Raw genomic sequence first — 288,358 nt, 5'->3', positions numbered from 1 at the left:
AGAGGGAGCAGGAGACAACAAAAATGTCTCCATATCTGGAAAATAACTAATTCCAAGTTTGCAGTCAGCCATGAGATAGGAATCTGCAAGAAGGCAGGTTTTGCCAGTTCTGGTGCTCTCAGAACTACTCATTTCATTGAGAGAGGTCAGCTCAAAAACCAAACCAGACAATTACAGAGCATGGCTGCACAATTAGGATACATTTCAGACTGCCAAATATGTTTCTGGATTAAAGGAAAGGGTGAGTAACTCTCCAAACCAGGACATACATCTTGGGGAATGCTGAACGATGCAGGATTCTGTGAGTAAAAAAAAATTTAGTTAAAATACCAAAGTAGCTCAAATTTGCTAGGATGGGGTTAAATCAAGGCTCAGCTTGTTTTTACAAGCCAGTGCTTTGTAGCTTCACTGACTTTTGTCTGATTAGACACCCCATGAGGGGCAGTAGCTTATGAGATATGGTAAAAACAATTTTCCTGCTCCAGCAAATATGCTCTTATTTGTATTTATGTGTCTGTTGCTAGTCAGCAAAAAGCCACTTGGTGAGATTCATCATTATCATGTTCACTGCTCCATTCAGCTCTCCTTGAAACTGGAAAGCTTTTACTGACCCATTATGAAGCTTTATGGATTCATCTGCAACAGTGCACTTTGGGGAAGTCTACTCTGCCAACAGATTTTTTTCAGATTAATTCTTATCTCCTTGCCTGCACATGTTTGCCCTATTAATGGTGACATGACACCAGTAAGAGATATGAAAACCACAACCTTCTCACATCCTTACACACGGGGAGAGCTGAACTCAGATTCCCCCAACCACAAGGCAGTTTGTGGTCTCCTGAAAAGCAGCAAACCAAGGGTGTGACCTCAGTCAGAGCCATTGTTCAGGACTCAAGCACACCCCAAGGGCCCATGGCAGCAGTGCAGTGGGGCTGGCAGCACACCCAGCTGGGTCAGACTCACAGCCCAGTGCCAAGAGCTCCTCTGCTCCCCTCCTGCTCAGCCTCTGCCTCTCTGGGTGGCCCTGGGCCCCTCTGCACAAACAATTCCCAGCACAGGCTTTGCTATGGGAAACCCTCCTGGCTCCAGCAGCACCAGGGGGAGCCACGCAGGGATGGGGATTTGAACTCTCAGAGCTCAACTACCTCACACCTCATCCTTGTGCTAAGCAAGGAAGGAGCAAGAGATTAGAGTGACTTACCTCAGCACTTTGTGGTTGGAATTTTATCTGTCAGTCTCCAGTACAAGCTAAGGCCTTGTAACATGTATTTTGCCTCCCAAAACCACAAGAGAAACATGAAGCCAGGGATTTCATCCTATTTAGGATGACTTAGCAGCAGTCAATAAATCACACAAAAACTTGTAATGTTACCAAGTTCCTCCCTTTAAAACATAATAAAAAACCCCCCAGGCTCATACCAGTACATCTTCCCTCTCTGACTCCCACTTAACCTGAAATTATTGTGTATTACTTTACCCCTTTACCAGCTTACACCAGGGGCTGATAAAGCCATCTGTTTTCAGTGGCTTGTTAAGGGCCCACTAATGGAAATTCTTTGGTGATCTGGAAGGTGTCTGTACCTGTCTCCTACCAAGCTCCTTGCTGCTAGAAGGATGGACAGCATCTGCTTTCAGCAATATACTACAGAAAAAGAAGGAAAAAAGAATTATTTTTCAAGTCCTGAAGCTGCCTATTGACAGACCTAACAATTCAAATAAAGACACCTACATATGTAGAAATTAGCAACCAGAAGTGAAAAGTTGAGTGGAAGTACCTCTTATGAACACGACACATGATTTTCACAGGTTTATCACTGTATTGAAGTAAATTAGCACTTATTACCAGGTAAGATATACAAAGAGATGATAATGTTTCCAAGAGCATTTCCCAAAGAGCTCTGCAATGGTCTTACCAAAACCATTCTGGTCAATGATGAGTAATTCTGGAAAGTTCTCTCCTCTGCTCTGGGGTAATTGCCTCCTGCACAGAGCTGGGCATGCAGTGCAGTGACAGGGACAGGCTCCTGCAGCCTCTGAGCAGCTGCACATCCACATCTGTCCACAGCATCCCATTTCCACACCTGCACATCCACATCTGTCCACAGCACCCCATTTCCACACCTGCACATCCACATCTGTCCACAGCATCCCATTTCCACACCTGCACATCCACATCTGTCCACAGCACCCCATTTCCACACCTGCACATCCACATCTGTCCACAGCACCCCATTTCCACACCTGGGCCTAACAATGCAGCAAAAACCCAGAGCCAGTGTGCTACCAGTGATCCACACCATGAGAGACACTGCACAACACACAGGAAACTGATGTGATGAAAAACAAACCACAGGAGGACAAGATTTACAAAATGTCCTAAAATGTGCATTTTATTTCATATCATTATACAATGTTTACATACAGGTATATTTTTAAGACTGCTCAAAGAAAGTGTGAAAAAAGTGAGGCAAATATCAGTTTAAAAATTCCTCCCCTACCCCAAACCCCCACAAATAAAATACATTTTAACACAATCTCTTCCAAATTAATGTTTTGTCCTGAATTTATTGAATCTTTCATTTCAACATGAAAAATACAATCGAATGAAAACTCAAGGTGAAATGCTGACCTACACTTCTGTATTGAGTTGCAAGAATACAATTTAAAACCTTCAGAAGCCTTCACTTGTCTCCACTGCTTATATATCTTCGTTTTACTGAATTAGAAGGCACAGAAAGTCCAAATTCTCACAGACCAGTCAAGTTCTGATAAAAATAAATTACTGTGCTGGACAACTCCTGACTTGTCTGATATCAAACAAAAGACTTCAAGTAGAACCTTTTGTTCAAAATAGCACCATTTCCACCTGATTTCTCTGGGACACGAATCATTCTTCTTGTGTAAAAACTGTAGTTGGCACTTGAGGTGGGACACTTTCTGCCACAGCCAGGATTCTTCAAAGACTAAGCAATTGCTGAATTGCATACCAAATTGCTGAACTCTCTACAAAGTGTAGGTAACATTTTTGTTGGGAAATGGCACGTTTAAACCATAATGTAATGTCATTTAACCCGCATATGGCTTGCCCATTTTGGTGTTTCCCTGACCCCTGCTCCATAATTTAGCAGATGTTCTTGTGACTGGTGAAACTAAAATAAAGACATGTTTATGGGGCTTCACGGCAAGCAGGTGTAAAAATAAACAAACAAATAGTGTGGTTGCCACTAAGAAGGTTTTCACATGTTGTTTAACTCCTGTAAAGTTTGATCCAGCATCTGATGCATATTAAGGTTTTCTTCTTTGGCATGCGCCACTTTCTCTGTTGTGGGATTAGAAAATTAAAACATGAATAGCAGTTCTTTGGAGGCACTGAACATGAAGGCATGCAATCATCATTTCTCTCAGAGGGTTTAGAAAGTTAAGAAATGTGCATGCTCATAAATATCAATGTTTCCAGATAACGCAACTAGAGAGAATTCCAAATTAATAAAACAAACAGCAAGTAATGCAAATTTGGAACTGTTCACAGATGCATTCGTTAAGAAAATGCACTGCCAACAGAGAGACAATGCTCTGGAAACTCATTGCTTATAAGTAAGATAAAAAAAGCAGCTTTTTTTTTTCTTTTTTTAAGTAGGCAATAAAGAAAATAAGTTCTTTGCAGCTACACAATTAATAGTTTCATAGATTTCAAAAACACAAAGAACAAAAAAATTAAAACTATTTTAGTTTTCAGTGAAGTGACCTTTAAGAAATTTATTTCCTTTAGAAAATAAATTAACTCTAAGTTAGTAGCCTTATGTTGCATGCACACTTTTATAGGACAATCACTTAACACACATAGTTAATACAATAAATGAGCAAAATGTTCTGGTGGTGCATCCCACCAGGATCCAGTAATAGCAACTTCATACTATGCAAGCATACCTTTAACTCATTGGGTATTGTCAGATGGAGCTCCCATTCTTTTTTTTTTTTATGTCAAATACAAGCCAAATTCATAGTAAGGCAAAATTATCTTATCAAAGTCTCCAGACAAAACAGCTGTAGTATCCTTTAAGTGGGTTTTGAAATACAGAAATATGGATTCTAGTGAATATTTTTCTCTCACTGTGGTAAAAATCTTAGGGCCAATTCATGTTGGATAAAGTGAGTGCCTTTCTGCAACACAGGTTGTTATTTTTTGAATACTGTCAGTGAAATGCTGTAGCTCTTTACTTAAGTAGAAAGAAACTACTGCACAGCAGAAGAGCTTAGTGCTCCTCCAAAATAGATGTGCAGACACAGAATGAAAAGCCTCATCCAGAAGAAGCATTTCCATATTTTTCCAAGATAATTTCTTTCATTAATTTACCACAGAATTAACAGGGAAAAAATTAAATGTTTAAGTTTCTTGCTTATTTCTACAATTACTGATTCATTTTTAAAGGAAATTTGGAAGGAGGTGGTTTCAAACAAGTTAACAACATAGTCCCACTAAAGTTTAATCCTCATTCAATGCCAGCTTTAGTTCATTAGTTAGGCGACTGTTTTGCTCAAGTTGCTGGTAGAGTTGGTCTGTACAGGCAGCAAGCAGGTTAGAAGAGAAAAAAAGAGGCAGAATGAAGACAGATTAGACAGAGAAAACAGTTAAATAAGAGTTACTAAAGAAACTGGTCACATGACAGACAGTTCAGTAACATAGAGAGAAACATTTTACCTCTGTTTCTAGAACTCTAGCAATAGCTGCTCCTAGGAACAGCTATTGTACATGGCAAGCACTGGCTAAGAATCCTGTTGTGGGGAACAGCTGTGAGACAAAACTGCAATAGAAATGGAAGAACTGCAGCTATACTCCTAGGAGCACTAAGTCTTACTTTACTCTTCTGTACAGTGTGTGAATTTGTTTTATGAGTGCCATTTTTCTTTGCAAACTATTTAAGGTGTAGTGGAACCTCATCTGCCAGTAGAGAGAAAGCAACTGCACCACAGCCAGCATAAGTAACAGCAGGAGAGATGCAGTAGGCAGCTACCACCAGGTCTGGCTCAGCCCACACTCCTTTCCTAGGAAGTCTGATGGGCTGAAATGTTATTTTTGATAGGTAAATACTCCTGCTGTTACTGGAATCCACACATTTTGATACCTTTACGTTGCTGAGTTTTATTTTGTACGAAAACAGACTCACATTTGGTGAAAATGAAAAGGAAGGATGAACACTTTGCTCAAAAACAGCAAACAGAGAGGACAATTTGTGTTGGAACAGAACGGCCACAGCCATGTTGTGACAGCACATTAAGTGAGAGTTGCTCTGCAGAGTGAAAAAAATGTTCCACAATGGCTTTTGACTACCTTGTGCTCTCAAATTGTCCATGCTCTTCTCAATAACTGCACTCCTGACCTCTTGATCCCAGATATTCCCCTGCAGGAAATGACTGTTTCTGACTGTTCCACAAGCTGCCTAACAGCTTCCACAGGAATCCCCTTCCCCTGCAGGCACTGGGCACAGCAAAGGCAAAGCTGAGCAGGGAGCTGCTCTGCAGGATGTGCTTGCATGCTGAGCAACTCCTCCCCAGCCAGCTCAGTAAAGCCAGGGCACTTCACAGCTCTGATCCTGCACCAGTAACAAATGGATCTTGTCCCTCTCACCAGGATAATGCCACATACATGTGGGAAAAAACAAAGCCTTAGAGTAACTAAAATTTCACTTTGTCTAGCAAAATGTATATAGCTGTTATTCAAAAATGAATCATGTGAAATTACTCTTAGTATCATCGGAGCAATCTCCTCTCTGACTGAGGCAGAAGTTTACATTATTTCTCAACTTCCAAAACAACTAAATCCCCCAGTAAAGCAGGGAAAGCAGTTCCCAAGAGTACAGTGAGCCCTGGATTCCCATGGGCCGTGTGTCCATGTGCTCCAGAGGCAGAGGCTGGCTCTGCAGGAGCCCCAGCAGCCAAGCAGAGTCAGCAGAGCTCAGCAGAGCCCAGAGCCAGCCCTGCACCCCTGGGAAGAAGCCTCAGGCACAAAAGCAGCCAGACATGGCAGGTACAATACCACAGGTGAGGGTGACAGGAGTGCTGAGCAGGGAGCCACAGCAGCTCCCTGCAGTGAGGATCAGAGCAGCAGGAATTCTGCATGCAGCTTCCTGGGGCTCTGCACTGCACTGCTCATTTCCAGTGCTCTGCCATCCCTCAGTGCAGGGCTGATCATGTGTGACTGACACAAAAGGCAAAATTATAATACTGATGTTTAAAATTACTGTGTTAAAAACTGACAGGTCCTACAATGGATTTTGCTTTTTTGTTTACTTTTCTTAAGAGACACCACTATTGCAAGTAATTGAGTGGACAAAAAACTCTGCTAAAACAATGAACCAAAACACAATAGATTAAGAAGCTGGAGATGCTGTAGCATATTTTACTCTGGCTCAGATGACAAGTTACAGTTGACCAAAATCCCCTAACTCCTGCATTTGTGAAGCTATTAGCCTCAGTCATTTTACAAATGCTCATCCCATTATATTTGGTTAACTTTTATATATCCCATTCTATCTGGTTACCCTTCACACACAGCCACTTACTGTGGCAGCTGAGGAGTAGTAAATTACTGAACTTGATTACTTGAACTGTGTGTGATTGCTGATTTGTATCCTGTATTTGGGGGTCTGCCCCCAGCCAGCAACATTAGGATGTGTCAGAGGCAGAGAACTGGGAAATGCCAAAGTTATCCAAGGATGGCAGGCCAGGAAGGGCATGTATCCATCCCAAGCCTTACTGGGAAAACAAGTTTTGAGGAGGGGAGAAAATCTACTTTAGACTGCACTGTCTTGAAGCTGAACAAGAAAGAGACATTTACATTATTCTAAAAGTTAAGAACTACAGTTCAGCTATGGTATAAGGAATTTATTTAGCTTTGGTGACTTAGGAACTTTAGCAATATATAGAGTTAGAGTATCACCAGAAATCAATCTGGTTCTTGCTTCCATGTGAACTGGAAAATAACTTCTTTCACTGTGATGTAAATAAAGTTAAAATAAGGCAATAAACTCCTTAGTTGCAAATAATACAAAAAGAGCACAAGATGTCAGTATTTAATGCTTCATCCTTAATCAGACAGTGACAAATCAGCTGAAACCAGAAATCCATGATGTTCCACTTTGCAGCAGAGTAATTTCATTAATAGCATCATCAATAGAATTTTCCTACTCCAGCTTTGAAACATTTCTCATAAATCTGCAATTCAAACTCACAAGTCTGAACTAAAGCTAAAAAGCTACTGAAACCTCCCCAATGAACTTCCAATACTACCATGCCACTCAAGAAAAATATATTGTAAAAACCCCAGAATGTTAGCAAGCATCATCTTTGCTGAATAACTGAGGTGTGAAAGAGGAAAAACCTTTTTTGCAAGACATTTCAAGGATTATTTTTGGGTGAAAAAAAAATTTTAAAGTTTATGATGCTGCCTCTTTAAATCTGTTTCAAATATATAAGTTCATGAACAAAGACATTTAAATAGAGATAAGAAGTCTTCAGCATAAAGCTAGGAAAAGATTTCAGGCTTTAAAGTGAAAAATCTGGTTCCATCAAGGATGTAACTGCTCCCTCAGCCATGCTCCCACGACCAATGACCCCAAGGAAGTAGTGACCTTGCAAATTTTGTCCTAACAATAACAACTAGAAGAGTTCCTATTACATCTATTTGTCATTTTATCTGCAGCAGAGTTTGAGAAAAACTCAGATAATAACTGGTCAGTTTTCACACACTGCACTTGCTGGCTTGGCATTGTCAACGTTCAGGCAAAAGTGTTTTCAGCTAAAAAATGAAAACACCAAAAAATGAAATCCCTAATGGCATAAAAGGGCAAATTTTATTAATAACTTAAATAGTTACTTAAATAAATAAAAGGCAAAGGAATAGCAAAAGGGATACAGCTGGGATATTTATTTTACATTGAGAAATGTAGTTTCTGTACAGCAGAGCACAAACAGAGCATGTTCTGAGACAGGTGATAGAGGAAGAGTCAGCTAAGCTAGAAGACAGGACAATGAGCCCATGAAACATCCAAAGCTTGGAAAGATGTTTTATCCAACCCGATGAAGATGTCTTTGGAGAACTGAAGCAAAGAAAATTATCTGCATGAAAAGAAAAAGTGAGATAAGGCAGAAAATGAAAAAAGGTGCAGTAAAGACTTTCAAAAAAAGCAGCAATGGCACAGCAGAGCCCAGCATGCTGAGATGACTATGCTAGAGAAACTGCACACCATGCTGGGACTGGAATGATACAGACAGGTCCTCATATACCAGTAGACTACAATTTTAAGTCTGTTTTCCACTTAGAAATATCCCAAATTGAAGAAATATTGTAATCTCTGTATAAAGAGGAGGAAAAAAAGAAATCCATTTGCTTGATAAGCCACTAAGCAAAACCATATGTTGGGGAGGAATTTAAAAACAAAAAATCAAAGCATACAAAGCAGGCAACATGAGACCTCTACTAAAATGTTGGTAGAGAGAAGGAGGAAAGTAATGAACAGACATGGGGATAAAAACAACATGAAGAAAAAGCCATTTAAAATATGGGTGCAAACAAAATAGGTTTCAAGCTGTAAGACATAAGCAAACCTTATGTCCAGTTGAAAGCATGCCTGGGTTTCCAAAAGGGAATGCTGGGACTAAACATTGCTAAAGCTCCTAAGCAGCTGAGAGCCAGAGCTCTTCCCCTGTCCCATGTCAGCTGCAGTGTCCATGCATGGGAAGGTGGAGGTGGCACAGCTGACCTCTGTTCAGAGTCACTTTGTGTCAAACTCTGCACTGAGCAGTCACACCTTACTTACAGCTGCTGACTCTCCTACTTTCCTGCCACTCTTATTTTTCTCCTTATGACTAAAGTTGGTATTACCACAGTTTTGGTGTATGCAAATAAAATTACTACTGTTATCCAGAAGAAACCTACAAATTGTTGCCTTTATGGGTTGAAATGACAAGGTATTTTCAATCCATTTCCACACATGGAATTCAGTGATAACAACTGAAATTTTCAGAGCAGTTATGAAAATTTAGATAAACACTTTCTACTGTCATTAACAGAGAATACAGCTAAATCTAAATTTCTCTGACATTTTTGCAGGAACTTTGCCAGAGCAAAAATTGTGACAGCAGGCAAAGGAATACACACTGAATGCAACACGTACCACAGCAATTTTCTTTGGTAAAACAAACATGATGTGCCTGGTAGATAATGTTTGAACAGAGGTGAACTGAAAGGATAAACACAGAGCTACAAACAAAGGGCAACCACAAGACACAAGGATTGCAGACACAGAATCAAAAAGTAACCACAAGCTTACAAAATCACCATGAGTATTTACCAGGCTTGGCACAACACTCACCCACACTTTGCCAGGGTAAAGCAATTGTTCATGGTATTTTGTACACCTATTGTCTCTAAAGGAAAGCATCTCCCACCACGCAGGGAGCATCATTTCACAAGGGCGGAAGTGCGCAATCAGTGAGGGCAGGGAAGCAGCAGCAGGCACGGGCTGGGAGGACATTTACATGGAAGTCATATCATTGAGAGCGTGGTCCAGCTCCTCACTGATGGCTTTGTACTTCAGTTTCTGAGCATAGAGCTCATCTGGTGTTCCCCCAGCAAAAGCAGAGGTGTGCAAGGAAATGGAGCAGGGTCATGGGATGGAAGGTGAGGTGGTGAAATGGGGATACCATCCAGAAGCCATAGGAAATGGGAAGGGTGCACAGAAAGAAGTGTTGTGACAGAAAAATGAAACAAAATTAGAGAAGAATAAAAGAAAGAGAATAGTGAACAGTTCTACGCAAGAAAATAGTGAACAGTTTTATGCAACAAGTTCATTAACTTCACTGCCAACGGGGCAACCTGTGATATACAGAAAACCAAGAAAAAAGAATACAAAAGAATACAAAAGAAGCAAAAATCCATGTTTCAGTGTCATGGATTTTTGTTTTAATGCTTTTTTGTTTTGATCAAGAGGAGACACAGGAGCTAGGGAGAAAAGATCCAAAAATGGGGCTCAAGGAGGATGGTACCATTTTCTACCATTTTTTTTTAAACCACTCTGGCTTGTGTGATTTCAAACTCAGCTTCTTACAGCAATTTTTGTTCCTTCTAAACACTTATCTTTCTTCTCTGCTTCCTTCCTGAGTCAGGGATCATAAATTTTCAGCAGCTACTTAGGCATTTCATCACCTTCATGCAGAATCCAGCCTGCCACGCCATGCAATTTAACTTCTTCAAATCCTACACTTAGTGTAATGCCTCTAAATAGCAAACTCCACAGATCTTCAAATTACAAAGTCCTACTGAATTGTTTTCTCCAGAGGCAGAAAGCACATTCTACTACTCTGCTGCAGTTCTGGCAGATTTATCAAAACCTTACAAACAAACCTCTGAAGTTGAATAATCCTTCTGATTATGTATACAATCTATTAGCTTTACCAAAACCCAATAACTGGTCTATGTCACAAAATGCCTGCCCCAACCCACACTTAACACAGTAATAAATTAGGTTAGCTTGCTACATTCCTAACTATTGCAAACATAATGCAACTCTTCATCAGCTCTTTACTAAGATGATAATAACACTTGTCACCTGATCATTTACCCTGTAACATTTATATACTTCCAAATAGAAGAGTATAAAGCAAAAAAATGGAAGGAGTCTTGAGAACATAAGAGAAAAAGCAACAGGCAAGAGCAAAACACTGTTCACCTGAAGCATTGAAGATATTAATACATTTCATTTAGAAAATATTTTGTCTACTCTTTAGGCAGACCCATTTATATAAGCAGAACAAGTCAGCCCAGTAGAATTGGGTAATAAAAAAACCCAATAAAAACCCTCACGCAAGAGAAGAATGAGATATGTATTTCCACAGGAAGTAGAAAAACAGCCCCACATACCTTCTAGGTCATCAATGCTCTTCTCCAGCTTGGTTACTGACCTCTCAGCAAACTCAGCACGGGTCTCAGCCTGCAGTCAGGACAAATACAGACTACTTTAGGAAACACACACAGTACTTAGGAGTAGAAAAGAAATAATTCAAGTGAGGGAAAAAAGCACTGTGAGAAGAGGCAAATAATAAGGCTAATATAAACCAATTTCTAGGGGAGATATTTAAAAGCAAACTGTTTCCAAAATGGTATGTTCACCCTTCCAGCATCAAAGTAGTGTTGGTACTAAAAGAATCAAAGGTGCACTGGAAAATATGTTGCAAAGAACAGCTCTCATTTTACCTCCTTCAGTTTGTCAGTCAGAACTTTAATCTCCTCTTCATACTTGTCTTCTTTCTGTGAGTACTGTAATTAGAAAGAGGATCACTGGTATTAGATGGGTATTCTAAATATACCCAACAAAACCCCACCTTGAAACTCTTGTAACAGATTATGTGTACACAAGAAATTGTTATAGGTAAAACAAAATTAATTCCACTTGGAAGGCCGTGGTTTATTACAAGAGTCAAACTTTCCTTCAGTTACATTCCAGTGCAATATGGTGGGAACTTTGAGAAGAAATTAGTACTGCAGTTTTAAAGAGGAATGTTTTTTGGAGAAATTTAATGTTAGTGCACAATGCCATTCTGAGGGACATTCTATAATTAACACTTAATCTTCTCAGAATACTCAACAGAACCAATGTGGCCAAATAATACTGACCTATTTGGAATTACAAAATATGCTATGTATGGAACTGAGTAGTAAATCCAAATGCCTCTACTGACAACAGCCCTGGAGAAATGCTGCAAAGTGATTGGCATACAAAGAAAACCCCACAGGCCAGATGGCAGTGTAAGGGACACATTCTCACAGAAGTCTCTAGCCTACCTTCTCAGCCTGAGCCTCCAGCGACTTCAGGTTGTTGGTCACAGTTTTCAACTCCTCTTCAAGCTCAGCACATTTGCTGTTATTTCGGAGGTAAGGCAGGAAAGGGGAGGATGGAAGATTCAGTCAAGCAAAAGAAATAGGAGAAAATAGGGGGAAAAGATAGAGAAAAATGAAAACCATTACAGGGCAAAAGAATGGCCTCAAAAGCAGCTGATCCATCACAGACTGAAAGCAGCTCTTTGTGATGCCAAATACCAGTTCAAGTGCACATTAAGACAATGACCAGACAGAAATTTATCTACAGCTCTTGGCTTACACAGAAACATTTACAGAGCTTTTACACGTGAGACAGTTCAGCTTCTTTTGGCTGCACAGGAGATCAGTTTTAAAGATAAAAATCAATAAACAAAAAAGAGACCAAAGAAAACCACCAAAGCGAGATGCAAAGAGAGAGTAAAGAGCATAGCAAGGACTTATTTGTTACTACTGAGTGAGCTAACTGGCTATGGAAGCTGAAACACTTGGGTTGCAGTTAAACCTAAAAACTGTTTATTAGTATCAGTACCTTATCCTCTGCAGCCATTAATGCTTTCAAGGTTTGATCCATTATTCTTAACTGTTCTTCCAGCTGTCGGACTTGGCTGTTAGTGAACACATGAAATGCACAAAAGCCATTCACAAAATCAGTGTGCAGGTACAGCATGCAGTGACAAAACACGCGCACACACACAGAACACATTTACTTTGGCACCGACCATTTATCTCACCATTACAGTAAATGAGCAAAACATAGCTTGGAGCTGAACACACAGTGTGCTGCCAACGTTTCATGCAGTTATAGTTCTCTTCTAGCACCTCACACAGATCCCAGGGCAGGTCCACACTTACCTTTCTGATAGCTCAGCACGCTCCTCAGCGCGCTCCAGGTCGCTCTCAATGATCACCAGCTTACGAGCCACCTGCAAGGACAGGCAAGGCACAGTCAGGGATGTTGCTGCACTGCACCTCACCTGCTCCTAGAACCTACCAACAGGAGGCCAGGCCTCTTCATTTCTTGGTCAACACATGAGTTCAGATTATGTGATATCTTCATTATTCATTTGAGACTTCGTTACTGACATTTTTCAAGGCCTCCCTTTCATTCACCAGAACGTAACTGGTGAATGGAAGATCACCAGTTTAGTGAAAGATCTAAGCTCAGATCTCCTGTCACCTTGTCCCTTGAGGCATCTGAGTGCCTAATTTTCCTTCCATAGCTGTGGAGAGGGGTGTTTGTGAACTTTTGAAGTTAAAAGGCAAAAGAGAAAAACAAAAATTCCAGGCCCAGCCTCATGGGCTTCAGAGAGAGATGACCTGCACTCAAGGACTGACCTCTTCATACTTGCGGTCAGCCTCTTCAGCAATGTGCTTGGCCTCTTTGAGCTGGATCTCCTGGATTTCCATCTTCTCTTCATCCTTCTGGGCCCTGTTTTCAATGACCTTCATTCCTCTGAAAAACGTGAAAAACAGGAAATGCAAGGTTCAGGGTTTGCCAGTTTATCTCCAGCTCTACTCCTTGAGGTATGTGACTTTCAGACAGTGGTATTCAGGTGAGTGAAGCACATCAGACACATGAGTCCTCACACCATAGATTTAGTCCTGTGCACTTAAGAAGTTCAAGGAACAAAACATGACTTAGGAAGAAAGAAAAAGTGTGATTTGTTTAGCTCTTACTGTAATTCTACTGTAGAATTCTTTTTCATTTTAAACTGCAGGAAAAATTCCTCTTACAGAAAGGTTAACAAAGGGTGTTGCTTCTACAGACCTAATAAGACTGAAAGCAGCTGTGCTTTTACACTCATCAACAGCATGTAGAACCCTTGCAGAACTGAAAAGAGCCATGTCTATGGGCCAGACCCCCCTGGGTTTTGCCATGTCAGAGCCCTAGAAGCTCCCTGTGCTCTGTAAAAGCAAAATTGAAATCCTTCATAACAAGAAACACTGTGTTGCACAGGCCTGATATAAAATTACCTTATATGTTTCAAAACTCACTGTGAGTCTCTGGCAAATTTCTTTTGAACAGACTCCATTCTTAGTAAGGTAGAAGCACACATGCAGAATGTGTGGGTTTCTTTCACAATAAAAGGTTCTATCACAGGTAAAAAGCACCATTGGAAGAAGACAGAAGATCTTCCAAAGTCACGAAGCTCGAGTTCCTAACTTACACTACAGACTTCTGGAAATGTGAAGGAATTATCAGTCTCTTTCCTTTCTTCACCCTCACATACCAATCTTGCCAACAAGAGAACCAAAACCTCTTCCAGCACTTCACTACTCTCCAGGTGAGACTTTCTACCCACAATGAAAGCAAGAATCACCCAACAGCACAAGAATGTCACAAGGAGTTGTCATCCGACCAGAGAAGTCTGGGCTGGGCCAAGGAGTTTTCCCAGGATGTGACTGATACATCAAAAGATCTACCACACTTAAATGTCATCTTCACAACTGGAAAAGAATCCAAGCCCAGATACTTTGGACATTTCTACAGACAAGCTGTAACTGAAGCAGATGTAGGCAAAGGAAGAGCAGATTACACATATTCAGAGACCTAGGAGTGGTTTAATTTATGTCCCTAACCCACACCCTGGCAATTATGATCTTTGTCATAAGGGTAACAATCCATCCAGGTGTGGCTCCACGCACCTTTCACTCTCATCTGCAGCCTTCTCAGCCTCCTCCAGCTTCTGCAGGGCAGTGGCCAAGCGCTCCTGAGCCCGATCCAACTCTTCCTCAACCAGCTGGATGCGTCTGTTCAGAGAAGCTACTTCACTCTCAGCCTAAGCACAGGAAAACCAGAAATTAATTCATAGTAAGGCACACATCTTCCCTTGTACAAGGTTACCCCATTACCTGCTAGTGCCATTTAACAGCACTTTGTCATTTCTGACTTCATCCATTAAAAAGTCCATACACAGAGATGTGCGTGATTGAATTGTGAAGTTATTGCTTAACAGAGGAAAAAAGTGATTAATGCTTGCTTTCAACGAAGCACATCAAGGACTGTACAATTTGTACTAGAAAGAACTTCACAGGAAGAATTATGCACCATTACCCAAATATTTTCTGTTATTGTATTTGCAGGCATTAATTACAGACCATCCCTTTTTCAAATCAAACCAACACAAGCTAATTACTCAATTCTTCTGTTACCCCAATTCCTTTATTTATGACCTTTCACCATATTTGGCAAGAATTGTCCCGACATTTCCTTGAGTCCTGTAAGAAGGGTTCAGTGTAAACATGTAAAAACACACCTGGATCAGCATTTGCAACGAGACAGCTGCCACAGAGAGAGTGTGAGAACATTTAAAAAGTGCCCCAACACCCAGAGGTTTTGTTTACAGGCAAGCTGTGCAAGAGTTGACAAAAAAGGCACCAGCAAGGACCCTACTACAGGCAGCAATCCCTTCAAACATCCTTTTTTTTTCCTCCCATAGTTCCATCCTCAATCTTCCCCTAAATTTGCCTTTCTTAAATTACCAGCTCACTTAACTTTCTGTACAACACCTGCAACTCATCTGCCTCTTATCACTACAAGCTATTATATATTACAGCTCCAAACCTAAGTTTGCAATGTGAGTTCTAAAACATTCTTCTTATGGTAACCTCATCATTAAACTTACTTTCTTTCAACACTATATTAAGCACAAAGTATACATAAAAGGGTAACTATTCTAAAAAGTTTATTACTTCAGAGAATAACACTTAATTAGTACTGAAAACATTTATTATATATATTTGCTATATGTGAGGAACTACACATCTGAATTTCCTATGACGTCTTCTGAGGGGAAAACCAACCCTCTGACAAAAGTGGATACCAAAAGTATCAGTTTGGTAGTTTTTCTTCTCTAACCAGAGGTAGCTGGATAGAGTTGTCCATATCAAAGATTTTGCTGTTCATAACACAAAAAAGAATAACTTACAAACCAGACAAATAAAACAACCTTTGGCATAAAAGTAACAATGTCCAGCTAGAATGACTGAAAGTAACACATGAACAGGGAAGCAATTATATCTTTGAACATTAAAATGCATTGGCAGTGAACACAGAACCAGAAGGAGAAGAGACTTCACTCTTAGAGATCCACATTAATCCAAATATAAAGTATTTAGCTATGTAATCATAAAGTAGTATTGAAAATCTCTGGTTTTGGACTTCTGGCTTTAAAACAGTAAGAATTTGAACTTTCACATTTAAGAAAAGAAAATGACCCTTCATAAAGGCTACCCTAGGGAAATTTGTAATGTTCAAGTTAATTATTATCATGTCAAGACTGCTCATCATGATAAGAGCAGAAAATGTGGTTCAAAACACAGGGTGACTAAAGTTCAAGTTTTCACTTCCTGCTCCAGTAACTCACTAAGGATTTACCAATCAGCCTTATATGGCCCCATTACTCTTCTGCAGAGCAGGACTTCTCTCCTTATATGGCAAGGAAGGAAAAAACCCCAGTGACATTCGGGGCACTCCCACTGCTACCATGCAAACATAACCCATGTTTCTGCCGTGGCACTTACACACCACATATTTTTACAATGAGTGATGACATGGATAAGTTGCCACTGGGTGTTAATTATCACTATTATAAGGGAGATTCTGTTTTCCAGAAGGAGGAAGAAAAATGCATTTTGAAAAAGTGGTTACCAACAGCCCCTTGAGATGCAGGTACTCAAACCAAGATTCTTCTTTAAGGGAATGGCTGCTAATCACAGCCTTGAAACTTTTAACAATCTGGTAAAACAATCAAAAGCTGGAGGCTGTGCTATGTTCTGGCCACAGCTGTAGCTTTTTTGTTGCTTGCATGTTTGTACCTTGCACAGGAAGAAGCAAACCCTCACCTAACAGCCCTGGCTGGTCACATGCCATACATGCACTGAGGAAAGAGCAGATTCACACCTCAGCTCTTGCTGCAGAGCTCTCACAGCCTCCCTCCTCAAGCATGCAGAAATACAGCTGCAACAATAAAACCCCTCATCTGTAGCCAGCCCTGCAGAAAAGCACACGTCTACATGTGCCTGAGAGTTCAGCTTTTTCAGCCTTTATTCACCCCAGCACTGACCCCTCCACACAAAAACCTAAATACCATGTAAATGTACTCTGCAGAATTCCACAGCGTCCACATAAACCAACTCCAGGGAAGAGACAAACATTAACCTTTAGGGTCCTAAGCCTTACTGCAATGTAGCTGAACTCGTAAGGGAAGGCTCCACCAGAAGGCTGTAACCACTCCTCCAGCACTATTCCTCCTGCCACAAAAGTTACCAGCAAAACTTTCCTTTTCAATAGAAATTCCTTAATATGCCGGTCAGAATAATACATGTTACTGAAAGTAGGAATTTTTGTGTCCTTTACTCCACAAAGCTTAGAAAACAAGCACAAGTTTTTTTTAAAAAAACAGAAACCCTTATGAAATGACTTATGGCTCTTTGCTGAAAAAGCCAGATATGCCAAGTGATCTGCAAGAATGCAATAGTTACACAAGCACAAGTGGCCATATTTTGCTCCAGAAGGAAGATCACCTGCAAGTAATCAGGAGGCACTTCCTTTGAACTTACTGTAGAAAGGCCCATATTATAAGGAAATAAAATAATCACTATTTTTTTCTATTGCAATAAACCACACAAGAGCTTTGCTCTTTTGCTTTGTTTTTATGCAACCACTGAAGACACTAAAACTGCCTCAAAGAACACTGTACATTTTACAGCAGGAAACATTCAGCTACAGCTGCTGGAACTCCCAAAGGTCAGTGATAAGACAAAGAACAGCCCTATCAGGTTTTTTTTTATTGTGATTGCCACCCATAATTACATCTCTCTGCTACGTAAGCCTGTGCTGCTCACACCTGATCCTGCTCTGCCTAAAACCAAGCCTACTGTTCCTTTCCCCTCTTGGCGAGGGGCTTTGGCGAACAGCGCACACTGCAGGTGTTCAGTGGCTGGGGTTGTTGGGGAGTTGTCAGGTATCATCTCAGGTGCACTCCTGCGTACTTCCAACAGCCGCCATGCTGACTTCCCTCACAAATGAACTCGGATAAGAGAACTAGGACTTGTGGGGAGAAACACCCCGTAAAACCTTGCTCATAGCCTAATACAAAACAACTAACCTCAAACATCTCGCCTAAGTGAGAGCTCACTCCAGCTCGGGGTTCTGCTGTTGCCCAGCACACCCAGCGCTGTCTCTGGGCGCGCTCACCTGGGCCCGGCCCACGCAGCACTCGGGTTACCGAGCCGGGGAAGGCAGCGCCGCGGGCCGGCCCCGCCGCCAGCCCGGCAGGTAACAGCCACTACCCCGGCAGGTAAGAGCCGCCAGCCCGGCCGGTAACAGCCACTACCCCGGCAGGTAACAGCCGCCTTGTCGGGCACGGCGGTGAAGGAAGCGGCCTCCCGCCCGCCAGCTGGGGAGGCAGGCGGAGCACCGCGCCCCGGGACCCGCGCCCCGAGCCCCGGGCCCAAGCCGGGCCGAGGGGCGGCCCTACCTCCTCCCGCAACGCCCGCTCCTGGTCCACCTCCCGCTGCAGCCGTCCCGCCCGCTCCTCGGCGGCATCCGCCTGCTCCTGCAGGCTGCGGATCTTCCTGCGCACAGCCTCGAGCGAGCTCATCGCCGCCATGCCCGCACCTCGCCCAGCCCGCGCCGCCTCCCTCCGCCCGCCGCAGCCCCGGAAGTCCCCCCGCGCCGCAGCGCTCCGGGGCGGGGCTGCGGCACCGGGCTGGGACCGGGGCGGGGACGGAGGATGGTCCGGCCGTCCTAGGGATGGGCCGGTCCTGCCCGGGGATCGCCCGGTCCTCAACCGGGATGGGCCGGTCGTGGCAGTGAATGGGCCGGGCCTGGCCCGATCCGACAGCGGTTGGGGTGGTCGTGGCCGGGGATGGGCCGCTCCTGACCGGGGATGGGCCGGTCCAGCCCGGGATGGGCCGGTCGTGGCAGGGGATGGGCCGCTCCTGCCCGGTGGATGTGGCGGGGCAGCAGCGCCGCCTGGCGGCACAGCCCGCCAGCTGCCCCGGAGCGGCCCGGCCCCACCTTTCCCCGCACGCCGCCCCCAGATGAGCGGTGCCGTCAATGCCATCGAGGGACCCGCCAATGCTGCTGCACCCGGCCTGGCTCCTGAGACACGGGCAGGGGACAGGGGGCTGCAGCTGCCCCCTCTCAGCTGGGGTGGCTCCCGGGATGTGCCTGGCTTTGGGACATGAGTCATACCGGACAGGTAAGATTTTCTCGTCCCAGCGAAAGGCGAGTACATCCCAGCGAGCCGACACTCCCTCTCTGCCTCTGCCCTTTTCCTGAGGCTTGGAACTATCCAAACTAATAAGGTAAATACTGGGTCAACTGCAATGCCCTAAATATACTCTTCATTGACAAAGAAATCCCTAAACTGTCAGACATATTCCATGCATACAAATAAATAAGACATTTACCTCAATGAAAACAAGCCAGACACTCTCCCACCCTCCACCTCAGGGAAGACTGCAAATAAAATTGCCCTCAACTAGCTTCCAAACACTGTTTTCCAGCAGGGGCAGGTGGCATGGGAATCAGTTTGGAAGATCCTTAATTTCAGAAAGGGAATCTAGTAGCATTTCTCCAGTCTTCATCCAAGGCAAGCTATTTCCAAATAGTCTGCATACTTTTCCATATAAGGAATATCTCCCTTGGATCTATATGCGGTTCCTTTGAACAAGCTAAATAAATGTCCTGCTAGGAAGCTGCCTCTCCTATGGCGGCCTGCGCAGAGCAGACATCTGATCCACATTATACACGGATCCCTCTCCCCTGTTCCTTTGAACACTTCTGTTTGTTAAGTTCTTGGGTTCTCTTTCAAAGCTCTATAACTGAGTTGCCATACTGAAGCTAAACCTTTTCTTTCTTTATGCCTTTTAGAAGTAAAATAGATAAAAGCATGTTGTCCTCTATGTGAAGTTGTTTGTAATGTTTCCATTTCTGAAAGTATCATTCTTCCACTGAAATACTTTGCTTGCCTCATTTGTGGCAACTCCTTTTCATTTTGGCTTTGAGGTTGACTTTTAAAGCTGAGCTATAGGGAAAGGAGGGTGACTGCTTGGGAAATGCTGTAGTTTCATCTAATCCTGTAATTCAGACCTGAGATTTACTCAAGGAGAATTGAATTGTCCAATGGCAGCAATAGAGACCAAGACCTTAACTGCAGAGACTCTTATGGTTCCATGCATGCGATCCATTAAATACATGTCAGGAACAGACAGGTGGGAGGGATGAGGGCCTGGGAGAGGCACAAGCTCTTGCCTTATTACCATATAAAGTGCTGAGCTATATATATCTCCCAGCTTGCTCCCAAGATCCCTGTCCTCTGAACAGCAAAACTAGCAAGTATCATCTTCCAGACAACCTTCCGTCACACAAGACTGAACTTTTCTTTGACAAGTGAAGCAGTTCCACTGATTCCAAGGGAAAAAAACCCAAAAAAACAGGAGAGAACCTTTTCTCTCAGAGACTAGTGAGCCAAACCAGTATCTACCAGAAGTTCTAGCACATGCATACTTAGGAACAGCTCTCTTGAAATCAGAACTAGCAGCCCTTGCTCTTCAGGATCTCCCTCTCCTGCACCTACTCACTATTAACTCTCTGCTTCTGTTTCACTATCAAGACAGTATTGTTCCACCCTGAGTTGTTTTACCCATCACCTGAATAGATAAATCACCATTTCTTTACTTTCACGTCTAGAGTGGCAAGTACACATAAAAAGCACACGTCAAGTGAGCAGAAACCCAACCAGACACCTCTGATAGTGTGCAAACCTCATGCAGAGAGGCAGTGCTGTGTTTCCCACCTCCCTGTCCAGGAGGTGCCTGGACCCTGCCTCCAGCAAAGCTTTGCAGTGCTGCTGAGGAGGAGTCCAGGCTGTCCTGAGCAGAGGGAGCGTGTGGTTTCTCTGTTGGGCTTGTGGTGAAAGGGATGGGGGTAACTTACATCTGTGGCCTTTTTGTCAGCCAGTTCCAACTTTTCCTGTGCATCTTTAAGGGACTCGGAGTATTTGTCCAGCTCATCCTCAGTGGCCTTCAGCTTCTTTTGCAGAGCCACCAGCTCGTCCTCCAGCTGTGATGTGGGTGGAAAGTGGTGGAGAGGGGAGGGCGGGCGGGAAAAGGTGCAGCAGGCAGCGTGATCGTGCAAACGGAGAGGTGCGAGTGCAGAAGAGACAGAAAAGGACAGACAGACAGAGAGAGAAAGAAGGAGAGACAGTTAGATCCTCTTTGCTTGCAGCACGGGCACGATACCTTGGCAGCATTCTCCTCTGCGGAGAGGAGGCTGTCCTCAGACTTGTGAAGCTCTTCCAGCACTTGGTCCCTTGTATCCTCCGTCCCACGCAATTGCTTTTCCAATTGCACAATGTCACTCTCTAACTAGGTGCACAAGAGGAAATAGAACGCACAAATATGTTTCTCCCTTGGCTTAGAAAACGAAAACTAATTCATAACATCACTCTTCCTTTCTCCCTCCTCCTTCAGGATCTCCCAGAAAGGTGCAATCAATGCATCCCCCTCCCCGAATCGAGAAGCCCCAGGTGTAAAGGAGGGGGCTTGGAGAAGGACAGTAAAGTGGGGCATGTGTCCGGAGAGGGGCAGGAGGGCAGTCCGAATCGGGCACATCTGCTGAGTGATGCTGGAGTGGCCGAACACAGCTTTCACTGTCCCTTGCCAAAGCGCCGCACATCAGTGCTAGCCAGGCGTTCTGGGCAGCCTCTCTAAGCCATCCCCCTGTGACAAAGGCACAGAGGCCACGCAGCCGTCCCAGGGCCCTGCTCCCCGGCTGGAACGGTGGGGAAGGGGGAAGAACCTCCTGCCGCGCCCCCGGGAACCTCCAGCCTGCCAGGCTGAAGCTCTGCCTTAGGGAAAGTTCAACCAGTTCTGCAGGGGCGCGGGGGTGGAATAGAACAAAGTACGGTGAGGGGGGAAGAAGAGGGGTGGAGGTAAAAAAAAGAGAATAGTCTGGAAAGATTTGCGCCCCGGCGCTCGCTGCGCCCGGGCCCTCGGTGCAGACCTGCTTGCTTCTCTCCTCCGCTGCCTTCTTGTCCGCTTCGGCTTGCTCGGCTCTGTCCAAGGCGTTCTCCTTGTCCAGCTTCAGCATCTGCATCTTCTTCTTGATGGCATCCATGGTGGCGGTGGGCTAGGGCGCGTCCCCGCGCGAACTCCTTCCGAAAGAAAAGCTTGGAAAGTTGCGGGAGAGCCCCGAGTCCGGACGCAGGCCCCGGGGGAGCGGAGCGGAGCTGCCGGGCGGGGTTGGTCCGTGCGGGACGGGGCGCCGGCCGAATGCAAGCGGCGGGCAGCGAGCGCCTCACAGATATGTACTTTCCCAGGGGGCTGACTGCATTCCTCAAGACATCCAATACTTTTTTGGAAAGGGCTTTTTTTTCTTCCCTCCCTCCCTCCTCCTTTCGTCCCTACCCCTTTCCCTCTCTCACTGCCCCCCGGGTTTTTTTGGGAGGCACAGCTTTCCCATTCGCTGCCGCCTGCCATTTGACCGCAGATATGACTATATATGGGATGCGATGGGCGAGGTAAGGCGGGGGAGCAATTTGTTCCCATTTCCAAATAGGCAGGACGGGACATTTCGCTGCTACTCCTGGGAGAAAAAAAAAGGGAAAAAAAAGGCAGCTCGTAGGGGAGCGGAGGGTGCTAACGCTGCTCGCAGCGGGCAGCGTGTCTGGGTGACACCGGCCCCGTGCTGGAGCCGTCCCCGCCCGTGGAAATCAATCGGTTCTACAGCAGGAGGGTGGCGGAGCCGATCGCATCAGGCGGCAGGGGAAGGCGGGACAGCGGGGCACGGGGGCTGCAGGACGGGCACTGAGGGGTTAATCGCATGCACGTACGGAATGAAAGCGTTCCGAGACCTTCCCCCGGCAGCCCGAGCAGGAGAGGAGGAGGGGGCACCTCTGCTCCACAGCCAGGCTGCTGCTAGTGCGGGCAGCGCCGGGCACCAATCCCAGACTGTGCGGAGAGAGCCGGGCAGGGCTGGCATTCCGCAGGGACCCACGGCCAGGGCAAGGGGCTGAGTGCGACCCTGACCCCCAGAGCAGGGCCGGGGCACGCAGAGGTGCCAGCGGCTGGCAGAGCTTCCCAAGCGCACCGCTGTCTGTGCAGCACCTGGCCGGGGCTCCTGGTACTCCGCCTCGGTACTGCACACGCAAGGAGTGAACAAAAAAGCCAACGGGAGCTCCTGCGACACTCCACGGGAACGCTGCTGGGGCCATGACCGGCCAGGGGTATCCAGAGCCGCGAGGGAACGAGCCCAGGAAAAGCTGGGACATGCAATCTAGCCACAGAGGTGACTTGCACCCTTTCGTAATGCCAGCGAGGGACAGCAGCAGATAGACAATTAACAAAATTACATATAATTAAGTGAAGACCTATTTAATTCACTTCTGGCATGTCTCTCACAGTCTCATCAGCAGAGTGAGCAAGACACAACACGTTGTCCTCAGGACGCACGCTGCCTCGTACAGTGTAGAAAGTACAGGGATGTGCATGAGTCCCACAGGATGTGGGTTACACAAAGAGAAAATTAGGCAGCCTTTGTCTACACTCAATCCTTGTAGCAGAAAATTCCTCCCTGGTGCTGTCACTGCATCAGCTGAGCTGATGTGACTTAGCAGGAGGAGGGAATGTCCTACAACTTCTGGCCCATGGTTCTTACCAGGGCAGATAAGGGCTGGATTTGCAAAGCTGGCCTTGGAGGCCAGCTCCTGGGGAGCTTAAACAGGCTGCACCACAAAGCCTCAGCTCTACAAGATAGCAAAACCCCTGATGAGGGTTCAGACCAACAGTTACAGACCCCAGGTCCTCAGAAAAGCCATAATCTGAATTAACCTAGGAACTGTACAAAATTCAGAGGCTCACAACTTGGCATGGGGATTCATGTGTACTGCTCCTAGGGAGCAGAAGTCCACTGTCAATACAAAAGCTTTCCTTATGCCTACTTAAAGAAAAGCTGATTTCTCACTGCATTGGTTTAATAACCAAACTACTACAACAATAACAGTAAAAATTATTGAGTAAAACATTGCACTTCCACAGAATGTTTCCAAACACAAAAGTATTTAAAAAGTCTACAGATTTAGTTGCAACCACCTCTAAAGTGTAGTTTTTTTCTCTTTGCACCTACCTTGATTTTACACTATAGTTAATTAGAACAGATTGGGGCCTTTCTGGGGTAAGTATAGTGAATATTTAAAAGATACCTAGTTACATATTATTCAACAACCTGACTGCTTTGTTAAATGTATCAGTATGTTTTAACCCTAGTTTAGGAGAACATATTCCTCTGCCACAGAGGATGCCTTAAAAACAGAGAGTGCCATGGCTGGGAATTCACTGAGGTAGCTGTTCTCACTTTGGGGAAAGAAAATGTCTTGCGAAATTAAACAAACAACTGTCTGGTTAATTTGGGAGTGGTGCTGATAGGCTCCTAAAAGAATGCCTGTGCAGCTCCTGTTGGAGTTTTTCAAAAGAATGTTAGCCATGACATGGGAGCCTCTAGGATATAGGAGAAAGGATGAGATACAGGCAGAAGGAAAGGAATTCGAAGTTTTAAAAAAAATACCTAAAGGATGGTATCGCCTTCACAGAAAAAAAATAATCTTGAGATTCTACTTACATGAAAATATCCAGTTAATAAGCTTTGTTTATAGCAAGATGACCTGTATCCATGGGGCTGAACTGGCTGATGGTGATTTCATTTTTGTTTTCCTCCTAGAGAGAATACGAAAAGTACAGACATGTGTTAACATGCTTGCTATACCTTTCATTAACAATTTCAATTACTTGGAAACTTCTGTTCCAGCTGGCCAAGAAAGATAGGTTTAGAAATGAAATAGCTTGTATAGTCTCTCCCTCTTTAATTGATATGTGAAGACAGATTGTGTGCAAATTATTTTTACTTATTGAAAAAAGAAGGCAGCACAACTTTGTTTTTATGACATAGTACCAATTCTCTAATGTTACTTGTCACCTCTTGTTTTTCACCACAATGGCTCATCTCATCTCATCTCATCTCATCTCATCATCTCATCTCATCTCATCTCATCTCATCTCATCTCATCTCATCTCATCTCATCCCCTCTCATTGATAAATGATGCAGGAACTCCTTAGCAGTAGTTTCACTTTCTTCTGGGGAGTACCTACTGAACTTATTTTGAATTCTGTTAATTTAATTGGGCTCTTTAGAAAATCAAGACAGCAAACTCAAAACACCAAGAAAGGATAGCTAGTTTTGAAATTCACAACTACTTCTGTGAGCAGGTGATGCCACAGTTCAGGCTCACTGACAATACAGTAAGGAGCAAGGCTGAGACTTGCTTATAAAATGATGTTTCTGTCATGTCACCTATCCCTTGTCATGGGCAGAAATTTGCCTTGAGGAGGATTTGCTCTTTGGGCATTGATTGTGTTGACCATAGGGGTTTGATTCTGAGAACAGACAAAAGGGTAGGTGGACATAATCACTTGGAAAAACTTCAAACACGCCTTTGCAGTTGCTTTACCTACTTCTTATTCTTCTCCTGTTTTGGGTTGTGGGTTGGGGCTTTTTTGTGTGTGTGTGGTTTTTTTTTAAGGAATATACAGGAAATGACACCTAACAACTGGTTCTGCCAGTTCTATAAAACATGCCTCCTAAAAGACTATTAAGGATTCAAGTTAGGTCAGTCACAGTGAACTCACAGGCCTGTATGTCATTTGAAAAGTGGAGTGTTCCCTCACATGGAGGCAAATGTAAATGAAATATAAACCAATTTCTCAAAGGCCTCTGAGGCCTCTGCTGCCCTTGTAAAACAGGAATGTTCCTTTTGGACAAAGGAAGCCAACAACATGAGTGTAGGATATTATCAAAAATAGGAAATTGAAAACATCTGCATTCACCTAGAAAAACAAATAAAATAATACTGATGAAATCAGGAAGGTTTTACTAGTACAGTCAGCGTATTTTATCCTGTAAGGATCTCCAAGAGCTTTGCACTATAGAAACTGAGGGACAATATTTCTGAAAGAAGCATGAAAAGAGCAAATTTCCCCTGGGGAAACTGGTCATCTATGCTTCAGCCATCAGGGAAGAGAAGGCCCTAAAGCAGAAGGCAGGAATCCCAATGGCCAGTTCTCTGCACAGCTCAATAGGCAGCAAACAAGTCCAGAAATACCCCAGAACATGCCAGTCATGCTTAGCACATGCTGTAACCCTGAAAAGGTTTTCTGTAACATTTCCTAGGGAATGGTGGAGAGCAGTTTAGCTTTTGTAATTAAGAACTATGGAATGATTTATTGGAAAACTAAGCTTCAAATTATTTTAATAATTTTCCTCTTCAGAACTAATGTTTGTTTGGTTTGTCATTCAAGAAAGCAGTGAACTCCTTAAGTAAAGCAGTATTTATAGCACAGTCTTCTGCACCTGCCCTGATCTGTAATCCGAGGGTCTACTCAGATACCACACCAAATGCTAAGAAGCACATGACCTAACTCATGACCTAAGATCTTAAAATAGCTCTGAGAAGGTCTTTTTTATTTTTTCCCTAAGACTCCTTTCACTCTAATTGCACTACTGTTATTCGCTGGATTTCAGCTGAACAAACATGTCTCCCAAATTTTTGTATTGTGCTTTCTTTTAAAATCAGATTTGCTTTAGCTGGTAGTTAGGAGTTACTAATGTCATTCTCTGGAAAAAACCTACAAAAAACAAGTAACAGAAAGACAAAACCCAAAGTCCACTCTTGGTAAGATGCCTTCCTAGATCTTTCTCTTTATAGCTTCAGAACATTTCAGACCAAAAAAAAGGTTAATAGATAATTTTAAAACTGTTTTTTTGTATTTATATATTGTTAGATTTATGTCCCACTCAGTGAAGTCTTGAGTCACTTAAATCTGATTGAAGTAATCTTATATTTTAAAAAAGTGCTTAAAAAATAGTCTTGAAAAAGAATATCCAGTCCATTTTGATTTAGAGTATGGTATTGAGCAATAGAAAAGAAGAACAGTGAAGAGGCCAAGTAAAGAAAAAGACAATTAATATGCAATGAGGGGGGGGAAAAAAAATACTACAATCAACTGTACCCAAACAACAAACTGAAAAGAACTGCGAATCAACAAATCCAAAAAGAAGCAACTCTTATGGTGAGAGTCCACTCATTACCTTACAATGGTGCAGAAATTGCATTAAATATTGTGATCTCTGATTTACACTTATTACATTTATCCCAAATGATTACATTTATCCCAAACAATTACATTTATCCCAAATGATAACAGACCAAGTTCTACTGAATGCAATTGAGAAAAAGTTGTGGACAACAAGAAGGCCAATACCTTCAAAGGCAGAGTTCCATCCTTGTGAAGCAGTGCTTTGAGCTAAATATAGATAAGTACACTATCACTGTAACATCTGCTGCCATATCTACAAGATTACAAGGTGTCCTGAAATTCATCTTTGCAGTTTTGTTGGGGATTTTTCCTCAGCAGAACAAAGAACAATTACCATTGCATACCTCTGACAGATTTGTGTTACTGATCTTATTGGTACAGTAACATATGATAGCAGCACAGAGCAGGAATGAAAAATAGGAAATAAGAAACCTGATTATATTTCTGATGTCCATCCCTTGATACAACAGCAGAGAGATGCTGTAGAGAAATATCAAAATATCAGGGCAGACAGCAATTTCCCTTCTCTTGGCTGCAACTGGGAAAAGTTCAAGTGTTTTAGGAATGTCCTGAAATCCTGTATCAGAATTCAAAGCAGTTCATGCAGCAGTACAGCACAGAAGGAATAAAGTAAAGCTGCTGCAGTAAGTGAATGGACAGGAGTTGCTTGGCTGTACATGTGAGCATCCCTCTCCTGACAGGATTTAATTTTGTCTTGTGGAGGTTCTCAACTATCACACATCAAGGCATCAATCTGAATTTGGACAGGATGTAGGAAAATATGTCCACATTCATACAAACTATCGTCATATCTACCTATGATTGATGACTGAGGAATTTACACAGAATTCTTGAGAGATTTCTACCATGAAGAAATAGCAGAGTGGGACATTTCTACTGTCTGACTTTGGCTCTGGGAAAAGCAAATTTGCTGATAGCAAAAAAGTTAATATTGCACTTAACCTTCAGGAATGATTCTGTTTCAATCAAACTGTGTGCATACCTCAAGAAAATAATTAATTAAGCTGTGAAAATTCATTCTATAAGCCTAGGAGGTAAAGAGGTTATTTCTGGAAGACAGGAGACTTTTTATTTGACCTGAATATTCACCTTTCTCAGGATTAGGGAAGATCCTGAGAACCAAACTGATTGTGCCTTCAAACAGTGTAAATTTTTGTCAACAGCCAACACTGCCAGGTCTGTCCAAAAGATTTTTTTTACCATCAAAGGTTGACCCACTGGGGAAAAAGAAAACCCACAAACAAATACTTGTAAAGAAAAAATTGTCTACTCAAACCCAGAGAAGTCATTTTTTTTTTCTGAGAGGAGAGAAAGGGAAGAAAGATGCATGGGGCCTTATCTTATAAACAGCCATTCATCGTGTAGCAGAACAAGTAACACTTTATCCCCTTCGCTTCAGACCTTGTATTTGTACAGCCCGAGAGCTGGGGAATGTTCATTCAGTCCCAGCTCAGGAAACAGGAGCGCAGCCCAGGTGCAGCCTCTCCCCTGACATCCATCTCCATGTGTCCCACAGCCTTATCTTGGCCTTTCCTATTGTCCCTGATAGCAAACATGCATTTGGTATCACTGAGATCTTTGCAACTTGATATGTTATCAGCATGCCAGATGAGATTCAGCAGTGGTAAACACAAGAAATCCAATCCACAGGAATAACAAATATATACTAATCTGTCCTCTCATTAGCTCCTTTTTCTTTCTCTGAAACATTTCACTAATTACTTGGCAGTTAATGTTTTTTATTGTTAAAGAAATTACTCGATGTTCTCATTAATCTTCATGCTATTTTTGCTATGAAAAGCTATTTAGGCAGAACTCATGGGTCTGTATAATTTACTTTTACATACTGCTCCCTGTCCCATTGAAACAGAAAAAGTAAATTCCCAGATCATTTTCCTGGAATCAATCCTGATTTGAATGTAAATTCATCAAACCTCAGAAGACTTTTTTTTAATGTTCCAGCATACTATCCAAATTACCAGATGCAAAGGGAGTATCTGAAATAGGAAGCTGACAAATTCAGTGAAGAATACTATTTTTCTTCAGAGAAAAACTACCTTTGAGTTAGTTAAAATTATCTCACATGCCACGATGCCAAAATTAATGGCTTTTAATTTGTGTGGGAAAACTGCTCACAGACGTTGGGCACAAGACTGCCATGGGCTTGCCACACTACAGCCCTTGGGCAATAGCAGAGAAGAGTCCCTGCACACCCATCACAAACTACTGCTGTAATTAATGCAGTGTATCACAACATGTGTATTTCAGCATGCAGGTGCCAGTTTCAAGCATTAAGGTCATCACAGATAATGAAGAGTTCACAGCTCCTTTTCATTTTGCAGGTAAAATTTTCCCTTTATTTCAAATTTTCAATCAGTTTTCCTGAGCAACACATTGGTTTGAAATGTGTCTAGAACCTGGTGTCACAGCTCTCCCAGTTCCTCAGTGGCACTGTAGCAGTGGGTGGCAGAGCAGCAGCTTGCAAGTGTCAACAATGAGCCCAGTGGAAGTGGTAATCCTCTGCCTGTCAGTGTTTAACATCCATCTCAGCCCTCCCACGGTCTGCAGCAATTGTTAATCATCAGAATTGAAAGCTGGCACTCAAATGGCATAGCTGCTATGGCTGGATGATGGCCTAGGAGCCAGCCAGGAGCTAAAGTTTCATTAGGAGCTATTTTAACATTCATTTGTCTACAGGAACAACAAGCTCAGCACAGAACTGGACTGTTACAGAGCCCTCTGCCACAGGCTCCTGGGAGCTCATGGCTGGAGTAAAGTTTTACAAAGAATCACCCACACACCTTCCCAGTGCAGGCAGCAGTGAGTTAATCCAGAGCCCCAGTTCCCCAGTGGCCTTCTTTACAAGTTTTACTTTGCTGATTGCAATTTCAGTTCAGCAGTTTACAGGAAAGATGACGATTTCTGACACAAAGGCTGCATGTTCTAACACCAGCACATCAAACACAAATGAAACTGAAGGCTGCTCAAGCCTTTCTTTAGTACACAGCTCTAGAGCCAAGGCTTCAAAACATTCAACTGCTGAGAGTTAGTGAGATTTAGATATTCTGGACTCATTCATCTAAGCTACAGAGATGAGGAGGACTCATGAGTGGGACATTCTGACTCATTTCATCACTGATGAATGAGGGTTCTGCATGCTAACAGCTATTCCTTCTGAAGGCCTTGTTAAAGCTGGCAACTCCTACAAGTCTAAAACTGAGGCAGTTTTTGGATCCTTGACAGGATGCCAACTCAACTTCTCTATGTGCAGCTTTTAGTTTTTGGCTATTACCACAACAGCCTGAAGGATTTTTAAGGCAAGATCTGGCAGTGTTTGCTCATTGCTCCTGCTTTTATTAACAAATCCAGCAACAGTCAGCAGATAGGTAACAAGGGCATCCTGATGACAAGTGAATATAAGGAAAAAAGTCTGACTTTTAAACCATTTTGTAATGCATTTCAATTTGAGTGTTTAACAGGTAAATGACATTTTAAGATCTGTTGGTTTGCTGAAATAAATCCTGAGTCAGAAGATGGGGTACACGCTGAGCAGTTAAACCTTAACTTGGATTAGAAAAGCAATACACCATGTTTTTGTCAGGGCTGTTCACAAAACAGGATTGTTTTGCATGATATTTTCCTTGCAAAAGCAGAGCACTGGTTTCATTCTGTTGTCTACAACTGCTCAACTCACTACAGCATATTGTACACTTCACCTGAGCCCTTCTTGCTCACTCTAAATACTCCCCACATGACCTTGATGTAAAGCAAGATACAGATGCCTGTTTCTACAATACTCCAGGGTATAATTGCATTTCCTGTACTTAAGACAATGATATATTCAGAACTTCCTGCTATGGTTACTATTTATCTTTTCTTCTCACAGCATCACTTTCCAGATCCTTTGGGCATGGTGTGTATCACATAATGAGCACCCTGTAAAAATCCCCAAGCAAGTGCCAGAGCTGAAAGATGTTTGGCTGCTTCAGCACCCAAAGGGATAAACTCTAATTAGCACTGCCAGCTAATTAGACCAAATTCTGCTCAGCACCTCTGCATGGTCCTGTATGCCCACCACAGCCTCAGCAGCCTCTTGGAGGTAAAGCTGGGATTGCTAATTTGGGGTTTTTCTCTGCAAAGCACACCTGATCAGTTTGGGGCTTTTCTCTGCAAAGCACACCTGATCATTTGCTTCTCTAATTAGACAGGGCATCTGCAGAACCTCCCCTGTTCTGCAAAACGTAGCCTCAGGATGGATGCATAGATCAAACATCTAGTTTTGGCTGAGTGTTCGGCATAGACGGAAAATGATACACTCCTGCACTATACATTAAAAAAATAGAATAAAAAAACTTGTATGGAATATTTAGTATTAGTGAAGAATTTAAACCCAAAACCAATGGGATTCTTACACCTCCTACATGAGATGAATCAATTCTCAGTATTAATACAGGAGTTTGATGTTGAGAATAAGCTCTTTCTTTTCATCCTTTCTGAGTTCTGAATGACATTAAATTTCACTACTTCCTGCATGAAGTTTATTTTGTTTAACAGCTGCTTTCAGAGCATGAAGACCTTAAACTCTCAAGAATTTAACAAAATAGCTGGGGGACATTTTTGGTTTCTTCCCCCCAAATAAATAATTTATTCAATAAATGACAGTGCCAAATTTCATAACAGCTTTCTAACATGTCCTTTAAATTTAAATACAGTAAACAAAGGACAAACTAAATTGTTTAAATCGATTGGATTCCTAAAAACATTACATGATTTTTTAATTAAAGGAAAGTTTTATAAAAACCCATTTAACATTGTAGAGATTAAATAAAAGGAAGGAACTTTCTTCTAAATGAGGGCTTATCACTGATTCCCAGTTGGTGCCTTTGCCATGTAACTTACCTGTTTTGTGCCTCTGGTTCTGTGTCTGTGAAAAAAATTAAAACAGGCTGAAAAACTGCTGTTTGTGAAGCACTGTGAGAACAATACACAAATAAGAAATATTGCTGCTACTTATTTCTCAGCATCTGTACAGCACATAGCATCAGTATCAAGGGAAGGGGGTGAAAATGTTACTAAAACTTCAAAAATAATTACATGAAGTATCGCTAAGATCATTGGGACTAGAAATCATACAGAATCCCACCAAATCTCCTTTAACAGAGCCTTGTCCTGAGCAATCCCTGACCAAGGCAACGTGCACAGCCTGGCTCTGACAAAACCAGGGATTGCTGCTCTTCCTCTTCATGTTTCAAATATGAGCACTCAGCCCTCAGGGAATTTTTTCTCAGATTTTAGGGCTGCAGAAGCCCATTTCACAACACAGACAGAGAAACAGTAACAAGTAATACTCTTAAGTTCACAATGTATGAAGCAAAACTCAGACCCAGAATAGTAGATTCTTTGTTACCTCATGGCACATTTTTTTTGTTTGAACTTACAAAAAAACCCTCAGGGTTTATGTTACTCAGTACTGGAATTCAACATAGAACCCACACTGCTTATTTTTAAAGCAAAACTAGACACTCAAGATTAAAAGAAAAATGAACGAGTCACTGAGTGATTTTCCCTGCCAGCTGAGCATTTTGCAACTCACAAAATTTTGAGAGAATCCTCCATTCAGGAGTTCTGAATTTATAAGTAAGGGGATTTCCTAATTCTATTTTTCTTAATCTCTAATTTAAAGGTATATTTTTAACATTCTAAACATTCTCATCCTTCCTCTTCTGACTTCCTTTATTATTTTAAATTAAGATGAAACATTTGCTATGTTAATGCTAATTTTTTTTTCCCAGAATAGCAGAAATTTGGCAGTACAAACATGACTGCAAGAGCATTGGGACTAGATAAATTTCTGCTCTCCTGTCTTCACAAAAAATCATTTACTCCAGAAATAGCTGAAAAACTGTCTGTTGGAAGACAGTTATAATGACTGGGGAAGGATGACAACCTTCAGGACATTTTGGGGTGCTTAATTTACTTCATATGTGGGCACAGGAAGCAGTCACTGAGTACACAACACATAACCAAATGAGATTTTCCAGAAGCTCCCAAAGAAGCCCTCAACTGCTATCAAGAGTCAATAGGCATAACCAGCCACAGGTTTTTATTAAGTGGAAGAGAAAAATGAGGAAGATCTAACCTAGAACTACACTTTTATCTCTCCCTATCACACAAAAGAACAAAAGAACATAGAACAGGTTTGATGAAGAAAGGCAGAATGGGGCAAAATAGGAGGCAGAGTCCTGTGGCCCTTGTTCATTCCCTAAATATTCCCTCTGAAACCAGAAGTATGTCAGGAATCTCAGCTTTCAAAAACAAAGTCTCTTTCCTACATTTAAAAATGGCCTGATGGATTAAATTCAAACGTAAGGGAAAAAAAAAATCCTGGAGTGCATCTTTTAATGCCAAGTGTCTGCCTGGAACAAATTTCTGTGGTTGCATGTTAATCTCCTGAGAACAGCATAGAAATTTTGACAACTGCAACACTTATTCATAATGGTCCTTTAGTCCTTTACTTCCATGAAGTTGCTAAAATCTTGTATTTAATTATCACACAGAAAAGAAAAATCCCACTGACCAACTGACCAGTGAACAAAACCCCATTAATTTTCAAGAAAAAGATTCAGTATTCTTTGTCCAGAGAATCCCAAGGTCTTCATAAGGAAAACCACAGGACTGGGTGAAAACCTCTTGGGTTCAGGGACACTGGTGGCACAGACATCTTGTTACACTGGGCAGCAGCTGCTCCTAATGAAAAGGGGTCTCTGCTGCATTTCTGCCTTGGAAAATCTGCTTCTAATGAAAAGGGGTCTCTGCTGCATTTCTGCATTGGAAAATCTGCTCCCAATGAAAAGGGGTCTCTGCTGCATTTCTGCCTTGGAAAATCTGCTCTCAGTGAAAAGGGCTCTCACTGTTGCATTTCAGCCTTGGAAAATCTGCTCCCAGTGAAAAGGGGTCTCTGCTGCATTTCTGCCTTGGAAAATCTGCTCCCAGTGAAAAGGGCTCTCACTGCTGCATTTCTGCATTGGAAAATCTGCTCCTAATGAAAAGGGGTCTCTGCTGCATTTCTGCCTTGGAAAATCTGCTCTCAGTGAAAAGGGCTTTCACTGCTGCATTTCTGCCTTGGAAAATCTGCTCCTAATGAAAAGGGTCTCTGCTGCATTTCTGCCTTGGAAAATCTGCTCTCAGTGAAAAGGGCTTTCACTGCTGCATTTCTGCCTTGGAAAATCTGCTCCTAATGAAAAGGGTCTCTGCTGCATTTCTGCCTTGGAAAATTTGCTCTCATGAAAAGGGGTCTCTGCTGCATTTCTGCCTTGGAAATTTGCTCTCAGTGAAAAGGGTCTCTGCTGCATTTCTGCCTTGGAAATCTGCTCCAGTGAAAAGGGGTCTCTCTGCATTTCTGCTTGGAAAAGGGCTCTCACTGCTGCATTTCTGCATTGGAAAATCTGCTCCCAATGAAAAGGGCTCTCACTGTTGCATTTCTGCCTTGGAAAATCTGCTCCTAATGAAAAGGGCTCTCACTGCTGCATTTCTGCATTGGAAAATCTGCTCTCAGTGAAAAGGGGTCTCTGCTGCATTTCTGCCTTGGAAAATCTGATCTGCTCCCAGTGAAAAGGGGTCTCTGCTGCATTTCTGCCTTGGAAAATCTGCTCTCAGTGAAAAGGGCTCTCACTGCTGCATTTCTGCCTTGGAAAATTTGCTCTAATGAAAGAGGGTCTCTGCTGCATTTCTGCCTTGGAAAATCTGCTCCCAGTGAAAAGGGCTCTCACTGCTGCATTTCTGCATTGGAAAATCTGCTCCCAATGAAAAGGGCTCTCACTGTTGCATTTCTGCCTTGGAAAATCTGCTCCTAATGAAAAGGGCTCTCTTCTGCATTTCTGGCTTGGAAAAGGCTCTCACTGTTGCATTTCAGCCTTGGAAAATCTGCTCCCAATGAAAAGGGCTCTCACTGCTGCATTTCTGCCTTGGAAAATCTGCTCCCAGTGAAAAGGGGTCTCACTGCTGCATTTCTGCCTTGGAAAATCTGCTCTCAGTGAAAAGGGCTCTCACTGCTGCATTTCTGCCTTGGAAAATTTGCATGGGATCTATTCAGCACCTGCCTTTCCAAGGTTGCCTACATCTCCCACACAGCTTGTGATGATGAACTAGCCAAAATCACTGCTGAAAACAGCTCAGCACAATAAAGGATGCAGACACTGCATGCTTTCCATGTAAAAAACCCAAAGTAAATCACTTTTAGCCTTTACCTGGTGGGGGTCAGATAACATTTGATGATCAGCAGGGAATTCTCCAAGGGTGCTGACAGTTTTCTTCAGAAGCTGATTCAGAGCTCCCTTTTAGATGGGATTTGGGTGTACTTCACTTGAACCACTCCAACATTTGTAACTTATGGACTATGCTGCCACTTGACTACCCTGCCTGGTAAAACACAGAATTTCTTATCAGGTGTGGCTTGAGGTTGGAAATGAGCTAAAGCTACCATGGCAGCAAGTTTGATAAAACAGTGTGAAGGGCCAGGAGCCTTTTGTTCCTTATTATTGACCAGTTTCAAAGCACACCCAAAGGAGCAGGGAGGAGCTGCACCAGTGTCCATTAGCCATGGGACAAGTTTCAGATTGAGCTGGTTTGAGAAAGCAGAAGGATGGAGCAGGAATACATCAAAAGCAGATTTTAACTGGAAACCAACTGGGATTCTAAGAGTTTCACCAAACCAAATGAAGCAGCTTTTAGCATAAACCCAGTAATGATATGTTATTGGGGATTTTTTTTTCCAAACACAATATTTTAGATCTTATAAATCTTAATTGTAGAGTGCAATAGAACATACAATATTTTAACTTGTCTTTGTTAACACAGAGCAGTTGGGGGAAAACAAAACCACACCAAAAATGAAGGAGCCCTCTCTTGATGAAATGGTAACTAAACTTTTCACAGAGGAATTTACCACAGAAGAGTGCAATGGAAATCTGAAACATCTGCAAGGATACACATTACTAAAAGTAAAACTGTTTTTCTCTTGTTTTCCATGGCTATTTTAATGCCACCCATATTATATAATACCATGAAAGATACTTGTGCTGAAGATTTCAAAATCTTGGCAGGTTTTTTTTGTCTCATTGATCAATTTTTTAGTATCAAACATTTCCACAGAGCAAAAACTTCTGGAACAGGGTTTCTGTGGATGAACAGGCTGACAATGATGACAGCATTTGTGAAGGGAAAAATCATATTAACAGAGAATTTTAGAAAACAAATTAAAAATTAGGAAGGTTGTCAAAGAATACTGATTCTAAAAAAGAAAAAAAATCACATTATTCTGATTCATAATCTAAATTCAGAATGATTAAAAGTCCTCGGATTCAGCTATTCCAACAATGACAATTTATTCACAGAAATCATCATAAAGTGTTAGGGATATTTCAATTAAAAGTTCTCTCCTGTAGTTTTAACTGGATAGAAATGAAAAAGCTGGACAGACTAACATCAGGCAAATTCTTTACTTTTCAGAGAGAAGTAATGAACTTTGGGGAAAATGGTCTGAATTTCCCTTGTTAATAACTAACTGCTCAGGTGGCTAATTTTCAGTTCTGTTAAAATCTCTGTTCATTGGGCTGATGAGGTTAGAAAGGTTAACACTTCTGTGGAAAAGAAAATAAATACAATATTAAAGGGCTATTTGAAAGGGAAAAGGATACCTTCATCTGTATTTGTGGCTTCAGTTCTGGTGAGCAACTGGGCAAAAGCAAAGCTGAAAAGAATGATTGGTGAGGGAACTGGAAAAAGTAAAGACTTCTCTTTAAAAAAAATCCCATGGATGAAAGGAATTTAAGTGTTTCTTTAATAAAGGAAACTAACAACAGTTAGGCTATATAGAAATAACAAACGGTGCAGGAAAAGATAATCAGGAATTTCTTTTTAGCTACTCTTTAGAAGAAAAATGAAACAGTCAGTAAGCAGCTAGAAAACAAAAAATTTGAAACGGATGAAAACTTGGATAAAATATGAATCCATGGAACTTCCTGCAGCAGATAAAACTGAGGCTAATATTTTGTCAGATAAAAATTAAAACCTGTTATGAGATGATCAGGAAGCTAAACAACATAGGAATTTTTCACAGCTGTTTTTTAGCCCTTTATGCTGCCCCTTTACCTCTCCAAAGAAACAAAATAAAACCAGAGACTCAAAGAGAATATAGTGCCATGCTTCAGGAAGGAAAATCAATAATTAAAAAAAATCTAAAACATAGGCAGGTTATGTCAGAATTGTACTTTACAGATTTGGGATATTCTGTTTGAAACATCTGGCTCTGGCTATAGGTTCAGACTCCTGGACTACATTCCTCAGAGCTATCACGGCAACTTCAGCTTTTGCCTTTATATTGTGTGTATGTTACTTTTCTGTTTCCCTATCTGTTAGACACAGCCAAAGCTTCCTGTGTTTATGGAATGTCTGCAAAAACCACTCGTTTTCTGGGCAGGGAAAACTGACCACAAGTGCTGAATGTTCAGAGGTTTTCTCAAAAAATCATCTGATGATTAAAAACAGGCTTTGGGAATAGAACTCTCTCTCTCTTCCATCTCCAAAGCAGTGTGCTGATTTAATGCATGGATTTTAAAAGGAAGAGGAGTGGGGTGGGAGTTGTTTTGGTTTTTTACTGTTTGTTTGGGATTTTTGTTTGTTTGTTTTAATAAAGGAAAAGTAAAAGGGCTTTTTTTTTTTTTTTCCCCTTAGTAGCAAGATCTTGGATTGTGTCAACTTTGAACTTTTCGAGTTCTGTTTCATTTGTGTTTGGATCTCAGCTGGGCACGTTCTCCCACTGTGCACACACATCCAAAGAATCTGCAGCATTTTCTGCGGAGTAAGAGAAATAGCAAGCAAAAGCCCAAAAACCCTCACACTTTGCCCAAAATGCTAACCCTTGTACCAGCTCTTTGAAAAAGAACCATCACACTGGATTGGGTCTCTCCTTTTCTTACGATCTCTGACTAGAGAAGTAAGAAATGAGCAAAGTCTGGAATAGCATTTGCTAGAACCACAGTCTAACATTCTCAGAAGACAAAAAGAGGAGTACAGTGCTGCAAAGATTCCCAGGCAGTGGATATCCCTTGGAAACAGGGTGAGCTGGCATTCACTACAGCAAACTCTAGCAAGGCAATGCCCTCAGTGTCACTGAGGAGCTGAGATGCACAAAAGTAAAGCCACTTATCTACTGCAGAAAATCTCCTGAGAGATGGGACTTGCACTCAGGTCTCCTAAATAAGAAAATACTGAAGCAGTTGCTGGAACATCTCTTCTGGAAGTCCTGTTCACTCCTTACCTTGCTTTCATGATTCTTATTTAGTTGAAGACTGCCCAGACACAGAAAAACATAATTTAATATTGAAAAAGTAATAATTCATTTTTCCTTTGCACCTTTTTTTGATGCAGTAGCAAGACAAAACAAAAGAGAAGGAAAAAGGTGTGTGACTGTGTACACAGGGGTCCAAGGAAGAGGGAAGAGACGAGGATCTGACTCCATGTTTCAGAAGGCTGATTTATTATTTTATGATATATATTATATTAAAACTATACTAAAAGAATAGAAGAAAGGGTTTCATCAGAAGGCTGGCTGAGAATAGAAAAAGAAGGAATGATAACAAAGGTTTGTGTCTCAGACAGAGTCCAAGCCAGCTGACTGTGATTGGCCATTAATTAGAAACAACCACATGAGACCAATCACAGATCCACCTGTTGCATTCCACAGCAGCAGATAATCAATGTTTACATTTTGTTCCTGAGGCCTCTCAGCTTCTCAGGAGGAAAAATCCTAAGGAAAGGATTTTTCATAAAAGATGTCTGTGACAAAGTTGAGAAGCCATTTCTCTTTGTGAGGATTTGACAATACAAAGCTCAGCTGCAGGATGAATTCTGGTAAGACTGTGAGTTCCACCAGCTTTGTTTCTTCATTGCAACTGCTCACACAACAAATCTCAGCTGGATATTCCCCACTGTATTCCCTTCTCATTGCCATGAAGATGTGCATTGTACTCTATGAAGAGCCATAGGGAACATCACAACAAATTCCATAGGGACAAAGCCTCACTCTCCCCTTGCTCAGAGAGTTTGCACATCTGGAACAGAGCTAAGGGTTGGCACTTGCCATTTGGCAATTCATGTGCCACACAATTTAACCTGGGAAGTCAAGAACATGTTCAAATGTAACTGCAGAGCAATTTTAGGTAGAATATAGTTACCCACACTAGACTTCAGCTGGGAGATTTGATTTATTAGCACTTGCAAAAATTATGCAAGAAGAGATATTGGACAAGACATGAAACATATCTCTTAGATCCTTCAGTAATGACATGTCAAGGAAAACATGGGACTTGCAGCTTCACATTTGCTACTGGTTCCATTTTCAAACCATTGTTATTTCTGTCTTTTTTTGTCAAAAAAAAAAAGACCAGAAAAACATTAAAGGTGGAAGTGGTGCAGCATAACCAACAAAGCACACAGAATCAGCAGCAACAGTAAAAACTCTGGAGTTGAAGCAGTCCAATGCTGCTTCAATTGCTCAAAAAGAGAAGAGGGCTTTAGCCCATAGCTCTGACCCTGAGGATAAAGGAATTTTGTAGGGCCCTCCTGCTAGGATGGTCCCATATACCCTTTAACAGTCTTGTAAAAAAGGCTGCAGAAGCCAAAAGTACAATTTGTTAGAAGCTGGGGTGGAAGCAAACAACTACAAAGGGGGAGTGGATTAAAAACAAATTAAAATAGATCCTTCTGTTTTTCAAGTACTGCTTTTTAAAGTCAGCTTTCCTAAGCTCCAGATACTGCTCTCTTAGCAGACTGCCTGTGGAGACATTCACTAACCAAGGGTATTTTGGAGCAGATGGTTTCCTTTAATACTTGCATATAAGAAATTGGTATTTCTCTCTCCCTCTCCCACTGTGACTCTTTGAGATTGTCTCAAGTGCCTTGGCCAACTTCATTAGTCCAGTCAGGGCAGACTCATTTCTCTGGCACCAGCAGCTAACAGCTCTGGTCAGCAGATGGATTTTTGGGGGCAGATTTCATGTGGCTTCATTTTGGAATAATGAGAGAGAAGGAAATTTAAAAATAAAATAACTAGAAAATAGGAAGGCAAGCCTGTGGAGGTGGTGCCATCCATCCATCTGAGAATGCAGAGTGACCTGACCCCACACTTCACACCTTCCCTGCTGCAGTGCTGGACACATGTGGCAACAGGCAGCAGTAAGGGCTGTGTTTTCTGCAACTACAACCTGCAGATTTCCTTGCAGATGGGAGATGTGGAAAGAAACAACACTTATGGAACAGTATTCTTGGATTATATCATGCCACTAGATGCTGGTTTTTCAAAAGAAAAGAATCCAATACAATAATGGTACATCTGCAAAACCCAGCAATTGATTACATTAATTTTATTTCCCATTTATAATTATGTGAAAAGATGACACAGAACACATTCTGAAGGTCATGGATACTCCACAATGGCCTTGCTATTTTACATGGAATATCCCATTCTGCAGAGATAGGAAGCAGCCTAGGCCTCTAATAACACCTAGCCTTCATTGTTACTGATATTTTTTAAAATACAGTTATTCTTTTAAATACTTGAGCTTCTGGAAAGCCTAAGAATAAGAGAATTTATATCTTCAAAGTGACAGGTCTTCGAAATGGGAGGACACTAAAATAGTGAAAAATTATTCTTCTGGGTCATCATCAAGAGCAAGAGAGAGAAACCCAGGAAAGAAGCACTAAGGAAGAAGTGCTAGGAGATCAAGGATAGGATGCATTTGAGGTGATACATTTCTGAGAAACTTTGATTAGATCATTCCTAAAGGAAAACTGTCTGGTGAACAAAATTATTAACAATTAGATTATGTTCCTGATGGAAGAAACCAGTTCTGTAGCACAATTAGCAGTGAAAAGACAACAATGACCCTCCCATCTGTGAACCAGACGGGTTCCACTGTCTGTGTCTTGCAACACAAATACAAAATACAAAACCTGTTTCCTTTGGGTTGTTCTGGGGGTGTACTATGTTTTCAAGCAGCACAATTCATTTCTTGAAATATCACTGGGATTTTGTGACAAATAGCTATTAGTAACTGATGGCTTGAGTAATACAAGATAGAAAATCAGGAAGTCACAATATGCTAAAAATCCAATCAGAACCTTTCTCTTCACCAAATATTCACATGCAAAATTCTCTTTTGGGATTCAGAGGTTTTTATGCCATGCTGTTGTTGTCTTTAATGACAGACTTTGGTAGGCAGAATTGATTCAGGAGATTTCTGATCATACTTGGGATATGCAAATATAGTGCAGAGCAAAGACAATGAAGAGCTCTTTGCTTTGATGTTGACTGCAGTACTGTCACCCACTGGGAGACACTGCAGCTAAGTCAAGCAGAAGGAAGATCACAGACAAAGGATACAATAATGGAGAATCTTGCTAATAATCTGAAAGCACTTGGAGACTTCCAGGCATGCATATCTCTATAAAATAACAGGGTGTTTATTCAAAGTAGAAGCTACAAAATGCATATGTTTAAAATCCTGATAGAACTGTTAAAAGGTTCAACCTCTAGTGCCTTTTGGCTATGGACTGTGTGATACACTGTTTTATGAAAACAAAAGCCAGTTCAGATCTTGGAAGTGGAAAAACTGGCATTGTCCTGAACCACACCAGCTAATAAACCTTGTTTCTCAGCACCACTAAAGCACATGAGGAGTGCAGCCTTCCTGTGGCCACATTGCCTCACTCTGTGTGGGTGCATCCTCTGCACAGCACAGGCTGAATTACCAAACAGGGAGCAGCAGGTTTGCACCCAGATGACAGCACAAAGTGAACAGTGCCAGGGCTGGGACTCACAGCTTGCCCCAAGAGAATCCCCTGCTTTCACTGCTTTGATTTTCCTATAGCCAAACCCATTCTGATGTCACTTTTTAACACCAGTAGGTCGAGTAAAATGACCTAAGCATATGAATGCATGCTCTAGTTAATTAACACAGAGTTTGGGACAAATAGCAAATTATAAAGGCAAGCAATTTTCCCTCTAAGTATTGTGATCTGAACAGCTATAAATGAAATTTAACATGAGCAAAACCAAGAGAAAAACTTTGGAAAAAATGCTTGCTTTCTTTCCAGCTCCTCCCTCTGCCTAAATCTAGAGTTAACATTGTAGGAGAAATCCCTCAAAAAGCTGTAAAACAGTATCTGCTGCAGAAATGTCACAGCTAGGTAAGAAAGATGTATCTTGCCTCAGGCTCTTTCTTGCTTAAGACTCTCTAGAAATCGCAGCACTTGATGCAGTGATCCTGTGAGTTTCCCACAGCAGGCAGCAGGAATGACAAACATTCTTTTCGAGGCTATTGCCAGCAGTGGACCCCTCACACAGACTATTAAAAATCCCCTAATCCCCTCCACTTAATGCTGACCTAAAGAAACAGAAGATCAAAACATAACCTCTGGAGTGACCTCAGCTTGCTCTGTAACACCTCACCCCGGTCAGGGATGTCAAAGAGTTCCCTGCAGGCCCTTGCTGCTCTCTAAGGAATGTGCTGTTTATCAGATCCACCAGAAAGCTCCTTTATCCTTCAGAAATATGTCAAATATACACAAGGCCTCCTGGCTGTCTTCCTCATGAGATCTACGTGCAAAGCAGAAGGCAAAGTTTACATGTACACAACCAAAGACACTGAAATACAATCTGTACAAATCCAGAGCTGGAAAAACAAAACACCTCGAGGTTGCAGTATCAACAGACTGATTCAAAGTATTGCTCCACATTTCTAAGTGGTAGAGACATGAAGTAAGGCCTAGAACACAACTGCAAAGGACAAGACCATTACTCTGCACATCCTGCTCTCTTCCAAGTATGGATAAATTTGCAGGGACTCAAGAACAAGAAGCCAGGGGATGCTAACCTAGACCCTGGAAAACTTTTAAGGCTAGCAGAGCAACTCCCTTATTTAGTTTTTTTTTAATAAATAATCACAGTTTGGTGTCAGAAGAAAATTTGAAAACAGGTTACCATGTCTACTGGATGTCACAGCATATGTCACAGCTGAGACAGCCATAATACACAGAATATCATCATGCAATTTCAGAAAGCTTCACCCCATACACAGTAACACCACAGCACTTCAGAAGGCTTCAGGTGTTGTTTCTGCCCATACAGAATAACATCACTTCACTGCAGAAGCTGCCAGCATCTGCTCCTCTTGTTCTCCAGCCCAGCCTTTCACACCCCTGATGTTGCTGCACTGCCCTGTGTGCCCTCTGCTCCCTTTGGTGGTTGCTCAGTGCCCCTGGGCACTCCCTGGCTCATTGCTGCCAGTGCTGCCCACAGCTGTGCCCACTGGGATGAGGCCACAGCCCCACTCCCAATCACCACAAACTGTGTGCCTACTACTGAACTTCGGGTTTCCATTGGCAGAGTAACAAACACTACCTCCAAAAAATCAGCGTCTGGATGAGCTGGCAGAACCCCAAAGGAAGCTGCTGTTTTAACCACTGTTGATTCTGGAGATGCTGCAAGGTTCTGCAGAACTGCCCAGGCCTGCAGACCTGAAGTTTGATAAGATCAAAGTCCAGAACAGTAAGGTGAAAAAAGTTCTAAGTGCCATTTGAACTGATCACAAAACTCAGCAATCTGAGATAAATTCTGTGTGCTAATCACAAGGCACTGGAATAAAGATTCTTATGTTTCTTTTCCCTACTGGTTATATGTTAGTCTGAATTTACTGGAAGTTCTAAATTATGACCACATTTGTATCCCAGCATTTTTCACAAGTCACATTACTGGTTTCCTAAAGAGGCAGTTGCCACTAGGTTGAACAGCTGGTACTTTCTGCCTTCAGTCATTCTGACTCTCAACAAACACAAGAAATTAAAATCTAGATCTTCTATAGCAGCACTCACATGCCAGACCTTTTTGATGGCCATCTAAGTTTAAAACCAGATGCCTTATTCCCCACTGAGCATGCTTTAAAGAGCTCAGGGGCCTCAGAGATTATCAGGCCATTTCTGGGGTGCCTTGTTTGATGCACAGAAAGGACACTAGGCAGTGAGGAAGACTCTGGGCTATGCTGCCAGCATTCCCACAAACACATCTCAGCTAGCCTGGTAGCACTGTTGCCATGGTGGTACAAGGTTAACTCAAAAATCACAGTGTAGGTATTTAGCCAGCTTTTAAAATGGATTTTACAGCCTATTTTGCCTTAGCTATACTACTCCCAGTGTTTAAATAGCCTGTTAAAGGACAAATGTGTAAAACCTTTAGTCAATGCCTTCCATTCTAATTATATTTTCTGCTCTAGTATAGTCTCTGAAAGGAAATGTCTCCAAGAAAGTAATTTTCCAAGGATTTTCTTTCTAAAATATAAAAAGCAGAGATGGAGAAAGAGAATCATGTTTAAAGCAGCTTAAAAGGAAATGCTGGGATTCCCAGAGGGGCTGAGAAACATGTGGGATTGGGATGAAAAGAACCAAGCCAAGAGCTAGCTGGCTACTTCCAGTTTCCACACCATAAATTGCTACATTCTTAATGTCCAGTCCTCTTTCACATGTAGAAGGAAACTGAATACAGTAGGATGTAGCAGACAAGACAGAGCTTAGCCAAGGGCACACTGTGTCAGGGACCTTTTGGACTCTCTAGTAATGCAAAGAAAAAGTTGGCACAGGGCCCAGCATCCCTGTAAATCAATACAGCTGTTTATTTAAACCAAATGGCTGGCAACCATATCGAGCTTTGATTGTTGTAGACATTTCCAAAAGGAAATGAATAAAATTTCAGGAGATGACAGCAAACCCATGTAAGAACAAAGGAATTCTTTCCAGCTAAGTTTTATTCATTATAGGGCATGCTTTCAGTTCACTGCTTGAAGCCAAACAACAGGAGTGCCCAGTGTTAGCAGAATCATTGTAAAGCCCAACAGCCAGACAGACAGACACTGCTCACGTATTCCTGACTGCAGAAAGCTCCTAAATGTATTTGTAGCCATGAATGACATGGGTTTAAGCTTCTCAGTAATGTGTGAGAATCCAGCCCCTAGATTTCACTGCCAAGTGCATTAAAGACTGGCATGGACATGTGCAGTGACATAAAATCCACTGGGTGAGAAGCCAGGCTTGGCATGACTCAGGCCCAAGGTTCTGTGTACAGGGACAACTGCAACACTCATTTTCTGCAAGGTGATATCTCACTCTAATCCATTTTTTCCCTTTGAGGCCATGGCTGCAGATACAGAAACATCTCACTTAGAAAAAGAGAGGAAGAAAACACCTAAGAGGGAGAATTTGCATCTTTTCACTTCCCCTCCCACCCTATCCTGGATCACACAAATGTTGGGGGACTTTGTTATTGTTTTTAAAAAGATTTCTTTTGCTCCCTTTCTATCTATTCTCAAGCTTGTTGTTAGTTTTTTTAATAACCTTTTGAGAGATGAAAACAGATACTCTTAAAAAAAGCTGCAACCTTTGACACTTTCAAGCTATGCTGTCACACTTCATTGGATAGATGACAGGGTAAGATAAATGTGACAGCTTCAAGTGAGCATGGGGAACATGAGACTAAAGTGTCTTCTTTTAATACTGAGTAAGGAAACTGCTTGACTGTGGGTCAGACTCACAGTTGGTGCAGGAGGAAAACAGGCATCACTTTGGCCTGTCACTATTTACTGTCAGTAAAATAACATGAAGCTCTCCTCAAACATTTGTAATTAGGTGCTGGGAGATTTCTGGTTTATGCAGCACCAAAAAACCAAGACTGAGAAAGTTTGTAAAGATTGTAAACCAAGCATAAATTATATTTCAGTCTGCATTTTGTCAAAGTTCTTGCAGAAGTCACAGATTCCAACATATTCATATATTAAAAAAAAAAATAAATCTGTAGTTCCTGACACACATGATGCTTTGCCTATCAATATGGTTTCAGAACAGATTCTCACAAGAGGCCTCCTTAGCTGAAAGCAGACAACTTCAGGAAGTCAAGAACCACTACTACAACAGCATAGGCTCTACACACACAGGATTCCTTTCATGCTGTGCCCACTTGATTAAGAACCATAAGGATCATCTTGCTATTGCTAAGTCTGGTTTTGAAGAGAAATAAAACCTATGTGGCTAAAGATTGCTGGATGGTAAAAGATGGCAGAGGAAAAGCTCTTTGTCACTGTGCAGTGGAGATTGTAGGGCATAACAGTCAAAAGGCAGCATTGGTAAAGTGAAGTGTTTAGTTAGTTCTGTCATTCACTCCTGCACCTTCAGATATTGCTGGAGCCTCTTGGACACAGTGATGATCCTAAAATTGGTCCTTCAATTCTCAGTAAAAGACACCTACACCTTGGACAAAACTCAGAGACTCATGGTGAGAGACACCAGAGAAACAGCAATTTGTTCTGAAGTGTTCTTTGTAACTCTGATGTTATTGGTAGAAATTTTGGACAATGAGTCTTTGGGATTTTGAGCCTGACTATAGCCAGGATAATGTAAAAGAGAAGAAGCACTGAGGAGTTTCCCACAGCTGGCAGCCTGCAGGACTCCCTCCAAGCTGTCCCTTTGCTGTGCTGAGCTCCTCTATCTGCACTGATGGATGTGCACCTGACTGCACCTGTGCACAGCAAAGAACCTTAAACATCACCCACTGGCTCACACAGCCTCTAATTGAGACCTGAATTCCATCCTCACATGATTGTTCTGCCCTACATAATACACAGCTGGCAACAATAGGCCCTCCATAGCACAAACAATCCTGTATTACATTTTGTTTCCCCTCAAACCAATGCTTCAGCCATGGATTAATCTTTGTTTCAAGAAAAGAAGGTGGAACAGGAAATCAGTCCAATATTGCATCAAGAACTAGCTGGGCTTTCTCTAAAAATCAAATCACTCACTTCAAACAAAAAGAAATTAGAACATTATGTGATTAATAATCAGATTTCAGATACCAGTGCATCAGTCTGGAAAGAAGTACTCCCTTACTTGGCTGAAAATAATAGCAATACTAATCAACATAAACCCTGTCAAGCTCCATGACAGGGAGTGTAATACCTTCCCTACCCAATACAGTAATGCATCATTAAGTACAGTAGTGCATAATTAGCTCTGGTATTAGAGACAGGAAAGGAGTCTCTAACTTGTCTGAGGTAGAAGCTATGTCCTGAAGAATCTAAATGCTGCTTTCAGAAGTCTACTCCCTCAGGAAAAATGTGCTTGCTCTGGTCTTTAGTGGGGCTGTTGCAATATTCCCAACCCTGTAATCAATGCTGAAGCACAGATGTAACCTTACTACTGGTCTGAATATAAGGAAGAGAAATGTAGCCATGTTTCTCTTCACAGAGGAAAGCAAGGCACAATTCTTTCCAAGAACATTTCTGGGTTTCACATTCTCTGAACCTCAGAGAAAGAAAAACCAATTCTTATCTCATTTGCTGTGCCTGTGTTGTGCAAAAGTGGAATGCACTGTGGAGATTGTTTACCCAAAGGGATGGGGTTTTGTTTCCTTGGCCTATCAGGGGACTGTGTGTGTTGGGACTGTCTCTGACAGTCACAAGATTCAGTGCAGTGTGTGCAGAGTTGAGTGCTTGGCAGATTCAGTTTAGATATAATATAGAATAATATAGTATAATAAAGTCATTAATTAGCCTTCTGATAAGATGGAGTCAGATGAATAATTTTCTCCCCCTTGTCAGGGTCAAAAATATCCACTATAAAGGACTTTGTGATTTTGTGCATATGATCAAGCACATGCAAAAAACTGCTTCTCAACACACTGAAAAGTACCTTTGATCAACAAGAACAAAAATGATATATATGTTATCAGGAGTACTGAGTGATCTTAGCCACTTAAACACTGAGTGGGTCCTTACATTTAACTTTTTCAACTCTTCTGTGGACACTGATTTTCAGAATGCATGTAACACCTACCACAGAAGGGCACTGCTACTACACCTAGTGACGTGTCCTGTACACCTCAGGGTGACATCACACCACTCCAACCACCTCAGCCTCTGAAATCCAAATCTCAGGATCTGACTAGCATAGCCAAAACCACCCTGTGATCACAAATACCAGCATAGGGGAATTCACAGATGATGGACATGTTTTCAGTGTTCAGACAGTGCAGGAGGACACATGGCAGGGAATGTGTTACCTGCTCACCTCCACATCAAAGCAAGCACATTGCTTCCATTCAAACAGGAGACACACATTCTAAATACTCATTCTTCAAGGCATCATAGGAAATTTCAGCCTGACTCTTCTGAAAACCAGGTGTAAAAGCAGTACAAGCATAGCCATCTGAAATTACACTCAAATTTCTCTTGAAGTTCATGCTGTGGTCCCTGCAGTAGATATTGTAAGGACTGTTACAACAGGAAGAGCAGAGAAGACTCTTAGCTCAATTCAAACATGTTTTCAATGAAAGCAAGCTTATTCTTACATCTATTGGGCAGCTGAAGCTGAGTACAGGAGCCAAGAGCAAAAAGACACTATGGGCTTTTTAACTGTGCAAATTGCTTCAGGGCTAGGCAAGCTCTCTGTTCCCATTTCTTTCACACACCTGTGTGCTTCCTCAGCCTTTCATCATTTTAAAGCTGAGTGCCAACAGTTCCAATGTGAAACTCAGGAGTCCAGAGGAATTCACTGTGAAACACAGGAATACAGAGGGAAGAGCTGTACACACTGTGCAAATTGCTATTCCCTAAGAAGCATCAAGCAGGGCCCCTGCCTCTCTTCCCAAACAGCATTTCCAAAGGCAACAGGTGGGAACCTGATTTTGACAGCACAAACTTTTCCATGTGCAATGGGCTACATTGCTGCTCTGCCTGCAGGAAATTCCATGCTGAATGGCACACTGTTTGGAGACAGAAGGGGAGGAGGAAAAAGGAACAGAAAGAGAAAAATATTAAAAAATAAAAGAAGGACTTGCCTTAGTAAAATATTATTTCTGGACTCTACATTATAGATGCATTAAAACTGCACAGCTTGCAGTGTAGAAGGACTACACGAGTATCTGTATTTATTCTCCAGCTTGAGAGAATCTGTAGGAATTGTACAGGAGTTTCTGAAGACTGATTTTGAAAAAATGGTAAAACAGCTCATGTTACACTTACATAGCATACAAAATAACAGTATCTGATATTACCATTTCTGTAGAAGGTTGCTAAATTTTCTGAATTTTAATAAGAAATAATGAGGTGGAAGACTGATTGTAATTGTGAAGAGCACACTTTCATACTTATGAAAGGAGTATTTCTCAACAGGAAGGCTTTCAAATCTGGAGTTAGTTCTTGCACTGGCAACTATGCTTTCTTTTTTTTTATTTCCTGCAGCTGAAACAAGAAAGCAGACTTCTGTGGCCCAGGGCACTTCTCCTCTCAATTGCCACACACTCTTGTGTTCAGGCAATGTTTCTTGCAACATATTGATTTTCTTTTGTTTAAGTTATTAAATATTTTCACTGTGGTTTTTTTAAACCCTGTTGATTGAAAAAAAGCACAACAAAAAAAGCCCCAAACCACCACTTGTTTATAATCCACTATCCCTTTATCTCCTACCCAACCCTTTTTAAACAGGGGCTACTTCCTAGGCCATTTACTTGTAGTTCCCTTCATAAACCCAAAAAAGAAAGAATAAGGTTGAGCTAATGATCAACTAAGACTGATGCTTGTTCCCTGAACTCTAACATGTGATCAACAATAATACAAATATTTGTATGGTTGCCCAATTAGTAATAATGAAAAAGAGCCCAGCTGAAGATTCTGTCACATCCAACTCATTCCTGAATCTGTTCTACAAGAACCAAGCAGTTCTCTGAAGTGCAACATAGCTCAAAAAATATTTTGGATCTCAAAGAAACAACTGTGGAAATACATTGTGACTTCTAATGTCTTTTAACAGCTGTGGTACTGAGCTCTGCAAACTTACCTTGGTGCTTTGGGATCATGGCCATGTTTGGTGGTGGTTGGTCTTTACCTCTTCCAACATCACCACATTTCTCTTTCTGGATGAAATTTGCTGCTTTTTCACCAACATATCTGACTATCTTCCCACAAAAAAGCACATGGTACTTGGAGGTGTCAATGTCAAAGACAGAGAACAGAACTGTTTATATTTATTTGCACTATCTAAATTCACCCTACTTTAGGCTCTCTGATATAGGCCACAAGAATAAAAGTTAAGCATCTGGAAATGGAGCTGGAAATTCCACACTAATCCATTTGAAAGGAAAGGACACAAACAACTTAGTCACATGTGTATTGTTATCTTCTTATTCACAGATGAAATAACTGATAGGTTTTTGGCTGTACATCATTCTGGTTAGAGAGCAATAAACTCAAATACCAGCAAATAGCAAGGGAATTGCAGAATTTGATAGTATATGTCAATAAACATTAGAATTTATGGACACAGCAGCAATACAGGTGATACTGATGAAAGCTTTTTCTACCACTTCATAATAATTCCAAGCACTTCTGCTTATTGTAGATCTAAAGTACAATAGTTAGAGAAAAGATCCCTTACATGTAATGACATTCTGCTGCTTCTGCTTTTCTGACTGGATAAAATACTATCTTAATGTGAGCTAATGCCTGTAAAGAAATCTTTAGTGTAAAATAACCTTCTAAATTTCTCATATTGATCATTCCAGAAAGTGGAGTTAATTTCTTATGGACATGCCAGCACAGGAAGGATGTGGGCTTGTTGGAACCAATCCAAAGGAGAGTGACAAAAATGACCAAAGGACTGGAACTCCTTTCCTGTGAGGAAAGTTGAAGTTGTTCAGCCTGGAGAAGAAAAGGGTCCAGCAGGTCCTTATTGCTGCCTTTAGTCCAGCAGTAAAGAGGAGTTATTTTGAGCAGGGCCTTCTGTGATAGACAATGGGTAATGGTTTTAAACTAAAATAAGATAGATTAAGAGAAGATGTAAAGTAGAAATGTTTACAATGAGGGTGATGAAACACTGGAATGAGTTGTCCAAAGATGTTGCAGGTGCTCCATCCCTGGAAAGATTCAAGGTCAGGCTGGACAGGGCTCTGAACAAACTAGATCTAGTTGAGTGTGTCCCTGCTCATTGCAGGAGGGTTGGACTGGATGACCTTTAAAGGTTTCTTGCAAACCAAACTATTCAATGACTCCATGCTGAAAACATGGAGCTGAAAATGTGGCAGCAGACATATAAGGAATTAAAGGAAGTACTTGTCAGATTCTTTGCTGTGGTGGTATCAACTTTATCTTGATAAGAGCTGGAGGGAAGACACAATGGCTGAAAGGTCTAAGTCTATTGCATTCTTCTTTCCCTGGACACACTGACCTTTTCTTCAGAGACAGAGGGTGAACATTGTTCTGTTGGCACAGCCATGTCATGTTGGCTGGCACTCCATGTATTGAACTTGGTGTCTCCCAAGCTGAACATGTGAGCTACCACAACCCAAACTCAGGAGATAACACTTTCTGGCTGGGGCAACAGCAACATTTTGTGGGTTGGGCACAGAGACAGATTTACACCACAGCCTCACTGACAGGTTTAATTTCAGTAGTTTTAGAGATTACTGCTGGTAAATATGCATAAAAAGAAGGTGCTGTGGAAAAATTCTGCCAAGCTGCTGTCCACTTGGGCAAAACCAGAGCACTTGCAATAAAACTTGAAGTTAGAGCAGGCAATGTATGCTCCAAGTTCAAAGCACAGTGAATTTTCTCTTTCATCCTTCCAGCTCAGGCATACCACAGGCATTTACTTTAACAAGCAGTTCAAGATATGCATTTAAAACACTGATTTGCCTCAATAAAAAATTCTAGGATCAAGGTTTCTCATTCAACATTGAGAATGACTCATTGTACCTTAAACATTTGACCTGCCAAGGCATTATTTATTATATGTTTGTAACTAGTAAAACTACATAAATACACACATCAATTATAAAGGTGTTTGCTGTGTAAATGCAGGGAGGGGTCTCAGATTTCCAGTAATTCCTCTTCACCCAGTTTTACATGCTCATCAGGTCTTTATTATTACAGCTTCAGGTATTCCCCACATCCAGGCCCTGATAGCAGGAGGGTGGGTTGGTGATGAGACCAACGGGAAGTGGAGCCAATGTTCCAACATGTTTCCCTGCCTGGGGCTAATGTTCATTCCAAAGGCTTGGGATCAGCCCTGGTTTGAAACAGTATAGCTTTCAGCTAACTGACACAAAGGTGCCAGCATGCTGGTGGTTCCCCTCCAGAAAGCTCTTCTACAATCTGCCTGCTGGTCACAAATGCATGAAATGACAGGCAGCATTTTGATCTCCTCTGATGCCATTTTCCCATGTTACTGGAGAACTCCAGGCCTAGGAAGGGGACACTGTATGTGCATCATTTGGAAGCTGCTCTCTTCTAATGGTTTGCTGGATCTTCAGCTTAGTTCTAAACACAATTGTTTTCAAGGGTTGGACCAACTGATTAGCATTTGCTCTGTCTAGGCAGCATGGCAGGGATCCTGCTCTGGAAGCACTCATGCATTTCACTCCTCGGGAGGATCTCCAGGTGCCAGAGCTACAGACAACAGTGGTAAATTTTCAGACAAAGACTTTCCCCTCAGTTATCCATCTGTGTTTACAGGAAGCCAGGATCAACCTGAAGTAATTTGCCTTGGTAGTCTGGATATGTTTGCACAATGCCTATTTATGTTCCACCTGGCTCATACCAACACAATGAGGTGCTTACTTTCATTATCACTAAATACATTACCAAGCTTGAAAGAATGCAGCTGTTAGAGATAGAGGAGGATCCCAGAGCACTCCTCTGTTGAGAGCAATAAATTTTGCTTTGCAAAGCACCTGTGCTTTTTTAAACCTCAACACCCAGAGCCAGCCAGAGTGGAGATAGGAAAAAGGGGATGTGCAACATGAAACCACTACAATTAGGCAACAGCAAACACCATTCACACAGGCCTGTGAAATGGAAGGTGGACATGCATTTTACTTGCCAACCCAACTTCTCAGCTTGCTTCCACAAAACCTAAAACTGCTCTGCAAAAACCTACTGTAAGGGTTATGTCACCTTGATCCAAAATCACTTGTTTCCCATAAAAAGTTTATGAAATACCAAGAATATATGTGAAGTACTAATTTCAGTGCAAACAATTAATGAAAATACAGATGCTAGAGAGCTAATTTGTGAGTTATGAATGCAATCTGCTTCATAATGAGTGTGTCCCCATTAACAAGTGCCTTATAGTTTAATGATCCTCAATATCTAAAAGGTTTATCATTCCAAGATCTTGAGTGAAGGCTCTCTGTCATCATGTTATTTGTGATATGACTTCCTAGCCTTTGACAGCCAGCATCTACGTGATGTGCACGATTTCCATCTCACTAACAGCTTTCTAGAGGGTAATTGGGAAAAAAATGAAGGGGCCCGGTTTCTCTGATTTTGGACCAGCGAAAGGGGTTATCTGTGAATATTGCAGCAGATCAAACACAAAAGCTTTAATAAATAAGTTTCTATTTCGCGCTTGATATGAGGACCTGACTAGGGATGTTTCAGTTTGTTACATTTATTGTTTTAATTTCTTATTCAATCATTTTGTTTGGTTTGTTGTGATTTTCTTTTTTACTAGAAGATGCTATGAGGTGAGAAGGAAACTCACACTAAGCTCCTTAAATTCTTTCTGGATCTGGCTTCCAGCCTGAAAAAACGTTTCATATGGTGTTATTTTGCTGGTCTTTAAAGCTCTATAAGCAGTGTTTGTACCACAAAAGATCAAAGTGACAGAAATTTCATAGCCACAGCTCATCTTCTGCTAGAAAAGGGAATCTCAAAACTATTTCTGGTATTGTAGGATCATCAAATTTACCATAACTGGCTCTCACCCTTGACCTCAGATACTCAGAAATTCATGTCTGGCCACTTTCTGTCTTGTTTCCCTGCACGTAAACAACTTGGTTTCCTGTTCAGAACAACACAGAATGCAACTCTCTCTTCTTTCTGATTAGTCAGAGAGCTGCCTGAATGTTCACAAAATTAAAAATAAATAAACACAAGTGATGCTACAGCTATCTAGTCTTTAACATGCTGGTCATCACTCTTAATCTGCAGCTGTGCTGGTTTTAGTTCACCCCACTGTGAGGTTTAGAAATTGTTTATTTAAGGATTGTCACTCTCTGCAATTCATGAATGCCAAATCAAGTTCCTCTTGCTTGCTCCTAGGCATTGAAATTTGCTCCTGAAACTTTTGGAGAGGGACTTTCCCATAAATTCACTTAAGCCAAGGAAGAGTCCAATTGATCCCTTCTCAGAGAGCTTGCTCACATGGCTCTGCTCTGATGCCCCTGCTCCACATGGTCTCTTACATTTGGCTGCTGGAGGACCCTGTGGAGGATTCTGCTTCCCATGAATTTCAAGCTTTCATGCTTTTCTGGAGCTGGCAGTTAGCAAAACTGAATCTTTCACTCTTTACCTTGTTCCATCAGCCCTGGAAATGACTCTTTTGCAGACATATACAAACTGATGAGTTTCTTTTGCATGACACTCCAATGCAGTCATGTGAGCCATGTTTCATGAGTTAAAAATCCTGTTAAAATTCAAAGCACACAGCAAAATAAAGAACACTGAAATATTCTGGATCAAATATTCATAATATTGAACTATTGAAATGAATTGCTTTGATATTTATTTCAGAACTAGCATTTTGCACCAGAATTTGTTGAAACACACAATCTAAAAAAACTGAGATCTAACAAAGTGTATAAATATATTTACAAATATTTTTCATCCTCATCTTCCTCTGTCCCAGATACATAGATATAAGTGCATCTCCTTACTCCAAATTATTAATAGAGGATCACAAATATATGGAAAAAAATGTACTGTCACTTCAACTACCTGTCAGATGTAGGCATGTAATGTCAATTTTCCATTCCTCAGTTTCAGACATCCTCCTTGAAACACCACACTTGTTTTTCAGCTGGTCCATGAGTATGTTTCTTTGCTTCATTGGATTGCTCTGACAGCTAAATCTTGAAATAATCTGGAGCACAAAATGCCTCTGACTTACTCCATCCTGACCAGCTTTTCTTAAAACAATTACAACAGCAGTTCAGGAACCAAAATGTCAAAGTGGAAGACTTACTTCAGCAGAAGGAAGTTACTAGATCAGAATGGGAAACATTTCTGGTTGCATTCCTGGACATGAAGCTAATCTGCTGCTCAACACTGGGGATAAATTAAACACAACATGACTTGAAAAAGTCTAGTTTTAAAGCTGAAAAAATGCAGGGGCAAATTCTGGTAGGTTTAAAATAAAACTTTAAAATCTATCATAACATGCAACTTTCTGCATCTTCTTCAGGTGAAAGGCAAGAATGGAGAACACTTCAAGTTTTATATCTGAAGCCTTTTTAACTGCATGATGAAGAAGCTGTAAAAAAGCAGATTTCTTCTGAGAACATGTGCTTGCATCATGTTGACACCAGCAGATATAAATAGCTGTGATCTGTATCAATAGCTATTTTCAGAGTCAGGCACAGTGGTATTACTGCATGAGAGCAGGAGCAGCACAATCAGCTTACATGAAACATGAGAAATCCCTCATGTAGGAAAGACTGGACAATGTCTTGTAAGGGAAAGCTAACCCATGGAACTTAGAGTGAGGTAAGGTCAACAATTCTTTCTGGAATCTCAGCTCTCTGACATCACCAGCTCCTGAAGTCACAGAGAGCTGAGAGAACTGAAAATTCTGGCATTTGATGACATCACTGAGTGGGACTTGTACTTCCTTATAGGATATAGAGGGTTCACATCCTTTTAAAAGAAGAATGCTACCTTCCCATTCATGTTCTAGATTTTTGTTCTCTCCCTTGAGAGCTGGCATATATAGCTACCCCTGCTTGATTTCCTACTGGAACAAACTCCCAAGCAGAGGGGCAAAAGTAGAAATTTAGTATAAAGTTAATATAAAGGATGAAACTTCAAGGGGAGGCCCCTTGAGCTCCTTCCTCACATTTCCTGTTTTGCTTTACCCTGATGATGACTCTGTACCTTCCAGTCAGCTGAGAGCACTCAGGAGCAAAAAGTCCTGAAAGATTAAAGTTAAACTGAATGTGGATGACTTGAGGCTTAGTTATGGTTCCTGACGAGTTTTTATGTTTAAATATATTCCATTGCTTGTTGCACACTGGTTCAGAAATCAAAATCCTGCATTATGGCTGGTACTGCCTCAGCACGTGCATGTGAGTTTCTGCTCCACACACTGGTTTCGTTTGAAACTAAAGGATCAAGCAGAGGTTTTGTGATGCTGGCATGCAAACAGTGGCACTCTCATGCTATTCTGAACTCAAATGCCCAAAACCAAAAGCAACTTGTGCACTCCAAGAATGGCCAGGAAACAGGTGTGAACTGAGAATATCTGTAATGGTCCAGAGAAAACGGCTCAGTATGTACTCAGAGTGGAGAATAAGAAAAAAATAATGTAAGACTAAAAATTTTTATTCTTATACTACTTACAGATAATGTTACAGGATGTTGTCTTTATTTAAGTAACACATCCTGCTCTCCTATGTTTCCTTCCCTATTGCTGTTTACTGCCTACATATTACAGAGATCAATGTCTTGATGCTGTTTATGCTGATAAATAAATGACAGGAGGTGGCTCTCTGATGACCCATAGTGTACACAGTAACAATGCCACGCTTCAGAAATACACAGAGTCACTGAAAAACCTGTAAGAGTCACAACTGGCTGGGAGGCTGGGAGTTGATCCTCATTATCCTGTGTCTTACATGCTACCCTAAACTGTTTTTGTCTTACATGCTACCCTAAACTGTTTTTGTCTTACATGCTACCCTAACTTGTTTTGTTGTACCAAAGGTTCCTATCACAGAAGCAAAGAAAAAGAAGAATGGCACTTATCATCATCTGGCTGAATTTACAATTTAATAACAGAAATCAGAAGCATTATTGTAGTCTATTCTGGTACTCAGCACAGAATATTCTACTCTCTACCATATTCTGTGGTAGATGTGTAGCACAGCTCAGCTCTGTTCCCTCACTGAGCTCAGGGAACCCTCTCTTAGTTGCACTTTCAGCCATAACCTTGAAAGATATCCTGAGGAGGCCAACCAAAACATTCCCCACCCATGGCAGGAAAAAGAAAACTCCTAACAAACCCTTTCCCAACCTTTTCCTCAGAGTCTACTTCCAAACCCCAAATTCAAATATGAGATACAGCAATTCAGAGAGCAAAGCTCCAAATTCCCTTGGGTGCCCTTCCTTGTAGTAAACCCCTCAGGTTTAGCCAGGGCCCCTTGGAGAATAGAATGCTGACACAGCGGCAAAGAAGTTTCCTGTCTCCAGGGACATCCGCCTTGTACCTTATCCCTATAGCCATGTAAGGCAATATTGTGTTAAACCCTACTATTGGTCACTTATGGTCACTCTAACACCTTTGCCATTGGTCAGGATTGGATCCAGGCCAAGGGTATAAAAGTAGCACACTGTACCCCTGCTAACTCGGAAGAAGAAGAGCTGAGACCCTTCACAGACCCTCCAATAAAGCCATACTCGTGGAACAGCCAGTGTCTTCTGCTTCTCCTCTCTCTACCGTCTGCTGGAGCCTTAGGCCAAGGGAAAGCTACCTAGCAAGCAAAGCTGAAATCACAAGAGCTGCCTAATCACTAAGAGCTGAATATTCCCTGCTTGCTAGGGGCTGACCCGCGGCCTTGGTCTGAGAGCGAGCTGGCTTCTGGCACCCAGTCCCCTTGGGGACTGAGCTCTGGAGCTGTAACAGCTTGCATAGGATAAGACCAAGCTAGGCTCATTTACTTCCTGCCCTGGGAGCAGGAAGGAAAGGGGAACACCCTTCTGATAACCTCAGCCCCAGAGGCTGCTGCTTTGCCCAACACCTTCAGCTTGGCTGTAATGTGACCCAGAGCATGCCAGCTATTCACTGTACTGACCCTGGCTCACGTCCTGAGCATGAAAATACATGAACACCACCTAGGAGCTTTTGCTTAATCACTCAGCTATGCAGACACAGGATCCTTACAGGCAAACCACTCTGGACAGGCAGGAAAGAGAATATTCAATACTCTTTTCTAACAATACAATTAGAGATGTTTCCTCTAGAAAAATCAAAGTTCTTGTCTCAAACTGGAATTTAATATAGTAATTTTTATGTTTTGAATGAATTTGTGTGGTCAAGCTATAGTTTGGAAAGGAAACCTAATCCATATAAAGCTAGGAAAAATGTGAAATATAATCCAAGGATGTCTTTCAAAGCAAAGGCTAGATCAAAAGAGAGATCCTCCAGACAGAAGCAGCAGCTCAATTGAAGCAGCTCCATTTGATTCATTATGTAAAACTAAAAAAGATATCCTGGAAGAGAACTTGGGACACCTGCTCTGTTTGCTCCACTAGCACACCTCCTGCTTTATTGACATTTTATATACAATAATGCATTTGAAAAGAAAATGAAACAGCCTGATGAAAAAAAAAAGGAAGAAGTGAGAGAACTGCTCAGTGAAAAGAAAGGATGAAAGAGTGTATTTGTTTTTTTACACGGCTGTGTGTTGCAGACATCTTTTATGACAAATCCTTTCTTTAGGATTTTTCCTCCTGAGAAGCTGAAAGGCCTCAGGAACAAAATGTAAACATTGATTATCTGCTGCTGTGGAATGCAACAGGTGCATCTGTGATTGGGCCCATGTGGTTGCTTCTAATTAATGGCCAATCACAGTCAGCTGGCTTGGACAGAGAGCTGAGCCACAAACCTTTGTTATCATTCTTTCCTATTCTATTCTTAGCCAGCCTTCTGATGAAATCCTTTCTTCTATTCTTTTAGTATAGTTTTAATGTAATATATATCATAAAATAATAAATCAGCCTTCTGAAACATGGAGTCAGATCCTCATCTCTTCCCTCAACCTGAGACCCATGTGAGCACCATCACAGCTGTGAAATATTATTACTAGTTTAATTTGCAGATAACCTCAATATATGATCCAAAACAAACCAAAAATACACAAACAAAATGTATTACAAGCAAAAGACCTTGAAAACAAATGAGCTTCTTAAAGCAAAAGTACAGACGTGTCTCTGGAATTTGAGGTTTAATTTCTGATTCTATTGCCAGGCTAAGAATTGTTGCATATGCCTCCTGAAAAGAGGAGAGACCTGTTACACCCCAAATGAGAGGATTTAGGACAGCAGATTAGTAATCATTCAAACAGAGACTTGTCATGAGCTGTGAACAAACAGCAGCAGCTCATCCAACACTGACACACCTTCAGAAAAATCTGCTCTGTGATTCACAGAGGAGCTGTGATGCAACCTCCAATGCCCTGCTCCCAATTGATAATGAGAGTCTCATGCACTCTACACAAAAAGAAAATCTCTTATATTGTTCCACTGTTATTCTTTTGATTCACCATGGTTTATAACGGCAGTCTTGGCAGAGCCTGAGGGCCCAAGAACAGGCTCTCACAAATGGTGCTCTGTCTATGACAGGCTTTCTAGGATTTACAACAACTCTGGCTTGCTTATTTGAGGAATTCAATTGGAATAGACACATGAAAAGAGTAGTACTCTGCATAGACACTTAAATAACTCAAATATCTTATCCTAGGGTCTGAAATATCAGTCCAAGGAAGACCCAGAGGAGGCTAAGCAAGCATGAAGAATTGGAAGCAAGTGGGCTGATAATTTTTTGTTGTGCAGGAAATCTGAATACACACACCATACCTCCTCTGTAAGTACCAGCAACTCAAGTTGCCTACATGATTTCCAAAAGCTTGCCTGTTTATCATTCTCAAACTCCACAATACAGAATTGATGAGGTATGAAGCAGATTTTCATGATAGCATTTAAAATTCTCTTTGATGCAGAGAATATCTTGTTGATTACATCTGAAAGAAATCTTCTAATTTCCCTAAGCCAAATTATCACATTTTTTTATTCATCCATTTGTTTATTGGATTTTGATCTATGCAAGGAGTAATTGGACAAGTGAACAGAGTAAACAAAGGCATATGACTGTCCTGGTTTAAAAACACCATTGTGTTCAGCAAATTTGCCTTGTCTGTTTAATATAAATAAATTTGCCTTCATCTGTTTAGCATTTTAATAAATTGTTAACAATTGGTATTCTATCTATAGGTCTAAATCAAGGCTCTGAAAAGAAATATTTGGGAAATATGGCTCCATTTCAGGTCCATCTCAGTCCATGTCTTACTTTTGAGATGTCTCACAGCTGTTAGGTATGCTCTCCTAGGCTCCCCTCTTTCCTTGGTGAGAGAGCTGGTGATGCACAGCAGCCAGGTCACCACACAGAGAAGGGACACCACCACCACTCACTCCTCACTGCAGAGCTGTTCCTGTTTAACAGGCCCCCCTTGCTCCTGTAAGGTGCTTCCATTCCTGATCAGGCAGCAACGCTGTTGAGCTTGGTCATTTTTCTGCCTCCAGCTGGTAACCTCATGCCAATACTATCCACTCCCCTTTCCTTGTGATGTTTGTCATCTGCCATCGCTTGGAGAAATAAACCACACTCTGAAATAAACCACACCACAGGCTGAGGAAAGCAGATTCTGAACCACTACTCTCTGCTGGTTTTTGAAGGTGTTGCCTACCATGGAACAGTATGTACCAGTGTGCTGTGCATCAAATCTCAACCACTGACAATGGAGAAAAAAGGATACCTTGTTATCATTTTCTTTGAATTTGATGTCAGAACTCAAAAAGGGGGAAAAAAACTGGCTTGCCTGACAGCAGATCTCAACTCAATGCTACCTTTCCTCAACAAATACTCCCCCAAATTCACAACACACTGGATACTGCTGCACACAGCCCACTCTGACAGCTCATTCCTGTCTAGCTTGGCCACAACATCAGGAAGGTATCATGGGGCTGAGCCAACACAGAGCCAACAGGCTGTTGTTATCAGAACACACTGCAGCACATCACCCAGATCCTCATCCCCCAGCACAAAAGTGCCTTGTCAAATTGCCACTCACTCAGGAGAGCAGTATAAAGTATACAACAGCAGTGAGGATTCAATTCCCAGATGTCACAGCTCTGGGGGGTTTTGTTTTGTTTAGGTTTGTTTTTTTAACAACTCATAGGCACAGCCTCTCTGAATACAGAGCAAATATCTGTGAGAATGGTATAGTGAAGGTGATGAGTGGGATGGGACAGCTTTCTCTTCAGGTCATCAGATATTTGTTTTTTAATTAACTATTTGTTAAAAAAGCAAGTTTCTACTATGACTCCACACACCTTCAATCAGTAAAAAAATCCTTCACTTGCCTTTAACAAGCTAACTGCAGCATTGCAAGGAATTTAAACAGCTCACAAAGAATGCAGTAAATCTCTTGCCCCTTCTCTGTTTGAGGGAATAGTTCTTTAATTGCTTAGCAGAATGATGCTAGAGATCTTTTAAAAAACGCAGGAATTTCAGGCTTAAGCTACACCCACATGTGTAACTGAGAATGGAAAATTCAGTTCTACTGTCTAGGAATTTTTCCAAAAGTGTAATTTTTACAATGGGAAATAAAACTTCCTTTGAAATAATAAATGGACATGACAATTTTAATCAGGAGTCCAGTAAAACGAAATTTCACAGCCTAAGTTTCAGCAGTACAAAGACAATCTGGAACATCACTGGCTTAATCTGCTTCTGGGAAACAGATTGCAGGCTCACAGCAGCAAGATCATGGGACTGCTCACTCCAGAGACCTCCCCAGGAAATCCCTGACCATGGGATAAATTGCTGCTAACAAATAGTGTCATCAGCAGACTAGATTTTAGAGTTTACCTTTGGCAATGGTGAGGGTTGTGCAGAAAACAAGCACTGTGCTTGCTGCACGCTGGTTGAGCCCTCAGAAGGACTTGGCAAGGCAGGCACTGTCTGTTGCCAGGAGAGCGGATCCAATTTCACAGGTCTGTGCAACAAGACCCCTGACAGCTCAGCTGTATGAGCACACCCTGAAAAATACTTAGGGACAGCCAACTGCTACCCAGACATTAAGAGTTTTGACTACAAAAGCTTAAGCAAACAACTTTCTTTTTCTTGGTTTATTTTTGTCTGTGGGGTTTTTTTGTGTTTTTTTTTTTCCTCCCCTATATCAGCGAGAGCTCTTGCAACAAAGTGATCTTTAGGAGCTGGATTCATCAATATCTAAGTAATCCTACACTCACATAAAACAACTTCTTCCCCTCCATCTTGATTACAAGCAAGATGTGGGGTAAGCAATTTAAAGCTCTGTAGCTCAGGACAGTATTAGCAACACCTGCCACCATGTACAAAAATCTCTGTAGAGCATTTTATAAACCAGAAGCCTCCCCTGACCCTGTCTGATGTATGTGAGCTGCTGGGCCAAACCCAGCCCTGCTCAATGGCAGCCGTGGTAGGTGCACAACCTCCTTGAAGCAGGCTGCTGGGAGTTTCTCCCATATTTTCAGGGATACCACAGATATTTGGGATGGAGAGGATGGAGATAGGTGTAGAAGTCGCTCAGGAGCAGTACAGCATCCTCACCGCCCGTGCCTGGCAGCCACGTTGGGCACCCGCCCTGAGGCGCCCCGCACTCCCCTCACGGCGCTCCCGCCATTTTCTCCCGAGGCTTTTGCTGAGCTTCTCCCAAAGGCGAGGGAAGCACCCGAGCCCCCTCAGGCGGGGCTGCTAAAGGAGGGCGGAAATCACCGCCCAGAAATCATTGTTTGGCACCTCCAAGAAGGGTGAAAAGGTCTATGAGGAGAAAAGGTGTCAAACTTGTTTTGACTACGGGCTGAAAAAGACGTCATGGGAAGGTAACGCTGCTGCCAAATCCCGCCCTCGCTCCGGCAGAAATAGCCGCCCTTTGCCTGAGGTGCCCGGGGGGCTGAGGGGAGCCAGGCTGCCCTGCCAGAGCCGGCCCTGGGCACACCCGGGCTCCCTGGGTAACCACCGAGGCCCCAACATGCCTGTCCGACAGTGGGGGATGCCAGGACATCTGCACAGAAAGACCAACGTGCCAAAAACCCACAGAGAAAAGGGCGGTGAAAGCGCCATCTTGCTCGGCGACATGTGGGTTGAACTATACAGTATCAGCCACACAACCTTTACAATCTGCATAGATAAAGCAGACTATTGTGCTGATGTAAAAGTGGCAAAGGGAGGTTATGAAATGGCCCCCAAACTTTTGACTGCACTGCAGAGATCCTCACCCCAGCAGTTGCAATATTATCAGCCTCATCCAAGGGCCCTCCCTTCATAATGGCATTCCCCACAGCACAGAGAGCAGGAAAGACGTCCTTGCCCTTGAGCAGCTCCAGCATGTAATCCAGTATAATTTACAAAAAAGGAGCAAAGATAGAAACCTGTGCAAGTAAAGGGCTCAGGGACAGCCTCTTCCTTTCTGGTGTCTGCCACGAGGGCAGCAAGCTTTGGCAGATGGTCAGGGTGGACAGCAGGACAGCCATGGCTTATGAGGCTTTAGTGAGGTTTGTCATTACCTTGATTTAGTGAGATGAATCAATGCTTGCCTGTCCAAGCCTCCAGTCAAGTAAAACATGCCAGGCCTTGCAAAGAGCAGAGCCCAGAATATCACTCACCTGAAGTCATCTCTGAGACACTTACCTGCAGGGGAATAACAGCTGAGGTAAGATGTTGAATGCCAGCCATAGAAATGATTTGTTTTGTATAAACTTGAGAAAGTGGCTATCAGCCTATATTTCTTATGTTTCTCTGCTTTGTGGTAACTTACATGATTTTGTCTCTTTCCTGTGAGGTAGGATAAACCTCACTTTAAGAGTCCTGAAATTTCAGAGCCTTTTGATCAGGCATGGCAGCTCTAAACATTGTTCTTAAATCACCTGCTCATATCAGCAATACGATAACCCACAAGTTTATAATCACCTAATTGACTGCTGTGGAAGTACAGCAACAGCTCCTTAGAATTGATAGAACAGTCATTGAAACAATATCAACAATTTATCTGCTGCCCATTCTGCAAATCTGAGGAAAGACTTGTTTAATGTCACCACCAACAAAAACTAAAGCTTTTGTATAGTATGTTAGGGTTAATAAAAATCTGGGTTTGTGCAGAAGAGAATAAATTTATGGTTTCTGCAGAAATACACAAGAAAAAACCTCCTGCAAACGCAAGGTAGGCTAGAGTTCTGGCACCATTTCATTATTAAGTACAGTTTTACAGTTGTGCCCAAACATGCCCACATAGAATTTACTGACTGAAGTAAGAGGCAGTGGTGACTTACTGTGTCTTAAAAAAAAAAGGTTGGTTGAGTATTATGTGTAATATAATACACATGAGTGTATTATATTACACCCATTTGGGTATCATGTGTAATATAATACACTCATGAGGGTTTTGCTGCATTACTGATAAGCAGAACTGTGTCTTGTCTTCCTTTTTTTTTATTTGCCTCTTCTTGGGCCCTGGCAGTTGGATTAAGGAAATGGAACTGGAATGTTTATGAGCTAATACCTCTTTTAAAATGAAAGATTTGGTCTCTAGCTCACTACTCTTTGCTAAGATCGCTGCAGTAGGTTAATCCTGCTGGTTTTAGGAAGTAAGTCAATCATCTTCTATAGTTGGATTTTAATTAACAGCACTAGGTAGGCTCTGTCCACTAGAATATTAGTATTGGAATCTAGGAAGTGCTTGGAAGGAAAAATCAGGCTCTGCCTCTTTATGTGGCTGAGATTAATCCTCCTCACCTACCACTGATGTGGAGGATGTTGTTGTGCCTTAGAACAGAGACTTAAGTGAGTCTTGTTACTCTGTAATTCATGAACTCAACCTCTCAGCTTGCTGACAAGAACTTCTATGATTTATCCCTGGACTGCAGAGACTTGAGGGTTTGCTTTTCCCCCTTCCTTTTTACAGCACAACTGGGATGTTTGTGTCCAACATCCTTGTACTCTGGAGTCTTCAGAGTGGCTGAGTCATCATTTTGCCAGTGTTTCTCTGGTCTAATATGGGCAGGTAAGAAAAAAGTCTGTCAATGCCAGAAGCATTTTCCAGCACGCTCCCTGCAAGGCTTCAGACTGAATATTAAACACTGGGCTAAAGTTCAGCACACTCAATCGACAGAAGTTTCATAAACTAAATTGAAGAATTAAACATTTCTGCAGTTTCAAGTGTATCCATAGCACCATGGGCTGAGTGTGGCATGCATCTGAAGCTCTTTAAAAGGGTCATGTACAATTTCTAGTAGAAATAATTCAGTATGGTGTAATAACTTGGCTGAAAGATTTGTATACAAGTTAACAGGAGAGTATTTTTATTTTGGTCTCAAAAAATGATTGAAATTGGTAAAAGCATTTCAAAATATTTTTGAGGTTTATTTTGGGGGGAGGGGGGTTATTTGTTTAATAATCTATGAAAATAGGGCTTAATTAGGAAGCTGACATTTGCATACTGACCTGTTCCTCCATAGGAAGGTGACAGAACAGCTCTCCACACCCATGGAAACACAGCAGCTCCCACCTCCAGCCCACTGTGACATGAGCCTGCACAAAAAAATTTATTGCCAGTTTCCAGAGATTTCACATGCCACTGGTGAATGTCTTAATTACTTGGATTTAATTACCACAGTTCTAGTTGGGTTATGCTTGTGGCTGGCTTTCATCCAGACTGTGCAGCTGTCCTGACTGAGGGAGCAGTTGGTCAATAAAAGGGACTTAACTAGTTAACAGAAAATAAAAATACACAGCTGAGAATGACACACCTACGATTATACTTTAGCTAATAGATAGGATAGTGGCCTGGAAACATGCACTGGGATTCAGCTCTAAACACAGCTTTCTGCTTACCTTGTGACTTTTAGCAAGTCCTAAAAGGTGTTCTGAGCTTTCTTTTCCCCATCTTCAGTTTTAGTTTGTGATTCTGGTTAATTCAAACAGATTTACTAGGGGTATTCAAAAAGCTTTTAAGCTCTTGCATTGGTTTGTGCAGTATGCAGTTTGCATTGTGCATTCTAGCCCATGATTTATAGCTCCAAGGGCCTTACAGTCAGATTGAAACATCCTCTGTCCTGAAGAGCTGACCCCTGTGGGAACAGCTGATCTCTGGGAGGACCAACACCAGCTCTGGTTGATCTGTTCTCAACAATCAGAAGCATTTCAGGTCAGGGTTGAAGATAAACTCTTCAGGTCTGTCATGGAGTCTGATAAAGGACCAGACAAAAGAGGGGATGGTGTGGGATACAGCCAGCACAACTGGAGAGACCAATGGAGAGGCATGGAGAATAAAGCTGCAGCAATAGAGGGGACTGGAGGCTGCACCTGAGAGCATTCTGACATCTCTCAGAATGTGTAACAGCTCTGGCTGTTGCTACTAAAGGAATAAAATACCATTCTGAGAAAGGATATAGAAGCTCAGCAAAAGCTTGCTGGAAAAGGAGCAAAAGGTTTTATAAATCATATTGGATTTTGTAGAAAAAGAATGATATGTAGAAATGGGATGCAAGTTCTGCACAGGCAGGAGAGGAAACCTGCAAGAGAACAGGATGCATGTTTTCCCAAAGCAAATTCCTTGCACTTCAATGATCACTAGTCTGTGGATTGATCTTCAGACATTTAGCCAAAATGGTATTTTGACTGGAACTTGTTGTGGAGGGTCCAACACTTGAATGAGAAGCTGACTCTCCATCCTCTACATTTGAAATAAATTCATTCTTTCCTAAGGTAGAAAAAGAAACCCAATTCTTTCAGGATGTTTGCTTGAGGCAGCATTTTGCTTTTGTTTTTTATTTTACTCCACTTCTGATGAGAAGTAGCTCCAGTTCAAATGCCTTAATAACAATGTTAAGTCCTCATTTTCATGTCACAAGCCATTTCATGCCAGTATGACTTATGCTTGAGAATTAAGCCCAGGGTGTCCATGACTTCTCACTTCTCCAGGATCCTGAGGATGCAATTTTTATACCTGACACAGGCCTGTGCAGAAGCTGCAGCATTTCTGGAGGTCACTCATGCTTCAAAACCATCGCTGTGGTAAAAGAAGAGTTTACAAACAGCCGTGGTTCATTGCACCTGTGTGTTCTCCCCTCTGTGAATGCTAAAAGGCTGCCTGCTTATATTCAAGTGTTAAACAAAATTCAGTGTTTATTTTACCACCAGTGAAAGAGCTACCACAAATGGCAGTGCTCAGGATCATCAAAGTGAAGGAATGGCAAATACTGCAGAGAGTCCTCTGATGGAATTCAGTCCTCAGGAGAGAGCCAAGAGCTGCAGAGCCCTCCTCCTCCTTTAGGATAGCAGTGGGACTGTGAGCTCTTGGCAGGCAGCTTCTGAGGAGAGGCAAGAGCATCAGAGGGAGCTCCCAGCTGCACTCAGCCTGGCAGATGCACTTTCATGGCCATACTTGGGATTTCTCTCTAGGTCGAACTCCTGGCTGCTTTCTACGCTGAATAAGGAAGTGTGAGTGAGCACTGCCTCACGTTGGCCTGCTCATGTTGGGATTATTTCAGATCTCATCTTAGACAATGACAGAACAAGTCAAAGCTGGCAAAATACTGTGGCAGCAATTTTCATTAAGGCACTTTCTTCCTGTCTGAAATTTTTGATACCAAAAATACTCTGTAGCTTTCAAAAAATACCTTTTAGAAGGTACTTCTCTATACCAGCCAGAATGGAAAAACTGTAAATTACAGAGAAATTTAGATTATGTTTGAAATTAGCTACCCTCAGAACCTGCTCTTATGGAAAACTTCAGGGAAAGCAAGGCTGATCTTTCATCACTAACCCCATTTATAAATTGAGTCTCATGCCCTCCCACATTTCCTTATCCAATGTTAACTTGCCTTTTAAAGGACAGTGAAAGATCTCTTGTTCATTGTTACTGATGACAAATATTAACTCATCTATTTCTAACATCCCATTTTGTGAGCTTGATTTTTAACATATTCCTTAATATGGAAATACTTTTACTCCTTCTGAATGTTTAGCTGCTATGCCTGTGATACAGTTTAATTCTGGCATTCATTTTTGTATGCAATGAATCCACTGAATGGGTGTTTTTAAGAGAGACTGAAGAAACTTTACAGTGAGCTGCCCACTTCATTCCACACAGAGAGGTGGACATCTGCACAGTCTGCTGGTCATGTCTGACTGGAGCTCAAGGAGGCAATCAGAGCACATAATTCTCTGCCAAGTACATGATTTGAATTTAGGGTTCCTCAGCTTTGGGCTTGTGAATCCCACTACTTAGAACAGCTCCAGCCCTCTGTCCTTGGGCTTGCTGCAACTCATATTGTAAAGAACATGGGGGAGGAGCTGGCTAACTTAGCTGACTGTAAAGATATTCCTGTAATATTTAGGAAATGTTACTTGCTGGTATTGGCAGGTTTCAGTTAAATGGCAGTGACTTGTGCCAACCCAACACATCTAAAAGCATGATCAAAGGAAGCAATTGATATACTTAGAGATACATGTATGTGTGTGTAATGATAGTCCAGTACAACAGTATCTGCATTAGTGAGTGGAGTGCTGGAAAAGTAACACTTTTGGAGCAAATAATTTGGTTCTAAGGACCTGAGTTGGCCCTAGTAGTTTTTTAGGCTCACTCCAGCCTTGTCTGGACCAAATGCTGCTTTGGGGTCTGAGCACATCTTCTGGTCTCAGCTGAAAGGTCCCTAGTGTGTGTGCCTCAGAGCCACCCAGCAATGCAAACAGCACAGGAAGTAAGGTTAACAAAGATACATCAAAACTGCAGTCCTGGATCGAAATGAAAATGCTAATGAGGATGGGTGTTATGTCCCACTGGCAGTGCAGATGGGTGATGTGGTCAGTGCTGTACCATTCTTCTGATAACCATTTGCAGAGACACCCTCAGTACCTTAAATGTTAATAACAGTGTGACTGCACTGCTAATTTTTGTTACACACATGCAGCCTGGCCTCTCTCTGTTTAAATGCCATTTCAAATTCATTGCTGGCTAGCAGTTTTAAATTATGTTTAGCTTTCTTGTGGCACCTGAAGCTTGCAATGCCCCACCATAAATGCACTATGCTGCCCATTGTGTGTAGAGCTGAGAAACTTTCCAGGGTTTTTTATGAGCAGTGTCTAAGTCATTAGTCAGCTTGGTCAATCTCTATTTTCCACTGGCCTATAAACTGGAAGGGAAAGTAAAATATGCTAAAATGCCATGACATACCTCACTGATTTAGCAGGGAATAAACAAAGGGCAGATCTTGCCTTTTATAGATGCAAGCTTCTCTTTGCCAAAGTTGTATAATCTGCCTTTGCCAAAGTTTAATTACACACAGCGTTTGTGGACTTTTGGAATCACAACCTCAGTCAATTTTCATTTTAAAAAAGAATAATCTGTGTTTAAATATCTCCCCATAAGATTTTTTAATCACAGGCAGACTGTGATGAAGGAATCAACTGAGAAATGACTTATTGCCTGTGACTGGAGATGCATCCTCTGAAGAGACAGCACATGCATGTGGACATTTCTGATCCATCATAGCACATGCTTTGCTCCATCAGTGCCAAGGACAGGGGGATAAATTCTGACACCCAGGTCCTGTCTGATTATTTAGCAAAGGTCAGTGAAATCCCAGTTCTCAAAACTGCCTGAATGCTGCAACAGAGCCCACAGCAGTCAGAAATGGGATAAGAGGGATCACAGAGGTTCCTTACCCTCCCTGTAAGCTCAGGACACTGCAAATGCAGCAGCTGAATCACGTCAGCATTCCTGCTGAGCATCCTAATGTCAGGCACCTGGGCAAACTCCACACACCAGGTGTTTGGGATATGCCTGAGTGCCACAAAGCCCTGCTTGTTATTGTAATAGTTCCTCAGAATACTTAAAAAAAAACCCTGATTAAATTACCTTTTGGCTAAAGATACACATTCAAGAATAGATTAGTCCTGCTGTACACAGCCACTCAGAATTAAGGAGGTTTTGTTCCTTTTGCCAAACACTTTTACTTCCTTCTGTCCCCACTCTGCTTCAGAAGCAGATACACAGAGGTTGTGCTTTAAACTGAACTTTCCAAGCTTCTCAGGCACAACACAGGCATTGACAAAACCTTCACTGACAGATTCCCAAGGTCAGGCAGGGAATTCCTGTGCCATCCAAGCAGCATTGTCTGCGACAGTGTCCCCTGTTTGTTCAAATGCCTCCTTCCCAGCCCCCCATGCTTTCATTTGGTGGCTACCACCAGTTACTTAAGAGTGGGCTTTGGCTGTTCAAGAGGCAAGTGGCAACAGTAAGCACGATGTGGCAGACAGCAAGATGATGTAAATTTTGGAGTGGCTTCTTTCTGGCCACTGGAATGAGTTAGAGAATGGAGCTTTAATCAAAATCCTGCAGACTGGAGCTAGGTTAAAGCTGCCTTTGCAGCTCACCTGTCAGCAGTAGAGTTTAGGTCTCAAGTTGCACCAAGGGAGATACAGGCTAGAATTAAGGAGTGGTCAAATACTGGAATCTACCCAGGGAGGTGATGGAGTCACCATCCCTCGATGTGTTTAAAAAAAGACTGGATGTGGCACTTGGTGCCATGATCTAGTTGAGGTATTAGAACATGGGTTGGACTCAATGATCATAAAGATCTCTTCCAACCTAGAAATTCTGTGATTCTGTGATTAAGTATATCGGATTGCCATGCAGGATAGAATCCAAATGTTACAGGAAATTATACATCAAGAAATGTTGGTGGTGTATATTGGATAATTAAGTAGCCCCATGCTTTGTCTGGCTTACAGATGTCAGCAAGGCAGAAGATGGTTTTGCAGTTTAATTGACATTTCTTACAAGGTAGCATTGTGTTAGTGAGCTCATGGTTTATGGTTACATTCCTTTTCCTGCCATCAGACATCCCTGCTTACCCAGGACTGCCCGCTGACCTCTGACATTGGAAATTCACACTCAAGTCCCTGCACTATTGGAATTAGTCAGGAATTTGAAATGTCTCCCACATCTGAACCAATGCAGTGCTGCTGGCTGCACCATTAAATTGTAACCTTTTAATGTCAAAGTTGTTGCTCACAACAAAGAATCCCAAGCTGGCATCTGAGAAGGAGCAGGGAAACTGGAAGAAGCTGGTGATGAGTGTAACTGTTATTAAAGCATCAGAGCAAAACAGGTGCCTGGAAGGAAACTGTAGCTTTCAATGCATTTCTGAAGGCATCAGCTGTGCTAGGTGAGGGTGACTTTCTTAGGTATTTGGACAGTGCAGGAGGGCCCAAACCTTGAATGTCATGCTGTACCACAAGTCTGCATGGACATTTTCTCTGATTTTGAAGTTGCTCCTTCTGCCTGTCAAAGATGCAGGAGTTACCAGATTTGGTCAGTGGCCCTGCACTTCTCTTCTGAAACACAGTAATGAATGAAATGGGAGCTTGAGCATATTTGATCTTTATGTTTCCTAAAATCTGGTTTACATTTTCCTTTTGTCTTTCAAGAGCAGGTATTAAAGGATTGCTTCAGTGGGTCAGCTCTCCAGGGCTGCACAAACTATCACAGCCTGTGTTAAGGTATTCTAATGAAGCCATTTTGGTTTACACTACCTAAAGTCTCATGAGAAGTCTTACCCAAGATGGCCATTATTTCATTTTGGCACATTTACACTTCTGTGTTTCATCAAATGACTGGTATTGGTGTGAGAAAACAGGGAAAAGAAAACCATGTGGATATTTGCATTCAAAACTAGATTGTTGGAGATTTTTTCAGAGATGGCTTAGAAAGCAGCTGTAAGGAGCAGATTCTCACAGCCTGTTTCTGTGAACAGCAGAGGTTCTCAGGTTATTTTTAATTACAGGTAAAAGTGACAAACATGAAGGCCTTGAGAGCCTTGCACATCAGAGTTCTCAGGCAGCTTTCTCATAACAAGTGGATGTTCTATCTTTGGCTGTTTTGGGAAAGCAAGAATAATTTTGAGAACCCAATTCTTGGTATTGGAAACATAAGGAGGAGTTGGTGTGTAATCTCTGGCCTATTGTGAGCTCAGATTTTGCAATATGCATGAAGTGAATTAACACTGTTATAAAAAGTGCCTGATTCATGAATAAAGGGGAGTCGATGCTGACCAATGCAAGGTGGGTCGTCTCCCCTCCAACTTCAATACTAGATGTTACTAATTTATTTGTGTTCCCAAAGCCAAGGGAACTTGCAAGAGCAGGGAATTTCCCTTGCTTTGAATTCTTACCTTTGTGGTCCAGAACATATCAACCAAAAATTAAAAAGCAGGGATGTCACAGTTTCATGGATGTTGGTCCCAGGCTCTGTAGATTCCCTGGTGCTGGCAGACTCTGCCTCAGCAGAGGAGCCCTGGCTGTAACATTTCCAGCAGCAGACTGAAGGGCTTGACACCAGAGAGTGCCAGACAAAGTGTGTGACTGAGCTGTGTGTGATAAGCCTATCTCCAGCAGCAACAACAACTACTGTAACTTATCCAGCTCCCTGCCATACCAATTGACATTTTAACTGCACACACGCTGCCTAAAGGATCTAGGGAATTTGACAAGGGATTACTTCAGATAACTCAGCATTATCACCATCCTACCAGCATTGTATCTTCTCTCCACAATGATCTGCTTAATGGAATTGTCTGGTAAGCAGCAAGCCTCAGCTTGTTACTGTCCTTCAGGTTAAGTTTTTAAATCTTGGCAAACTGAATAATACTGCACAGCAGTCTGTCCCTCACACTGACCTGTGCTGGTGTTCACAGGGGTCCCAGGACGAGGGAAGAGACCAGGATCTGACTCCATGTTTATTATTCTATGATATATATTATATTAAAACTATAGTAAAAGAATAGAAGAAAGGATTTCATCAGAAGGCTAGCAAGGAAAAGAAGGAATGATAATAAAATCTTATGGCTGACCATACAGTCTGATACAGCTGGACTGTGATTGGCCATTAATTAGAAACAACCACATGAGACCAATCACAGACACACCTGTTGCATTCCACAGCAGCAGATAATCAATGTTTACATTTTGTTCCTGAGGCCTCTCAGCTTCTCAGGAGGAAAAATCCTAAGGAAAGGATTTTCCATAAAATGAGTCTGTGACACTGACCTGGTAAACATCTGGTGTGCTACAGAAGTGCTTCCAGGAGAGTTGCCCAAGTAGGATGGAACTGGGTTGGGATGTCCTCTTTAATCCTGTTTACCTGCAATTATCTATGGTGATAAAAACATGAGTACAAATTAGAGATTGTTTTGAACTCCTTCAGAAAATACAGACAAATATTAAATAAGAAGGCAGGTCAACTGTCCAGCACACTCCATGGGAATTCCTCTTCTCCAGGAAAATTGGTTCATGTCATTCCAAGTGAGATGCATATTCACATCCCTGCAAAGCACTCTAGGAACTGGAGCAGTGTAAGATCAAAGCACCTCTCACCTCTCAGCATTTAATCTTGCCAAGTATCTCTGTGAGGTTTATGTGCAATTATTTGACTTTACAGATGAGGTAGAGGCTAAAAGACACGAGTGAGGTCATCCAGGAAGTCTGGGGAGGATGAGGTATTGAACTGACTGTTTTCATCTCCTGGTGACACACCATCTCCAGTGAGGTTTGCCTTTATCACTGCAGCACAGGCTGAAAGAAACCCAGAGGAGTCCCTGCTGACAGTGAATGCATCCATGTGAGCACATAAAGGGAAGGAATGAGGGGAATTCTCTCTGAGGGTTTCCAGCTTTGATCCGTTTGTTTACGGTGCTGTGATGTTGGCAGAGAAAAGCAAATCTCCTTGGGAAACCTAGAAAGAATGTAGCTCCTCTCCCTGCCATGGTAGCTCTGAAAGCACTTGGGATGATAATCTTGGTTAAAGCTGTAGGATATTTATTAATGTAAAATAATAGCTGATGATTTTTCAGTGCCTTTGGTTGTAACACACTCTGCACACTGGACTTGCTGTGCTGGATGTGATATTTCTGACATCCTGACACTTGAAGAGCTCCATGAAGAGCGAAATTTTGTTTTGGTGATGATGAGGGAAGAATTAAGAATGCAATGATTCAGCTTGGAATTTAGCCAGAAATATCCAGCTTCTTTTATAATATATAATTAGATGTTCAAGTAATGAAATATGGAAAGATTAAAAAACCCTAGGACCATAAGCTTTTCTCATGCTTCAAGGACTGGGAATTTCCTCACAATGCTGTTATCAAGACTGATTCCAGTTTATCATTGTACTTTCAGAACTGCTGCCCTGTGACACCTCTAGGCCAAGGTGCAGCATTTCCCTCAGAGGCAGCGCCCCTTTGTTTCTTGCAAAGGCAAATGAACAGCCAAGTCTTACATGGGACAGGCTCTGCTTCCATTTCCCTTCAAGGCCTGCAGGCGTGGCAGTGTCCTGGCAGAGCTGGAGCTGCAGAGCACACCCTGGATGTCTGTGTCTCCCTGGGTAGTGCAGGGCCAGAGCAGACAGCTCTCAGCTCTGTCCTCAGCTGAGTGCTGCAAATTGAAGCCTCCTGCACCATGTTACTGGGAATTTCCAGTTCTGTGGGCATGTCTGTGTGAGGAAGCATAACCTGCTTGCAGATCTGCCCATGTATCCATGTGAATAATGAGGCAACCTTAGCAGTGTCTGGTTCATTGGTGTGTCAGGGTAAAACCCAGAGATGGTGTGCTGGTTTAGGGCAAATTTGTTAAAGAATCTGCAAAGGAGGGCCCCTCCAAAAAGCGAAACCCACACGGCCCCTCCCCCCCAACCGGTTTGGGAAAAAATTCCTCGGAGAGAGGTGGAAAGAACCTGTTTATTTGACTGGCCCCGCACCCCCCAGCACACAAAATGAACAATACCCGATGACACCGCTCTGAGAAAGATGGCAAAATCAGAAAGTCTCTTTTGGGGGGTGTTTGCTCTGTTCTCAGTCCCTCCGGCGCTGGGCCAGCTTCTGCAGCTGAACCTTCGGTGTTCCCGGGTCCCAGTCCGGAGCAGGTTCGAGATGGTCACAGGAACAGGAGGGGAGAAACAGTCCAGGAAGCAATGTGGACTGTTTAGCTAAACTAGCTAATAAGCAGAGGCAGAAAGCAGAGCAGAAGCAAGAGCAGAAAAAGAGAGCAAGCAAAAGCAGCAAGCTGAAGCTGGAAGTGAAAAACAGTCTTATGTCCCGCTTGTCTCTGTGTCCTGATAAGAGAAACCCAAACAAAACTTCCACTCTTCAGAGCCGGTCTTAAAGGCACAGAACAGATGAATGGGGATATACAAGCATCATAACGTCACCCCAGGACAGATGGCCACAAAGCTGAACGTTGCTTTGAGCTGACAGGAGAACATGCACCTTCTTTCCTGTTGTAAAATAACAGTTCCTGTGTCACAGACATTTTTTGTGAAGAATCTTTTTTTTAGGATTTTTCTGTCTTCTGAGAAGCTGTGGCTTCAGCAACAAAATGTAAACAATGGTTATTTGCTGCTGTGGAATGCAACAGGTGGATCTGTGATTGGTCTCCTGTGGATGTTTGGATTTACTGACCACTCACGGCAGAGCTGGGTCTCACTCTCTGCTGAGACACAGACCTTTGTTATTCATTCTTTTTCTATTCTTAGCTTAGCTAGCCTTCTGAGATCTTTCTTTCTATTTCTTTTGAAGTTATAATGTAGTATATATATCATAAAATAATAAATCAAGCTTTCTGAACATGAGGTCAACATTCTCATCTCTCTCTTCACCTGCAACCCTTGTGACCACTGTCACATTCCTGTTTCTACAGCCAGCCTTTTCCTATGCCTGAGGAGATCACTCTGTGTGGGTTTTGTTTAATTTTAAGGAAACCAAACCAATCAAATTCTAAACCCCAGAATTTCAAACACTGCTTTATAGGCCCAGTGTGGTCTTTAAGTGTGCAGAATCTAGCACCCTAGCATGAGACTACAACATTTACTCCTAGAAACTCCTAGTGCCTTTCAGACCTGCTCTGGGGTAGAAAGGCAGTCATTGGCCTTTCCAACTTTTTGGTTCTAATGAGGACCAAAACTATCCAGGTGTAACACTCAAGCTACCAGTGCCACCCTGTAGCTTTAACTGGGCCAGAGGAACTAAATTTGCATAAGATTAGCAGTGCAGATGGGAACACTCCTTCCTTGTGAACCAGATGACAGCACAGAACCCACCCAAAAGAAGGGAGCCAGGCATGCTAGACCATATTTCAAATGTGCTGAAGATGTTTCATCACGTTTGGCTCATGTTAAAATCCCCAGAAGATTTCTTTGTCCTTCCTCAGACACATGGAATTGGCTGCAGCTGAGGTGTGACACCGAGCAGGCTCCAGGCTGGGCTGAGGTGTGGGGTTCCACAGGGCTGAGAGGGGTTTGCATCCCCATGGGAGAGCAGGCACAGGCAGGTGTGGGATCTCAGGATCTGAGTCCTGGGATGCTGGGCCACCGAGACCACCCTTGGGGGGCTCGGGAGTCCTGGAATGTTCCAGAAGTGTCTGGTGGCTGGACTTTGATCCTACACGGGAGACGACACCTGTATGAGGATAGGAGGGTTTCACCGGAGTGAATGGTGAAGGGATTAGTTAATTAGAGGGTGAGACACAGGGTTTAGGATTTCTGTACAGGGGGGTTTAGAGGAGTAAGATGGAGGAATTGGGGTGTGTCCTGTTCTTCTTCTTCTTCTTCTTCTCCTCCATCTTCTGTGGTGATGGTGGCACTTTGGGATTGGTTATTACTGAAAGTGCACCCAGTAATAAGAATAAATGGTATTGGGGAAAAATGATAAATATTGTACACGTAACAATGGGTATAAAGATACGTGGCTGTCCGGAGGGCAGGACAGTGTGCTCATGGCTGGCTGCTGAGCAGAGCTCTGTCGGGCCGAAAGAAAATCTTTTAGATAAACAATTAATAAACATAAAAACTGAAAGAAGAACTGAAGCCTCTTCTCGTCCTTCGATACGCGGGCTGCCCCAAGGCCACTCCGGGCCTTTCCAGGCCCTTCAAACAGCCGAGAAAACCCGACAGGCAGGGACTTCTCTCCCACTGCTGCACCCTGAAGCGAGTCAATTCAGACATCAGAGTCAAAGCCTCTCCCTTGCTTTCAGGAAAACACTTAGAAAAAGCCAGCTGGGACCCTGGAGAACTACAGCTACAATATGTAACAGACAGCTACTAAAAGTGTGGCTGTATAAGTACTGGCAAATAGACATTTATTTCTGAAGCCAAACATGGCTTTAAAAAGACACATCTCATGAAATTACTGGGGGAAATTACTTGCTCTGTTAAGCACTAAGAGTCTGTGGAGATTTATTGGTCTCCACCTTTTTTTCCCTTAGATTTTAGGGACAGATGAAAATTTTTATGTACACTTGCTACTTACTCTTCTCTGTGCTGTCTCCATCATGTAGCCTTTTCAGCATGGAAAGCTTCAAGAGTGCTGTGGTTAAAATCTAAATTGTCCCCTTGTTTTATCAGGCACCAGAATATGATGCTCTGTTTCCTGGCATACACCCTAATTTCCTTAGGGATGTGGTGGAATTACCCAGTGTGTGGAGACTGACTTCAGTTGTGCTGAAAGTCTGATTTTCTCTTTCTTTTTCAGAATGGTCAGCATCTCTTTAAGGCTGTCTGACATCTCTGAAAATGGAAAGTAGAGCTTTCTAATGCATGTTTAACAGCAGTCAGGGAATGTTAACAGGATGCAAAAGCATTCTCTACAACCAGACAGGGACTATGAAGAGAAGTGGCCAAATATGGTCCTGCTTCAGCATTCCAAAGTGCCTTTGCTGATGCATGAGTCTGAGCAGCACAAGGTTTCATCACCACACACGTGGACTACAACAGAGTGTGTTTGCATTGTTGCATTTTTACTGCAAAAACCCTACAAGCAGTCACACACAACCCTCCCCTCCTTTTTTGTTTTTTGTTTTAAACATAAGGCAGTGCCCTGGGGAGTGCCAGGGTGATGCTGGAGGAGGCTCCTCCCACAGCAGTGCAGCTGAGCCCTTGCCAGAGGCTGTGGCTGTTAGCAAATATTGAGGAGCCAATTTACACAGCCCTGCTTTGGGAAGGGTTTCAGAGCTCCCTGGGGCACCCAAGTTAACATGAAAGGCATTTTGGTGTGGTCACTGCTGCACTGTGGGCACAGCAGCTAAGTTAAATAAGGACAGAGGGGGTGGATTGTGTGGAGCTGCAGTCCTGATCATGCTGACAGTTGAGGAAGTGGTTAATAATTGCATTTCTGTATGAAAAATGGATCTTTGTCTGCCTTATCACAACAATGATTTGTACCTCAAAGAACAATTATCCTGGCAAGAAGGAATACATGGACTTGGTGTTAGCTTCTTCTATTTATAGAATTGGATTTCTCACAGAAATACTCAAACTAGTCCTAAATGAGAGATTAGACACCAGAAGAAGTAATATGAAAAAAATAAGTAATATGAGTAAGTCCCTCCCTTCTCCTTAATGCTAATACTGAGATATTTCCCCCATTTTGTTTCCTTTTCCTGTCCAGAGAAGTTGATTCTGAGCCAAACATAGTAAGAATGAGAAAAACTGTCACAGTTTAGTTTGAGGAGGAAAAAAGGGGAAGAAGCTTTCTATCAGTGTATTTCCTAGGTCTCATGCCTGTGTGCAATACTGTTCTGATTGAATTTTGTTTTTTAAACAGTTCAAATAGAGCTGTCTGCAACAATATGAGAACTAAATGAAGAGAAAATAGCTTGTTGACCATTCCTGCAATGCAAGTCAGTGCTTTATACCAAAATCATTATACCAAGTGGTTTCCTCTCCAAATCCTGGATCTGTTAACACACCTGAAGAAGGATGCTTCACTAATCTCTAATTTTTAAAGACCCCTGACCACAGAAACCTTTCCCCAGATTATAGAAAGAGTTCTCCACAGCTTTGTGAAATAATTTATTTCCCTATGTCCCCCATGCCTGATGAGCAGTAGTTGCACTTCTTGTGCTCCTGTGGATGTTAGAGGTGTGGACAGAGCTCTTTCCATGAGAAGGGGACAGGAACAGGACCTGGCTGTGCTGGATCTGAACTGTGGCCCATTCCAAGGTGTGTTTAAAGCAGGTAATGTTCCCTGCTTGGTCTACCTCACCCTAATGTCTTTGGAGATACCAATAAAGAGGAAGCAAAATAGGTTAAAACATAATCTAACAAGAGGCAAAATTAGCATTGAAGGTTATCCCATTTTCCAAACTATTATGTTATCCTTTCTACTTAAAATAGTTTAGAGGTTATGCCAAATTAACTCTTTGCCCAAGTTAAACTTTCATTACCTCTCTCTAAAGAGAAAAAATAATTCCATTTTCTATATTCACTGAGAGAAGAGAGGAAAATTGCCAAGAGCCATATAGCTCAGTGGTAGAAGAAATACAGCTCTAAATCCTCAGTGTTAATGGAAGTTTTACACAGTCAGAGAGTGAAAGTACAATTTCTGTGTAGCAATAGTGGCAACAATATAGGGGAGAGCTTGGCATATTAAAGCAGACACACAAATTCCACCCAGCTCCTTGTTCCTTTGTTTCCCAACATTTGTTGAATTCTTCCCACTTTCCATGGTTTTTTTAGGAGTTCTTGCAGATGTTTTAGATTTCATCTAATCACAGTTAGGCACTGCTTATGTTGGGGTTTTTTAAAACAATATGAAATACATAATTTAGTATTAAGCTCCATTTTCCACAACGTCTGTTCCCCTGTGCCTTTTGTTCTCATGTTACCCATTATAAAAATGGACTTTTAACTAGAAATTATTGCTCTAATATTTTCAAGCTTTGACTGTTGTGTCTGTTGGTAAAAATTTCATCCATCTCTGTAGTGCAAGGATGCTGTGAGGAATTGTGCTCATTAGTATATTCACAGTTTTACACTTTACCTGAAGAAAAACTCTGCTGCAGTTCAGCACTGCTTGAGGTTGAACTGGTGGTTTGGGATGGTGGTGGAGCACAAGCAGCAGCTTTTCTAGGCACAGAACCAGGTGACACAGGAGAAATCAGAAACTCTTGCTAGGAATAACACTCTTGCTGCTTTCCCTGCACATCCCTGCAGCTGGGCACTGCAAACAGCATCAGTGCCTGGGAGGGAGTGATGCAGGAGCTCTGCCACCCCTGCTAGGATGTGGCTTCATCTCATGCTCTGCTGTAGCTCAAACACTGCCCTGAAGACTCTGCAGGTTCCAGAGCACCTTCATGCCAGAGGTGCTTCCAGACAAAGCAGCTCTGAGAGGAGACAAGTGATGCCGAATTTTGCCCCAAAAGGCGAGAATAACTGCCTAAGAGACTCAAGTAAGTCAGCATAGACAGGAGGTATTTTATTATGACACGTCGGAGAAATCACAAAAGGGATTTCTGGCTATCTCATGACAGAAGCAAGCTTTTATACAGTCTTGGGTGCAGGGTTACATCATATTCATAAGAGGCGTGGTGTGGGCGGAGCGTGGGCGGAGACATCTATTTTGAGGATTATTCTTGGTGGTCCCTTCGGTGCCTTCATCGCGGGCAAGGGTCTCCTGATGAGTCTTCCTCCTTAAACTTTGAACTCCTATCCTAATATGGTCAATTCCCGGTGTACTTGGCTTGGTTCCCATGGCTTGGCACGGCTCTTAGGGTCAGTTTGACATTGGCACGGCTCTTAGGGTCAGTTTGACACTGGCACGGCTCTTAGGGTCAGTTTGACATTATTAGCTCTGATCATGCTTAGCTCGACAATTCCCTTATCCCTATCTCTCTTTATTGTTTGCCCTGCTTACCAAACTTCAAACAGAAGGATCCACCAGGATTGCTTCTGGATTAATGAATAACCTATCATACAGCATTATCAGTAATTCCAGGATTGCTTCCGGATTAATGAATAACCTACCATACAGCATCATAAGCAATTCCTGAGTGTGGATGGGGGCGAATCCCCTTGTACCTAACATGAGACCACCCGCCGGTGATATGGGATATGGCTCCAGTGTTAGGGGTCGCGTGAGTAGCTAATGGGATGGGAATGGGATAGGACTGCTCAGGGTTGATTTTCAGTCTGTGGCTCTGCCTAAGCATTTTGATAACAAAATTATGTTCTTGTGCAGTAGTAAAATGCTGATCGGATGGGCAGTTTGGGGCTTCACAAGTCTGGAGCAGCATTAACAAAATTTTGTTTGGTAGGATGAGACAAACTGAGAGTTGCTGCTGGAAGAAAGATCCTCCAGTGAGTCCATTGCAGGATGATGAAGTTTTCCTATTTCCTTCCTTCTTCCCTTCAGTCTCTCTGCTCCTCTCAAGCCAAGCCAAGTTAAGAGGTCCCAAGCAGCTCTGTGCCAGAAACACCAGTCAAGTCTGACAGAGCTTTTCTCTTATGTTCAGTCCACAGGCAAGGAACAAATGGAAGAGGAAAAAGTGACACTTCACCCAAAATCACTTCCTGAAACAATCACTTTGTCATCAACTCACCTTTCTTTGGTGGGCAAAAAGAGAGTGAGCAGACAAACGTGAGCAGGAAATGCTTTCCAGTCAAACCCTCCCAGTGATGAAGTGCAAAGACAGCAGAAATGGGATACACAGCTGTCAGCACCAGCAGGCTGAGTGAAGAGCTAGGGGAAAGCTCCAAGCTCCCAGTGAAATCATCACCAGAGCAAGAGAGAGAGTCTGAGACTGCAAGGCACATTGAGTTTCTACAGTGACAGCACTTCTCTGCTATTAATAGGTTTAATCTTGTCTGTTGTGGCATTTGTCCAGTAGGTGGGAGGTTTTCTTAAGTCCCAGGATTTATTCCCTAGTGAAAAAGTGCAGTGTTTGGCTAGCTCCATTTCTAGGACACATTGCCAATTGAAGAACAAAGCCATGGAATTGTCCTTTTTGGTTTGGTACACAAATCCAGATACTGCTCTGTCCCTCAAATGAAAGGAATTGAGAATACAGAGAATATACAACACTTGCAAGGGAAGACATGGCACTGTTTTACATGAAGTTTCTGCCATACCTGCACTCCAGGGTGGAGCTGGCCCAACACATTCTGGAGGCAAGTAGGATCTTGGGAGTGACTTTCCCCCAAGAAAGGCACCAAGCCTCTGGCTAACTCCTGGGGACTCTCCCTTAGCTGTTTCTCTCCTTGGCTCCTGGAAGCAGCTGGTTTTAGTGATATTTATAGAGCAGGGTGTGCTGCTAACTCATCCTAACAGTAGGCCTCCTGCAAACTTTTAAGAGGCCTCTGCTTGTAGCAGGCATAAGTTCCCAGATCTTATTAAATGTTATTCTGGGCACTAGTCTATACCCTTGTGAAATTCCTTACTGAGCAGATTAGGACAGGCAGTGACCCAATAACCTTCATTTTCCTGGGATGATGCAATAGCTGCTTCATGCTCAGGAAGTAGAGAGGGCTGAGCAGAACGAAATGAGCTGCTGAAATTCCCAAGTCAGCATTTTGTTCCCATGCCATTGAGGGTAGAATTTCAAAGTGTGGAATGGTCCTTCAAGTTCTGTCTTTTATGAGGTCAGGCTAAATGCTTCCCTTTTATATATGAAGAGAGGGTGATCTTTGCCAGAGTCTGCACTGGGTTTGCTCTTATTTTGATTTCTGCTTTGCTTGAGAGCTCTGTGTAGCAGGAAACACAGCTTTCAACAGCAGTTCGGGCTCTGCTGGAAGTGGCCCCTGCAAGAAGCAGAGGGCTGCAGAAGCATCAAAGCAATTTAGCAACAGCAGACTCTTACTCAAATTTCTCATTCCTACTCAGTCTCAGCTCCAAGAAATTTGATTTGGGGCAGTGAAAACCATGAATGAAGGAATAAAAGAACAAAGCTCTGAAGAGTTGGCCAGGCTGAGAGAGAAGTGCAAGGATTTCCACATAAACCTGACTAGTGAAGGGCAGGTTATAAACACCCAGGATTCTTGACAAGAAAAAATGTTAAGAGGAGTCTACAGGGATCTCTAGAAAGGCATTAAAAGGTTTATTAACACTGGTAGCTTGGGTGAAATCACCAGAAAACATTCTCTGCAGTACTACTTGCAATAGCAGAGAATAGACTGGAAGCACTGACACGCTTGTGGCTGTTTTAACTCACTTGTGCATGCTCTAACACACTTGTGCATGCTCTAACACACTTGTACCTGCATTGGCTGCAGGGACTGCAAGTAATCTGGGACTGCAAGTAATCTGGGCAGCTGTTTAGATTCAGCCATTCAGGATGATTACCCTGGAACCCTAACACTGGGTTCCCATCTCAAAGTAAACACTCTGTAAAGGGCAGAGACACAAATCCCCGAGGCCAAACCCTCACTGTGACTGTTTTAAAGCCTGTTTCTCATTTTTGATGTCAAAGCAATTTGACCTCTTAAAGACTAGTCCAGAATTTTCTTCCTGCCTAATCTAATTTAGGACCAATACATATCAATTCCTCTTATGCCAACACTACAGTGAATTAAACAGCACCCTGTCTCCCAAATCTGCACTCACCTTCTTGCTGTTTGCATGCAGAGGAGCCATATCTGGCTCACTCCCTTATGCTTAAACAAAACATTTCTCCCTTTGGCTCTCAGAACAGACTCTCATTTCCTTTTGATTTCAGGATTTCTGCCCTTTGAAATGCTGTGCTTAGCAGCTCAGGATTTCTGAGCATGGAAGTTTCTGCAGGGGAACAAAAAGTTGTCAGAGCATTCAGAACTGGTCCCTAGAATGAGTCCTGCAGGAGCAGCTCCTCACAGAGCTCGAGGGCTCTGGGGAAGAGTTAGGCTGAAGAGCTGCCAAGTGGTTTTTGAGCAAAGAAATGCATTTTTCTTTGAAAATCCAAACAAAGCAACAGGATCTCACTGCTGATGAAAGGGGCTGGACATGAGACTGGACAAGCACTGCAAACACAAGAGAATTTTCCAGGGACCATATAATGTATAAAAACAAAGCTGCAGCGAGATGCAAAATTTCTCCTTAGGGCTGCAACATAAAGAGTAGTCTGTTCTTAGTCCAGAAGGAAACAAAATCAGATGAATTTGATCCCAAGTAGTGAACAAAAAAATGCCAGGCATTTTCTGGATGTCTGTGTTATTACAGGGAACAGCCAGGGATGAATTATTTGTCTTTGAGCTATACAGCTGTTAAAGTTCTAAGAAATGAAGTCATGGCTTTTAACATGCCTCAGTTATTGCATATATTTTTGTTTGAACTCTAAGGTGGCTTGGACTCTCAGAAATGCACAGATGTCTCAAAAGCCACTATTTACTTTTCTGCAAGATCAAAAGGGATTAAAACAACATTTGAGTTCACCTGATTTTAAATATAATTCTGTAATTCACCATAAATAGTGTCACTGCAAGTTTGACTTATTCTTTGGACACTGCCATTTTTACTGGCAGGGAGCAACTAGAGATGGTGTAATCCTTGTTTGGAAGCAAATATCTTAAACAAGCCTCAAATGGTCTGCTTGCTGTCTCAATTAATGTATTTTTGCAATTTTGCTAAATCATTCTATAAAATTCAAAGTAACTCAGCATTTACCTGCTAGGAAAATCCAAGTAAAGTTCCCCCTGTCCTTATTCTGTTTCCCTTTTGCAATACAGTAAAGATGCAGCAATGTCTTTCATGACGTCTCTTAAAGGATGGAAAGCTCTTACCTCATGTTTTGACCCCCTGCCTTTGGTCACAGGGATTATTTTTTGTCTCCAGCACAGGATTTAGACTTGCCTGTGCTGCAGGGTTTGGCCAGCCCCATTTCTAGGACACATTCCCACATACCCAAAGCTGTGCTGCCTTCTCAGTTCCACTGCAATAATGGGACCCAGCAGAGAGAGAGCTCTGCAAATCCCAGAGCCACTCCCTAACCTGTGCCTGCCTTTCAGTGCCAGAAGGAACCAAAGGCAACTTTCTATTGTATCCAGCAGCTCTGGATCCCAGGAACCCCACAGCATCTTTGGCAGGAGGAGGAAGGGTATGAAACAACAAAATAAAGGGGAGCACCTGCTGTCTTCAACTGACATCATGAATCTACTCATCAATCTACACAGGGATCAAGCAGTTTGAACTCTGTTGCAAGCAAATACTTTTGAAAAATTACTAATTGGAAGGTTCTCTTTTAATGGGTGTTATCCTTAAGATAGAGAAGATCTGAATAGGCTCTGACCTCTTCTGAGATGGGTTCAATGGCAGCCTGTTTTATTTTACAAAACATTCAGTCTACAAAATACTCAGCATATTCAGTTTTTCCAGTTCCAGGAGAGAAGTAGGACATCTGAAATAGGGGTCTCCTCGAGTTAGGCCTCATAAGCTCTTGGAGATCTATTTCACACCCAAGATAGCTCAGCTACTTTAGAAGGCATAAAATCAGCAGGATGGCTTCTGTGGCGGTGTTGGAAACAAAAAGTTGTAATAAAAGGCAAAATAACAAAACTCTTTACAGAGAAAAACCGAGCCAGGTGCGAGAGGTTCTTGCTCCTGGTAAACACCTCACAAAAGCCATTGGTTTCTTTGTTCTCTTCTTTTTCTAGTGAATTGCTCAGGTGGGACTTTTTAGCTCCTGTCCAATTGGCCATCCTTAGGTTTGAGGTGAAGTCCCCCAGATCCTATGAGCTGTCTTTTCACCTAATTGAAGAGAGAAACTTCTGGGCTTATTTCTTTTTTAAGGGGACAAAGGACAGTTTTGTATCTCTCTCAACAGGGGGCACATTCCTATGGACATCCTTTGAAGATAAACTTTTTATCTAGCCTATTTTCAAATAAAAAGATCACGAACAAACCAAAATAGGAGGGATTTGGTCACGTAGTAAGGAGCCACTCCTGTGATTTGGAAGAGATCTGACTCCTGAACAGTCAAGAAACTAACCAGAAAGTTTTCTCTGTGGCCTGAATTGCTGAGCTGCAGCATCTGGAGGCATCACAGGCATGTCACAGCAGTGGCTGAGTTTGAGAATTACCCTACATAGCCTTATTATCACCACTAAATGATAGAGTATGGCAACTGGAATGCAAGCCAAGCACAGTGGAATGACCGATGGAGCTCTTTTTCTGAGGTCATCTTCTTGAACTCTTATTTTTTTTTCCCCACAGTTTTCACATGTGAAATCTCACTAACACAAGTCCCAGATCAGAAAAGATCAGCAATATATATGAGATCAGCAACATGTCAATAAAGTCCTCACTCACTTTCATTTTTCTAAGTCAAAAAGAAACATTCTTAAAGTTACACTCACACACAAACATTTAGCTGAAATCACTGCTGACTTCATAAAGCAAAAGTTCAGTCTTAAAACATAATCATGAGACTGGATCTTGGGAAACTGTGCTAGCCTTTTAGAAACAGTGTCATTTCAACTCATTTACCATTAAAAAATGCAAACAAGAGATGAATATTTAGAAGAGAGAAAATACTCAAGCTTATATAGCTGAAGGCAAGGAGTAAATAATTGCAGACACACCAGAATCACTGCAGCTGACTAAAGGCATCTCTGAGGAAACTTCAAAACAGGTTCTGTGGCTAAAAGTGTCACACTGAAGGCTTCAGTGCCTCAGGAGTTTCATTGTATTTTCCAGGAAGCTTTGGGAAAGCAGGAGGCTGATTTAAATAAGCTGCAAAACTTTTGTCCAAATTATTAAAGCTGTCACTTCTCTTGTAGAAAAATTCAGAGGAAAAAAGTGCAGCAAGTCCTAAATGGAAGGGAACTGAGGCTGGTGCCTTAACAGAAGTGGTTACAACATAAGGCAAAGGCAAGGAACTGAGCAAAGATTGGTGCAGATTAAATTCAACTCTGGAAGACAGGATGTTTGTCTAAAGCCTTGGCAGTGAAAGCTGGTTATTCTTGGCTCTAATCACAATCACTGTTTAAGTCCCTCTGCTATACAGTTACCAATAAAGAATGCATTTGATTTCTCTGGAACTGACAGAGTGCAGAAACATTAATGCACAAAATAATGGATATATGAACTAGATGGGAATATAAGTATTAACTCTGCTTCTACTGGTCTGTCTAGTTCTGTGTAGATCCCACAAACTGGTCACTGCATTCAGGGCAACCTGCTCTATGGATTTGAACAAATGATCTCCCTTCCTGCAACAGAATTTTGCCATCTGTACAACAGGAGTGACTCATTTGTATGAGTCCATATAGGAGTCTCCATTTGTAGTGCTCTTCAAAGGACAAATAAGAAATAGTTTCTAAAGGTAGATTATTTTTATTAATGCTTGAAATCTGCTGTGGTGATCTTGGAATGGGTATGATGGAGAAGGTGGTCTAGCAGCAGAGCAGTAAAGCCAAAAGGCCTAAAACACTGTCATTTGGAAATCTCTTAAGCAGGGGCTTAGCCTCAAATTGAGGCAACTGTCTTGCAGAAAATGAAGGTTTGTTTTTTTTTAAATAATGTAAATGTGTGCTACAGCATTTGGTGAGCTGGGACATGAATACATTTTTTATGAATACTGTTTGGAACCAAGGCTGATGAACTGGCAGCACATCCTTCATACACATCATGTACTTATGGGTGAACTGGGAAATGCACAATGCAGTGCAAACACATTTATAACATACCCACTGCCCCAGGATCTGACATTCTTTCCAAGACCTTAGCAGGTCAACAGTTTGGTGACTTATATTCAAATTAATATTTTAATCAATTGCAATTTGAATGCAATATAATGCTGGAAGAAGCCTCCCTGTCAACCTTTTTACTTGGTCAGTTCCCACTTACAAAATACAAACAGCCACGAAGACCTGGTTTTGAACCGTGTTCAGAGAAGATGGAGCACAGTACAGGCAATTATTCTATAACAAAAGGGTTTTACCAACAGCCTAGGCAGTGCTGAATATTGATCTGTGTGGCATTGAAAATTCTAATTTGTTTTATTAAATTCAGCACTTTAAGAGCCAGAAATGTATTTAGAAAACAGCCAGTGAGATTCTCTCACTGTCCTAATGCAGCCTCTTTCCCACAACTTGAAAATGCCTGACTGTTAAATTAACATTTAATTCAGTACCATGAGCAAGTTTTCATCATCATAAGTTCTGGCCTTCTAAACTGAATGCTCCATGTAATTTTTTAATAAAGAGATGTTTAACTTCATAGCAGAACTTGTTACATATAACTGTGCCAAAAGAAACCTCCTTCACCTGCATAAACCCTCACAGTGGACATTTTGGAATGGTACAAAGTCAGCAGCTCTTGTTATCCATTTTAAAAATAAATAAATATACTTCAAGAAAATAAGCAGGATGGAAATAAAATCATGTTTGTAAGATGAGCTTTACACCATCCAAATGAGGCAGTATATGGGTAAACCCCACATAGTAGTATTTTCTCTGCCACACTAAACACAACTGACTTGCACAGGTGAAAAACTGAAGTGTATATATTGATAAAAGATGTTCCAGGAGGGAGAAAATCCAATTTGATAAGAGAAAGGCAAAGGCAAACAGACTTGTAAAGAAAGGTAAGGTCAAAAGGGATCCAAGCATGTCAAACATTGTGGTTAGGCAATACTGTGCAAGCAAAAAGAACTAATTTTTCTAGAGCCTCTAAAGTAATGCCTAGAATGTTCTGAACACAAATTAAAATTGTGCTATACCAAAAATACAAACAGGCAGCAAAATTGTAAATTTCTTTTTTTTTTAGTAGTTTAAAGCATTTATTTTCACAGATATTTGAAAATGTTTTAGCCTAGAACATGCCTAGGGCCTATATAGCTCCTCAGTTCATTATTCAGCTAACCATCATTACAAAAGGAGCTTCTTCAGTCTTGTTTCTGTCATGAAAAATGAGTGAAAAAGCTACACAGAGATGTAACATCCACATCTGGTGAGCCTCTTGAGGAGCACACAGAATGCCCAAAAATCCCACTTTGACATGAGTGTAATTATGCCAGAAACAACCTCCTCTGGTAACAACATCAGGTACTTTAATGCAGCTGAGCAGTGGCAAAGTTCTGGCACAGCTTTCCTATGGAAACCTGGAGTACCTACACACAGAGTTATATTTGACATGGAAAAATATTGAATGAAGTGTAAATCATTCAAATATAAAAGCAAAACATGCCTTCCCCCAAAATAACCTGAACACCACCAAGTATCCAGCACCCTTGAATAACTGCTGTTTGATTTTTCCATATATTTGTGTGCTTAACATGTACTCTACTTTAAGGATATTGAATAATCACAAAGAATATCTGATACAAAGATATCATAAAGTAAGCACCCCTAGTTCTGTCTGTGCAGCAGAACTTGAAATGGAACATTCTTCTGTGTCACCTGGGAATTTCAACCTCTCACAGGCAACTTCAGCCTTATTCTGCTTAAGGAGCAATATCATCTTTGGCAAGTCACAAATACCTGAAAGGGGGAAAAAGGAAAGGAAATTTCAAGGAAAGGAAATTTCAAGGAAAGGAAAGGAAATTTCAAGGAAAGGAAATTTCAAGGAAAGGAAAGGAAAGGAAATTTCAAGGAAAGGAAATTTCAAGGAAATTTCAAGGAAAGGAAATTTCAAGGAAAGGAAAGGAAAGGAAAGGAAAGGAAATTTCAAGGAAAGGAAATTTCAAGGAAAGGAAAGGAAATTTCAAGGAAAGGAAAGGAAAGGAAATTTCAAGGAAAGGAAATTTCAAGGAAAGGAAATTTCAAGGAAAGGAAAGGAAAGGAAATTTCAAGGAAATTTCAAGGAAATTTCAAGGAAATTTCAAGGAAAGGAAAAAGGAAAGGAAAGGAAAGGAAAGGAAAGGAAAGGAAAGGAAAGGAAAGGAAAGGAAAGGAAAGGAAAGGAAAGGAAAGGAAAGGAAAGGAAAGGGGAAAGGAGAAAGGAAAAGGAGAAAAGAAAAAGAAAAAGAAGGAAAAGGAAGGAAAAGGAAAATCTTTCAAGGAGCTTATTGTTGGTGAAGACCAAACTAAAATATATTACTTACTTATTTTTATGGCCAGATAAATACTCTACATAATGTATGGTAGCATGACTACAAACTTCACTGCACTTCTCTTGAGGTTAAAACTTTAAAAGGAAAGGAAGACATTAAAGTGAGAGCTCAAACCCCCAGAAACTTCAGTATAAAATTTCAAAACTATTTTCAAGAAGGTTCTTCCACTGCAGTGCAGTGATAATTTGAGGAAAAAACCAGGGGTTTGTACTGCATTTTATTTTTTAAAAAGTGTCAGATGGCACTTTTAGCTCAGTAAATGAGGGCAGTTTGTAAGAGTTGTGACTCATGTGCCTGAACAGGTTTTGCATTTGGCATCATTAACTGTGCCACAGAAATGTGATGTTCCATTACCACGACCACCACAATGTGTTTAATGTAGTAACATGAATATGGAAAAGCAGGTTGCAGAAATCATGACAATTCTGGGCAGATCATTCTCTCTGTTAACCATGATGCAATTACATAAAGAGAAAATTTCCAGGGTAAGTTCCCTGCCCCTAAACCAAGCCCACTCCTAAAGGGGAGAAAAGCCAAAACCCAAGAGGTTACAAAATATGGAGGGATGATAAATGCCATACTCCTGGGCTGAATATCTTATCAGTTTGATAAGGACTGATGAAAACCAGAAATGCACTCATGATCTCAGCATATTTAGGTTGAGGAGGTTTCTAGATTTATGTACTCCTCCCTTCATTAGCAATTAAGTAATGAACATGCAGAAAATCAAAGGGAATGGGACATACAAAAAAAGTCTGGAATTCAATTTCTGTTTCAGATCTTTTCTAACTTTTGAGGCTTCTGAAGTATAAAAGTTTTGACAAATGATGAAATATTCAATTTTCTGAACAGTTGGGGAAAAGACATTACACTATTTGTACACAAAGAACTTTGAGGCATTTTGTTTTTAATTTGCATACAATTCTCAGAGTGAATTCCACATGAAGAAGGGTGAGATACAACAGAGCTCATTCATCATTTCACAAGTTAACAGAACAAAGTAAACATCTGTCCTTCTTATTAATTAGCATCTACCCCTTCCTCCAATTTGTCACTTCCTGCTGCAAGTTCCCATGCCAAAGAAATGGCTGGACTGGTTCCAAACTCCACAGATGTTCACATGTGAACTTCAGCGATACTGCAAATTCTAACAGCGAGAAAGAAGTTGAAAGACTTTGGATGACCTTATATTCTCTTAATGGTTCACAAATGAAGACCCAAAATTCTGAGTAAAAAAATACTTCAGTTGTCCAGCTCAGCTATTCACTGACTGTGGTTCCTCCATGGAGCACCCAGCTAAGGAAAAAATACTTTGTCATGTAAGAGGGGGCACTAAATCACAACAGAGAAGTCTCAAATGGACTTCCTAAACACTTTTCTCTGGAGCACAATTTGAACATGCTCTTACCTTCTACATACTGATAAAGTTTTCTAGCTATATCATTTCCATACATAGCTGCATTTGAAAAGGTTTTTTGGCTTATATCAAACTGGCAGATACCATCCTGACTGAAGTATATTACATCAGTATTATCCCTACAATAAAATAGTGGCATGGTGTTAAAGACAGCATCATCTTTCTTCATGCTTTAATGAGATCAAATAACACTTAAAGGCAGGTTGGAAGGGAAGTAGTAGCAAATCTGTCTTGCAGATCTTTCTGAAAGAGATCAGAAACTGAAGCTGTGCAGGTAAGAAAAGGAAAGGCATGAGCTGCAAAGGAGTTGAACCTACCAACAGCAGCAGAAAATCCCCATCACTTGAGCAGTCTTTATTCAGCTCTTACAGCAATAAATACCAGTTTAGCCTTCTGCCCAAAGACTTACAGAAAGCCTTGTTCTTGGTGGAGGACTCCAGACTGTGACACTGTTCACAGTGAGTTGAACAAAAACCTGAATGGTGTTGAAGTGGCAAATGAAAGAACTCAGAATTGCACATCTCTGACAGGACAGGGTTTGCATTTGCACACAAGCCTACACATCACAGCACATCTGTCAATGCCAGTGATTCCATTTGGGACACACCAGTTTATTTTCCTCATGATTGTGGATTTTCCAGCAACTCTACTGAATCTGAAATACGTCAGTATCAGAGAAGAGACAATAAAAACCTTTTTACACTTCAATATTTATTAATTCTCTAGCAGATTTTTGCTATATATTTAGTACTAGTGTAACAAAATTCCTGATAATTCTGTCTCATGCAGGTAACTTAAATGAGGAGTTAGCACTATCTAAACTGCAGAACTACCATTGGGGGTTCCTGGGGATGTACAGGGCAGGAATTTCCTGCAGCAAGGACACCGAGGTGGGGATGCACAGAACACAGGGCAGGCTCAGCTGAACGTACCTGGCATGGAAGGACAGCCCAGCCTTCAGCAGGACTGCAGGGGCAGCACCCTGTCACCTACACAGCCTTGCCATTGTTGTTAGGAGGGCTTGGGAGGAGTTGGAAACTACTGTCAGGAAAGATGATGTTTCTGTAGTTATTCAACTTTGCTGCTTAAAGTTGCTGTATTTGTGTTCTCTTTTTGACATAGTGAAAGATGTTACTCTACCCAAATTGCTATTACTGAGAGCATACTGTACCTTTCTGCACAAAGATTGCTGATAGACTGCTGCTATTCCTTCTCTGCAATTCCTTTTTCATCAATAGCAACTATGAAAACAAACTCTCTAGAGTCCAAATTTTTAAAAAATATATTACAGGAAAAACTGTAAATCTACTTGTAAATCACTTATTCTTTTCTCCTACAATTCCCACAGGTTTCAAAACATAATAATTATAAATGTAATTATTAAAATAATAACAAGAGTTGTGATAGTCTTTTGTTGTACTGGGCATTTCCCTTTTTTAACTGAGATACATTCTAACAGAAATACCACAGTACGAACCAGATAATTTCAATTAAAAAACAAAATGCAAACGATTCAGTCCAATGTTAGAGCATGTGTATGTGTGTATAATACTGTAAAAGTAGTCACACATTAGAGGTATATAATTGAAACAGCATTTTCTTTCATGAACCTGCTATTATTGAGGCAGTGACAAGGTTTCCATTTCTTTGTTTTTTGAGCTCTTTAAAGAATGGCTATTGCCACATTATGTAAACCTAAATACTGCACAAGCAGAAGCTTGTTGGTATCAGGTAAGGAATAATACCAGTAGTGCAAACAGCTGCAGAGACAATTCCTCCAGTTTTGGGGTGAACCAGCTATATAACACTGAAAGAGCACAGGCTTCTTCACAGCCACACTCGTGCGTGTTTCTCCACTCAGCTATACATCCTTCTCCACCTTGGTCTGCTTTTTACAAGGGTACCTGGGGGACAACCACCAGCTCATGGGATATTTATCATATAAAACACTTCTTGACTCTTTTCCTAACTCATCAATGTTTTAGAACAAGTCAAGGAATGATAAATACCTCAAGCATCAGGCAAGTGACAATAATACTGACTTAGTATCTTTAGTAAAAAGTGAAACATTCTCTCCTGAGATATAAATCAAGGGAGGAACAGGAATGATGAACCTAACACTGTACCATTGTTCGATCATCATGCACCTCAGCTGAGCAGGTGGGAAAGAACAATTGTTCACTGCCCTCTGCTCATCCAAAGCTATGACAGGCAGTTTATTTAGCTAAGTGCTTGGCTTCTCAGTATGCTGTCAGAGCAGTTCTCAATGTGCTGTCCCCCTTTAGCTTATTTCTTTAAAAGAAAAAAAAAGAGAAAAAAAAAAAAGAAAACAAAACAATAAAAAGGAAGAAAAATCTCAGCAGGTTAACAGTTAACCCTCATCTTCTCTCAGCTCTGTGGGTAGAAATTTGTATTGCTGTTGGCGGATCTGAGCCAGTTTTTTCCTTGCCTCTTCCAGTTCTCTCTCCTTCTTCAGCATTTCTTCTTGGGCTGCAATAATCTAGAAAACAGAAACAGCAAGGAATACTGTCTGTAAAATAAGATTTCTTTCCCTATGACACCACAGTCACAGCTGGCCATGTGAGCATTCTCCAGAGAAGCACCTAACTTCAATGACTTCATCAGGAATTGCTCAAATTTTTCCAGATGCCAGGACTAGGCCATCAAGAAAAATATTCTATTTCCACTTGAATAAAAGAAAAAAAAGAATCTACCACCTTAGTTGTACCATGCATCCATGATGAATTTTACAGTTCTGAATGTTACAGTTCTGCATTCTCCCAACATTCAGCAGGGTGGGGGTTTAGAACATGTAGAATAGGCACTATGTCTTAACATAATATCTGACTGACAGTAAAACTGAATTCTCCTCATGCAGGTATCCACAGGATTTTCCTGCATCTCAGAATGCCAAAATAAAAATGACAGCACTACAGACATGCAGAAATAATCAATCCAGTATATTTTAAGTAGCAAGTACAGTATCTGATGTACCTCATTCATTATAAGGAATCTAAAAGTTGGTACCTCAGAGCCTTGAAATCTACTTTTAAATATTATTATTATTTCTCAATAATTATTATGGTCACAGCAACAAAGCCTCATTGGTTCTTATCTCTCATTCTCTATTTCTTTGCTTAAGTACATGCAAAATCATTGTTTCATTAAGATTTGGGAACAGTTAAAGTACACGAGAGAATTCTGAAAAGATTTATTCATTTAATCTGCAATTACAGCAAATGCTCAGTGGAGAAGTGCAGGACATCACTGTGCTCTTATATCAGGGATTCCATGATAAGGAGGCATCAAATAACATGGATTTCTCAAGTGATTGATCATGGATTTCTCAAGGAATTGATCAGGGATTTCTCAGTAATAGATCATGATTCTCTAATTGATCGTGGATTTCTCAACTAATTAATCATGGATTTCTCAAGTAATTGATCATGGATTTCTCAAGTAATTGATCATGGATTTCTCAAGTAATTGATCATGGATTTCTCAAGTAATTAATTGATCATGGATTTCTCAAGTGGCATATCGTGGATTTCTCAAGTAATTGATCATGGATTTCTCAAGTAATTGATCATGGATTTCTCAAGGAATTGATCATGGATTTCTCAAGGAATTGATCATGGATTTCTCAAGGAATTGATCATGGATTTCTCAAGTAATTGATCATGGATTTCTCAAGTAATTGATCATGGATTTCTCAAGTAGCAGATCATGGATTTCTCAAGGAATTGATCATGGATTTCTCCAGTAATTGATCATGGATTTCTCAAGTAATTGATCATGGATTTCTCAAGGAATTGATCATGGATTTCTCAAATAATTGATCATGGATTTCTCAAGGAATTGATCATGGATTTCTCAAGTAGCAGATCATGGATTTCTCAAGTAACTGATCATGGATTTCTCAAGTAATTGATCATGGATTTCTCAAGTAATTGATCATGGATTTCTCAAGTAGCATATCGTGGATTTCTCAAGTAACTGATCATGGATTTCTCAAGGAATTGATCATGGATTTCTCAAGGAATTGATCATGGATTTCTCAAGTAATTGATCATGGATTTCTCAAGTAATTGATCATGGATTTCTCACTAATTGATAATGGATTTTCAAGGAATGATCATGGATTTCTCAAGTAATTGATCATGGATTTCTCAAGTAATTGATCATGGATTTCTCAAGGATAATTGATCATGGACTTCTCAAAATTGATCAATGGATTTCTCAAGTAATTGATCATGGATTTCTCAAGTAATTGATCATGGATTTCTCAAGTAATTAATCATGGATTTCTCAAGGAATTGATCATGGATTTCTCAAGTAATTGATCATGGATTTCTCAAGTAATTAATCATGGATTTCTCAAGTAGCAGATCATGGATTTCTCAAGTCACTGATCATGGATTTCTCAAGTAACTGATCATGGATTTCTCAATAGCTTTGTCCAGCAGCTGGACACTGTAACACCCCTCATTTCTGTGCTGGTTTTTCCCTGCTTTATTTCTGGAGTGATGGTACCAACCTGAGCAATGCCACCCACAAACTTGGTTTTGACCACAACGTCGTCATCCTCTGCTTTTCCAAACGCTGCTTTCTGGGCTGCCCTCACAAGATTGTCTGATGCACGCTTGACAGCATTTCCTGCAGCCTTTGAGAAAAAAAGAAATTGAGTAAAAAGAAAAGAACAAACATGGATTTGTCTGAACATCAAAACAAACATATTTGCTTGACTGCACAGGAAAGGTATGGGGTTTTTTTTCCCCAGGGAAAAGCAAATTTATCTGTGAAAATCAGTGGTACAGAGAAAACAAAATTCCTTTCTTTAAAAAGCTGAATGTTGGAGAAGTCACAAATGAGATTTTTTTTCCAATCATTTGAAAAAAAGCAGTGGATGAAATTCCAATTTATAATTTACTGATCAGACTTTTTTTTTGAGAAGAACAGAAACTAAAAACTAGTGTATAAAGAGATCATCAAACAATATAATTTTAAAATTAATGGATTTTAATCAGGTCAAATTAGCAACTTACACAGCCATGGTTCTCTCACATTTAAACTTTTATTTCCTAAAATTTCTCAGAGAAACATTGAAATATTTGTAATATGTATCTTTTGTTGTAATATATGTATTTTGTTTCGACAAAATATTTATCTTTTATTGTCTGAATATATATATATATATATTTTAATTTTTTTGTTATATATATATATATATTTCCTATCCCATATTTCTAGCTGCATCTCACTTTCAAGCCTTCCTCACTGAGATGTCCCAAGGATAAATTGTTTGAAATTTACTCTGCTCAGTCTGGAGCTCATCCAGAAAGAATGGAAACATTTCCAATTGCTTCATTAAGTTTTGGAAGATTCTGTAACAGTGCAGCCCAAATTTACATTCATGGGAAATGCAGTTCAAATTGGGGTATGAAGGAAAAAACCAAGACACTCAAAGTCCTCAACCCAACCTATTGATTAAAGCTATGTAAAACATTTCTGCTGGGGGCAAAGCCAGCTGAAAAGTCTCAGTAGTTTTGGCATGTCCACCAGTAAAAATATTTAGTAAACATCAACTCATTGTTTTTGCTGTGATAAAGGACATGATTTCCAAGTGCAAACTGCTCTTCCTTTCATTATTCATTCTGGGACTAAAATGACACTTGGTAAAATGGCAAAGTTCAGTTTCAGTCCATGCTTGGGCTTGTTTCCTTTTCACATTCCCTTCCAATGTCTCACATTTGATGTCTATTTAATAATATTTGCCCACAATGACCGAGAACCCCAAATTTCCTTTCAGAGCTGAGAAAAATCTCTAGCAGTTAAATTTTTCCTGTTTCTATTGTTTGTTCTGCATTTAAAATTCCTTCAGACCTATCTTGGCACCTTGATATTAGAGAGCAAATTGCATTATTCCAGTTACTGCCACCTTCCCCACACCCTTGGGCAATGTCAATCTACATGGATTGACTAAAAGCACTAAAACCATCTCAGCCCTATAACTGCCCTATGACATAACACTGTTTGCTGTAGAAACATGTAGATTTTTCACACATTCATATATTTTTTCCCTCCTAAATATTTAAAATATTTCATGTTTCTACTTTGAATAAAATGATGACATCAGTTCCTCATGCTCAGACAGATGCTCTGTTACATGTATTTCTGTTGAATTTGATTCTGCCCAGCCATACATGAACTGTTGCACTGAATGTCCATTAGTAGCAGAAAAAAGGGAATTTTCACTGTTCACCAGGTGGTATAAAAAAAGCAGCTGAAATAGTTGTATGTTCCAGGCTGAGCCTGCAGAGAAGGCTGTGGTCATTTTAAAAATTACCATCCTCAACCAAAACTTCCAGAGACTTTAGATTTTACCCATCAAAACACAATGGTAATTCAGCAGCAGTTCAGAGAAGCCCAACATGAAATGGATGTGTAACATAAAAGGGACCCAGTTTTCTGTAAAGAAGCTCACTCAGACCTCAATTGAGATGCTGCATTAGATTCTCCTCTTATTTCTGTCTAACAGTGATTGTCCATTTTAGAAATGCTCTATCTACAACTGCTGTCTCTTGACTCCTAGAAACAAAGGCAGTCTGACCACAATCCTAGCACTTAAAGAAATATTTTGTTGAAGATGTGCATAATCCTGGAGTGCTGAAAAGTGTTCACACAGCACTACCATGGCTTCTCAGCAATTAAACACAGGTACCTGGAGCCTCCTCATGGCTTCAGAGTCGTGATCAGCCTTCACTTTGCAAGCCACAAGCAGCTGTGCTGTGGAAGCTGCCACTTGTTTGGCAGATGAGATGAGCTTCTCCTCACTGGCATGGCCTTGCACTGAGGCATTTGCTGCTTCACAGAGATTGCTGGTTGCAGCTGCCACCATTCTGGCCTAGAAGGCAGCAAAAAAAAGCCACTGGGTATTCTCACAGGGTATTATTTCTTCAGAGAATGTGCCAGTTTTCTCAAGAGAAGCAGTTACTCACAGCAGAAATAAGTCCCTGAGACCACTGTCCATCATCAGCTGCATTTGCAGGGATTGCTCCAACCTGAAAAAACAGTTCAGAGATGGCTTACAAGAAAACAGAAAATACAATTGCTCTGTCTCACACACTCAGTAATCCATGAAAAAAGGAAACACCTGTACCTGTGACTGTGCCCAGCACATTCAAGAGCAGAAAATCCAACTGGAAGTCAGTTGGCACAGTAACAGTGCTTGCAGCACACATCTGCCTGCTCAGGAAGTGTCCAGCTTACTGTGCTGCTTCAGCTGACCCATTCTTGGAACACACAGGAGTAATTACAGAATAACCAGTAATTAGCAGACTATGGTGGCTGAAACCACAGCTGAAGCAGCAGTTCCTTAAGCCCTAGGCTTTAAAATAACTTACTTCTGTCTCCATAATACATTTGAATTGACATTATTCTTTCATCTCTTCTGATTTGGGAAGGTACAGAAGATCAGAAAGTTTCACAGGGAAGCCCCCACGTGCCCTCATGCCCAATAATGGCACTTCAGGAGAGCAGCTCACTTTTCTGCATGGCTTTTCCACTGAAGCATTCATGGCATCAGCAGTACCAGCAACAATCTGGGGACAGTTTTCTTCCCATATTGGATGAAAGCAATGAAGCTAAACCCTATAGTTGGTTGCCAGAGCCACATCCCCACAGCTGCATGGGTCTGGGTGGTTTTAGGAGAGAAGCTCCAAGATGTGAAATGTAAACATGGTCCAGAAACTTGTGTTTTAAAAGAAATGTAAACAGGCATTCGAGCATAATGAGAATTCCAGGGAATGAAATCAAATCATTAAGTACAGCATCAACATAAACAGAAGATATGTTCTCTCATGGCTGTGGTGACACTTATGCAACTTAAAAAAAAATCAGTTATATAAAAACCCCCAAAGTATTTAGGTTTCAAGTTTTTCTTGCCTCATCATCCCCTGAACAGATATGTTTAAGCAGACCACAGATGAAGTGCTTGTTGGTCCTGTTAGAAACAAAAGCACAAACTTTCCAGAACTAGGCTGAAGAGACAGCAGAGCCTGATTGTGGGACCCATGACAGAGCCTGCTCTGAGTTAACAGTCAGGTGAAAATGGAAACCAGAGCTATACAACAACAATGGTCCCATAATAATTGTTCTCACAGGCAACATAGCTGGCTGATGTTTAGATTTTATCTTTCAGAGTATACTGACTGTGAAAAATAGTGATGGATGTGAAATGATTCACAAAATCTCAATTCTGATCACACCAAAAGGATGCCAAGTGCTGTAAAGACTCCTTCCATTGATTGCAGCAATAACTACAAGCATGGCCACTGAGATGTCCTGAGTTGACATGCAGGCCTGTGTCCCCACTGAATCACAAGACACTGAGGGCACAATTACTGAGGCCTTCTGCTGTCCTGGCCAGAGCAGGATTGGACATGGGGACATTTGGGTTTGGATCCCCAAACTGCTGTGTGGGACTGTACATTACAGCTTCAATCACAGATCTTCGTGAAGGGAAAAAGCCCCACAGCAAAACTCCCCACAACTGAGTAATTTGAAGAGTCAAGCACTTGATTACACCTGTGAGGTTTAAATCAATGTAACTGTGGGGTTTTTTAAACAGAACCAGGCCTGGGCCATGTATTGTGATGAGCAGTGAACAATTTACATTTTCATTAGTCATTCCAAAGCTCCTTCCTGCTGTTTTTAACAGAACCTTTAGCAGACTATATTCATTTTTGATGCTTTCCCCCACTAAGTGTTGCTACATGTCCTGTTTACCCACCTTTCCCTGAGCCACCAGTTCCCTCTGGGCTGCTGAAGCTGACTTCACAAGGGCACTGGTAGCAGCTGCAATGGATTTAGCTGCTTCCAGGATCTGTTCTTCAAAATCCAGAGTCTCATCTGCTTGCTATAACCAAGAAAAAACAAAGTTACACATTCACCTAAAAGCAATTGTACTTTCCAGACCGAGGACATATACAAAGACAAGAAGATTCTGGAACACATCAGTAAAGTCAGTAAGATCTAGAACATCATTTTCTGCAAAGGAGTTTTGTGTGGACTAAAGCTGGGAGTCAACATAAATATTAGAGCTTGCCCTTGTGCCTGCTCACACAAGATATTTAAACAAAGCCATCAACTTTCTAGTGCATGACCTCCACTAGAGCTACTCTAAACTACATTCAGAAGAGTGCAGGGCTGAAAAGAAATTTGTGTTTTTCCTATCGAGATTATCTCTGTAATGCCATAATAGTGGCTTCCAAGATTGCTAAACTAGGGAAAGCATTTTCTAAATACTTAAAGACTTAAGGCATTGAGAAAGAACAATGATAAATATGTGTTGTCTCATTCACCTGCAGTAAGGAATGTAAAGCAGATACCAAGCAAGAGCACAGATTTAGCAGCTTTTGGTAAGAGCTGTCACTGCACAGAAAGCAGCTTTGTCCAGTTCAGTGATCTTGGACACAGGAAGTTCCAAAGCTCTGTCTGGAACACTTCAGCCATCCAAGTATGTCTTTGAACAAGCATTTGCAAAACCTCCTAATCAGGTTTCTTGCTATTTAAAATGTAAATTTATTGTTCTATAAAAAACTTTCCTGACTTTGAAATAATTTAAACAAATATTGAAAACATTTGCCCATCTAAGCATGTTTACTAGCTTTTGAACAGTTAACAAAATAGATAGAGATGAACAGTTATTGTTAGTTTAAACAGAACCAGGCCTGGGCCTTGTATTCTGATTGTTTTTTATATAAAATATTCCAACAGAATGTATTTTGTTTGTGACTCAATCACAAGCCTACTGGAATCCAAGGCTGTATGACAAGCAGGGCTAGTGGCTACAGTATCAGGACATCCTATTTTGTGAGAGATAAGGCTTTTGAAATATTATATAGAATATAGAGAATAAATAGGTTTATTCTAACTACAACCACAATGTTCTTGTGCCACACAACTAACTTTAGAAACACCAGCCAGGTGGGCCATGAGTTAAAAAACTGGGCACTCATTTGCAAGTCTAAGCACACCCATCTAAATTTCAGTCAGGTTTAGTTCTCCTGTTACTGCAGCTTGATGAAATAGTCAATTATAAAATAATAAAGGATAATGATAAGTAATTAGAAAATGACCCATCAAGCAGCACTCAGTCCTACAGCACTTCACATAACTAAAAGTCCAGGAGATGAAACAATAGCATCCACAGACACCAGAAAAATGGAATCATCCAAAAATCAAAACTCATCTGTAGATAAAGATGTTTGGCACTTTAAAGTTTTTCTTTTTTTAAGAAAAGCCACCTAATCCACAGAAAACTATTTGTCTTGCCTTGCTATTGGGCTATTCCCATCAACTAAAGTATATGTCTTTGTAATAAAAGGAATTGCTTTGGAAAGTGAGCAAGTCATGTTCCACACACACTTTTGGCAGTGCTTGCAATGCCACATCATGACCATTGTTATGGCAAAGTACAATCACATTGGCCCTCTACAGGCCTCAATTTCATAAATAAAACTCTTATTTCAATCATGACATTGCCAGAGTGATTAAATGGAATCCAGTACAGTCTGCCAGAATTACTGTCCTTATTAAAACAGATGCATTATTCACTTTGATTTGACTAAAGAATGAAACAGAAATATCAACAAAAATACCACTGACTGACAGTAAATTGAGGAGACTCTTACTGCACTTTTTTAAAAGACTGTTATTGCACTTCTACTTTTGTCCAAAACTTCTTATTATCAAGTTTTTAAATTCTCATTTCCAACATAAAATCTATTATGTGCATTACTGTTTATATATCAGCACAGTCAGGAATTCAGACTTAAATGAGTGAGAACTTCAATATCTGCTTATTTATTACAAAGGAAGTGTCAGTCTTTGTGACATTTAATAAAATGCTCATGGCCATAGTGTGATCTGCTGGACAGCAGTGAATGTGCTCAGATGGAGTTCAATTTGTGAAAAAACAGCCACCAAAAAGATGCTGAACAAAAGCAGTTGTTTAAACTCAGTTCAGGGTAGTGAGTGGACTAAATATTGCACACAATTCCTAAGCAAAAATTCCTGCTTTTCAAAGAGAATGCCAAGAAATCAAGAGTGCCATTGTACAGTGGTGGATTAACTTCCTCTGTGGAGCAGCAGGTGAAGCTCAACAGGAGAACAGACAGCTAAACCTTAGTATTTCATCTGATATAAGATTTTTTCTGCCCTGTTTGCCAAATCACTTTCTTTCCAATTATACTGAAATCCAGGGCTTGGGAGATCAAGCCATAGGTTAAATTTCTCAAATTTCCAAGTCTTGCATGCTCTGACATCTCACAACTTTTTACTTCTGGAAAAAAAAAACTCTTAACAGTTGAACCTTTCTGTGAAGAATTAATTTTTGTAGCAGCCTTACACATCGAATGCCTGTTGGCTTTTTATCTTTTCTAAGAAATCCTTCTTTTCTAGTCCTTCTCTGTGGTTTTCCCTTCACCATTCTCAGGTGTGCCCCATGCCAGGGCTGGATACTCAATGGGGGCAGCACAATGCTCAGCCAGCACTGTGGCTGTGTTACTGCCAGCTCTGCCCATTCCTCACCAACAGGGACAGGCAGCAGCACAAGGCTGAGCACAGCAAAATGCCCTACAACAAAAGGAAATATTTCACCATTCCCATTGGTAAAATTTTGAGTGTGTCTCCTGGACTCTCTTAAGTTCACACTCACAAACAGCAGCCTCACAACGGGTCAGTTCACAGCCTTCATGAATAAAGTTGAGAGCAAAGATGGCAGAAAATATCACACTGGGAGATTTTAGAGCAGGTTTCTCTACAAAACCAGATCTAGGACAAAAGGGATGAGCTTCTCCTTCCTCCAGCAGCCCCCATGAAGATCAGCAACTCATTTTCCTCAAATCTGAGCTAATATGCTGTTAATAACCATGTACAGCTATAGATAGATTGGAAAATTAAGTCACCAGAACAGACAAACATTAGACTCACTACAAAGTCTTTAGAATGGAATATCCTTAAAATGTTGGTTATGCCATTGAAAAGAAAACTAAAAAGATATGGTTTTGTATTGTATTTCAGCCATTTTTCTACAGCATCTGCATTATTAGGGGTAGCATAAATAAAGGCAGGGTTAATAGGAAAACAAATGAGCCCCCAATCTCATTGCAAAACAGTAGCAAAAATTACAAAAGGCAAACTGTTTTATTTTCAAGCACCTCTAATTTTCTACCTTTTTAATGAGCAAACCAATATGAGTAAGTTACTGCACTGAGCAATGGAAAGCACAACAAGAATCTCAGTGAAAGCTGCTGCTGCTCACTGTCACAAAGAGCCTGCACAACTCAGAACTCTCTCCAAGAGCAACTCTACTGCTAAAGGAGCACTCCATGTATGTATTTTATACCAGATTGGATTAGGAGCCTACAGGAAGTCTTCTAAACCTGCTTGTGAGTGACTCCACTCCTTCACATTTCCTTCTACTAGGTTAAAACCCCCGGAGACAGGGCAGGACACTGTAGGAATATGTTTGATATATAGTTGGATTAAATAACAACCTAATATATCAAACATATCACACAGAGTCCTGCAGAAAAAGGCATCCAGGTTTGATTCATCTTGGGTTAAAATAAAACAAAGGACCAACTGCTGAAAGCTGCCAGCAGGGAACTCTTCCTGACTACAGGACCCCCATGTGTGGAGGCAGAGGCCTGCACAGAAGCTTGGAGAGCAGACAGAACAGGGCAGGGACAGCAATGCTCTCTCCTTTGTACCCCATCTACCATACCTTTTTACTTAAAAGTGGGTTTTTCTCACTATTACCATGAAGATTTTACTAGACCAAATAGTTTTCTTCTTCAGAAAGTTACTAGTTGTGGGGGTTATTTTACAGGAAGTAGCAGGTTTGCATCACAGAAGGAATGTGTGTCTGCACTGCAATACAACTGACTCTCCAAATGGAAAACTGAAAATAATCAGAGTCCACATTCAGGAAAAATAATTGTACTTAGAGGAAACATGACAGCCAACTCCTGCTTAATAGACCATAAAGATCTCAGTGCTTCTCAGATCATTTCCCACCATGAACACTGCAAGGAGAATACTGAACTGGTGTTGTGTTACAGACAGCAGTAAAAACAACTGCTCAGGAGAATCCTCAAAGTTCTTCCAAGATATGAGCTCAGAAGACACACAGATATTTACAGGGTGTCCCTGGGGCTGTGGACTAGGGGACTGAGCATGTTGGGAGCACATTCACCTGCAGCCAAACAGCCAGGGTTCAAACAAACAAAATAAGCACTGTACAATAAAGCACAGGCAGCAGTTAGCAGCACTGTGTCTCTTTAGAAATTCTCCTCTGGGATAAGATGATTCCCAGCAGCAGAAAATGAAGATGTCTCATGCTATTTGTGTCAGTTTAAGACATCAGGGGGGTATGATAGGTGCAAAAATATGAAGAGGAAACAAGGGAAAGAAGAAAAAATTCCAAAAGTTAAAAAAAAAATGGTGAAACAAATGAGAAGAAATCCTACCTTCAGCTATTTGGGTTTTTTTAGAGCTAAAAGACAAACTGGAACACAAAGATCAAAATTTCAAGCTGAAATCAAATTACTCCCATTCCCTGCACTAATAAAACAACGTCAGAAAAAACAGAGAATCAGCCACCAAGCAGTAATGATGAAGATGATGGATTTCCTGCAGGTAGACATTCTAAAATTACCAACTGAGGACTCTGCAAGTTCACTTGGGGATGATTGCTGCTAACCAAAGCAGGATTTTGTCTAGCTAGTCTGTTCCATTGTAGAAAATAACTCCTATTCCTGCCTTTCACAGACTGAGCACAAGACAGAGCAGCCCTTCCCTGGTCTAAGCATTCCTACTCAGCACCCTGGGTGTTGTCAAAGATGGGCTTCAGGGAGACACAGCCTGCTCACCACAGGAAATCCTGCTCTGGGAGGATACAATCTGCAAGTCTGCAGCACAAAAAGTGCTGTTTGAGCCACTCTGTGCTCTTCCTGGAGCTTTTGATGTGGATTATAATCCTTATTGTGAAAGAGATTAAACACATCTGAAAAGGATGCAAAGGCTGCTGAAATCCCAAATCAAACAAACAGCTGGATATGAATTTTAGTTTCAGAAAATGACAAACCAACCAGTAAGTCACAAGGAGACTGGATACTCAAATTAACATGTTAAATGATGAGCAGGTGTGAGACCTGGGAAATTCACTGGGAGATTACAATGACCCTGGAGGGGCTGAGATGTTGGAAGGAAACTGCTCCATGGTTTCCAGGCAACACACATGTGCTATTGTGCAGTGACTGCATAGAAAAGGTGATGGAGGACTTCTCCACTCCTCACACTCAGCCTCTGCAATCTCATTAGAAAGGACCATTTTTCTTTATAAACAAAATGGATGTACTTGTTAAAAAATGCAGACAAAGAGCTTTTTTTTTTTTTTATGAGCTAATTTATTCCTATCACTGAACAGGGAGTGGGGGGTGAGAGGTCCTCAAAGGCTGAAGCTTCCAAGAACTATTTCATCTGATGCTCCTAAATAACAAAATACTACCCTGCACCAATACAATCATCCAACACTGAATGAATGGTCTTGAGGCTCTGCTTTTTAGAAAGAGTTCTCATTAGCTTTACTTTGAAAACAGATTTGCACCTACAAAGCAGCATAAAGAGGAAAATAGATACATAGTCCTTTCCTGACATCAATTTCACAGCCAAAACATGTTTTTCATTTTAAAGAGATGCAACATAGTCATTCCTACTAAAACCTGCCTGTTAACACCAGGCAAAAGGCAGCAATTCTCTGGGATGCACCAGTTTCATATATTCCCTCTGTACTGCATGTGAAAATAGTTGGCTTAATTTTATAATATCCTCAGAGACACATTTGAAAGGACCTGGCAAATGCAACACTACTTGATATCATAATGAACTGGAATTTGATTTCCTTCAGGAAAATGACATAGAAATGATCATACAATGTATCTGATTCTATACTGAAACAGCTACTCTCTAAGCAGGGCAGAAAATGCTGGTTTTAGTCTTAGAAAATCCTGCAGGTCCTTTGCATTCTCTTGAATCCCAACTGTGTTACTGCTGCTTTCTCCTGCTACACCACACAAATTCAGATATGAACAAAGGGCCTTCAAAAGAAGGCAAGTAAGAATGACTACACAGTAGTAAAATGTTTGGAAACAGAAAGGTAAATATTCAACAGTAATGATGCCAGAACTCTTACAAGCATTTCTAACATTTGGCTCCTCTTCCTTTGCTTGCTTATGGCTGGTGCTTGACTCACTCCCTGAAAAGCACCTTTTTACCCTCTGCCTCAGGGGTAAGTGCCATCCAGAGCAGGCTTTTGTGCAAGGTTTGATTGCTTACACCATTATTGTGGCCAGTAACAAATACACACCAAACTATGGGCAGTGTGCATCCTCTGCCTCGTTAACCTCAAACAAACCGTGGGGATGGACACTCACCTTGGGCTTGGCTCTTGGTTTCAGCTGCTCCAACTTCTTTGCTGCAGCCTCAATTGATGCTGCAGCCCCTAATAGCTCTGTCTCTGCAATGACTGTTGGGTCTTCTGGATCCACCCACTCTGTCCCTGAAATCAATGGAGATGAGACAACAACTTCAGTGGCACTGGGAGTGAGCTGCCACTCAAACAGGGGGAATTGCAATCACACCTCAAGTGTCCAATACAGAATGTACACCACAGAAAGCTGATTTTAGTGCCATAATGGTTTACAATAAACCAATAAACCACTGGTTTATGTCACAGAGAAAACTGTAAAGCAGAGGGGGAAGAAATATTTAGTAGGATTATTTTTTCATGAAAGTAACTTATTTAATAATTGTGTAAGCAAAGAAGCTTCAAAAAGGGATGCTGTCCATACTGGGAACAAAACCAGCTGTCACTCAACCTGTGTTTATCAGAGATCTGACTCAGATGGCTGCCATCTGTACCTTGAGAAGTCTGACACAGAGGTAGAGAGAGCATGCTGCAGCCAGCACAGCCACCCCAGCACACCCAGCAGTGCCCCTGCTCTGCCCTGGCACCTGGGCACTGGCAGTGCCTGGGGATGAAGCTGGCACTGCCTGAAGGAAGCACACTTGGCAGCGTGTGCCTAACAGTGATGTAGAAAAGGCCAAAGCAGTTTCTGTACCACATCTGAAGGGTAATTTTTTTTTTGCTGTTGACTTTTTGGCATTTCTCTTTTCTCAAAGAATTTTTGTAGATCCACAAAATGAATACTTGGCTGGAAGTGGTTTCAGATTTTTTGAAGCTGTCAGTGCATTATTATTTTTGATTTCCTAACACCGTTCTCTGAATGATAAGATTCAGAAAGCATCCATAGTCTGGATTGAGGGAAACAATGAAACAGCCAGAAGAAGTTCATAACCTCTAAGGGCATGGTCCAAAAACCATTTCTCAGCTCAAATGTTGCACAGAATGACAATATTCTATATTAAACCCTAATACTGGCAGTTAAACAGGATAAAAAAAAAAGGCAGCAAATATAAATGCAGTTAACCCCAAATTTGTAAAATGTACTAGGTGCTCTTCAAAAAAAGGCATTTCATAAAGGTTAAAACATTTACATGTTGAATTTGTCAGGAGACAGCTTTATTGTGTACCTATAAATGAAAATGAGGAAAGAAAATTGTGAATGGCTAAAACACATTTTACTTCCCACAAAAACAGCTTCTAAAGTGAATAAAGACATCCTCTACAGGCAGCAAGTGAAAAAAGAAATAATTAGTGGTTTTTTTATTTTAGTGAATATGAATTAAAATGCAAAAGTCACCAGAAATTCATAAATGTGTCCAAAGATGAGAATAATATAAAGATTTTTAAAAAGCACTAAGAGAACAGAAGAAGTTTGATATTGGCTTGCCTTATCAGCAAATGAAAACAGAAATTTTGAAATATAAGACAATGCAGGAAAAGCTGAAGAATTCAATAAAGCTGCTTGAACAGGGAAATAGCATCATGTAGATCACTGTTCTGTGAAAAAGAGTAATTCTATTAAGAGATAAGGAGGGAAGGAGGAAAGAAAAAATGGATTCCCATATATGAAAATTGCTTATAGTTCAGATTCATTTCCAAAGATCAGGTACTGCTAACAGCAGGAAATAACAGAGGAGAGGTGCAGTGTGTGTGACACAGAACATCAGCCCATGATTTCTGCAGTAATGAGCAACCACACTGGGAGCTGCTCCCCACTCACCCTTCATTGCCTCTGCTGACTGGATAAGCTCTGTGACAGCACCTGCAACCCGCTTGGAGAAAGAGGCCAGCTGATGCTTCAGCTCTGGAGTTGCTTTCTGAAGAATCTAGAGAAAGAGAATGCACATTTAAGGGTTCCAGAATACTGGAAGATTCCCAAGGCACTCTAGTGAAAGATTGATTTTGTACAGCAATTGTCTAAAGCCCAGTGAGAGACCTGTAACTGTCAGGAGGCACCAGGAGCAAAACCTTACTCTACAGGGCTGGATGCACCCCAGGAAAGTGGCACTGCCTGGCACAGCTCCAGACTTCCCTCACCTCAGCATGGACCAGCACTGGCCAGGATGGAGCACATGGGTCTGCAGGAGGTCAGGTCACTCTGGATTCTCACTAATACTTACAAGTTTTATTATGATATGCAGAATTCAGCTGGAATTAGCGTGTTCCTGGCCCCAGCTAGGTGATTAGTGCAATAGTGCTTTGAGCAAACACCACGTGCCCAATGCAACATTACACAAGTTAATACACTGGCTTGAGAAATTTTAGATACTGCATCTGACAACTCTTGCACCTAACAAATATCATTTCCAAAGAAATACAGCTGCAGAATCCCCCTTGGCACTCCTGTAAGCATCCCTAGCCTGAGCACTGAGGGTACAACTGAACTTACTGACAGCTGTACCACAGAGTGCCAGGTGGAGCAATCAGAGATTCCTCATCCCACATGATCTGCATTTCTGGAGGTTATAAATGAATGAGATTGCAGCCCTAGGGGTTCTAAACCACCAGAGGCAGCCAACACTGGGGTAGGGACAGGGTGGGTATGAGGGGGCAGAACTTGCTTGTGGCTTCAGGGTTAAAAGGCTTAAGGTAGAAAAGGCCTGTTACTTCAATAAAATGGAACATGCCTTTCTTACCTTAAGCCTCTGGACTTTGCAAAGAGACAGAAATAAAATGAGCAAAAGTGTTTGGTCTGTTCTGGCACTCAGTTTGAAACACATAGTGCTGGCATTCTAGGGGTCAAATCTGAAAAATTCCCCACAGTCCTCTAAACTAAAAATGGAACAGACATCTAATGCTAAATCACTTACTGCAATACAGCTCTAAGAATTCCACTAGCAAGTTCCAATTTTTTTAAACTATTTTAACTGCTAGTGGCAAGCACAGCTGTGACTGGACTTTTACTTTACATATAAATTTCAGCAAGTTGATGCAAATAATTACACATGCTCTGTTCTCAGCAGAAAAACTGATTTGGGTTTGCTAATGTGCAGTTATGGCTGCAAATTTCAGTTTCACAGACTTTAATATGTCAGCTGAGAGCCACCTAAAAGAAACTGCTGGTCATCCATGAAGCTGATTGCTGATTTAAGTCTTCTCATAAACATTACTTCAAACACATTTTATTGCTTCCTACAAAAGTAATAGCAGCAGAACAACAAATATTATGGGATAACTAATATATTATGGGATAATTATGTATGGTCAAGCAAAGCCCACTGACAGCAGGATTCATGAGTTTGGATTAGAGTGTAGAAGTTTTGTGCAGAGCTTTGGGGGTGCCATGTCTGATGTGTTGGAGGGTTCTTTGTGAGGCAGTGCTGGCTGGGGATTTTGGGATGGCTTGGAGTAGGTGTGGCTGTGAGAGTAACAGTAACACTGATGTAACAGGGCCTTAATGAAGATTGTGTAACCTCTTCAGTCTGGGGCACAGGCCTGTGCCTAACATGTCTGGTGTTTATTGTGGGCTTAAAAGAATGCTGAAATGTCTTAGTTCATTCCTTTGCCAGGGACCTTTTTTAGGTTCAGATCTGTATTTCCTCCAATCTGATCCAGAATGCAGCTCCATGTAAGTACTCCAGTATTCCTCCTGTCTCACAGAGCTGAAATATTGAATTTCCTTTAGCTTTCTATGACAACAAAACTTCATAACCTTGTGACAAACTGACAAAAATGTGTCACTAGCAGTCACTACAGAAAGAGGGCAGGGAGATAACTCTCTTTGGAAGCAAGGCAGTGTGCATGCAGATGAGTCCTCACCAGGAGAACGTGCTCCAGGAGCTCCAGGTATCCCAGGGTACATTCTGTTCCGAAGCGCAGGGCTCTCTCCCGAACTTCCTCACTCACATCTGGGTGGTAGGATGCTTGCTGAGGAGGCAAAACAACATCAGCATCCAAAAGGATCCCACAAGAGAAGATCAGCACAGAGATGGGGAAAGAGAAGGGAGGAGATTTTTTTAGAGTGTGCAAATGACATTTGAGTTCAAGGGCCGGCCATTTCTGTTGTAAGCAAACGGTGCTGGAAGAGCAGCAGAGCTGCAGTTCTGCAAAGGCTCATTAATGCTGTTATCTTGACAGAGATCTAACACAGCAATAGCAGGGCTGGAACCACCTGCTAAAATACAGAAACAAGCTGCAGCAGAGTCAGGTCTTTGTAAAGATTTCCACTGAGTGTCATGGCTGGCATCTGACATAAGCCCGACTAATTCAACCATTTTATTTTTAATAAAAAGTGAAACCTGCAGCCTCTTCAAGCCTTGTACTTTCTCCAATAAACTTCTAGGGAACTTTTTTATTGAGCAGAAGCACCGCTTGTTGCCAAGGGGAAGTTCCCCAAACGCACAGCATTTCCTCTCACAGAACAGCTCCTTCCATTCCTGCGCCTCTCATCTCCCGCTGCGATGGGGATTTATCTCACAGCTCACTAATTCTGCAAACCCGCGGCATCCCGAGCAGGGCGGCGCTGGTCTCTGGGCTCCCTCTGCAGGGGAGCCGGGGATGAGCAGGGCACGGAAACCGCAGGAGCCACCTCCCCTCCTCATCCCCGCACCCTGGCCGAGGGGATGGAGATGGGAGGAACAGCATTGAATTTCCTCATCCTCAGCATGCTTCAAACGAGCGGCTGAAGCCCACAAAGTTCAGAACAGTTTTGGTTTTTTTGAAATTTTCAAACGCGGCAAAGGGCCCCTAAGTGTTTCTTATGCATACATTGTAAAGAAAGCATCCTAAAATGTCTCTTCTGCATTTAAATATTACTGTAACACAGGGAATTAGAGAAAGCATCTGTAGGAGGGAAATAGGAAGTTCCTTCTGTGTTTTGCATACATAGCCAAGACTGGTATCAGAATATTTTGGGAGCATTTTTAGGGTTTTGTATAAATTCTGTGTATTTCACAGCAGGCTAAAGAGGTGACAGAAATCATTTTAGGAAATAATTTTCATCATCCAGAAACATCCTAACACACATCTCACTATACCAGTTGGGACTTGCAACAGAAATGTTTTCTTCTCCAGGCCTGGGCAGAAGGGCTGAAAACTGCAGTGTCTGAAGAAGCAGAACACACATTTCTTATGCTGAAGCTTCCTTCACCATCAGCCCTCCTTTTCTCTGCACATGCCAGCACCCCCTGCCTCTGGTGCCACTCGCAGCCCATCAGCAGCACGGGTGCCTTGGCCAGGGAGGTGTGTGAGGGAGCTCCCCCGAGCCATTTGTCCCTGGCTGAGCCCCAGCTGGGCTGTGTCTGCTCCCAGGGCCTGTGCTCCAGCCTGCCTCTGCTCAGCTGCCTCCAGTGCTGAGGAAAGGGGAGAAGCTGTTTCCCTCCATCCACTGTCTCTGGAATGAGCTCAGGGATTGCTCACTTCCATTGCTTCCTGTTGCGGTGTGTTTCAAACTTTCAGGTCCCTTCCCCAGGTGTACCAATACCCTCTTCCTCCCGCCCCCTCGTCCCTTGCTGAGTGAGTCCTGTCAATCAGGCTTAACATTCCAGCAAAGGCCTCGTGTGATTGGTCAAATTCAAAGGATGCCCCTCAGGCCCAGAGGTCATTGGTCTGTCCAGGTGTCCCTCGTCCCTTGAGACCCCGCCCCCCCTACCTGGTTGGTGGCTCACCTGTCCCCTCCCCTCCCCCTGAGCTTAAAAGGTGAGTCAGGCCATGCGGTCGGGATTTCTGTTGGAGCTCTTCCCAAGATTCAGACCTGTGTCACCATGGAATAAACCTCTGGATATTAAACCCTCCAGCAGAATCCTCTCATTTTTCTCTTCACCATCGCCTGAAGCTTTCCTCCTGAGGTAAACGGAGTTCCTAACAAGCCTGGACTTGTTTAGTGCCCAGCTGAAACCATCAGCAAGCTAAAGGTGTCTCTGGGGTGAAGCACCACAGCTGCCGCCTTTGGCCCAGCAGCAAGGGTCAGACTGGCCCAGGCACAATCTAACTGGTAATATTGGGATTCATATTCCAATAGCTTCCTATGGGTTTGACAGGCCTTGCACATCTGCTTCCTTTCCAGCAGCAATCACTCCATACAGTGATACTGTGCACAGGTTAATTATGGCATTATTTTATACAAACACGTAATAAAAAACCAGAAATTGTTAGCTTAGGGCCTGCTCTAACATTCAATAAATGTAATTACAGCATTTCCACTGACTTTAATGAGAGTTGTCTCAGTACATCCCACAATAAGCATCCTTATTGTCTTTTGAAATGGCATCTCCTCATAACAGCTGAATTAGTAATGAGCACTGTAAATTCATCTACAGCACAGGCATCTACATAACTGCTAATCCTGACTCCTTCTACTACCTGCCTTAGGCAAGAGGCAATTAAATACAGCTTGCATTCAAATTCCTGACACTGGGGAGGTCAGAGCCATGTTCTGTACAATTCTACCACAAATCATATACATGCACTTTTGTCTTGGCCCAAAGAACATAAAAATCTGATAATCTATCAGTGCTATTTCTACAGAGTACCTCAAAATCACTATAAAACCCCTCCAGTGTTTGTCAAATACCACAAACCCCAAGTCCCATTGCATCACACAACTTTTACAGCATAGTAGGGCTGAGTGCTGGTTCCTATCCCTAAAATTCAAGGAATGTGGCTTATCCTGGAAATGCCACATCCAGTAATCAATTTGTAGAAGGAATGACATAAGATTTCTAAGACTCTGAGCAAAATTCATAGAAACAAAGTTTTCTAAATCAAGTCTGGTTAAAACTGTGCATTTAAAATCTTTGTTAAATGATACAGCTATTTTCTCATACATTTTAGATAATGCACAAAATTAATATTCTGGGAGACTTTTATTCTTGTCTGTCCAATAAATGCTCTTGGTGTTAAGAGAGTAGACTAGGTCTCAGGCTTGGCACTCAAATCCATTAAATTAACCGGGAGCAGATGTAAACATAAAAACATTTAAAAATGAATGTTCATAAACAGATATTCAAAAGTCTGTACTGGGCTGTGCATGCATGGAAGTGTTTTATAACATGACTAAAACCAGAGGATTCTGTTCCTGAGAATTTGCTGCCTGTTTGGAAAGACAAATCAAAATCTGAAGCACGCAAAGTGGTTAGACACTAAAAAACCTGCTACAAAACTAAGTCCATATAAAAAGTTGCATTCAATGGTTTTGTATAAAGGCAGTTCTAAAGCAAAACTTGCACTTTTGAAAGAGGATCATATTTAAAACAAAACAACCCTTCTGTTTGGGCAGTATTAGGCTAAAAATCAGTCTGGGACTGATGTAGGCAGTTAGGATTTGACCAGATACTGAAAATCAGACACCACACAGAGCACCATTATTTTACTGTCACCTTCCATACATGGAAAGGCAAAAGTAAATAACTGTGATTTACAGGCAAAGGCAGTTTGCTACTACAGTCACTACTAAAAATCAAATGGAATACAATCTTCAGAATCCCATTTTTTGATCATTTATGCCTAGATTTTTTTGTCATCACAGAACAAGGCCAAATGGCTTAAGTCCTTTATGTGGCATACAGTGTAGAAAATAGAGCTACAGCTGTTTTTATGAAAAATTTGCAATAAAAATTGCACACATTTTTGAAAAGCACAAAAGAAATTGAGCAAACCAACAGATTAAGTCAGAGGGAAAAGAACTAAAGATAGATCAGAGTGATTTCTTTCACCAATCCTTTCACTGTTCTAGGAACACTGAAATTATATTTGTGACCACAGGAATATTTGTATATTCTACTACTTGCACAAATTATTTGTCTTCTGACTGGAAACCAGGAAATTTCAAAAAATTCACAAAAAACCCTTTCTGAAAGAGCTTTCCTTAAAATTACCTTAACTTTCTCACACGAAAAGCAGAAAACTGAACAACATACATAACGCTCTCTGGATTTGGAGGCACAAACACAAGAAGAGCAGTGTTAGCAAGAAGGGAATGTTTATTTACCTTGCAGGCTGTCAGCATGTCAGACACTGCCTTGCGGCTCAGGTTGGCTGTGGCAATCACATCCTCCTGCCTGCACGAGTTCCCGGCTGCCACAGCTTTGGCCGTTGCCATGGTGATGCCTTTCGTCATCCGGATGGATTCCTCAGGTGATGATGTCTTCTCTGGGACCTCACTGGACTGAAACACCTACCAGTGAAAGCAGAGGGAAAGTCTGATAGCAGCCAAGTCAGAGCACAACAACCATGAGAGAGACAGCAAAAAGCAGCAGCCTTTGAACAGCAGGAAATGAGAAACATATTTGGAGAACTTGGATATCATTGCTGCCTGTCATGGGCCTGGATCTGATAAGCCTGCTCACCTACAGATACCAGGGAGGAAGAATTAGCTGAGGGAAGGAGACAATAAAAAAGGTTAATTAATCTCATCTGCATTTAACTATCCACAAGACAGTTACAGGCAGCTGTTCAGAGCCTTACCAGGTGAAAATGAAAGGCACAGTAATTCCTTCCATTATATTCTTTCTGTTCCTTTCATTATATTCTTTTCTCATCCTGACTGCTGTTCAGGCTGGCCTGCTCACCTGAGGAAATCCTTCCCCTGCAGAGGCTGGACCCTACCCAGTGCTTGTTGATAGCACAGAGCAGTGGAGACTGAGAACATCACCACTAAAATATTCAAATGTGTCTTAAAAAAGCAGAGGTGGAGCGTTGTCTCTGAGGCTATATTTAGTCTCCCTTAGAAACCTGAAGATAGAATTTTGCAGGGTGAATAAATGTGAAAAGAGTTCAAATTACCTGACAATACACAAATTCTGGAATACAGGAACTGTGGGAAGGTGTAGGTAACAAGAGCTGCACAACCTTAATTTGATCACATATTTTCTTTTCCCAAGCTTTATTCTGTATTTGCTTGCCTTTCTTTTAATGCACACCCTGTATTTCCCTGCCCTTCTTTTACTGTGCAGGGGCAATTTGGAGTGCACAATTAATCAGGAGGTTTCCTGACCACACACAGTGCAACCTAAGCAGGCCAGTGGTTTCAGAATGCAAATGTCTGGACAAAAATGAGCCTGGTCTATCCTGTGCTCCTGGTAAATCAGTTTTTCACTTCCTCTCTCCAGAAACAGAAGCAATGTTAAAAAATGAATTCTAGTTATACATGCAAAGACATCCCTCAGTGTTGCTCAGAGTCAGCCCCTGGAATTCCAGATCAAACCTGACACATTTTCTTGAGTACCTGTGTGCCACCCTCTGTTCCCCCAGGAATGAGATGGCAACACCACAAGCAGAGGTCCAGCCCTCAGCAATGCTGACAAAAGCAAGAGGAACACTTCAAACAGGTACCAACCAAACTGAGAAAGATGTGATAACCCAGTGACCGATCTGAGCAGGTTTTAGCTCAGTTACAGGATGGGATTTAACAGCCAGGCCTTCATGAGGATACACAACAGTAACTGGTGAGATAACGTACAGAACATGCCTGATCAGGTGCCACATCAGGCGGTTTTATGAGTGCCATATGAATTCCCAATGACTATAAACAGATATTTAAAAAGAAAATACTTTAAAATAAATTTCCTCATTACAACAGCTTTCCTCACACAGTGAAAAGTGGATGTTTGATGGAGAGCATTTGACAAAATGGTGCCACAGTGCAGTTATGGTGTAAGAATTGCTAATCCACAGCCTATACAACAAAGCATTTCCTGCTGAAGACTGTATCTACAGGGCTTTTAAAAACAAAAATGGACTGTAACTAAAAGAAGGAAAAAAATCAGGCTTCTTCACAATCATGCAGGTATTAATTTATGTCATTCATGATTATGCTAGTAAAGAAAAACCCCTAAATATACTTTATGTCTTAAGAGGAAGGAAAACAATTGTCATGGTATAACACTTAATTTGAGAGAGAATTCCACACTACCATTAATTCCTGCTTACACAGGATATCCACAGCAGGCCATGTATCACAGGTGCAATCATTCCACAATAAGGGAAAAGTAGAAACAAGTTTCAACTGCAGACACAGTATGAGAGTGATACTGAGGAGACACCACCAAAGGCAGGATGAAAAAAAAGTGAACAGCATCAGAGAGAAAACAATATCTGTACTGAAAGCTGAAGGTCTAATGAAAAAGGAAGCAATTGCTGCCAGCTTTGTGTAAGGACACACTTGCAAAAACCACTGCAACAATTCAGTTCTGTACCGTGAGCTCCTGTTTGATGTACTCAATTGTGGCCTCAAGGGCTCTTGTCCCTCGAGTGGCTTCATCTTCTACTGCTTTAACAGTCTTCAAGAGGGATGTGACATTTGTTACCATCACCTGAAGAGGAGAAGCAAAGCAAAAAAATAACATGTGAATCCTTCCTCCTGTTTTCAGGGTATGAGGCAAGGCAGGCTGGGAAGCATTGTCAATTCTAATAGGACCTAAGAGATTTCATGAATTCTGCTTGTTTCAGGACTAAATACCAACTCCTGTGTTGGACATGATACCATGATAATTAAGCAAATAAAGGAGTCTTCAGGCAATTAGAAATTGCTGAAGTCAAAATTCCACATGTTTATCAAATGTGATTGCACAGACACTTGCAAATAAAATTTAATAATGTTTTACCTTGGCAGCACCTTTCAGCTGGTACATGGATGGATCATCTGCTGGTTTGCTGGCAGCTCCTTTGGTAGCACTAATGAGATCAGAAAGGGCCTTTGCAACATCCTTGATAGCATTGATCAGAACAACCTAAGGAATGAGAAACAGCCATAAGGCTCAGGCAACAAAGTGTGAAGGATTTTCAGAGCACAGCTAAAAAAAAAAAAAAAAAAAAAAATCTTTCTTTTTCAAACATCTGCAATTTGCTTGCCTGCCTTCATTTTACTGAGATCCAAACAAGAAACTGAAGAAATATTAGGGATTATCCACATGAAAAGTTGTAGAGTTAATTGAAAAACAAAACACATATAGCTGCAGAATGGTAAGAGTTTGTCAGCCTACACAAATAATACACAGCACAGTCCAGACATAAGCTGGATGAACAACTTTAAAGCCCTGCAAGCTCTTCAGAACAAAAATGGGATGAGCCAGAGTTCCAATGACAGTTTAGTAAAAATGAGCCAAATACTTTGCCAGAAGCATCCCAGCTGGAACACAGCAGTGAAACAAAAGCAGAAGGATTACACAAAGGCCTGACTTAGTTCCAATCAATGCTTGAGCCTTTTGACTGTATTCTAAACAAATGATATCTGAGTAAACCCAGAAATCTCCTAGAGGAGATGAACCATATTGTGTTTCCTAAAAGCATTAAGTCACACAAAGTTCTACCAAATGAAAACTGTTCTCTATAAGAGTATCAGAAAATCTTAAAACTTCTCACCTGTGTTTCAGGATCATCAGATCCCAAGCTCGCTGCTCCCAATTTTACCACCTCAGCAAGTTGAGTGATGGTGTTAGCTGATGACTGAGCTGCTTGGGCCAGTTTGTCCTGACTTGAGGCAGCACCAGAAACCAACAATTTGGTGTCTTCAACTAAAGCTTTTGCTGTTTTCAGGATATTTTCCCTGTAGCAAAAGAAGAGGAAGCAGGGAGGCAGTGGAAAATGAGAAGAGGGGAAAAAATGTGTTTTCCAGAGTTATGGTGACTAACATGAAAGAGCTGATCTAAATCCTCATACCAATGTCCCTTCATAACATAACACAACACAGGTCAAAGGTGTAAGTTAAAAGAAAACAAACCCAAAGGCAACTATTAAAACAGCAGCAGAGCATTTGGGGCAAATGCAGGGCAGTGTAATAAAATGAGCCCATCTTGAAAAGAAAGAGATTGGGCAGTAGAATCTGAGAGCATTGTATTTGAATACTAAAAGAAAATCTGGCCATGTTGTGAGAGAAATACCAGCTATTGAACATCCATAATAATCAGCATATTGTAAGAGAAACTAAAGTAATCACAGGTGAGGAAGGTAGAAGGAAGAATGGCAGCATGAACAGAGAGTGTGTCCTGGTCAGGGTTCACCACCCCCTCCCACCCATATCTGTGTTTTGACATGTCAGGACAACAAATCCAAAGCAACGTTTGGGTAAAAGAAGAAATAACTGTGCAGTTCACAAACAAGTAAAATTCCAGGTTTCCTATTCCTCCTCTCATTCCCCTGCCTCATTCAATTTCATTCACAGGAATCCAAAAAAAGGTAAAAATTTATCTCCATGTCCCAGTCTCTTCTGCCAGTTCCACTGTTCCCCTGGGCATGCACTCTTCCATCTTGTCCAGCAGCACTGACCTGTGATCTGCAAATGATTCATTGTTCTCAGCATTAAGGGTTCCAGCAGTAGCAAACATGATAGTGGTGTCCAGATCTGCAATTATGCCAGACACAGCACTGGCTGCAGTGATACAGGCTTGTGTGCCTTTGTTCCCTGCCTGCAGGGCAGATAGAACCAAGGAGACCTAGAAACAGCAAAAAGCAACAATGGAAAGAAAGTTGGTCCTGTGAATCATTACTACTCTCTATCAGCTTTAACTTTAATTACTAGGTACTGTCTAACTCTGTCTAAATTTGGAATTGTCACTACTCCTGGGATCCATCATGAAACTGGTACAGCTGAGAGCACATTCACACAGGCTGAACCAATGGTGTTTGGTGAGATCTGAAACTCCTGGCACCAACTCTCAATGTTCATGTCCATTAAAAGGACAGAGATGCCATCCAAAAGGTTCAACAAAACTACCCAGGCCATTTATTTGAAGGGGATGTTTCCAAGGAACAAGAAGCCCCAGAGTTTGAAGATGCCGTTCTAGGCAGTTACTTCTGTCCTAAAAGGGGAGGACTTTGCTGCATGAAACCACATGAGGTCACTGACCAACCTCACAGTAACTGTCACCTGGGAGTGCTCCATAAGGCACAAGAGCCATCTCACATCTTAGGAGATTGTTTTGGACCAATCTCCCTCTGATAGGAGGTTGAAGTTTTATTGCAAGGCCTGAGGAAGGGCTAATCATGGGCTAATCCAGCACAGGAACACTGAATGCTTGAAAGAGAAGCAAGACCTTTGGGTAATTCAGACACTGCTGTACTACAATGCAAAGTTAAAAGAAACACTTTCCTGAATCCAGTTTGACTGGTTTACTCCCAGTGGGAGCTGGGGAGACAAACACCATGGGGTAACAAGGAAAGCCACCTCACCTTTTCTGTGACAGCACGAGCACATTCTATCAACTCCCTTTTGGTGTAGCTGTCTGTAGGGCAAATCTGGAGAGCTCCAGCTTTTTGTACAAGAAATATACACCCATGGCCAAGCTCCTGCACCCGAGTCCTGATCTGGAACCCAATCTAGATGGCAAAGAAAGCACAGGGGAAAAGGAAGAAAGAAGAAAGCGAATAAATAAATGTCATGCTGGTACACTGTGTCAGCAGAAATGGAAACACCGTCCCTCTGGTGAATATCAATATTCTGCCCACCACTATAACTTCTCCAAAGATCAGAAAAACAGCACGGATGTAATTCCATCTACACATGAAGCACAACCCTTTAAAGGCTCCCTCATGAAACAGGGCAGGAATGACTCAGAAAGAGAAGGGTAAGGCAGGTAACTGAGTCAAAGGGACATAATTCAAGCATGTGCAACTTCACATTTAAACAGTGCATCATCCAGAACTGCCCTGTCAGCATGAGCTGTACTCAAGGTATGTTCAGCACATGGTAGTGTTCACTGCTGAAACTGGGTCAAAAAGTATGTATGTGATTCTCTTTGCTTGGTTTTGAACCTTGCACAGTCTTCACTCTCCAGAATCAATCACATCCATGTGGAGCACTGAAATGGGGAAAGTCTTGCTGTTACTTCAGACTTATTAATAATCCCACATCCTAAGATGTGTGGTCCTTGTTTGAAATATGATAGCTGTAGTCCCTGCATGTATGCCCTCATTCCAGTGTGATTTGGGATTAATCCATGAGCAGGAATCACAGCCATTAGTATCACAAACAGAATTATTTTAACCTCAGGCACAAAATAACATGCAGAAATCGTAATTCAATTTAACAATATTGAGCCAAGTGCAAGGCATTGCTTTTCATGTAGCTGCTGAGCACAAAACACTTAAGTCTATCAGCAGGATGTGTAAGCACAAAGTCAAAAACTCTTGAAAAGACTTGTATGTAGATAATCTGATACATCTGGAGAAGGTGAGATACCCTCTACCTCATCTTGACAAAGTTTGTCTATGCTCCAGTAAGAAGAGAGGGGTGAAAGGGCTGTGCAGCTGTGCTCAGAGAAGATGCAGCAACTCCCAAACAGGTTAATGCAACTGAGCTGAACAGCCCATCCTCTTCACTTAGCATGAGGCAAGGAAGACACTTCTCTCACATCACATTCCAACTCTGAGCTATGGAGGATGTCCTTCAGCAAAAGACACTTGTGCCCCATGTGATTAAAGTGTGATGAATCTCACTTTTAGGATAGCAAGTTATACTTAAAATCACTTACAGGCAAGATAAAAAAACATATAAATATTTGTAACTTGTCAAAACAAGCAAGATTGAAGGAAAGCCACATAGTAACAAGTTAAAAGTTTTCATTGTATTTGCAAGTTGCCTGTAAGTGAAAGCCCCCAGTAATTTAGGAGGTTCTGTTGTGGTCTACAGAATTATCCACTTTTATCCCGAGCTGTTTCTTTCTAAAGCCAGACAGAGGTTTTGACAACAGGTTTCTGTTTTTTTGACTGGGCAATTCTTATAACAAGGCTTGTCACCTTTACTGTGCTCTTCACAGTAAAAGAACACCCTTGTTAACAGCACCATGGAGAGGAATAAAGAGGTCTAAGAGCTGCAGACCTCCTCAGGTTCTGCCGTAGCTGCGGCCATTCGGCCCTGCAGAGCCAAATGCCCATAGTCATTGGTCATTTGCGATGCCAGTCCTCCCAGCTCCTCCGGGTTAGTAACCGACTTAGTCATCTGCAAAGAGAACACAGGCAAGAGAAACAGAAAATGGACAGGCATGAGGATAACTTGTTAATACACCCCAGTTAGAAGCACACTCATCTGTTTGGCCACGCTGATAAAATGGGGCAATCCGCTTGCCATGGAAGGGATGTGTCCTCCAGCAAGAATTCCAGAGGAAACTCAAGCAAACATGCTTTATTAGAGTCATGGCCACTGGGCAGGTGCTGCAGATACCAAGGAATCCAAGAGCAGCAGTTAGAGCCAATACTTCACTCTTTGACACAGAGGGGCCATTGGTCAGGTACAGCTATCCAGACTGGGAAGGAAAGTGGGGTTTGTGTGTCACAGCCACCTTATTTTGTCAAAGGTGAGCTAATCCCCATCAGCCTCAGCTGAGATGTGGAAGCATGGAAATGGAAAAAATCTGAGGAACAATGCAAAACACATCTCAGAGGAGGGAACAGGATGGAGAAGAAATAGGCAGGATGACACAGAATGTCTCAGTACAAATAACTGAATCTCTCTTTAGAAAATTCCTATCTTTTAACAGAGATAGTTCTTCTGTCTCAAATTAATGTAAGTAAATGCAATGGAGGTCCATTCCTGGGACAAAACTAGTTTTAGACCAATTTTTACTGTCATAAAATCAGAATCATGGACCTGTCTTGACTGCAAGAGCAATGGACTTCATGAAAAATCCTGTCTGTAGCACTCACAGTCACCTCAACTCTCTCAACAACAAATCAGCATCCCCTGTACTGCTCCAAGGAAACACACATGATGCATTACTGTGAAACACAAGTCAAGAAAAATCTCAATTCAACAGGTGTCACTTTTTTCTTTCTTTAAACCCAGGTGAGTCATAGAAATGAAAGAAAAGGACAGTGTGGGATGTTGATCTGCATTCATTCATGAAGCATTGCAGAGCTCTGAAAACACTGATGCTATTTCACTTGCTACATGAAACAGTAAGTGCGAAAAAGTATCCCAAAGTCATTGATAAACAAAAGGTGGCATTTCAGCCCAGTTATACGGGCTGATGAAAAAACATGTGGTTTTCCTTTTATTTCTCCTCAAAAATGAGCCAAATAAAGAACTTTTGTGCAGAAAAGCCACAATACAATCCAGTGCTCCTCCTGTAGAGGACCCCTCCATTATTATACCACTAAGATGCAAGAGTCAAATCAACAAGATCATCACTCCTTTTGCTCCATTACCCCAAAAGAGATGAGGTTATTGAAAATTTGATGATCAAGAGTGTCTCAATACTGTGCAGATAATTCCATGTTCCTTACATACACAGAGTTTGGACCCTGTCAAGGTAATTTCTTACCATTTCCTGTGCTGTAACAGCAATGGCTTTAGAATATTTCACCACAGTGGTCTGATAATCAACAAAAGTTCCTTTTGGATCTGGAGGTGTACCTTCATCCAGCTGCAAGACAGAGGGAAAACCACAGCATTAAAAATTCACAATAAACAGCACATTTTACAGGCAGCAGTAAAATTGTATTAGATATTCAATTCTGTGATCTCTCTCAAGATACACAAGTGAAAAAACTGCAGCAGGATGTACCAAGAAGCTCAGCAAATACTTGAGCCCAGGTTATGAGCATGGGAGATGCAGAGAATGTACAGAGCAAAGCACAGTTTTTGAGCATGAGGTTTGCTTCTCATGCAAGATCAAATCATTTGCTCTTCTCTGCTAATAGAGAAAGGTGAAACAGTTACAAACCAAAATGTTCATGACAGAAGATAATGTAAGATTTCTTTATATGCTAAAGTCTTTAATCTTTAAGTCAGGATAGGAAAAGCCAAATATTTGGATTGAACTCCTGTACACTTTGCAACTACACATCTTCAGCAGAATGCATTACAAAGCACAGCAGGGCATTTCAGGCTTTGACAGCTTCTCTGAAAGTAACTTGCTTCAAGGTTGGCCTGCTGTTTATTTAAGAGACTAACATGAAAGATAAGGGGAAAAAAAGGAAGCAAAAGTAAGAAGTCACTTGACCTAAGATGATAGCTAAATGCCAGTTATTACTGAATAAAGTATTTTGTAGGAATTCTACTGACAGGTACCACATAGGCTGTAAATGTGAGCACCATGACCCACATCAGTTTTATTTTACAATATGCAAAATCAAATAATCTTCAGGTTTCCTGTGACAACATTTCATGACTGAACACTAAATCAGCACCAGTTTGTCCAAAGCTCTGCAATGTGGATCAGCTTTCAAACACAAAGTGAGAAAGGGGTTTATTTCCATGCTCACCTTGGTCATTGCCTCTGCAATCGAGTCTACCATACCTCCAACCATGCCAACTTCACTTGCAGCTTCATTTAAAGTGACCATGATGTCATCCACAGCCTCCTTCATCAGCTGTGCAGCCTCAGTGATGGCATCGTGAGTGTGAGATGCCTGGAGGACACAGAATGAGAGAACTGAGACAGTCAGAGATGTTCTCTATGCAGAACAATGTGTATGAATGAAGCAGAGAGTAAGAAATTAAAACAGTAAAGGCACTGAAAATAACACTTCTGGGCAAAGATGACAAGTAAAAACACTGCAGCAAAGCAGAACAAAGCTTGGTAACTCCTACAAGGAGCTGTGACACTTTCAGCCTCAGGTGCCACAGCCTTGTTAAATGCCCTCTAAAGACAGCAGCTCTCTGTAAGTCACCAATGGCACCTGAGTTATGTAATGCTGTGTAATGCTGCTCTTTCCTGCCAAGGGTCCCCAAACCATTGGGCCATGCACCAGACAAGCCCTGCTTTTTAACCCTTTGCTTTCTCTACAAGAGCCTAGATTGCTGCTGTCATACCCTGACTGTGTCCCCTGAGGCAATGCTGTGAGGAGACTGGAATCCTGTCCTGGAGAAATGTTCCCACAGTCAGGAGACACCAGGAGAGCTGTCAGTGGCACTTGGACTGCAGACATATCCCTTGGCTGTACAGCAGGTATGTGCTGGGCTTTCTGCCATTCTTGCCTTCCACTCTCACCCTGAATGCCACACAACCACCTTACCTTGGGGTTTCCTCCCCCTTCTTTGGCAGCATACAGGATCTGTAAGGCAGATTCTGCTAGAGTCTTGCTCTGGTCCAGCACAGTCATCTGTTGCTGATGATTCAGTGTCTTGGATGCCACACCAACTGCAGCTGAAACGAGGGGCTCGAAGTAACTTGCCAGCTGTGTTACCTAAGAAAGCCAGAAGCAGCCCAGGAAGCCATTAACCACATCTCCCAGGTGGAACAGAGAGAACACATTCCCTGCTTGCCCCTGGGATGTGGGTTAGCTCAAGGAGCACAGTGCTCCTGCAGGTACAGCACTGGGATTGGATCACGTGCCCAGGGACTGGGTCTGCCCTCACTGCCCAGCTCCTTTGCAAAGCCACAAGTCTGCTCCTCCACAAGCACATGGCCCCTGAGGTTCCATCAGACTGTTCAAGACTGTCACAGGAGCCACATGCCATTCAACATCTCCTCTGGGCAAGGGAGGAACCTCTCAATCTTTGTTGTCTCTGCAGCTTTTACTCTCAAGAATATACAGAATGAGAACTTGCTATGTGAGAAACTTCTGCATCTTGCAATAATCATGGTAAAGATGCTTTTGGTATGTGCATTCTAACATTTGTTATTTTGGACAGACATCCTACAAGCATGAGCTTGACTGTACTTACACTGTATATAACAGAGGAGAGAGAGACATTTACACAAAGCCCCTAACCAAAAACCTCAATAAGAATTTCTCCCCTCTGGCCCAACATGTAAAAAGCTTTATTCTTACTACAAATGTGTTCTTCTGCTCTCCCACAGGAAGGGAAACTGCCAGAAAATTGGGGTCTTCCCTAACATTGAGCTGATCTGAAATGCCTCTGTCATGGCAGCACAGTACCTTGTGCCCCAGCTGAGCTGCCTCTCCCCGAGCTGCAGTGGCAATGGGATCAATGAGGTGGCCAATTTCCTGTACAACTGATGTCAGCTGCTCCTGTAGAGCCTACAAGAGAGAGAAATTGTCAGTGGCTATCACAGCTGTTCTCTCATCCAGTTGTACCACACTTGATAATCACCCTTGGACCAGCCAACACCCTCAGAGCTGTTCAAGTGACCAGCTATGGCAGAATGCAGGAATCCACACTGCTGGTTTGCCTCATTTCTTCTCCCTTATCCTCGAATTTCAACAACAGCAGCCCTGAGATGGGCCTGCTCCTCTTAGGTTTATATGACAGATCTGGGCAGAGAGTGCTGACACCAGCAAACTCAGGGCTAGGTGTTCTTTCTCACTGCAATGTGATCAAGGAGCCCCCTGACACCTCCCAAGCTATTTTTGCCCTGACAAAGATTTAGTATCACTGCACCAATCAGAAAACTGTCAGGAGCACTGATTTAAGTGTGAAGAGGCATTTTTCAAAGCAAAAAATACAATGCAAGAGCAAAAAACTCTGCCACAGATTTTGAAGCAAGTGGGACAAGTCCACTGGCAAAGGAAAAATGTCACATCTCTGAAGGACAGAATACAATGTGCATGACAGGAGTAAACACATTAAAAGCATATTAGTGGCCTGGTCAAGACATAAATACTGGCTTTTAATTCAAAGGCACTTGATGTCTTGGCAGCTGTCAGGATTAAGGTCACTCTCATGATAGGGAACGGAAAAAAAATTATTTTTGCCCTTTGTTACATTCCTTTACTGCTTTATAACTGCCATTTTTGGTAACATTTACTTCAGTTCAACATGGTGAACACAACAACTGCATTTCAATTAAAATGAATGATAACATATTTCCTGCAATGACTTCTTTTGCACAGCTTCATTTGGTCTGACATGTTTCTAGTATGCAGTGTTACAGCCTGAAGGAACCACTCCAATAAACATGTCAGTTCAGGAAACAACAGTATGAAAAGGCATAAATACCAAGATGAGAATCAGTGTGGGTTGACACACTGAAGAGGGAAGCTTTCTTAAAGTGAAAATTTCAAATTTCAAGTTTCAAATTTCACTTATCAAAGGACAAACTAGGCATTAAGAATAAAGAACATTGACATTTATGTCATTGGACTTCTATAATAGACCAGCTTCAGAAACAAATTTATTAAGAATCTTCAGAAACTAATCCTGGCTTCCACATGGCAAGGCACCACAAAAACTCTATCAGTCTGTCATATCAGCATAGGAAGTAAGAGTAACACGTGGGTGGCAGTAAAAAATAACTACTTTCACCCCTACTACTCCCTGGTGAATTTGGGATCTTTGAAGAAGTGATTCACTTTTGTCTGTGTATGACTTTGCCTAGAAAGCCCCCAGCAAGGCCCTTTCTGCCCTCACTGGCAGCGCTGTGGGTGAGCACTGTGTGTCCAGCCCTGCTGTGGCTGTCCCTGCTCTCTGCCTCACCTCCACAGAGATGTCATCCCTGGTGGCCAGGCTCTGGCTCACGGCAGCCAGCGACGCCTGCTCAATGTCCCTGATGCACCGGTTGATGCCATCGATGGAGAAATCGCATTCACGCTGCCCTGGGGCCTTGTCCCTGCAAGACAAACACTCAGTGAGCGTGCTGCAAGGAGCAGGGTCTTTCCTGAATGCACACAGGACCTCTTCAAAAAAAACCAACCCAAAAACCCATTTCCTGCATGTTGCTACACCATCTACATGGAGGTAATATCAGCAAGTGTTCATTCTCCACAGCATTCTTTATTACATTTACCTTAGAGTGAACTGAGGGTGGAACCAGAGAAGGAGAACAGAGCACAAACACACAACAGCCCTGTGCTGCAGGGTGCTGCAGTCATCAATTGTGATTAAACCCCCAGTGTAGCTGGGGAGATATTGTGCATCACAGAGTCATTGCCATCAGAGAAAAATAACAGTGCTAATGGCCATATGGCATTTTTCTTTATGAACAGTTGCTCAGTTGCTACAAAAGACATACCTGATAGAGGTAATAAGACTCTTGATAGAATCTGAGACTGTGTGGGAATGCCCTGCTAGTACAGACCATGTAGGAGGGTCTTTGGGGTTGATAGCCAGAGAACGGGCAGTTTTGATCAATAAAGATGAGCTCTCCAACATTGTCCTGGCAGAAACCAGAATTGGCTCCTGAGCTTGTGATCCCTGTGGTCAGGAAGGTATAAGAACAGAAAGAATATCTGAATTATTGTTTGAGTTCATCCACACTTTCTGCTCCTAAAAGTCTATTTAATTAACAGCATTAAAATGGAATTATAATCCCCTCCATTGTACTATTATATTCACAGATAGTCAACACAGAAATAGAACAAAAATCAGTCCAACAGCTTTCTCTGAAACATACTTAAGAAACATGTCTCAAGAAATGCATTTTCCAGCTGAGAAACAATGACTTGTCTAGTTGCAGACTACAGAAATATCACTGAAAATACACCTTGTCACAAAAATTCTGGTCATCAACAGATGTGCCCTTTCCCCAGTCAGACTAACTCCAAGTGGTGACTGATGACTCTTGACTGGGTTTCCATCTGTGTATCTATTTTATTTTATAATCTGATAAAGCCAGGTCCCACAGGCCTGGAGGACACATTTAGATTTCAGTTACAGCCCCACAGCTGTAAGAGTGCAACAGCTGCTGCATCATCTGATACTGCCATCTGGATCAGAGCCTGACAAAAGCAGGAAGCAGCCCCTGGAGGGCCAGCAACAACACATGGCCTCTACTCCAAAGCTTTTACAGAGCTTGAGGGGTTTGCTTTTTTATCTTTTCCCTGTGAAAAAACCCCAAATCCAATGAATCCTTTATTAGTCTCTTCACATTCTACTCTGCTGTAGTTACACACAGTTTGAAGATGAAGAACTTGTGGGCAAAAAGGAAAAAACCCAGCAACATCCCTTTGATTCTTGTCAGAACTAACTAGGTTCCATTTGTTAAAACTGCTCTTGAGGGAAAACAAAGGGTATTTACTATTGTATTGCATGGAAGGATCCAGCTACCAAAACATGCAAATCCCCTGTGCTGTATGGCTTTGCCAACAGCAGACTTGCAGCACTTACTGTAGCCAAACTGTGCATCCTGCTGGTAGAAAAGTCAATGTCAGAGGTTAAACACAAGACAGCAGAATGCCCTGAGAACACCCAGGTCTTTACACTCACTCTTTGGGGTCTTTACACTCACTCTCTCCCACATGTGATCAATTCAACATTTCCAGCTTTTGGAGGATGGAAATGCAGTATCCTGCCTTACCTCAGTGCTGATCTGTGCTGGGATGCTGACAAATTCTGGGTTTGAAGCAAACGCTGTCAGATTTTCCACAGCCTCTATTAAAGGTGCAGTGGCAGTTCTGCACTTGTTGCGGTTCTCCTCCGAGAAATCTCCATCCAGGGCCTGGAAATGAAATCAGGATTGAGCTCTGCCTGAACAGGTTTCTTTAGCAAAATGGAAGGAAGATGGCTTAAGTCTTCCTAGTTTTAAACCCCTGCATGTTGAGGATATTTGAAAGCTCCTTCATAAACAAGATTGATGCAACGAGTGTGATCTTTTAGGAGTTTCCTTCCTCAGCTGGTTACTGACCCTAAACTTTAAACTGCTGCAGGTTTTCTGCCATTGCACTCTGATGAATCCCTCAGGTCTCTCTCTGATGAGACTCAAGCCTCTCAAGTGTCCCAGGACCTCACACTCCAAAGGTGGAAGGGGCTAACTCCCACCTTTTTGTGGTTGTTTTCTATGGACTGATTTTGAAAATTCCTTAGTTATTTCTGTTTTGAGCAAACCAGTAATATATTGCTCTCATTTTCACCCAAGTCAACTGATCTCTCTCACAATCAGAATAAACATTTCAGCTAATGAAATCTGATTAGATCAGTTATTGGCTTCCAGAAGGGTTCAGAACTGTGAATTCTCCACAGCTTCACAAGTATTACTTCTGCTTGTATGAGAAAAACCTACTTCCAACCAAACTGCTGGAAGGAATCTGGACAATAAAAGGTTACTATTAACAAGAGACTACTAGCAACATAAATGGCTTCTGTTTGGTTCCCACTATTATTTATTTCCCTTTTTTTTTTTTCCTCTATTGATAAGGTAAAGCTGTCAGAAGAAGCTACAAAAACCTCCATATACTGGGGAACTTAACACCATAAAAAACCTTCACATTCAGTTGCTTGCAGATTATTCTTAAGGTGCAAGCTCATTAAATACATCAATCCCATCAATCCCAGGCCAGCTGCCTCTCCTAATATTAAAACTGCCCAATTGTTTTCAACTTGAATTCAGCAGTTACTCCATTGAACATGTTTTCCAATTCAGATCTTCAAAAATTTAATTAGTTATTTTTTAAAGCATGCATGCCCAAGAATATAAAAAGATATTTATAACTGTTCCGATTTTGTCTCAGCAGGGGAAAAAAACCAAACAAGAAAACCTAAATCACAAAGGAAGAAGAAAGCACAACTGAGCAGCATCTGTACCTTGATAGTTTTAACCAGGTTAGCAGTGCTGTTTGCAACTTCCTTGGCAGATTGCACAAAGTGTCTCTTGGCAACAGGGTTTGCTGTTTTTGATGAAGCAATGCGGCAGGCGTTGCACAGAGCAGACGTGTGCTTGGCCACGATGGTGGCAGCTGATAGGACCTGTAAAAACCAGCACAGAACAGGCACAATGTTTGTAAAAATCAGCACAGAACAGGCACAATGTCTGTAAAAACCAGCACAGAACAGGCACAATGTCTTAAACCACAATGTTTAGGACCTGTAAAAGCCAGCACAGAACAGGCAGAATGTTTAGGATCTGTAAAAACCAGCACAGAACAGGCACAATGTCTTAACCCACAATGTTTAGGACCTGTAAAAACCAGCAGAGAACAGGCACAATGTCTTAAACCACAATGTTTAGGACCTGTAAAAACCAGCACAGAACAGGCACAATGTCTTAACCCACAATGTTCAGGACCTGTAAAAGCCAGCACAGAACAGGCACAAAGTCCTAACCCACAATGTTTAGGACCTGTAAAAGCCAGCACAGAACAGGCACAATGTTTAGGATCTGTAAAAACCAGCACAGAACAGGCACAATGTCTTAAACCACAATGTTTAGGATCTGTAAAAACCAGCACAGAACAGGTACTATGTTTTAACCCACAATGTTTAGGACCTGTAAAAACCAGCAGAGAACAGGCACAATGTCTTAAACCACAATGTTCAGGACCTGTAAAAACCAGCAGAGAACAGGCACAAAGTCCTAACCCACAATATTTAGGACCTGAAAAAACCAGCACAGAACAGGCACAATGTTTAGGAGCTGTAAAAACCAGCAGAGAACCTGTAAAAGCCAGCAGAGAACAGGCACAAAGTCCTAACCCACAATGTTTAGGATCTGTAAAAGGCAGCACAGAAAAGGCACAATGCTTAGGACCTGTAAAAACCAGCAGAGAACAGGCACAATGTCTAAAACCACAATATTTAGGATCTGTAAAAGCCAGCACAGAACAAGCACAATGAGGTTACTGTGGGACAGTAACCACACTGCAGCTCTGCAACGCCAGCGTCCAAAGCCAGGCAACAAAGTCCAACCAAAACTCCTTGGATTGGACAAGAACAAAGCAAAATCCCGTGTCCCAACAGGTTTGGTCCCTCTGCATCACCTGGGATGGGCTGCTTGCTGGATCCACCAGGTTCTGACAGGCCATCTGGATCGCTTGGTTGGCACGGGCAAACTGGATTGGGTCAACGAGGCCCTGCTGACCAGCCTGGCTGTTGGGATCTGAGATACCGACCAGGTAAGCAGCCTGCAAATGGGGAAAAGAAGAAAACAATTCTAATAAATCATGTTCATTGTGTCTAGGATCTCTGGTAAGCTGGCCATATGTCATAGCACATGGTGGTCAGAGATTATTCAGAAATCGTACTGCGAAATACAATTACCATTTGGTTTTAGCAATAAATCACCAGAATCCACTGAAACCAAGAAAATATACCCTTACACTTGCAAAATATAATTAGTTGAAACAAAAGTAATAGTCCACTGTTTAGGCAAGTGCTGTTCCTGAAAGCATTGCTTGTCACTTGCACAGCCAATAGAGCTTTAAGGATTGCAGGTACTGGAAATTATTTACTGTATTAGCCATGGTTGGAGGCAGTGGAGGTTTTTGTCAAGACCATAAAAGCAATCCAGCAATGGCACTTGTGCTGAGTACAGATCCCACCAGGCCTGCAGCTGCTGGTCTCATTGCAGCCCAGAGTGGCTGATGGCCAACCTTACCTCCTCTCTCAGTTAAAAGTTTCATGCCTCTCAACAGCCACAACTTAACTGTCACAATCACACATGAAGATTCCTCATATCTCTTACAGATACAATTATCTGGCACCTTAACATGCCAGTAAGGCAACTCAGAAGTGAAGGAGATTTAGTCCATACCACGACATTACACATTTGGGGAAATTAAGAAGAGGTTTTCAGATGCAAAGCACGATCCCCACAGCCAAATCCTGCACCAAGGTGACTGTATCAGCTCTTTATAGCTCACTCAGTTATCAGATCAGTGAAACCACAGAGATCAGACCCTAATTTAGAATTTTGGTTATTCCAAAAGTATCTGAACAGCTGAAACAGGTTTCTTCTTAGTTCCAATGTCTGAAAATTGTAGTGCTCCTTAAGAACTTCTACAAACTAGAACTTGATTAATTACTTTTAACTGTGGCTTTTTTGTGCATTTCTCTATGATATAACAGTTCTGAGCTTGAGCTGCAAACATGAATTCCATATGCTGCAGATTTGCTTTATCCTCAGCAAAGTTTCCTTCTAGATGGCATCTCCCTTCCTTAGAAAATACTCATGTTATTGCACTCTGCTCCTCCTGCACTTTGTGCAATTTCTGTGACATACACAGAACACACTGTGTAATACAAACTCATCACTTGCTTGACCACAGGGAAGTGAATTTCAGATTACAGACCCAGAACATGAGCTTGCTAAAACATAAAAACTTAATTGCTTTACAGCCTTCAGTCTCTTACCTGAGCTGCTGCCTCTGTCAGGCCACAAAGAGCCTTGGATGCAACTCCAACACATTCTCCAAAGACCAGAAGATCCCCAGTTTTTGCATTCTGGGAAATGCCTGCCATTGACTCTCCAAGAACCTCAGAAATTAAAAAAAACAAAGTTAACTTCCAAATATGCATCCCTTCCACTTAGAGGCAAGCAATTGCTGGCCTGAAACCCATTTTTGCCCACAAACCCCTGGACTTATCTTCAGAATTTTTACACTTCTCTAAAGTGGGCCCATTGCTCTGTGTGGTGTGAGGGGTCAGCTCACCAACACTGGACTGACAGGGAACAGAAGCTCTGCTGCAGCTCAAATGACTGAGAGGGTACAGAATTACCCCTCATTCATTCTGCTGTCATCCATTAATTATTTTTTATTATTATTATTTAATAATTAATTAGTATTTAATTAACAGCTAACCTGGCATTAGGTGCATTTCACGCAGCCTGCATGGCAGTTCTGCAGATGCTGTTGACACCTACAGGATCATCTTTGTACCCAAACTCACTGAGGCTCAGTGGGAATGAACTGCACCTGGACTTCTGGAGCCATGTTAGGGTCAGAATGCACATGAATTCCCACAGTATGTCCCACTGAATTCAGTTCACTTGGATTTAAAATTCAAAATGAGCTCTGACTGCAGTAGAACATTAGATGCAAGATGACACACACATCCATTAGGTAATTTCATTTTTCTTTTACAGAAGAAGGAATATGAGACCATTCCAACAAATCAAATAATGACACAAAAGCCAGCTTCAAAGGAAGATGTACAGCAGAGTTGGATTAAAAGTAAGTGAAGAGGTTTCCCCACAGGTTTTCTGATGTGCTGGGGTGTCTGGACTGCTCAGACATTTGGCAGAATGGGATTTCATTGCCAAGCCCTCCCATTCATGCTTTGGGCTGTTCTAACACAGCTGCAGTCAAAATACAGCACCCAAAGCATGACATGCTGTCTAGTGCATGCCAAGGAGAGGAAGGGAGAGAGGAGAAGCTTTCAGAGCATTGTGTACCTGTCACTTAATTAAAAATTTCTTACTGAGGGAATACAGTAAGTGACCAAAACCTGAAATTACCTGTAAGGGACCTATCTCAGGCAGAGTTTATCAAGGAGTGTAGCAGACATTTTAGCAATAAACACTGACTGCACCTCTAACATTCAATATGCATGTGGAAACCTTTGAAAATCCAAACACATTTTATAACTCACAGTGAGGTGGGAAAAAAATTACCTTGGAGTTTTCCATGACGCCCTCAATACAATCAAAATATGAGAGATCACTCACAGGCTCATTTGGGTTATCCAGCATTCCCTTCACTGTCTGAAATAATGAAAGCAACTGATTATTGACAGAGTCTGAAACACTGAGCTGAGAAGAACACAGACCATCATGCCTATTCTGCTTATCCCAGTGCAAGCTGACATGTTTATCTCCAGCAAGCAGCCAAAGCTACACATTCCTGAGGGTGTGCCATGCAGGAAACCACAGCTGACAGGAACTGAGCTCTGGGAACTCCATGTTTGTGCACCAACAATCTCTTGGAAATTCAGGTTACCTCATGTTTGTGATGAGTGATATATGGCCAGAGGTGCAAGGCTTGACATGAGGCAGTCTGGTTTTCTGTCAGGTGTCAACAGTGTAACACATAGTTTTCAAAATAGTTTAATTTAATTTAAAATAGTTTTCAGTACTATTTTAAATTTCATAACCAGATTTAAAGAAGTGCTAAGAAAAGCAGCTGCCATTTGTTGAGCATTGTCTGGAAACACAAAGAGTTACTGAACTGAGTACACCTGCCTGCCTCTTACACTGTCAGATTCCCCCAACACAGGAAAATTTTCTGTCAGGGAACTACATATAGTTGGGTTTAATTTCTTTTTTTGAGGTGATTCTGAGTCCTGAATATAACAATGTGACAATCAGTCACATATTCATTGAGAAGAGTGAATGCAGTTAGATAACAAAACTTGTAAAAAGCTGCAAAAGGCAGAAAGCTAATTCTTTTATATATAAAAATATCTGTAGCACACCTTTTTTCAAGTCTTAAGGAAAACTATTTTACTGCCAAATATCATGCAGAAAAGACTTTTAATCCTTCTGATGAAAGTGAAATCAGTATGGACTTGCATATTAAGAAAAATCACAATATCCTGGAATGACTTTTGTATCCTTGTGATACTAAGGGCTGGAAATAAAAAGTTTAATGGTATTTTATGCTCTCCACAGAGGCCAGTCACCCCTTGATGTTTTGACCTTGACAGTAACCAACAAATATCTAGTTTAAATTAAAAGATTATTTCCTTCTGCTGACAGTGGCCTGTCTGTGATCAGTGAAGGTCTCTCAACTGACCCATTATTTAGCCAGCCAAACCTTTCACTCAGGACCAAGAACTTTTTGCAAGAGTCTGTACTGACACACACATTGTATCAGTTTGACAGGGAAGGCACAAACAAGGCATTAGAAGGCTACACTAAGAAAGGTCAAGGTAGGAGATTGCAAACATCGAACTAAAGTGGGATGTCAGCAACAACTTCTTGCAAGTGGAAAAACCAAGATATTGCAGCTCCCTGCAGTGCACTGGTGCAGTAGAAACGTCCATCTTGTCATGATTCTTCCTTAATGAACAGTAAGTATGAATAATAGGGACTAAAGTGTATCTTTGGAGGCAGGACAGAGGAGATGGGGACAGGGCAGCAAATTTCATTCTGGCCAAACCTAGCAGATGTTTACATGGGTTCCATGCTCACCCTGTACCCAGTTAAAACCCCTGCCACAGATGAAGTGAGAGGACAGTAACAGGAGCTATTCAGACACAGAATATAAGGGAAACAATAGAAGAACTTTTGACATATAGTAATACCTCCAGTTCTCTGAGTGCATTATCACATTCCTTCTGCCCAGGAGCTTGCTGGGTGCACAGTGTGATGAGCTGGTTTATACTCTCAGTCACAGCTCTGGGGAGAGTAGGAGGAAAAAAGGTGCATTTAAAAATTGAACTATTCCTCTTAGTAAAACTGTTGTTATTAAATGTATACTGCATAAAGATATAAAACTTGGATCATCTACTACACAGCTGAGCCCAGTGGCACCTCTGGGAAAACACTGGTGACAAAGGACACAACACCACTGGCAGCAGGACAAGGTGGTGCTTGTGACACAGTGTAGCTGCTAAAAGGTATCTCAGCACTTCTCCAGGTCTGACATTAACTGAATCATTTCTCAACTTCCACCCCAGAAGCCCTGAAGGGTCCAGAAACAAGTGTCTGGTATGGAAAACAATGGGGAATGTAAAGCAAATATTATTTACCTTTCTCTAGCAGTCTTGTCTCACATACTGCAACACACACAATCCTGCTATCTCTATAGTCTCGTAGTGAATCAGCCTTTTTTCTCTTTAACTAATAATTGATATTCTCCCACAGGTTTATATCCCCAGAGAACAGGTTATGCAAAGGCATTGTGTTCCTGTGGGAGCTCACAGCTCCTGCACACAGGCTGAACCTGACATACAACAGTCACTGTCTGATCAATGCTCTGATAACAGACAACATTCATTATAACTACATTAACTCAGACTCATGACTAACAAGCCAGGAAAGCGGCATCTAGAAGAAGAGAAAATCAGTGAAATTGGAGTGCATGGAGAATATGCTTTCCTCTGGCCTTGGAAACTGAACAGCATTTGCATCACTTTCCCTTTCAGAAAACAGGCACTTGATAACTTATCAATAACCTGATTACCTGGCTGGATGGTATCCTACTGTCCCAAAAGGAAACAGGATGTGCTTATTACATTTAACATGTTTATGATAAATTCCAGGGCAAAAAGAATGGAAACTAATAGACATGTTTAACTGAGACTCCTACCCTTTTCAGCAGCCTTGGTGTCCTTGTGGAGGACCTGGTGTTCACCTGCTGAACATCAGTGATTTCTATGCATCAGAAAATAGTCATTGCATACAGACATAGGAATGTATTACAAAAATTGACATTCTGTTCACTCCCAGAGAAACTTCACACAAAAATATCTTGTCTGCTGTTGATTCTAATCTGAGACACAATTCATATTGACTCAGAGAATATCAGCAATTGAAGAGAGAGAGTTATCAGCTTTCTAGAGGAGGCCACATGGTCTCACAAATATCATTATTGCACACCAGGTACCTCTCCCAGGAATCCATCCAGTGTACAGACATCACTCTGAAAACCATTTGGACACAGTAGAACCAGGAAGGTGGCCCCTCAAACACCAGTCCCAGAGTGGCAGAGGAATGCTAGATCCCTAAAGGCCACATCTGTTCTCATCAAATACAACACACAAATATTGGACCTGCAGGGAACTCTGCCAGTGCTGCTGCCCTGTCAGAGGTGGTCCAGAAAAATCCCTCCACAAGGAAGACAAGAATACTGAAAAGGTGGTGTCTCTTACAGCTGATGCAGATGGGGATGAAAGAAAGCAAACCCAGCAAAACCCCCAGATTAATCACAGTACCATAGATGATGAGAGAAAAATGAGAAGGAAAGCTATCATAAAATAAGGCAGCTGTGCCTCTTCTTTCATTTTCATAAGAGAGAAAGTACAAATATTTGTACTGATTGTATCATAGCAGGGAAAGAGAAGAGAGTCCTGGCAAGCTTGTCCCAAGCCAGAACAGGGGTCTGGGAAGGGAGCACAGTGTCAGCTCAGCACCTCAAACACAACCAGACCTGGTGCAGTGTTAACCTCACACAGCTCTGTGCTGTCTGTGTAAGGTCTCACATGCACACACACAGGACAGCCCAAGGCTTGACCTGGCTCACCTCCCTTTTTCTATTCAATGCTTCCACAGAGGGAATCCCAGCCTGGCAGGAACTTACAACTACCTGGTTTCACTGGGGTGAAATTGCTCTGCACTCCAATCAGGAATGCTCCAAGCCTGAAGCAGAAATCTGGAGCAGTTTGATGCTGACAGTAACAAAATCTCATGTGACTCCTTCACTTCTAAGCAGCCTGTCTTTGGTTATCTATAATTTTCATAGATGTTATTTATTTCCAGGGAGACAAGACAGATGCATTTTTTTTAAACAAAATACAACAAAGTAAAGTAGTGTGAGTCCTTAAGGAGCCCTTTACTCAGGGAGTGGATTTATAATCCTTAAAGTAAGGACATGCTCCACTGCAGAACTGTAGCATCTAACCCTTTCAAGCATTCCTGGTCACACACACATGCACACTGTTAGTGATAGGTAGCTATGATTTTTAAGCACATTTTATCTAAGAACATTATTCCATTTCTTTTCTTTCAGGAATTGAGAAGCTTAATGTTAACTATTGCCTTGTCAGAACACAGATGGTGAGAAAAGAGTAAGTAAAATACACTGGTTCCTTTCAGAAACCAGGCCAAGTCCTCAAATGCTGTTCCTATTTCCACAAGGGTAACAAGTTATCCCAGCTGAGGAACTACTCCAACTCTCCCCTGGCCTACTTCCATTTAAACAGAACTACAGGTTCCAGCCACGCACTTAACTGTCAATAGTAGAAAAATATATAAGCACAATATAAATACCACAGAGAAAAGCAAATATCCCAGGAAAACAAAGCAAGCAACACATCCTTACCTTGCTGCTGCTGCTAAGAGGTTCTTGGCATTAGGAGCTCCAGGATCAACAGACAGAGACTTGGCAGCCAGTAACAGCTTGCTGGAAGCCATTGAGATGCTCTTGAGGTTACCTATGACTTGAATCTGGTCCTCTTTAGTCTGGAAAGCCACAGCAGCATAACATTAAATACAAAATTAGCAATCAAGAGAGTGTGCTAAAAGCACACATGGAAAGCCAGTTTATTCATCCACCTGAAACCACAGACAGGTGAGCTCAGAGAAGGAGGGCTCTCACCATCCTTCACCCAGACAGGTGCCCCCAGCTTCACTTACACAACACAAAAAGACCCTTCCAACAAACAGCTTGGCTTCTAACACTGGTAGTATTCACAAATGAGCAATGGAGGAACTTCCCTACTTGTTGAACAATGCTTTTGTTGACAAAAGACTCTTATGTGTCTCTGCCTGGCACAACTGCTTCCCATTATTCAGTCAGTGCAGGCTCTCTGGCACCCTTTGTGCAGCCCACAGGCTTCTCCAGCATCTAACTGGGATTGCTCACACTAAAATATCCTCCAGGAAGCAATCTTTCCCAATAAAACAACTTTCTATAAGCTTACATTGGTCAACATTCTGACTTGGATGCTCTATTACTTATTTTAAGCCATTGCTTGAAAAGGGAAACCTGTATTTAAATCCAGTTACAGAAAATTATTGCATCTTTACAGTAAACAGCTGTGACTAGATTCTTCTGCCAATGATCAGTAGAAGTGAACCCATTTTTTCTAACAGTCTGTTCATAGTTTTAGGTAAAGGGGTTGTATAACATTCAACTGATAGAACAGCTTTTACTCTATATTTACTACATTGTACTTCCTCTCTACCCCTACATTTTGCTACTCACCCAAAATCCCTGATATTGCTTCTGTTCAGGCCAAATACCTACATACAGAAGGCCTTCTCATTTGAAAGATCAGCCATTAATAATTCAGAATAATAACCACCCCTGTGTCAGCAGGATCAACAAATTCACAAGGGCCACAAGGTCATCAGCAGCTGGATTCTCATTTCAAGCAGCCATTTGCAGCATCATTTCTACCTCTGCCTTCACTGAATTGCCTCAAACAAAACATTCTAAAAGTCAGTGTGGTCCACAGCTAAAGAGACAGTCAGGTACCTCACTACTGCTCACTTTCAGAGTCAGCTGTACATGGAGCCTAACTCACTTCACACATCTGGAACCTGAATGATGGAGTCCTGATGGAGAAAAACCACCAACCACTGTCAGATGTCTCATTTCTATGTACAAACTATCTGCTCTAGAGACCTTTCATAAATGACTTCAAAGGACTGACACACTCAGGCCCTCCTGGCCACTTTCTGGCAATCATTTCTGGGGTTTGCAGGGTCCTCCTACAAACCAGGGTAAAACCATCTGCAGATTCTTTTTTCTGCAAGTCCTCCCATCTCTTCTGATACACAATTCCTTTTCATATGCTGCCATGTGTTATGCTTAATCATTGCCAAATGACCAATTACTGTAGCTCAGCACAACTCCATCCACTAAGATAAACTGAAGGTGGTCTCTCCAGCTACCAGGAATGAGCTCAGCAATGTGTGACAACATTCCTGATTGTTAGAGCTCCTCAGAGTAGAACTCTGCCAGATTTTAAACCACTGAACACAAGTCCAGGTGCTTGCTGTCACATCCAAGGATGGCATTTTAGGCAGCCCTCTTCAAGTGCTTGCTCCACTCTGCAGCAGATCCACAGCACCATGGAGCAGTATCAAAGCATCCTTTCCTCTATCTACTTCACAAAAGTAGCAAAGAAAGGTGCTACATTTTGAACAGCATTCACCTAAATTATGCTCCATGGTAGTTCCACCAGAAAGAAGCAACCCTTTCCACAGGCTCAGAGGCTCAGCACACCTTTGTACCTTTGCAGCTCAAACTGCACAGAGGAGTATGAAGTTGTATTTCTGACTGGACACAGAAACAAATCCCAGCATCCTGAGGAAGATGCAAATGTTGAGTCCTGTCCTCTCCAGATAAGAGCTCCAGATGACTCCCTCACAAACATCTCCTCACACAGCAGCATGCTGTGCTGCACTGCAGTGCTACATAAACACTGCCAGAGGTTATGGCCAAGATTATCCCCATGATCAAGGACTTACTTGTGCTTGGCCAGCCATTTCAATACCAGCATCAAGAAATTCATCAAAGTCATCACTGAATTTGCCAGAGGCTGCAGCCAGCTCCCCACTTTGGCCCCGTGTGGCATGGACAACTTCTCCAGCTGACTGATTCAGGTCTGCTGCTGCCTGGTTCAGCTCACTCTGAGCTTCTTGAAATGACTTAGAACTTGGAGGTAGCTGTAAGAGACAAAGGTCAGTATTTTACTGTCTGTCACATCACACCAGCCTTTCCTGGAGAGTTCAGCACGTGCTGAGAATCCCAAATGCAACAGAGCAGTGAGCTGGGACTGTGGGACAGCTGTCAACCAGAAATCTGTCCAGCAACTTGTGTCCTACTGTTTCTTTCAAGGCACAGACAAGTCTGTAAGCTTTTTGAGGGACACAAATATTGGCAGCTCTTTAGAATTACTCTAAACTCTCTCTAGTAAACCAGTTTGGTAAAAACCTCCCTGGTTTTATCAAAAGTCATTGCACAAACGTATCAAAATACAATTCCTCCTTCATTCACAGGGTAACAAGGTCAGTGATAAATGCAGAAAAAAAAGCTGATCAAACAGTATAACCTTCTGGCAAATTACCAATGCAAAAAGGGTTTGTTGACATGAATGCAGTTAAACAAAGTAACAATTCTACTCTTTACACAAAATGACCAAGCATTTTTTTGACAGATCACAATGATCCTTCAAGTAAACTGATCACTTCTAGGTGGGAGATGAACTATAATTTTCTAATTTTCATATTCTTCAGAATGTCAAGTCATAGTTGCCATTTTCAAAACCAAAAAGTTAATACCAGTCTATGACCATTTTAATACTGCCTTCACAAGTCACAGACACATTTCACCTTGCCCATAAAACTAGAAAAATGGTATTTCAGTCTAAATAGCAGCTGCCTGAAGGTGCATAAACTTAAACACAGCTTACATGAAGTATACTTAGGGCTCATTTACTAATTAATGATTTGCCACATGAGGAACTCAGATCTGCTGTTCAGTTTTCTAAAATCTATTTGCACATGAAAAGCCATCTTACCGAATCCACCAGGAGCTTCTTGCTGGATTCCCCAATGCTCTTTAAGGCCACATCCACATCCTTTTGTCCAGGCAGACAATTCACACAGTTATTCAAGGAGTGAGACACTGCTTTTGCTACCTGCAACACACAGGTGAACACTTGCACACTCAGAGAGGTTTAAGTGCTCATTAATGGGAGGCACAGCCTCTACTCCATAGCCAGCAATTCCTACTTTCTGACCCTCACAGGAACATTTTTGCAACTTTCTCAGTTTGTTGTCCTGCAGTCTTTATTCAGGCTCACCCATGGGATAGGATGGTGTTGGCAGGGCAGCCCCACAATTGCTCCTGGCACCTGCAGCACTGCAGATAACTTCAGGGGATTCCCTTATCTATAAACTATTCACAGAAATTTGTTGCATGCCACTTTTTACACAGATCTGATTAAAACAAAGATATCTTCATAAGAAATTATTTACAATGCAGGCCAATTCTAGAACCTTTCAAATCAGTAAAAAAAATGAACCTGTCACTCCTAAAGTATTCAAACGTAGTGGTGCTACACGTGAAGAAAACATACACTCATCTTTTGAATATAATATGGATATAGATCTTTTATTTGAAAATTACCAGTTTAATGGCTGTCTCACTTTTGCAGTCAAGCAGTCTCCTCACATATGTTGTGGGTAAAAGCACAGAGCTGCATCTTTGTATGTTTTCCTAAGAGATGACTAAAATACCATACTTCTACCATTTACATTGTTTAACCTAGGCAGGATATTGTCTGAGAGCTGAATAGAAAGTTGAAATATCTATCAGCCTTATTTTCTGTCACTCTCTCTCCTTATTCAGTGCTGGTTTGGAATAAATTCACTGGGTGTTTGACAACTCTTGCAGCTGCCCAAGTCCCAGCTTACCTGGGCAAGTCTCTGCTGGCTGTCTGCGTCCCCTGGGGCAGCCAGGGCCTGCTTGGCCTCCTGGATCAGCATGGCAGAGCCTTCCATGACATCCCTGGCTGAATCCAGCATGGCATGGGCTGCCACAGGGTCACTGGTGGATGCTGCCACCCCTCGAGCTGCCTGAGCCAAAGTCTTCAAGGCCTGAGCAGTTTCTCTGGCAGCAACTCCTGTGGTCACAGTGCACCAAGGATTCTATTAGTACCTTTAAAGACAATCTTTGTGTTTCATGACATGATCTTGAAGGTAATGATCCTATTGCAAAATAACACTGCCAATGCAATTTAAAAGAAAACCTTCAAACAGGAACAAATTTGAAACACACAGAATCATTTGCTTATTGAAATGCCTGTAGTGAAGCCATAAAGTAAATGTTATAGCCCAAAAGCCACATTCTGGGTACAGCTCTCAGTGACTACAGCCTAGTGAAGCACTGAAAAAGAAGAAAAGCTAAAACCTGAAGATGAGGAAAAACTCATACTCCAAGCTATGGAGGAAGTGATTGTCTGCAAGAATGGTGTACAGGAGTTCAGAGCCACAGCACAACAGTTTAACTTCAAGCAATCAAAAAAAGATGATTTGGAATGATACAACTTGATATAACCTAACATCACTGTGAGTAAAAACATATAAAAATAACTGAGTGAAGTCACAGAAAGGATGTAATAAAATTACCTTCTGCTAAAGGACATCTATCAACTGCAGTGCTAAGGCATAGGACTATGTGAATAATGGTCTCCTTCTGTTTATGAAATGATTGAAAAGGAACTCATTGCTTTGTAGGGTTTCCTACAATCTGATGATGAGAGCTACAAGGTTTGCCTATTCATAATCAGCTGCAAGTATCTGTACTCCCTTGCCTGGTGCCTACTTGTGCACAACTGTGACAGAAACATGAGCTATCTTGATGAAACTCCGCCTGCTGCAAATGAAAGCAACTCAAAGTTCTAGAGCCCAGATGCAATTATAACCAATGAAGTGGTAATTGCCACAACACATTTTATCAGGAATATTAGAGAAAAAATCTTATGGGAGCATTTGCAACAACAGAATAAGGACACAGAACATGTTACCATCTACGAGTAAGCTTCTGTCCCTCCTGCAGAGCATTTTTCTTATCAAGGTATTTTTGTTTCTAAACTAAAAGTACAGGTACAAAACAAAACTGCAGCATCTGTGTGCCCAGGTTTCCTATTGGCTTCACCTCAAACCATGCAAATGTGCTCAATGAATGTGCCAGAGCAGCTGCATTGTACAGGAACTGGGAACAGCTAGGAAGAGAGGCAGTTCTGAATGTCACCAAGCTGTCCCCAGCTATGTTTGCACCCTGTAGCTTCAAAACACATCCAAGGCACCCTGTAAACCTTCTGCAAGGACACAGCAACATTTCCAGTGGCCCTGACCTTTAAAATGCAATACATTTTATTTCAGCCTTTCACAGTTTCAGTGGCACATATTTACAAAAACAACAGATGTCCCAATCTATTCTGATTAAAGACAGAGCAGATTGCATCACTGTTCTTTTATGAAGTGTGAGTCACGCTCAATTCTTCATAACTTACCACAATTCACTATCAGCACTATAAAAAATATGGAATTTCTTGATTTAAGCAGTCTGTGATAGGAAAACCTTTCCTCAAGGTGATGGAAAGCAGAGGTTTCAGAGCCATTATGGATAAAGCAGTACCTGTGTAGTGCTCGTTGCCCTGAGCAGCACAAGTTAACAACTGGGCCATGGAAGAACCCACGGCTTTGGATGTGCTTCCCAGGTCCTGAGTGCACTTCTCGAGCTGTAAAAAATTGCAAAGGACAAATGACTTAGTTTAAGCTCAACAAAAATACACTTTGTTTTAAATAGTACTGAAAAATTCCTTATTCCACAAAAACCACCTCAGCTTCTGAACATACACACAATTTCTCTGAAATCTGACTGACTGTTCAGTCAGGATGAAATAAATTAACATATTAGGTAGTGTGAACAATAAAACTATTTCACAATTGGCAATGGAAATAAATACCTTCATCCAAGGAAGGGCTTTCCCCCCATCACCAAATAAACCATTTCATTTTCTATGCCTACTAGAACTGGCTATCCTGAGTTCTTATCATTGTCACTATTGAAAAGCAATTATTTTTGACAAGACCAAAACATTATTGTTACCAAATTGTAATTTGGACAATAGAGAAGGAAGCTCTGCATTCCTATGAGTAACTCTACTACAGAACACACTGTTGCTGTAGTAGTACCATACACAATTTTAAGAGAATCAGTGCAAAATCCTATCAGCATGATCATTATCCAAAACTTCATGACTTGTTTTGCCTCTAATATTTAAGTTTTTAACAGCTAACTTTGTTTGTTTTTAAATGAAGAACATCCTTCCTCAATTACAGTTTCTCCTGGGAGAGGTTTTAACTGTCCATCCACTGCTGCCATCTTCGCATCCTGCAGTTCATTTTTGAGTGTCTGGACTGTATTCAAAGCAGAATCAATTTCCATTGGGCCACAAGCTTCATGAGCCTGTTCAGAAAGCAGATCAGCACCACTGTTAGCAGCTGTACACAACTTTCAGAAACAGTAAATGCTTCAGATCTCATCTCCCCTCCCATATTATCTCTCTTCCTTCTTCAGAGGCCACTGTGAGCCCTCTAAATCTTATATATCATGGATTCCAAACACTTGCTTTGTGTGCATGTCCCTTCACAGCAGGCAGCCCAGGGACTGAGAAAGTGACTGTGGCACTCTGGATGTCCCCTTGGACAGTGGCCTCACTGAGCATCATGGCCCAAATCCCAGTGACTCACTGATGTGGCAGCCCACACTCACCAGTATGGGATGGAAATTGTAGCATTAGCTCAGGTGTAGCCATTTCAATGCTACAATCCTGGCCTCAAGATCAAAAAAATCCGACTTTCCACTTGCATTTTTTAACCCCCACATAGTTTAGAAATCTGTGTGTGAAACACAGAGCATCTGCTTCCCTGAGTTTTAGAGATGACGATTCCAGTTCACAGTTAGAGCCCAGCAGAGCTGTAGCTGGCTCTCACTGGTTTGGTGGGGCACGAGATGTGTTCCCTTTTCCCTGCTCTCCCCTGAATGTAACAGCAGCTCAGAGCCTTGATGTGCTGCTCTGCACACTCTGCTCCCATCTGGCTGGTATGGAAAGGGCAGCACAAGCTGTTTCAGCTTTCTTGTCACTTCTCCCTCCCCTTTCTCTCATGACTCAGAGGCCACCTGGGAGTCTGAGCAAAATGTGCACAAAATTCAGCAGTGAGAGGTGAGCCCTGCCTCAGGGGGACAAGAAGTCCTCTTGTTTTAGCTGATTAAAAGCAGGATTTATTTTCCTACCTTCTGGGAGGCAGTTCTCAGCTCAGCTAAGCTGGTAGCAAGGTTCTTTGCACACTGACTGAGCTGCATTGCTGCTGCTTGGTCAGTCACTGTGGGGACAGCAGCTTTAGCAGATGCCACCATTTTACTTCCAGGCTGTTCAGAGAACAACAGTGAACACAGTTAGTTTTACCAGCTCATTTTCTTTAAAGAAAGTTTAGGATTCAATAAACAAATAGCTTCTTTCATTCAACACTCATGAGGTTTCTAGATTTTTCTTTAATGACTAGCACGTTCCTGCTCCTTAAGCTGGCACATCCTGTCAGAATTCTGTCCCATTTCCAAGCCCTCTGCAGCAGGACTCATCTGTGCTTCACTGGGACAATGATTACTCCATTGGTTCCAATATCTGCCTGAGGCCTTTGAATACTTGTGTGTCATGGTTTGACCAGGAAGGAGTGAGAATTCTGAGAAGCTGTGGTCAAACCAATGAAGGTTTTGAGTTTCATACTGACACCTGGTGTAGCTAGTGAAGTTTAGACACACTTCTGAGAATACACAGGAGTTAAAAGCAAGGCACTGTCTTAGCACTTCTTCTTTTGGACATCGTCGGGCGAAGAGGTCAGATCTCTCCCCCGCCCGGCCCGCTGCTGCTGGGCGGGGGAGGGGCCAGCTATGCGGTAGGCCTGGGGCTTGGACAGAGGTGGGAGTTGAGGGGGCTTTTAAGGATGGAAGGGTGGGGGAGCTCCAAGAGACATCGAGACATCGGGCAGCCAGCCCCTCCTCTCCTCTTCCCAGGAGAGCAGCCAGCCAGGAGGAGAAGGAGGGAGACTGTCCGGCCGGAGCAGCAGCGTGTAGGCAGCGTGCGTGAGAGTCGCTCTGAGACCGACAGCAAAGAGACTGAAAACTTTTAACTTTTTCTTGCATGACTGAAGCCTTACAAAAATGCTAATCTTCTTCGAAGCTGAATAAGAAGAGAGATGAGAGATGAGATGACTTAGCTCGGAGATTGTGGAGATGATTGGATGGGGAGAGATGATTTAGAGTGGCTTTTTGGCTGAACTTTTTCTTGTAGCCATAGACTCAGTTGTTCTTGTGACACAAACTGCATTTAGGGGGAGGCAGTGCCTCAAAACCAAGAGGGTTCATTCGTGAGGATCCCCCGGCCCCAGGGGGTTGGAAAAATATGGGGGGACAGTTGTCCCAAAAGCAGAGACTGTGCCTTTTTGGAGTGAGACAAAGCATCCTTGAAAGACAACCTTAAAAGCAGCTCTGATCCATGCACGGTGGTGAGAGCACTGGGCATAGAAGGAACATGTCACAAGCGGCAAAAGGACTTTTTTTTTTCCTCCGGGCGGTGCTGAAGTGACAAGGAAGCATCCGAAGTTTCAGTGTGTTTCCAGAAACCTATGGAACAAGAAGGACTCCTTTCCTCTTCATGAACTGCAGTTTGAGTATACTAAAGTGTCGTGCCGAGCTGAGCAGTTAGTATTTTTTTTTTTTTTGAGAGAATGTATTAGATTGAGAAAGTCAGAGAGTAGAGAAGAAGAAAAGTGGTTTTTGTAAGGTTTTCAATTTTTTTCCTTTTCCTTATAGTCTTTCCCTATTTTTTCCTATAGTTTTAAGTAATAAAGTGGTCTTTATGTTTAAGTTAGAGCCTGTTTTGCTTATTCCTGGTCACATCTCACAGCAGACACCAGGGTGAAGCATTTTCATGGGGGCACTGGCTCTGTGCCAGGCTCAAACCATGACATTTTTTGGTTCCCTGACCGGGAATCGAATCACGGGAGAATGATGAGATAAAGCTGTGAGATGAGACCAAGAAGAATAAGAAAAGCATGTACTAAGTTAAAGTAGATAGATAGTGAATCTAAAGTATTGTTGTGTAGAAGTGTTTTGTAGTTCTGTTGATAATTTTAGAAAGTGTATTCTCAGAAGTGAAGAGTAGAGTGTCATGGTTTGACCAGGAAGGAGTGAGAATTCTGAGAAGCTGTGGTCAAACCAATGAAGGTTTTGAGTTTCATACTGACACCTGGTGTAGCCAGTGGAGTTTGGACACACCTCCGAGAATACACAGGGGTTAAAAGCAAGGCACTGCCCTGGCACTTCCTCTTTTAAACATCGTCGGGCGAAGAGGTCAGATCCCATCCCCCGCCCGGCCCGCTGCTGCTGGGCGGGGGAGGGGCCGCCATGCCGTAGGCCTGGGGCCTGGACAGAGGTGGGGGTTGAGGGGGCTTTCAAAGATGGAAGGGTGGGGGAGCCCCAAGAGACATCGAGACATCGGGCAGCCAGCCCCCCCCCCCCCCTCCCCCCAGGAGAGCAGCCAGCCAGGAGGAGAAGGAGGGAGACTGCCCGGCCGGAGCGGCAGCGTGTGGGCAGCGTGCGTGGGAGTCGCTCCGGGACCGACAGCAGAGACTGAAAACTTTTAACTCTTTCTTGCATGATTGGGGCCTTACAAAAATGCTAATCCTCCTCGAAGCTGAATAAGAAAAGAGATGAGAGATGAGATGACTTGGCCCAGAGATTGTGGAGATGATTAGATGGGGAGAGATGATTTAGAGTAGCCTTTTGGCTGAACTTTTTCTTGTAGCCATAGACTCAGTTGTTCCTGTGACACAGACTGCATTTAGGAGGAGGCAGTGCCTCAAAACCAGGAGAGTTCATTCGTGAGGACCCCCCGGCCCCAGGGAGTTGGAAAAATATGGGGGGGACAGTTGTCCCAAAAGCAGAGACTGTGCCTTTTTGGAGTGAGACAAAGCATCCTTGAAAGACAACCTTAAAAGCAGCTCTGATCCATGCACGGTGGTGAGAGCACTGGGCATGGAAGGAACATGTCACAAGCGGCAAAAGGACTTTTTTTTTTCCCCCGGGCGGTGCCGAAGTGACAAGGAAGCATCCGAAGTTTCAGTGTGTTTCCAGAAACCTATGGAACAAGAAGGACTCCTTTCCTCTTCATGAACTGCGGTTTGAGTATACTAAAGTGTCGTGCCGGGCTGGGCAGTTAGTGTTTTTGAGAGAATGTATTAGATTGAGAAAGTCAGAGAGTGAAGAAGAAGAAAAGTGGTTTTTGTAAGGTTTTCAATTTTTTTCTTTTCCTTATAGTCTTTCCCTATTTTCCTGTAGTTTAAGTAATAAAGTGGTCTTTATGTTTAAGTTAGAGCCTGTTTTGCTTATTCCTAGTCACATCTCACAGCAGACACCAGGGTGAAACATTTTCATGAGAGCACTGGCTCTGTGCCAAGCTCAAACCATGACATTGTGTAAACTACTTAAAAGTACTGAAATGTGAAATTTTGCCACTCAGCATTCATGTGGTACAATCAGCTCAAGGTGGCAGAGATGGCAAATTTCTCTCTACATTTCTAAATATTAACCTCTGCCAAAATTCTATGAAATTAAAATTGTAATTCAAGCAATGCCTCTACACAGGGATTACTGCTGATACAACTAAAAACCTTTGCTGATTCTCACCATCACCACTGCACACACACACAGCCACAGGGAGATGGATCAATCATGTCAATGACTCCAGAGGGAATCACAAAGCAAATACTCAAACAGAGTGAGAGGATGGTTTGTGATCCCTCTGCCTACACAGGACCATAAAAACCTGCTAACAGCCGTCACTTTAAGGTAAGACTAACTGATGTCAATAATGACCATGCCATTACACAGAGAATTGGTTTCTGGTGTTGTTTCCTGTCATGTTAACAATAAGCCAATAGTTCTGTTATCAATACTCAATATTCTATCTTTCTATTTTAAGATGTTATAGCAAAAGCACACAGTCAAATTTTGTGTTTTTCCCAAACCATCAATCTAGATCTATTATGCAGGCTAATATCTAAAAAACCATGCTAGTATTCCCTTCTATTTCTGAGGAATTCTGAAACCTGTTGCTGCAACACTAAGTTTACCTTGCTTAAAAATGTTACCACAGCCTGTCACATATTCAGACTCAGATCTCTACTTAGAGAGATGCTAAATTCCCTCCATTTTGTACTTTAAACTCTAACCCAGAAGACAAGTGTACAGCAATGACTGTTTCTTCTTCATAAACATACTTTTTTCTTGTTACTTTTAACCTCAATGTCAGCAGTTCTCACTCTCCATAGCCACAATGAATTCTGGCCACCTAACCTGAGAAACAAAATTCTGCCTGCCTATGGCTCATAGCAGTGAATTCTTTACATGGTTCTTAACAGCTTACTGTTATTTAGCACTCAAAAAATGCTTTTTACATCTACTGCAATGATTGGTTCACTTCACCTGAAGGAAATTCTGGCTGGAATTGATCAAAGCAAGCTGAGCACTGAGGTCTTCTGCCTGAGCTTGACTTCCTCTTACACCCTGCACCAGCTGAGGAATGTGGTCTGCAACAGTCTAAAATGGACAAAGGGAAAAGATTTTCAGTAAAAAAATAAAAACTCAAAATCCTCTGAAAATAAAACAAGCAGCCTTCCCACTCCCCTTGAAGACAACTGCAGTATTCCTGGGTAAATTACTTCTGTGCTGGCATAGAATTAATTTAGGATGCATGGAACCAAACTAGTACACAATAGGACTTTTTATAGATGTTCTATGCAAGAAATCATTATTGGTTTCATTACTGATTGGTGATCCTCATCAGCTCCCCAAAAGCATTGCTCAGGAGTTATTTGCCATGGGCTGTGTTTACCTTGCAGCTCTGCACAAGTTGCTGGTGGGCTGCTGTGTTCTTATTGGAAACAGCTGCATTCTGAGAAGCTGCAATGGTCTGAGTAGCAGCAGCTGCAGCTTGTTTAGCTGCAATCTTTGGAGAAAAAGAAAGTTAAATCAGTTCTAAAAGTAAATAATTCAAAGGATGGAACACACATCACTATAGGTAACTTTGACAGTAACAACATTGACAAATTAATACATTTTATCCCTTACTTGCCTTAAGGAAACCTCAACTGACCATCATTGCTCTTCTCTCAAAGTGAAAATGATTGGAATACAATTACCCATCTCTGATTTGCCAATAAAGAAAAAGGCAGACTTAGAAGCATTCTATGCCCTTACTCTTTCACAACTTAGGTTTCAACAGGAGGAAGATAAATGAATTACAACCAGCAGAAATGGTCTAAACAAAGAGTTCCTATGAAGGAAACATAGGAGGAAACAGCAAAGTCCCCACAGTGCTGCACTGACACCTCTGAGCCAGGACTCAAGGGAGCCAATTTCTGCTGAGACTGCTCTCTGGCAAAAACAAAGATCCTACAATGCCACAGAGGTACAAAATACTGCTGTTTCTGAGTCTAAAAGCATTGTGAAGACCTACTTCAAATGTTATTATTGACCTCTCCCTATTAAAAAATAAAAATTCAACCACTTATCCAAGGTATTTCAACATGTTGTACAACACTAACTGGCCCAATAAACAGAAGCAAGCATGAAGTTAGTTACACGTTTTACTCCTTTGTAAGGCAGTATATTTTATAACAGCAAAACACATTAAATACTCTTTTTATAAAGCTTTCTTGAATGCAATTAGAAAATTAGAGACATCAGCCTTTATTTCCAATAGTCCTCATTTTTACTTCTAGACAGACACAGGAACTCAGTGTATTTCTGGAACATGGTCACCTTACTGCATTTGAATCAGGTTAATGCAAAAATCACAGCTGCAAACTAGGAACTCTGAAAAGTTTCTTTTTTCAATCTGTCTTTTCTTCATTTTAGTTGAGAATGTGAAGATCAAACTCTGCTCACAAAACAAATTTCCATGGTATTTTATCCTTACTAAATTGCTTTTCTCCTTCCTTCTTGGCTGCAGCACTAGATAGGATGTATCTTTTTACTTCCATCTCTGCTTCCTGACTCTGAGTAATTCCCCAGTTTAACTGGACATGCTGTGATCCAACTAACTTGGTAAAGAAATTCCTCTGGAATTCTATATCCCAGTAAAGGCACAAGAGGTACTGTGTGTAAATGGCACACCAGAGGGATAAATTAACACAGCAGTGAAACCATTTCAGCTCAGCTGTTTAATTTTAGGACTAAGCCACCATCAAATGCCTTCTGAGTCAAATCCTTACAGCACTTTACCACATCTGTGACACAAGTTACTCAATTTTCTGAGAACTATGTTATGATATACTGCCATGTCTAATTCTAAGCTTTGTACTCTGGAACTGAGCTTACAGCACTGTCATTCTCTGCTTAGCACTTTCACTACATGGTTTCCAACCTCCAGTCTGTTGACAATTTTCTTCTTGATGGCATTCTGTGCTGCAGCGTTTGTAGCAACCCTCAGTCCCTCTGCTGCTTCCCTCAGACGCTGCTGCTGATCTTCATTTTCAGGGTTGGCTGCAGCTCCCTGCACAAAATGTCCAAGCAAAAACTGTAAGTCTGAGTAAAAATGACTGGGGAAAATGTGGATGAGCATCAAGATTTAAGTTCAGACAGTATCTGCGACATCAGCATTCATTTTCCTTAAACTATCACAAGGAAGTTGGAAGAACACTGAAGTATTACAAAATTTCAGAGAGTTTGTTTCTAGGGGAAGGCTGTTACTATGTCTGGGACTTAGAGGAGGAAAGATAAACATTTGCTTCATATACCACTTCAGGTGCTTGAAAAAAGCCTTTTTTAACTGCTTCTCCTTTGATCTGAAATAATGTACTTGTATGAATATAGGGTTTTGAAAAAAAAAAAAAACAGTTTTAAAATTCCCAATTCAATATGTCTTCCAGTAACTGCAGTCCAAAACCTGAAGTTTAACACAGTAGATCTTCTCCACTTGAAGTCAGAAAATACTGGAAAGCCAAGGATAGCAGCCAGGCACACAGGCCTTCTGGAGTCCCAGCAAGAATGGCTGGCCCTGCTGCTGTAAAAATCATTTCAATGCAGGATCTGGGAAACAATACAAAGGAATTAAGAAATTCAATTCCTCCCTAGCAGACTGAAACAGAAAGGGAAGAAAAGTTGTGATATTTGTGTCTCTTGTGAAAACGAGGAGGGAAGGATGTGGAAGGGAACAACACAGGCAAGACTGCCCAGGTGAAGGAGACTTTGTCAGGCAGAGGGGAGGTGCAGTGTAATGACTGCAGGAAGAGGTTGCTGTGGCTCTGTGGTTCCATCTGCACTGGTACAGCCCCGCACCACAGCAGGGCTCAGGGCTGTGGGAACTGCCCTGCATGGCTTGAGCCACGACCACAATGCACACAGGAAAGCAAAAGCAGTGCAAGATGATCTTTTAAAACCAAAAAAATCCAGGTAGCTAATACACTGGTTTTTGGAATGTACTAAGTCATTAAATGCTGAACTTTTACAGGATAAGAGAAACCAGATAAACAGCCAGATGCTATTTATAAATCCCACACAGCCTCTCCTCCTTGTGCACAGCATTACAATTTCAAGCTGACAGCTCATTTCCCTGGTACCTTTGCAGCTTCCACCATGCGGGCTGTGGAGTCTGCCAGGAGCTTTGCAGCAGCCAGGAGCTTCTTGGAGTTCTCCATGTCAATCTCAGCCTCAGCATCAGACCTCATGGCATTGACCAGATCCGAGGTGGCCTGAGCCAGCACGCGCGCCTGCCGCACCATCTCACCTGGGAGCACAGGACGGAAAATGCACAGCCCCATCCTCACCCTCTGCTCTCTGCACTGCAGCCTTGCTTCAAACCTCAGCACCCCTTCACAAGGGAAAAATGTAACTTCCATTTGCTGAAGTGTTTTTTCACTTGAAAATGATACACATGTATATACACATGTAACTTGAAAGTTTCATAAGCGAATCTTGGACCCCAATATAAATGACAGAAATCACTACAGTGGAGATAGTATTTGCAATCTAGATGGTAAGACAAAAACAATCAGTAGTTTCAGGTAATTTTGAATATACAGTTCAAGGAAACTCCTGTCCCAGCAAAAACTAACAACTTGGCTTTCAAGTCACAGCCAAGATTTCCCTCCTTCCATAAAAATCATCCATCTTCTTCCTGTGTTTCTAGGGAATTATCTTTTGTCTCATATAAACTGAGAACTTTGTCAGAAAACATTTAGCACCATTAAGATGGTTTTAGCCAAAACCATCTCATTTCTTGTTTTAGAAGCTGCACTTTTTAGAAATGTCTCAGAAGAAAAAGTAGATGTAAGTTTATAAAACCTACAACAAAATCTATGCATAGTAACACCAAGTATTTGCCCAGGTGCCTGTCTTCTTATTTGGAGATGAGAAACTGCTATACAATACTATGGAGTGAAGCAGTGGCAGAAAACACAAAATATTACAGTGTTCCTTTAGCATGGTTTTGATTGTTTTCACTGAATATTTACTCCACCTAGCACACAGCTATGTGCACTCTGCTGATTTATATTATGAGCTGGATCACCACCCATGGTGACAGCACTAGCTTAGAAGCAAAAAACAGAGAAGAAGGATTTTTATTTTCTTGACATACTGTTTTAGCTATGATATTTTCTGAAAAGACCTTTCCTTAGGATTTTTTCCTCCTGAGAAGCTGAGAGGCCTCAGGAACAAAATGTAAACAATGGTTGTCTGCTGCTGTGGAATGCAACAGGTGCATCTGTGATTGGCTCATGTGCTTGTTTCTAATTAATGGCCAATCACAGTCAGCTGGCTTGGACTCTCTGTCCTAGACACAAACCTTTGTCATCATTCTTTCTTTTGCTATTCTTAGAAAAGAAAGAATGAATGACGAATGAATGAAATCCTTTCTTCTATTCTTTAAGTATAGTATTAATATAATATATCTCATAAAATAATAACTCAAGCCTTCTGAAACAGAGTCAGATCCTCATCTCTCCCCTCATCCTGGGACCCCTCGAGCACGGTCCCACACCGCGGTGAGCCCGCGCTGCTCGGGGCACTCACCGGCGTCGCCCATGGAGCTGAAGATGCTCTCGGTGACGCACATGATGGTGTCGGTGGCCTGGTCGTAGCGGCCGATGGGCTCCCCCCTGCTGGCGAACTGCCGCACGTGCTGCAGGAGGTCGTGCAGGGCCTGGCTGACGATGGCGGCGGCGGCGCTGACCTGCTTCAGCAGCTCGCTGTCATCCGTGGCCGCCTGGCACGCCCGCACGCAGTTCTCCACCGAGCGGTCCACCAGCTTCCCTGCCTCGATCAGCTGCTCCTGGCACACCGGGGAGCTGATGGTGGGGCTCACCACCTGTGGGGACAGCACCCACAAAAGGTTCATCATTCACCAGCCCATGCTCGAGGCACTGGGGACACGCAGCAGCACCCACTGCACCCCCTGGCTCACCTTGGCACAAGCCACAAGCTGGGAGGTGGACAGGGCACACTGGGTGGCAGCAGCAATGACCCTGTTCTGCAGCACTGTGTCCTCTGCCACCTGGGCCACGTTCTTGGCCTTCAGCACCAGCATGGCAGCGGCGTTGGCAACAGCTTTGGCCAAACTCATCAGGACATCCTGGTAAAGGAAAAGGAAAAGTCAGACTGCGACATGAAAACACATCCAGGTGTTAATTCCTGCAGTCATTAAGTGAAAATGATTTCTTCCCATTTCCCCACTTAAAATCCCACCCATATCCTTCAGTTTTTTAGTAGGATGGAGTCTTCTTAATGCCTGTACTGTTAAAATGACCTGGTTTTCCAGTAAAGAAAACACTTCCAATACACTTATTTATAATTTCAACATCACAGCAGGCAGAAAATCTTCCATTTCAAAAACCAGAGCCACTACTTTTTGTTTTGCTTTTAGATATGATAAACCATCCCTTTCCTTACCCACTATCTCCAACACTCCATAACACTGATAAGAATGCTTAAATTTTTTTCTCTTAGCCAAAAGTTGTAATAGATATATTCAGCTAGGAATACAAATGAGAACTGAAGAAGTTCACAGATTCACTGCTGGATGAAAGGTGAAAATGGTCTGTAAGTTGTATCAGCAGACACCTTGCACACAGCACACTCCAGAGCTCTAACTGCTGCTGAAAAGTGCCTTCCCTTGCTTCTGGTGCAAACATGTCCTTGGCAGTCAGGGAAAAAATCCACACATGCTTTTCACAGAGAATTTAAGACCACTGGTAACATCAAACACTGTTAAATCATAAGGCATTAATGATTTTGTAACTGATGCTACTTTTCATCTTGAAGAAATTTTGTTTGCAATACAGCTTTTTTTTCTACTCAGTTTACCAAAAGATTTTATTAATTTCTACATGTTTACATATATACATACAGACACAGCAAACATTTACATAAACCCCATTATATTTAATGAGAAAAAACACAGTGCAAAAAGCCCTCCATGAAGCATCTGTATGATGCACAGAAGAAGAAGGGGTTCCTATGAAATCAGCATTCTGTGACTGTGTGTTACATTCACATTCTCTGAAAAAATTCCTTCACCCAGGATTTTCTCCTGGGAAGCTGAGGAGCCTCAGAGAAAAGAAAACAATCCTTATTTGCCTCTCCTGTGTTTTGCTCATCTGTTTGGAGATTGTTTACCCCCACAGGTGATTGTTTCATTGCATTCTGGTGAGAATTGTTTTCACTCTTTGGCCAATTATGGCCAAGCTGTGTCAGGACTCTGGAAAGAGTCACAAGTTTTCATTATTATCTTTTAGCATTCTGTAAGTATCCTTTATTTTTTCTTTATTATAGATTAATATAGTATTTTTAAATATAATATAGTATAGTAAAGTAATAAATTAGCCTTCTGAGAAGCTAATTTAATTTAATGAGAAGGCATTCCCAGCAAATACAATAACTGTGTAATTAAAATCAAATTCAAAATGGATTCAATTAGCATAGAGAAACTTCAGCATTTTTTAACCACACTTTAAGCAGCTTGGTTTTATGCAGGGACCTCCTCATTAAAGCTGCACAGTTCTGACAGTGACAAACAATCCCCTCATTACCTGGAACCTCTCATCTGTCTCATTCTCCCCAATTTGCCTTAGCAGCTCCCCACTGGCCTGTCCAATGCTTCCAGCTGCAGTCAGAACTGTCTGGCGAGGCTGGGAAGAGGTAACAGAGAAATGCATTCATTCACAGAAAATGAACTTCACTTGCATTTTATATTTCCTAAAGGAACTTGTGCATTAGTGTGCAGGCAATATGGCCAGAAAGGGGGAACCTGACAAGTTTTCCTTTGCTCACCTCTCCTGAAGTTGGTTGCACAGCCTTCAGCAGGTCTGAGACAGCACTGGCCAAGGTTCGAGCAGCTTTCAGGAGGTCTTCTCCACTTCCAACCTCATCATCCATGAGAGCAGCGAGCAGTTTCACACCTTTGGACATCTCAGTGAGGTTGGAGGAGATGGTTGTAATTGCACATCCCACAGCAGTGTAATCAGTGTCAACTGGGTCCCCTGCAGAGCAAATGGTTTTCAATGATCAGAATGTTTTAATGGCTAAAAGGGAAAAGCAGCAGCTACAACAAGCTACACTCTGCTGAGAGATAAAAGAGACATTTCAGGACAGCCAAGCAATGTCTGTTAAGTAATGTGCCACTTAAAACCACATTAGATTGCTATAAACTTTCTCATTTCTACACTTCTTCTGCAATAATCTATCCTCTAATAGAATGTTTCTTCATTCAATGCCATTTGCTGAGAAGTCCACAGTTTCAGCCTCCTTCAATACTAAAAGAATCTAAGGCAATACAGTCTTGTCTCCTTTAAGCCACTCACAGCTCCCTCAACCTGTAATTTGCTGAAGAAAACCCACTGTCAATAAAAACAGAATCTCTCCTTAACAACTGCCAGGTCAATGATGCTTTCTTGTAGTAACCTTGCAAACACTCTACTCTGTTGGATAAGCCAGCTACATTTTGTCTTCACTGACTGTTACACCTTTAGAGAAACTGAAGATAGAAAAAATTGTGCTGGGAGGGACACCAAGTTTGTTCCACATGTCAATGCATTAACTACTGATGTGTTTTAAAGAAAAGTTTCTGCAGCTGCCCCATACTCACTTCATGTTTCTTGATTCAGATTGACAAATAGTGAGGAGACTGCAAGGAAATCCTTCCCATTGAAATTTACCTGCTGTCAGGTTAACAACAGATGCAGTTCCTGCAGTGATTGCATCAACCTGAGAGTGTATTTCATGTTTTGATTCATCAACCTTGTTCTGAACCCATACTCTTGATGCCTGAAGAGCAATAATGAAAAGAATTAAGGACTGCAGTGAGGTTCTGTATGGTAAGATACTAGGTACATATCCCATTCCTTTGTGGATTTTTAAAAGTGAAACAGAAGAAAAACAGCAGGCCCCTAAAGTGAAATAAGAATGCAAGCATTTTCCTCTGCTGCTTCATTCATTACAGATTTGCTGTCACATTTCAACAGCTGCCCTTTTAAGGTAAATGCCATAAGAAAGGCTAAACACTCTTGACTGACAGTCCCCCATAAGCAGTGACCCTCTGGGGCTCTGCCATCCTGCCCTAACCTGGATCATGAACAGAATCACATTTTGTTCTCATTTCCCATGTCTCTGGGAGGCAGTAAGTCCCACCATTAATACTGCCCATAATTTGTGTTTAACTGTACATATGCCCACAAAACAAGAGCATTCCAGGCAGGATTATGCAGTCTGCTACATCTGGTCTCAGGAGACTGATTGGAGTGAGGTGGGCCACTGTACATGACTTCCTTAGAGAGAGCACAAATTTTACCCCATATTAAAAGCTTTAGCAGTCTCACTCCAGATCTGGGGGCAATGACTACACTGGTCTGTACACACCCAAAGGCCATTGCTGTGTGCTCAGCACTCACCATGTCCTGCCCCAGGGGTGGCAGGTTGTCCACCTCGCTGAGGTCGGCCTGCGCCTGCTGCACCGCGTGCATGCTGCTGTTGATGGTCCCCATCAGGGCCTGCTGGGCTGAGGTCTGCAAGGCAGAGCAGGGCAATGGCTGGGCTGTGCCCACAGGGCACTCCAGGCACAAGTGACAGCAGCCCAGCAACCACCCCAGGCCATTCCAGAGCTGCCTTTTGCTGGCACAGTGCAGAAAGCAAAGCACTCGAACTCTCCTCACACTCCTGATTCTGCTCATGCCATTTTACACTCTGTGCTACTTCCACACACACAGAAACTGCCCACCTTTCTCAGCTCAAACAGTGGCCAACAGACACACACAAACCCACTGAGCTGTCTTACTGACCTGCGTTTGAACAACATGAAAAATCAATTTGCTTCTAGGAGATCATTACCGATTTCCTGGGACAGCCTCCCAGTGCAATCAAGGATGATTCTAAAACTAAACTGTCATCAATATGCATAAGCTAACAGAAAACTGAAGGTGTTTAGCAGAGCAGGATGCTGTCTGTACTGGGGGTCTGTGGCAGGAGTTTTAGCTGCAGGGGGGGCCTCTGGGAGAATCAGCCAGAGGCTGCCCCATGCTGGACACAGCTGGTTCCAGGCAGCTCCAACAGACCCAGCACAGGACACAGCTGAGGGCAGCACCCAAACTGATGGCACCTCTGGGAAATCACTGATGACAAAGGGGAAAACATGGGTGAGAAAGGGCACTGAGGAACAAGGAGTTCAAGAAACAGCCTGACAGGGATGTGGAGGGTGTGCTCAAGACAGCAGAGCTGAGTTTCCTTAGCCTGTGGGACAGAGCCAAGTGCAGCAAGTATTTAAACCTTTTTTTTCCCCTTTGAATACTAGTTTTAACTACTTAAAGGTAAAGAAAAGGCTGGAAGAGCCTGCTTTAAAGAAAATGAGGAAATAAATCAAAAAGTGACACCCTAAATATTTAAGGGATATTCATAACTTATGTTTGGTAGAACAGTCAGAGCATTACAGCCAGGACTCTCGGTCTCAAATGTGTATAACATTATGTTTCTGACTACTTGCTGCACAGAAAGTTTCACACACAAAAAATCTGGTTTTATGGTCTCACTGCACAGAAAGATTTGAGATGACTTTGCAAGAGTGTGGCCACCTCCAGAGTTCTGTGTTTCCCTATAATCAGTTACTCTCCCATCAAAACCATAACCTGACCTACCTGTACCAAACCCTTTCCCCTACCCACACCACACATCTGATGGCTTTGGCTGCTGAAATAAGCCAGCTCTGCCCATAACACTGTGCACAACCAAACTGACAGGTGTCAAATCTGCTGGAAACCATGGAACCAGCAGACACAAGCATCTAAAACCTTGTAAATCACACATAAAGATTAAAAAAAAAACCTACAACTTTTCAGCTCTGCTTCATTATCCCCCTCTCTGCCTCAGCATTTTACTGAATTACAGCCTGAGTGCTGTAACACAGTCAAGTTGATGGTGCCATTGCTGGTTGCTCTAACCAACAATTTTGTGACCAATATCTGCTCTTCAATCCTTGAACGAAGCTAGGAGCCTGCTGAACTGCCTGGGGGCAGCACTTCCTTCTACTGAAATACTCTGTGGAAACCCATTCTTTCGCAGCAATCAGTGTTTCTCACAAGAGGGGGCATGTGTCCTCGGTGCATCTGGCCAGTTGTCACTTGCTGCTGCGGGGAGGGCATGATGCCCACGTTGAAGGTCTCGGGGCCGCTGGAGCCCGAGCGCATCACGGCCGGCAGCGCCACCGAGCCGTGCTCCACCTTGCCCGTCCTGTTGAACTGCTGCTGCAGGATGGTGGGCCTGCAAAACACCAGCACACGCTCAGTCAGCTCCTAAAAACTCACCTCTGCCTCAGCTAGGCTTCCAGTTGCATTTCACAGTGTTTGGAGAAGCTGGAGAACTTGATGGTTTTTTCTTTCTATTTTTTAACATATTGGACAAAAGATAATGTGGGGCTTCTGGCAGATCAGTTATTAATAGCACTAATGAGCAGGCACCCAGGAAAGGTGGCAATGTGCAGTTTTGTTGAACATGAAACAATGGCTTTACCCCTGTTAGACACAGGGCAGACAGAACCAGAACAAGGTTTATGGCACAACAACTGCTTTGTTTCACTTGTATCACAGGCTGATCAATACAAAATAGATGCATGAACCTTGTGGAGATCTTTTGCAAGTACTCCCTAGAACTGGGATAAAAACTTAATTCTTCCCCCTTTACCCAAATAAGCACACACAGTACTTGCAAATAATCTGGCAGTCCCCCAAATCCTGGACTGGAGAATAATAAATAAAGTTACTGCCATCCTGAACTGCCTTGCCAGATATACTGCTCATATTTAAACATGATTCAACCTTCAATTGCTAGAAGTGTTGACAGAAATTCAGGCTGTAACAACAACACTGCTGAGGGGAAAAAAAAGTCATTTCAAGCATGAAAAAATCTTGTATTTACTACAAGTTTTGGGCTTCTCTGCACAGCACTTAACTAACAGTATATGCTGGAAGTGATTTGGAAAGGGCCATGTCAAAATAAAGCACATCTGAACATGTGTGATCCATCAAAAGATGAAATTTCCCATAAGGCCACATGAAATACCTAACAAATCTATCTCATATAAACTGTAGGCTTAACAATAAATCAAATGGACTTTTCACATACACACTGCTGACACTGCCACCCTCAAGAGCTCCAAGAAAAGACTTGAGTGGCTCATTACAGCTTCTAATGTCACAAATCTGGTTTTATGGTCTCACTGCACAGAAAGATTTGACATTCCTTTTCAAGAGTGCAGGCAGCTCCACAGTTCTGTGTTTTGCTTTATTCAGTTACTCTCCCATCAAAACCATAACCTGACCTACCTGTACCAAATCCTTTCCCCTACCCACACCACACATCTGATGGCTTTGGCTGCTGAAATAAGCCAGCTCTGCCCATAACACTGTGTACAACCAAACTGACAGGTGTCAAACCTGCTGGAAACCATGGAACCAGCAGACACAAGCAACTAAAACCTTGTAAATCACACATGAAGATGAAAAAAAATACTTCTCAGCTCTGCTTTATTATCCCCTTCTCTGCCTCAGCATTTACTGAATTACAGCCTGAGTGCTGTAACACAGTCAAGTTGATGGTGCCATTGCTGGTTGCTCTAACCAACAATTTTGTGACCAATATCTGCTCTTCAATCCTTGAATGAAGCTTAGGAGCCTGCTGAACTGCCTGGGGACAGCACTTCATTCTATTGAAATACTCTGTAGAAAACCATTCTACCACAGTAATAACTGTACTTTATTTGAAAAAGCCACCACAGCTAAATGTGGCACTCTTAAAACCAGACCATTTCCTCCTGTTGCACTCACTTCTTAGGTGAAACAGACTCTTCCAACATGGTTGATTCCTCATCACCTTCAAGCCCAAATCTATCTTTACTTTGTTTCTGGAGGGGGGGAAAAAAAAGATAAGTTAAACAATGAGTGTTGTTTCTTGCTTTCTCTCCACCATTTACCACAAACATAAACAAATGACCTGCAGAGCCTTGTCAGGTGCTGAACACCACACTGCTGGGCAGTGAGTGACAATACAACCTCCCCAGAGAACAGAAATTCTTCAGCATTTAACAGCCCAGGCTCTAAACCCTGGCAGATGAAATATGTAAAGGAAAAAACCTGCTGGTGCCTTTTTGAACAAAGGTATAAGGAAAGTGCTGAAGTGTTACTGTACAGTGCTAACCACTGATGCCTCAAGATTTTAGCCTTTATATTTTCGAAATCTTGTACTGCAATATGCATCATTCCAAACTCCATATAAATGTGTTAGTTAACTTGTTAAATGTTAGTGACCTGTCTTCACATTTTGCTCAGAGAAAACATTCCCTCTAGGCCTGAGATCCAAGCACACCCTACAGCCTCAGGCCCCAAAAAGTGTAAACAAAAGTGAAGGGGATGGGGAAGGGAGGTGGGGAGCAAACTGGGAATGTAACTTCATCACCTGAAGCTGTAATTGGAGCATTAACTCCTGATATGTAAATGGATCAAACTTATCTGTCTGAAAAACTCGTGACCACCGTTCATTTTGGGGAGGCTCTGTCTGCCCTTAATATACCTGAAAGCACTAAATGAAATATATCCACTTTTATTCTTCATCTTTATCTGGCCTCTGTTTCTAGATAAGCCCAAAAAAGGCATCACTGCCAGTAGGAAATACATACCCACAAGTAAAGACAATAAATTGAATAGTGTCTCCAAGTCATTTTATCATAGTCTTTAAAAGTTCAGGACTTAAAGTTGACTTTAAAGACTTTCAAGTTTAATGTTCAGACTGACTTCAGGCTGAAGATTGAGGCAGGGATTTTTTAGTGTTAAGAGAGATTTGTAAATATATGTAAGGGCAACAGGAAACTACAAATCATAGAAACAGTGCCTTATAGAAAGAGTCTATTTCTACTTGTTGCCTAGTGCAGAAAAACTGTCTGCTTTCCCTCTTGCTACATGATTTGCAGTCTGAGTCCATATAGAGGAATATAAATGGAGAAGTATCCACTGTGCCCTTCCATCCCAGAGGAACTCCTCATGCACATCCACATGAACCCACAACTTGGGAGAAAGAAGTTTTTACTACTAGAGTTTGATTTCATGCATGGACTGAAACTCCCTATGGCTAGTCATGATTGTGTTTGACTTCTGTAATAATGTGAAGTAATAAAAGAAATCTCCTGGTTTTAATTTAGATATATGCCAGTTAAATTCTGAGTTCTCTGTCAGCTGATTAATGACCTATCACTAAAATTGCAGGACATGAAGGGTTGGGTGGAGTGAGGGGGAACACTGCACTAGTAACACTTGAGCAGAAAATAATGTACCCATCGATGCACACTGGAGAAAATGAGTTGGACCAGCCCAAAACACAGCCAGATTTAAAAATATGCAACTGATATGCATCACAGGGATTACATGAGCTCAACAACTACAAACTGCAGCTTCTCATGAATCAGGGATGTTTATGATTGAACCTGTTCCTAATTCATTACTTTCAAACTGCCTGTGTCAGCAGATGGTAGAGAAAAAAAATCAAAGAACTGGGAGTGGAAATTCGCACATTTGTATTCTATCAAGACAGAAGGCTGCTTTCATTTGGCACTAGACAGTAATGCTACTTTTGAATCAAGTTTTAAACCATCTACAGAAACCTGCAATTTATTTGATGTTTATTAAACCTGAGCCTGACAGCCTCAGAGAAAAAGGCATGTGATGAATTCTGTGTGATGAATTCTGGCAATCCTCCTCAACCTTTTATTATGTAACCCTTAAAGTTACATCCTCACTGCTCACACTAACAAAGGCAAAATATTCTTCTGGGCTTTTTAACTTTGTGATTTCTTACTACTGAAATCTATTACAATAAAGAATGATGTAGCTGGAATGTCAATGAAGTAAAATTTTGACAAGAATGAATCAGTGCTGTTTGGAACACCTCACTTTTCTATGTAACATGATTAGAATGGGACCATTCAGCTCCATGTGTGTTGGCAAATTTGCCATTTTTGCTGTTGCACTTGCTTGGGAATATTTTGAGTATTGGAAATTTGTATCAGCCCTTCCTCTCTCCTGCCAGGCACATTCTATTAAAACAAAACAAGTTTCAAGGCAGTCTGACCTCTTCACAAACACTGATTTTTATCCCCCTCTGCACAACTCAGGTCTAATTCTTTGCTTTACTAATCAATCACAGTGTTTCTAAAGCAATGTGCTGTTGGGGCTTTTTGGTTTGTTTTTCTGGCCAAAAACTTTCTCAGCTTTGGTACATTATATACAAGAGCACCTGGACAACTATTGTGTAGCCCTGGCTGTAGTTTTAAATGCTGATTCTAGGGTAATTTCTTCCCACCTGCTTCATCACTTTGGACTACAGCATAAAAATCCACAGCTGAAGCTTTGGACTCTTCCCTGGATATGCACTCACAGCCACCAGGTCACCTTCCAGAGAGAAAAGCAAAGCCCAGGGCTGCTGTACTGAGCCTGACACATGCTAGAGTTGTAAGAAATAGCCTTGATTTTTCCAGAAGCAGTGCCTTACTTGCAGGTAGAAATATGTAACATCAAAACACAAGATACAACACTGACTCCATGAGAGAAAAACTGCAGTTTGCACACATCTGAATTTTTGCATTGGATTTTTTGCTACATGCCAAGATGTTAATACTGTACCTTCTTTAGGATGATATCAATGTAACCTGCAATTAATTGAGAGATCTGTTCTCCTTCAGTGGTCTGTACTGAGTAATAGCTTTCCTGATATTCACCAAAATCCTGAAGAAAAAGGGGAGAAAACCCAAAACTCATTTGAAAGTGCAATGTAACTAAATGAAGAAACAGTATCAAATATGAGTGAAAAAGTTCAAATTCTGAAATTGTATAGACATTTTATTATATCCAACAGTAAGTTAAACTTCTCCAACATTCTAAACCAGTCTGTATGTGAGACTGAGGGAAGAGAGAAGAATGCTTTTTATTTCAGTCTACTCACAGATGTTTCATAAACTGAAATACCCAAGAGATACTTAATCTAACTTCATCAGACTCAGTCACTTGAGGATGAAGAAAAGTTTTTTTAGAATTTAATCCTAGAGCATAATCATCCATGCAACTGGAAATTAGATGCACATGAATTAAGTGAATGCAATTTTCTAGCTTCTGCCTCTTGCTCCATCACTTCAAACAACCTTTTCATATACAAAATGTATGTTGCAGTGGTCTCCTATTGACCAAATAATTAGCAAAATATCACATTCATGAAGCTTCTCTAAACTCATAATTATCAACCACATGAATGAGCCAGCTGACTTTGTTTATGTTCACATCTTGCAAGTCACAGAGTGCATTATGAATGACAAGCATCATAACTATGTACACAAGTGTGAATAATAATGTTTTCTTAACTGGTTCTTCAGTTAGGCACAAATGAGATTTAAGCAGTGGTTTGTTGAAAGATTTAAACAGTATTTCTGAGGAACTGGCCTGTCCAGAAGCACCAAACTCCAGACTGAACCTGGACTGCAGCATGTGCCAATTTACTGCTTGGGGGCTCAGTGACTGCCAGGCTGGAGAACCAGAGATGGAACAAGTGACAGGACAGAAACTGTTCTGAGCCTCCCTGCCACACAAACCCCCTGTCCTTGAACACCCACAGCCAGGTTACCAGAGTGAAGCTCTTAGGGGAGGCAGCCCAGCGTTTCACAGTTGTCAGGGGCCACTCCTGCAACACCTCCTTGGTCTTCTCATCCACACGCATCACCGAGTCCTTGGTGACCCCCAGCAGACGAGGAACCAGCTTGTTCTTGCCTTTCATTTTTTCCTATAACAAGGTGTGGAAGATTGCTTTCCTTACAAATGCAGCTTTCCACAGGACAAAGGAGAAGCAAGATAGAATATTCTGCAAAGGGAAGCAACTGGCATGCAGACAGTGGCAATTTAAAACTCCAGGCTGAGTTTGTCTGTTTACAGACAATGATTTTCAAGCAATGCATTAAGAAGCTCTGGTCTTTAATGCAGCTTTACTACTCAGTTCAAAAGACAACCCTGTTGGTGAAATTTCTCCTGATGGGTGGGAAGAATGATGAGCAGGACTCCATGATATCACAAGGCTAATTAAATACTTCATTATACTATATTATTCTATACTATATTACACTACATCTAAACTGAAACCGAACAAGAACTCAACTGAACAATCTTGTGACTGTCTCCTGACCAACCAACAGCTTGCAGAGATTGGTCAAGAAAACAAAACACTCCCACCAGAATCCAATTAGCAAATCCCTTCAGGTAAGCAATCTCCCATAATGCATTCCACTTGTGCACAAACACAGGAGGAGCAAACGAGATAAGAAATGTTTTGATCATTCCCTTCTCTGCTTCTCCAGGGAAAAACCTGAGAGAGAGAATGTGAATCCCACACAACCCCTGTTCTCACTCCTGCAGGAAACTGAAATATCTCAGTGGCTGAGGTAGCAAACCTTGGCTGAGAGAGGAGCTGAGCTAACCCACAAGCAGGAGCTGGGTTACCTTCACAAGGAAGAAGGAGACGCCGTAGGTGCGCAGGGAACGCGCCAGCTTCACGTACTTCACTTTGGCCTCTATTTCTGTCATCTCACCACAGTTCTTGTGCTCCTGCAACAGAGGTCAGTATCAATCAGCTAAAACCAAAGTTTGCTACAAACAAACAAGAAAAGGACACAGCTTTTATCTGTTTCAGGATGCTTAGTTCGTAATCATCACAATTAGAATATTTGAAAAAAATACTGGGTAGAAATGTTAGCAAAACTATCACATAATGCCTCACATGAGAGAAAGTAACTAACCTGGGCAAACAGAACTCTCCTCTTGGACCATCAACCATTCAATCTGTGCCTCAGACCATGCACATTAAACCCCTTCTGACACAGTTTAAAATTCTAGGTATTCCTGCTGTTTGACATCATTAGGTTCCATACAATCAATGCCTCTTCACTCAGCTTTTAAACATCATTTAAGTGCACCCACACCCTTTTTTTTCCTCCATGAAACAGATTATTTATTTCTGCTTTCTACCCAAAACTTGACTCATGACAGCCTCACACCTTGTACTTGAGACCATTTTTCAGGCCTTGTAGGCACTTCCAATGGGCCTTTTTTGCCAGTTGGAGCATTATTCAATTTTTTTTTCCATCACAGGAAAATATCTCTACAGCTGAGGAATAAAAAATTCTTTTTCTGGATAGTGTGGCCTGAAATACTGAAAAAAGTGTGCCTTGTAACTCTGCCTCTATTTATCATTTAAACAATGTGGTCATTAGTAGATTGATGATTATGTGTAAGTAATGAGAGGTACCCATCTTATATATTTAAATTTATTAAATTTAAATATCATCTGCTCTCCTATCCAGACCACTGTGCTGAAAACCTCATCTCAATGTCTCCCTGTTTAAACCCTGTTTGTGGGATTCCCCATCCCACCCCATCTTCCCCTCATGTGCTTCTCAACTGCAGGTTGCCACCTCTTTGATGGCAGCAGGGGGAGCAGCAGGAACATGGGAAACGCCTTCTGATTCCTCTTGTTCCCACCTCAGCAGCCTGGGAGAGCACTGGGAGAGGAAATGCAACTCCCCAAACCTCCTGCATCCCAAGGACACAGGCTGCTCCCATCTGCCAGCTCCAGCAGAGAACACAGCCAGGATCCCCAAAGAACAAGGAGCACAAATGGAGCACCTGCCACGCTCCAGAACTCCATGGCTTGGGAAACAGCTGAGGGTTTTTCAAAAAGACAGCTCACATGTGCTACCTTGTTGATTCTTTGCCCAGAGCAGTGCCCTCACTGCTGAGCCTCTGGTCCATGCACTACAGCACATAACGAGTGAAACTACTCCTAGGTCATATCTGACATGGGCAAAAATCCCATGCTCTGAGAAGCATGGCTGTGATACTCAGAAGTGAATGAATCTGGTTTTGCTCAAACTGCAATGTCACTGCACCCCCTAAAGGTGCACAGGAAAGTGTCAGACACGCTCATCTACAAGGAAGCACAGAAAACTCAGGGTAGAACAGACTCACTAAGTTAGAGGATTCTGCAGCTGGGAGTGCAGCAAACAAAAGAAAGGATGTGACCTGCTCCTGCCCTTGAACTCGTCTCCCTAGCTGGGATCTCAGATCTCTGGTGTGTCCTTCCAGAAGCCACGAGACTTTATCTCACCTGCTGACCCCAGAATTTTCCAACTTCCACTGTATTGCCACACTTGTATTTCAGTGGGCAGTTACCTGGTCCATCCATAGCACTTGGCCCTCAGACCACTTCTAACAATACCAGCACATTTTACCATTGGTACTTAACTGCTCCAGTCTTTTACAATGGGGTGGTTCCCATACACACCACTGAATTCAAGCATTAACAAGCAGAATTGAGGCTCATGTTTGAATGAGGCATGAAATTAAAACTGGCTTTCCTAAACATGTGTCTATTTTAATACAAATATGCATCTTTATATTTCCATGCAACTGACAAAAAGATCTTTAAAATACTTAATTTTCACTCTCTCCATTTAACAAAACACATTGGATAATCAGCAGTAAAGAAAAAATGATCAGGACAATAAATCCACTGAAGAAATAAAATAAAAGCTGTCAAATACTTGATACTTCATTTTCTGAGAGCTACATAGTTCAAAGTTCTTTGCAGAGTTATTTGTACACATACCAAGTATACACCTGGGAATCTCAGATTTTTCTTATACAGGTAGTGAAACCATAGTAATTGTTTTAGCCTCACAATTACCTGAAATATTCTCTTTTCAGCCCCTCTTTGTTTGGTATATTCTTTAGGCAGGAATTCTTTCAGGCTAGGGGAAAAACAAAAAAAATTCCAAAGTTAATGGTTCCTCCTTGAGGAGGGATGCTGTCCATACATCTTCACTGGCACGAGGTCCCCCAGGCTTCCTGATGTGGGTGTTAAATACTTGCACAACTAAACAAAACTAAATAGAGCAAGAGCAAGTGCTTGCCTTACCACCCGAGTTGCTGCCCCATGTAGTAGCTTTTCATGTTTTGAAAATTCATCAAAAATAAACAACAGCTGGGACACTTTCCAATTTTAAATTACAGGCTGTCTGTCAGCAGCTCAGAGGTTTCACATCTAAGTGGAACCACACTCAGTGTGGTCTGGGACAAGGGGACACAGAGGCTGGGCCAGCTCTGGGTTCAGACACTGCTGTCACTCTACAGCAGCACTTGGATTTACTGATGGGTGGGACAATTCTTTCTCTGTGTCATCCAACAAGTGTTAGAGCATTGATACTGTATGAAAAACCAGACACTCATTTAAGTGGACACTTAACACCACTGTGTTGTCTCAAAGTAAAAAAAAAGAAGCAGTTTTCATTTCTGCAGCACTCAGTTTCCAAGGCTCTCAGAACCTGGATTAAATGAAACAAGTTCAGCCTCCCCGACAGAGCTCAGTCAGAAGGAATCCCTCAACACCTCACCTGCCCCTCCTTGCTGTACAGTGAAATAACCCTCGATCTCAGCCAGATTTCACCCTAACCTGAGGGCATATCAGCATCATCCTTTAACAGATAACTGATCTGGACTGTCCCTTCCCATCTGCAACATTCTACTCTGATGAAACCATGTCATATATTCAGCAGGTTATTTTCCACCTGAAAAAACTTGCACAGTTAAAATAATTAATCTCTAAGGATTCCCCCTACTTTGGACTATTAACAATCATAGAAAAAGGATGACTGGAGAATGTCCTTATCCTGATTTATTCAGTGAACAAGCAACACTTAACACTGAAGGCTAGACTACCTACTAGGATACAAAGTTAGACATTTTGAGAAGGATGAATTGTTTTAAACAAAATTGGCAAAATATTGCTCAGCTGTTCTGTGGGAGTTGCCCTGTTTTTATATCTTGAAGGTGTTTTTGTTTATATTACTGTTTGGGTTTTTTGTTTGTGTTTTCAAACACAAAACTGCCATTGCAGAAAATCAAAAAAAATATCAAAATACTTAATTAGGATTTTGTACTTCAAAAATATTACTCAGTACTGAGATCACACATTTTGTCTTTTCCATATTATAAAACGAAGTAAGAACAACTGTCCTTGATAATCTTTGTTCTGATGTTCTCATAGCTACATCTCACCTATCCATGATAAAAAAATCTCTTCTTGGAGACTTATTTACAAAGACACAACATGGGGAAGGGAAAGCTGAGGAGCCAAATTAAAATTGTAGATAAGGACTGAATACAACTTATTATCTTAAAAAGCTGGTGTATCTATTATGAAATAACTGGTGGTTAATTTCACAGGTTCAAACCAGTTTAGTTAAATCCAATTCCAAGGCAAATAAAGAAAACAACAAACTCAAACCTGAATTAAACAAAGTTTCATTCTGGAAATCGATTTATATAAACAAATAAATTATAGCTATCAACAGACTAGAAATAATAATCTTTTATTAGCTAATTTTCTCAGCTATCTGCATACAGATAAACTACCAGAACCATTACCTTTTTAAGCTTGCCTACTTAATTTTTAATTAATATAACACTTTAAAAAACATTGCTAAGCAAGCATTACTTGGAGCTCCATAAGCAGCAAGGGTTAAGAAAACAACTTTGTGCTTTGTCCACTAACAGCAATTGCAATACCCCTGCACATGTGGGGGGCAATTGAAGTTTTTTCCTTCTGTCACCTTCCACTACTTTTAAATCAAGAGGCAAGTGATCCCCTCATCTGAAAGGGTGAAATGCCAGTTGTGAACAGACTGAAATTAATTTACCTGTAATCCAGATATTTTCTTTACAAATCAAGTTTCAGTTATTTTACAACTTTTTAATGGAACTAGCAAAAACAATGGAAGTATCATTTAGCCTTCTTTAATCCCTTAAATTACACATATTAGAATGTGTAAAGTGAACTCAGTAAAAAAAAAAAACAGCTAACAGCAAGCAGGGTTGATTTAACTTGGTTTACACTGAGTTTCATCTTCCAGTTCCTTAAAAAGTTACATGAGTGCCAACACTTGGATTGTTTCTCATGAGCACAAATGTGTTCCTGAAAAATCCAGCTCCACTCAGCAAACCAGGTTAGACTGAAGAACTGAGCTCAGCACCAAGCTCACTCCTCACTTGCAGTGTGTTTGTTTCTCAGTGTGCTAGCCCAGAATGGAGCTGTGCAGTTTGAGTGCTCCTTTCCTACCTGCAGAGCAACAGTGGGAGCTCTTTATTCGATTTTCTCTCAGCAAATTCAGCCCCAGGGCAGCCTCTGCAGGTGCCATGCAGAACTAGATCTGTTCCACAAAGCAGGGCTGCTTTTCAATTGACAGTTTAATGCTTTCACAATTTACTTTGGCACGAGCTTCAAGGGAATTCCAAGAACCAATACCAACGTCTTAGCAAGATGCAGGAAAAAATCTTCATCTGTGCCAAGAATATTTTAGCAACGGCAAAAAACGATACAAAAGGTGTCTCCACACAAACATAGTGTAGACAGGCAACTAAACTAAGCTGTTTCCAAACAATATCATTAAACACTAGTGCTGTTCTGTTCTATTTTTTGTACAAGCTGACAGATTCTCCTTAAGGGAACCTGTAGCATCTTAAGGTTTTAGCAGTGAGTGATTGGATACCTCCCAAATGTATTTCACATATTGAGCTACAGCATAAGTTTATATAAAAGAAAAACACTTTCTTACTTGAAAAGCATCAGTGTTTATGCATTAAACAGCAGAAAATAGTTGGATGAAAGTTTAAAAAAAATGAAGTTTTTTTTTCTGAAAGGATAAGACATGAATCTTCAGAAAAAAATAATGAGGACTTAACTACACTTTTCTCTGTATTGTTCACAGTGAGCCAGGATCACTTGGCTCACTTAGACTCACAAAACAAAAGCAGGAGGTTTCACAACAAGGCTGCCATGATGGCTATGTAAAATAAAGATATCATCACTAAATCATAAACAGGTACACTTCAAATTAGGACACAATGGCCAGGGACTTACAGTTCTGGAGCAGGTTCATCTACAGATGAAAAAACTGAATTACCTCCAAATAAGAAATGCTTAATTTTATGAAACTGATTAAACACCAGGACAGAGAGCAATTACACTTGGTTACCTGCCAAGTTTGGTTCAAATACAATCAAAGCCCTAAATGAAAATAAAACAAGAGCAGAGAAAAATGCCCTACTGAATATAAGAAGGTTCTGAATTTTTGAATTCTGGTTCAAAATGGTTTCTACTGGAGTAACATTTTTCTAACATTGTTCAGTTATTAATACCTTTCACCTCTTTAGGATTAAAAAAACATAATACACATTATATGAGTGATATCTGTTTCATGATGGGCTCCAAACTGTCCAGCACTGCATGCAAAGAACAAGCAGTACATGCACACAAAGCAGCTTCAGTACACCATAAAACACACTCACTGCATGGGAGCTTAAAAAAAAAAGAAAAGAGAAAGAAACTTTCACTGAAGAAACCAAGCAGTGCATTAGAAAATCCTAAAAATTTAAGCAACTGAATGGTGTTCAGCAGTTTGCAAAAGCTACCGGTTAAGCTTGTGGGAGATTACTGCTTTAAAAATTAAAAGCAACTATTTCAGGGAACACCTAACTCTTGAAATCATTACCATGGCACAACATGAGCTTATCATGACATAATACCAATGGTTTGCTGCAGGAATACTCCTCAGTGAATGGAGTGAGAAGGGAAAAATAAGCAGACAATGGACAAATCCCAGAGTAAGATTGTTGTGTAACTGCTACAGTTCTAGGAAATAAAACCCAAATGTACACTGAAGCTGTTACACTGGGGCCCTGTAATTCTTGGACATCAGTATTTCTAATAGAAAATATTCATGGGCCAATCAGGAGCAGACACACAGTAAAAGGAAAAGCTGATTGTTAATTGGAACTGAAGGATGTTTGTTTGCATAACTGAACTGCTGCTCCAGGAAAAGGCTTCAGAAGTGAAGTGTGTCACACAACCAGAGCTGCAGCACTGCCCATTTTACACAAGACACCACCTCAGAGGGCTCCTGAGACACCAAAAACCCCAAAGAGGCTCCCAAAGGGGGCCTGAGGCAGCACTGAGCACCCTGCCAGTGGAACAGGACAGAAACCAAGTACACACCCATTGTTGTGTGCCTCCAGCTAAGGGGTTTATGAGCCTCATGTAGGCAAGGGTTGATGGACTGGGCAGAAAATAGCTCTCTTGTACCTTCCTACATTGCTTTCTCAAATTTCAGCCCTTGGTTAATTCTACTGCAGGTAAGCCAATCAGAATATCCAAATCACCAGAAAAACGGGACATCTACATTTCAGTCAAATTTAACTTGCCCTCCTGATAGCAATAAATTAGGTGTCACAATAAAGATGAAAGGGTGAGCCACTTGTGAGCAGGACTTCTGTCCATGCCTGAAACAAAGAGCACAGGTCTAGAATTCCATTCAAACAACACCAGGAGAGGCTGGTTCTACCAAGTGATTAATGCCGCTAAAAAGTTTGAAAATTTAATTTCTACACACATGAGTATTCACTTTTTTCAAATGACAAAACTTCTTCCCACTCTTGTACTGGGACTAAGTGTGTATTTACTGGCACTGGGAGGAGCCAGTGTCCTTATTAGTGCTTCTGATAAGCCACAGCTGAGGCTGCTGATTTGTGCAATAAAGCTCCTTTCACTGGGAGATTTGCTATTGAAAATACACTGAATCTGATTACCTCTGCTTGGAGCAATAAAATGTGCTTAATCTGTGACAACTCAACATTAGTTACACTTGAGGTCACCCAAAGTTAGAAGTTAGAAGTGTTTACTCTAAAAATCCAGGTTTATGTTTGTGTTCTACATGAGGTCCAAACTGGATCTGTGCTTGAAAGCCTCCGAATTCACAAGCCTTCTCAAAGGAGACAGGGTGGGAGCCATTCAGAATGTCATCACGAGCCTGGAGGGGACAAACAAAGATGTGTCAGAGACACCCAAACTGCTAAACCCATCTCCAATTCCTTGAAAGCTCCAATGCACCCAGCAACACACCCTTTGCCTTCTGAATGTCTTTGTTGTTCCATTCTGGATGTGTATGTGACTAATAAAACAAAGGGCTGGGTTATTTCATGGTGAGTAGCTATGGAGACTTACTGAAGCTATGATTGTATCAGCTTTGATCAAAAAGAGAATTTGACAGTCATTTTCTGAGGCATGTGTAAATAAAATACAACCTGCACAGACACTTCTGTGTATGTGCACACACATGTACAGATGCACGTGTGTGCAAATAAACACACTGAAAAGCTTTCACCCCACTGCCTCATCTAGGAGGGAGGGAGATCTCCATAATTAGAAAGGTAAAAACAAAATTACTGTTACAGATATGGCAATAGGACAGGCCCACAGCATTTTTATTCCCTCTGTGTAAATTTGGTGGTCATTGAAGATGACATTTCATAGCTCTGGCAGTAGAAGCTCACCTACCCACAGACAAAGCAATGACAAAGCATTATCAGCACACACTGTCACACCAGCCTGGATTAAATATTTCAGTGGAAGAACAGCTCAGTGTGATGGTGTTCTAAAGTACTTCAAAGAGTTACTGCTGTTCTACAAGCAATAGAGCAGCCTTATCTTTTGCCTCAGATTTTTAAAATGTAATTTATAGCAAATCAAGTATAACAACAGCACATTCCATCAAACTTTTTTTTTTTTCTTTGAAAAAACACCCAAAAACTTAAACAAAGAATTTAAAGCCTACTTTTTTTTTTCAGACTGAATTGCAGGCAACTGCAATGGCACCTTCAGTTAAATACTATCTTCTGCATAAAGCTCCTGCCTTTGCTAAGGCATGCACAGTCCCTCTGAGAGTTTAGGAAACCTGTCTGGATGGAATCCTACTGTGTTACAGGACATGGTCCATCTGATGGAAAGCCTGCCTGCCTTGTGTGCTGCTGGGCAGAAGATCAGAAAGGAGTCTCACTGATCAGGCACAAGAGAAAAAGACATGAGAAACTGAAAGCTGTTCACAAGACTGGCCTGAGGTTCCACAGAGAGAACCATCCAGAGAAGAGAAGAGGGAGAAGAACTAAAAAGAGCAACTTGGGACTAAAGACATGTACCAGTTTTAAGGAAGCAGGATGTGAAAGCCAGTGGATTTTTGGCTCAGTGTCCATTACTGGGTTCAAAGCATTGGATTAAAAAAAAAATCAGCAAAGCCTCTGTACTATCATGTGTTTTTGGAGGGCTAGACAAAAGAGCAAAACTAAAGCACATCCAGAACTGGAATTCTAGAAGATGGAGTATTTGAACAGTGTATTTTTTCTAGTTAACCTCCATGGGGGTTTCCTCAGACAAGGTAGAAAGCACTGTACCTGAACATAGAGCAAATTGAGCTGAACAGGATCTCTTGAATCTACATTCTGGTCTGAATAGAAGAACTTTCGCCTCAGGAGCAGCGTTTCATTCTCATCCACGCCTTGCTCGCGGAAGGTGCGGCTGTGATCCAGCCAGTTCACTGCAACAGAGACACAGCCAGGAACACTGTGAAACCCATGGGATAATGGGAATTTCCAGTGTGGGAACTGGGATCCAGCCAGTTCACTGCAACAGAGACACAGCCAGGGACACTGTGAAACCCATGGGATAATGGGAATTTCCAGTGTAGGAACTGGGATCCAGCCAGTTCACTGCAACAGAGACACAGCCATGAACACTGTGAAATCTACACTGCTACAGTGTCAACAGATTATGTCAAACTCATGGGATAATGGGAATTTCCAGTGTGGGAACTGGGATCCAGCCAGTTCACTGCATCAGAGACACAGCCAGGGACACTGTGAAACCCAGGGGATAATGGGAATTTCCAGTGTGGGGGAACTGGGATCCAACCAGTTCTACAGAGACACAGCCAGGGACACTGTAAAATCCACACAGTCCTTGTGAAACCCATGGGATAATGGGAATTTCCAGTGTGGGAACTGTGATCCAGCCAGTTCACTGCATCAGAGACACAGCCATGAACACTGTGAAAATCATGGGATAATGGGAATTTCCACTGTGAGGAACTGGGATCCAGCCAGTTCACTGCAACAAAGACACGAACACTGTGAAACCCATGGGATAATGGGAATTTCCAGTGTGGGAACTGGGATCCAGCCAGCTCAACAGAGACACAGCCATGAACACTGTGAAAAAACACTGCTGCAGTGTCACAGCCCTTGTGAAATTCATGGGATAATGAGAATTTCCAGTGTGGGAACTGTGATCCAGCCAGTTCACTGCAACACAGACACAGCCATGGACACTAAAATCCACACTGCTGCAGTGTCACAGACCTTGTGAAACCCATGGGATAATGGGCATTTCCACTGTGGGGGAACTGAGATCCAACCAGTTCAACAAGAGCCATGCACATTGTAAAATCCACACAGCCCTTGTGAAATTCATGGGATAATGGGCATTTCCACTGTGGGGGAACACTCCACAAGAAATGTTACTTTCATTTCTGGGGCTAGGCATGAGTGCTGAAGCTTTGCTACAAATGAGAACTGTAAAACAGCACTGCTGAGAAACAAGGATATACTACAGCATAAACATTGTTAATATTGAAGAAACAACTACAGTAATGTGTTACTAGTAAATTTGTATCTTTAAAGCTTCACAACAAAATAAGTGTACCACATTTTACCTCTAAAACATATGATTTGTTTATCTTTCTTATACCTGAACACAATTTTAAAACATCTTCCTGCCACTTACAGTTAACCTTAGTGTCTTACAGTAAAACAGAAAACACTGTTACCATGACTTAGCACACAAACCAAATCAAATACTCTCTTAATTCTTTGGCAAATTTCACTTACAGTTAAAACTTACACCTTTCAACACAAAACTACCTTTTGATGGCTTTCAGCAGGCATCAATTATTAAATATCCAACTTCAATGAAGGGAGAAAAATAATAACCCTTCCCACTGAAGCTGGAATAGCCTTACCAAACACATACCAAAATGCACCTCGAAACACCTGCTAACTCTCAAACTTACCCATTCACTTCATTGTGAAAATACTGAATTCCAGACAGCACTACATAAAAAAGGGATGCAAAACACAGCCAGGAACCAACTGAAGCACACTGAATGGCCACTGCATGGCTTCTCTGCATTACACTGTGGGAAGATATTAATCCAAGAATTACCCTGGAACACAATACTCACAATCATCATCTGTATGGAGCTTTGCCTTGAGTTTTTCCATTTTTCTTTCATCACGTAATAGGGTCCTGTCTTTCTTAAGTGTTCCTGTACTCTCCTCCTTCTTCTCTTCGATGCTCTCCTGGATTAATGAATATTCCTCATAATTTGTTATTCCTGGAATTATAAATAAATCCAATATCTGACCTCATCTTCCAATCCATGATTTCTTTGTCATATGCTGCATTTGCCACTTTCAGAAAGGTATGAAGTAGAAGGTATTTTTTTTCTGCTGCCTACCCAAGAGAAGCTGCCAGTTTAAAAACATGATGGAATGTAAAATAATTGTAAATTCAAAAATGGGGACAGGCTATAGTAAATTTCCATTCATGGATGCCTACAATTGCTTCCTGAGGACTGGGTGATTTCAGCTTGCCCGTGATGTAAAAGAAATGTGGCAGAGCCAACTGAGGAACAGAAACCATGTGAAATTCATGATTTTTTTGTTTAAAGTGTTATGACTCAACTCTTCCTGTGAATTTTACATGAAACCGAATCAAAAATCAGTTCAAAATATTTAGCATATATGCTAAGTTGTTCCAATTTCTTTGTTCTGTTTGATTTTTCTGTACTGTTTGGGAAAGGATGTTTATGTTATACCAGACAGCAAATTAAATGCTCACCTACATGACCACATTCATGAAAACAAATCAAACTAGTTTTTGAGGTAAATTAGTTACAGCACATGAGAATCCAACATACAAAACCCCAAAGCTGAAATAGATTATTCCCTTTCCAAGTAAAGTAATAGAAATCAAATTAAGGCTGCTTGAACTCTAAATGAGATTTAAGCAGTTTTAAGACTTAAATCAATCCATGTTGGATGCATACTTATAGTACATGTATTAAATACAAATTTGTTTTAAAAAATGTCTATTTAGCTAAGTATTGAGACAGACTATAGGCAATATCACACATTTTTGACCAGCTGCTCTGGATGGCTTCTGTGTGTATTTTTATAAATGATACAATTCTGTGATCAACTCAATCATAACACAAAGTCCTAAGCTTGGGCACATTTCAAGGTCAGCAATGTTCTTCTTTTATCCAATTAACACTGAGTATAAATTCAGTTCTAAACCCTTATCTCATAGCAAGGATAAATGAAATGTACAACAAAAAATTGGTACCTGTACTGTTGGATAACTTTGTGCCTTCAACTGCTAAATCCTGAAGTCTAAGGATACAGCTGACTCTCTACAGACTTTGATAAAACCTGGACAACAGGTTTCAAGAAAGTGTTTGGTAAGTACTAACTTAAAACAAATGTAAATTTTTCACATGTATGCTGATTTCTAGCCACATAACATCCTAACAAAACTGAATATGACAGAATATGACTGAATCAAAATTTAAATATGACAAAAGAACAAATTCTTAAGCACGTGGGTCCCAAAACCTTACCTATCCTGCTGCAAATGGTAACCAGCAATTCACCCACTGTTTTCGAGTCATCCACCATGACTGTTTTCACTGAACCATCCAGCATCCGGATTTTCTGAGGCCTCTGTTTCTTTTTGTACTCCAGTATATCCTAGGAAGTAAACACAACTGTTTCTAAATGTTTTTGGAAGCCACCACAAGTCAAACCACTACCTTAGATGCCTAAAACAGGATTCCCTCCCCACCCTCCAAGCTGCATTTTTCCTTTGTTACACTATAGGCAAAGGTACTCATTTAATAAAATTGTGCAGTGACTGCTTTTAGATTTGGCAATGACATTTTTCAAGGATTGTTCTGAGGGGCAAGCCCTAGTCAGGGCAGGACAGATAAAGCCCCCGTGTGCTGTGAAAGGCAGCCCAGCATTTCAGAAGGACTGCAGTGCTGTGGGTGCAGCCAGCTGGCCAGAACAGGAGCCAGCGGGACCTCAGCACCTCCAGGACACAAGAAACCACCTCTAACACAAGGTCACATCAAATATAAAGGATACAACCCAAGTTATTTTTCAACTCCCTGTTAATCATTCTCTGAAGACACTGCTGAGCACAGCAGCTCACAGTCACACCCTGGGTGCAGGAACAAACTGAGCTCTGAGGCACAGCAAGGAAAAGCACCAGGTCAAGCTCAGGAACAGACTCAGACCCTCCCAGCCCTCCAAATGCTGAACATTCTTCTTGCTGTTCAGGGAAACAACATTTCTAAGAACACAGAAGCAAGAGCCTTGCACCTTGGTGTTTCTGAGCATGTAGTAACTGCACCATACCCCATTTCTGAGCATGTAGTAACTGCACCATACCCCATTTCCCAGCATGTAGTAACTGCACCATACCCCATTCCTCAGCATGTAGTAACTGCACCATACCCCATTTCTGAGCATGCAGTAACTGCACCATACCCCATTCCCAGCATGTAGTAACTGCACCATACCCCATTGCTGAGCATGGAGTAACTGCACCATACCCCATTTCCCAGCATGTAGTAACTGCACCATACCCCATTCCCAGCATGTAGTAACTGCACCATACCCCATTTCTGAGCATGTAGTAACTGCACCATACCCCATTCCTCAGCATGTAGTAACTGCACCGTACCCCATTTCTGAGCATGTAGTAACTGCACCATACCCCATTCCTCAGCATGTAGTAACTGCACCGTACCCCATTTCTGAGCATGCAGTAACTGCACCATACCCCATTTCCCAGCATGTAGTAACTGCACCATACCCCATTGCTGAGCATGTAGTAACTGCACCATACCCCATTTCTGAGCATGGAGTAACTGCACCATACCCCATTCCTGAGCATGTAGTAACTGCACCATACCCCATTTCCCAGCATGTAGTAACTGCACCATACCCCATTCCCAGCATGTAGTAACTGCACCATACCCCATTGCTGAGCATGTAGTAACTGCACCATACCCCATTTCTGGGCATGTAGTAACTGCACCATACCCCATTTCTGAGCATGTAGTAACTGCACCATACCCCATATTTCTGAGCATGTAGTAACTGCACCATACCCCATTCCCAGCATGTAGTAACTGCACCATACCCCATTTCTGAGCATGTAGTAACTGCACCATACCCCATTCCTCAGCATGTAGTAACTGCACCATACCCCATTTCCCAGCATGTAGTAACTGCACCATACCCCATTCCTCAGCATGTAGTAACTGCACCATACCCCATTCCTCAGCATGTAGTAACTGCACCGTACCCCATTCCTCAGCATGTAGTAACTGCACCATACCCCATTTCTGAGCATGTAGTAACTGCACCATACCCCATTTCTGAGCATGTAGTAACTGCACCATACCCCATTTCTGAGCATGTAGTAATCCAGGGTCCTGCCAGCCTCCAGCCAGATCCCTTTCCGGGGGTCATCATCTGACAAGAACAATCCATAGTCAGAGGCTGTGGGACAGAACAGACAGAGATACATTGAAAATATCAAACCTAATAAAGCCAACATGGTTTTATTCAGGGTTATTCAGATTCAGGGTTAAGCCTACATTACACTCGCCTTCCATTCTTAGTAAACTTGGATAGAATATTTTTCTGTGCTTCATGAAAAATTTAGTTTAGCAGCAGATAGCAGGGTACATCAGGCTTTACAGAAGGCTTGAAAAAAAGCTTCACTGTGCCATCACATCCTCACATGTCACATCTACTGTGTATTATATTTATAACTACTTTTTTTTGAGACAACCTGTTTTAAATGCTCACAGGTCCTGCTTTGGAATTGACTAACCAAAAATACAAGCAAGTTTGGCCTTAACCACAGTGTACTATTTCAGGCAGCAGCTCTATTTTCAAAACACAGTTTGCTTTCAACCCTCCACAAAATGAGTTTATTATAAACTTGGGAATCTTTTGGGTAGATGATTCAGGTTTAGCTATTTAAAAATATACAAGACTTCTAGAATTATACCCATGGCAAACCCAGCAAAAAACTTGTATCTTTTGAATGTCAATTGATTCTTTCAGAAGTAAATGATAAAATTTTCATTGACACACAAAACCAAACCCAGGCTTAGGTTTCAAAGACTGAACTCCAGATACACAAAATGAGGCATCATGACTGTTAATTTAAGGCCTAAACTCCAGATACACAAAATGAGGCATCATGACTGTTAATTTAAGGCCTAAATTCCAGATACACAAAATGAGGCATCATGACTGTTAATTTAAGGCCTAAACTTAACAAGGTAAATTTAACAGCATTTACCTTGAACACATGATTATTTATGCAATTATATAAAAGACCTTAAACATAACTGATAGAAGTGCAACTGACTTACAGAGACCCAATTTAAAAGGAAGAACCCTTCCATAAACAACTGAGATGAAAAACTTCCCCTGCTGGCCTTAATTAAAATCTCCCCTGAAAGGTCAAGTGATCTGTCCAAAATCTGAGAATTCCTTGGCTTTTCTTTGAGGTTCATGATGCTCATTTATCACTCAACTTCTCCAAATTCAACAGCTGTCTACAATCACTGCCTTGAGAGACCAGCATGGTAAAAATGCACAACTTTTATCTGAAAACTGAAGCTCTGGGACTAGATTTCCAAAGACTCCTGCAAAGAAGAAGCAATTCTCAGTAATACTAATAAAGTCCATTACTAATAAGTTTTCCTAACAAGATTTTTGAAATGGCTGTAGAGTTTGAGAGTTTAAACCTCAATAAACAACCTGCTTTAAGAATTACATTCTGGTGGCATTATATACAATGCAGCACCAAAGGGCTTTGAAATATCTGAATTTTTGGATAATTTTGGCTGTGTTAAAGCCAGATCTTTTGTCCTTGGTGTTTCCCAGTCTGTATTCACCTAATTTGCTCAATAGGTACAGAGAGTTACATTTGATTAACATGTAGCACTGTGGTAACTATTGTACTCACAGCAGGGTGACTTTAGTTATTAACCAGTTTCAAACATTTCTCTTTGCACATTTCGGAGGTACCCAGCCATTCTTTTGTAATTCGTGTCACTGCTTCCTTTGCTGAGGCACAAAATAACTCTGCACAGATTTTCTTAGAACACATTGCCAGAAACACTGCTTTAAGTAGAAAATACAAAAAAATTGCTCTCCAAGCAGGAGAGCAATTTCTCATCTTTAAGGCAAACCAGATATTTATTTAAGAAATCTAAAAACATCCATTGTAGGAAAACCTTTGTCAGGACAAAGGGAAGAGAAACAACTGTCAAAGCCCAAAACTTTCCTCTGACTGCCCCAGAAGACTCAAAACCCCAGCAAGAGCTCAAAGAGTTGTGCCCACCCAGGGATGCCAATCTTGGGGTTTGTGTTCTGAAATGGCTTTTGAGGTATTAAAGAGTTGGGTTTTTTTTAGTTTTGCGACTGAAGAAGAAATCAAGATTTTTTAGCTTTGGTTTTTAAGGTTGTTTGTTTTTATTTTTTATTTAATACATTATTTTTTTGACTTGTTGAGGTTTATTGAGCAGGTTGGGTTGAGGCACACTGACTGCTTTAGGGGTGGTGTTAGTTTTTTATACTAGAAACTATGTGTACTTTATTTATAATAATTTTTTAATATTTATTATTTATGTTAGACAGTTTGTCTCTACTTTAAACTTATTTAAAAGTTTCACTATTACAGCAGAAGAGAGAGGACAAGAAGAAGAAGAAAGGATACATTTACATTTTTTTATTTTGCTTGTTGAACTTCTATTTTAAAAACTTTAAAATTTTACTTTTTCACTTTGTGACAAGTCAGCTATCATTTTACTTAAACTTTTGTGGTTTGTAAATCTTCACACAAAGTTGGTAATTGTTTCTATGGGTTATAACTGAAGGTACAGGTGTTTTTGACTTTGTGCTGTCTTTGAGCTCTTTGCTAGGGTTTTGAGTCTCCTAGGGCAGTCAGAGGAATGTTTTGGGTTTTGACAACAACTTTTGGTCCCTTAAAAATCTGTTTGCACTTGTTTCCTTTCACTCCAGAGCCCTACAACTTAAATTAAAAAAAAACCAAAACAAAACAAACTCTCCTGTCACTGACGTATTTTATGAAAAATCCTTTTGCCAGGATCTTTTTCTCCTGAGAAGCTGAGAAGCCTCAGGAACAAAATGTAAACATTGATTATCTGCTGCTGTGGAATGCAACAGGTGCATCTGTGATTGGTCTCATGTGGTTGTTTCTAATTAATGGCCAGTTACAGTCAGCTGGCTCAGACTGTCTGGTCAGTCATAGGATTTTATGATCATTCCTTTCTATTCCTTGCTAGCCTTCTGATGAATCCTTTCTCTATTATTTTAGTATAGTTTTAATATAATATATATCATAAAATAGTAAATCAGCCTTCTGAAACATAGAGTCAAGACTCTCATCCCTCCCCATGTCAGGGCTGCCTGCAAATCCAACACTCTCCAGCATAAGAAATAAATGCAGAGAGCGGACAATGTCAAAACCCCCTCGGGGCTGGTGTCCATTGGCAATTCAGTGACCCTGGGGCGAGGAGGGAGAAGGGAGGAGGGAGAAGCGAGGAGGGAGAAGGGAGGAGGGAGAAGCGAGGAGGGAGAAGCGAGGAGGGAGAAGGGAGGAGGAGAAGTGAGGAGGGAGAAGGGAGGAGGGAGAAGCGAGGAGGGAGAAGTGAGGAGGGAGAAGGGAGGAGGGAGAAGGGAGGAGGGAGAAGGGAGGAGGGAGAAGGGAGGAGGGAGAAGCGAGGAGGGAGAAGGGAGGAGGGAGAAGGGAGGAGGGAGAAGTGAGGAGGGAGAAGTGAGGAGGGAGAAGGGAGGAGGGAGAAGGGAGGAGGGAGAAGCGAGGAGGGAGAAGGGAGGAGGAGAAGTGAGGAGGGAGAAGTGAGGAGAGAGAAGCGAGGAGGGAGAAGCGAGGAGGGAGAAGCGAGGAGGGAGAAGGGAGGAGGAGAAGGGAGGAGCTCACCCTGGCCGGTCTGGGCCTCGGGCACGCGCTCGCGGATGGCGCGGCACGCGTCGTACACGGCCGTGGACGGCTCGAACTGCATCGTCTTCACCACGTTGCACTGCCGCACGCAGATCTTCAGCGACAGAGCCACCATGGTGCCAGGCCTCCCGCGAGCTCCTACTCAAGCACCTGAAAAAGAAGGAGGGGTATTATTGCTTAGCTTTTCATTTAATGCTTTAATATAATCAGCGTTTCATTAAACTAGTTCAGTAAAATTGCATTTTTTCAATTGCGCTTCTATATAAAGGCTCATTAAGGTAGAAACTGGCCAAAACACGTATTTTTCTTGGTGTAATGGAAATTCATTTTTCAAAAACTTGTGTATGCATACTAAATGTTCATATTTTCTTTGAGAAAGGTTAAAATGGTGCATAAAAAGCCAACACACTTACTGGGTATATTGGCAACATATTTACTTTTTCTTATACATCTTTTTCTCTCCACACATTTTTATTAGATCATCTAGAGCAGCTTGTAACCAACAGTTTAAAATAACTACTTCATCAAAAGTAGGATTTTCTTAGCACATAACTACTCCTCCCTGAAGATTCTGAAATGTGCAATATAGTGTTATGGTTTTTCTCAAGTCTCCACATAGACCTGCTAGATGTTTTTAGCCTGTTGCGCAGCTACAGAAAGCTTCGAGAATGAGTTATTTTTCATTTCAGCTATATTTAAAAACTACACCAAATCTGACAGCATTTTTTTACAGAAACAGGAAGCTACAGATGCTTTTTGTATTGTTTCATTTTGTAGATAGTCTGGGTTTTGTCTCCAGTGCCTTCCCTTGCTGTTTTAACAGTCCAAGCCACTCTTCCATCACTAGACTTTCCACAACCATCTCCAAGAACTCTTCAGAACTTAAATCCATTCTCCATAAATACAGAATGCACTAGAATGCCCAACTAATTTCTGCATAACAAGCAGGGGTCCTATGTCTTAGAGAATGTTCTTTTAAAAGTACAGTTTAAAATGTTTTAAAACCTAGAACTAATAGCAACCAAAACTGCCACCGCCCTCCATTCTGGTCTAATCAAAGCCTACTTAGGATCATTGGCCTTATCCATCCTCATCATCCTCATATCCACATACAGAAACAAGTAATGGCCCTCAACCTTCGTAAAAACCACCAATGTGGTGGTAAATGGTTTAGGTTTTCAGCTTTTTAATACTTTCACTTTGTGATCATGCACCCCATAAACCATAAACATGTTCAGAAAGAACATCACAAGGCAGCCCAGCACAGTGCCTTGCATTGCAAAGTGATGCATCCCCACGCTGTCCCTGCCAGATGCTCATTTAATCCATTCTGACAAAGCTCCATAAAATGGGAGTCCACAGCATCCACAGCTAAGCTGCTCCATCTTTATTTTTCTTTTTGCTGTTTCTACATTTTGGATGCTTCTCCCTCATACAAGGTTCTCAACTCTGCAAAATAATGTTTTTTCCCTTCCCTATATAAACAGATATACAAATTTCTCCCTGATATCTTTAATGCACTTTTACAAGTTGGGAACCTGTTACTGTCTCCTCCCACCACCACTCCTATTTTTTTTTCCAGGGCCAAATTCAACTCAAAGAAGGAAGGACCTAAATATATCAGTGGTCTGGTTTCCTTCAGCTCAGGGTTCTTGCTTTCAGAGACCAAAGGATGCTTCATCTGAAACAGAGCTCATGACTTACCAGCTTCCTCCAATAGAATGTTCTCAAACTCAAGAGAAAGGTTTTTATTTGCCACCTCCAGATTATCCTCAGGCTCTAAATCTCTCCATTTGGCTTTCAGTAATAAATGGGATAGGCAGTTTCCATCTCCTGGGTAACAGCCAGAACAGGACAGCTGTTCTTTCTCAAAAGATCTAAGAACTTGGTCAAGAAAAAGGGCTGAGATCACAGAGCAAAACAAGGGGAAAATATCTTCCACATTCCCTTTATCTTCTGTACATTGATTCACATCATTTAAATATTTCTCTGTGCAAGCAATGGACTCTCTGTGCCCCCAGAATCACTCTGTCTGTGGACCAAAACTTAAAAGGATTCTGAAAATTAAGAAAATTTTAAATGGAACAGTTTGCTTCGTACTGTGAGTAATAAAGTAGGAAATTTCTAAATCAGACAGTGACTAATCTGTGCTTGTAAGGTGGGAGACTGGAATAATAAATTATGAATCTGACAGCTCTGGGAGGAATAGCAGCAGCTTTGAGCTCTTAAAAAAGCCACAGAGCATAACTCAGAGAAGCCAGAGCCTGCAGATACATATCAGAGTGTGCATGTCAAAGCCTTGAGCTGAACCATCACAGGGCTCACATTCTGGAAAATCTGAACAAACCAGAATTCTAAGCAGTGCTTGGATTGAGATGAGCAGCCTTGGTGTGCTCACAGACATACCTCACCAACAAAGCAAACAAGCACAAGGATTTCAAGCACATATTATCCAAGATAATAAGACATAAAGCAATGAGATGTCAAAATATTTTTCTTTAATAATTTCTTTTCATTAAAAAAAAATAAGAGAAAAATCTGAAAATTCTGAAAATCTAAGGACCAATATTTACAAAACTAAACATCTCTTCACATCTTGTAAAGTAGGTGTTTTCAGTGAAAAAATCTGTACATTAAATACTAAAAAGTTATTTGATGAAACACTTACATATATAAAAATATATTAAGTCTATTATTGTATATAAAAATATATTAAGTCTATTATTATATGTAAAAATATATTACGTCTATTATTATATATAAAAATATTACATCTATTATTATATATAAAAATATATTAGATCTATTATTATATATAAAATATATTAAGTCTATTTTATTTTATGAAATAAATCTGTAAATTGCCTACTGCAAGTCACAAACTAATATTTTGAACAAAAGCTCCAACATATTTGTTTGAGAAATGTTCCCAAATTAACAGGAAGAAAGTTGATGCCAAAACACCCCCACCCTTCATTTCCACTGGAAATTAATTTAAAATTGCTTTTACTCCTGGTGTCATTCAAGAGGAGCAAAACAGAACTAACCAGCATCTAGTAGGACTGCCAAAGCTGAGTAACAAATGAATTTATTCATATCCTACTGCACCTCTTCCTCCATCAGCTCCAGCAGTAATTTCTGGAAGGGTATTTTCTAACTAAGCAGTAATTTGTACACACTGTCTGTGCTACCACGGTAAATGAACAGTTTTTGCATGGATTTACTCTCAAACCTCCTTGTCCCACCTCTGCTTCACCCACAAATGGCTTTCCCAACCAGCTCCTTAAAAAGCCTTCTATAACAGTATGCAAAAAATGAGTTTTGTCTGCTGTTTGTGAATATATCTATGTTAAATGTTAAAAGCATTGGGAAGGATGACACACATATGATGAGGTTCAGACTTGCCCTAATTAGAGAGCTTCCCTGATTTTTTGTCATTAACAGAGCACTAGAACAGTGTAGGATCCAACCAGTGAAAATTTCACCAGCCAAACCAATACTCTGAGTGTAAGGCTCAGGTAATGTACAACTCAGGTCTCCATTCCACAATGCCTAGCTGAGATAACTAACATGATAGAACCAGAATTACAGAAATTCCAGAAAAGGTTTCCCAAGAAACCAAATTGTACCTGAGAGTCCAGCTCTGAGAATGTGGCACTGAGCTCACTGTGCAGCTGCTGTGCACAGAGACAGACAAGGCAAGGGACAGCAAAGTCATCCCAACAAGCATTTTGCAAGGCCTCTCAAAACACAGGTAACACAGGGAAAATTGCTGTTTCTCCCAATACTGACAAGGAGACAAGTTTGCATCACATAATTTCAACAGGAATTAACTACCATCAAGCCAAAAAACAAAACAAAATAAAATAGCAAAATAAAGAAGCAAGGAGAAAGGGAATTTAGAGGGGAGACCAGATAGTGCACACTGACCTCCCTGATCATTTACCCACTCACCTGGATTAATTTGTACCATTGCTACCCTCATATCTGTGCTGTCTGAGCTGACAAGGCCATGATTTTATCTGGGTACTCTGAAGTGCAAGGCTAAGCAAACAGAGAATGCAGAATGTCAGCTCAGTGCCATGAGGGCACGTGCATTTCCCATCCTTGCCTAGCGAGCTGAGGTAACTCCCAGCCCAAACCCAGCTGCATTTCACAGCCAAGCAAAGGTGGAACAGCCACCAAGATGCTGCCAGACACACCACACCCACCCAGTTAAAGTGAATTGTCACTGCCAGGGCTGTGGGTAAAGCACAGCTCTGCCATGATTCAGTAAAGGTCTGTCTCCCTGGAGATATTTCTTAACTGGTTCATTCAAGCTTGAGCAAACACAAATCTAGGTCATGAGACTGCCACAGCCTCAAAGCCTCTATGTGTACAGGCTAGTAGAGGCGAAGCTATGTGTTTTTATACTAGACTAACTTTGTAACAAAATCCAATGGAACACAAGTCCTCTACTCTTGTCAGTATTCCCACCAACTACCTGCTGGCACTGGGCACCAGCAACACAGGGCAGATGAGATATTGTGTTGTTCACAGAGGTTGAACATCTAATTCTATGGTACACAGGAAATACTTGTTTCGTGGACTGGTGCCTGCTAAGACCCCTGTGAGCAAAATGCACTCTGAGCAAAATGTACAAACCCAGCTGAACTGATAGCTTTGTGTACTTCCAAAATGATGAATGCAAATGAAAGCATCGTGCTTCAAAATCAAGCATAATGGAACCACAAGGCAGGCAGACAGGCATAGAGAGTAACAACACTCATTTTACTCTGAACTCACAATGGCACCTGTGTTGGCATCTTACCATAAAGGAGGTGACACTGCACCTTTCAAGGAGTCCTCCCTTCAGTGCTCCATTGCTGTCCATCTGTAACTCATTTACACCACAATCTCTTAAGGGCTGCCATTGACAGACTTTCTGAGACTAAGCTGATTCTCCAGTACAGGACCAAGCTATCACCTGTGGGCTGTATATTGGTCATCATCAGCTCCCTGCTGGACCAGACACTGTGAAGATGTCATCACTGGCTGTTGCCATCCCACTGGGAGCTGTGTAGTGAGGTGCTTCCAGGGGTAGCTATCACTCATGCACAAATATCACACTGGTAAGCACTGCAGTGGAAGTTGTCTTGTCATTAAGGCTAGAGTCTCTTCTGGTCAGAAAGGAAACAAAACAATATCTCTTATTTTCCCTCTAATCAGCTTAGAGCAGAAGGTAAGAGCAGTAAACCAGCAGAGGAAAAGCTGATGTTCTCAATGGGCAGCAAGTACAAAGAGAACAACTTGGAGGGTCCAGAAGCAGCCTGAGAACCTCAGACACCACACACTGTCTGGGGGGCTGATCAGAACTCTTGAGGTTTGAACAAGCAACCAAAAAAGCATAACCCTTCCTTCCATTGGTTAGAATACAAGGAACTGTGTAGCACCAAACTTTGTTTATTCTGTTTGCAAGTACGCACAGACAATTAAAATGCAAGAACTCTCACATGCCCCCCCTGCCCTAAGAAAATCCCTGCTCAACCACTATGGCTGTATACACACACCACACATGCTGGTAAGTTTTCTACCTTAAAAAACTTCAAGAATCTCAGGAAAAATTCACTGCATTTAGCTGCAAGCATGCAGTACTAAATTTTACAAACAAACTACTTGGAAAAAAAATCCCCACAGCAAAACAAAGATGAACCAGGACAAGCTTTGAAAGGTTACTATGAGAGCAGGCTGTAATTATTAGCATTAATAGATACCATTCTCAGTTCATGCTTTATAGTCATTCAGCAACAGCATCTCTTTTGCTAAGAGCCCAGCAAGGAAGTTCCCTTAAGCAGAATTATGTAAGAGACCAAAATATTTGGGTCTAATTAAGAGTTGTTTATAGGACAGTCAGCTTATTAGCAATTGAACTTCAGCTTGCTTTTTAAGTCAAAAGGCATATTTGCAATCTAACTTGCTGGAATAAATCTTCAAAAGGAAGTATGAATTACAAGAACTACAGAAGGAATGTCACTGTCCCAGACAGAGCTGAAACAGCTTTTAGATAAGATAAGCCAAGAGCTTGACTGGAGCTGGCTGTAACAGAAATCACAAGGCTCAGCAGCAAGGGCCCGCACTGTGGCACTCAATGACATGTCTTTGAAGAGGCCTTCCAGACTTTGTTTTCCTATTTTGCAAGAGAAAAGCAAAACCAGAAGCATGAGTTTCTGTAGAAACCAGAAGAGAATCACATCCTTTGGCCAGGTTCCTCCCCCAGAGTCCCTGGGAGGAGAGCAGTAAATATATGCACAGACTATTACTAAAATGCTATCTGATGTATACAAGACATTTTTATTTGGTGTGGGTTTGTTTTTCCCCCTTTTTAAAGGGTATGATGGGTTTTAGAGGGGTGCTTTATTTTTTTAAACTCAACTCCTATAAGGTTAATCTAGGTCCATCTCAAGCACTGCAACTTGCTTACAGTGGGATATATTTGTATAGGTTTATACAGCTTCAAATATATTATCCAATCTGTAGTACCTATGTAAATTATAGGATAAGAAAAAGAAATTATGATTAAAAATAGTTCCTATTCTGTGGTTTAGCTGATAGAAAACTAGTTTTCCAAAGCAGCAGATATGACTATTTGAAGTATTTCACCTAGATTCTAAATCACACTAAGAATAGGTTGAACTAGAAAATGGGCTGTTAAATCCAGGCTAGAGCAGTTCTGTATATTCACACTATTTTCAATTGCTTAAATACTGTAATGTTTTGAAGGACAATTTTAAAGCTTTTATGCCTAGATCTACAACCTCTGAGCACCCTCAATTTAATGCTTTTTTCCTCCCCATTGAATTAACTGAAGCCACCACTCAAACTTCAGAGCTCCACCTGCCATTTTTGGGACACACCACAAAGTCAGATGGAATAAATCCCCTGGAGTTCTTCCCTGAGTCACTTAATGACACAGCTTGGACATGACTGCTTGGGTTCACCTGCTGTGCTCTAACTATTACTCTGCATTTTCTATTTTACTTCTTTTTTTAACTGACATGTTTTGGCAGAGAAACAGTATTGCAATGTCCCAGATGAACTGTCATGGTAAATCATATATGGATTCTTCTTTTGCTTTCCTTTCACCCTCCTGAACATCATCTGATGCTGCCCAGGAACTTTTAAATAATTTTCTTCAAGGAGAACAGCAGTCAACAGTTACCTCATACACATCTACTTGATCATCCACCTCAGGGAACATGAAGGGAACTAATAGGCTGCTCAAGTTTCTTACAGGCTTTATAAACAACCTTACTAATTTGTTAAAGAATTTGAACTATTTAATGATATGAAATCCACTCAGCTACTGCAATCACTGAAGTAAATCCACACTGATAATTCTGATCACCATCACCATTCAGAATTAGATGGGGTTGATAAGTCTTCAAAAACAGTTTTGCTACACAGAAGAAAATTGGTGAGGCTCAAATACAGCAATTTTTTGCCAGTCCTGTAATGGGGTTTATATGGAATGGTTCTCTGCTCTCGTTGATTCCATCTGAAATGGTAAACTTAACAGGCACTGAAATTGCTCTCAGTAGGTTTTTGATCCATTTGTCCAAAAAATCAATTAATTCAATTATTTAAAGCAGATCACTTAAACAGGAAGTGAGGCAGAAAAAAAGTAAACATTTCTAAAATGTTATTTGAATGAATGCAATAGTAGTTTTAGCAAGCCAGCATTCCACTTATTTATGTAAACCAAGAAAATGTGGAGGATTCACACAGCTGGTTGGCATGCTGGCAACCAAACTATGATCTCCACAATAAGCCAACTCCTCACCTAGAATCCTCACAAATTCAAGTTGAAGGCAAAGAGATTTCTGACTTGGAAAACTTATTTCTTGCAGGCCCATTTCAAAGGCAGGAGGCTTGGTAAAGAGCTCACTCATTTAGTGAAAATTCAGGTTGACAGCTTAGAGACTGACTGTCATTTATATTGGGGAAAGCATGGCAAAGTGTAGTCACAGCTACAGGTACTCTTTAAGCAAGATAATCCATTTTTCCTCTGTTCAAGAACACAGAATGCACTAAAATCCCTTCTATGTTCACACAGAACAATGAAGTGCACTTTAAAATCACATAGATCTGCCTCATCTAAGTTCACTACTTTAGCACACTTCTTGCCACATAATACCTATTGGAGAATTCAGAACAAAGCCAAGCAATACTTAAATCTAAATTATAATTAATTCAGTTATGTTTCTACCTTTTAAACACTCAGGTCTCAATTCCATACTATCTAGACATTTTTTTCTCAAAAGCTATCACAATGTGGTGTCAACATGAGATTAACACAATTTTTAAAATAAATTACCATTCTTTATCAATTTTCATGCCATGGAGATAGAAAACAGCTTACAAAAAATAGTAAAAATAAAAAAACTTCATGTCAGTGAAGACAGCAATTGTAATCCAACATATATCCCTCATTAGAAAGGTGGTCACATGGAACTGGCAATGCTGGAAAGTTTACACACAGTCTACAACCCAGATGGTGCCATGCCAAAGAGAAAAACAGCAGATCATGAATCTCCTTCCAATGGGTTTAAATAGCTACTGAAAAATAAACATTCTCTTGCTCTTCCAACCTCCATCACCTCCTTGAGATTTACCACACACACATATGATTTACCACACACACATTACCAGTCACAGTTTATCATTTTTAGAATGCTAATGCTTTGGCTGATGCTACTGCAGCAAGGTGGAATGACCTTATGCACGCTCCCTTCATTTTCTGATGCCAGCACCTGAACAGAGAGGGAAAGGACAACCAGATGTCTCAAAACTTCACCATTTCTCACCATCTCAAAGGCTGAGTGCCAGCTTGAAACATTATTTTTTTTTTGAGACTCAGGTTCAGGCAGAGATGCCAGACTCTGCTTTTGATTACTAAAAGTAATTACTCTACTAAATTATTTTTTATTAAAAAAGAACACTTCTTCCAAAAGAAGAAACAAACAGGGAATGGCTAGTCAAAAGAGCTCTGAACAACTAATAAAGGGATAAAAAGGGGAAAAAAAATAAAAAAAGAGAGTAGCTGAGGAAGGGAAAAAGATCTATAGCTAGAGACTGCAGAAAGCTCAGTTACTACCAGAATCAGCAACATTAATGAAAACAGAAAAGCTCAGCAAGAACAGTGTGCTTGCACCCATCAAATGAACATCTCTGTCACAGCCACAGAACAGGACAGCACAGACTGAGCTCAAGCTGTGAGAACACTCCATACCCCCAAGGTGAAAACAGCTCACAACCACTGGATAAGGAAGGACAGAAATCAGAAGGTGGTGTGGTCCTTATAAAGATTTATGAGCAGGGTTTGAGAGAAAGCTAGATTTCAGAAGGGAACAGGATTGAACCCCAAAGCATCCACTGCTTCTACAGCAGAGACAGAGGAACAAAGAAATCATCAAACAGCTGAACTTTTCACAGGGGGTGACAGTGTGTGCAAACATTACACGTCAATTGGATTACACTGAGTCTACTACACTGCCAACTGTGTGCTGATGTGAAGTCAAACCTCCTCCTCCACCACATGTGCCCACCAAGAGCACATCTCACCAATAAGCTCAAAGTCAGCTCGGCAGCCTTAAAACGGTTGAAGCGAAATTCACACATTTTGTTATTTTTCCCAGCAAAGCCTACTTCAATATGTACCTAAACCACCTTCATTTACCCTTGTCCTTAGACATATTTGATACAAACTGACATGCTGCTTTAATTATAGGCTGCTGTGAAAGTTCACCAAAGACATTTTTCAAAGATGGAGAATTGCAGGACAAAATTCCATTAGCGACCTTTGAGTATTTCAAGCTCCATTTCCAGATGAGCAGTCAAAGCCAGAGCCACATTTAGAACAGTAATGTGGACAAGGTCAGGGTAACTCCAACAGATGAAGAACATGGGGTGAGATTTATCAACATCTTGCCCAAAGCCAATTTTACCATTCAGTGACATTCTCTTCTGAGAGCATTACAGCACAGAAGTGGTAATTTATCTGGGAAGTGATTCTAGCAATGATTTTTCCTTGTTCTTTTTGCCACCTCTTACATGTATTCAGATGAAAGAGTTAATTCATCTTCTCAGCTATCTGTTTCATAGCAATGAAAGGCATGGCCCTTTTTCTTAAGGCTTAGAGAAATCACTTATTACATGATCATATTCTCCAGTCTCCCTGGCAACTGATTCAAAACAGTCCATGTCTGTCACAGCCAGGTTAATCTCCAGGCTGTTAATTACAATATTTATCTGGCACTTCAATGTTCATTCATCACATTCATTTTTCAGCTCAGATTCTCTCTTCATAAACACACAGTCACAGAAGTATATACTTCACATTCTCCCTACAGAAAATTTTATACTAATATGTACGAGCTTTTAAATTACTGTAGGCTTTATGTCATTATGTGCATAACAAAGAAAATTAAACAGGACCTTACCTCAAAATTAAACTTCATTTAATAGAAAATTAGTTTGTCTGAAAGTACTGTTTGATCACATGGAAGGCTTCCAGCAACCAAGTCTGTAACACAAAATACAAACAAGTTACTGTCTTATCCCCAGTTCAATAATTTCTATTTTTCAAGTACCTCCTCTGTCAACACACTGGAAAGAAAACAACTCAGGAAGTTGTAAGTTTCCTTTTCCCTTCAGGAGTCACAATTTGCATTGCCAAAATGTCTTCGTGCTCAAGAAAATAAATTTCAGTCCAGGCTTCTAAATTACTCACACATAAGAGCTCATAATAAATGAATTCATTAGTTTTTACAGGTAAACACTTTGAAATTGCCAAAAGTGTCAAATTATGAAAACACTTGTAGCACAATTCTGGGTGTAAATTAAACTATCACACTGACCTCTCAAAACCATTTATTTTGCATTAATTTTGCTTTTCCATGGTGTGGAATAACAGTCTAAAGCACCACAACTCAGGCCTCTCTGGGCAATCTCCCTTCTGAAACTACGATTGCAAAAAAAAAAAGGTAAAAACAGAGTTTTGTTTTGTTTTTAAAAGATGACAAACTCTGTTTCAAGGCTTTGGCTGTTTTGAGGAGATGGGTTTTCTTTTAACCAACCAAAGCTGGCCAAAACATTTCTGATAAAACAAATTCATCACTTAATGTTTTTCTTGTCTTGGTTGGTTAGAAAAGTGATTTTTTGCTTTCAGTGGACTTTTAAGCAACATCAGCTCTATGCCAACACAACTATTAACCACAGGTTAACAGGTTTAATGCAGGCCAGAGCAAATGCAGGATGCATACCACAATTATTTCAGCACCCAATTGATCACCTGCACCTGCATTAAAATAGGCAATGCAGTCGTTTTCTACTTGGAAATTGGAAATCCAACTTCTCAATGCCTGCCAAGTTCCCAGTAATGAGCAAGTAATGCACAATTACATCTAATTAAAGGTGTGCCAGCAGCCTGCACCTCATGGGCTTCCCTCAACCATCAGGTGAGGATAACAGCAAGTTCAGCTCACAGAAATCTGAGAATGTGAGCATTCCCTGAGGGGCTGTATCAGTGCATAAGGGACTGATCTGCAAGACAAGGATCTGCATTACAGTGACATCCAAATTCCTGTTCAGCACAGCCCATACACTCGCCAGCCGATGTTGTAGTGTGCTGTTAAGTTCCTTGTGTTATTCCCCCAATTTATGTATTGTTCTCCCCTATTATGTGTAAAATGGTTTCGTTCCCCCAGTTTTTCCCGCCACTGCTAGCCTGTCAGCTAAGTTGCTATAGTAACCGCTATTCATAGTTGCCGATGTGTAATTGCTCCTCCCTGGTTTCCCTTACAAGTGAAAGTTGTTCTCCTCCCTGTCCAGTCAATCACCCCCTTCTCCTCCCAGGTTTCGAGAACCTTCTCCTCTCTGGAGATGGTGGCTGGCTGGGGTCCCAGGACACCTCCTTTACCTTTTGATTATTGGTCTCCATGGAGTGTCAGTTCTGTGAAGTTCATCCCCTCACCTTTCCCGATTGGTTCCGCCTGTACCCACCCCCCTCCTTTATAATCCTGTTTCACCCCCTATGGAAAAAACTTTTTCCCGGTTGGTTTCCCCGCGTTTGGATCCCGCAACACCTTCAATAAACCGATGTTTAACCCCCGGGAAATGGTCAGCTCCGTTCCTCCCCAATACCAGCGGTGTGAGCCAGTCCGCAGCCAGCACAGCCCGAGGCCCTCAGACGCCAAAGGGCGCTGGCCAGGAATTGCAGAGGGGCGTCGGCCTTTCGCCCTCAGCTAGCCGGACTCCAAACTTCGGGCCACTTACGCCCCCCTCTGCAAGCCACCCCAATTCCCACATCTCTATGTCCTTCTCCATACTTGCATATACTTGAAAGTTCTAAAATTTCTATCAAGTGCAATTGTGAAGTAGCTCAGTCCCTTGCAGCTGCCACTGCTTTTGCTCTCTTTGTCTGTTAACAAAGACACCAAGCCCTTCCCAGTCCCCACGCTCTGCAAGCACAAAGCAGCAGCTGAAGCACCTTCACCTCTGCTCAGAGGCACCACCAATGCAGGCTGGCACCTTCTGCACTCGTACCAAAACCTGAATGCCTGCAGAACACGCCACATCTAGCCAAGAGCACAGCCAGATGTAGGAGAATGAAGGGACCATCCCAATATTGCTCCTTTCTAGCTGCACCGCACAAAGGCCCTCCGATAAATTTTCCAATTCAACATATGTTGTTACCATCATGGTGATTTAAAGAGTTGTGAAACTGCTTTGATATTTGCCCTTTTCAAAGGCAGTTCCAAAAGAGAATCATTGCTTAAAATAAAAGGAAAAAAAACCCAAAAACTCATGCAAACACAAACCCCCCCCCAATAGTTTGGGGTTTTTTCAAGCTGTACACCAAACAGGTAACTAGAAAGTTATATTTCTGTAGTTTACCAGGAGGTTCTATCTATTTAATCAAGTGTTAATGAGACTAGGAAGGAAGGGGGTAAGGCAACTGCTGTCTTAATATTTTACATGTTACAATTAATCTGCATGTACTACCAGAGTAACTCAATTAATAGAATACCATGTTTCAAAATGACACCTTTACTTTAAATAGCAGAATTTAAGTCATCAAAATACTTAAGAGTAGAAATTTGAATATATCTTGTGGAGTCTGAGGAAAACAAAAGTTGTTTGTACTATGATATACTGTAAGGCTAGCTGGAATAAATATGACTGTGGAAACAACATTCATTTTGCAAGTGGGTTAATTTACTGCTGAAGCAGCCATATAGTTTTTTTTTACTTATCAACAGGGAGATAGAGAGTCCCTAAAAAAACCTATTAATCACTGTTTTTTTATGCTATTGTGCTCACTTCCTGGAATGCAGTCAGAGAGGGAACCAGACTGCCTAGAAGCCCAGTCAGCAAAGCACTGCCCTGAACCCAGGATTTGTTTACAATTATTGGAGGGTGGGAGCACTGAGTGCATGAATTGCACTAATTGCAGAGGTTTACACAGGGTTTCTCAATATCTGGAGTATTTCTTAGCAGTAGCCCCCTGGCTCCCCCCTTCTCCTCTCTCTCCTTAGGTGCAGCTACATTTCTATGAAATGTTTTTGGTTCAAATGCTAGTGATGTTGTTTACAGAACAAGAAAACTAAATAAACAAAAGCACTGAAGCAGAATGTACTTTCTCCATTCTACTGCAGATTCGTACACTATGAATTAGAACTAAATTACAGTTTTATCTTTATAGATATTTCCTAGGTATTCTCTAGATTCTTGGTGGTAACAGTTTTATTCAGTAGCATTTGGATTTCAGGCTGTCTGAGATCAAACATGAATTCCAGCATCATCTCACAGTACATTTTGTGAACGTGGAAGATCTTTCTGCCCACGTATTTCCTCTGGGTTTATGATGTGTGTTTTTCCTAGGCTGTGTTCTGTGGGCTGCTCTTTTTGTTTGTGCTGCTTTGATTGTATGGGTTTGGGGTTTTTTTTCACCACAACCAAACCCAAATCTATGCTCCATTACACAGGGTGTGTTTTAATCCTGTTGGTATTCACCTTCACTGTATCACCTCTGCTAAAAGCTTAATATTTTAAAGTTTCAGACAGGGGAATAGTTACTGTGGGATGTTGGCAAGATTAGTTTAGGACATCTGGAACATTGAGGAGCTTAATTCTATGATCAAGTTCCAAACATAATAAAGATATAATAAAGATATTGAATGGCTGTTACAGGCTGGTACTAATTCACATGTCCTGTAGTGTGTGACTTCTTTAAATTCTAGTTCTTTCTTGCATGTCTCTGTTTCTTGCTTCAAGACTGCTCCATAAATGATCACAATTCACCTACTAGAAGGTTTTTCAGCTCACCCCTGCACTGCTCTGCCAAAACTCAGCTTTCAGCCCCTCAGGACCTATTATTGCTTCACTCTTATCAGATCTTAACTACTGTATTGAGGTATCAATCCTTACAACATCTCCACATATGGGATAACAGTTTTGAGGAAGTCTGACAAGGTAGAACAAGTAAATTCTGCACCACAGGAGCGAGGTTTGGCATTAATTTCTTCTCAAAGCTTCATGTTTGCATATAGCAGAGAAAAAGTATCTGCTGTGATCATTAAAGTCAGCTATACTCTGATTAATCTTCAAAATTATGCAAATTTTATCTCTTACATTATGCTGCTGACCCAACTTTCTGTGATTAATGTACTGTTTTCATGAATATGAACTTTCTGTCAAGCAAATATCACTTGCCTTCTGTTCAGGGCTCTTCAAGAGCAATCAATAGTTTTTCATAAAGGAGCAGTCATTATTTGAACTTTATTCTGAACTCCAGCTTCCCCTCTAAGTAAATTTTTTTAAAAGTTTCCAATTTTTTTTAATCTAGGAGAAAGACTTTAAACCTTGTTTAAAGTGAGTTGTGCTTCTATTATGGTTAAATGATAACTTTCAATCTTTTTACTACTATGATTCTTATTATGGCTACTACTACAGAAAAAGCTACAGCAAATATTCACATTCAGTTACCCTTGGTAAGTTATTTCAAACATTTGGAATGTGGTTGGAGATTGCTTATCCAACATGTGAATTGTTTTAACTTAGTGACCAATCACAGTCCAGCTGTGTCAGGACTCTGGAGAGAGTCACAAGTTTTTCTTTATTATCTTTTAGGCTTCTGTCTGCATCCTTTCTCTATTCTTTAGTATAGTTTAGTATAGCATTCTTTAATATAATATCATAAAATAATAAATTAGCCTTCTAAGAACCCAGAGTCAGATTCATCATTTCCTTCCTGCCATAGGGACCCCAGAAAATACCACATATAGATTTGAGCTAAGAATATAGTCTTTTAAAAGCAGAGCTAAACATATAATTTGCAACTGTATAATACAATGTATAGTATTTTTAAATGACAGGTGAAGATGTGAAACAACAGGTCCTCAAAAATGAGTGTATGGCACTTCACTCACCAAGGTACCATTCACACCACCTGTAGTTTCTGACCTTTTACAGTTTGGAATCTATGTTAATGTTATCCTTTATTTCAAAACAGTCTGCAAGCAGTTTAACAAATCCAAACAAGATGCTAAGCCAAGCTTTCATAAGAACAGCCAGTGTAGCTTGCCTTGGAACAGCTGCAGAATACCAGGAGCTGAGCAGTGAACACACCCCAAAAATCAGAAATCCCTCAGCAAAGGGACTATTTTCTTCTCATGCTGTGCTGCTGCACACTCTGAATATTCAAATATGTACTTGCACTCAGGTCAAAATTAAACAGGTTTCTCATCTATTCATGCTGCTAAACATTACAGAATCAGTAATTCAGCAGTCTAAGGCAAAGATTCACTGGTTCAGTGGCACCTGCTGAGTTTCTGCCCTCCCATGGCAATATAAATAAAAAATAGTACATTTTGCATGACCTTTATGAAAAGGTGTGAATTCAGCTGTCATAAACAACTACCATAAAAACAACAATATGGGAGCTGCACTTTTGCTTTGGTTTTGAGTCATTAATCACTCAGGCCTCAAACCTTTCTCCTCAATATTCTACAGTGGGTTCACATTTCCCTTTAAACTACTTATCCCAAAAGGCATATCACTCCAGGATACAACAGGCCATGTTCCCAATCCCCACTGAGACTGTCTGCAATGTGAACACTTCCACCTTGAACAATGACACTCATTCCATCATCCCCTCCTGCCTCAAGACCTGCAAATAAAGCCATTGGCAATATGGCTGCCAGAAGCTGAGATTTCACGTCCAGGGTTGGTGCATGAGCTGAAGAGGCAATGAAATAACAAAAGTCATCTTTCAGTGGGCAGGTGAGAGAGAGAGAGAAGAAAAATCACCAATCCCACAACAAAACAGCAGCAGGTTTTTGCTGTTGGCACAATTTCTTCAGAGCATGTTCCCAAGACAGGGCACCTGCCATTCTGATGGTGCAATGCTCAAGCTGACTGCAGCTAAATTTTGCCAGCTAAATCTGTTCACAACAGAGCTATGGCTCACTCACCCTGCAGCAGACAAAACATACAGTTTACTTCTTTGGCATGACTAACAGCAAGTTTGCCAACTTCCAAACACGCTCCTCGAAAGCTGGGCTGCTCTGTGTTTGCATCCAAAGGGTCAGTACAGTAATAGTTCAGAGAGTCCAGATCCAAAGTGTTGGAAACCCAGCTCCAACAGATAGCAAATTTGGATCTTCCATTTTTATACCATCCTCATTACTTCAGTAGACTGAAGAGCTTCCTTTTAAAGAGCAGTGCTTTGTAAAATTTCCATATCTTCACACCAAGTTGTTGAACACTTAATTTAGGCACCACATTAACTATCCTGCAAGGAAACACAGCGAATCACAACTATACTAAATATTCAAAGTTCATGTTAGCATATAAATTTATGATGTATGGAGTGAGAAAGTATTTTGAACTCAAATCAGAATGATACAAAACAAATTTAAATTCCTTTCTGTTAGCATACCAACAAAGCTTCGATGGGCCAGGCCTGCATTACAGAGGATTTCCAAACAGACAGACAGACAGCACTAGTCCTAGACTTCCTGAGAATGAAACCTGGTTACCAAACAAAATGCAACTTCACTGAGGTGTGGGAGGAAGTGATTCTGGCCCAACTCTACACACATACACACATGTACATATATGTTGTTATTTCAGACATGCAAGCACTTGTGGCCTTCTTCCAGAGCTCATCATGGCCTTAGCTGGGTGCTCTCCACACTCCATCACATCAGCACACTCATATTTCCAACACAGTCAAGGTGAGAAGTTTCCAACAGGAGGAAGCCTATACAAAATTTCAACATTAACCATGATTTCTAAAATACTTTCAATGCACTTCCCTCTCCAAATCACAGCCATTTATACAAGTGAGTGAAGACACATCAAACAGAAGCTCAGTGTCTACCTCCTGCATTGACTTCTTGAAGGAGGTGCATGTCTTTTGATGTGACTGTGGGAAGGGGAATTTGAAAGGCAGCTTTAATCACAACTACTTATTAGTGTTCCTCAGCAAGGGAGAATTTAGTATGTTTACAGACTGCACACATCACTGCTGTTCACTATACCAAAAATGCATAAAGCAGTTCCCTTTCTGCCTGATTTGCCTTGGAGGACATCAAGTTAACATTTCAGAAAGGAACAGCAGTTCTTTAACTATGCAGCTGCCAAATCAATTCTTTCTGATTCTAATGTGCTTTGAATTTCATAAGATCTTTCCACAGACATAAATCTTTCAGTCCCAAGCACTTCCTGTCATTTTAATTACTTCCCTTCAAGTCCCCTGAAGAACAGAAATGATGCTTTGCAGTGTTCAGAGACAGGATGAACAGCACTTACTGTGTCCTAGGGGAGAACACTGTCAGGAAGGGCTATTTAAGTGGGGGCAGGAGCAGAGGCACTGCTGGAAAACACATACCTAAGAAATGCATACACTTAATACTCAATTGAAATTGAAAATATGAGAAACTCAACCTCCTTCTCACTCCCCCCTTCCAGTAAATACAAGAGAGATGCCTTCTCTTGACACACTGAGCTTTCCAAGCACACGTTTCTGGAATGAAACAGCACCTGAGTTACATTGGAGAATATGAAAATATGAAAATAATCCTTTTCAAGTTGCTTCCCCTACTTCTAGATATGTGGTGGTCTTAGATCAAGAGGTTTTATATAAATATATGCATTCAATAGGGTAAAAAGCAAGCAAGTCTCCATCACACTTGTGCACTGATATGGTCTTGAACCAAGTCAGATGTGTACACATCAAATCCCAAGTAATGTCCTTTCCATTCACCCCCACACAGGAACTGCTTCCATTTCCAACCTCCTGCCTCACTGTGGTTCACCTTGAAATCACCTCCTGTGAGCTCCCTCCACACACCAGCCCACACTCCCATAATCTTGCTGTGCACAAATTTAAATCAGGTCACCCCGAGGCAATTTGCTAAAGAGAAGGCATTGTTTGCCTTCGTGTCAACTAAGCTACTTAAACACTGCAAAAAAACCTTCAAGCACTCAATCTCAGTCACTCAGAGCTGCCTTCAGTTGTTTCAGGTGACTGTGGACCTGCAACACTGCAGCTGGAGACAATGCCCTTTACCTGCCACTGCATGGTTGCCCCATACAGCTGCAGCATTTCATGCTTCAAAAACCCAAAAAATCCTCAAATAAAACTCCCCCCACCAAACAAAACCACCAAATGCGAAAAAAATTAGAACAGAACTACTCAGCATTTTCAACATGTCAGCAGCACACCAAACTGTTTGTATGGAAGAATGAACTTACTTCTAATATTCTGAATAACAGAGATCCCAGAAAGATGTATTTTCACTGATTTTCCATTCATTATCCTGGAGTTGAAGCCAAAAAAATGAGTAAATCAAGGAATTTTCCTATCTGCTCTTTTTGAAACACTAACAGTGTGCACAGAATAAAGGCTTTAGAAAGGGAGAGGTAAAACATTGCATTCTCAGCTCCAGTCAGCATAGTGCATTTCAGTATTTTCACAATAACATACAGTTGATATCCAAAGTTAATTCCAAAAGTTTTTTCCTGCAACGTCTGCCCAAGGGACTGATTCCACTGCATTAGAAAAGCACATCTGAAGTGTTTATTGCTTCCAGATTTTGAAAGGAGAAATTACTGTTATAACTCAGCTGAGTCATCTTAACAGCTCTGCTAAAATCTCTCTGGTTTTCATCCCAAAGTCTCACTTCAGAAAAGACATGCTTCCTGTGTATTAATTCTCCAAGCATATAAAGCCCATATTCAACGTTTTGGCAAAAAATAGATTTAACAAGAAAGATGAATGCAACCCAAAACTTGGAGTGCAGGCAGCTTGAAACACACAGCAAACTTGGGACCTTCGCTTACTGCATCCAACACTCCCTAACCTTCCCTCCACTCTCTGCCAAAAAGCCAAAACACCACATTCAGAATTTGCACGAAAAGCAAAATTTGATAATCGTGACCTGTGTCCAATTCTGCATTTAATGGTTTTATTGGCTCAGGTTAGCACACAGGTGACAACTGACCTCAGTGCTGCAGACACGCCAGCTGTGTCACATGAGAAGAGCCACAGGCAATCCAGGCAGAACCCAGAGAATGACAAATGAAGCTGATGGGGAACACTCAGATCTGGAGTAATGCAACAGCTCAGCTACAGACTGAGCCCAGCAATCAGAGATGCAAAAAAAAGTCTGAAACTTCTGCCCAGAGAGTTTTGCTGGGAAAAGGTACAGATTTTAAAATTAAAATAAAATAGTCTATCAAGAATGCAAATGAGTGTTGAATGCGACAAGTAAAAGCTCAGTAGCACTCATCCTGGTCACAGATCAGAAATGCATGAAACAACATTAAATGATTAGCACAACATTATACAAAAGCTATTTGGGATGAACAGAGCTAGTGAGCATGTTCATGAAAACCGGTGAAATAATGCAACTGCACTTTGGTAGGTAACACTTAACAAGCCAACAGGCAATATCTGAATTCAACTTGCATTTTTATTGCCCTGTTTCTAAATCTGTGGTTTAGATATTAAATGGGTTTCAAGTATTTATTAAGTATATATATTTGTTAAGTATAACAACTTTCAAGTACTCCTCGCTATGCTTTAAGTGACAGATTCCACTTCTGTCACAGTGCACTCTGGAAAGCAAAGCTTCTGACTTGTCTGAAAATTCAGAGCAGCCCAACTCAGAGCTGTGTTCTGGATTTCCTTTCACTCCAGCTGCTCTCATGAATGATGAACACTCAAGTCTCCTACAACTATGTGTTACTGGCTCCTTGGACACACTTAGCTGTAGGAGCAGATGGACAGCAAGCTTTTGGAAGCAATTCTGCCAAGAATGTCCCAGCCAAATGCTCTTTTTGGACTGGCATGGGGAGAAGCATGTGGGAAGAAACACACTTCTGGTTGACATGTTTGCCACTTGGAATGCTGCCCTGCACTGGCAACTGGCAAATATTTACAGAGGAAACTTTTCTCTTGGTTAGAAAGTGGCAGGGCACACAGATCAGGTCTTGTGTTTAGAAGCACCACTGAAGAATCAAACAAAGACTAAATGCTGCATGACATTAGTGTAGCTTCAGAAACACGCACAACAGGCAGAGGAGCAAAGTTTTAGGAATGTAGGATACTCAGTTACACAATATCCAATTCTTCTGAAATATTTCTGAATTGCTGGAGGGGAGAGGCACCCCCTCAGGGAAGAGACCAAGGAGGAGCATCTTAAATCTGAAGAAATCCCCACAATTGCCCAGAACTTAGCCAGCGCACTTGAGAAAAGCTCATCTACTCTGGCACTGTTGCTATCCTCTTGTATCTCTGCAGCTGCACAGAAATCTGTGAAGGTGGAGGGTATCAGCCTCTGATTGCATGGACCCAGAAATGAAGGCTTAAAAAAATTCAGGTGACAGAAAAGACTTTTTCACAATAACCAGATGGCTGAGGAAGTAAAAAAGTCTTATGATGGACAGTCTGTGTCTCTGAGCTTTTATATCTTCTTGCCCCAAGGACATATATGCCTGAAGTGACAGAATTACTTCAGTTAAATTGTAATACTGAACTTCTAGTCACAGAGAAAGCAGGAGAAAAAAATGGGCAGAAAACAGAAGTGAAGGTTTTTTCCTTTCTTTATTCCATGATTTTCCCTAGACATATGGGTATATATAGAGTTAGCAATCCTAACCTGTTGGTAACACAGGCAGCAGAGAGAACACTCAAAAAATGGTAAGACACAAAAAGTAATCTGATAAGTAATACTGATACATGAAATAAAAGAGTTCAGAGGAAATGCCTCTGTACAAAGGAAGTGTCTATAAGGGTGCTGTACAACTATCACAGAGAGACTTCTAAAACAACAAAATCAAAGTTTACAACAACATCAAGATAACAGCAAAAGCATAAATGCACAGCTGTATCTGCAGAGGCTTCTGCCCTGACATCTGTGCTTCAGTTGAACTGGCAGGTCATTGCTGCCCAAAGCCTTCACAGAAATCAGGCTCTGGGGAAGAAAGGGACACCCAGCCATGCTCACCTGCCCCATGGCTGCAGTACTAAGACAATCAAAGACATTCTTGAGAATTTCAGACATGGAAGTAGCTGCAAGGAGGACCAGTGTAAAAACAACCAGGACCTTGGCAGCTTCAGGTGTTTTCATAAAAGGCAGACAAATAAACCCTCACAAAAACACAGTAGCTTTCTTCAAGGTCATGGGGTGGTTTATAACTCTCCCAGAAACTTCTGTGCTCTCTACTTGAAGCCCAGTTTCTCTGAAGTTTTCATCTTCAAGTTGCAAAGAAGGGGTTTTTTCCCTTTGACTTTCATTTGCAGCAGTAACTGCTCTGAAATACCTTTGCAGTTCCCCCTACCAGGCACTCCTTTGAAACAACCAAGTTTCAGGACATGTTCCAAGGCATCTCTCATTCTCCACAGGGGATTTAGAAGCACTCCCAGCTTTCCCAGTGGTCCAAAACCCAAGCAGTTGTTTCTGTCATGTGGTCCATTTACAGTATTTTCATGAATGCAGCCACCCCTCTGAGGGCTGGAGGAAGCTGTCAGCCTTTCAATGGGCAATTCCAGCAGAGATGCCAAACTCTAGATGCCCTCAACTACCAGAGATGCCCTAAACTACCGAAGCAGAGATGCCCAAACCACCCTCTGAAGAAGACACCATATGTGCCACCCTACTGCCCAACCAGCTGAATGCTCAGAGTGACAGCAGTACAAACTCCCTGAAGTCACACTGCACCTCCAAATCTTCCCTTGTGGCTGCAAAAGCCCTGCTTTAACCCAGTCACCCAGAACAAAGCTCCACTGGAATTGCAGGGCTCTGTTTCACAGAAGGCATTGTGCACAGCTATATGAGCTGCAGAATGAGAAGACATTGTCAACAAGCAGAGCACGTTTCAGCCACATGGTCAAATTCCAGCTGTGACCTTATCCCAATACCCTGCACTGGGGTGATAGGATTGAACAATACTTGAATTTAGCCCAGAGGAAAAAAAATTCGTGTTTCTGTGGTTAAGAACTATAAAATCTAAATTTTCAAAGGTCCCTGCTCCAAATTAAAATATTCGCACAAAAAGAAATTTCCAATAATGAGACAGTTTCCAGAAAAGTTATGGGGACTATTTGGTTCAGTCTCCCAAGGAATTTGCCTTCCCACACAAGCTGTAAATTTGAATGATACTCAGAATAGTTTTTTTTCTATCTTTTCTGTAACTAAGATTTGTAGACACTAATGTCAGAATGTTCAGCATCAAGCAGCCAACTTTCCAAACAAAACTAAATTTAAAATCAGAAATAGTGATTCCAAGACAGTTACTGTGCTGATACCTGCTAAAGATAACTGGATATTTGAGTTCTTTTTCTAGACAACCAGACATCCTGGTATTGTTCTTAAATTTATTTCTAAGGAATGCATAGTGTTAGAATAAAGACTGACTTGAGGAGTTCTTCGTGGGAAAACTACTTGCAAGGGTTGTTTTGCTGTTAGTTCAAGTTTGAGGGGGCATTTCTTTTTCTTAAATCAAATTGTGGTGAAAGTTAATTTTTTCTTATAAAAACAGTTCTGAAAAATCAGGTATTTTCAATCAGTATGCAGAGTGTTTTTCACTTAGCAGCTCAATTCTGGATGCTCAATGCCAGGTGTGGCAGACCATGTGCATGCTCAGAGAGTTAACAGGTAAATCAGTAAATCAGCTGATTTAGATTGGCCCACACTGTGCAAGAAAGGAGCATCACAACTCCAGCCCAACTCTTCAACACAGCCCTGCACTGCTGCTGCATTTTCTGCTTGACTGCAAATGTTTCTGGTAATGTTTTCATCTAGAGAGAGATGGGGGAAAAAAAAACACTGGCATGCTCTAGCCAAGATGCATTCATTCAGCTTTTGTACCTTTTAATATGCTATGCATACTTTGTTAGAGCATTTTTAGATAATTTCAGGTAATTTGACAGCTATGCTGTTTAAAGCCAGAGTTTAATCACTCCTGACTCTGGCATGGTTTGTTTCATGCAAGGCTTTCCACTGTCTTGCTTGATCCAGTCTAAGTTGAACCTCCAGAAAAGGAATTTGCAAAATGAACCAGAGAAAGGTGAATATGTACATTTTTTAGCACTACTATCCAAGAGAGCACTTTGGGCGTGCTAAATGACAGCCTAGACAAGGGGAAGGAAAGTAAAAATTCTAATTCTGGAGTTCCACATGGAGTTGTGAGCATGATGAAGAGGCAGGCAAACACTAAAATCTAGGCCGTGAAATACCACCTCATTTACAGGCAGAGTTTCTGGAAAGATAAAAGTGGAGGAGCTTACAGTCAGTGAACCAAAGCTCCCTGATCCTTTTCTAGCATTCTCAAAGACAAAACACGGTCCTTTCAAACAATATGAACAACCAGAAAAAGAGACAACCAATTTCCATCAGGCTCTCCAAAATCTGAAACCTGTTGGCTACCTGTAATTATCCTCAGTTAGGGAAATCTAAGTTTTAAAATGCTCTTAGCAACATTTAACTGCTTATCTTCATCATTTCCAGCCTACCTGATAAACAACCTTGACTACAAATAGCTTTATTCAAAATTATTTATTTACTGAGTGGAAGCCCAAAACCAACTCACACGTGTCATAAGAAGCTGGCATCCTATTCCCTTCCTGAGCTGACATCACTTCTCATGTGATGTCATAAATTCCTCATAAACATCCATCACTTGACTACTATGCAGAAAAAGACCTGACAGCCAAGTCCATTTTTGGAACATTAGCTTGCAACCAACATATCTGAGAGCATCTGCAATGCAGAAAAATCCAATCAAGGGCAGAGTTTGCTGTCCCACCACTGAAGGTCATTGATGCTCCTGGTGTGCTCCCACAGGTTTCATCTGTAAAATGCAGTTTGCAAAGCTGCCTCCTCCTGGCTGTGCCTCTCCTCGCTGTGTGTGATGTGCTCAGGCAGGAGAATCCTATGAAAACTGCTATGGTTTAAAAATCAAGCAAAATCCAGCTAGGTTAGGTCATTTTCTTACCTCTGGAATACAACAGAAGTTCAGCTGTAGGAAGTTAATAGCTAAAACTTGAACAAAAAAGAGGCCAAACAGCAGTGTCTTTCATTTCAGCATTTACACACTATAAAATGCAATGAAATTCAGTTGCAGCCACTCAGGCTTTCTTATGTCATTATTTCTACTCTACACCCTATTTTGTATGACAAAACAAAATTTAATCAGCATGCAAAATTTCACGCGATCATTACACAAAAATTTTCATCAACCATGTATTTCTCCATTAACATTCAATCAACATATTCCACTATGGACACCACAGTACAATTTCAACCATTTCTGCCATCAAATGGAACAGATTAGGGCATTACATGACAATCATGACAGCCTATAACTTACCCTCTGACACCTTGTTACTTAAGCAAATCCATAGTCCCCACAAACTAAACACTACCACTTAGCCTAAATTGATTTGCTTCACATTAATTTCATCATACCAGCTCCTATACCCCTAATAGTACCTCAGGAGAATGTACAAATAAATTAAAATTAAATTACACTACCATGTGAAAAATAACTGTTTACATGGTAGTTTGATTAATAAAACATCAAAATCCTTATTTTCAAAAACTAGATTTCAAATGCTGCACTTCTGGGCTCTGCTGTAAGGATATATTTAGTGCTGATATACCGCTCTCCTCTCAGATTACACTGTTTAAATCTAAAAGGCAATGCACGTGCTCAAGAGAACTGTTAAGAGTAAACATGAAAGTCCTGAGGGAAAGTTCCTGTGGACTAGGTTAAGCTTTACAGACATACAAAATCAGGCATTACCAGGGAGAACTTGGACACCTTGTTTGTCACTTTTCAGCCTTCAAAGGTGCTGTACTAATTCCTCAGTTAAGGATGGGCAGAGATGAATTGCTCTCCCTCTCAGTGGAGAAAACCCTTTCTCCACCAGGCTGAGACATAAATAGGCCACCACAGCCTCAGATAAAAGCAAAGTCCTGTGGTTTCCAAGCCCTTTACCCTTGAAAGGGCAACCAACCACACAAACCACAAAAGGAAGAGGACCAGAACTCAGTATTTCTGTAGTACATATAGCTATGAAGTTTTTCACAGCCTTGCACAGGTTCTTGGTAGCTTGGGATTGCTTCAGCTGCCTTGGTTCTCTGGATATGGAGAGGAGTAACAGTGCCCTTTCCAAAGCAAATACACAGCTTTGAAAGGACCAGCAATGACTGTGCAACCTGAACAGCAGAGGGTAGAAAGCAGCAGGCTGAAGGGGAAGATAAAGAGAAGGGCTTGGCAGCAATTCCTCCTTCCACGGAGTGCTTATGAAGAAACTGTCTGTGGCATTCACATTTGATGATAAGAAGCTTGAGACACAACCTGCAGGAGGCTGAACACCTGGGGAAGCACATTTTGTGGCTCTCCAAAACAACTGCTTTGTGCAAGCCAGTCCACTGCAGAACTGCAGCTTTTGCTGAGTCCCTGTCCTTTAGTATTAGGGAGAAGTCACCCACTGGCTGACCCATGCTCAGAGCTCAGATTTTCAGTTGAACCAACTTCACCTGGATGAAATGGGAAGAAATCCAGCCCCTCACTAGTACCTAAATCTGTGTTAGGAGCATTAAGCAGATCCTGTGTTTAATTCCTAACCAAAAAACTGACTTCAACCACATGCATGGCACCTTTAATTACTACCAACTCTAGTAACAACTGAAAAATTACACTGGGTAGTTTTAGAAAATAATTTACGATATTTGAAAATGGGAAAGAGAAAAAAATTGCCTAAAGTAACAAAAAATGACATTGTTGTCATATTAAAGAAGCTTGACCTTTCTGACGTTGTTCCCTAAGGAGCCTTCTGCAGCAGCAGGCAGAAAGCCAAGCCAGGAAATTCAGGCTGCAAAAAAGAGAAAGTGACAGCATGCAGGTGATGAACAAGTTAAGTGTGCTAGAAGGAAGCAACAGTGCACACTGAAGACAACAGCAGGACCACAGCAGTTGCAGTGGTTTGGAGAAAAAGAGGGTGCAGAGGCAGCTGCAGCATTAGAAGAATCAAATAAAGGCTGAGACATTCCAGCATCTTCCCTCAATTTACCTCCAACAAAATCCTTGTTTAAAGATGACCCAAGTATGGACTTAAGCAGTTTAAAAATTTTACATTAGAGCAACAACTGCAAAGAAAATGCAGGGTTTGTTTTCATTTTTTTTTCTCCTGCATAAATGGCAGGATGGCTGAACTCCTGGTAAACTAAGGAGAAGCTCACAATAATGAGATCAAGATTCAGATAGAACCTGACAGTGACAAATCTGTACTGACAAGTTTGCAGACACCTTTCCTTTAACCACATTCCCTGGAGGAAGAGAGAGGCTGAGCAGAATCCCCGGATGGTTTGAAAGAGTCAAAGTGAACAGTTAAAAACCAAGGGGCCTCTCACTGAATGCAAACTGAGCAAATGCAAATCCTACTGAGTTTTCTATCTGGTGAAGACTGAATTTGATCCCTCAGTACTTCTAATAATGAAGAAAAGCTGCAGACACTTATTCTGCCTACTTTTCCTCATTCAGCTCAACTACTGACAGTGTTGGAACTTTAGATCAACAGACCTTTACAGTTTTACCTTCACAGACTGCACACCACCACATCAGCTGTCCTGAAAGTAACCCAAGTGTATCATCAAAGCTCAAGTCACAGAAACACTGAGAGAAGAGCTACAGTCAGTGAGAAATGCAAAATTCATTTGTCAGAAATGCATATTTGATTTTTTTTTCTATTTACTCCCCTGACCACCTTCTAAATGAGCACATGTTACCCTCCTGACACCACTCATATGAACTTCAAATCACTTGAGCCACTTCAAGACAACAGCAGCATAATTTGAAGCACTTTACTTCACAGAAAAAACACCTAAATGCCCAAGAGAGTACCCCAGCCTGTACTGCCATTTCCCATGGATGGAATCCATACACAATTTCACTCACTCTGCTCCCTTGCTGAGGTTCTAAGATGCCTTTATCCATGGATAAAGGAGATGTGTGCTAACAAGCACGCAATGGAAACACTGACAGCAGGGATATGGCACATGGAGCAAGGCAATGTGCCCACGAGGAAGTCAAAGCAAGCTCTTCACTGTGTATTGAAGGATATTTTCCAGAGAAACTCAGTTTACTTCAGTTTGCTTCTCTCCACCCTGTAATCCAACAGGCTTTGTGGCCTATTCCTGCACAGATTTTTTGGTCCCACACTCCAAGCATCATCACTGTGTCACCTATTTAATCTTCCCTAGTAAACAAACACTTCTGTTTTGCTGTTGGCACCTAGAATACATGTTCTCAGAGCCCAAGCAAAAGCAAGGTGGAAGGAATTTAGTTTCAGCTATTCTGGCAAGAGTATTACAGAAAAAAGACAAACAGGATGCCAATGAACACCCCAGTGATGAAAGCACCTTCTGGAACCAGCCCCTCTTAGGTCTAGATATGCAATTAAAATTCGGTCTGGTATTTTATAATCCACTTGAAAATGAAAGATATCTAATCATTTAGTGAAAGCAAAAGAATTCAAACAAAAAACTCATCACACATCTGCACACACAATTGCTAAACAGGAAGCTTGCTTTGGTTTGCACACTGGATTTTTGAGGTGGTAGCATTTGTAAATCCCAACTGCAAAAGAAAATTAAGATTCCAAGTAAACAAAAGCAACCTATTCTTTAATTTACACTGAGCTCTCTTGCAAGAGCCTTACAAAAGTATATATTAACTTGTTTAACTAGGAAGGGAAAGTTGTACTTTCTGGAGTTGAAGTGCTCAACTTTAACTCTGTTCCCATCTCTTATCTAAACAAGATCTTTCTTTAAAGGACCCTTGATGAAAAGACTCCACAAATCATTGATGTGTGAGTAATTCTTTTCAACTATTTGAACTATCAGTCAATGACCACCCAAATACTGGAAGCTGTTCAGAGTTTCTTTCCTTCTGTTAGCTGCATTTCTAATTCCTATATTCCTCAAATTCCAGGAAAAGAACGATGTTGTAATGATAATAAAAGCACTGACAACATAAAACCAGATTTTTCACTCTACACCATGTACCATGATTTTCATTTTTATCATGGATACTACAGTCCCAGCATACTTGGTAGCTCCTCAGACTTTTGGAGAAGCTCCTAAAATATTTAAGCTTTCCTTCTGTCTCTCCTTAGTTATTAAATGTATCTCACCCATTTAATTAACTTGGTCAAAGCAGATATTTTAAGCTCAATATTTTTTTACACATTTTCAAAAGATATTTAATTTCTCATCATTTACGTATGAAGATAACAGCTTCTGACACATCCTGAAATTAATTGGCTAGAACTGCTTATCTATTCATTTGAAGTGTGGAAAGCATGTACCAAGAAAAAAATATTTGTTAGAACAGAATATTTAAACTGGAATTCTTCACTCTTTCCTACCTCTCAGGAAACAGGCTTTCTCTACAAGTCAGATCTCAGAAAACTCTCCAGGTATAATAGAGTTGACTGATAAGATATGCCTGATTACCAAGTATCACTAAAGTCCAATATCATCTTCAAAGTCATAGAAATTGGACTGTTTTTCTTTGAGAACAACACATAAATAATCTAAAGGAGAAAAAGCAGAGGTAGACAACTCTGGAATAACAGTAACAGGAAGAAGAATTCTGCTGAAGTGTGGACAGGTACAAAAGGCCCCCCTATTATCTAGAATGTTCAGAAAAAAGTGAAGCAGTGTGCATAGAGTTAAGCTGAAATGCACACCATTTTATACCTGATTCAACTGTGACTTTTTAAATACTAAAACAAGAATAATGCCTTAGTTTTAACTTCAGCACAAATATTTCAAGGCTTTTTTCAAGGAGTCTTTCCCTACTGTTAGAAAAGGCAGCAGAGCAAGACCCCCTGGAACATTCTTTGAGCTTTACAGTCAGCAGCAATTTCTTACAATTTCTTCAAACATGAACTGACACAACTTTCTAAAACTCTTAGCACTGGAGTTTTCTTTATTAGGCTGCTTACACTGGCTCTGCATCTTAGATTAGATTATTTTGTGATTATTATTTCTTTTCTTACAAAAAGAACCTTCAGGATAATCTTTAGTTATATTAGTTAAACATATATATAGTTATATTAGTTAAATATAACTAATACTGAGAATCAGCTGTATTGACAGAAGAAAGTCATGCCAGTGGAGACGGGAATAGGAGAAGAAAATTAATTTTATTTACACTTGAATGTTCTTCTGTCCAAAAATGGCCTCAAACAAAATACTGGGGAAGCTAAATTACCATGCCAATCTTCATTAAAAGAGAAAAAAAAGAACAAAAATTAGAAAGCTGAAACATTTGTCACATGATGAAGAAACCTTCGTTTTCAGAGCAAGGTAACTGATGAAAACCTCAATAGGTTCTCTCAAAGGGAGATGTGCAGTTTCCCATCACATTTCAACTCAAGGATTTTCATGTTTCTGCCTCCTCTCGTAGTAAATTGAGGCAATGATAAAAATATCCTAGCATTTCCCATTTCTGAACTATGACAGTATGAAATCCTGGCAGCAAAAACAAGGTTTTTTTCAGTTCAGATATTTCTCTAGAACCCAATAATGGCAGCATGACAGATGTTTGGAATAGCATGCAGTGTTTATTATGGCACTCCCAGCAAGGAGAACCTAATGAATTGCTCAAAAAATCCCCAAACTTTCTTCCACTGTTTTTGCTAGAACAATTATTTCAGTAACCATTCTCTCCATTTTCCATTCCTCTACAGATAATACCATTTCCTCCAGAGTAGTTGCTCAAATATGATATTCCTAGTCTTACCCACAACTTTGCAACAACAAAACAAAGCAGCAAAGGCACCCAAGTCCCTGAGGCTGCTGATGAGGGACCCACCCAGGGGTCTGAAATAAGAGATGCAGTGACACATTCAGCTGTGCATCACAGAAACCACACTTTGGTGATGACACAGTCACATGTGCCTGAAGCAGAGAGGCCTTTCAGCCTTTACCTGCTGAAGCTCCAGCTGCAGAGGTGGCCAAGAGGGGAACCAGAAAAGGAAAAGGCAAAAGAACTCACTGAGCATGAGATCAGTGGGGAAATCAAGTCAGCTGCTACAGCTACAGTGCTCCTGAAGGAGCTCAGACATCTGGGCAGAAATACCAGAGTCTGTCAGAAATGCCACCTACCAGACACTCCCTGGGCATTCAGACAGAATGCTGCTCGGATGACACGGCTTGTTTCCAAACTGAGCAACTGTAACAAAATGTACCACAACACAAACCTTCCTGTGCATTTCCCATGCACCAGTGTACAAATAACTCACATGCCAAGAACACTGCCGCGAGGTGCAACAGCACATACACACCATGTCCTGTCAAAGACAAAAGTTCCTCATGGCCAACTGCAGATCGTCAAATTAAATCTGATCACACTTATTTTGAATACTTTATAGAGTTCCTCCTCCTGTTGCTACAATTTTATAGGTTATGCAGTCAAATATTTTCCCTAAGATGGTAAGACTGTAAAGAAGATAGATACATTAAGGGAATCTTGCCTGCTCTTTTTTTTTCATTTTAAGGGATGCGGATGTAAAATACAGTTTTAAGACAGCAGTGCCTAAACCCTGATTACTGATCAGCTAAGGCTAAGAATAAAAGCTAAGAATAAAATAAATGCTGGCACTAGCCACTAGTTTTGCCAGGTTTCTCAAAGCACACACAGCATCACTCTGACTGGTGCTATCTGGCTCTGAGGAATGCAGAGCATTAAATGCCAGTAAAATATTCCCCATGCCATTGTACCTCCTGGTTCCTTCCTGCCAGTCTGGATCTCTGAATAATGGAACAGCTCTACAGGACAGTCCAGCAGCAAGCAAGACTTGGATGTTAACTCACATCAGAGCACTGTTGTGGGGAGGAAATCACTTCAAATACTTTACCTAAGCTAAGAGGTTTGTGAAACAAACAGCATGTTATGACACTGCTTTTCAAAGTGACAGCCACACCAAGCCAAATGACAGAAAAACTTGAATAACTTGACTTGTGGCAGCAAAGCAACCACGTTTCAGTCCTTCAGAGTAAAGTTAATAACAAACTAGGGCAGCTCAAATTGCAGAACTCAGCTGGAATGACCTGACAGCAGCAACTGCTGTCCAAACACACATGAGCTATAGCAAACCTCCAGCATTTCATCAATGCTTCCAAGAAAGTCCATATTAGAGATGTGTGGAGAAGAAACTCTTGATAGATTATTTTAATATTTGCAGTGCCACTATTTCTATCACCCAACACTTACTTGTAGACAAGGTATCTCCATTTTCAAGATATCTGCAATAAAACACTACAGCCAATCAGCAATGCTTCAAGCAGAGACTGTTTGTGAACCCAGCTTCTCTTTAAATGTCATTTGTCCTCACTGACATCCATGAACCTGAAGGCCAAAGTCTGAGACTGTCAAAAACTACAATACTTTGCCAAATCATAACAGAGTACCTTTAAGAAATGCCAATTTTTACATATTTCTAAAAATCTTGTATTTCATTCTCATGCAACTCATCAGTTCAGCATTGACATATTTAGGCTAAACTTCACAGAGCAAACTAAGCAAAGAAATTACACTAGAGCCAGTAGAGTAAACATTGCAATCCAAAAAGGGTTTTTAGTCTTTGTGAGTGTTAAAACATTGATTCTAAAATGTTAATTTGAGAAAAAAATGTATCTTCTACAACTAAAGTGCTTCTTCACAGACCTCATCTCCCTTTCAAATCACTAAAATTCACATTATGCAAGTCTAACAAATACTTCTCACTTTAATACTTGCCCTTGAAACTTTCAACATGCTCACAAAGTTAAAAGAATTGCAATGTTTGAAACAGGACTTGGAAGGTGCTGGTGGTGTTATCCAGTGATGCAAACACAAAATCAACCCTGCACATGCATGCAGATCCACAGGCTGCCCTTTATCCTGACTGCTTTCACTGCTCCCAGCCTCAGGAATGAACACACCCCTACAATATGTTGTTACAGGCTGCAAGCATTCATTTACAAGTGCTTAACTTTTCATTTAAAAAAAAAAATTATCTAGGAAATGAAGTCATTTGCTGGTCTTGAAACTGCAGCAGCTGTCACTGCCACTCACTGCAGTGCTGCTGCTCCTGCAGGCAGCCAAGCCACACGATCCAAAAGACACCAGATATTCCAGCATGAGCTCCTGCCCTTCAGTTCACTATCCTGCACCTACTGAGGGTAATGGACAAAGCTTAACAGAAAATATTAGCTTTTTGCCCTGCGATTAAAAGAAAATAAAGTGCATCAATAGCTTTCCTTCAGTTTTAAGGGTCAGTACAAAGAAGTACTTCATAAACATGTACAACTTATTTAAAATCATTTCATCTCAAGAGTTTACAGATAAGGGAAATGCTAATCTTATTTAAGAAAACTGAAGCCATGCCAGAAATAACTGGAGTCTCAAAACAAACCTACACTATAATCTATTGTTAGGTATCTATCTTACCCAAGTTCTTACTGGAATGCTCCTGTGCCTGTTGCCACCAGCAACCTCACTTTATTTAAGAATTGCTGATCTGTCAGGGATTTTAGCGAAAAAGCACCTCAAACACCAAATGCCAGGTTGAATTCTGAGGTCTCAGCACTGCCACTGTAGGACTTGAGCAATCCTCTGGAGGGGAAATTGGGAGAACACAACACAGCCAGCACTGGGTGAACTTGCTGCACTCTTGGGGAATTTTTACAAGACTAGCTGTTCCCAAAATGGAAATGACAATCCCTGTATTTTTGAGATACAGAATGTAGTATTATACTCCAAAATTCCACAATGACTGCTCAGAGATGCCTTCTGCTGTGTATGTGGTGCCCATTGCAGACCAGGGATCAGGAAGGACTCGCAGTCAATCTGCACTTCAGTATCAGCAGCACACTGTGAGCAGAGCAGAATTCAGACTCTTTCCATGACATCTGGGTTGAATCAAAGATGCTTCAGTCTGTGCATGTCCAAGTCCTTGCAGTGTTGAGTAAAAACTACTGCTCAGACCCAGCTTTCAAATGGTTACATAGCCAGGAAAAGAATACACTGCCATGCAGATCCATAATGAATAGAGATAAGCTGGTCACTCACAAACCATCAGAGCCATCTCAGAGGGAGCACACAAAGCTGATTCCATTTCCATGCAGATCAGCTTGTTAATTACATTTCATACATCCTCCCAGACTGATACTTACACAAATATTCTGGTCTTTTGCTGCTTCCTTCAAAAACAAAAATGTAACAAATAGTTGATGGTGGTTAATACTTCTAAATCTGATGATCTAAATTACCCCAAAATTATCCTTGTCTCAGGAGATAGTTAAAGTCCTGTCAATACAATTATAACTTACTAACAAGAACACATTCCACAATCTTCTTCACTTTCATCCAGGACAAAATACTCAATTTGTGCATGGTACATGTAAACAATGGCCTTGGCTGCCACAGAAGAGCTTTGCAAAGAGAAGCAGATGAAGCTGAGCAGCTTCCTTCCTGAATTGAAGAGCACCGAAAAACCCACAACTGTAGCTGCTTCTTAATCTCAACAACTGGAAGTACAATCACCACTCATAACCTACTTGTGTCAATCATAGAGAAGCTGAACCAGACAAATCTGGTTTTAGTTTGTCTGACATGAGCAAAAGGATGGAAAAGGATTGACATGAGCCCATAACAGATGATGTTTTTCAAACTAATTCTACCTTCGCCCATGGTTTTGTTGTCTTGTTTTGGGAAATGACATAAAACTACTACTAATGTCAAATCAATTTAACTAGACTTGAATCAGAGGCCAAGCCTGCCTCCATTCTCCCTTCAAAACTAGGTTATAGTGATACAAAATAATGGAATATCACTAATTATGTCCTGCCAGGCATCCAGAGCTTTTTACACTGCTTTACAGGAGCTGTTTTCCCATACAACCCAGCAGAAACCTTTGATTAGGAATCCTCTTGTCCAGTGGCGCTCCTTACAAGATCAAGTATCAATCATATGATCATACTCTAAATGATCAAATGCTTCCTCCCAACACACTCACACAACTGCACAGCTGAAGATATAAACAGTGTGACTTGAAGGCGAGGTGCAAACTGGACACCAATACCAACCTGCATTTGGCCAAAAATGGATTTTAATCAGATAACTGATCAGCTAGTGAGATACACAACATATATAATTAAATGGTTGAGAACAGTTAGCACTTTAGTATCAAATTAGGGTATATCTTCACTAACATTCTATAGAATTTATTTTTAAAACTATTTTTAAATGTGATCTTAAAGAAAGAACACACTAAGATAATGACTAAAATGTTTTGCCAGTTATTTCAAGTGCTTTCCTTCCACAACAGTAAAAGAACCACAGCCCTCTAAGAGAATGCAATATGAACAAAAAAAAAAAGGGTTGCCCTTTCAAGCTGTTATATACACAAGATTTTGTTTCTTCAAATCTCAAGCACAGTAGTGTTTCACCATTAACAGCTTCTCCTGATTCAACAGAGCCCAAATGAAGACGTGAGGCACACAAATAACACTGTTTCAATACACATGGTGGCATCTCTAACTCCACCAACTAAAAAGGAAACAAGAAGAACTTGTAGCAGAGCAATGTTACCTGCTTGTGACCTCAGGCACACAGTTTTTGGAATGCAACTCCATTTGCTGCAGCATGCTGAGGGCTGCAAGTCACAGTGCACTCATTGTAAGACATGGCTTTAACCAAAATAGAAAGCCATGAATGGGGCTTGACAGCAGGGGAATCCCCTTCCTTTTCACTGCTATTTATAACTGGAGGCAAGTAAGGTCATTTCCAATTTAACAGGCAGTTCTTAAAGCAACTTTTTCTGCAGGGAAGGGGAAAAAATGAAAGGTACAAGTGTTCCAAACACAACATTCTTAGGCTTCATCTGCCAGCAAGACACACGGATCATCTCTACAACACAAATTAGTAACAGTCAACATTTAGTGTTCTGTGGAGAACATTTATTTTAATGCCAAATGCAGTGAACTTGGAAGCACCTGGCACTGAAATAAGGAGTAAACAAGGAAAATTAATACCAACTTTCCCACAGCTTTTCAGCTGAAAGAAAGACTAGATTTTGCATTGGTTGGGCTCATTTGACAACTTGGCTGCAAGGGTGCTCCATCAAGCAGACTTCACTCCTCAGAAAGAATTTCTTCCAAAAGGAATTTTCAGTTTCTAGCTCAACCCAAAAACAGTGTGCAAATTGATACACATAATTTGCTTTCACACAACTAAAGTATCAAAACACACAGTTGATTAAAACTTCTGTCCCACTGTTGTGCAGAATCTCTCCTAACACTCTCTAACTCATTTAAATTTAAAATAATGAATGTAATAACTTTCAAACTTTGAATAATAGCTTTCAAACTTTGAAAGTTCATGAGAAGAACACTGGAAGTCAATCAAGTCTTCTGTTAATACACTGCCCAAAGTTTCCAGCCCCGTCTCCATCAAGCAGATAGATATTGTACTAGAGTTTACTTAAGCTACTGATTTCAGGAAAAACTGAAGGCTGGTCAGCAGAGCAGTTAATCCCATCAGGAAGCTTGTTTGCAGGTGTTTCTGCACACAAGAGACTCTAAAACATTTTTTTGCACTGTTGGATGGGCCAGGGATTCACCACAACCACAATATTCAGTAGAGATCTCTGCACACTCATTGATCACCTGAAGCAGGAAACAATCTTTGGAACCATATTTCCCAGAGTACCTAATACAGAAACCTGATGAGAATTCTGTTCTTGAAAGCTGGCATCAAAAGTTTCACTGCTGATGAAAGGCTGTCAGAAACTAACAGCATATCAATATAACTTCACTTGAAATGAAACAAAAGGGCTTCCAGCACAAAATACACATGAAATTATACTAACTGTTGATGAGATTCTCTTTCAAACATGGGCCAGAAGTTTAACCCTAGTTGAATTAGCACCCTCCTGTGTAGAGTTAACATGCCCCAAGCCTTTTGAAAACTGTGTTTAAGAAAAACATGACAAGTTACCAAGATCAGCATCCCCAGATCCCAGTATTTCTGTGTGCACCAGCACACACTGTGTCACACCCACAGCCAGGGCAGATTCCTCACTGCTGTGCAAAGCCCAGCCCTCCATGTGCTGTGATGCAAGATTCAATAAACATCAGTACAGGAATAAAACCCCTATTTTCACACAGAACAGACAATCTGAGAAGAAAACAGCATTAATGACAATTGCTCAATATGGATGATGTGCTTGGTGAGGCTGCAATAAAGTTTGTTACTTGGTAACAAACATTTCCTGCAGGATCTGGCATTAGATATTTGTTGCCAAACATATCCCACACTTCTAAACAAGGGTTCTCTTTAGTGTTAGCAGCAGGCAATTGGAAAAGATGTTCCCTATTAAGAGCAGCTGAGGAGGAACCAAAGAAAAGCAAGTGTCTGTCCTGTAACCTGACAGCCTTCACACAAAGAGCTGCTTCTTACTGAGGGCAAGTGGTAGCTGGACACAGGAAATTATTTTTATGGTGTTCATCCCAAGTGTTGAAACCCAAACCTTGCTAGAGGGACACATTTTTTTTCCCCCAAGTCTTAATTTTAATAAAATAGGATTATCTCTTTACAGAACAGAAAGATGGGATTCAAACTCCAGCAGTGTGTAGAACAATGGGGGTTTGCTATGCAGGCAGACACCTTCCAATATGCAGCTGGGAACTATTTCAGTAATGCTTCCAAGCAGCAATTTGGGGGGGAAAAAATGTCCAAGAATCTGGGGTATGGGAAAGAGTGAGGCAGCATAAATTGAAAAACCAAATCCAATAACCAAGATTGAAAAAGCTTAGTTTTGAGTTTTAGGATGAAGAGTTAACAGAATATAACTGTGACTGGATTTATTTTAATTTCAAGAATGCATAATACTTGCAGCACACCTAAATGGGTTTCTCACATTCCAGGGCAAGCTGCTGAGCAGGATTTTTCCACTTTCTCTATTCAGCCACTAGAAACAAACAAGCAGCTTAAAATCACCCCCTTAACAATTCATCTTAGTTTTAATTTTAACCAAACTTACAACTTTTCAAATCCTAAACAAGGCACAAGTAGAGAGCAAGCCACAATCTAACAACCTATTTACAACCTATTTACTTCTTCAAGCCCAAGTCATTAATGCTTAGGAAGCTGGAATAAACCTAAGTTACATGTCACTGCAATTTGGGGTCAGTTACAACACTGAGCACAAAAAGATAAATATATCCCTGGGGAACTGGAGCATTTTCCATTTTTCCTGAATTGCTGCCAATTTTTTGGCTCTTATTTTTAATAATGCAACAATTGGAATATATTAGCCCTTTTTTCTCTGAAAAAATATATACTTTTGCAAATGAGGAAATGACTTTTCACAGTACTAATACTTGTGTGCAACAATCACTCCCTGAGTTTTTTAAAGTATCATCAGAATACAGCAATTCAGATTTGTTATTTCTATCATAGTCAGTGAGTATATGAAACATTATTGGAGAATGGCATGAGAAAGAAAGAGGGATGCAAGTTTAATAAAGCTTCAAACTCAAGCTGTAGGTCAAGTCAATATTTCAAATTAAATTTTCAAATCCAAACTTGACATTTCAGGAACTCAATTTGCTGTGACACACAAAGTTACTTTCCCCTTGCCCATCAAGGTTTCTGCCTTTACCTTTGACAGAGCAATTACAAGCCTGCAATGCTTCTGAGAAAGGTTAAATCCTGATTGTTTAGCCATGCCTGCATATGCAATGCAAGGAAAAAGCATCCCCCAGGCCCTCTGTAAATTGTTTGTGGCTGAAGCTGTAACTGCACACCCAGAGCCCATATGGCTGCCCAGCCCTGACAGCCAAAAGCCACAGAGGGGCTCCATGCTGTGGGAAAGCATCAAATGACAGGGGAACTTGGCTTTCAACTATCAAACCCTTTTTTCTCCAAAAGAAAATGTAGAAACAAAATAATGAATGCCAGTCATTTATTGATGCTGGGTATGTTACACCATTCAACCTAAGAGAACACTACAGAAATAGTTCAGATTTCAGTTCAATGTCCAGACACTTTGTCACTGAGGCATAAAGCCTGGTCCTGGTCTCTGACTCACAGTAACTATGCTAAAGCACTCAAAATCAACAGCACAGACTCCTGGGTCTATTTATCCTTGTAAAGTCAAACAAAGCATCGTGAGGTTAAAGGATTTCCACTTTTCAAAATGTCTATTTATTCTTTCTGACCATCAGCACTAAATAAGTGAATTTATTTTGATGTGAGGGTTGAATTATAGTGAGTAATCAGCTGCCACAGCCACAGGCTGCACTGGTACTCATTTAGACAGATGTGACACATCACATGTGCTCATTTTACACACACATTCCCTCAGAGCTGCTCCTCCTCATCCTCAGATTTCAATAGTGCTTCAATGACTTTGCCTCCGTGAATAACTGAAAATTTGAGCTCAGTAGATTAGAAGATATCAAGTATATGCACAGAAAGCACAATTTCACTATCTCATTAATAACTTACATTGCCTTCAAGTGCAGTGACTGTCATACAGCAAGCTCATTCTTCTGACACTTCATGGAGGCAGCCCAGAGTACTATTTATAAGACTCTTTTGAAGTAATTTGTAAAGTGTAATTCATCTCTGTAGACCTCCTCAAAGGCTTCCTATTGTTTTTTCACTTGATCACCACCACAGTGTCTCTCTTGCAGTAACAACCCTGGGGTTTATGTTCTATATTGTATATAGTTTTCTACTCTGCCTGAAGAAACAATTTTTGCCTGAATCCATAGGGCCCAGGAGTAACCCAGAGCCCCAGGAAGTCAAATATCATTTCCTTAGTTTTCAGGATCCCATGGTCACCATGGAGACCTAAGCTCAATTTTGCATTTTTGTATGTCTGTTAAGAGCACCTTAAAAACCAAAGGAGTCACATTGGTATCTCAGCAGGACAAGAATTTGAAACAACAGCTCAGAAAATGCAACCAGCTGGTTCAATGTGAGAACTTATTCAACATTAACACATAGCTCATAGAGATCTGGAAGTGGGCAAACCTCCTCCTGCCTACACACTGCTTTATGCAGGACTAAACCCAAGCTCTGTGTATTTGGAATCATTAAAGACAGCAGAGCGTGCATGGGAAAAGCAGAGCATGTGTGAGAAAACAAGTTTTTTTCAATTCCAGGATTTCAAAGCTGAGTTACTGGGAAGTACCTTTTCTCGAGTACCTGCTAAGCACTCCCTCAAACACTCAACACTGCTCCTTTGTTCAGCTGCAGGAAATCACTACTGCAAACTTCCCAAACAAGCCAAGAACAGACATTCAGAAACCAGCAGTATAAACAAACAAATTAAGTTGCAGCACCCTGCAGACTTGGCCTTAGACTCTCAGAACAGTTAAACATATTAAGTTATATCTTCCAGCTCAAGGAATCAAATTCTTCTACAATAAATACTTGCTTTGAGGGCTTTAGTTCCTTATTCATTCTGCTGGGCAGATACAGCACTGCATTATTCATTTGCAGTATAACACCCATGTTAGAGACCCTTAAAAACACCCAGACTTCATTTCCCTTCAGTGAGATTCCAGCCACTGTGTGCTGAACAGGTCACTTAAAGCTTTGCATGATAGAGAAGTTCTATCTGACATAGCAGGTAACAAAAGGATGCTGGAACTGCAAAAGGTCTGCTCTAAATCCCCTCTTCAGTTAACTCAGTCAGGATTTCTGCCTTCCACACATCACCAGAGCTCTTTTGCTGAACACAGGCTCCTTCTTAACAACCCCTTGCACTTCTAGCCTGGGACTTGCACCAAGGCCTGCATCCCACTCGAGTTTCATTTCTGCTGTTCCCAAGACATTCACTATGGACCAGAGTCTGCCTAACAATGACCCAGATCCACCTGTGCACATCCTTCACCAAGCATGATAATGGTTTTTTTCATGCATGTAGCTCAGTTTAACCCCATTTTGCATCAGATGCACTGTGGAGAAAGGGAGTGCTGCCATGAAACCAGCTCTAACAACAAGAACCCCAAGAGAGAAGCCCAGACTGGCCTGCCCTACTTGCCCCAACTCCTCCACCCCACGTGCAGCTGTTTCACCACCCAAAACACAGAATTGTCTCCTACCCAGTGAAAGGCAGCACTCCAACAGCCACTGACAAGACAGCCATGCTCCCCAGACAAACCTGATTATACAAATACTAGGCTTTCATTAGCTTATTACTTACAAAGAAGCATTTTCCTATTGCTTAGTTGAATATCCCATGAATGTTGCCAGAAGAAAGCTTTTCTAATTCTAAGCTACTTGGAGATATCTAAAGTATGAATTGCTTCGATTCAAATGGCAACTCCTAACAGGCACAAGTATTTGAAGCATCTGTAGACTGACCAGGAAGAAACAAAACTTCTACTAAATACTTTCTTCTAGAAAGCCAAAAGGAAGACAAATTTCAAGTCTCCAGCACTCTGATTCACTCATCACTTGTCATGGGAGAGTTAGATCTCACAGAATACAAGCAAAGAAAAATGTGCCAAATAAAAGAAAGCCAAATTAGAGAGTCCTTACAGAACAACTCAAGTTCAGAAGGAAATAGCAAAACTACTGAAGACATCAGAACAAGTGTTGATACAAAATACAGCTATTCTGTAAGGTCTGTTTCTGTGATGGCATGGCTGCTTTCTGCATCTGGTCATAATAACACAGAGTATTTGACAAGCAGTAATGTAGTTCTGGTTAAAATAATGAGGTAAACACGAAGCAAGAAATTTGGCATGAGTCAAATTAGTCAAAAAAAAACCCAAAAAACAATTAGTCAATACACACTACTAGAAACCTTCAGTCTTTACAAAGCTGTAACTAGAGTTTGCAGAAAAACATTTTAAAATGCTTTTCTCACTTTTCTTTCTATTCTATCATTTTCTGTCCTCATTCTACATTTCTTCCTTTGCTTCTCAGTGTCTTGTAAACAACTTCTAAAAGCAACTCCCTGCTTTATCTTCTCTTTCTACCCAAAACACAATTATCTGCAATCCCACCTTGTTTTTGCATCTTCCTCAGGGCAAAAATTGTATTTCACTCCTTGGCAGCTACAGAAAGATGAGCTGTACAAGAAAAGATACACTTTTTGGGTGGGTACCAAGACAGCACTGGTGCTTGATAGCAGATGTTTTGCAGGTACTTGGAATTTATCTGCTGCAGCCTCAGGCAGGATGGGAACTACACTATGTTGGCTGCTGTAAGCAAGCCAGAAGAATTGCTGTCCCTCCTTACAAGTGCCAGAAGCAAAGAAAACCAAAAGCAACAAAACTTCCATTATTTAGGAATGCTTATTTCTAAAAGTTGAACTGGCACAACAACCTAAGACCACAATTAACAAAGGCACGGTTACAGAAATTTGCATGCTGTCACAGCACATGTGGACTGGTAACTAAATACCCTATTTTCAAGTATAGTAACAAGAGACAAATGAAGGCAAAGAAATACACAAATGGTTTAGGGCCTTTAGGGCCCTCCACAGCTGCAAACCTTCCTAAAATCACCTTTGATCCTAAAGGCTCTGAAGTGTTACTATGTCAGATACACAAATGCCAAGACAGATCATCTTTTTGCTTCAAAATCCATATGCAACAGCTGACTTCCTATTCCCAGTAGAAGCTACTTGTCACACAAATTATGAGGTAAAATCAACAATCTAATCAGATCTGACAAAAAGTGGGCCAAAAAAAATTGGAATTATGATGATAAGGATATGAAATATGGATTTTCATCTACCATCATTAATGATGAACCTCACTCTAAATACACATTTTGCCTTGAGATATTAGATAATGATAATATGAAGCCATCATGATTAGCAAGATATTTAAAAATTAAGTACCCAGTGAGGTGAGGACAAATCTTATGCTCAATTTCTTCAAGTCATGTGATATTTAATATAGTACTTCACTTAAAAAAACCCCAACCCCCTGAACTCAATGGCAAACCTTCAAAAGCCTTTTTAAAGATTTCTTACTTTGCAGCAAAAGAGACAAAGGCATATAGCATGAGAGACCATTTGGTTTTCCTACTGCAGCAAAAAAATGGCTGAAATAATACATGGAAGACAATCTGGCATTCCTTTGTCAGCAAACACTGCTGGAAAACTCACAGAAAACAGCTGAAGATTTGAGGGAACAAGGATTAGAACAAATTATGCAGTGTGGGAGGTGTGCTACACTGTTGGCTGGCCTTACAGATGTTTCTTACATGCCTCATGTTAGGGTATATGCTGGATTGTTCCACCAGTCAAACACACTGGGAACTTCTCTTTTGTGAGCCACTTCAGGAATGATGTATCAAAGTAAACTCAACAGCAAATTATTTCTTTATTAGAAACAATGTTTTATGAGAAAAGTGCAAGTGTACACTTATGTGATTTTATCTGTAACCTTTACACTGGAATCCTTTATTTTGTATTCCAGTTAAAGCAATCACTCCATAACCACACATGAAAATCTTTCACTGCATCATTCACAGAAAAACCAACACAGCAATGCTGGAGGCAGGAGTGCACCAAGTGCTCAGGATGTCATGGATTATATCATTTTATAAAAATAACAGGTTCCAGCAGTAGAATACCTTGTAACAAGATGGGGAGTGACCACACAATTCCCACTCCCACAGTAAGTTTTGCTAGTTATGTTGTGGCAAAGGGCCTAACAGAGTTGTCACACCTAATGACACACCATGTGTTTTTTCCTACAAAGGCAACTGCTCAAAACTGCCTGTTCTTTTCTGTGCTGAAAAGGGGCTGTCTGCACTATCCTACTTACCAGATATTTTCAAATAAATACACACCTAAGGTGTCCCTTCAAGGTGAAGCTGACAGCCTGTTTTAACAGGCAGCAAGAGGGTAACTGCTTTCCAGAGGAAACTCACTTTACAGAGACTGTTTTGAAAATAGATGTTTGCAAATGTGTCCGCTGAAAAAACCTCCTATAAAAACCTCTGAAAGCTGTATATAATTTACAAAACTTGAAAATCTTTTTTAAAACCCCAACACTGTTTAAAAATCTTCCAAAGGAAGTGCTTCAGGAAAAGAGAAAAATGCAACATCTTCCCATTAGTCTGCAAGAAGAACTGACTGGCGTCAGGGAAGGCAGAAATTTAATAGATGAATTCCAAGAAGAATCTCTGCATAATTAGTGTATGGGAGTGGGAAATTAGCATCATTATTTAGTAAGCACCAACAAGGCACTTCTTCCATTTGGATCTGTCGTTGTCAGGCATCCTATTTGGCTTGGAAAGTCATTAAAACCAAGCACTGAACTAAACTAAACTGAACCTAGAACCAACCCTTAAAATGGCTGTATACAAGTGATGAACCAACATTTAAAAAAAAATTTGGGAGGCACATTCAATTACATAGCTCTCACTAAATGATTCCTAAATGAAAGTAAAAAAATGGGTTTTGTTAAAAAATAAAACATCTTTTATTTGTCTTATCTTTTATTAATTTCTCATTTTTGTGTGTGTTCTGTAATGTGTATAATAATAGTTGAGTAGTATGTGTGCAAATTGATGAATAATATAGATATATTTTGGTGTGTGTGCTCACAAATCTTTTACTGGTAAGGGTGTGAGATCAAAAAGAAAAACTTTCTAAACTATTGCCTTGGTAGGCTGGCAATATTATCCCAGAGAAGTTAAGGCAATGGCTGATTATACTAAAATCCACATGGAAAACATTTGAACTGACCCTTTACATGTCCAGGTCTACTACATGCAATGCCCTCACTCAAAACTCATTACATCCTCTCCTCAATGGATTTGTTCTGTATTTAATCCACAGTCTGCTCTGCCCAAGCTCCCAAGGCAAAGTTAACTGCCCTTTCTTCACAGCTTCTGCTCTTCTGGACACACACCTACACCCATCAGCTGCTTTGAAGTCTCATTAGTACCACAGTGCAGCTGGACAGACAACCCAGCAAACAGCCAGGCTTATCTGCACCTTACTCACAACTGCAAACACAGCCACCAATTATTTTTATTTAATTAAAAACCACCAAATATTCCTCAGAGTTGGTACATACTACAACATCTTGGGTTCTTGCCTGGGGTCTGTACATCCTCAGCTATTGCAAAGAAATATTTCCAAAGAGTACCTCAAACATCACAACAGTGATCTCATTTCCCACAGCCTTTGCATTTTTCAGCTGTAGCTGGACACTGATATCTTCCTCCCTGTCCCAGTGCCTTTAGCAATACCCTGACCCAGGGGACATCACTGGCTCCTTTTGCTGGGCCCTGCATGCTGCCTGTGCAGCAGGGACTCCCACTCAGCCCTTGCCCCAGGCAGCTCACACATGCCCTTGTCAACAGATAGGTCCTTGTACCACAACAAAAAATCATCCAAGAAAATCTTGCAGTCACAAATGACAAAGAACTACAAGAATTACAGAAATTGCTACCTACAGTAAACTGAAATATTCAGGTTGGACCTCCTGATTTCACTTATTCATAGATCCATTGCTAATTTTTGATTGTCATGGTGTCTAAACATCCTCATTGGGTTTAAGGATGGTGCCCATCAGCCCTACACCACCATCACATCCCTGAGACCATCCCTCCTGCTACCACAGGTCTTCTCTCAAACATGCACCACCACTTCTGTCAGACACTGACAATCTGCCTTTCCTGCTGCTGTTCTGCCTGCCAAGTGCCACCTTGCCATTTCCTGCTACACAGCACTTGGCACACACAAATTGAACGAAGGTAAAAGGTACTCACTGTAAATTACTTTAGGCCTAATTAATGTTTCCAGCTGAACAAATTCAAGCCAGCAATTTTTTGGAACTGTTTTATGCTTATACTTATGTCAACTATACACAAAGTTTAAATCTCACATTCCAGAAAAATCAGAACTTTCCTGATAGTACAGAAGATGACTGAAACCAAACCACAGGATAGGCTGGACTTGAGGTTGCTGAGACAAAGGGTTACTCACCACATTACAGCTATCAACTCTCAAGAAAAGTCAAGAGAGATCATTATATGAAAATAAACAATATGTAATAAGAAAAGGATTACACAACTGAAGACAATGCCATTGTTTAAGAGGTTCTCACACCACTACACCAAATACTTCAGCAAAAACTAAACTCTTCTACATATTAGAGCAACAAACCTACCACAGCTGGCAAATGTAAATTGCTATTCAACTCAAAAAAGTCATCAGTCCATGTAGTACCATTGATTCTTTATCACCTCAATTGTTATTGACTGTGATTTAGAAGCCTGAGAGTCTGCTGCTTGCTCCTGGGTTATATGCCACTTTTCCACAAAAATAAGAAATCTCAACCTTACAAAGTTGCCAGAGACAAAGACACAAGGTTCATTTACAATTCACTTCAGACCATACTTTCTTCCTGCTGCCTGAACACAGAAAGATGAGCTACCTACAGAGAATGAAAGGAAGGCAGTTTCAGTGCCAGCCTGGCCCATCTTGGCAGGAAATCCACTGGAAGCTGCCAAGTAAAGGGACTACAAGTAAGTCAGCACAGTAATACTGTAAAGATATTTTAAGACAAGACTTACTGTTGTATAGTCACCCTCACCTTGTGAAGTCAGTGCATTTTCTAGCTTTATGAAGATGCTTGAGTAAAAAGGTGCTGGAGCTTTGAGAATCGAGGGGGTGGATCTCTGGGGATGAAATTCCAGCTTGCAACTGGAAGTGGAAAATATCAAAATGTTATCACAATTGCTTCAAGTATGCAGGCTAATTCAAACTCAATTCCAAGATAAGCATGTGTGCACACAGCACACCCAGGGAAATGCTTCTCTGACTACTGTGAAATGGGTTTTCAGCAGCATTAGCAGGGACAGCGAGCTACAAAATTCATTGTACACGGTTAAAATCTGGTGTTAAAACCAAGCACGGGGCTCCTTACCCCCCTCTCACACTCAAGCATCCCAGCCTCACTCCAAGGTGGAGCTGCCCTGCACTCAGGGACAAAAGGCACAACCCTGAACACTGATCAGAGCCAGGATTGCACCACATGCTGTGAATCAGCACTCACACATCTAAGGAGCCCAGGCTACCTTCCAGGCATCCTTTGTGCAAAAGGAATAGACTGTTTAATCACAACAATAAAAATCAAGTATAAAGGAGCTTAAGACGCAGCATGATGTCCATAACCATAATCTCATCCACTGAGTTGCAAAACCCTAGATTATTTTGCTTAACATAGCCTCTGGAAGTTGTAAGATGAACTACTCTGAAAAAAACCCTCTGCTTTATCATTTGCATCTCCTTTGCCCAAAAATTTTTGCAGTTCAATTTACTGTGTATTTAAATAACCATACGTAGCCAAAATCAGAACCCTGGAAGCAAAAACCTGCATTCTCCTTCAGGAATACCTGACACTGCAATTTCCACCTCCAGTTGTCCCAAATGAAACACTGAAATCCAAAAGTAAACAAATGAAACATAACACTGCTTTATTCAGACAGCCTCCCCCCATGTGCAACAACACCCAACATTTTGCTTGCTGTTCTCAATTTGCATCAGCATTCTATTGTCTGCAGAAACATGCATAAGCAGGCTTGCCAAAAATTTTAAGGATTCAAAAGCAGGGAGGAGAAAAGAATTTCTGAAAGCTGGTACAGTGGTCTGTAAAGACATTCACACTTCTTCCTTAATTAGGGGCTGGTGCAAAGGCAGCATCTGGAAAACACTGCTTAGCAAGAAACTCTTCATATTAAAAAAAATAATATCAAGATATCTACGTATTCGGCAGCTTATCAAAATCTCCAAAGGTCAGATAGGACTGGCAGCTGAGAATCAACTCAAATGGTGTTTTCAGTACCATATTGCTAAAATTATGGATTGTAGGGATACTTCAACAATGGTATTGCTCATATTGCATGAACATACAATATTGATAACCCAAGAGTTATCTGACACTACAGTGCCACAAAAAGAGGTGAGATGTTTGAACTCCTGTCTAGATGTGGTGACTAATTAAGCACTGCCATTTTTGCAAACCATCTGGACTGCATTTGCACAGGTTTAATAGATACAGATCATATAAGCCTATAAAGCAACAATCCAAATATCAATGCATCAGAACATCCTTGCTATGGGCAGTCAAATCTTTGTAGAAACAACACCAAATAAATGAAAGTTTTCACAGCAAAACTTCCAAGTCTCATGCAGTTGAAGCTATGCCACAGCTAGACAGTTCTAGAAGCCCACTTCTTCCACTCCAAAATAAGACTGGGATTCTGCTCTAGTGGTGCTTTGTACTGATAGTTATATTTATAACTGCAGATGGATTTCCTAATATAAGTAGAATTCAGTCATTGCATTAGCTGGCAAATGATGAAAGAAGTCTAAGTAAAACTGTAAAACAAACCAAGCTCAGAGTAAAATGACTTAATCCTCTGCAGTTCAAATGCAAGTTCATCTTCCTCGATATTGTCTGCTTGTAAGCAATCTGTCCATCACACACACCACAAAACCTCTCACCCTCTCAGGCACTACTACAGTGCAATGGCAATGTTTCAAATCAACCTAAATTAGGCTGTACCACATTCCATTACATGATATCATGCAACAGATGTTACTCCAAGAACACACAGGACAATTATTCAGGATAAACTCCTGTAATCTGAATGGTAAAATGAATGGGTATCCCATGAACTGGCTGTAGACTTTATCTAACTTTATACAGAGATTCAGAACTTGAATACTATTCAAGCTTGCCATAGTTAACCCACTTAGATTGGCAACCAGAAACAAGAAGTATTCTTATCTTACATAAGCTCAATAATTTTGTCACTAATAGATAAGCTAGAATTCCACTTAACCCTTTAGTCCTGCAGTGACCAGTGAGTTAAACGAGGCATTAGGAAACTCAAATGAAATGCACTTCCAAGAACCAAGAGACACTCCCCCTCCCTCCTCAGCTGTGTGATAACCTTGAATCTCCCTTGAAAATGCCACATTATGAAAATTAAAGCAGGAATGGCAGTTCAGCCAACTTAACTCTCAGTTAACTTGTCTAACAGCTGTGCTGTTGGAAGCATGGCTGACCAATATGCCATAGAGATATGAAAGCTTTTCATATAGTACAATTTGAAGGTATTTTTAATTAACACTGGCAGCTTGCATTCCTACTTAAAACACACTGCCATAAACATATAAATAAGTCATGTTTTACACGAGCAAGAGCAATCTCAGAAATATGGTGCTTCTTTGTTTTTAAATCATAGGGACATTGTTCCATGGCCATTGGGCTCTTCTGAGAATGCAGAACTCCTCAGCACCTCTAAGTAACAGACTTCCAAACCCAGAACTGCCTTGAAATTTAATATGGCTCAAACTTTGCCCCAAAATACAGGTCTACAAAATACACTTTAAAAATACTTGGAGGGAAGTGGACAATTGTTTAATCTGGCAAGAGATTTTTTTTCAATCAATGAACATTCCCACAATCTTCCTAACTAGACGTCATAGCAGCATTTTAGCACACAAAAAGTGAAGCCTAAATGAAAAAAAAGGCTGAAATGAAACAGCTGGTCAGCAGAACAAAAGCGCTACGGAAGGTGAGCATAAAGGCAGCAGAGGCCCCAGCTCTCAGTAAGGTGTTCCCATGCAGTGACACTGTGCCAGGCTCAGGGCACAGCGGCAAGGCTGCACACAGAGACAGAAACATGCCAGGAGAGCATGGGAGAAACAGAGGGATTGGGGCACACAGAACCCCAGTATGTGCTAGGAGGGCACGGGGGAAACAGAGGGACCGGGCACACAGCAGAACCCCAGGCGGGACGCGGACAGCCCCGCTGCAAGCGCACAACGCCGCCCGGCACTCAGGGAGGTTTAGCGCTTTGCTAGCCCCGGACACGAAGGCTCACCGGGGCAGGCAGCCCGGAGCGCTGGAGCCCTGCACGGCCCAGGCCGGCCCGACCACAGCGGGGCCGGGGAGCAGCGCCCACCCACCCTCGGCTGCGCCGCGCAGGGGCGGCCGCGTCCTTCCCTCCCTCCGGGATGGCCCCACGGGACCGCCCCGCTCCCAAAGCGAGCCTTCCACCGCTCCCGTGGGAAGATGCGGACACAGAGATGGATACAGATCCACGCATATGCAAACGCGGCAGGAGCGTCCTTGGGAGGTCGTCACTTCACCACGTATTGCGAAAAGGATTTTTCTACATCGCGGTCGCCAATAGCGCCCAACAGCGAACAGCTCCGTTCCCCGGGCAAGCACAGCTCCGACCCGGCCACGCCACGCTCCCCCAGGCATGATGCGAGGGGCCGGCCGAGCCAGCACCTGCCTCCTATTCCAGCCCTCCACGGCACAGGGAAATGCCGAGAGACCGCTGTCTCCCTCTCATGCCGGCCCGGCTCCTGACGAGCGATAGGTGAGCCGAGGCCGCTCTCCCCTCCCGGGGCTCAGCCCACACGGCACCGGGCCGGGCTGTTGCTGTCCCCCCTGGAACCAGCAACTTGTTGTGCAGGGAGCGCTGCCCGCGGGCTGCAGCGAGCCTGCCCGGGCGCTGCAGGGAGCGGCGATCGGCGGCTGCAGCCGCTCGGAGCAGCCCGCACCGAGAGCCCCGCGCAGCCGAGCGGCTCCGCGCTGCCGCCGCTCAGCCCCGCGCCGAGTCTTCCCCCTCTCGGCGGCTCCGCACAGACCGCACGCTCTATGCAATGTGCAACGGCGGGGCAGGACGAGGGTCCTCGCGGGCTCCTACCGGGAACGCTGTTACTGTGGCATTGCGGAGCGCCTGAGCCCCGCCGCGCTCTCGCTTCCTTCCTTCCCCCCGCTCCCGCCGGCTCCACCACCACCGCCGCCGCCCGCAGCCGCCGCCGCTGCGGACTCGAGGCGCAGACCCCCGGCGGGGAGGGCAGGAAGCGCGTCATCACTCCGGGCCGCTCCACCGCCCTCCGCCCGGCCCGGCCCGCTCGGGGGACCCGCGGCTCCCGCCCCGCGCCCGGAGAGCGGCGGGAGCAGAGCCCGCCTCACCTGAGGGGCCGGAGCTCCCCCGCACCTGGGCCTGAGGGAGAGGCGCCTCCGCCGGCCGCAGCCCTCACCCAGGCGGGGAGGTAGCGTCGTTCTCGCTCTGCCCGCCCGGCACCGCGGCGGCCCGGGCACGGCAGCTCCTCGGGGGAAGGAGGAGGAGGAGGAGGGAAAGCGGAGCAGCCCCTGGGGGAGGAGAGAGACCCCGCAGGGCAGGACCCAGCACCGGCGGGGCAGGAGGCGCCCCTGAGGCAGGGACGGAGCGGAGCGGGGAGAGGCGCGGCCGCAGGTGCCGGAGCAGCCCCGACCCCCGCCCAGCGCCCCGTGCCGAGCCTTTACGGTCACGGCATCCATTAGGGTGGAAAAGACCACTGAGGCAATCGAGTTCCAGCTTAGGACCGAACACCACCTTGTCAAACAGACCATAGCACTGAATGGTGCCGGACGCCTCTTGAACGTCTCTAGAGATGGTGACTGCACCACCTCAATATATTCATACAAATATGAGAAAATAAGTACCTACTCCAGCTTAGGTCCCTTACATGAATTAGTGCCATATATACTGGGGCCTTAGTAAAATTGCAACAGTCAAAAATCATGCAGTTAAAATAATTTCACCTGATTTAGCTGAAGTACAGTCATTAGTAAATATTTTTACTTGTAACCAGCTTAAAAGAGCTACATCAGTATACAGCTGGTTTTGCCTTTCAGAGTAACCTTGCTCCAATAAATTAACCTTAAGACACTAAACTCACAATGCATGGTGACACAGTCCAACACAGCTACACAGCTTGGATCAAAGCACTTGGTGGGCATGTTCAAGGCAGTAAAACCCAACCAGATTATTTTATACACACACCCTGCAGAATTAAAAGCATCACAATTTCAACAGGTTGTCTTTTCCTGCCACCCTGTTACCCTGAGCTGTGCCAGCTTTATCAGACAAGAGGTGTCTGCTCTGTTAAAATAGAAGCTACACAGGATTTACCTCATAACTTGCCAATACTTGACAATATTATGAGTTTTACAAATGAGTTATTGTTATCATCTGTTACTAAAGAGATACTATCCAACGTGTTATTAAAAGAAGTGATAACTAAAGTTTTTTTTTTGTGGTTTAGAGGTACTTTTGCACATGTAAGTTACCTGTGAACAGCCATAATATTTACATAAAGAGCAGTTTGGCATGTTTTGGTTTGTTGGCTGTTTTGTTTGGTTTGGGTGTTTTCCTGGCCTTTTACTACCATGATGATAAGCTTCCAACAATGTGGTTTTCCCTGGGTGGCATACAACTTAAACTTCCCTCTAAAAAAATAAATAATGATGCATTTCATTCTTCTCTTCATGCAGTATTATCCTATTTTCTGGCTGCAATACTGCATCAAGAGAAACTTCTTGTACACCCTGAGTATTCCTGATTGCATTATATTTTTCTGCCTTCACTTTAAAATCTTTTCCTAACCTGTGTGTTCTCTCACATAGTAACATGCAAGGCCACAATTCCAGTCTCTGCTGCCCTGGTCACTTCTGTGTTCTTCTGTTTCCTCTCAGCTCACAGGAAGGCTGTTCAAATCCCTGTGCTGCACTGAGCTCCAAATAACTCCTTTGAGATTTCAGCAGAATGTCAGTAAAATCCCAAAGAACAAAAGTTCACCACAATGTGGAGTGCAATGTCAAGACCAGGCTCCACTGTGTCATTTCTGTGTCTTGCTCCTCCCAATACCTCTGTGTGCCTGGACACATTTACTGTCTCCCTTTGTGCCAAACCAGCTTTTTTTTTTCCCTCCTTATGTTGTATCATATCAAATACAAGGTGGTCTGAGCACATACCTGCATTCTACAGTAAGAATCTTTGATAAAACTAATGCAATAATAAATGAGATATTCTGTCAATCTGTTGTGAGGATTTGGCTTTTGTTATTTCAGTAACAATTCTAGGCTTATTTGTATTCAGAGAATACTTTAAGGCATTCTATTGGACACCTGACTTCTAAAGTTGTTTTTTTCCTGGCATCCCAGCTATTCTAACACTTCATCTTCCCATCCTCTTATTACCAAACCCCAGAACTTTAGGGTAAGTGTGTTTTATCAGAGAAAGAATTACAACAATCTAATGTCCTCCTTCAGCGTGGGTGTGGTGTGTGAACATCAGGATGTCTCCAGAGGTTTTCCTTTCCCACAGGTCAGGAGACAGACATTAAATGGTCTCCCAAAAGAGCCGTGAAGCACCCTCCCAAACTGCCCCTAAATGCTGTCATACTTGTCATACTTGTTCACAGCCCTCTGTTAATCCTGGTACTGCAACTGCTTTAGCATTCTGGCCCTCAAAACATCCTGTGGAAGGAAGAGAGCAGCACTGGCATATTTACTGATGTTTGGGTGAACCAGTCTGGGTGCAATGCAGTACATTATAAACAATTTTCTCATCTGTCATGTCAGATACATTTTAAATCATTGTCTCAGAACAAGTCCATTAAAATGTAGCCTAAATCATACCCAAGCCTGTAAACTAGATTCTCAGTGTGTGACAAGATAATTTTAATAATTACACTGGATAGCTTAGAAAGATATATTGAAGACATTTATAAAAGCGACCTTTATAATAAGTCAGATTTCTCCTTGGTAAGTAATAATAAGCATAGTTCAGCACTGCCAGTATCACTTTGGCATTGCAGGTGGGGATGGTTCTGAGAGCAGAGCCCTCAATGGCCCTGACCAACCTCACCTGGGGCCTCCACCCACACCCAATATAAGATCAGTCCTGAGCCTGGGGCTTCGTGGCTCTGCTTTATTGGTGCAAGTTTCTCTAGAAATTTGGGTTCTTTGTTGAGCTTGTCTTCTGTGCTGATAGCTGTCTTGTAACTCTTGGTTTTATACTGCAGGGTGGCTTCTGGGTTTTGTTCTTTTGTTTTGCTGGGTATGGTTTTGGTTTTTTTCATTTGTTAAAATCCTTGGACTAGGGAATATTGCAGTTTTTTGGTGTACTTGTTCTGGTATTCTGCCAGTCTTACTAGGAAACTTCAGTGGCCAACAGGTTTGTGGTGCTAACCTGTCCAGGTCTGTGGTGCTATTTCAGAAGGGTTCTTTTTATTCTGCTCCTTCTACTTACAATAAACAAATGGGTTATAAACTAGGCTTTATTATTGAAATTGTAACTTCAAAGTCTGAAATCTTTTCTTTGCTCTGCTTGACACCTATTGAGGTGTTCATAGAAAGACTATTTCTTTGGGGTTTTGTACTCTTCTTTGCATCATTATAACTTTATGCTTTTCAATGTCCATTGCAGCTCTCTCCAGCGTCTTTTTAGCTTTAATTTGTGAATCCAATTAGCTCTCTAGCTGATCTCTCCTATTCTGATACTGAGCTGATTAATTTCTAATTGGTATTTGTATTTAAGCTTTTAATTTTCTGTTTGAGTCCTTCTTTACCAGCTGAGTTTATTGACAGTGGAGCATATCTTCAGATTATTGCTATCATTTTGGATTCTTTAGCCCGTTCCTCAGTACTCACAGGTATTTTTAACTGCAGTGCTTACTTCTGCTGGTTTGGTGTTCTCTTGATACCGTGGTGCCTGGTATTGAGCAGTTCATGGGCTTTGGGAGGATTAAATCATCTTGAGGTTTATTGCTGCCCTCTGACTTCATCGGAGCCATAACAATGTTCTCCTTGGGCAGCCTCCCAAACCTCCCTGAGCTGAGGGGCAGCGAACCCCTGTGCTGCAGGTGGGCAGGCGAAGGAGGAGCCTTCTGATCTCCTTCCCCATTGCTCACCCCCGCTGGAAGCTGCCAGGTATCCACCAGCAGTGAGAAACAGCATCGGCCACATCTTGTGTCCAACATGCAGTGAAGGTTTAGTGAGTTTGTGGGTGACAATTTTGCTGCTTGCTTGATGTAAATACTGTCTTTCTTTTTGGCAACATCCACTTTATTCCATACCATTGCACTGTACAAAAACCACAGCATTACTGTGCTACCACAACCATGTTCTTAATTTACATGGGCCTCTTTATTCTTGTGTCTGTAAAATTTTCACTGTTCCTGCTAAAGATCCAGTTCTGTAAGGAAGTAGGTCATGAGTAAGAGGCATTCTGTATTGCTGAATGTTACTGTTCAGATTTGCACAGTAACTCTCAGAAATTATTTTATTAGAAAAATAATTCTTTGTATGTCAATCCTTAAAGAAATGTTAAATAACTGAAGGGATCCTGTCCCTCTCATCTTATGGTAGAGGATTACAGTATTTTATGGAATGCACAGCAGTTTAGCAGTCTTGTTGTGATCTAACAATTTTCCCCAGCTCTACTAATTCTAGTTTTGATGAAAGGACAATGTGTTCCCTGTTAAGGCACAATCAGCTGATCTTAGAAAACTCATTTTCTAGCTTTGTGGTTACAAGAATACAACATGGAAAAGAAATTGTATTTCTCTTTTATGGGGGTTATAGCTGCAAAAATGTTATCAGCTATTTCTGAATGAAAAAATAAATTTATAGGGTTGACATTACTGGTAAGGAGCACTCAAGACCAAGACTGCAGAAAACAAAGAGGGTATTTTGGTGCCTATACTTCAAGGGAATAGCTACAAGAGAATGAAGGATAGGATTTTAATATAGATTGAGATACCAAAAAAAATGTAATTCCTGGCAAAGTTAATGGGACACAGGTTTGGGGGTGTGGGAGGTCAGGACACTAAAAACCAGAGTGGCATCCCTCATAATTGTGTCTGACACAGCGCCTGCAGTGGCAGGGTCATAAATTGATCCTGTAGTCAAGGTGTCTGTCTGCCCTTGAGCAGCCAGGTTTTCTGAATATTTCTGTATCATCAGAAAAATTCTGACTCCCTACCAGTGTGTTCTGTCCCTCAGAAGACAACCCAAGTTGCCTTTTAGTTATACAGCTCTGTGGCTTCTGATAAACACATTAACACTTCTGTTTGCAGCTGAGCTGCATTCTGCTCTGATGAACACTTCCAGGTTTTCAAGAGTGCTGCCAGAAGGACCAGAAAGTGAACATGAAGACTGTTGTTCACAAACCCACATCCATCTAGGTGATAATTCTCAAAATGAGCAGTAAGTAATACAGAGCCTTTAATACAGGGATTCCTGACTAGCAGTATATATGCTTTGCCAGGTTTGTTTTCAAAAACAAATTAGTATTGATTTCTAAAAGTCCGACCCTCTCTTGTTTTCCTGTCCATATCCAGAACATTAAGTTTGCTGTATAAATTACATGAAAATACTTTATTGCGGTTTTAAAAACAGAATTCAGCCTTCTAAATTGTTTGGCTATTACATGGTGTGATCCAAATTGGATGTGACTTGTATGGAATTATGCTGAACTTTTTGCTTTGTCTGAAATTCATATCATGCAGCAATAATGGGTATTTTTTCAATTGCCTGTATTTTCAGGATGCTGATAAAGCCCTGGAACAATGCCAGGTATTTTAGGAAATGCATTGCTGTTTCCCTGGATCACCAGATGTTACAATACATTAACTCTGTTTCCGGAATGAAGAGTAACTTTTATTGTATTTCTTTAACTAGGGTGATTCAGTGTTAGACAAAAATCTTTACCTTTAAAATGAGACATTTTGTTAGCACTTTACCTAATACTACATGTTATCTAAATTATTTGTTTGAAGACACGTAACTGTTTCCTTTTCCTTGTATAATCTCTTTCAATGCATGGTAAGAACTGTGCCTTATTTTTATCAAGTTGTTCTACCATTCAGAATTATTGGTTATTTATGATTTTTAGCAAAAAAGTCTTTAAGAACAATGAAACACAGACTTGGAAGTATTTAAATGAATCCAACATGTGCATTGAATCTGTGTGGTACCAGAGGACAGAACTGTAGCTGACACAGGATTATTTCCTGCTGGAGTCTTGCCAAAGAAAAATTGGTGTCATTCTCACTATTCTTTATTGCAAGCCTCCTCTAATGTGTGTGTTTAATAAAACAAACATCTGGCCCATGGGGTAAGCTCCATGTGTGCCAGCAGTGTAACTCTTCCAAATCACTTTTTATTTGCAAACTTTTCACTCAAGCAAAGCCATCCTGAAGTGTGTGCTTTGGGGCTGTGTGCTACTGCAGTGCTAATTTAGCCCTGCTGGGGTGAGGGTCCCTGGTGAGGCAGAGTCCCCAGGCAGGTGCAAAGGAGAGCTGCTTTATTGCAAAAAACAGGCCTTTTTAAGCAGAGAGCCCATTATCAGCTACATAGCTTTAAATAAAGTATAACAAACATGATTCAACCACCATACACCACAATGTGAACACATGGTTAAATAACTTGATTTTCTACCCCTAATTCAGCTGAATCTCTTTCCCACAGTCCTTCTCTACTTAGCCATAGCAACAGGCCTGAGCCATGATTTTCCAAGGCCTTCCTTTTGTCAAGTTTTCCTTGTCAGTGACACGTGGGGTTTGAGGAGCTGAAGTATTAGATAAGCTTTGTTCCTTCCTGTGCTTCCCATTCAGTTGCTGTTCTTTTTATGGCCACACTGGGATTTCCATGGCGTGGCCCCAGGCTTGTGCAGGCAGCCAGCACTGCTGTGTCTATTGATCTCCTCAGGAGAGCCAAGGAATGAAATCACAGGAAAATGGAGCTGTGTTTTGGGATGGTTACTTCTAAGATAAGGCATGTGGTAGGCCAGAGCACAGGAAGGCATTTGTCATCTGTGCTGTCAGAAGCTGCTTATGTGGATTCTCAGTCTGTTTCTCCCTGGCTGTTCCTGGTGCTATCCCTTGTCCTTGTCCCTTGGTGTTTAACAGCTGGAGAGGGTGCTGCACTCAGCTGTGAGGTGAGCAGGAGGGTTCATGTGTTCTGCACAGGCTTGAGGTGATTCTGGCCTTTCCACAGCAAGGGGAAAGCCCTGCCAAGGGCTTCTGCCACTGGCCTTAGTTTAAACTAACTTTTCACACACCTGAGATTCTGCTTGGGTGTCTTTCTAGATACTTGTATTCTTGTTGGGTTTGGTTTTTTTAGTGAACCAAATCCTCAAACCTGCTCAAACAGTAGTAGCAATTTTTTTTTCCCTACTGAAATCAGTATATGCACATAAACATAAGTTTTGTGTGGTAGCAGTATATGTACATAAAAGCATAAGTTTCATGAAGAAATATGCCAGTGCTTTTGTTCAATAGTATTTTACTGTATTGCTGACAAATAGTAAAATCTGAGGGGAAAAAAAAATAAAGGGACGGCACAAGATAAGGAAACTTCTTTGTAGCTGGTGGCAATGCTTTAAATAGCCTTGAGCTCTGAAAGGGATTGCAGTATGTGGGTAGAATTTTGCTCCATAAACAAAGTGATTGCTTAGAACCAGACAGGAGGATAAAAGGAATTACCACAAAGAAGGCAGTAGATTCTTGAGAATCTGTCTTCTACAATAAAGTCTTAGGTCAGTTTATCCAATGCCATCTAAATGGGTGAAAAATGCGACATTATAAAAACCTGATGAAGCAGATCAGCTTTTACAAGGTCTGTGTGGGAAGAGAAGAGCCACTTCTGCCATTAAGTGGAGACTATAATTATACATAATTGATAATTCTGCATAATGTGTCTTAAAGGGTAAATGTGCAAGTGGAGTCCTTGTCTGGCGGTGCTGAGCAAGCATCCTCCACCTGTGTGCATGTTATCAGGATGGCCTGTGTTTAACTGAAGTGATGTCTAGTTCTTGCAGCATTCTTGTTTGCAGAGGCATTTTCTAGACATTTGTGCAAGCGCTGTTCTTTCTGCTTCCTGCTCTAATCAGAGCACATCATTTTGTTCATGCATATGAAACCAGGTTTACAAGGATAACAGTCTCAACCAAGTAATTAATAATTTCTGATTATGATTGGCAAGTTCATATATAATTGTCTTTTCAGCCATGGGAATAGCAAATTAATTTTCTTTCGGTAAACGGAAAAATTTGTACTCTTTGTATGAGACCACGGACAGCACATAATTAATATAATATTCCATGTAATTTGTATTTCTATAAAAATAGATCAGTGCATCCTTTTGTGTCCTGTGAATCCTTATCTTAGACTGTTTTGAAATTAAGCTGCCTTTTCTGTGACTTCATTGATAAATCTCTTGATTGTTAAGGTCCTTTGTTGATGTATTAAGTCAATAATGATTGAACAGCCTTTTTAAAAATATTACAGCAGTTATTAATGAGAACTGTACTACTTCAGGCATGCCTGGGATCTGGGGGGAGCACAAATCAGCCATGACTCTAGATTTGATGCTGCATTGTGTGACACCTTTGGGCTTGCTGGTTTTGGGGGACACTTTAGCTCTCGGGGCTGGCCTGTTTGTGTTCACTTGTCCATCTCCTGCTGGGTGGTGGCAGGTTGTAGTAAACCCCTCAGGTTTAGCCAGGGCCCCTTGGAGAACAGAATGCTGACACAGCAGCAAAGAAGTTTCCTGTCTCCAGGGACATCTGCCTTGTACCTTATCCCTATAGCCATGGAAGGCAATATTGTGTTAACCCTACCATTGGTCACTTATGGTCACTCTAACACCTTTGCCATTAGTCAAGATTAGATCCAGGCCAAGGGTATAAAAGTAGCATACTGTACCCCTACTAACTCGGAAGAAGAAGAGCTGAGACCCTTCACAGACCCTCCAATAAAGCCATACTGGTGGAACAGCCAGCGTCTTCTGCTTCTCCTCTCTCTACCGTCTGCTAGAACCTTAAGCCAAGAGAAAAGCTACCTAGCAAGCAAAGCTGAAATCACAAGAGCTGCCTACTCACTAAGAGCTGAACATTCCCTGCTTGCTAGGGGCTGACCCGCAGCCTTAGTCTGAGAGCGAGCTGGCTTCTGGCACCCAGTCCCCTTGAAAACTGAACTCTAAAGCTGTAACAGCTTGCATAAGATACGACCAAGCAAAACTCATTTAGCAGGTGAAGGGTGGCTGGCACTGCTCCCTCTCCCACACTCTGCTCCAGGCACAGGCCTGGGAAGCCCCAGTGCCAGCCCTGAGCTGCCACCGAGCCCCTTTTGGGGCCATTATTCCCTGGGAGGGGCCATGCCCATTGCTTTCATTGCTTTCCTGCTGCCTGTGATGCAGATGAGGTTGGGGTGCCCTGGAGCAGCTCTTGCACCCAGCTGTACCACTGGAACAGGGCTGGACATTCCCCAGCCTTTTCTTTTTCTTTTTAGAGATCTCATAACAGAAGAGTCTTGAAATCTACTAATTGTAATCAGGGCTTGTGTATTTGGCAGTTTTCCCTTACTCCCTGACCAGCTTTGCTGTTTCTGCCAAGCCACCCCTTCCTTCCCACAGCTGAATGCTTTGCAAGGCTGGGCCTGAGACAGCTTGTCCCAGCTCTGGAAAATGGACCCATGGAGATTTCTTCCTACAGATATAATGAATTCTACAAAATTATTTTCTCTTTTTGGATTGTATTTATGACCTCAAGAGCAAAATTCACTGTTTAAGTGCAGACCTGCATTCCTTCCAGAATGGGTTAGTCTTCATTGTGCTGCATGCTCCTCCTCCTTATCCTGCAGGAAGGGGGAATGAGAGATCTGGAGCTTTTGTGTGGATAAATCCCTGGTGCTTTATTTGCTGGAATGTATTGCATATGAACATGCACTATTACACATTTTGTGGTCAATTGCTAAGGAAAAAATGTATCCCAAAGCAAGGGAGCAGTACGGGTTCTCTTATATCACTGTAGCCTTGTGCTCATGAATTATGTTGAGGGATTTCTTAAGTGTAGTACATCTTTTTTAATTATGAAGCATGAACTGGGACTGCACTGGGGTGTGTATCCTGATGGGAACTTGGTGTCATTCTCAGGTTTTACCTGCCATTCTGCACCCTGCATTGTGCATAGCTGGCTTTAGAGTTGGTATTTATTTTTTTTTTCAAGTACCTTTGCAAAAATTTGACCATTCAAATAAAGCACAAAACAAGTTCTTTGCCTTTTGAATGCAGTAGGCCTGTGAGCATGTGTGTGCATGTACATGGCTACATCATTTACTAAAGAGAAGCAATTTAGTAGTGACCTTGGCAATTTGGGCAGAGGTGGTTTTTTCTTTTCCTTTTAACATAATGCAGCAGATTTCACTAAGAGTTAAACTCGAGGTGAGAACTGACACATACTGCTCATGATTTTGTTTCAACTTTGCAGGCAAGGTTGTTGGTAGATAAATAATTATACTGAGGTTGGAAGTGTATGCAGAGGTAGAACTCATAGACAGTTGATTTGTGGATTTTTCTTTAGTTTTGAATGAGGCTAATCTCAGTGCTTGGCAGGGCCAGATCCAGGCACAGGAGGCAGCAATGGGGATGGCAGAATGGGCTCTGGCAAACCAGCCTGGCAGCTCCTGCTGCCAGCAAAGGGGATGAGAATGTATGGAACAGCAGCTACTTGAGGAAAAATGGGTCATGTGAGCCTTGGCTGGATCCTGTTCACTTTTCTGTGGCAGAAAAGGCCAGCTCTGTGTGTGATGTGGGCTCTTCATCCTCAGGGCAGCACAGGGTGCTTTGCTCATGCTCATAAGAAGCCTTGGGCCAGCTCTGGTGGTTGTCTTCCAAATAGAATGCATTCAATTATTCATTAGCTACTTCACAAATCAAACAGGTACTGCTTTAAAAACAACTGTCAGGAAAAGCTATTGATGAGTAGTGGCAGACACCCATGGATATTTACAGACAGACAAAAACGTAGACCCACATGAAATGAAATATGAAAAATGGGCAGAACAAGTGAGGAGAAACTCATCTGTTCCAGCAGAGCAGCAAGTTGTGGGCTCTTCCATGGTGTGCAGACAGAAGTGGCAAGATGGAGAAATGCAGGAGGGTGCTCCAGATGTCAGAGGTGTGGGGAATGCTCTTGGGCTTTTGTGGGCCTTTGTGAAGGGACCTAGAAGCAGCCTGTTCTGAACTGGTGGGGGAAATGAGGGCTAGAGAGTAAGTCTATGGGATAGAGAATTGGTCTGTGAATAATCAGCCATTAATAAGTGTTACTTTTACTTTTCCACAATTCTATCCAGAAGAAATTGTAATAATGTCTCCAATTGTTGCTGAGTCCAATGAGTAACTTTCTCCGGTGGCACACTTCCAACCATTCTTGTGTTCTGAGCTTTCTGAGATGCAATACTCTTCCCTTGCCCAGAAGTGTAATCTCTTTTGTGGCCACTAAGCTGAGTTTCCATGTAGGAGTCTAGACTGTAGATTCTCCCAAATGTTTATTATATCCCAAAGTATTTATTTTATCTAAATAAATGCAATAGAGTCTTACTTACACCATATAAGGTGCAGCCACCTCTGTGAGACAAATATTGATGGATTTAGCAGGAATGGTGGGGCAAAGATGAATTTTTTTCCTCACTATTGCTCTCTGAGGAATAATAGTGAAGTGCCACAATGTACAGCACTCAGTATGTGGGGAGAACTCATCCATGCAGTTAAATGTCAATTGGTCTACATGTTACAATACTCAAAAGCCCCCTACTTTGTTAAATGTATTTTTCACAGAGCTTCAGTAACTACTGGCACCTTTAGATCCCTTTAGTATTTATCAGGATTTCTTTGCATCGCCTCTTCCTACCACTCTGACAAAGCTCTGTGTGTCAGATTGTTTTTCTAGGCCCTGATTCAGCAGCCAGCATCAGGATTGAATGTCTCAGCAGTAGCAGCACATTCAGAGCTGTGACTGTGGCAACAGTGGAAATGAAAAACTGGTTAGGTCTGTGGTGGTATCCATTTTCTTGGAGGAAAAAAGAGTCCAATGGGCAAGGATCACTTTTCTGAAAAGACCAGTAGAACCCTGCTGCAATTTTGAAATAGGACACAGAGTGGTATTGAGCTATCTGTGAAAAAGCAATTTTTACACTGATTGATGCTGCACCTCTTGAAGCTGATGGCACAAACCCTGCTGGGATCTGTGGGGCAGGGTTAGGCATTGCTGGTGAGCACTGGCACTGTGGCTGTAGTGACGGGGAAAGCACACAGTGAAGTGATGAGCCCTGTTCTACATCCAACAGGCACTGCTGGTGTTGCTGGGTTAAGGCCACAGGATGAGGCAGGATCTGAACCCTGGCTGCCCGACATCAGCTCTCTCTCTGTGCAAGGATTTGGGGAATCTTAAACACGGCTGGCATGGTGCTGAGGCAACAGCTACATCCAGGATGAGTTGTCCTGTTTTATCAGGGGTTTTTTGGAGAACTGGGGGCTGTAACCTTCATGACACAGTGAGCTGGGCTGCTTCCTTCCAGTGCTCCTGAGGTTGCCAGGATCACCTTATAGTTAGGCAGTTGCAGTACTAGACACTACTACCAAGTGTAAGCATCCTGCCTTAGGAATGATTTTGGCATTCATTCAATATAACAGCGCCAATTAGAGATAGCACACAAATTAGAAACACAGCTTGCACAGCAATGTTTTGTATCCCTTAAGTGTTTAATTAAATTGTATCCTAATACAGATTCACTCTAGCAGTTCTGGTGGAATTTTACATAGTATTACTTTCTGTTCACAGAATTGGAATGGTTTAAATATTTCTTAACCACCTAGGGAGGAAGAAGTATCTGTCCTGCAGCAACAGAACAGGCTCTGTAGCTGTGCCAGCCTTTGCCCTCAGAAGCTGGCATGCAAGCTTTGCAGATACCTCAAGCTTTCCTTAGCAAACAGGGCTGGAACTTGTTGTGTATCATGCAATTTGGGGATAGGAAAGAAGTAGAAAGGAGAAAACCCCCATTTTTCCTAAGTCTCTTGTTTGATAAGAGACTTAAGTAATGAGTTAGGAAAAATGTGAGAGATTTTTTTCTGCTTCTTGCCTGCCTAAACAGAACTTTTTTCTCATTGTTGACTGCAGCCCAGTAGTAACAGATGAGAAAAGGGTTCATATCTACACTTCATGTACAGGGTTAGCATCCTGGAATCCATTTTGTAAATGCAATGATACTCTTATCTTGCTAAGTTAATGCATTTTGTGCACTTCTGTTACTCAAAGCCAGGGAGGAGGAGGGGAAGGCTGTGCAGTGCTGCAGCCACAATCTGTGCCACAGTGGGGTAAGCAGAGATGTGTGTGCCCCAAGCACACAGCAGAAGGGACAGCTGCTCCTCTGCCTAGGAGAGAGTAACAGGGGTGTCCCTCACACCCTGGAGTTGGACATGTTTGGGCTGCATCTCCTGAAATGCTGGCAGTGGTTGTATCTCCCTCCTGTGAGGCACATACTGGCCTCGTGTAGGATTGGCCAAGGAAACTCCCCAGAAAGCAGAGGTTGGCACCTACTTTACCACTTTGACAGTGGTAAAAACTGCAGAATGAGCTGATGGGGCTTTCCTTGAGAGCTCAGTCTCTTCAAGTAATAGAACCTGTTAGCTGTAAGCAGGAGCAGCCTTTTTGTGTTAAGATTTACAATATAGAATCATCTTACACTTGATGTTCACCCTTGTTTTCCTCTCTTTTTATGCTTTGCACTTGGGTAATGCAGATTTCCATTTGCTCAGCTGAAAAGTCTCCAAAGCTGGGCTTGCAATCTGTTGTGAGCTAAAAAGAGCAACCAAGGTCTTGCATTACCAAGTGCTTTTGTGCTGGGGCACTGCAGGGTACAGATGATTACAGGTGCTGAGGTAATGCCACCCTCAGACAGGGGGCATATGCACAGCTCTTAAGTGAGTGTTTCAAGGGGTGTCAGAAAATTGACAGTGACATGCACCAAGGGGTCAATCCAGGATGCAGCCTGCTGCTGGCTGGGCTCACTATTGCTGTCCTGTTTGTGGGAGAGGTTGTATGTCCTCAATGCAGTCATCTCCAATGCTGATTGCTTCATCCTGCACACCCAGGGTCTACCAGGCCTCCACTGGGACTCACTTTTCACTTAGCTGAGAAAGCCATAAGTCAGGTTTCCAGCTAAACCCAGATGGGAAAAAATGCTTCTCCCAGTGAAAAAGGGGAAATGAGGGTGAAATGGAAATGCCATAGTGACTAAGTGCTTGAACAAAATGAAGGTGCTTCTGTGTACGAGGAGCACTAATGTTATTGGGGAAATTGAATTTCAGGATGGCAAGGTTGTATTGCACCAGAATTAAAGGAAATTGATGTGGTGAACATAAATTGTTTAATCATGATCAATAAAATAATTTTCAATTTCATCCCGAAGTTTAATTTCAGCTCAGGTCTGTGATGTTCCATGGTAGTAACTGCCTTTCTTACTTGAATTCAAGGAAAATACTAAGCCTGTAATACATGCCATTTTAGGAGTAAAGAAAAGGCTTTGACAGGGCTGGAATCTGCAGTTACCAGAGCCCCATCCATGCAGACATACAGCTGAGCCCTTAAGTCTCAGCTAGCAAGCAGGACAAGGCCTAGGGGCTGAAGATTTGGTGGCTTTCTGCACACCCTGATCAGTAATTGACAGCAGCTTGTGAGGGATGTTTTGGTGCCTTTTCACCAAGTCCTGATGTTCACATTGCAATATCCAGATGGAGGAGCTTGGGTGAAGGTTGGGGAAGGGGTTGGAGGGAGCTGGCTGTTTGAGCAGATGTAGTGGGGAAATGGTGTGTGCCTGAAATCACATATTTTAGTGAGAACTGAACAGCCAAGGAAGGTGTGGAATCGCCTGTGTACATAGACTTAAGGAATGCAGAACTGTAAAAGCACCTGAGCTGAGAGTGCAATTCAGCTGCTATTTAAAATCTCATTTCAAGAGACCCTGCTGAGTGTTTATTCCCATCATTAAGTGTGTAAGTACATTTTCAACTCTGTCACTGCACACTGAGCTCTGCTGTGCTTTCCCTTCCTGAGAACAACTGTAAGCACTTTTCATTGAGCTGCTTTTCTCAGGCCTTATTGAAGAACACAGCAGAAATCCCAATCAGCTTAGAGCCCACCAGGTGTGCAAACCTCCCCTGTGCCAGCCAGCGTGTCCCACTGCAGGGGAGAGCTCCAGTGTTGCAGCACAGGTACAGCCCAGCCCATCACAAGCAGTTTCCCAGTTGCATGGGACTGGTGGTGTGCAGGGAAAACAGCTATGAACTGGTTACAGCTGGAAACAGCAAATCTGTGAGACAAGGAGTGGGGGAAGAAAAGGGAGAGCATAACATTGGATTTTCTATGCATTCTTGACTGTGTAAGGAGTCGGTTACAACTTTATAGTTTTGCAAGGAAATTTGTGCTGCTTCAGAAAACTTGGCCGCAGGGCAAGAGGGTCTACCAATCTCACAGCTCAAAATCCCTTTTTGGCTCTTGGACAGCTTTTGCAGATGTTTCTTGTGTGCTAAGGCACTGCTTCTGCTAAGCAATTCAGTGAGGGAATAGTGTCCTCCTGGCCAATATTGACATACAGCCCTTCCAAAGAGGGGAGCTATGCTAATCACCAGTTCTGGGGTTTTTCATGTGGAATGTTTGCGTGAAAATAATCCCAAACAAAATCCATGAGGTAAGGTGTGTTTTGTTTGTACTCAGTATTTGAAATCATGTTAACAGTGAACAGCTCTTAGTTTTTGTGTGGATTTAATATTAGAACACAAAGTATTTTGTGCTGCTAGAGCCCTGTTCCACACCTCAAGCAAAGGTGGGTACTGGGCAGTGTTTGCCCAAGAGGAAGGAGCCTTTATTTCAGGGAGCATGGCCAGTTCTGTGCTTCTGCAACAGCAGGTCTACTTTCCCTGTGATAACTCAGAACTGGGTTTTTCACATTGTCAAGTAGTAGAAAGCTGGGATTTTTATCTGCTTTCTACAGCTGACTTGTCAAAAGATGTTACAATTAAGATCACGCACATCAGTGCTTCTGAGAAAGTTTTGCCCTGTTATTGATAAAGTCAAGGATTGACTTAGAGTCAGTGAGTTGAAAAATCACGTAGTGTACATCTTTATTTCCCTCACTTTTAAATGAGGTATTCAAGACCGAGCAGTGAGATCTTTCCATCTCACCTTTTGGCAGATTTGTGATGCATTGATTGCTTTATGTTTTCTTATTCTATTTATTGGTTTGTAGACTTTCCAGTTCCTTGGTTTGCTTTGTGAATATTGTTAAAATCAGGAGGTTCAGTAAAATACCTAGAGACAAACAGATGTGGTCATGGGTCTGAATCATTTTGGGGACTTCAAGTAAACTCATTACATCTTTACTGTTTCACTGACAAAACTTATGTAAAACATTGGCTATGATCTTAAATTTTCTTTTGAATTTGTTACACGCCCTGGTAGCCTGCAGAAAATTAAGGCATCTGGAAAAAAAAAAGTCTCTTTTACTCTGAATTTGCAAAAATGGAAACCAACAGCTGTTTCAGAGCCAAAAATAAATAAAAAGCACGTAGCAGGTGGTACCATGCATGTACATCTAATTGCAATCTAACAATCTGCAAGCCAGCTACCAAATAGTGAGGGGTGAGATCATAATTTGGGCAGAGAAAGGGAGCAAAGACAATGGGAAAGCAAGATAAATAGTTTTGGCTCAGGAAATTGGTATCTTTATAGAGGAGAGAAATGAGTGTAACTAAGAGCAGTGAGTTGTGATATCCTTTTGTTTTTGAAATGTTGGGCTCTTGACTCATCACTGTCTAGAGAAACTGGCTGTGGATGCCAGAAATAGTGGGGAAGTGATGGCACGTCTGGTTCATGGCTCGGTGCAAGAAACCCCGATGGGTTTGCCAGGTGAGGGGCAGCTCCTGGCTCTGAGGGTCACACAGAGCAGCTGTGGGGCTGCTCCTGGGCCTCCTCTCCCATCATGTGTGTGCCTGCTCACACCTGCGCTGTGGAGGAGCAGACTGTGAACAGCCCTTCTAACTTCCTCATAGAGGAGCTGTCTTAAAGCACTGGGCTTTGTGGTCTGGATCTCAAGAGCTCCAGTAATGTTCAGGATGGATAGAAGGATTAATGTGGGTAACTGGAGTCCCAATTGCCAGGCTGGGTGAGAGGCAGTGTGGTGTGTATTTGGCAGGTGATTCTCTTCTCAGTTGTGCAGTGAAAGGCTGAAGTCAGCAGGATTACTCCAGCATGACTGAGAGGAGGAAGCATGAGCCCATTCCCAGCTGCTTTCTCTCCAGAGATCTGATGGTGATTTATTTTAATGCTGTTTTTCACTGGTGCCCCCCATGAGGCATAATTTGTTTGCATTTTCTGTAATCAGATCAATCTTCCCTCTTATTGTCAGCCATTCACTGATAGCAATCCTCAGTTAGTTCTTTCTTTTAATGCTGTCTTATTGTACAGATAAACCATAAAGGATCTCTCTGCCTGGAGGACATGTGCTACTAACTGAAACTGATTTAGGAAATGCTTTTCCAGAATTTCACTGGACAGCACAATGAAAGCATTTTGAACAAATATTTAAAATTAAAGCATTCAGTATAATAGCACAAGCCCAAGAGTGCTTTTTTCCCTTGTCTGGCACTCCTTTCAGTGGGTGAAATGTACTCCTGCATGGTACCAATAAGATCATACCTCTGGAACCATCCTTGAAGGGCTTCTATCAAGGTAAGTGTCATAGCAGCTCACTGCTGCCGGGGCAATACTTCAAAAATGAGAAGTCTACAAACCTGTGGCTTATTTTGCAAGTTCCCTTCAGAAACTTAATCAAGCCCAGGGTCACTAAGGTTCCTCACAACTTCGAAGGGGAGGAGACTTCTTAGACTTAGATCTAAGCACAAGAGATCTGAATTATATTTTTAGAGGAGAGCAAATTGTTGACAGGTGAAGTTAGACTGCTGTGGATGACTTTGAGTCTGCCTGAAAGAGCTGATCTTTGAATGGACAATGTGGGCTAAATACTGGGGGTGCTGAATGAGTCACAATCTTCATTGCTTTAGGGAAGTTGCTGAGCAGTACATTGCCAAGTATAATATTTTAATTGGTTAAGATCAGTTGTTCTTCCCAATTTCCACTGATCAGTAAATAGCAATTAAGAGCAATCAGCACAGAGTGAGGGTGCTGCTGCCATGGAGCTCAATATTAGGAATAATCAAAGCCAGAGTACTGGGTTTGTTAGTGCCTGCAGTTTGCTGAGGAGTTGTGCTTAATGAAAAGCAGCAGGGACAAGCAGATGGCTTTGTGACCCTGGCCCTGCAGTGTGAGGGTGCCCATGGGGCAGACCCTGCTGTGGCACAGGGTAGAAGGGCAATCTCAGTCTGGAGGCCAGAGATGGGATTTTCTCTGTGGAACAGCAGCTTTCAGGTGTGGTTTGCCCCAGAGACATGAGAGGGGCTGGTCCCTGCCCTCAGCTGATCATCTGCATGATGAATTAATGCCAGGGACAGAAAAAGACTGCTAAAGTTTCTAATTTATTAATGTGGGAGGGAAATAAAGAACCTGCTGGATGCCCTGGCTGGTTCCACACTCAGCTCTGAGGATGGTGCTGCCCATCATGAAGGAAGAGCTGTGTTCCCACAAGTACAGCCTGGAAAAGGTGTCCTCCCTCATGCCCCTCCTTTCTTCTCAATGACCTGCCTGTTCAGCCTTGTGTAAGACTGCTGCTAGAAGGGGCATTTTCCAGAGCTTTCATTGTTTTAATTGAGACAAACTAATGGTGAAAGATACTTGTAAATGCCAGGAAACAGGAAAGCATCTTCTACTTTACATGCTTGGGTAGCAAAAAACCCCACAGGAGTCTTAAGAGCTGAATTATTGGGTTCTGTTTGGGGTGTGTGAAACAAGCACCACAAGTAAATTGCAGCCTGTTTGAAGCATTTGGGGTGCAGGAGGTTCCCATGACACAAGTGCCATGTGTTGCACATTGCCTGCCCCAGCAGGAGCCTGCTGGCCCTGGGGGATGAGAGAGGGAGGCTGGGGCAGGATTCAAACTTCAGGCAATGAAAGGATGAGGAAGCCAAACAATAAAGGGTTTCATTTTGTCCTCCCCACTTAAGCAAAGCTGCTCACCATGAGACAATTTTTACCAAGTGCCAGAGAATCTGTTATAGCCACATGAGCCTATTTCTGCTTTTCCAAAGGGAATGTGTGTGACAGCAATAACTGCAAATTATTTTTCTTTGTTCAGTAATATCTGGCCATATGTTTAAACTCTGTGTTTAGTAGCAGTAGTTAAACAGTTTTTCTCATGCCTAGTGATTCCTGAATTGGAAGTAATTTTGTCAAGGAAAATCCTTGCAGTTCTGCCACTCTTCTTGCTTGCTGCTGTGAGCCAGTGTTGTTCTCCAAGCACTTTTAACCTAATTTGCTGCTCATCTCTGGTTGTAAACCATTAATAGCAGATGTTTAACATGGGAATTTTGGGGTGTGATCCACAACATGTCCCAGAGCTGCTGCTTTATCCCAGGATATAATTATAGTATCCTGTGACTTTTCTTCTAATTTTCCTTTAAGTGAAATTTCAGACAATCCATTTCCTCATGGTAACAAAACTGTCACTGTCTGTTTTCACCCTTTCTGCTCCCAAAGGCCAAAACCAGCACCTCCACAAAATCCTGAGTGTTTTCCTAAAGCTGCCTGAAGTCTGCAGAGCTGATTCCTGGAATCAGATTCCTCTTACCAGCATCAGGTTAATTAATGGATTTTTTCCCCCCATCACTGATGATCCAAGGGGTTGTTGTTCTCCAAATACTTTTGGGGCATTAGGAGCTCTGAGATTAGGGTGGTATTCACAAATCATCTGTGTGAAGCTTTGCAGGGTCAGGGCCATAGCAGGCCCTGTTTTGGAAATAGAAAGTACAAGTGGAATGCTATCTCATTTCTGAAAATACTCCTAGGGGAAGCAAAAATACAACCTAGGGGACAGAAAGCCGCAATCCAGAAATGTTTAAACTCTAGAAAAAGAGCTGTCCTTTTGTATACAGAAATGTCAAGGACAGCCTAAGGGTGAAGAGTCTAGCTTTGAGCTCTGCTTTGAAGGTTGAACTTCAGTGTACTGAAAGCACCATCTGTTTCTTAATGAGATGCTGCTGGTTAATGAGACTACCCTGAAATGTATTCCTCTTAAAGGTATGGCTGTCATCACTGCATGTCCTACCCAGCAAGATATTGCAGCCAATTCCAGCAGTGTGCTGTGCCACCTTCAGGAGAAGAAATGTTCAACTAAATTTGACTCTTCAGTGGAAAAAATAACTCTTCATTTATTGGTGAGTTTTCTTTTTTACTATTTAATTTGCAGTGACCAGGTCAGGCTGCCTGGAGTAGCAGGCAGACTTCCCCAGCCTAGTTCTTGATCTGCCTCCCACCAGGACTGGGCTGGGGCCAAGGGAGGAGCAGCAGAGTCCCCACACTCAGTCCAGCACAGGACGACTGCATGGCCTGCAGGCAGCTGCACTTGTTGTTGGGCAGAGCCTGGAAATTCTCCTCCTGCAGTGCCATCTCACTCTTTGTAGCTCGTGGCATGGAAAATGATGGGAAGGGATGATTGCCAACACACCTGTTTTTGAAGTGTGAAACACTCCCGGTCAAGACCCAGCATGTTTGGATGAGGTGAATTATCCTTTTGGAAATGTCCTTGGCTTGCTGCCTTGTTCCTTCTCACGAGCCCTGTATGTCCCAGCAGGTTGCTGCTCCAGCACAGGCACGTGTTCTGGTGCCTTTATCTTCATCCATACCAAACATGCAGGACACACTCAGCCAGCCAGGAAGTCCTGAGCGTGCATTTCAGGAGCATTACAGGCAGATCCTTCCTCTGTTTTTAGCGTTGCTTTGGGTCTGTGCTCTTTGGAGACTTTGTGGGTGTCACTGGACAGGGAGGAAGGTGATTAAGAAGTGCTTGTTTAATAAAACCTGCCAGTAAGGGTTTTGCAGTGCATAGATGAACCTTGCCAGACTTTTGGGAATCCCAATCACCTTTTACAAGTTTCTGCAGGACTACAGGAGTATTATAGGGCACACTTGTTGAGGAAATTCTCAATATTATTTGTGCAAATCATGGGGCATAACTTGACAATTGTAGTGCCTAACCTGACAGCTTTAGCCTTTTATTTTGAAGGAAGATGGCAATCAGGGAAATCCTAGGAGTTACTCTTCCAAAGAATGAAGGTGCTAGTAGGAGATAATTATCCATTTGCTGACTTATATAGTCTTCCTTTGAGGTATAAAATGATGTCTAAAATGATAAAAAAATCAACACATAGAACCATAGCTTTTCTCTAATTTGACTTCTTGAAATGGATGTAAAAAATACATCCTTTGCATGGACAAGCGTAGATTTAGTTTCCTTATACACAGTCCTGGCACTGTTTTCTTCTTTTTGTCTTTAACCTTGATACAAGTGATCCTTACTGATTTTAAGATTTGTGGAGACTTTTTCATTTTGTTTCTTTTTACAAAGGCTTATTTTTATTTGAAACCAAAAATTATTTGTAACTTTTATCTTTCATTTTTGAGCACAAAGATGGAGAGAATAGTTTTTCTCTTGGTATGTGTGATTCATCTTAAAGGTATCAATGTAACTTTATATGGAATGAATTAATTTAGGTTACATGAGAATGACCATCAAATTAGACTACATTGGGCATGAGACCAAACTGCAGAAAATATTCCTCTATTGAGGCTACCAGAATGCATGAAGTGTTTATTTATGCTTTTGTGCCTAAGCAGGGAATGTGAAATGAATGTGGAGCAGCTGAGGACATTGTGTTTGCCTGGCTTGAAGAACAAGAGGCTGAGGGGTCTAATTGCTAATTGATCTAATTGCTCTCTACAGCTTCCTGATGAGGGGAGGCAGAGAGGGAGGTGCTGAACTCTTCTCCTGGGATCCAGTGACTGGATGTGTGGCAGTGATTCAAAGCTGGATGTTAGGAAGCATTTCTTTACCAAGAGGGTGCTCAGACACTGGATCAGGCAGGTGATCAATGCCCCAAGCCTGTCAATGAGTTAAGAGGCATTGGGACAAGGCCCTTAATAACACACTTTTAACTTTTGAGGAACCCTGGATTGGTCTGGCAGTTGGACTTAGATGATTGTTGTAGGTACCTTTCAACTGAAATAATCTGGTCTAGAAATGTTATGTTGTACTGCCTGATTTAATTTCAGTTTTTACTCTGAGGAAAATACTAGTGATAGTTCTCACATTTCGTTATTGGGGATGTATCCTGCTATAAGCACAGCACAGTAACTCTACAAAGCCATGGCAGCAGTGGAGCTCATTGCTGCTCTAACACAGGACATCTCTGTGACATGACCTAATCAGCTTGGTGGAGTTTTTTCCTGAGAATCCTAAGAGGCACTTACTTGGCCTAGTGGGAGAGGCCTGCCCTGGAATTGGGCTGTTTGACACAGGAATAAGTTACTCTTCCACAGCAGCAGAGTGACTTGAACAAGACAGTCTAGGGGCAGTTCTGCTTTCACCAGATTGCAGAATTCTTGAAAGAAACACAGTCTGTAATACAGAGCTGTTACTCTGGGAAATGTCATGGGAGTTTTTAGGTTTTCATCATGTTTAGCCCTGTAAGATTGAAATAAAACATCCACTAACAATGCAGTTTATAAAGCAGTCCCTTGGATATGTGATCCTTCTGTCTTGCTGCAAGGTTTGATCGTGTCCAAACTGTGCACCTCTGCCACTGCCATGGCTTCAAGAATCTGAATTAAAGGCACTTGTAGAGTATTCTATGGAATGTAAATCTTTTAGAGGAAATGCAATTTCCATTCTTTGTGTCTGCATCTGTGTGACTTGGCTGTGACCTTATGGCTGGCCTCTCAGTGAGCATGTGTCCAGCAACAAAGTTTGCTTCCTGACTGGACACCCTTTAGCTTTGATGGTTAAATTCATTCCCTGGAGGAGGATCAGACACTTTGGTGCTTCACAATGGTGCACAGGGGCACCAGCAGCCTCCTTGGGAGTACCTGAGCCCTTTTTCCCTTTGAAGTTTAAGATTAATCACTGAAAGGCACTGCACTGAAAGGCAGCAGTTTGCCAGGCCTTGCCTGAGAGTCACATGTGCCTTCAAAGTTGGAGCTGTGTAACACAACTCAGAAATCCCTACTCTTTTTTCCCCAAAAGCAAGCAGTCTTTCTGCCTATTGCATTTTTTTTTAAAAAAATCAAATAATCCCACATTCTTTTGTCTTCTTTAGGATCCTTTCATCCAGCATTACTAAACTGCCCAGGCTGTCTGATAAACCCTCTGGTCCTGGGAAATCTGCTCCACTTTGCTGTGGAGTCTTTATCCTGGTTATCTGTCTGTAGAAACTTGCCTTTTGGGAAACTGGCTGAGTGGAATTAGGAACAGCATATCTTTCCTGAATTTTTGCATGGCAATTCTCAGCTTCTCATAACAGGACTATGTAATATGCTAGGGAGAATGAGTTTTTCAGTTCATACTTTTAGATTTTTACAGTTCACACTGCTGTGACACAAGGCACTTGAGATACTTGGCACAAAGTCCCCAAGTGCCTGAAGGGCCCTGCAGCCCCTGAGCTCTTGCTGCCAGCACTTGGGCACCTGTTCATTCATGTGTTCATTTAAAGGAGCATGGACATTTCTTGTAAACCTATGCAGAAACTTATATTTGCTGATGAGATAAAATATAAGCTACTCTGTGATACCAAAGAAGAAAGGTGAAGTTGTAAGATTAGTTTTGCTGAACCTCTGTTACGACTTTGTATTACTGTGAGAGTAATGCAGAATGATTTGGCCATTGATTTAGGCCAGAAATGGTGAGCAGTCTCCTAATAGATATATTTGACATTTGTCAAAGTGACAGGAAGGAATTAATGCACTACACAATGTGCTGTATTTGCTCATGATACCAATCTCTAACAAAAAACTGTATCTAAGTGCCTCTCCGTTGATTGAAGTCTTCTTTCAAGAAGCTACAGCTGAGTTATTGCTGCATTCTTTAGGAAAACAGAGCTGAACTGGGTTCTCTATTCTCACAAAAGCTTGTGGAAATTTTGAATATTTAATGTAATATAATGCACAGCCATTGCTGTTGCTTTAAGAATAGCGAGATGTTATGTGATGTCTCTTCCAGGATGGGCATTTGCATAGCAGCACACACAGAGCAGAGCCAGAGCTTTTTTGGCTTTTATCTTTCCAGTCATTTTCCCCTCCCCTGGTGCACATTCTCCAAGGGCTGTCAGCTGCTGCAGCTCTCCTACCTCTCTATCCCCTGTAAACCACGGAGAGGGTTCTCCTTGCACTCCCAGGCCTTGGAGCAGCCTGAGCCCTGTTTGGTGTTCTGATGTTTTGTCCCCTGGCGGCCGGCAGGGAGGGACCTTTCCTGAGCCGCTGTGCCCAGGGAAGCCCGAACAGCAGGAGATGAAATAAATCATAGCAGAACACACGAGGGAAAACTCCTGAGCTCCTCCTGTGCTGGTAGGAAAATCCATTTTTTACAGTCCCTGCCCAGATCCCAGGCTTTCACCTGTTGTTGGTACAGGGATTCTAATAAAGACTTTCCACCAATTATATCCGCTTTAGAAGTGGAATATTGTAGGCACATTTTTTACAAGAACAGGAAGTCCTGTTGGCAGCATATTTTAATTATGCTCTGAAGCTAATCAAGGAAAGAATCTGTTCTGAACACAGGAAGTTATATATACACATTTGAGTGCCTATTTCCATGGGGCAGGTTCAAGTGCTCAAGTGTTGCTGAACTCCCAGCACATGAGCGATCTGTTAGATGTCTGTAAAGTGCAGGCTTGCATAGGAAGGGGAGGATCCACCACCCCGTGTAAGGCACCTGCTTCCTCTCTGCAGTCACTGGAGGGAGACAGGCAACTGTGATCATGAGACTCTGATCACCTCTGGAGAAGCCCTAACTCTTTTCCCTGATGGTAAAGAGACTCAGGAGAAATCACGTAGCTATAAGTTATTTCATAGCTATTTTATTTTATCACTGCCTGATGCCAGCTGTGAACTTTGTGCACCTGAGGCTGGTTGCCAATTATTGCTGCATATGAACAACCTCTGTGATCTGTTACTGAAGGCAATAAGGTTTCCACTAAAATGTACCATTTCCTTAATTTTTCTCCATGTTTAATTTTCTTTTGGTATTAAAGGCAGAGGTGCATAGCACATAGAACAAGCCCACTCACTCTTTGGAAACTGCATGGTGTGTAATGCAGGATACATGGTATGGTATTGCCTGGTCTGAATGGATAACAGCTGTAAGGTGCACACACTGCTTACACTGCTTCCTACAGGAGAGCATCCCAGGGTCTCCAGGAATTTCCCTTACTGCTCTGCTGTAAAGTCTCATGGGCTGGAGAAAGCACTAACCCTCTCCAGAAGCCTCTAAATTGGATTGGAGATTATTTGAAGCACACCCACACCAAGTAAGTTCATCTAAGTAAACTACACGAGCTCCTACAACTGAAACATCACTGGGATGTTTGGGATGTCCTGAACCTTTGTAAAAAGCTTGGCAGAAAGAATTTTCTCAGATTTTAATCACCAGGAGATTGTTATGGTAATGAAGCCTAACTGGTATTAAAAAAAAAAAACCAAAAAACAAAACAGGAGAGAAGCAGGGCTTACACCCAGAACACGTGTGTACCCAGCTAAATCTTTCAGCAGGTTCAAAATGTTCCCTGCCCCTGTTGCCCACGGGATTTATTTTCTCTGAGCACATCTCATCTATTTCAAGCACTCAGTAAACATGCATTTCAGCGAAGAGGGAGGAAGAATATTATTTGTCTACTATCCCTGTGTTATAGGCTTCAGATGAGTATTTAGCCAACAGGTTTGGCAGGCCTTCCTGGTTTTGCATTAAAGATTCCTGCTTGCAGAATAATCAGAGTTTGCAGAGGTCCGTTCAGGCTGTGCTGCGTTGGTGAGGAGGTTCATGGATCCCACCTGGCTTTGAGCAGGGTCTGTAAAGCATCACTCGGGCCTGGGTTTTTGATGTGCTGCTTTTCAAGGTGACTTGCCAAAGCATTTCGCGCCTTGTCTTTCCCCTCGCTGCACCTGCATTCCCGTTTCTGTCGCTGCTCAGTACCGGCGATAAGAACGCTGTGTCAGGGCTCCGCAGGCTCGTGTTCTTTGTGAGTAACGAGGGGGTGGACACGCATTCAGATGTAGAAAGGCAGCAAAGTTCTTTACAAGTGAGCTCCAAAACCGCAATCCTCACTTCCTACTGCTCTAACGCTGGAAAGCTGCCAGGATCTCCAGAAGAAAAGAATCCCCAAGACAATGTTGCTTTTGTCCTGAGCTTGTTCGTTATCTCGGGACGCCTCTGTAAGTCGATATTCATCAAAAAGAACCTGGACGCGGGGGAAGGACAAGGGGCTGGGGCCGGGCAGCCCCGTCCCCCCGCGCTCGCAGGCGAGTGCCAAGGGCCGGGAACATCCGCTGCTCGGCGGGGGCGACAGGACACGCTCCAAACGCGCCCTCCCGTGAGGGCCCCTCCGCAAGCCCCTCCCCGTGCCCCGGTGCCCGGCAGTGCCCGGCAGGGCCGCTCTCCCTCCTCACCCCCGCACCAGGGTGGGAGGCGCGGGTGCTGCCCCGCCCCTGCCCGCGCTGGGAGGCGCCCGGCGCCGCTACTAAAGGGAGGATCGGGGCGGGCTGCGCCGTCCTGCTCGGAGCGCTGCAAACAACGCGGCTGGAGCCTGGCAAGGTACGTCCTCTGCAGGGATTGTGCGAGAGGGACGTTTTCCTCTGGTAGTGACTCGATGCTGTTTTCTCTCTTTAGTAGTTTAGTTCTGTTCTTGCACCAATTGATTTTGCTAAAGGTGGTGCGCTGGGCAGGGGCTGTTTTGAACATGCCTTGAATGGCACCCTTTGTGCCTTGCTTGGCTGTAGCATCTCCAAAAAGGATGTTCATGTACCTTTTCTTCTCTGTGTTCTGCAGGTGGATTTCTCCTACAAACTTTTCCCCTTTGAGGACCTCCTGCCCAGCTACAGCGATGTGGTTGTTGGAAAAGATCAGAGCATCACATGAAAATGGAAACCTCCCCAGCTCGTCCTTCCTGGGACTGCCACAAAGCCAAAATCTGCCAGAAAAAGCCCAGCTGAGGGCTGCTGCTTTTCCAAATGTGATCACTCCTGACAGAATCCCTGAATTCTGCATTCCCCCCAGGCTGACCAGCTCTGGCCCCAGTAAGGGCAGCGGCTTCCACCAGGATCACAGTTCAGTGGATGGAGCTCTTACTTCTGATTACAGCCCCAGCTCTTGCCCACATCTCATTCAGGTGGAAAGTGTTGAAGAGGAGATCTCTGCCCTGGAGGAAGAAAGCACCAATGCCGACCCACAGTCCCAAGCAGCGCTCTCCCTGCCCCACTTTCCCAGAGCCCCCACCTCCTATGGCTTCTGCACTTTGCTGGAGAGTCCCCACACCAGGAGGAAGGAGTCCATCTTCCATGGTGATCCCCGTGCGGCTCTGCCCAGCCTGAAGCTGCCCCGATCCAGAGCTAACACCTTCAGTGGCAAAGGGAGCATGTCTAACCCCATTGCCATCAGCTTTGCTTCGGTGAGGCTGCCGCCCAAGCACCTCTCTCTGCACAGGCAAGCTGCCTGTGACAGTGACACTGCCTCTTCCAGTGATTCCTCTCCTTTCAGTTCTCCACTTCTCACCAGGTCACCTCCCAGGCCCTGCTCCCTGGTCAAAGCACAAAGTCAGGAGGGGTTTCTCTGCAGAGCACTGAAAGACAAGAGCAAACACAGTATGCCCAGGAACAATTCCCTCTCTACAGAGGAGAGCAGCTCCACGGATAACAGCCCCAGTGCCATCAGGAGGGCCTCCGAGGGGCTGCTCGGCATCCGGAGCTTTAGCACCTCCTGCTCTCCCTTGTTTCCAGTGGACCTGAGCTGCAGTCGGGAGAGGCTGGTGGGGGAGAGTGCAGTGGTCATGGACAAGGGGGGCGTGTTGAGGCTCTCAGCTGAGTACTGCTCAGAGAACGAGAGGCTGCGGATCCGCCTGATCAGTGCAGAGGGTCTGTATGATGATTCTGTAGAGCCCAAAACCATAAACTGCTGCATCTCCTTCTCCCTGGTGCCAGGGAAAACACAGAAGCAGAGAAGCACAGTTATAAAGAGAAGCAGAAATCCCATCTTCAATGAGGACTTCTTTTTTGATGGCATTGCAGAAGAAGAGCTGTACAGCCTCTCTGTGAGGATGAAAGCAACAAATAAAGGGTGCAGTATGAAAAGGGATTATACCTTAGGAGAACGGGAGTTGTCCTTAATGAGTATGTTGGCAGTGTAGTGATTCAAATATTCAAACAAACTGTCTTCTGAAAGTTTTCTACTAAATAAAGTTTTAGCTTGACTTTTATGTTGTTGGGGTTTTTTTTAAGGAATACTTAAAAGCACTGCCTTGCTTGGTGTCATGCTCTTGTGCCTTGTTTTGCTGCTTAACACTTCAAAGAGATATTGACAGGAGGGGGGAGAAAGGCTAGTTTGCCTTTAGGATAAAGGATTAGGCTGTTGCCAAGTCAAGGCTGCTGTTTATGGCTTTCAGGCCATAAATTTCAGGTGGAAGTGTTTTTCCCTCTCCCTGGTCCCTGAGTGGGTAACAGTCTGTGCACACAGTACACCCTGAGCTCTATTGCAGCTCCTTGGTACAACATCAGCTAAATGGACCGTTCTGACAGCACTCATATTTGCACAAACGAATGTTTTAATGAGCCTTGTGTTTGGAGGGAGAATGAGGTGGATTTTACACCTTTTACAACATGTGGATTTGGGTTCCCAAAGCTGGTGTAAGTTTGTGTTGAGGATAACAAGATCAGCTCCTGAGCAGCAGCTAAACGCCACTGGAGGCAGGGCTCTCTTTCAACACCAACAGCCTGGTGAGGTTGCAGCACGGTCAGCATCCTCTTTTACCTTTCCATGGCCGGTTTCACAGCCCACAGAATCAAGTTGCCAGGTAATTTCGTTTAGATCAGGAATGTTCCTGAGAGTTACAGTCCTCAGTAATTCAGCTATTGAATCCTTTCTGGAGCTGAAGCAGATAAGATATCAGTGCAGCAAGGACAAAGGACAGTTTGGGATCTCGGCATTGAATTCCTGCTTCAGCTAATGACTTCATGCATACCTTGCTCAAGTCATTGTCATACAATTAGTGTAATCAATCTGTCCTGTCACCACGTGGTGAGTGGCTGAAGAACTTGCTTCAGTGCCAGGGGAAACAGGAAACACAAAGGTGCAGAACTCCAGCATGATTGAGACCACCTTCTCTTCTTTTATTCTTCCTCTTCTTTTTTTTTTTTTTTTTTTTTAATGAGGTTTACTTGGGGCTGGGTAAATGGATAAAATAGTAGGAGAAGTTAAAAATGTCTTGAAAGTCCAGGCCTGTTGCTGTCTCCCTTGAATAAGTTGCATGCTTCATTTCATGAAGGTAGATAAACCTTAATGGAGGATCAATCCATGCAGGCAAGGGGCAGAGAAAACAAAGGTTTACTTTTGTGTTCCCTTTGAGGCTGTAGAAACAGGGCCTTGCTAGTGCCCAAACACACACCTTAAAAGCAATTTCACAAGGATTTTAGCAGGATCTCCCTCTGGCCTATTCTGCCAAGAGTCTAGTTGTCTGCAAATCATGGGACTGCTCACAGGGAGACTGTGGGATTCCTTCCTTGGCTGGTGAATAATTTGATTCAGTTTCAGACAGAAATACTCCAGGAAGGACAGCAGATAATTCCTTCTGATAGCAGAAAAAGCTCAAAGGATGTTAGCTGTGACCACAAGTGCTCAGAAATGCCTACTGCTAATCCTTGATCCAACTCACGTGAGATGCTTCAAAAAAAAAAGAATCCAACTCACACAGGTGAATGGCTGGGTGGATTCCCAGAAGCCAGCTGAAAGAAAATGGAATAATAATCCCTTTGTGCTAAGGGAAGGAATTAAATGTACAGACACACTGCTCAGATGGAGGTAATGCACTGTCACTTTTGTCCTTGAATCTGGGCAAATTGACCATAAGGGAAAACTTAAAGGAAGTGGGGAGAAGTGAAATTTAAAAAATGTGACTTCAAAGAAGAATCAATAATGTTGCCAAAAAAAAAGAAGAAAAAAGGCCAAATTAATTAGTTATTACATGGTGTCTCCTGAAGGATGGCAGAGGCTCCCTCTCAGGCTTGTCACGCATCCACCATCACATTTTTAGTTCCTGGGGTTTAGGGTCTCTTCACAGGTATATTCACACGGGGATTGTCTGAGATAATAGAGAACAGTTTCAGGCCTCAGAGGAGCATGTACAGTCGCTCTGGGCTGGGTGTCTGTGCCCTGTGCCCTGTGCCCTGTGCCCTGTGCCATGCCAGTGCTGTCCTGCAGGGACACAATGATGGTGGGTTTGAGGTGGGGCAGGGCCCTTGGGATTGTATCACCTGATTGCTGCTGGAAGCACAGTCAGCTCCAGCAGGTTACCCAGGACCATGTCCTGTATTGGGCTTAAAGTGTCTCCAAGGATGGAGAGTCCCACATCTGCTGGGGAAACACTCCAGTGTTTTACCACCCTACCAGCAGAAAAGGGTTTTTTTCCTGTGTAAGTGAAATTTCCTGTACTTAAATTTGTCCTCATGGCCTCTTGTCCTGTCACTGGATATTGCTGAGTAAAGCCTGGCTCCATGCTCTCCACTCCCTCCCAGCAGATATTCATACACATCAATGAGATCTCCCCAAGCCTTCTCTTCTGCAGCCCAGTGGGCATACTGCAGTTCCTGCCATAAAAGAAATATTCTTCTGAAGTCTTATCTTTTATTAGGCAGAGAAGGAGTTAAGTCCTTAAAAAAGTTGTTCCTTCCTGTCACAGGAAGATAGGTTTCCAGCTGGGCTCATCTGTTCAAGTATTTAAACAGGTGAAGGCCACCTCTTTGGTTGGTTGAAAGGAAACCCAGCTGTTTTTTAAGACACTTTAAAAAATGATATATTTCTGAGAAAGTCTCCTCATGGAAGTTTGGTGATAGGCCTGCAAGTTAAAGGGGGACAAAACAAAGCAGTAGAAGACTTGCAGACGCAATTCAAAGGCAGAGTTTAAGCCTGGGAAGGATAGAGGGACTTTGCTTACATTTCTCCTGTAAATAAATTAGATTCAGGTTTTTCTTGATAATTTTCTTCCTTAATATAAGAACTTTGAATTAAGTTCCTATTCAGGTACACTAGACTAGACTAGACATGACTGTAACACTAGATGGAAAACAGCTTTGGTGGGCTCCCCCCATTTTAGTGTGTCTCTTTATATTTTAGAACATTTGATTCATTTTGAGTTGTTATTAACAATGCAAAGCCAAAATATAATTTGAACACTTCAATTAGCCTGACTAGGAGCACAGGACTTGTTTTGCTGTGCTCTTAGAGGCCAGCTAAGCTGTGAGTGGTGGAAGTGGTGAACACCGACAACGCCGCCTGTGCTGCAGCTGCTTTCCGTGAGCGTCAGCCTTATTGGGGCAATTACGTAAAACACCTGCATGAGCAAACAAAAGGCAACTGGATACTTCAGCCTGGAAAAACTCATGATGCCTCAATGCTTCTGTTAGAGTCAGCAGCAAGAAGAAAAGCAACTTCCTGGCATTAGCAAACAGCTGTTCAGAGTGAAGAAATATTATCTTCAGGAGTTTTCGGGACTTCTGAAACAACGTGAAAATATGGGAGCATAAATGGCTCTTTCAAGCAAAAATCCTGTTTTGGGTAGTCTGGTCAGCTGTGTTCAGTGGTGCTCACTGGTTGGAAGATCACATCTCAATTTAAATTAAAAAAAAACAACAACCTAGACAATTGTTTGAGGAAAAGAAGGTCATTGTGCCAAGATCCTGGACTCACGTTCTACTAAGCAAATATTATTTGTTTCAGCTGCACTGGAAGTCACACTTTTGCTGGCCTTTTCAAAGGCAGTTATTTCAAGCATGCCTCTTCAGTTCTGGAGAAATGTTACTGGCAAAGCAAGGCTTATGTTTTTCTTTCCAGAAATCCACTCAGGTTATCTCAAATACAATTTGAATTGAAATATACTGGCATATGGTACAGTAAAATGCAATTCCTGTAACTGAGCTCCTTTTCAGGTAAAATTCAGAAATAACACCAAGGGAAGCAAATACATGTGACCTAAAAAGCCTAACAGGACAGATCTGTACACCAGGGATTAGGCAACATAGTGTTTGCAGTATCAATTTCTGCTTATTGCATCACTTTTTCTAAGCTGCTCCCATTTCTCGGGCTGCCTTTGGAGAGGCACTGTGAACACAGCACCTGTGCTGCTTCCAAGTGCTTCATCTGAGAGGGCTTTTTGGGGAGGGTGGTCCTTCTGCTCCTGGGGCTTGGCTTTTCAGTCAGCCACAGTGACTGTGGTCAAAGACTGAGCTTGTGATGGGGCCTAATGGGCAAAAATTCTTCTATTTTTTAGTCTAGCTAGTAATTGCTGTGGGTAAACTCTAAGTTTCCTTAGAAAGCCGATGAAAGAACAATTAGATAAATATATAAATCTGTGAAAAGCCTGTCTGTGAGTTGCCAAGCTGGGGAGGTTGTCCTGGAGAAACCTGTGTCAGTGGGATTGCTCAGTGTGAGGAGCTCTCTTGCAGGAGCTCTAGGGAGGCCATGGCACAAGCTGTGTGCTCACCAGGCCTGTCCCAGCTGTTGGCTGCTGCTTGCTGTCCTGTGTCTAGGCTGGAGCTCCAGCTTGCATGGGTGCCTGAACTGTGGGCCATGATATTTGGCCAGGGTGGGAAAGGGATCAATATCTGTTGATAGCTTTTTGCAGCAGGATTAAAACCAACAGCAGCCTTACATTCACAGAATGAATAGCATAGTTAGAGGCTATTTGTTTTTGAGTTCTGTGTGCCCTGAACAAAAAAATGTGTGTAAGATTTACCTGCATATTTAAATGAATGGCATTTCAGAGCAGACTTAATGCTGGTGACTGTCACTGAGATGTACTCTCATATTATTAATAGTGCCTTAGAAGCAAAGGCAGATGCTGAACAATCTGTCCTTGTGGCAGAGGTAAAATGAAGTTTAATGTAGTGGAGGGTCTGCAAACAAACCTATTTGCATTGAGGTGATTGATGTAAAACATAGGAGTGATGCCCCAAAGCCCATCTCAGCCTGGCTGTGCACAGTGCTGCCTGCAGAGTGGGGAAAGGCTCTACATTCTTTGACTGTTTGTGTCTCCATTAGGATTGATAAGCAAGTCATGTTTTGTGCTGCTGCATCTTTGCATTTAGGGTATCCTTTTGAGAGGAAAAGAGCTTGCAGTAGTTCTTTGTTCCTGTCAGGAACAGAAATAGCTACAGCCCAGGTTCCTGGTTATAGGTGGCAACTGAGGAGAGCTACTGGGAACTGAGCACAGTCAATTGGGTGAGAGGAAGGGTCCAACAAACAGGAGTGAATAGAATTCACAGCCCTTTTTGCTTAGATAACCACCACAGGTGACCAGACATGTCTGGTCTTCTGGTTTTGTTATTCCTATTCCTGCTACTTTTCTCTTTCTGGCTATAAATATTCCAATGCTGCAAAATTAGCCATCCTGTGTGGTACAGTGAGAACCTGACCTTGTCAAGCATTGCATGTTCTAGAGGAAAGAACTGAACAAGATTTTCCACTTTGCCTCTGTTCTGTTAAATCAAAATGATTTTTCTACTTACCTTTCTCAGCCTCTTCAGTGCAGGAAACATTTGAAGGAGCACAAGGTGAAAGAAGATAATCTGAAAAACCTTAGAGTTGCTTCTTTTTAGTGGGAGGACCAGACAGGGTTGGGTCTTCATTACATTGCTGTGATGGAGAAGCACTTAGAGGGAAGCAAGTCACAGCCTGTCTGTTTAAACTGTTGCTGTGAATTAGAGGAGCTCACACAAGTTGTTCCTGATGCCTTCATCCCTGTGTGCTGTGGATTTCCCGTGGCTGTGTCCCCATGTTCCTCAGCTGCCTGTAAGGGAGAGCTCTTCCTCCCCTTAAGAGGTGATAAAGACAATGAGAAATGTCACTCAGGAAAGAGGCTTATACTGGAGGTGCTCATTTGCTTATGTGCAGAGGTGAAGGATAAAGGAACTTAGAATGTATGAATATTCAGGATCATTTCTATAAGCTCCTTATGAAAGTGCACAGTTCTAGAAGGTGAAACCTTTAACTCAAATATTTGTTCTGGTTTTGGTGGGGTGGTTTATTTTTTTTTTTGTCAAATCTTCCTGTGCTAACCACTGCCTGTTTCCCATGAGCAATAAACCTGAATTTACCATATCAGTAAATATAAAAGGAGGAACCGATATTGTCTCAAAATCCCAGAGCCAAGTTCAGCTTGCCTCTGAGGTTTCTGTGATTTCACTGGATTATTTTATTTATGTAATTTTGGTCCTAGAAGATACCCTAGCTGTAAGCATGTGTTGTTTGATCGTTTCTGACAGCCCAGTGCCCACAGCAGAGAATTGTTTTCTATTGAAATCCCAGCTCTTACATTCTGCAGAAGGCACTGGGCACAGCTGGATTTGCAGTGCTGCCTGCCAGAGCCTCAGCTGAGCTGGGCCCAGCTCTGCTCCTGCCTGCACTGCAGCAGCGTGACAGAGCTTTGGTGTCACACAGGCTCAGCATGACCTGCCCAGCCCGCAGGGACTGCTGAGCTGGGGCTCACAATAGACATGGAGGTGAAGGGGAGGAGAAGAAGGATCACCCAGCAGAGCTTGTTAAAGGCAAATAGCTCATGCTGAGTGTTGGCAAAAGCAGTGTCACAAATGGTGAAAAAGTGACTGTGGTGGTAAATGCTGACTTTCACACCCCTAATTAGCTGCTGTCAAAGCTGATTCAAGGCAGTAATTCAGCTGTGCAGTGTTGAACTGGCTGGTCTGTGGGGGAAGAAGGAGAGGCAAACCTCCACAGATGATTTCTAAAGGATGGGACAAGTTGTGTAGAGCCCTAAGTGTTGTTTGTCTGCCACGTGTGCTCCACCAGTGATGGAGGATGGCAGGGTTGGGAGTGAAGGCATTGTCAAGTGGGATTCTGTAAAGGAAAATATCCACCCTTCTCCTCATATGGGTGATTAACCCTGTGCCCTGGCAGAGGTTGCAGTGCACCAGAGAAATAATTTTGCATTTTTAAGATAAAACTTTTGATTTCTAGAAAGCTTGGAAAAGTTACAAAACTTATCCCACAGCTTTGTTGCTTATTAACCCAGCTGGTTTTGTTAGCAGAATATTTTGCTGGGCTATTTCCTCTGGTATAATCCAGAGGAATCTGAAACAAGACCATTCGTATGAAAACACTGGTGAAACTGAAAACTATTCCTAACCCACTGGGAACATGGAACATTTTTCAAGGCTCCATAAATCCTAAGCACAAATCTAATTCAATAGTGTGCTTCCTAAGACTTGTCTTAACTAGATCTTTTGGAAAGGATCAGACACATCTAGTAAATGCAAAGAGGTATGGAAACCAGCTGGAATATTTCTGTATTGTTCTAAAAAGCATGGGACTTTTTTCATCATCTGTTTTTTTCATCTCTTGCTAGGAATGAAGGAGTTGAGGTTGCTTCAGGAACTGGACTGGGTGGAAGTTATGGGACAACAGACATGTCCAGCTGACAACCCTTGGAAGTCACTACATGGGCACAGGAGATGAGCAGAGCACTTGAGAATTGCACAAATATGAACAAAAACAAAGGGAGATTTAATCTATGGGACTTTTTTAAAAGGTCAAAATGTAGCATGATCTCAGGGAAGTTACTGGAAAAAAACCTGATAAAGTCAAAAGCCAAAATGCAGGGCAGGTCTGCCAGTATGGAACTAATCTGCTCCATTTATTTATATTTCCACTCAGTGCTTGTGTTGTAAAGAAATATTTGAGGACTGAGTACCACTCACATTTCACTTTTGCTTGATAAGAATTTTTTTCCATAAAGAAATATAGTCCTTGTTGTGGCTTTGGCCCATGACTTTTTGTCAGCTCCAGAATCCTGGCATAGCTGATGCTGGCAGGCAGCCAGAGATCCCTGAGTCCAGGCCCTGCTGCCAGTGAGCTCAGTACTGCAGTGTGCCCAGGACCACCTTCACTAGGATTTTGAATATCTGCAAAGGATGGAGATATGCTACATCCTCCCTGTCCTAATGCTTCCCCACCCCCAGAGTAAAAGAGTGGCATTTTTCTCCTCTTCCTTCTCCTGTGTCATCTTTTGTGTAAATGGATTTTCCCATGTGTCATCTGCACCCATTTCCTTTTGTTCATTCTGCTTGCACTGAGAAGAATTTGGCTCCATCTTTGCTTCCTCAAATCACACTACCATTGTTCCTTTTACTCATTTCACTTTCCAAACACAGGAGATGACTTCTCTGTGCATTGCTTATATGTTTTGCTAATACCAGAAATGTAATAATATAAGATGTCTCACCCATCTTGGCTTTATTTTAAAGCACTACAAATATCTGTGGTCTGATCCTGCTTACATTACATGCAAAGGGAATCTCAGAATGTCATAAGTGCCAAGTTAAAAACTTTTAATACCTATGTGAGATGTACTGTCATCAGTATAAAATGCAAGTGTAACAAAACTAAGCAAGATTTAAAACCTGAAAAGCATATTGACAAAAATAATTTGGCAAGGCTGAAGTCTTGCTTATTCAACAGATTACCAGTGCACAACACTGGGATTCAGTCATGATCCATTTCTCTGCTCATTGCACTTAAATTAACAAGATTTTTGGCTGCACAGGCTGCAGGACCAAAGTGTGTCAAGTGAAAGGGTGAAAAGATTTGCAGTATGTCTTTCCAAATGCATCAACCAGACTGACAGCACTTTTAAAGTGAAGATGGGAGCTATTTAAATTTTTTTGAAGAGTGACCCTGAAACCCTCATTGCAAAATAATATGCTAGATAAACATGTAATATCATACATGAGACACAGCAATGTCTGAAGAGAAGTTTTTGCCAGAATACATCAGAAGAGTAAATTCTTTTTACCACAGTCTTGAATATACCAGGCCTATAGCTACCACCTATGCAACATTAAAAAACAAGGAAAAAAGGAGGCAGGACTGAGTTAGTGGTAGCAGTAAGGACTGCATTTCTGTGTATCATGGGAGGGGAACTTTACCTCTTTCTGCTTTCCATTGCTTTCCATTTCCATTCTGCTTTCCATTGGTCCCTCTGACACTGTGCAGCCTTCTCCATCTGCCTCACTGTGCCCTCCTGTTTATCCTTATTTTGTTGTGTGATGATGATGTGAGCAGGTGGACACCTCAGATGTGTCCATCTGGAGAAAACCAGAGTAGTCTCAAACTGTGCACCTAGACATCAGAGGGTAAATCCAGCTAAAGAACCCGAAAATTATGCTATTTTCACCTATTATGTTGTACAGATTATGAGGAATAAGAAAAAGTGAAAGTAGCACTTATGTGCCATAGGTCTCAGGTACAAAACCAGAAACCTGGGTGTATTGAAGGGAGGCCTGGACCCTGAAACAAAACATGAAATATCCCCAAGTAAAACAGTGCTGAACAATTTTATAAATCAGCTAATCAGAAAAAGAGAATTTTCTAATGGATACATCATAAGAAAAGCTGGGGATCACCCCCACTTTAATTCATATTCAATGACACGAGCATTTTGGGTTCTGCAAAACTACTGAATTGGCACCTACATGTCTCCCACTGCCCTGGTGACTGATTTTGAAAATGTGGGTAACAGTTCTCTGATTTGGAAAGAGCAGGCAGCACACCACAGCTTGGCTTGCTCGTGGTGCTCGTACACATTGAGTAGTGGCAGGTGAGAGGAGACCTGTTGGTCATCCTCACATGATTAAACTAACACAGGCTGTGCTGCCAGATTTCCTGGACACCACAAAGGGAGACATCATTGGATGCAAGGGGAAAGGAGCAATCCAGCACACCACACAGAACTCCAGTTCTACAGGTTTCTTCTACACCATGTCCACTTAAATGTTACTGAAATATAAACATTAACAAAATCCATCGGCAGAGCAGAGCAGGACTTGCTCAGGTATATGAAGCAGAAAACATTGGATGAGGAAACTGGTGATATTAAAGTACATCATAAAACACAATTACTGACCTCCTAATTTAATGAAGCATTGCACCTCATTGGAACAAGCAATTTGTGCAATAGAATAGTTTAGGAAATAAGAGGCCTATTTATATCTCCCAGTAGTTTAAAATAGTTCTAGAGGTGAAAACAAAACAAAAAAGCAAGGCCATGGTGATGTCAAGCTAACTGTCCAGGTGAGGAAAGATTTTGGATTTGCTAATTCATGATGTGACCATATGGGGTTTTTCCTCCTTCCTGTTCCCCCAGCCCTTCCAGTTTCTGAGTTTCTGTATACAGGCACCCATAAGTGTGCCAATAATGTAACAGGATTCTACTCTGTGCACGTGAGAGGGGAGCACACAGCCAGACTCTGTGTCCCTGCTCAGTGTGTATGAAAGCAGATTCACAATTTATGCTGCTGCTGAATAAGTCAAGGTACCAGAGCATTGCAATGATTAATTTAACAAAGCTTGCTTAGAAATGACACCACAAGTAACAGCTAATGGCAGGTTGTTTCACTCCTGCAAGTGCATATTAGCTGTTACTTTTAAGAAAGAACAAAGGGCTGAAAGTCTGTTCTTCCTAGTCAGTCTGACAGATAAAATGGAAGGTTGTTTATTTCTGATTGCTCAGGCTATCCCACATAATTGCTCAGGTGTGTCAGCTGCTTGAAGCAGCTTTGGCCTGCAAAGGAGAGGGTAGATTTCCCCCCATGCATGATCAGGGCTCAGTATAATGTTTAATCAAGGTGAATGCTTATCCCTTTCATGAGCCCACAGTGGGTACAGACAGCACTCAGCCAGTCTGCCAGGGCCACCAGGCTTACTTGGTTTGTTTTGGAATTATCAGTTGCTTCACACCTGGGACACAGTACCCAGCCTCCAAGTGCACCTGGACAAATGTTTTGAAGAACATTTTGCCACTGTAACTATGTGCCTGTCAGCCATGAGCTGCTGATGTTTCTTGGTGCAGCTTTGACTTACCAAACAGGTTTTTGAGGCAAGGTTGGCCAAACGGTTTGGTTCATCATCTCAGCAGTGAACTTACCTCCCAGAACAGTCAGATCACTGGACCTGCCATGAAAACAAATTAACTTGATATAAAAATACTTTAAACCTGTAATTGAATGTTTTTGTCAGGGAAATTGCCGAATCCTCATTTCACATGAACAGATATGTGAGTCATAACAGTTGAGCATGTTTATTGTACATGGCAGTTCTTTTCAAAACACACGTTTAAACAGATGGCTTGTGTTGACTATTAATGCAGTTCCTGCAATTAAGTTCAATCTGAACAAAGTCGACAGGGACTGACATTCTATTGACATCAAAGCTGCTCTACTGCATCTTCTCCCTACGAATGTTCAAATTTGGACCTGCTCCTCCAGCCTTACTGAAATGTCAACTGTGATAAGTCACGACACAACTGAAGAGCAGAGATAAGGTACCTGGCCTCTTCCTAAATCACTTTTTGACGGGGATTTATTATTTACATATTCATGCTGTAACATTTCAATGGTGAAAGTCCATGTTTGAGTGAATTGCTAGAAATAAACACAGCAGCAGGAAGAAATTTGTCTCTCCCTCTACAGATGTGGTGAGCTCAAACCACAGGCAGGTGAACTCCCCATGCAAGGAACCCAAGCCCACGGTGATGCCGTGCTCTGCCCACCACAATGCCCACAAATGCTGCTGTCAGATCGCTGGACCTGCCAGTGATCTGGTTTTCACATCCCTGGTGAAACCCAGAGCTCTTGAAATGCAGTGTTGTGTTGAGGCAGGATATTGCAATAGTGACTGACAGAGGAGTGTGAGAGCAGATCTGGTGACACAACCCAGACTGCAGAGGTTGCTTTGGGGCTTTCTGATATGCAGCTCATTTTGATGTGTTCAAAAATGCCAGACAGGTTTCTCCTCTAAGAATCTGTTGCAGAGTCTTTGGAATTTATGTAAACATTCATTCCTGCAGCAAAGTGCTTCATACTGTAGCTGTGCACTATGTGAAAATATGTCTCCCCTTCTTTTGAGTTAGCTGTTATCTTCATTTGACAATCTGCAGGTCTTTCATTGGAAGAAACACAGGACGATTGTTCCCTACTCACTGTCTTTTGTCACCAATGATTTTACAAGTCTATTCTATCATCTGGTGTGTTTTGCAGCCTGAGGGATTCTAAGCTATTTTTAGCACTTTTCCCTGTATTAACTTATCAGTAATTTACTTGCCTATCTCAGTAATTTCCAAACACCTGCCTGCAGCAGGTAATGTGTTGGCCCTGAAGCTGGGTTTGTATGGCTGCAACTCAGCAAAGAGGGCATCCAGTCCCTAGTGATCCATTTAGGAGCTGTTGATTGTGACTTCTGAAGTGACACAGAAAAATGTTTAGTGAAGGTTTAGCTAGGTTTAGTGAATTAGAGTAACAGGAATAGTTTAACAAGCATGTCAGGTCTTTTAGAAACTGCTTACCTTTCCTCCTTTCTTGGTACTCTCCTAAAGCAAATTCCATCTTTACTACTTTTTCTACTACATTGTTCACTTTCACTGAGTAGTGGGAAAACATATATTTCATACATGTCTTTAGAAAGAGATGTTTTCAAATGTTCTTTCATTACCCAGTAGCAACTTTGTAAGTGTGCATGGGAGCAGCTTTCATACAGCACAGAGCTGTACAGTAGTTAAGCTATTTTTCCCTATCTGCTCTAGCAGGGCCTGTGACACATTCTTGAAAGACCTCCAAGTGTCACTGCATGATGCTGGACAAGGCTGAGGTTGAAGCAGAACAAGGTCCCTTCTATTTCCAAGTCTGGCACGTGTTCAGTGTGGCAGGGCTGGAACAGCCTCCATGCTGGAACTCCACCATCTGTTGGAGCAGAGAGCTCATTTGCAGTCACACTCATGCAAATACCCAGGCAGCCATAGTCAACAATCTAATTAAGTCTGAACATTGATACATGCAACCTAAACCACAAATAATTACCATTCTTTGAGTGGAATTCACTGCTGGAATTAAAAATCCCACTGTATTTCTGGGAAAGACTCTCTGAGGAACAACATGAAAGCTCTGAAAAACAACATGCAGTGCTTAAATCTCTTCTGTTTTGTTTTTATTAGCTTTAACAAAATTTACACCTAATGAAGAAGAGGAACAGCTATATATCTCATTACATATGTTCTGACCTTTCATTTTGCTAAATATATTATAATAGTAATGAACTCTACAGAGTTATTATTTCAGCACTCTCAGATAATAAAAAAATCTAACTTCACCAAACAACACTTCACCTTAAACTCCTGAAAACCTACATACACTGTCTCACCAAGCCAGTGAAATATCCTGGCAAGAGTAGATTTTCTCTCTAGAAAGCTATAGTTAGCATTTTAACTGACCACAGCTCTAGGAAGGAAGTCTTGAACCCAAAGGGAGAACAGCCTGGATGCTTCTCCAGTAAGATGTAACTACAGCAACCACAGATATTTGCCTTTATAGAAAGGAGCAAAGTTGTGCTGGACCTTGATTAAATATTTGTGAAGCTGATTTAACATCCTTTCGCCAAGTGAACCTATCATGCTCTAAACAGCTGGGTAAAAATAACCTGTGAAAACAGATTATTTTTATAACTTTTCTTGAAAAATGGCTCCAGAGAAGTACAGGTAATGAAGAGGTACCAGAAACATTGGGAAGCTGATTAAAATTGTAGTTCTTAAAGCTGGTTATTTAGATTGCTTGATATTTCTTGTCATTGGAGCTGGATTTCAGTCATTGCTAGCTTTGTCAAATCCCATGTTTTTGGTCTCATGTTTTCTAGCCTGTATTTTAGTGAGAAAATGATTAATTTTTCTTCTTTCTGACTAAGCTGTGTGTACATGAACTCTAAAGAGTAATTAAGCCTGTTTTGCCCATGCATGCAAACAGAGTCAGTTTGCCCACCAAAGCTGCTCTGGGCCCAGCAGAGCACTTGTATTTTTTTGTGCTTCCATTGATCCTGTGCTAATGGAACCCAATGGATGTATGATAAGAAGGAGGAGTGAAGACCAAGAGGAGGGAGGGGTCACCTCAGGGAGCTGGCAGGACATGGCAGCCCTCTGCAGGAGTGGGACATGGCTCTGGAAGACAGGGGTGGCTGGGGGGGACCAGCCCAGCTGGCAAGGGACTCAGCAGGAAAGCAGCTCAGAGAACTGGGGCTCTGAAAAGACAAAAGAGGGAAGAGAGTTAAACTAGCAGACGAGGTAAAGCAATGGAGATTTTGTAGGGACTGTAGCTGCCCTGGTCATGGTAAGAAAATCAACAATAGCAGCAATTTCTCAAGCAGCAGAACCAGTTTTTGGGTTTGAGGATAAAATATCCCAGGTTAATTTATTTTTTAATGTGTGTTTTCTGAAAAGTGTTTTAAAACAACCTATTTCAAAAGTATAACATTAACACAATTGCTACCATCACAGGAAGCAGCCAGATCTTTGCTGGAGCAGAAGCTTCCCAAGTTATTTCTGAAGGATACTGGGAGTGGGAAATTGTTGGTCAAAGGGCAGGGGATGATGGGGGAAGGCAGCCAAGGTAGTCACTTTGAGTCAGAGGAAATCTGATGAATGCTGTTTGTTACCAATGAACACCTGCAGGTTACATGCATTCATTGAAGAAATCTCAAATCCAAATGATGGAACAAATTGAAGGAAAAGTGGCCATCTTATGGTCACCACATTTCTTGAATTTTCCTCCCTACTGTGTTAAACAAATGATATCATTTTGCTGCTGCATTATTTTCAGCTTCCTGTTTTTAAGCTTACTGGCATTTCCTCCAGTCCCAGAAAAACTAATTTACTGAGAGATTATAGAGCAGTCAGTTTGTGTTGGTTTAGGCAGACACTCAGATTCTGCCTGACCTTAAAGACTAATCTCTACTTCCCTTTGGCATGTGGATAAATGCAACAAACCTTCCACAGTCACATGGGTAAATAAGGATCTTTACCAGCAAAGCAGGAAATAAGTGTGGTCCTCTTTGAAAAGTTGTATCACACTTGAAAGCAGCAGCTCTCATTGTAACCTTGTGTCTGCTGAGCATCAGGAAGATTCCTGTCTGCTGCCAGCTATGAGGAATCTTTTTGGCAGTGGCCCTGATAAACTGGTAGGCCATAAAGCTTGATACTCAGATAGAAATAGGTGTGAATGATGATCAGATGCTTATTTAGTGGTTTGTATTAATTTTGTGGTTTGGTTCCCCCCCATCCCCAGCATTTGCAGCAAGTGAACAGATTTTGCTTTTTCCATCTAGTGGCAGTCTGTCTGCCTGTATCAAAGCACCAACAGGATTTTCTCTTGCTTGTATGCAGAGTATGATCCATAATTCAGGGAGAGATCTTGTGAGGCACCCTGGCCATGGTGGCAGCTGTGGCATAGTGGAGGTGGCCTCGCTCTTCTCTGTCATTTGCCTTGGCAACTGAGTGTGTAGAAAGAGGTGGTGCAAGCAGGACACACACACCTTTAAGCTACAAAGCAATCATTTGTTGCCTTATGCACAGAGTTGAGACTGACAAGTTCCCAGGCTGAGGAGAGCTGGCAGGGACCTGACAGCAACAGGGGAAAACAGTGTTCTCTTGTTCCCTGGTACCAGCTCACCCTCAGAGCTGCTGAGTTGCCATCCTTGAATCCCTGGTTTTTATTCAGGTCTTCATGCCTTCCCAGGAAGTGACATTCTCCATCTCAACAATCTTGCCTCTGTCTGTAAGGTTCTCTTTCTCATTTTGTCCAGCCCCAGCTGACACACAGCTCTTGCTCACAATTTGGTGGTTTTCTCGGAAATCTAAGTGGGGATTATGCTGCTGCAATTCAAAACAGAGCCTCAGGTTACAGAGGGCTGGGAAAAAAGGAGGAGGGTGCTGCCATGAGCTCTGCTATCTGAGGCTGTGTTCTTAGCAGGCTGATTAGTCTGGGAAATCTGGCAAATCTGGCACACACCCTCACTCTGTGCTGGCACAGAGCTAAGAGCCCTTAGCTTGGATTAGGTAAAACTGCATGGAAACCATTTTGGAGCATCATTAGTGAAGAAAAGAATTAATTCTCTCAATTGTCTAATACTGATACAACCCTATTTAGCAGGATCTAAAGGAACCACCCTAGCACCAGACAGTTCCTGCTTGCTTTAGAAAAAGAGTTATTCATAAGTATCTTCCAGGAAAGTGCTCATCCAGCATTCCTGATGGAGGAGAGAACAGAAAATTTTCATTGAGCTCACAGTGAAGAAAAGGCAACCAGAGGATATTACAAACCTGTTAAGGATGGATGAGCATGCAAGAAGTCTGTGCCAAATATTTCAAACTCTACTCTTATGTTATAAAAAATGATAACTCTTGTGGTTACTTTTTTTCCCCCCTTTTTTTTTTCTGTGTGTAATTTATTATTTAAATTTTATTTTCCTTGCTAAGCATATGACAGCACTGAAATTCTATGAATTGAAATGCTGTGCTTGAAGTGAGAGCAGTTGAAGTAAAATCACCTGTCATAAAATCCAAATGGTGACCATGAAATTATAACAGATGTGAGACTGAGAAACTCAAGCTGCCTGGACATATTGAGTAAATGATGTGCTGGGACACAAGGCAGGGGAATTGCTTGGTTCATCAAGTAGCCAGAGACCCAGAGCATGAGAATCAGTGCTGACATACTCCTAAACCAGTATGCAAGATACATAGTAGTGGATGAATAGTTGTGATTTGCAGTAGAGACCATAATGTACTCATATACCAACCCTGGAGGAGGAAAAACATGATTTACTACAGTAATACATAAAAGAAGACAAATGAAGAGGCTTCTGAAAGGAGATTTAATATAAGCTGTGCAGAGAGGATTTAAAGAACTCTTATCAAAGACTTGGATGTATGCACCCCTATCCAATGTGCTTTCAAAAAGACTAAACCACAAAGAAAGTGGTATGGCTAAACAGGAATAGGAGCCTTGTTAAAGTAAAGAAACATTAAAAAAATCTTATCCAAGTCATAAAAATTGAGAAGAGCATAAGTTCTGCTTTTAGAATTAACTTCCCAAAAAAGGAAGGCATAAGAACTGAGCTGTACCCCTATCATTGTTCAGTTTGCTAGTCAAGCTCTTCTATTATTCTCCTGTGTTCACCTGTCCTCTGCTCATGTGAGTGGATACATTTGAATCCATCTTTCTTCACAAGGGGCGGCCAACTCTGATGAAGGCCTTTGATTTTAGAAGTCCTAACTTGTGTTTCATGAGAAATTTGCAAGACATAATCTAGTTCTGTGTGCTTTTTCATATTTTATTATTTTAAATGATAAGGGTAAATATTAGCATCACAGCAGCACATCACATAGGCTTAACTACTATAAACTAAAAAGAGCAATATTATAATCCAACCAAAATGACAGTTCAGATTAGATTGAGTGTTCACAACTTTATGAAGTCATAAATCTGGTACAGTATGTAATCAAAGCATGTGCCTACCAAAGAGCAGAATGGCTACTTGTTAATTTTACTCCTGTTAATGTTACTCCTGTTAATTTACTCCTGTTCCTGTTAATTTGTTAATTTTACTCCTGTTTGAAACAGGAGTTGTTTCCCTTTGGTAAAGGCCTGTCTGTAACAGAGGACTTGAGCAACCTGGGATTGCCAGGGCCAGGGTTTGCTGCATGAAGGGTATTGACTGCAGAGAGGAGAAAGCCTCTTTAGCCAGGGTTAAGGAACTACAGAGATCTACGCAGGCCCTTTGCCATTTTCTGCTCCAACACTTTCTCCTGAAAATCTCTTTGCCTTGCAGAGCTATTGTTCACCCTTTCATTATTTGTTACCTTTAACCTACATGAGCACAAAGCTTGCCAATGGTTTTGCATAAAGGTTCATCTCTGGACCAGCCTCAGGACTAACAATGGTAGATCAATATGGCCAACTTGCAGATCACTCTGTTTTGATCTCAATTTAATCAACAGGATTATGAGCTGAGGTTTGCTTTTCAGCTAATTATGGACTGTCTCTACAAACCAGCTTTTCTGCACTAGCTGACAGTCAAGTTAATTGTGCACTTTGGACACAATCTGTGGAACCCAGTCCTCTCCAAGGAAATCTTTAAACTTATGTCCTCTTCAGAGGTGGTGCTCATCCTCTGTGCTACAAATAAAAATCTCAGAAAGAATCCAACTATTTATTTTTGGGTAGGTAACTGGAAAAATATTTTTTTATTTTTAGTTTATATCTGAGAACACATAATAATTTATGTGCCAGTTGTGTTTTTCATGATTATTCTTCTGTGTCCACTGAAGTTTTGGAGTTTCTGTGTGATCTGAACACATTTTCTTTCATAAAAAAAAGTACAAATCTAAACTGCTGTAAATGTACCTAAGTTGCCATGTCTTCTCTTTACAGTACATAAACGGGTTGTATTTGGGAGTTTGTGCTATTCAAATCCCAGTCTAAATTCTATCGTTACATATTATTAGTACTTCTTACATATTCAGTAAAAGCTAGTGTTATAGAAAATGTTATTAAGTGAAAAAATATATTTCTATACAGCTTATTAGCATTAACTGTGGAAAAATTGGAAAAAACCTTTTTTTGCAATCATAGCCTGAAAAACTCCTATATGATTGAACTGACTGATGCCTTAATTAATTATGAGATGCTTTTATCCTTTCCTGTCTGCACTGGTTCCCAGAAACAGTGGTGCTTCTGCACACAGTTTAACTCCCTTGTAAACACACCCATCTGCTCAGTGTTTTCCTTCCTGCATAACTTTTACCTCAGAGGTAAAAGCAGCTGACTGAGGGCATTAGGCAAGAAATACATCTGTTCCTGCAGATCACCTTGTTAAAATGAAATGGGAAATCAGGCAATGGTGATTCTCTCAGATAATCTCTATGTTGACAAATGCCAGCTAGAGTTCAAGGGTGTGGGTGACAGGACACCTCAGTGACTTTACCTTAAATGCTTATGTGTCAAAGAACATTTTTATTTACTTCTTGATATCTCAGCCTTGGAGACTGTTATAATTTAAAGTGGCTTTTCTCAAAATTGTGTGCTCTCAAAAGCAATGAAATTTGATGTGATTATTAGTCAAACTGTTGTGTCATGGAAATCATTATTATTTCACTGACTCCAAATATTTTTCTTGGTCTCAAGAGAAGTAGCGTCATCTTCAGATTTGACCATTAAGTACACACAGAATGTTCCTATGGGGTTTAGAGCAGTGGAAGGAACATTTCAAACTCTGATAGAGACTGGGGTGGGCCCCTTTCATGCTGGTGACAAGTTTCAGAAGTAGGATGCCAGCAAAATTCAGCTCACCAAGGGCACTTATACTGACTGGCTCTGTACTTCGTGCACAAAAACCTCCTGCTCCCAGTATGGAATAAATTCCATGGAATTTTCCAAGAGCAGCTATCAGGTTCACAGGTCCCAGAGCCTCTACAGGAAAGAAATGTCACTGCAGACCAGACAATTTCAACAGCACAGTCATAGCTGCCATGTTATTCTTGTGCTGGTGTATTAAAATGCTGAATACAGAATCTGGTCTGCTCGTTGCTGTAACATCGAGTGTTTGTTGTGCTCTCTGTTTCTCATGAAGTGAACACAGACAAACTACATGGATTGTGTGCTTTGTGGCAATTGTATCCTTAGGTGTGCTCAGCTGCATTGATCCTCACAGGAGAACGCTGTCTCATCAGGGAGTTTGCCAGCTTTCAAGCTGAATTTTGCTTGGACGCTGTGCCTCTCCATGCTGACTTCAACTTCTTCCAGAGGATCAGGAGATATCTTCCATGTTTGGCTGTCCCTGGTTTTTAAAGTGAGGATTGACTGTTCTATTCTTACTGATTTTAACTTTGTGTAGATCTTATCTGTGCATTTCAGAGGAGAGAAAATAAAAATTGAAATGACACAGACTGTCTGCAGGAGAAATGCTTCATGTTGGGACAAAATACCTGGGTATCTACCTAGAACAGAATCTAGTATTATACAGGTGAACAAGTTGAATAAGTGCAGCATGGACAGGCAGGCTACAAGGTGTGCCAGAGACTACTATTTAGAGGTGTCAGCTGGATCAAAAAGATTTAGTTTGGTATTTAAAGGATTTTAAAATGGAGATTAAAAATAAAGAATGGTTTGAACATGAGTGGTTTCTGATCTAGCAGTGGAATTCAGATAGATCCCTGTGTCCATGCAGCTAACCCCTTTAGTGACTAGGATTTGGTGTAATGTGTAAGGTAACAGGCAACTTGATGTGTGTCTGTAGTTCAGGATTACTACTTTGCATTCTTTAATGCATAAACCAAGAGATTTGTCATTGCAATAATCTGACTTGCACAGACCACTGCAGCACAGCATGTGAGTGCCTAATTCAGGTATTTGTTTGTTTAACACAGTACTTCTTTGTTATGGTAACACCAGGAAAAAAGTACATATGGTTCCTGCTGTCAAAAATAAAGATGTAGGAACATAGTAAGCAGAGGCTTCTAATTTCTTTCTCATCTGCCGAGTACAACCTTCCACCTAAAAACCCCAATGACCTGTAAAAGGTAGTTGTTAAGCTATTATTTTATTAGGTATAATTAAATAGCTTCCTCCTGATAAGTGACTGCTTACAATATGTGCAGCAACTTAAAATACCATTCGTATCCATAGGCTTCAGCCTTTCCAAGTCACGTATGCTGAATGTGCAGAGGGTGAGTGTTTCATGAGAAAGGCAAGCTTCAGAAATCAGGTTAATCTATAAAGAGCTTCATTATTGAATGGTGGCATTTAGGGCTGTGTAATATTCTGAAAATTAAGGGTTTGTGTTTTCCAGTATTTTCTACAAATAGTTCACATATACTCTAGGCCAGGTTGCCTTTATTGCTTCCTAAGCTGCATACAAGAGGCTGTGGGGACAATCCACTCTGTACCTGAGAGGTCACAAAGACTGGGATACAGCTAGAACTGTCAAAAAAATCAGCCTCAGTAGGATGTTGCCAAAGAGCTCAATTCTTTGGCATTTCTTCCTCTCTGTTTTCACGGAAAGCATTCTATCAATAAAATATGAAGTGAAGGACAAGGAAAAGGAAGTGGCACTAATTTGTAGGAGAGCTGTACCAAACAAGGAGCCTTTCTGCTGAGGTGACCATGACACTCCAGTGCCACTTTCTGATTTGGCACAGACGTATTACAGCCTTGAAAAATGTGGGTTCAGCACAATCTGAGTGTCAAACTTGACATCTCCAACCATGTTATGAACAGTCACTGGTAAAGTTTCCAATGGAAGTGAAGTCAGGATTTCACCAGAGCAGTATCAATACTTACATGAATCTCCTGTTTGGGTGGTGGCAGTGTTGCACTGTCACATTGCCTGTGGGGAAAAAGTTGCAGCTCCTGGCTACAGCTTTAAGTATCTAAAAGTTACAAAAAGCCAAAAAATACTGAAGTTCCAGAGAAGATTGGAAGGCCAAATATAAGAGTGACATTTGAGGCAGACATTTGGTCTTAAAATCAGGCTTGGGCTGCTTAGTATCTCCTATCTGTTGAGAAGAACTAAAGAATTTAAGGGCAGATACTATGTGTTAGAGTTCAAGTACAGTATTTAAATATGTTGTATGTTGGGCCCTTCAAGTGCCTCACTTCTGGAATAACTGATAACTTGCTACTTATATTTGGCTACATATCTACTTATATGAGAATCCTGGTCTAATAAATGTCCAGATTATGCATATAAAACAATAAAGTTGGGATGGTAATTGTACTTATCTTCAATTGAAATACAATAAACCCTGAATTTAGATAAGCTTTAAAAATGCCATTTTAAAGTTAGTTCCTCATATGAAAGTTAGTTTCAACAATTAAGTGGCAATATAAAGACCACATTTTTCTGAAATGAGAAATGACAGTCTTTGCAATCTTGCTGAGGTGTGTGGAAAGGTGATCCCCAAACCCAGCAACTTACCCTCTCTGGAGTGTGGCCTTGCAGGCTCTGGAGAATGCGTGACCCACTGGGAGCAGCCTCCACAAGTTCAGCTTTGGATAGCAGATTCTGCACCCCTTGAAGCACCCAGCCAGTGTACAAGAGGCTAAAGAAGAAAGAGAAGATATTGGCATTAAAAAGCTGCTCAGAAGACTGTAATTCTCTCATTATGACTTACTGGGTTTTGCTGGAGGAGACTCTTCCAATGTCTAAGTGAATGTGCAAAAAAATGAAATTTCTAGGAAGGGCAATGGCTTGGCTTTGGATTAACAGATGTTTATGTGTGCTTCCACAATGAATAAATTCAAGTCCTTGTCCATGAATGAATTTACATTTCTAATATAAAATAAATATGTTCTGTCCAGATGAGACTACTATTGCTTTCTTCCCCACTTGAAGGCAGCATATTCATTAAAATAAGCAAAATTTTATTTCAACCAATTTTCTACCTAATTAGTGGCATTTTCATCTTCACAGCACATCACTGAAACAAAAATCTATGACTCTCAAAAATTCTGTCAGACAAAGCCTTCATGAAAAATTAAGTTAGATTGTTCTTATGATAGAACTTAGGTGCTTTTTGAAGATTCCCTGGCTCAGGATAAAATACAGCAATGTAATTAGATTCCAAACTTCAGCTGGTATGACATGCATGTGATCAATACTGATAAGATAAACAAAGCCTCTTAGCCTAGAAATTTCATACAGAAATGCAGATTCTATAATAAATCTTTCAGATGCTGATAAGGTGCAGCAGATAAAGGAAATGATTCTTCAAACTCTATTGAAAACCACCTGTCACAGTCAGACTGGCATGGAGCTGTCATCATCTGTGGGTACAGCATTATTTCATACCATGTCGTGTTTACACTTTGCTGTGCTTGTTTTTTCTAATCACATGGAAGCTGTAAAGATCTTGGGGTCTAGACTTTTAACTAAGGTCAGTGGGAATTCCAATTTTTTAAATCTAGATTTCTCTGAAAATGTATTTATAGAAGCTAGTGAGGATAGTTTTATGCAGGGTTTGTCTTGGAGGATAATGGCTACACATTTATTTATTTATTTAGAAACAGATGTGGCATTTTTATAGGAGGAAAAATATAATCATTGTGTTCAGATTTAGACAACTGTCTGGTTTAAAATTATTCTGAGAAACAGAACTGGGCTTTCTGCAGACGATTGAAGTTATTTTTATGAATAAGACAGGCTTCTATTTGCATATCATTTAGTTCTTACATATTTGTGCACAGCAAGCCTTTTACATTTTATTGTTGGATCACAGAGAGAAAGGACACCCAGTGAAACAGTACCACAGCTTTTTGCAGATGTCAGTTCTTCTCCACTGAGAACTGAGACTCTCCAGCTGTTACAGGGGAAAAGGGAAAGCAGATTGCTCTGTGTTGGCATCTGCTTAGTGCATCAGACATCTGAATATATCTTAATCTGTTGGGTTTACTTACTGCTAATAAGATTAGTGTTGCAGAAATTCCTAAGAAATGTCTTAATTGTTAGCAGTGCTCTAAGTAGTATCAGTTGTTTTAACTATTTTGCTACTCTAGTCCTTGTAATTTGGGTGTTTATTCTAGTATCTGACATAACTGTTTAAGCACCTTTTGTATTCTTTTATTGTCTACAAGTGCATTCAGCTCTAATGAAATCTCCTGTGTATTACTTAGGAAAAAGATTAAAACCAGTGCAAAATGAAGTTATTATAAAAATTTTAAATGAAAAGATAAATAAGACTAACTCCAGTATCAAATACTATTATTTTACAGCATACTAAACTTTTCTTTAGAAAAGACAAATTGGCAAGAAAATGAATATCGATCTCTTTCATTTGTTAGGTCCAAAAATATGTGCTTTAAGTATATAATTACTTATATATAGACTGTAACAATCCAAAATTGTGACAAGGGAAATCCTCAGTAGCTGGAAGGAATGAAACATCCCTTATAATCAGAGTCCTCAAGGGACTGGCTGCCCAGAGAAGCTGTGGCATAATTGGTTTTTGGAGATTTTCTGAAGTTATCTGAACACTCTTGGCTTTGGCAACCTGATCTAACTCACCAGAAGTCCTCTTATCTCTGCAGACTTTGTGATGAGAGTGATGCAACACTACCTGGCTGATTTCCCAGCTGCTAACAGGCATACATTCTGTTTAGAGAGGTACAGTGGATAAAATTTGCCATCTGTTCACTTGCCAACAGGCAGAGGGTAGGAGCTGAGACTTTATAATATTAATGCAGTAAAACAGGAGAAGAAAGCTTGGCTACTGAGCTTTCAACCTATGTACCCACCTCAGATTAGAACTGCTGTGGCTATTATTTATTGATGCATGCAAGATTGTGGAACAAGCAACTCTAAACAGATACTTGTTGCAGTTATCCAGAAAACTGAAGCTCTAAATGATACTTTCAATGCAGATTTCTTGTCTTTTTTTAGGCTTCATATTTTTGGTAAAGGTTTCCCTAAGAAGTTTGATCTAACCTTGCCACATAAAATAGCATACATACAAAGTGTCACAATCTTGTATTTATATATTTTTAGTAAATTAGTGCAGTGATAGAATCATCAGATCCTCTTATTTAACAGAGTGCTGCAATAATATAAAAGAAACCTTCATACAGGAACTAAAACATGTTTTTGATGACTTTCACCTGAGTAAAGCTAATTATTCAATTCATATTTATCAACCCAATCATTAGGAAAAGGCAAGTAGAGTGCCTGGGGTTTTCCCCAGGAAGAATGAACATTATCTGTGTATTCAATGAATGGTGGGCAAACACCAATATTTATGTTTGTGCTGGATCTGTTCTCCTAGAAACAGAATCCTTACATCATAGACCTGTGGATGAGGGGGTTTGGGGTTATTTCCCTCCCCCCCACTCCCTTTGGACTGTTTGCCTTTCTCATTGAGAACACACCAGGAATGGCACCTACCTCCAGACAGAGCAGCATGAATTAATCAGTCACTTCTGAGTGGTGTCCTATCTGCAGGGAGGCCCAGGCAGATGAACAAAGGATGTTGGTAATAGAGGTGCAATAATATGTGTCTTTATTTCCAAGTAATATTACAGTATTTAAACCACACATACGGTTGATAAAATATCTAATAAAACTGCTCACAGGTTTTCCATTCTTAATTCCAATTTAATTTTCCTTTTATTTTTAAAAATCTATGTAGGATTTACTGAAATGGGATATCTGACATGAATGTGACTGGCTGGTGATCTTTTCCAGGTTAAATCACACACTTCAGGAGCAATTTCTGATCCACTACATCTCATGCTTCTGTTTTCTGGGTAAGCATGGAATTATTTAGGTTGGAAAGGACCTTTAGGATCAAGCCAAACCTTTTGCCCTGCACTGCCCAGGCCACCACTAAACCATGTAATTGAGAGTCACATCCACAGGTCTCTGAACATCCCCAGGGATGGATCCTCCACCCCTTCCCTGAGCAGCCTATTCCAATGCTTGGGAACCTGAGGAAATTTTTCCTAGTATCCAACTTAAGCCTCTCCTGGGGCTACTTGAGGCCATTTCCTCAATCAAGATGATTTTATAAATTTATGGAGTTTTTTAAGTTCTTTAGAACATCACTTTATCAATCAGGATATTATTTAACCACATAAAAACTACTTTTTGTGGTTTTCAACACTCTTTATAGTTGTGATTAAATTTTCTTTGGGTTTTTTTTCTGTGCAGAAATGATGACCATTATGAAAGATGAAGTAGAAAATGGATATATCATCCTGGCTATATTGTATAATTGTTACAGAGAAAATTTACTACCATTGATTTGCACAATTGTTCTTAAATTGATGTACAGCTGCCCAAATTAGCCAGTACTTTTGCTTAAGCTGTGGTTTGTATACACAGAAATTAAAATCTTTCAAAACTTCATTTTTAAAAATCAC

The 288,358-nt window shown here is 41.7% G+C and overlaps 3 protein-coding genes and 1 long non-coding RNA gene across 53 annotated transcripts; 2 read left to right on the top strand and 2 right to left on the bottom strand.

Annotated features, from left to right (window-relative positions):
- Nucleotides 1-2,363: 2,363 nt before the first annotated feature.
- Nucleotides 2,364-22,269, bottom strand: TPM1 (tropomyosin 1). 27 transcript variants are annotated; one of them, XM_064722521.1, is made up of 10 exons: nucleotides 21,891-22,144; nucleotides 21,128-21,253; nucleotides 20,823-20,948; nucleotides 14,522-14,655; nucleotides 13,211-13,328; nucleotides 12,728-12,798; nucleotides 11,840-11,915; nucleotides 11,252-11,314; nucleotides 10,919-10,988; nucleotides 3,093-3,319 (listed from the first exon to the last, which is right to left on the bottom strand). In XM_064722521.1, exons 1-10 carry the CDS (start codon nucleotides 22,002-22,004, stop codon nucleotides 3,237-3,239), a joined length of 981 nt encoding a protein of 326 aa, XP_064578591.1. In that variant the 5' UTR covers nucleotides 22,005-22,144; the 3' UTR covers nucleotides 3,093-3,236. The 27 variants fall into 27 exon arrangements, with proteins under 27 accessions (XP_064578568.1, XP_064578570.1, XP_064578576.1 ...); XM_064722503.1 differs by lacking the exons at nucleotides 3,093-3,319; nucleotides 20,823-20,948 and adding exons at nucleotides 8,081-8,115; nucleotides 9,538-9,616; XM_064722522.1 differs by lacking the exons at nucleotides 3,093-3,319; nucleotides 11,840-11,915 and adding exons at nucleotides 9,404-9,616; nucleotides 12,405-12,480.
- Nucleotides 22,270-62,597: 40,328 nt separating this feature from the next.
- LOC135452377 (uncharacterized) lies at nucleotides 62,598-65,776 on the top strand. The gene is made up of 3 exons (XR_010441600.1): nucleotides 62,598-63,678; nucleotides 64,927-65,025; nucleotides 65,480-65,776. It is a non-coding gene; the product is annotated as an uncharacterized LOC135452377 (long non-coding RNA).
- A 24,924-nt stretch (nucleotides 65,777-90,700) lies between these two features.
- Nucleotides 90,701-234,813, bottom strand: TLN2 (talin 2). Of its 8 annotated transcripts, none has more exons than XM_064722632.1 (59): nucleotides 234,733-234,813; nucleotides 230,326-230,435; nucleotides 194,611-194,693; nucleotides 184,112-184,282; nucleotides 180,530-180,627; nucleotides 178,677-178,806; nucleotides 177,237-177,389; nucleotides 175,393-175,535; nucleotides 173,848-173,975; nucleotides 168,800-168,863; nucleotides 166,558-166,662; nucleotides 165,692-165,847; nucleotides 164,701-164,802; nucleotides 161,857-161,933; nucleotides 160,114-160,294; nucleotides 158,437-158,550; nucleotides 157,705-157,813; nucleotides 156,821-157,029; nucleotides 156,580-156,678; nucleotides 154,956-155,123; nucleotides 154,565-154,859; nucleotides 153,112-153,278; nucleotides 151,917-152,045; nucleotides 150,384-150,497; nucleotides 149,975-150,088; nucleotides 145,727-145,861; nucleotides 144,770-144,898; nucleotides 144,065-144,167; nucleotides 142,339-142,547; nucleotides 141,441-141,560; nucleotides 140,389-140,586; nucleotides 138,233-138,372; nucleotides 135,495-135,588; nucleotides 133,864-133,953; nucleotides 132,603-132,725; nucleotides 131,231-131,374; nucleotides 130,059-130,220; nucleotides 128,836-128,976; nucleotides 127,552-127,733; nucleotides 127,017-127,149; nucleotides 125,519-125,620; nucleotides 124,652-124,822; nucleotides 123,899-124,045; nucleotides 122,956-123,057; nucleotides 121,515-121,634; nucleotides 119,867-120,013; nucleotides 118,964-119,130; nucleotides 118,061-118,244; nucleotides 117,304-117,429; nucleotides 116,896-117,012; nucleotides 114,690-114,875; nucleotides 110,522-110,629; nucleotides 108,483-108,588; nucleotides 106,731-106,855; nucleotides 100,022-100,147; nucleotides 98,229-98,291; nucleotides 97,952-98,134; nucleotides 95,768-95,893; nucleotides 90,701-93,730 (listed from the first exon to the last, which is right to left on the bottom strand). In XM_064722632.1, the coding sequence occupies exons 4-59, from the start codon at nucleotides 184,245-184,247 to the stop codon at nucleotides 93,602-93,604; spliced, it is 7,629 nt and encodes a 2,542-aa protein (XP_064578702.1). In that variant the 5' UTR covers nucleotides 184,248-184,282; nucleotides 194,611-194,693; nucleotides 230,326-230,435; nucleotides 234,733-234,813; the 3' UTR covers nucleotides 90,701-93,601. The 8 variants fall into 8 exon arrangements, with proteins under 8 accessions (XP_064578702.1, XP_064578701.1, XP_064578706.1 ...); XM_064722631.1 differs by lacking the exon at nucleotides 234,733-234,813 and adding an exon at nucleotides 234,461-234,592; XM_064722636.1 differs by lacking the exon at nucleotides 234,733-234,813 and adding an exon at nucleotides 234,461-234,592 and having other exon boundaries at nucleotides 180,530-180,600.
- Nucleotides 234,814-237,599: 2,786 nt separating this feature from the next.
- Nucleotides 237,600-262,827, top strand: LOC135452470 (C2 calcium-dependent domain-containing protein 4C-like). Of its 17 annotated transcripts, XM_064722559.1 has the most exons (7): nucleotides 237,753-237,783; nucleotides 238,218-238,238; nucleotides 239,698-239,793; nucleotides 252,078-252,151; nucleotides 254,072-254,171; nucleotides 254,612-254,748; nucleotides 261,405-262,827. In XM_064722559.1, exon 7 carries the CDS (start codon nucleotides 261,460-261,462, stop codon nucleotides 262,756-262,758), a length of 1,299 nt encoding a protein of 432 aa, XP_064578629.1. In that variant the 5' UTR covers nucleotides 237,753-237,783; nucleotides 238,218-238,238; nucleotides 239,698-239,793; nucleotides 252,078-252,151; nucleotides 254,072-254,171; nucleotides 254,612-254,748; nucleotides 261,405-261,459; the 3' UTR covers nucleotides 262,759-262,827. The 17 variants fall into 17 exon arrangements, 13 of the variants coding, with proteins under 13 accessions (XP_064578639.1, XP_064578638.1, XP_064578637.1 ...); XM_064722560.1 differs by lacking the exon at nucleotides 238,218-238,238 and having other exon boundaries at nucleotides 237,746-237,760; XR_010441620.1 differs by lacking the exons at nucleotides 237,753-237,783; nucleotides 261,405-262,827 and adding an exon at nucleotides 259,759-260,466 and having other exon boundaries at nucleotides 237,813-238,238.
- Nucleotides 262,828-288,358: the final 25,531 nt, after the last annotated feature.

Source organism: Zonotrichia leucophrys, chromosome 10, assembly GCF_028769735.1.
Source record: "Zonotrichia leucophrys gambelii isolate GWCS_2022_RI chromosome 10, RI_Zleu_2.0, whole genome shotgun sequence".
NCBI classification, from domain to species: Eukaryota; Metazoa; Chordata; class Aves; order Passeriformes; family Passerellidae; genus Zonotrichia; species Zonotrichia leucophrys.
Note: the sequence above shows the minus strand (reverse complement) of the source record. Positions and strands in the feature narration are given on the sequence as shown.

Bases quoted from the DNA above. Each gene is read 5' to 3' on its own strand.
- TPM1 (XM_064722525.1), bottom strand. From the start codon at position 22,004: ATGGATGCCATCAAGAAGAAGATGCAGATGCTGAAGCTGGACAAGGAG. The intron at 14,656-21,127 runs GTATCGTGCCCG...TCCTGTGCTTAG, and splicing joins CAGAGGAGAATGCTGCCAAG to GCTGAGAGTGAAGTAGCTTC. The intron at 12,799-13,210 runs GTCAGTCCTTGA...CTGTCCTTGCAG, and splicing joins CTGACCGCAAGTATGAAGAG to GTGGCTCGTAAGCTGGTGAT.
- TLN2 (XM_064722632.1), bottom strand. From the start codon at position 184,247: ATGGTGGCTCTGTCGCTGAAGATCTGCGTGCGGCAGTGCAACGTGGTG. The intron at 117,430-118,060 runs GTGAGAAGTTTT...CTCATTCCTTAG, and splicing joins CTGATGATCCTGAAACACAG to GTTGTTCTGATCAATGCTAT. The intron at 108,589-110,521 runs GTGAGGACTCAT...CTCTTTCTCTAG, and splicing joins TCCTGGAGCACGTTCTCCTG to ATTCTTCAGAAAGCAACTCC.
- LOC135452470 (XM_064722569.1), top strand. From the start codon at position 261,460: ATGTGGTTGTTGGAAAAGATCAGAGCATCACATGAAAATGGAAACCTC.